This window comes from Polypterus senegalus, chromosome 11 (genome assembly GCF_016835505.1).
Source record: "Polypterus senegalus isolate Bchr_013 chromosome 11, ASM1683550v1, whole genome shotgun sequence".
Taxonomy (NCBI): domain Eukaryota; kingdom Metazoa; phylum Chordata; class Cladistia; order Polypteriformes; family Polypteridae; genus Polypterus; species Polypterus senegalus.
Genome location: NC_053164.1, coordinates 143,670,346 through 143,924,584, shown reverse-complemented (window position 1 = coordinate 143,924,584; position 254,239 = coordinate 143,670,346). Strand labels below are relative to the sequence as shown.

At 36.5% G+C, this 254,239-nt stretch overlaps 1 protein-coding gene and 1 long non-coding RNA gene across 4 annotated transcripts; one reads left to right on the top strand and one right to left on the bottom strand.

The window, feature by feature from the left end:
* Positions 1-28,820: 28,820 nt before the first annotated feature.
* hmga2 (high mobility group AT-hook 2) lies at positions 28,821-197,049 on the bottom strand. The gene is made up of 5 exons (XM_039769741.1): positions 196,400-197,049; positions 194,017-194,103; positions 149,532-149,582; positions 53,278-53,310; positions 28,821-30,101 (listed from the first exon to the last, which is right to left on the bottom strand). Exons 1-5 carry the CDS (start codon positions 196,508-196,510, stop codon positions 30,054-30,056), a joined length of 330 nt encoding a protein of 109 aa, XP_039625675.1. The 5' UTR covers positions 196,511-197,049; the 3' UTR covers positions 28,821-30,053.
* Positions 197,050-200,228: 3,179 nt separating this feature from the next.
* On the top strand, positions 200,229-213,763 carry LOC120539560. Of its 3 annotated transcripts, none has more exons than XR_005635623.1 (3): positions 200,229-200,310; positions 210,309-210,329; positions 212,712-213,763. It is a non-coding gene; the product is annotated as an uncharacterized LOC120539560 (long non-coding RNA). The 3 variants fall into 3 exon arrangements; XR_005635625.1 differs by having other exon boundaries at positions 200,229-200,544; XR_005635624.1 differs by having other exon boundaries at positions 200,229-200,544; positions 210,309-210,352.
* Positions 213,764-254,239: the final 40,476 nt, after the last annotated feature.

Sequence of the window (254,239 nt, the reverse complement as noted above, 5' to 3'; positions counted from 1 at the left end):
GTTTTATTAATAATGAACCAATGGGAATCTACAAAATAAAGAAACAAATAATCTTCAGCACATAACTCAATAGCATATGAAACAATACATGCAAACCAGTCTCAAACACATCTGAGTGCCAAAGGAGCATTAACAAAGATTCTTAAAATAGTTCAATAACTGATGTTAAGCTACATGTAGCAATATATCGTGGTAAATTCCCACATATATAAATTAACGACTATGTTACCAAAAGCTTCAATAGGCAGGATGGATTTGGGTAAGTGTGTGGCTCTAGCAGACCACTAATTAACATTGGAAATGGCCAACTGTAAGTCGACTTAAGAAGGGCACACATCACAAGGCATGCATATTTCCAAGGATTGGTAGTGAGGGTAAAATAATTAACATTGCAAAAATCTTACCCAAATGTGCAAATGTGACACTCAGGTGGACTAAGTATCACTCTTCTGTAACAGGGTTGTTCTGTGGACAACTGTGGCAAAGTAAACTGCAAAGCCATGGACAACACACTTTTTGGAATGCTTCATGAAGAAAGACTTGATAAGGTATTCATGGAAAAGAGGTCTATGATATTTTAAGCCTTCCTGGTTTAGGGTACTAGTTGCTCCTGTACAGATTTCGGTCAAACTGAGCAACACAAAGTCAAAGAACTGCATGATTCAAGGAATTACTCTATAATTGTCACATAGACCGACAATACAGCTGCTGATCAAATGAAAGATCCAGTATGATGTGAAACATAATGTATCCATGAAGGTACTTATGTTTATAACACCATTGAAGTACTTTTAATTTGGAGAGCCCTGAAATGAAGCTTACGGGTGATCCCAATGATACTGACACTATGATTTTAAGATGTGATGAGACATTAGTGATCATCAGGACAAGGATATGTGTTTCCAGCATGCAACACATGAGAAGTCCTCAAGATAAACAAAGAAGCATAGAATAATCTGGCTACAGACATTGGTGATCTATGTATCCTTGGAACACCGTGCATGGCTACAGCTCCAGGTATCTGAAGATAATATCAGTGTCCTCTTCCTTTATCCTTCTTTCATCAGTAGCTGCTAGGGTTTAATACCCAGTATCCAGATGCAGCACCTTCAGCAAATGCTAAAACAATTGCTAAAAACGTGATGAGGGCAGTCTTTTGGGTTGACATACCCAAGGAGGGTCTAATTCATCAATCAATGCTCTTTGTGTCAAATGTCTTTAAGAAAACAGCCAATCTGGCCATCTAAGCTGCAGCATTCATAACAATTGCTCATAACAATTCCAGTCTAGTTTTCACAATGATGAAAGTTATCCTTAGAGCTTCTATCAGAGAAGGCTGCACAAATCTATCTGTGATTATAATATTATAATATTAAAGGCCACTTCTTCAGAGGTGAGCACAAGTTGGTTTCAGTTCTTTTTGCTAGGTTCCTGAGTTCAAATTTCTTTAATTTCTTTGGTTTGTAGTGCTCCAAGTTTCAGTCTTCCTCTGTGGTGGTCCAGGGGTGGCAGCACTTAAGCATATAAATGCTGGTATAACAGACAAATCCCTTGCTAGTGTACCCTGCAATTCCTTCTCCATAAGAGATGCACGTAATCCATACATTTGGCAACACCCAAAGCTAACTGCAAAGTAAGGCTGAACATAGGAAATGTGAGAAGTGTCTTCTCATTAATGGTATTACAGAATCATAGCTGAATGAGGTCTGTGTTGTTATTAAACCTTTAGGTTACAGCTGACAATTTAAAATCCAGTTCTGCATAGACCCAATGCAAGATCCAAGAAGATACAGGAGAATTACGATATTCCACCAAATAGGCAGCCTCTTTACCAGCTCTGGTGAGACCCATCCATGCTTATTCACCAGCACTTACTGTCACGGCCATGGCTCTGATGACTTCACAGTGAAACAAGCAGTTAGGATGAATTTCTACACTGACAACTCCTAGATAAATTATTAGTCTCTTTTTTGCAATAATATTATTTCTGTCTCTTCTGTGACATGATGTCACTTGTGCAGGCGCCGGACCTTACATTTTTCCAAGTTTGTGCAATGCCCTAAGGTAAAGAGAGGTGGAAAACGTAATCATGATAATATTTTAATCTGAATTATTCTGATCTGATAAGCACTAATTCTGACATCTAGTTGTAGATAGATAGATAGATAGATAGATAGATAGATAGATAGATAGATAGATAGATAGATAGATAGATAGATAGATAGATAGATAGATAGATAGATAGATAGATACTTTATTAATCTCATCAGACTGTCATAGTAGGAAAGACAAAAACGTTTAAAGGTGCATGACTTTAGATTGCAGAAATAAATGCAAGCGTAGAAATGAGAAGCCAGGTTTTCCTGCTCAGCCAAGGTTTCATATCTTAAAAGTTAACTTTGTAGTTTGTGTGCTTTGAGAAAGAATTCTGTAAAAAATACTATTTAGAGCATACTTCATTACATTTCAGAGGAATCAAATAATGAATGTAGTATAGAAAATCCAGAACATTTTGAGAACTTACAGCAAATGAATAATTCAGTAAGCTTCATGGACTTAGAGTTAGGCAGATAGTCATGAATGGCTGGTTCACTTTCTATGATAATAAAGAGAAAACATGCAAGAGGTTCAGTGATATTATAGATTTAAACATACTGTATACTTTACATTGAACTTACCATTAAAATAACAAAAAAATGATGCTAGAAAAAAACAAAACATTTTAACACAGTGTCACTAGGATACTACTGGAGTGTTGATTTGAATACCTGACACCCTGACAGAGTGAAAACTGAGAAAAGCTAATAAATATTGCATTGCTCTTTTATCTGAGCTCTGATGACCCCACCCTGTCTCAGTACTAATAAATGCCCAAAGCAAAGTTACAGGTTCTTTTCCTGTGCGTAAATGTATAATGTCTTCTTCGCTGCTGAGTTTTCAAGATTATGTACAGTCATTTGAGCTATTTTTATTTTTATGGACACATACGTCATGCACTGAAAGGTAAATCTTAACCTTCTGATCACTTTAAGCTAAGAGTGTTAATGATCATCTGCACCACAATCAATAGAGTTACCTACTAATATGCCAAAAGCAAAATTAAAAACTCTAATTTTTCAGTTCAGTTTAGTTCATTTTTGTCCAGCACTCTTCACTAAGAGCAGGCACAGTGCACAGTGACAAGTCTTCAGGTAAATGTAATTACAAACTTTGCAAAATACTAATTACATAATGCATATGTATTAAGGTGCAGATTTATTTAAACACACAAAGTAAAACAAAGTGGTATCAAGTGGAACCTAGGAATGTCTGTCCATTACTGTAACTGAACTATTGGCAGCTGATAACAGAGGAGAGAAAAATAAAACCTCCAGGGGCCTCAAGTATAAACGCATATTTTCACGCCAGCTTAATCCTTGACATACGCAAGTTCTCTGCTCGGTTTTGCAAACTGGTGGAGCCAAGTGTCAAAGCAGTGCTACTGTTCCAGTGTGGTTTGCCTTTCTTTTTTAGATCCACATCCCTGACAAGGCTTTCTCAAATACACTCAAATTAACCGCATAATGTCTTTTCACAGAAAGCTGATCTCTGGCTATTTATATTGATTTGCATACTCAAAGAAACTTAATTCTAGCAGGTGTGTGCACATGCGTTACTTTTCACGCAGACCAGGATTTATTTAGTGGAAGAACGTGGAAGTTGGTGTATGCACAGATTTATGCATCTGGATTTTTTTGTGCATATGCACATTTCTGTTTTTGTCCGTACGCCATGTTTTAGTTTGAATTCTATGCACAGTGTTATGCATGAGGCCCCAGGTCAGCAGCATTCCTGCAGTAAATAAACCTCTGGGGAGTCCTTGGTTAGTTAAAACACAGAAAGTCAAATGACGAAGTCAGGCACAGTCCCTGTCTGGGAGACATCAGCCAACTGACTGCCCACCACCTCCTGGGCATCTGCAACATCATACCTATCATCAATTGTGATCCAACCTATAGATAACTGTTCATGAAGCTAGAAGAAAGTTTAACTGAACATTTAATCAGAACAATTCCTCCAGGTACATGCAAAGGACTTCATACAAACCTGATAATCTTTCCAGTACACCAGATTAAGACAGTCTTGTCAGACTCTGTGGGAAGTGTAGGAGGACAATACCACCTATCCAGTTAAGAGATACAGGGGGGCCAAAAATGGAAGGCCAGTTTAGACTCATCACAATGGATTTAATTTGACACTAATTGACAGAAAAAACTAACCTTCAATGTCAAAGTGAAAACAGACCTCTGCTAAGTGGTCTGCATCAATTATAAATACGAAACACAAAATAACTGATCACATAAGTATTTATCTCCTTCAAGTCAGCATTCAAAAGATGCAACTTTGGCAGCCATGACAGCCTTGTGTCTGTGTGCACAAGTCTCTACCAGCTTTGCGTATCCAGGCACTGCAGCTTTTGCCAAACTGCTCAGTCTCTGTCAGGTTGCATGAGGATCGTAAATCTGCAGTCTTTTTCTCCAAGTCCAGCCACATATTCTCAGTTAGTTTAAGATCTAGACTCTGACTTCTCCACACCAGGACATTAACATTGTTGTTTTTAAGCAAACCCTGAGTAGCTTTGGCATTATGCTGGGTGTCATTTTGATGATAAGAAAAACTCCTCTCCCAAGGTGCACAGTTTCTTGCAGACTGCATCAGTAATTCTTCCATGTCTTATCTGCATTTTGCTGCGTTCATTTTACCCTTTACCCTTACAAACCTACTAAGGTCTGCTGCAAAGAAGCATTCCCACAGCATTCATGAAGACATTTATGGTTGGAATGGCGTGTCTTTGATAATGTACAGAGATTAGCTTTTACCAAAGATGTCACTTAGTCTGATGACCAAAAAGATTCATTTTGGTTACATCAGACCAAAGAACCTTTTTCCTACTGACTATAAACTTTCGCGGAGATGTCATGTGGCACTTAACAGTCACTTGGTCTTTGCCATTCTCCAGAGTTTGGGGCTCTGTTAATACCCAGAAAATTGTCAACAATATCTTTGAAGGTTTTCCAGGCAATTTTTCCAGCCCAACTAACAGATCTTCACACCACTTGTCACTCATAACATGTCTGATCTGGGGGCCAACAAAAATGCCCTCTTTGATCTTGGTGTCAGTCATTCTTGGGAACATCTGTCTTAAATAAAGAAAACCTTCGCATTCCTTGTTCAGTGCTTTCATGAAATTGTTCATGAGTCCCAGTTTTATGTGAAGAGGAGGCAAAAATATCTTTGCCGGGTCGACAAGCGATTCATGTGCTACATTTTTCTGTCCTGGAACTAACTTTTTACGGAGTGGCCAGTTCTGTCGAGAATAGTGCGACTCTTTGGCACGGTTGTCCCATTCACAGGTGAATCAACAGTACTTTGTATAGCCAAGCTGCAGTCCTAGTAACAGAGCAACGACTTTAAGATCTCCACAGATATTCCAGTTGTACCTGCTATACTGGATGTGCTTCAGCAACAGTTCCATATTCTCATACGTTTCTTTCATGTGTGTTGCATAGCCAACAGGTACTGAAGGATAAATGTTGCCATTGTGTAGCAGAACAGCTTTCAAGCTTAACATTGACGAATCAATGAAGAGGCGCCACTCTTCCAGGTTGTGATCACAACCCAATGCCAAGAACAATCCTTCAATGTCATAACAGCAATAGAGACTGTCGACTTGTGCAAAAAAATTTGCTTTATCATGATGTTGGCCTCAAAACACATAAATCTTCGTACCTGGTGACAGCAAACACCATTCCTGCAGTCTCAAACCCAGCAGCTCAGCTTTTACTTTTGACAGACCCAGATCTCTGACCAAATCGTTCAATTTGGAGTGTGTTATCAGATGTGGATCGCCTGATGAGCATGGTTGAAAATCCGGGTCAATGTCACTGTCAGTACCCTGCATTGCAGTTTCTTTATCTGGTTCGTCTAAGGTCCAATCCTCTGGTGGTTTCGGAATTGGAAGACTGTCGTCATATGACACGGGTCTCATTGCTGAAAACAGATTAGGATATTCAATCGACTTCTTGTTTTTGGCAGAGAAACCAGACACATTAGTGAAACAGAAGTAACAGTCTGTCACATGGTCTTTCTGTTCTCGCCATATCATCAGAACAGCAAACGGCATTGTCTTTCGAGTGCCTCTGAGCCAGGCTCTCAGACTGACAGCACATGCCGCACAGCAAATGTAAGGCACCCATTCCTTGTCTTGATCACTAGTTTTGCAGCTGAAATACAGATGATAAGCTTTCTTCACAAGAGCAGTCATTCAACGTCTCTGAGGCACAAGTGTATATTCTTCACAGATATACCAGAATGTATCGAGGCTGTTACGACATTGATGAGACCAATCGCCCAACACCAAAATGTCTATAGCATCAAGCTAACTTACTGTTATATTGCTACGGATACTATACTTTACTATACTGATACTATACATACACACTGACTATCTATATTAACCAAATGAGCAGGATCGGTGTATGTAAGCCACCTTTATAGCATGCTGAGACAGCATCAAGCTCGGTCAGACCTGCCCAGGATGTCAGCTTCCACAGAACAGCTTCCAACCTGGCCTGATTTCGTGCTTGGACATGCCAAGGCTGCACAAACCGTTGTTGATAAGTCACTTACGGGAGCGAAAATGTTTGGATACAAATATAAGAAAAAATCATGACAAAACTGAAACGGTACGTAATGGGTAAATTTTGATGTGATATTCGTGATTAGCACCTAAAAATCTATAAGAAACACCCAACCGTGTTCAAGAAGCAAAAACTTTGTTGTGCAGTGAATTATTTTCCATCTATCCATCCATCCATTATCCAACCCACTATATCCTAACTTCAGGGTCACGGGGGTCTGCTGGAGCCAATCCCAGCCAACACAGGGCACAAGGCAGGAAACAAACCCTGGGCAGGGCACCAGCCCACCTCAGGTGAATTATTTTGTGTTTCATATTTGTAATTAATTTAGGTTGCTTTACAGAGATTAATTTTCACTTCGACATTAAAGAATAAAACAAAATTCTATAGAAGGCTTTATTTACAATGTGAGTCTTATCATTCCAATTGACTTGGGTAACGTGGATATTCTGTAGTTCATAAACTTGTCAGGGTGTTTGCAGACCTTTGCTTCTACAGATAACAAGCTTTTCACCCTCCTTTCATCCTCTTTAGGACAGTTAGATGAGTTGCTTGGTCATGTGATTCACAGCAGGGCTGTAAGAGCAAAATCCAGGGTTTGATTCATGTTGGAGGAGAAGCAAAGATAAATGTTTGCTCTGCTGTAATCATGTACAACATATGTAATGATGTAAATCCTTATTTAATTTTTTTTGGCAGCTTACTGGTCTTTACACAAAAACCCTACATGTAAGCTAGGGTTTCAAAACTGAAGACATTCATTTTAACATTTATTTTTCAATTTTTCAATATAACAATTTAAAAAATAATCATGTTCTCCAGCAGTGCCATTTTGTTTTTCTTATGGGCATAGTTGTTTTCTGATCCCATTGCCATGATATAATTTTCCAATTTTCATGGGGCATGTGTCGAAATTCATGTTGTATAACATCATTAGCGATTCAATGAATTCAGCCAGACCTTAAAGTGATGGGTTGTTTGTTGTTCATAAGGTTCTGGCTCATAAATTATTGATCTATTTTCTGATTGTATAATATATGCAAAGAGTGTATTTATGTGTCTGAAATACACTGGAAGTTAATTGTATGTAGGTCCCTGCTCAAGATCCCACTGCTGTGAATTTTCTTCCTACTCTCTCTCTCTCAAAATGTATTTTGTAATGCATGTACTAATGAAATGCATCACATTTTTCATTCCAACTGATGGTAGATTACAACCATTAACACTTTTTTACAAATCTCATACCAAATGGCGCATAACAGAGACATAGCAATCGGATGGACCCACAAATGCACGGACAAACACACTGACACTTATCCTTTTCTTGAGGTGGACACATTTACTTTCCATTTGCTCTTTTAGTAGTATCCATGTGAGATAACTGCTTGAAAGGAAACAGAAACATTTTCTGTTTTTTTTATTATACTAGCTGTGCTACCCATCTGCAATGCATTGACATCTAAGTACTGAGCATAAACCTTTGCAGTACACCATGTCGTGCATATGTCTCTATTGTATGCCATTTGGTATCGGATTCTTAAAAGCAGTGTTACTATCTGTGATGCACCGCTTATTGGAATGACAGAGACATAGGAACTGGATGAACACACAGACATGCCACAGCCAGTTATCCTTTAATTAAGGTGAGTAACTTATATTTAATGAAATCTGTTACTCCTTTGCTGTGGTGGGCTGGCACCCTGCCCAGGGTTTGTTTCCTGCCTTGCGCCCTGTGTTAGCTGGGATTGGCTCCAGCAGACCCCCGTGACCCTGTAGTTAGGATATAGCGGGTTGGATAATGACTGGGTGGATGTTACTCCTTCGCTTGGAATGTAAGATTATGACTGAACTCTGTAAAGGACATGAGCTGAATGTAATGATCTAACTAATATCTAAGATGAGCTTCTTCTCTAGGGAGAAAACAGACAGGGACATTAGACTTTCAACAGGTCTATATCTTCATGCGTTCCTTTAATTTTGTCTAATGAGTAAATATAGATAGATAGATTCTTTTAATATTAGTAATAATAATATTTGCATTTATATAGCGCTTTTCTCACTACTCAAAGCACTTTTAAACGAATGCCTCCACAAAAGAGTATTTAGGAAGCAAAATTATTATTCAGACTTCTCCCCAAATAAATTCTATAGGGGGTTGTATTTGCATACTTAATACGTCATTCATTTTAGGCATCCTGCAAGAATGCCAATGACAAGTTGCTTACAAACTGTTTAGCCAGTATAGGTTAGAAAAAGAACACAGACTATACTAGTTTGATTCAACTCATTTTTTGTGTGTTTGAATACTGTTTTATAACTTTTCCATTGTAATGCATATATCTGGAAATAAATATACTTTATGCATTATAATAAAATCTCACACTGTATCTAAACATACACATTAAAAAAGCCAAATTCAATCTGACAAAAAGCAGTATGCAAAATTGTGTTAAAATGAAAAATATTGTGGTCAATTTAAAAGATAGATAGATAGATAGATAGATAGATAGATAGATAGATAGATAGATAGATAGATAGATAGATAGATAGATAGATAGATAGATAGATAGATAGATAGATAGATAGAGTGAAGGACAGCCGGGTCCCATGCCGGGCAGGGACGCCCCTGCTGCTTATGTTCTGGGGGAGTCACCATATTGCAGTCCAGTACCTCCCCCGGGACGCTTGGTGGCAGCCTCCATGGCTGACGGTGATTTCCCAACCACCCGCAGGGCTCCATGGGACATGGAGTCCTCCACAGCCTGGTTGGGGGCTCGGATGGGCGCTAGGGGGAGCTGCATGGACTCAGCAGCCTGGTTGGACGAATCTTCAGCCCCACCCAAAGGTGCAATTAGGACCAGGTCAAGCACCTGGAACACTTCCGGGATAGATAGATAGCTAGACAGATAGATAGATAGATAGATAGATAGATAGATAGATAGATAGATAGATAGATAGATAGATAGATAGATAGTTCACATCAGCCTTTTTCTGACACCCCAACAAATGCTGTAAAGGAACTCATATCAATACTATAAATATATTAAGATAATCTTAACAAAAACAAAAATCTTAAATTTACTCAATCAATACAAGCACATTTGTAACAATGGCTAGTCCATATCTATCATAATCATTCCCCAATGTTATTACACAGTTACCCCAAAGCAGGTATATAAGGTGAAGTTCTTCAAACAGGGTTTTAATGCTGTATTTGTGCATTTTAGTTTTTTATTTTCTAAGATAATGAGATGATGTGATTACATGATAATCATGACAATGCCAACAATGGGTGTGTAATGACATTTTGCCAGTTTAAGGAGGGTTGAAGACATGCTAATTGGCTTTTATGATTCCTTTCTGTAAAATTAAACTCTGTTAACTGTGAGTATTTTTATTTTGCCTGTCTTGGCCTGTATTTTGCACATTTTTATGCTTATCGAGCACAACAGGTCATTGTACTTTATGTTGATCACCCAATTTTCCAACAGTGTGAAGCACTGTGATCATTTACAGGAAGTTAAACAGGCAGACACATGTCTCACTACACAGGGTCAGGTAAGCGAAGCAAGTCCTTGCAGACTCTACCAAGCAGCCAGCAATATTACTTACAAAGTTTCAATTAACTGTAGGCCAAAATCTAAAACACCTTCAGAAAAATCAGTTTTAACATAGAAGAATCCAGAAAGAGATTATGTAAACCTTGGTCTACAAGTTAGAAACAACACAAACACAGAAAAAAATGATAAACAAATCATAACATTTCCAAAATATAAAGACAAAGGAAAAAGAAAAACATAATTCATACAGTGTACGAAATTATATTTAACCAACAATACAAAAACTTAATAAACCAGAAATAAATGTAATTTCAGTAACCCTTGCTGTACCAGAGTAACTTTTCAAAATATTAATAAGAAGCACTGTATTTATTTAGATTAACGTGTCATGACGGTATTAAATTCATGGCAAAATGTTAGTTCAATTGAATTGCCAAAATAATTGTCAAGTGGTCAGTATCCCAATGTTTGATATTCTCAAAAGTAGCTTTTGCAGAAGATAACTATTTTGTTAGGGACTTCATTTCTACTTTAGAATTGGCCTTTGCCACACTCTAACTATAGATGTTTGGTTTCTGTTTTAGTAACTTTTGAAAGATTCTACTGACTACCTGGATTCTGACAATGGCCAGTTTTTTCCTGGCAAAGATTTGCCCGCTCTCTAATCGTTTCATCTCCCTTTTCAGTGTTTTCCCTGGCCATTTTTGTGTCTTCTTTGTTTATTTTTCACTATGCTTGATGTGTTTATTTTTGTCGTTTTTTTATGTCTTTTTTATTTTTCTTATTCAATATTTATGTATCTTATATTATTCCCTGATTCCTCTTGTATTTTGTGGGTGGATCTCCAAGCGGTGGGACGAACCTTATGTCACCACTCAGGGGCTGCCTTCAGCTCATAAATTCAGGCTGGGAAGCAAGTCCTTTAGTGGCTCATTGGTTATCAGACTTTCAAAAGGTGTTGGTCCCATGAGTACTGATTTTCTAAATTTACTGCTTGTGTTTTGATATTTGCTTATTTGAATTATGATCTGGATTAGATTCCTGTCTTTAATTTTCCCTGCCTTCGTTATTTTTGATATTTTGTTCCTCATAATAAATATTTTCATATTATAAAGATTATCATTTGTGTTGTATTATCCCAGGGGATTTTATTGTTTTCTCTCTCCCTTGAAGAACATTTTTGATATTTTGCAATATTAAAGTATATGTGAAATTTTGAAACCAAAAGTACTTTTAGGATCATGTAGGCCGAAGCAGGCCAGTAGATGTTAAGGTCAAGCTGCCATAGGATCTTTACGGGGCCTCACACCATTTAGATGTTTTGAGTGCATGGAATCGTGGCACTTCTACTTTGTGAAAACTTAATCTTTTTTATCTAAACTGTCATAACAGTCACACATTGTCATTAGTCATGATCTGAAAGAAAGACTTTTTACTGACGTTTTTATGAAAAAACTAGAGACGCAAAAAGGGATTTTTTGGTATGGTAGAATTTCTAGTTGGTTTTAACTCCGGCAAAATGAAAATTTCATTATCAAAAACAAGGTTAGACTCCACTGCTGAAAGAGTATTCATATATTTTTGGAATTATTTTTTCATCATATTGACATGATAAAACTTGTACTTTTATATTTATATCACCTGCATGGTAAGAAATGAAAAGGTGATTCTACTGAGAAACACACTCCTTTGCCATATGCAGTACTGAGTTTTATTGGTGGTTTTAGGTTATGAATGGAAAAGAACTTAATAACACTGTCGCAAATTTGCCAAAACTATCATTATGGCTGTACGTGCCTATTTTTGGCAATGTTGTTTTGCTGAAAAGTATTTGTTGAAGAAAATACACATGGGTGGAGAATGGCTTGTCAATATAACGCCAATAGCAATATCTTAGGCATCTTATTCTTTTGATTGATCAAATACCTCTTAAGCACTTACTTTCCCTACAATTCTTTTTTCATTTGTGGCAAGAACAGTAATTATATGGTACAATTCTTTATAATCAGATTATATTTTGAAAATCCGATAAATTATGACCAGTCAACAATAGCTTCAGTTTTGGCTGTTCCCTTTGATAATTCTTTATATAAACTAGAAAACAACATACTTTTGATTGTCTGGGAAAAAGCATTAACATTTAATTGGTAAGATCCCTGGAACATGTGAAAAAATATAAAAAAAATGAATGAGTAAAATGCTATTAATCTACAAGGCATGCTAAAGCATTCATAGTGTCCAGTTGTTGTCTTTATTTCTTCTCTTTGTGATCTAAATCAGATTAAATAGATTATTTGCTTATACGTACAGCTGAAATCCAATTTAGTGAAGAAGACTGAATGACCAACTTGGTTCAGTGAGGGATTTATTAAAGGAAGTTTATATTTAATGCAGTAATTTTCTTAATTCCCTATAATTTATACAAAGTCTTAAAAAGACATTTTTCTTTGACGAAAAATAAAAAACAGCTGTTATGGGACTGCTAGAAGGGCAAATACATACATTATATAACTTCAACTATAATTCTGTATATAAAGTAAACACATATCCCTTGAGTAATAAAGCTCAAAGTGAAACCTCAAGCCAACAGTCGTAATTCTGATGGAACAGTTTGACAAGGCTTGTGGTTTTCTTTTCTGAACATACAATATCTAAAAAATCGGATTATTTTGTAAATAAAGAAGTTCAGGAAAATTTTCATTTTACTTTCATCAAGCGATCATAATATAAGAAGAGCTCTCCTGTTTATTTCCATGTGTGTGTCAATTAATATTCTGTTTTTAGCAATGTAATACCCCATATATGATATTTTGTTCTAATGACTGAATTTGTATTGTTAGTTGCATTAGAGTAGGTGTAGAGATATTGGGTATTATGACATGAAGGAGCCCCCCTGGAGACAAAGAGACATGGTTCTGGAACAGAGAGATGCACGGCATGATAAAGGCATAAAATGAGGCAAAAGAAGACATGGCGCCTGCGTTAGATTGCTTGCATCAGTGAACAATAAGGAAGTTTCAATGAGATAATACCCAAACTTTGTTTCAATCTAAGCTGCTATTTATTTGCATAGAAGACAGGGCATGCACCAAAATGTTAGATGGATGAAAACATACATCTTGAACGACTGATTCAGATCAGAGCCGCACAGTAAGCTTCATGTCAGATAGCTAATTGGATTTTGGTTGCTACAGCTTTGGTTTTCTTAAGCCAGATGTGCTGCGTGTTCTCTCTTAGATAGATAGATAGATAGATAGATAGATAGATAGATAGATAGATAGATAGATAGATAGATAGATAGATAGATACTTTATTAATCCCAAGGGGAAATTCACATCTTCTCCCCATGTGAGGCGTCTCTGTCTCTCTCTCTCTCTATGCCAGTTGAAATGCCTCTAACAATGCTTTTCAAATCCTTTTCATTTATAGAGCGTCTTGGTGGCTAATCATGTAAGATTTATTTTAATCAGCTGAAACTGGACAACTGATCATTTCCAATGGACTTGTTACTTATCAGTAAAGCTATTTTTAGCTACCTGTGAGAAAATGTTTACATCAAGTTCTCAAGCACCTATTTCTTGCCTTCTTATAAGAATATACAGTACCCGCTGATTAATTTATCTGAGCTTAAATACGTACACTTTAATAGTAATAACACTTTTCTAGCATTTGACTTTATATTTGTATATCTCAAAATATTCTTCAGTCTTTTTTGGATGCATCCCAGTGTTCCCTCTCTACTATCATCCTCTGAGCCTTTGTCATGTGTCTGCTTCTCCCTTGTTCATACAGTTTTATCCACTCTAAAACTACAACTTATCTAAAAATATGGTATTCCTATATTAACACATCACATAAAACAAGTATTACAAATTGTGTTATGTTCACCCCAATACTTTGGACTCCTGTGTGCATGAGAGCTGACAACCAATGAGCCTTCATATGGAAGTGCAATGTGCAATGTACAGCAGCTTTTCCCAACTTGTGGACCGTGGCGGCATTGTAGGTGGGTCTGGAATCATGGGATAGATGGGTCCTTTCATCAGATTGGCTGGCCGAGCACTGACACAGCTAGAGAATGGCCAGTCTGAGAAAGCTGGCTAGTTGGCTGAGGTCTCCAGGACTCTGAGTGTATCTGGCTTGTTTGATTCCTTTTCTACAACCTGGTTGTGGTTCTACAGTTAACTGATGGACAGATATTGTTGTTTTTCATTTACGGTAATTAGTTTCTACTTTGTTTCTAATGTATTTTAGCAAGTCTGTTATTCTTATATGTGGTAGTTCTGTATTTAGTGAGTGGTATAATCTATTCTTGCATTGTGCCTTGAGAGTTGTCGTGGTGCTCTGTGCCTGCACTTGTTAAGGAATGCTGTGCAAGAACAAAGTAGTTTGTACTATTGTGTTGTATTTCTGTGATGGCAATCTAGCTCTGTGAAGAGGATTACTTGTGTTCTGTTTTGTGTGTTGTATTTACCCCATTTTTTGAGACCCATTGCACCTCCAATCTACCTGAATTGCCTTTCCCATAATTACTTTCATTTGTTTTTTGAGACTTTTTTTCTTTTCTTTAGAAAGCAGGGCCTTTTAAAGCCCATTGAGGAATTCCACGTCTGACTTTGAGCTGTTTTTGTTGTCTGCATTATACCCCAGACTAACCTCTGCCTCCCTGTCACCGGTTCGTTGATCGTGCTCAATTCACAGCAGCTGCATCTCAGGTAGATCATGGCCAATCCTAGACGATCTTCCTAACCCTTGGTCTAGTGATTATACTCAATTCACCAAGAAGGGAAAGCATTGATGATCGTGCTTGATTCATCTAATGCCTCTGATGCTGTGGTGATCATGCAGGAGACAAGCTTTGTCGATCATACTCAATTTACCAAGGGGAAGCACCCCATTCCTCCTGCTCAGGAGGACTCCGCAATTAGTGGTTCGTAAACACTGCCACGTGAAAAATTGGACCATGACACCACAAGGGTTGGGAAAGACTACAGTACAATGTTTTAGACTGCACACGTAAGAGGATTGTTTGTCCAAAAATGTGTGTATTTGTACCATTGAAAGGAAAGGCTGAGACGGAGGCTCAACTCACCATACTGGTATAGCCACAGGTAATATGTTAATGGCTGTCAAAGTGTGTCGCACACACAATACTTTGGAAACTTGATTCTGTATTGCAAAGTCATGATGGAGTCATGTAATCTGTAATCTCCTGTCATTACTAGTAATGCAATCTATCTAACATCCTCAAAGTGACAAGATCCAGCAACTGCAGCCATTAAGTGTGAGATGCTAACTGACTCAAAGTCCTATAATGTGACACCACTGCAAAGAACTACAACTTGGATGAGCATTATCTAACATTGTTTTGCTCTTTTGAATGGTTTACCTGCTAATAAATAAATAGCAAATGTGATTTTAGCCAGATATTTTCATAAATATATTGTAACTTAAAAATTAAAATTACATTCATTAAGGAAGTCAGTACAGGACTTTATATTTCCTGAAAACTAATTTGGATTTGGTAAAGAAAAGCACTTCAGAGAACTTCTGTGTGCTTTACTACGATTGCAAGAAGATGTAGTTATTTGGCCCATGGAAAGAAACCATCGGAATGTATGTACTTCAGAACAAAACTGACACTGAACGTATTATCCTGAGAAATGATATTCACTATATGATGCAGTTGGGAGGGATGCTATGTAACTAATTCCTTCTCGTTTATCATGGCAACAGAACGTGGTGATGTGTTGTATGTTGGTCTGACATGCATGTAGACGTTTCACTTTACACTGTTCATCTGACGAGTTTTCCTAGTGATTTTGGTTTTGGTTCATGGTTCTCTTCTTCTTCTGGTTCTAACATATGCTACATTTCAGGTCTTGATGTATCTCCTGATTCCCAACTTCTTTTTGTACTTGGGGAAATTTGGGTTTTAAAAAAGCCATGGGACTTAGCCTATGCCAGTGGTCCCCAACTCCCATCCTAGAGGACCACAGTGGCTGCAGGTTTTCACTCTAACCCTTTTCTTAATTTGTGACCTGTTTTCACTGCTCATTAACTTCTTTTGAATTCATTTTAATTGACTTGTTTTCTTGTTTTTTAAGATTTGTTCCCCTGAATTTCTTCATCGTTCCTCTGAATCACTTCATTTCTTCCAAAATGACCCTGTATGAGTATGGATGAGTGATCCCTTCAACAGACTGGTTTCTTTCCTTGTTTGCAGCACTGCCAGAACAGGCTCTATGACCCTGACTTGGATTACAGTTGAGAATGTTATGTTACAGTATATATCCCAGACCACCTTTTGTGAAGATATGCTGTCTCCTCAAGCATGCTTTTCCTCCATTAGACATCTGTCTCATTCAGTTTTTGCCCACTGTCCATTACGTGACCTGACAAAGTATTAACCTCATATAAAATTCTCTCTAAGAAAACTAGAATGACAATTCTTATGTTTCGTATGTTGGATATCCATCCATCCATCCATTATCCAACCCGCTATATCCTAACTACAGGGTCACGGGGGTCTTCTGGTGCCAATCCCAGCCAACACAGGGCGCAAGGCAGAAAACAAACCCTGGGCAGGGTGCCAGCCCACTGCAGTTGGATATCCATGTAAGCGAAATTTTCCTTTAGGAACATGAGGTGTTGTAGAAACCACCACTGTTAAAATAGCTATGGGTTACTACAAACAACTCATCATCCCACCCTCAAGTCTGGAACAACACTGCTTGTTCTTGATCACTTCTGTCATTACTTCATATTGCACAGACAGTGCAAATCTAATATGGTTTGTTTCGGGGCTGATATAATATTGAGTACCTGAAATTCAGTAATGACAGTGAAATGTTTTTAGAGTAATGCATGGGTACATAAAGTGTCTAACCCACCCTGTAGCTATTTCATGGACAAGCAATGTACCGAAAAAAGAAAATTCAAAGCTGTCATACTCATCAAATAAGAGTAAACAATGGAAAAGTCAGCAGGGGCTTGGCAAGCTAATCATGTTACAAAAAGAAGTCTTTATGAAGCTCAATCATTTTTTTTCAACCCTAATCCCCTAAGGAATCCCAAAGTACTTTAAAAAGATTAGGGACAAGTACTGCAGACTGAACGTTTCTTGACTGGATTAGATTTTTTTTTCCTCCCAACTGTCTTTTTCAGTAGGCACCAAAGGGATAGTATGAGGGAGTCAGCCAGATAGAGGAGTTGCTCTTTGCATGCCTCATGAAGACAGGACTTGAACCCCAAAGGACTTTGTGTGTTTACAAAAAGTTAACAACCAGTTCTCTTGGTCAGGAAAAGGAAACCCTTAGTTTAGCCTAGGAAATGAAGTGGTAACTTTGGGCTTAGACACAGGAGTAGCTGGAAACCTAACAAATACTAGGGGACATAGGGGTGTTTCTTGTCTAATCAGTCTTGTAATCAGACCCAGCAATATCCATTTACTGCATATTTTCATCCCAGTCACGGTGACTGAGCCAGTCTCAGGCAGTGTTATGTTTTACATATATAAATGAATGCAAGGAAATATGCTGAACAGTCTCATCGTGATACTCATACTATAACAGCATCTAAATTACATTGTCACCTCAGACTGATCTGTGCTAGTGAGTTAATTCATTTTGAAATTCTGCAGACTTCTGTCACTCAAACACTCATAAATGTGAGTTTCTTTTTTGATTAAGCAACTTGAAACCGGGGACTAAAAAGCTATAAAAAGCTGTTATGTCCTGTATAAGACAACAGTTAAACATAGAACTGCAGCTGAGTTTGTCCGATTTTTATAAAATCATGCAGCTACTAGAAATGTTTCTTATGTCAGGTACACTAGAAGTACTACAGTCAAGGTACCTTCATTTTTTAAAGTGTTTGTGAAATTCCAAGCAAAAACAGTTCCCATAACATGAAGAGAAAAATTGATAATATATATAAAACAATAACATCATATCTGAGATGCTACAGTTATAGGCTTCATATTCTAGTTACGTTTCTTTAAATAAGTGTATTTTTTGCTATTTATGTTAATACTTATGTTGGTACTATATGTATGTTACAACATACCTTTTCCTCACTGTGTGTGTGTTTTTTTCTCTTGGTTCCCCTTAAAACTCTTTCTTCCTTGCCACACAGCCACCCCTGTTGTAACTCCTTCTAAGCACGAACAGAAGCCTAGTATTCTGTAAGTGCATGCTTCATTTTTTTTACTCATAAACAGTAAGCTTTCTTAGTGCATAATTGTAATCATATATATAATATTCTATTTAAACTCAAACACCCTCACAGTCAACATACGTTATTAATTCAAAAGATGCACAACTTAACACTTCCTTATCAATGCCCATATTGTCATACTTGGCCGAATACAATGTGAACTTTGCAACCTTGCTGAAAATGAAAAACTCTGAAGAGGCAACTTTTAATTCTCCTCATTTGGAAGATGATTTTGAAAAGCCAAATATCCCATAATATTGATCGTACATTAAAGAATGGAACCTGGAATGATAAAAGTTCACAGTCATGTTCTCAAAGAGAAAAAAGGTTCTGTCACATCTTAGCTGCTTGAGTGTTTCTGCCAAGACCCATATGCACATCCCCTTTTCTGTTTCGGTTGAAAGCAGACTGATTTGGTCAAAGGTTTCATTCCAAATATAAAAACAGAATCTGGAAAGGGGGAATTCTGATCCACAGGGCTGTCCCCTTTGCAGCTACTGAGATTATAGTGGATCTTAAAGAGTGCTAATATTGTAGTGGTAGGGAAACTAAATGAAACTGAAATATTTCTTGTCAGCATGTATTTGCCACAATTAGACAGTAAGCTTTTTTAAAGTTTTAGTGTTTTGTTTATTATTTTGAAAATTAATCTGCATTTCACACTGAACAAGAGTATTCTGGGTAAAATGTGTTTGTCAGGTAAATCTAAAGACAGAATGGATTGTTCAGTGGAATAATGAAAAACAGACTATGGAGCTGGACTATTTAAATTCTACTTTGTACTCATTGTATGATTTTGAGCTTGTGCTCCAATTGTAATGTGATGATAATATTTACAGTATATATAAGAATATATAATGGGGACCAAAGACATCTTTTTATAGCCACCATTACAATAATATGCCTGTGTATACTATAAATAATCATAATTATGTACCTGTACAGCGCACAGGGATGGTTGCAGCACTGGCACATAAGCACAGATAATGCACATAGCACTGAACATAAACTTGATCAAAAGAGCTTTGATTCTAAGGGTTGTGAAAAGAAGACACAACAAAGTGAAAGAGTTGGGGCACCACCTTGGACCACCATGAACGAACCAAAATGCAGTGTGCAATAATTTGTGGAGACGTCTTTCCAGATTCAAGTTCAGAACAAAAAAACTGAGAACAAGATGGCCATTTCCCAGGTTGTATAGCCACTCTGTAGTAAGGGGCAGGTCCAGGAGGACAGACAACAAAAGTGTTACTGCTAGTGATGGAGTGGCTGTCAGTCTTCCGTTCTGCAGAGGGAGGAAGAGAGAAGGCATTAGACCATAGCGACAACCCCTGGTTTGGTGGGTAATTACCATCCCCAGTGCTCTTAAGCTTTCTCCCATGTTCACATGTGTGACAGGGCCTAGTGCTTTATGCTGAACAACAGTCATCCTGGAAAAATAATGCATGAATAGTGGTGGCATTTAAATGTAGGTAGCTTTGACAGCATCTGGTTTCTGTTGCTCCTGCAACATGTCAAAGCTGTTGCTCCTGGACAATAATTTACCTTCAACCAATTAGCTTACATATCAGCCTCTGAAATTATAATGTTTGAACTTAATGGAAAGCCATGCCAGTCCAGATAATTGTGGACAACCAGGATAAATACCTACCAGATTTTTAAAAAATAGAAAAGTATTGAATTTTTCCCTCGCAATGTCCTTATTTCAAATACATTTGAGGATTATTTTCCCATTGAAGGGAAATTTAGCTTTTTGCACAATCTCAAGAACTACTATGGCAAACATCCCTCCTCAAATATACACCAGCATTATTAAAAAGAAGAAAACTTCTGACTTAGCGAAATATAAGATAGAAGTCACACTGAGGCATTACAAAGGCATATCACCATTGGTATAAAGGAGCCGCAGTAGTGTTTCGTGACACACTTTTGTCGGATAATTCATTGGTCAAAAGTACTTAATGATAGTAAGGAGGTGCAACATTGATCATAATGGTTGTAACTTATTTGTTCTTTCTCTCCTCTTCTACTACTTCCACTGGGCCAAGAGTGTATCCCATAACTTAGTTTGCCTTTTTAATAAATTTGTTGATTCGGTGGGCCTCTATTGAAGTGATGTTACCAACCCAGAACACCACACCACAGTATAGATAAATCATACTGGCTATCAGTACATGTCATTGAACACGTAAAGACTATCATTACCCACATTAAAGGAACACAAAAGATCAAAAATGATAAAAACTACTCTGCTCTTCCTCATATAGTTCTTCTGTGTTATGAGACCAGTCCAACCTGTCATTGATGCGGACCCCCAGGTACTTTTAGGGTTCACTATCTTCATATCTGCTCCCTGAATAGTGACAGGGTGTAGCGGCTCCTTGGTGCAGGGAAAGCTAATAAGCAGTTCCTTGGTTTTGTTAAGTTGCAGACAATTCTTTCTGCACCAAGAAACAAAGTTCTCCACGTGACTCAAATGTGCTGCCTCATCCCCCTTACTGATATACTCCATTAATATCAAATCATCTGAGAATGTCTGCAAGTGACATGACCTGGTGTTATATTTATAGTCGGAGGTGCACAGGTTGTTGAGAAAATGAGACAATTCCTGGTGGTGCTCCTATGTTGCTCACATCCATATCAAAAACACAGAACTTGAGTCTCACAAACTGCGGTCTGCCTGACAGATATTCAGGACACCATAGGGTCATCTACCTGCATGTTTCTCAGCTTACCTCTTAACAAGGATGGGAGGTTGGTACTGAAAACTCTGGAGAAATCAAAAATCATGATATTGCTGCTAGCTTTGCGCAGATAGGACTAAGCCTTGTGGAGCAGAAAGATAATTAGATCTTCTATTGGAATTCTGTTCAGGACCAGCCTCTTGAATGTCCTCAAGATGTGGGCTGTATGGGCTACTGGTCTGTTGTCATTAAGTGCCTTCTTAGGGACTGTAACAAAACAAGAGGAATCATTTATCATGTCTGAATAAGAGTGACTTGCCTATTGTACAATGTGTAGCAAGTCTTTCTTTAGACACATAACAAACGAATACTTGTCAGGTAAGATTGTTACATGAAAAGTCATCAAATCTTTCATTAAAATCTGTAGGGATAAAGCAAAAATCAAAGTCAAAATAAAGCAAAAGTCAAAAGCAGAATATTTCCTAAATATTTGCTTTTGTCAATGGCTCAAATCCTAATCTCTTCTTTTAAAAATATAAAGATTGCATGCTTGTTGAATACAATTAACCATGATAAGTATCACTGATGCCATAATGTGTACAGGTCACACTGTATTATTTGCTTAGCAACCACACGGCATCACAGCAACCAGTTACACATAATGATGGCACCCGTAGGAAAAGAAATATGCAAAATGACAAAGGGGTGATGCTGCAGTAATAACAAAAACATAAGAATAATACAAAAACTAAATTAAGGCTGGATTCCAGACAGAATTGCAGGATCTAAACATGCCCAATTAACTTTATCGGGTGTTACTGATGAAAGTGACAAACCAGTCGAAGAGCACAGGCGCATGCCCAGGAGAGCACCTCTGCATTAGACTCTCCAGTGTACCAAATGTCAAACCTACTGGTGGTGTCTTCAGAGCCAATGAGGCCTCCACAGTTTCTTAGGATTTGGAATGAAAGTGCTCCATTAGAATCAGAAAAGCAGAGAGAAAGAGAAAGAACTGAGAGTATGTTCACTGCCATTTTTTGGATTAATGTTATTTAATTTGTGAAGGATTACAAACGAAAGGAGACTCGAGCCTTAGCTGAACATTACTTCACATAGGAATAGCCATCTGAGCTATCACTTCAAAGGATCCTGTCTCTATGGTTACAGTTTGTGATGCCAGTAAAAGCTCCAGACTGTTGAGAAATAGCTGCTTTTCCTTATTAATGAGGCAGCACTGTCTCCCTTCACCATAACATTAATTTTTTTCTGCATTTGTTATCCTTTCACTGTTGACTTTTTCATTTCCATTCAAAATTTATGACTATGATTTACGTTTACTTGAATTTTTTGGAATGTGTTGGGAATTGTTTCATTTGTAAATATTAGTGTTTGGGGGATTCAAAGATATTATTACTGTCCTATTTGTCGATTGCAGAGTGTTTGCTTTGGGCTAAGTGTACATTTGTTTGTTAATGCATATGCTTTCTCTTTTTTATCAGCTTTCCAGATTTACTATATTTGATTAGCTTAATAATATTGTTGTCCATTGGGGTAATTTTGCATTGGATTAAGAAGTCTCAGTAAAAGTTGAGTCAGTATTGGGGTTGATAACCCATCTCCAATTAAAATGTGATCTTATAAAGTTGAAAGAGATGAGTGATGTTTCTTGTAGAAAACTGTTACATAAAAAGTATAATAAAAAGTGCTATTCTTTTAATAATAGTAATAATAATATTTGCATTTATATAGCGCTTTTCTCACCACTCAAAGCACTTTTAAACAAATGCCTCCACAAAAGAGTATTTAGGAAGCAAAATTATTATTCAGACTTCTCCCCAAATAAATTCTATAGGGGGTTGTATTTGCATACTTAATACGTCATTCATTTTAGGCATCCTGCAAGAATGCCAATGACAAGTTGCTTACAAACTGTTTAGCCAGTATAGGTTAGAAAAAGAACACAGACTATACTAGTTTGATTCAACTCATTTTTTGTGTGTTTGAATACTGTTTTATAACTTTTCCATTGTAATGCATATATCTGGAAATAAAATTATACTTTATGCATTATAATAAAATCTCACACCGTATCTAAACATACACATTAAAAAAGCCAAATTCAATCTGACAAAAAGCAGTAGGCAAAATTTTGTGTTAAAATGAAAAATATTGTGGTCAATTTAAAAGATAGATAGATAGATAGATAGATAGATAGATAGATAGATAGATAGATAGATAGATAGATAGATAGATAGATAGTGTGAAGGACAGCCGGGTCCCATGCCCGGCAGGGACGCCCCTGCTGCTTATGTTCTGGGGGAGCCACCATGGGCAGTCCAGTACCTCCCCCGGGACGCTTGGTGGCAGCCTCCATGGCTGACGGTGATTTCCCAACCACCCGCAAGGGCTCCATGGGACATGGAGTCCTCCACAGCCTGGTTGGGGGCTCGGATGGCCGCTAGGGGGAGCTGCATGGACTCAGCAGCCTGATTGGACAAATCTTCAGCCCCACCCGAAGGTGCAATTAGGACCAGGTGGTCAAGCACCTGGAACACTTCTGGGTGGGTTATAAAAGGGCCAGCCACCACCACTCGAGGAGCCAGAGTCGGGAGGAGGAGGAGGACTAAGCTTGAGGAGGAGTGGTGGTCAAGGAAAAAGGATTGTGGGTTGTGTTTGTTGTGCTTTGGGACTGTGTTTGGGCTGTGTGGCACAGGGAAGACGTGTCTCACAGTTGAAGAAAAATAAAAGTCTTTGAACTTTTTATACGTGCCTCTGTGTCTATCTGTGTCGGGTCAGGCGCCTATATAGCTCCTTTGTTACAATAGATAGAAAGAAAATGCACTATATAATAAAGTGATGATGGGGGCCATGAGATACACAGATAAGTAGTGACTAAGGATAGATAGATAGATAGATAGATAGATAGATAGATAGATAGATAGATAGATAGATAGATAGATAGATAGATAGATAGAAAAAAATGTCATGAAAATAATCAGAATATTACAACAGTATTTTTAGAGGTTATCATATTTATTGTGCAGAACAAAGTTGTGACAAGCCAATAAAGAAACATTGGTTTAACAAGCAATTCAAAATGTATAATCAATGCCAGCAACTACATGGGAATAGTAAAGCCATAAAGTTAGAAAAAACTCGACAAGGTGTAAAAGTAGGGAGGGGGGAATGAAACATTCAATGGCAATACACATATTTCAAACTTTGCCTTCCCCCTACCCTTTGCTAACACAACTACAATGCACAAATCGTAGAAAAAAAAATAACATACAAAAAACAAAAACCTTAAATGTCCAGTCTTACCAAGCAGTGGCCAGAAATAAAGCAGAGAACAGTCTTATAAAATTTATCCCCCATAAAAATAAACTATATATATAAAAATTTTATGATGCTCCCTCTGTTATCCTGGCCACAAGCATTTAAGCAGATATTCAGTATGAAAATGAGGTAACAGTAGGCCTTTGGAGGTAGTAATGTGTTCTTTTTCTTTCTCCAGATTGTTCAAAATCATTGTCTTCATTCAACTCTGTTCACTCTCTCAGAGCTACAAGCCTGATAACAGAATGGCAGCGGCTTACTTGGACCTGCCATAAAATGAGGTTTCAAAAGCCATTAAAGCTTCGATCAGCTCAAGTAACCATTATTCTTTCAGTTTATGGGAAATAAAATCAGATTTTCAGGGTGTTCCCTAAATATTCCCTGGTTTATGCTTTAGTGAAGTTCACTGCAGCATTTTAAAACATATATTATTAGCACCTCGATAATCCAGACATAATAAATGGTGGAAAGCTAATCTGTCGTTTTTCTCAGACTTGTCGTTGCTTACTTCCCTAATTTGACTCATCCTGCTGCTTTCACCCTATTCCTATAGCAACGTTCAGTGCTAGCAACCTACCTGTTGAAACCCTCTTTCCATTTTCTACCATCCATTTTCATAACTACTTACCTGGGTGAAGGGTCTGGTGCCAGTTCTTTTCTGCACATACTTTTAAAACTGACACTTTGGTTGTGTTTACAGACAACCACATGAATTGGTAATTCATTTTAAAATACCAACATTATCCCAAAAGGCTTGTTCTCTAATACTGGAATGCATGCAGTGCTGGGCTGAGGTATCAGCATCGGAGCACAGACCACAATATTTCTTTGCATGAACAGAATTATTGAAAACTGTGTCTTCCGTAAATCAGCTGTGCTAATAATTCTAAAAAGGACAGTACTCTACAGTTTCTAGCCTGTTGCAGCCAGAAAATGCCCTGGGTACCTCATAAGCACAAAGGTTGGAAAATGGAGAAATGGATTAGAATAAGAGCTTAAGAAAAGATACAGATGAGAGATTTTTCCAGATTTTTTTCTCTGCTAAATAATACTGTAGTAATTTACATAAACATATGCTTTCAAAAACACGTTCTGATGTATAAATAAGGTTCAGTGCATCAGAGTTTTGATGATTTCAAAATCTGCCCACTCAACTAATCTTTTTCCTAGGCACCTTCCTTATGCTGAGGTGTGCTAGGGCAGCCGTCTGTTGTAGACTGGCACTGCGAAGGCCGGATGTGTAGTAACCCATTTTAGATCGTCAGAGCACCGCAGTGTCAGTTCTCTGCTGCAAACTGAGCTCTATAACAACTACAGCGCGACACTTAGTTTATGTGACAGAAGTTGTAGACACATCATAAAGCATTTCTGATGCTTTGCATAGTGGATAGATATGCATATTGCATTGTGGCATCATTCATTGTGAAGACCTTGGGCACACACGTTATTGTCTAAAGCTAGCAAACACTGGTTGCCAGTGTAAAGTTTATTTCTGTGAATCTACAAATATCGCGTAGAATATGTCAGAAAAAAATGATCAGTTTGTCATTGACATCAACAATGTTTATGCCGCCATCAATGTGAACATGCAGTTCTAAAACAATACGCTGCCATTCATTTTCTATGAAAGTATATTGACATTACATAATTTGGAATAATTATTTCATATTCTTTATCCAATTTGTTTGTCTTTGATACCCCATTCAAGAAGCACTAGGCATTAGACTTTGGTGGCATTCTGTTATAGCCCAAACGACCTCATAAAATAGCTCACCCTGAGATACTACCCTTGGCCCAAAAGGTAATATATACATATTGTTGAGAGTTGCAACATTGATAAGAAGAAAGTGGAATAAATCTCTACATAAGAAGCAAATAAAACACATCTGTTTGAATGATATCAGGAAAAGCTCACATTTATGTAAAGTAAAAGAAATAACTAAATCAAGAATATCAACAAATCTACTCATTTTAAACATAACTATGATTGCATTATATAAAACCAGGTCTGTTGCATTTGACCTACAAAGCTTCAAGTTTTCATTTTGAAGGTTCTAGGTATTCCAAACAAGCATTAATGTGTTCCCGACCTTTTTTTTTTCCTAGTGTTTTACATGTTTGCAAGAAAAGTCTTTCATTAGGGATCAGTTGCAGTCCTAAATGTGTAACATCATCAAAAACAATGCTGAAAGTCATGAAATAAAACTCATTCCTTTTAATGACTGGAGGTAGGCTTTTGTCAACTGGTTAGTCCATTTCTTTAGAAATAAAAAAGCAAAACAAAACAAAGTAAAAATGAATCTGAGGTACAAATGTGGACAGTAACACATTTAACTAACTTTTCATCTACATATTATTTCATGTAGTGTCAAATATGAACATGGTGTTTAAAATTATGAGCAAATCAGTACAAAAATAAATTCAAGTTAACAATCCTTTTTTATGTATGTTCTATTGCAAAAGCTTGAATTCGGGTATTACGTTAGACCGTCGTGTTAATCTTAAATCCTGCCTGGCGTACTCACAGCTGAAGCAAAAGATGCAAAGGAAAAAAAAAAAATGAACACCCCAGAAATCAGTAATTAATTGCCCCATTTTATTTCCTGCATTGTATGTAGATAGCAGCATGAAGATATTTTGCTGTTTTAAAAAATGACGACATCAGAGGTAGTTTGAAATTGTGAATATTGCATTTGTTGCTGAAAGTGCTGGTGTGAATGAACGTAGTTTATATATTGCATTTCTGATAGAAACATGCAAAATGATCTTCCTATGTCATGCTATTGCTGAAATTGTATATTTAATGTATTGAGGTAACAAGTATTTGCTTTTGAAAGAACAATGTGATAAAGTTCCCTTTTAAGTTTTAGCTGGTTATGTAGGCTATTATTTTGTTTGTGTCGTAACATATTTTTTTAAACTTTTTTTTAATCTTGTTAATTTCTAGAATGATATCATTGTATTCTTGTTATATTTTATTTTTTTCCTAATTAAAACATACATTTTCAGACCTACTTAATCTAAGTCATGGACCTGGGGGATTGGTGCCTACCATGGCAGCACTGGGTGAAAATTGCTAGCTACCTTTGAAAGAGTGATAGGAGAACACATGCACACACACACCCACTCAATTTAGAGTTACCAGATAAACTAACCTGCATATCTGTGGGGAGAAGGGAGGAAAATCAGATAATTTACAGAATATTATGAAGTTTCACATCAAATAGACCAGACGTGGGACTCAAACCAAGGGAAGCTGGGACTGTCAGGTAAGGATGCTAAATGTTGTGCCACCACAACATCCCTGACAAAAACAGAACCCCAACAATTCTTTATTATGTGAATTTACTCTATCTGAAAAAAATAATAATAATGCTCCACAAATCCCTTATACTCCTTTCCTTTGCTCCTGAAACTAAAATAAAACTTTCTCTTAGTCTTGACCCCCCAAAAAATACTACAAGGGTCAGAAAAGCAAATTCAATCATTGCATATGTTGAGATACCCATCATCACTTGTAAAATTATCCTTAAGAGTAATTTTTCAGCTCTGAAACATTTTTGATTTAGAAGGGAATATGTTCCTGTCAAAACTGAAAGAAAATCTTACCATTGTAAAACTGTTTATATTTTCTGTATAAGGTATAAAAAATAGAGATGAATTTCTTCAGTCTGAGTTAAGGTCTCCAATAATTATACCAAACCTTTCAATGTCCGCTAAACTAATGAAAAAAGATGTCACACAGAAATGTACACATTCCTGCAAAACAGTAAAAATTCTCCAGAATTTTTTTTCTTTTCTGTGAAACAATACAGAGGAATTCCCTAAGGGAAATTTTTTACTTCTACATGTTACGTTATCCGAAACATTTCCAAAAGGAAAACCATTCCTTTTCTCTTGGACTACAAAAACTTCCAGTGTAAAAGCCTTTACCTGAGCTCCAGGACAACAAAATTTCTTCACAGTGAAACCCTTTGACATCTGCACAAACAGTACCTAACTCCTTGATAAAGGCTAAACTTTTCCCTTTGCCATGGAACAACAATACAGATATAGTGAATAATTTATCTTGTGAGAAATCCTTTCATTTTTCAAGGATGATTGTAAAATTTTCTCTAAAGGGAATTCCTTTGTCTTGTCAATAGAAAAATACTGAAAAAATCTCCAGCAGGATACTGTTGTTCTTGAAGATTAAAATTTCCTTAGAGGGAAAATCCTTTCCCTTGATCAGGGAACAATACTTAAAGATTCTCCAGAAAAAAAACTGTTTTTTTTTTTCTTGATAATACTGAACAACTGTTTTGTTTACTTACAAAATAAAAAAGAGCTTTTTTTCTCATTGAAATGCTATTAAAAATAGACAAAGGTGGTTTTTGGTTGAACGACTGTAACCCAAACAATGATTAGGTCAAGAAAAACAACATTCTTTATCTATTTTCTAAGGCCAGTTTTTCCATTATAGGGATATAGATAGCTAGGACCCAACCCTGGCAGGGAACCACTTCTGGACAAGTCCACTACAGGGGACGGTCACGCATAGACCCAAACTCACTCACTCACTCCAAGCTAATTTGGGGTCGCCAATCAACCTAACTTAAACATCTTTGGGATTTGACCGATTGAAGTACCCTACCTCCCAAAAACAAAAAAAACTCAAATTTAGGAATAATGTACAAACATCATACAGAAAGGGTCCAGACAGGGTTTTGTGTCCAAAACTCTGGAGCCGTGAGGCAGGAGTGTTATTAGTACCTTTATGTTGATTTCCATTGTTTCTAAAAATATTGTAAAATGATCATTTGTGATATAATCTATTTTTAAGTCATTCTATATTCACCTGAGCAAAGTTTTGTTTCTGTGTGAAGCAGACCATTCGAATAAACGCTGGTATTTAAATGTGTGTGCAAATGTGGAGAACATGATTTCTGCAGTGGTGTATTTATTTTTCCTCTTCCTTCAAGGGACTTTACAAAATCTATTTACACGATACTGTGGTTAACTCATTACGTAATACATGCTGATTTGAAAATTACAGCAAATGAAAAATATATCAAGTAAAAAATAGATTCTATTAAAAAGGAACCATTTATCTAACATCTTTGGTGTGCTATTAAAGGGGTTTACTAAGTAAAGGTGTGAGTATTTGTTATTTAAGGCCTGTCAGTGATATACAATACAAAATATGCTTTTCTACGAATGGCCTTGAAATTAACCACATATGTTTCAAGTCTCCTTATGTTAATGCAGTGCAGTGAATGACTGAATTCAACTCAAAGCTGAAATGACCCATTTATGCTGGCCTTGTAGCCCCATCAAACTTTATCAATATGTTACAAATAGTTGCTCTTGGTTTAGGCATACGTTCCAAACTGTGTTCCATTTTACAGCAGTGTTTCCCTAATATCTGGGACCATAAAGGACAAGAAAAGACAAATAAAACAAAATGTCCATTTGCTCTGTGTGTGTGATTCCTAAGGCAAAAAGACCATGAGAGAAAAAAAAGTGGTCAAGGCCATGTCTTCTCCCTTCAAAAAATCCAACTGCTGAATGAGGTAGAAGTGAAATATTGTGGTTGCTTAATCTTCCTCCACAGATTCCTGTGATGATGTCTTTTCAGGTCCTCCCTGCAGAAAGAAAAATGGTAAGAAAATGGTAAGGTTTAATATTAATATTTTACTATAGCATTCAGAGAAACCCAACACATTCATATGGAATAGCTCTGGTAACATTTCATTAAAGAAGAGTTTGGGATTGCTGTTTTGGGCAGGGCTATTGTATTAGGATTAGGGATGTCACAAGAATGTTGTCACCCGATAGATACCAAAATTATGAAAATGTAACTGTACTGGCTTTTTTTTTACAGTTTTGGTGGGACAAAAGTGAAAGTTACAAATGACTTTAGATGGCACAATAATATGTGAGAAAAATGTGAGTAAACACTACATATGAAAATAGTTCACACTGCTAATGATAAATCCATCTACCCATCCATTTCCTAAACCCGTTTATCCATGGCAGGGTCATGTGGCAGTTGTAGCCTATCCCAGCAAGCAAGAGCCACAGGCAGGAAAAACTGTCGACAGGGTGCCATCGCATTGCAGGGTGAACACATACACACAAAAGGTCCGTTGGCAAATGTAACATAGCCTCTCAGTTGTAATTAACTGAATGCAGGCAACATTGGTCCAGTTAATTTTTTTTATTCTAGATTTGCGCACAGGCTAAGCAATAACAAGGTTTGATCACCTATGTAAGACACCTTAAACACAAAACAACAAAGGCTGCTTTATATGAGTTTTGAAATAAAAGACTAAAATAAAACTGACAAGTCTGATTTCACACAGGATGCCTTTAACATTTGGATAAATGTTAAAGAAACTACAGCCAGATTTGGAAAAGTAAAGCACCACAAGTTTGTGACTTTGTAACCACCTGTTAAATATGAATCCTAGGGAAGTTTTTTAAACAGTAAATTATGCAAATTTAAATCTTACAATAGCAAATGTTGCAAAACCTAACAGAGCAATCTTCTGTCAAACCAGATATTAAAAGCACATTGTTACAAAACAGCTTTTGAGAGTTTGTTTAAGAGAAAATATCCTGAATCATCTTAATTTCACTAATTCAGCAGTATGGATATAATAAAGATTGAATATTTATTTTTAATTTGTGTCTATATACTGTAAGATGCAGGCTCTCACTATTAGACATTCTAATTGGAATAAAAAAAGTTCAGAAGCCTTCAATGTTTGTTAAAATTTTTGTTAGGGGTTCCCTTTGAATACAAATTTCCCCCCTTTTTAAAAAAATCCTCATTTACTTTTTCAGAAATAGTCACCTTTTATCAGCATGTTTCATGTACCTAAGTTTCTTGACTTACAGTGTAACAACACACAGTGGAAGAGTCCTGCTGGATTTTTCTGTTTGTTTTAAGATTTTACCATTATAACAGATGATTAAATACCTTTATTAAAAATTAACATAAAGTTAATACATAATCGGAATAATTTAAAATATATAATTTATAATCTAAACTGTTGCTGATAATTCATTCATTCATTCATTTTCAACTGCTTATCTGTGACTGGATTGTGGACGTTTCAGTACATTTTTATGTACATTAAAAATGTTTTGCTTTCTAATGTGGTACTATCTTGTTTTTGTATACGTGCCACCATTTTAAGGTGCTCTTTGTCTATTGCTGATAGTGGTTGTAACTGTATGTTGAACAACCAGTACTGTGAGATGTGTGATGTCATTACGACAATAGTATAAATGTCAGCACCCTGTTCAACTTTGTAGATACGATCTAAATAGTCTAGTGTTATTTTCATTTTAATCTAAACGTATTTTCTGGTCATGCACCGATTTCAGTCTCTTTGACCACGATCTTCACCTTTGGTCCTATTTGTGAGTAAACTCTGGGTTTTGACTCTCTCATTTCATATCTTGATTCTTAACTTGATTCTTGCTCTCCTGGTTTTGACCTTAGATTGTTTACATTACCATGGCATTATCCATCCATCCATCCATCCACCCATTATCCAACCCGCTATATCCTAACTACAGGGTCACGGGGTTCTGCTGGAGCCAATCCCAGCCAACACAGGGTGCAAGGCAGGAAACAAACCCCGGGCAGGGCGCCAGCCCAGACCATGACATTGTATCATTTCTTTTTTCTAAACTGCTGTCAGGCAGAGCAGCTAGTAAAGAAATTATGGATTTTTAGCCACCACTAAAACCAAAATGATCAAATTTAAACTTATGATACAATAGCTTTTTCTTAAGAAAATGCCAGCATTTATTGTGAAATAAATACCAATGTGTTATGATTTATAGTTTTCTTAATTTTTTTAATTCTGTGTCCTAAATACTGTAAATTTCAGCTAAATATATGTCTGTTCCTGCATTTGCATTTATGAGGGACTTATTTATTTGTGCCTCAATGGCATTTTTTTCCTTGGGTTCTGCCATTTTGTGGATTCCATTGTTATGACGAGGATCCTCGTTGCTGGGGTGTGACGTCTCCAACTTCAAGGAGATGATTGGTAAGAGATTCAAGGGTTATCTCACCGGTCACATTGCATCCAAGTTTGTGGATAACAAACCTACCTTCTTTTGTGACTTTCAAGACCTTTATGTTTGATTTCACAGTTCACAAATCCTTTGCTCTTGTCCCTGACCTTTAATATTTGTTCCCATTTTGGTTTTGTTGATAAATCTGGTGACTCTCAGGTTTGATCTTGGTTAGTTTTTTGATCTTGCATATCTCCTGATCCTTTTCATAAAAAGTATATTGTCTAAGTAAACAATGTTTCAGTAAAGTTTTCTTAAAGTACTTCCTTTAACAATGAGGTTGTCATTGAAATTTTATGATGGGTATGGATTTCATTTCCCATGGCACAGTGTGACTTTTGATTACCTACTGGCAACTTCAGAATGCCTCATATTTGCAGGAGCAATGAGCAAAGTAATTTATATTGCTTGGGGCTTAAGAATAACATTGGACCATCAGATATTGTTCCGATGTGGTTTACTTTTTATTTATTAAATGCTTTTCAAATCTGAAAAGTCTGTCATAAGCAGCCTAGAAGTCGGTAATGTGTCCTTTGTGTTCCCTGCAGAGATAATTTTTTCTTCTCAGCATTTGTTGCCACTGGGAGTTATCGTTCTTAAACAGATTGAATGTAGATGATCTTGAGCTCCATTTATCATTAAAATCCTAATAATGTTTATTCTCTACATTAATGAAGTCTTTTAGATTTGAAGAAAAGAATTGCTAGGGATGGGAACTCTGAGCAATGATATTACTAATTATTTCAAAAACATTCTTTTTAAGATTGTGTTTCTGTTTTTTGTCACATTTTGCCACACCTATCGTTTAGTTATGAGCTCTCGTGAACAGCTTTGCTTATTCAGCTCACCTTGTGTTCTTTCATGTATTGGTATGTATTTTTTTGACCATTTTGTTTATTCTTGGATTATGATTTTGATATTTAAGATTCCAGAATTTTAGAATTTGGTATAAATTATAAAGGTACACAGTGGAACCTCAGTTCACGAACGTCTCTGAACATGTACAAATTGGGTTACGACCAAAAAGTTTGCCAAACTTTTGCATCTGCTCATGACCACACATTCAGTTGATGAACAAGCCAGTTTCCCTTCCGGTTCTTACACGCCAATGATTTCTGCACATGTTCAGTCTCTTCCTGTACTATAAATTGTTCTCGGTGCATCACGCAGAGGGACTCTCCCTCAAAACTGTAACCTCCTCTCAACCCAGCTTCCACCTGTGGTACAGCGGGTCCACAGCTCCCGTCAAAAAGTCCAGTTTTAATAAATAATCACCGCACTCGCGGTTAGCGAGGGGGCATGGTGGTGTGTGGCCAAAGCAGTTCCTGAGGAGTTTGTGATGTGGGCGTTTCTCACCTAAGTGCACAGGTGAGAAGCGGTCCGTATTTCGTAATTGTTCCCAGGAGCTGCTGATTGCCACTACTACCACGCCTCTTCATAAATAGAAGCGTGAGTCGGCTAAAGGGAAAAAGAAGAGAACAGGAAAGAATGGGAGGTTGCAGGAGAAGGCAGGAAGCAGGAGAGAGGGAGAGAGAGAGAGCGAGAGAGAGCAAGTGAGCGCGAGAGTGAGAGAGAGCGCGAGAGTGAGCGCATGAGAGAGAGAGAGCGCGAGAGCAAGTGGATGAGAGAGAGAGCGCGAGCGAGCGCAGGCTCGCATGCATCTGAGCGCAAGCGAGTGAGCTGCTGAGCAGGGAGCCTGGGTGTTTGTCTCAATGTTATTCAATGTTTTTACATTTAGTTTACTATTACACTGTGCATTCTATGGTATAATTAACTATTTTTGTGCTTAAAAATCTTTAAAGAAAATATATTTACCTACAGTTTGTATGGTCTGGAACGGATTAATTGTATTTACATACAATCATATGGGGGAAATTACTTCGGGTCACTACCAAATCGGGTTACGACCAGAGTTTTGGAACAAATTATGGTTGTGACCCGAGGTTTCGCTATATAGGCAAAACCTAAGATAGGCTACAGTTAATACCGGATAGTCAGAAATATTTCATCAAAATTCCTAATCTTAACCAAAAATCAAAGTCCTTACTCTTTGCCAGAAGATCATCACCTAGACACTAAAAATACATAAACATGCTATCTCAGGTTGGAATTTGTAATCTAGGACATTCTGGAAGTGCACAACAATGATGTAACTCAATGCACACTTCTAGTTGTCCCTGTGAAGCTACCTGGTTAGCAACTGCTAACAATGAAGCACAAGATGGCAGTAAAAATAAATAACAAAAACAAATTCTTTGCAATGAAAAACCTTAAATGAAACATTAATTCCTAAAAAGTCACAAGTAGGAAAGAAAAAAAAAAGTAATGTGGTCCCAACAGTTAACAACATTTCAAGTAACAGATGCTGCCTTTACAAATGCTTATTTTTCAAAACTAAATGTCAGGCAAATTTAGACACCTGATCAGGATCACACTGTCTCCTGGAAGAAGGGACTGAACCAGCTGCATTATGACATTATACTCCAGTGTGTCAGTTGGGAAAGGTAAGTTAGTCGGCTGATTATCAAGGACTTATGTTACTATCTTAGAAAGTAATAATAGTTATAAAAGGAATATGGATATTTATAGAAATTAAACTAGAACAAATGTTGACTGTAAATGTTGGTTAAAAATGGACAAATCAGTCATCAATACAAACCCCCACCAGCAATCTGTCACATGATAATGAAAATGAATGCAAAAACAATTTAACACAAAAACAGCATTTTGAGGAAATAACATAATTAGTGGGAAAATGTAATTATGTACCTAGAATCAAAGTGAAGCTCCCGTTATTTCTTTGCTTCTTCCTTTTCATATCAAGATTGTCCTTGAGCTTAGCAGCATTGAGCACAAAATGAAATTATACTCTCAACAGAACACTGGTGGCACTCTGGTGCAATAAGTAGCATCGCTGAATGACATCGCCTAGGTTCAAATCCCTGTCTTGACACTGTCTCTGTGAAGTACTGTATGTATGTTCTCCCAAACATGTGTGTACTCTTTTCCAAGTGCACTGGCATTTTATAACCATGTTTCGGAGATGCAATTTTTTAGTTTTTAGTTGGCATCTATAAAACTGTCAGTGTGATGCAGTCAAGTTCCTTCTAGGATTGATTCCTGGCTAGTGCTTGATGTTCCAGACATGGATCCTATGTCCTTGCAACTCTGAGCTGAGTTAACTAGACTTAATAACGGAAGGTGGGATCTAAACTTCTCAAACAGTGCATTCTTTCAAGCTACTTTACTACCAAAATGGGGACATTAATAATAGAGTCAGATGGGTTTACAAGGTTGAGAGAAAATGTCCTGATTACCTTTTCCACAATGTGCAATGCAGTTGACAACAATGGTTGCCATACTCTTTGCAATTAATACAATTAAATAAATTGTGTCACAAAGAGTATACATATTTTGATTTGTAATCACATGATGCCTGGCACTTTGATGTGTGGAGGATGTTGGTAACTTTGGGGTCACAGCTAGGTGAATTTATGCTGAAACCATCATTTTAGCCGCTTATTATTCCATAGCATTAAGGTACCCCACACATTAAAATTATTCTTCCCATAATGTTATGCTTCATCAAAGAAGGAACCCACAGATGCAGCCTGTTCCAAGGAGAAATACAGCTTTGTTGAAAAATGAAAGGATACCATATAGGCCTACTGTGAAATGTTTATAGATGGCCACCTTAAGAAAAAAAAAAGTTCCAGCTTTAGAGCAAAATACATTTGATTTTCCATATGGCTTCATTTTGTCTGGGCAGCTAACTGACACAATTTATAACTCTCTTCCTTTCCCAGGCCACTACACTGGGCCATTCAGTAAAAGGCATGTCTTTAAGCTTGTCTGCATAATATGAGCGAACTTTCATTCATTAGTGTTTGAAACACTTCAGCTGTGAAGGAGCTCCTAAGTGCTACCATGTGTGACACCAGTGTTTGAGAGCAATGTGCTTGGCTTTAATCATCCAGGCCCGATGCTCTGCAAACCACCTTATCAAAAGAGTTTCCGACATGTTAAAAAAGGGGGGAAAAAAGGGGGTGGTGTAAATTGAGGAAGCAAACATGATTATAAATGAATTGAAGACAGGTTACACAGAGTAGTAGAATGGTATCGAGCCATGTGACTTCACACCATTTTTGTTTAGTCTGCTTTAGGCTATGTGGGAAACATGAAAGCATGAAGCATGGATTGTGTTCTCCCCTAAGACCGAATAATACAGTTCAACCAGGCAACTGGAAATAACCTCTGGCCAGACTATATAAAAAAGGAGAGTGAAGGAAAAGAAAGAATGAAGAAAAAAAAAAGAAAGAGACCGAGGGGCGCCTTGATCAAAGCATTTGGCCACTTGCCCAAAGGATTTTTTTTTTTTTCGGGGTTGGTGTTCGAACACTTAAAAGTTCCAAATCAACAAATTACTTCATACTTGTCATAAAATAAAGTTTCTACATACATGTATACAGCTACAAATGATGCTTATTTGTACAGTAAGGCAGAAATTATACTGATGAAAGCAACAAAACCAGGGCAATTGAATACTTTAATTTATAAGCTCTTTCTTTTCAGATCCCTCAGCCCTCTACCCAGCCCCCAGACTCTGCTGTTTGCTTCTCTCTCTCTCTCTTTTTGACAGCCTTGGTCATTGCATCCCACAGGATCTCATGAACTAAACCGAGCAGGGGGTCTCCGCGTGTCAAAGACAAAACGGCATGGACCACCGCGCTGGTGGATGAGAAAACAGCTAACAAACGATTAGAGCTGGCTTGTTGTTTATGGTGGTCAGGTAAATAATTAACCTATATTTTTAACTTTATTTTTCATCTCAAGTATAAAATACCATACTGGGTGCCAAAGGAAAACAATTATATTGAAGTAACATGCACAAAAAATAAACATAAACACACACACATACACACACACACTCACGCACACAGAACAATAATTTATAATACAGCATTCTCAAACCTGCCTATACAATTCATTGTACGAGGAGGCCAAATCCTATCCCAGCAGCACTTGGGCAAAAGCAAAAAACAGCCATGGACACCAGATGCCAATTCACCACAATTCAGAGTTACCAGTCAATCTAACCATATCGTTACATTAGAGACAAAATAGATGCACATCAATATAATATAATATAATATAATATAATATAATATAATATAATATAATATAATATAATATATAAACGTCTATGCGTGGAAGTATGTATGTCTGTCCGGTCCGGAAGTGAGAGGTGGAGTAAAGGTAAGGGCTTTGCCTCCGAGGAAACAGAAAACTCGCTTAGCCGGTAATAATAACACAAGTGATACCAGCAAAGAAAAAACCTCAGAAGAAAGACAAAGTCGCTCAGCTGCTAACATTGGCAAAATGGTATCCCTTTTACTTTTCCTCCTACCGCTAACACACAAGCGATGCAAGTATGTTTGCAAAATGAATCCTCCTAGGAGAAAAATGTCCAGAGTAGTTCTTTTTAATTACCTGACATCTCTACATTTCAGTTTTTTTTTTCTGAGAATTTCAATAGTTTCTAGGTCCCCGGGCTTTTTACAGCATGAGCTTACACAGTTAGTATAATATAATTTAAAAAATGAAAAATCAAGAATGGTGAGACAGAGGCTAGTGGGGACACCTTATAGGTTCAGGTTCCTGGGTTCTAGTCCAGCACTGTCTGTGTGAAGTTTTTACTTTGTAGATTTTTCCCTGTGTGTTCCAGTTTTCCACCGTACCGTGATGAACTGATGCAATTTCCATGCTAGGTTCTTACCTTATAACTGATGCTTCCAGGATAAATCCAGCCTCCTGTAACTCTGACTTAGGTTATGATGTTTTGAGAATGCTATGCTATGTTGGAATGCTAAACATTTTACAAGCTGGATCAATATTATGCTTATCATTTATTATGCAATATAATATATTATGTAATAATACTAAGTATTAACCAAGGCAATCACCAATTTCCAGATTTTATCATTTCATTTTATGTCAGCAGCTTTGTACACAATGGAGAGAACAAATCCTGGAGATGGTGCAAGTTTATCACACAACATACTGACTAATTCTTGGTTCTGGGCTGATAAACCTAGCCTACATGTGTTTGGGAGGTGGAAGAGACTTGGAGCTGGAGAATATACATGTGGACACAGGGAGAACTTGCATTTATGAAAATGGGATTGGAGACCAAGAAATAGCAGTGCTGACCACTGTTCTACCAAAATTAAATGGAATTAGAAAATAAAAGTAGGAATATTGTCATCTGTCATCATGAAGTCTGTTCATGGATATTATAATTATGAATTATAAATGTTTTTCTTTCATTTTCTAAACTACAATTTAGTCAAAAGAACAGGAAAGTCAGCTTGTTAAACAGTGGCAGCATTGACAAACAGCAAATTCTCTCTTCTCCTCTTTTTCACAATGTAGTTCAAAGCAGGTTATAACTCAATATAGCGTGAAAGCATCTACCCAAGCTGGAAATGAGTCAACATGGGTTCCAGTCAGACTGATCCCAAAAAAGGCACTGTGGGGCACACAGAACACACCATGTGATACACAGACATCCTCAGCACAAATGTGTGAATTGTATTAAATGGGTTTGAAATTAAATGAATGACAGAATATTTTGATTGCCCAGTGAGGAGGCATGAGCTTTTGCACCAAAGTGCCAGAATGTTCCAAAAAAATGCAGTGGCCTGCAAATGTATTACTTCCAGATTTTTTGATTAGAATTATTTGTTTCAATGGTATCCCAACCACGGTTAATGCCTACCTTGATGTTGCTAGGATAAGATTTGACTTATGGGCTACTTCCATTCTAATTGCCTTATGGATTTCTTCCAATATGTGTAATGCATCATTTGCATGCACCAGTAAAATAACTTTGGGTTTGTGATAGGAGTTAGAAAAAATATAGTTATTATAGCTTTATTAGTGTCTAAAAATTATAATTATTATAGCTTCATTGGTTTCTTTTATTAGTTATCTTAAAATAACCTTTAAAGACTTTTATAAACTGCTTGGGCTCTGCCATGCTGTCACATTATAGACCTGCCTCAAATAAATCTTTTCTATTATCTATAAAGCAAAATTTATAGCTCTACAACTATAATCCAGTCTCAACATTATAAGGAAATAAGAGTGACACAAACCAATGATAAAAGTTCCACATTAGATTACCCTGACAATGGCAACCTGTCCTTGTTCATTTAGACTTGACACCAAGGGCATCAACTTTTAATTTGCCAACTTGGAAACTCACTAGCTTTTTCACACTCTAGGAGTATACTGTTAAATTGCTAGGCCTTGAAATATCCGAACAAAGCAAGTCTAGAATCTCAGGAAAGTCGAACAATTTCCTGGATGAAAATCTACAATAATTCACAGGAATTCCCTGGGCAGTGAGTAAATCAGAAAATTTCAGGTTAAAGCTCATAAAACATCAAAATACACTCACACAAGAAACACTGATGTTTATGTGAGTATGTGGGCAATGGTAAATGAAAGTCTAGCTTAATCATTTCTCAGAAGTTTAATTATCTTCAAGGGTTAACTCTTTCAAAAACTAAAAAGTGGACAGATTTGCAATTAAGGAGCTACTTTCAATCAAAATTAAGGAGGAAATTGCTGAGCCTGGCTCCTGCAAAATGTGGCCATGCATCACCTGTGAAGCCATGGGGAATTGTGTGTGTGGTGATTGTTAGGTGAAAAATGAGGACAGCTAATATGTAGAAGTATTATGTGTTGGCCTAGCCTGGCTTAGCTGTTTTTCACTTTCCCAACCCTGTTGGGGAATTTACTTTGAAAAGTAACTAAGTTACATTACTCCTCATTTACAAAAAAGTAACTAAATAAATTACACAATTACTTATTTTAAAATGTTATCAAAAATAGTGCATTGATTTTGCATTACTTGTTCTTGTTTTGAATGAAAAAAATCACATTTCACTGGCCAGCATTTGTTATTAAATCTAAATTCCATATATGAACCTTCATGAAAATGACATGAAAACATAGTCAAATTTGGTCATTTTCTTGTGTTTTATAACACAACACAAATAAATATTTGTTATGAAGTAAATAACATCAATCCATCCATTCTTACAGATTTGTAGTGTGAACACTGGCCTCTGTGCCACCTGATCACACTGTTTCAAAATATCTATAATAAATAACTAGAATACAACTAAACTGACACTCTGTTTCTGTTACCTGGATTGCACAGTGCACACTCTTTTCTGATTGCCTGTGTGATTGTACCCTACAAAGAACCAGTGTACCATTCACCACATTTGCTTCTTGCCTTTCACCCTGCACTGCTGTGATGATCACTGGCACCCTGTGACCCTAAACTAAGCCGATTAAATGTACCCCTCAGCATACAAAGGATTAAACATATAGTTATAACCTTTGTTCAGTTCTTTTCACTTGATTGCATGCTGCACACATGCTTAAGTCTCCTTCACTAGCAGCCACCAGATGGCTGGATCATGCGTGTGCGCACAATGTTATACAGGAAATATCTTCGCAAAAAAAGTCAAAGCTTCTGCAAAATAATGCAGTATTATTTGTTTTGGGAGTGTCTGGAATAAGTTTCCATAGCAATGCACAAACACGTCTCTCTTTTTTTAAGTAACACAAGTAACAAGTACTGTACTGCATTAGATTACTTGTTGCTTTAAAAAGTAATTTGACTACATAATACATGTTACTTTTAAAGCCCCAAATATTGTTTCCCATCCACAGTGATATATATGTCTTGAATTTACCTTTATGAGTATTTCTGATATCTAATGCATTTTCTTTTAGACAAAAAAGTGCTGTTGTTGGCCTTTAGGATCTCCATCACTTCATGTGAGATAGGACTTTGATGTGCTATTTATGGTATGAGTCTGAAAAACTGCCAGGTCACCCTAATAAATAACAGGCTTGAACGTGAACCTCATAAATTTTTTGGACAGTTAACCCAGGAATTTTTCTGGGTCAAATTATGAAACGGGCAAATGTTGTAATCAGTTCTCACAGCCAATTACCTGTATGTGTTTCCTGAAAATGCTCACAAATTTCTATGAGACAGAATGCTATGTTATGCAAGTTATCAAGTATTGATTCTACACTTATCTCATTATACCATCACGTATTTAAGATTGACTTTACACATATAGTGATGTCAACTGGCACTGTTATACGAGGAATGCCACCACTCTATATTTGAAAAACAGTGACTTGCTTACCTTAGGCAAAAAACTAGTTTTAACAAATGTAATTTTTTATGCAGAAGATCATGCAAAATAAAAACATAATTTTTGAAACAGAGCTGTATGATAATGATGCATAAAACAATGTTAACCAGATATAACCATATTTTACATTTGGTAGATAGACCCAGTTGTGGTGCATATCTGTGTATGGTAATTTAAATTAGGCTATTTGACTTCAAGACTAAGTAACCAGATACAAGCCAAGCAAAATTACACATTTTATTGGCTAACTAAAAAGATTACAATTTGCAAGCTTTCGAGGCAACTCAGGCCCCTTCTTCAGGCAAGATGTAAACCAGATACATGAATTCCTACCTTGCAGTCAGAATGGTTCCAGTTATAAAAATGTGTTTTCTTTAAGTTTCTTGATTCTTTTCCTTGCCCACATTTTATCGCTTTCAGGTGTACCAATTAAGAATAGAAGCATTCTGTGCTGGCTCCTCAGATACTCCTGATTAACCTTCTACTATACCTTTAGTCCATGACTATTTATGGCATTAGTGATATACTGATCATTCAAATTTGAATTATATATACTGGAAGAGCTGTTTAACTTAAAAAACATGATAGTACACCTTCCATTATGCAATATCCATCTATCCATTTTCTAAATGCACACTATATACTGTAAACCCAAATACCTCATCAGGCCCTGCTCAGTCAAGCCCAGAATTTGACAGTTCAGCACTTGGACAGCTCCAGTAAGATGGATTATCCCAATAACTATACAAAAGTATTAGAAAGTTCAAATAGCTAGTTCAGTACTAGCTATGTCATCATAAGACAATGAGCATCAGCAGTTACTGTATATAACTGTCAGTTAATCAGGTATATCAGAAGTGCCACATAACTAACTGGGTGCTTTTCTGTATACTATTTTTGTTCCTTAACCAAGGGTTAATATTATTGGCAGGCAGTGTTGTATTCTGTTTAAGGCTTTATACCCAAGGCTTCAAACCCTGAGGTTGTGGGGATCTGACCCTGAGAAAGTCACTTCACCTGCTTGTGCTCCAATTGGAAAACCAAAAGAAATGAAACCAGTTGTGTCATAAATGTTGTAAGTCACCTTGGATAAAGGTGTCAGCCAAATAAGTAAATGTGAATGTCATTTTATCTCAAATCTTGTAAGCTACGTTGGATAATGGCGTCAAACAAATAAGTAATAATAATAACAGTAGGCCACTAGAGCTGCTTACTCTTAAACAAGTTGCACACAATAGTTCATAAGGAAAACTTCCCTTCATTAAATTAATTCTGGCTTTTTTTACTGACTTGGCTTTTGTTGATGGTCATTGCAAAACACAGTTTTGCAGGAAAGTATATAGGAAAATGTATTCTTTTTCATTGAAATGGGTGATCAGCATGAATAACGTGAGTAAATACAATATTATTATCATTGTTACATGTTTACAATTTAAATTTGTTTATGCCATTCACTCCAGTATAGTATTTCTTTTCATCATTTGTTTGTAACCCCCTGTTTAAAGTCTGCAGATTTGAATGTGTATGCAAAGTAGTGCTTGAAGTGGATATACATAAATGCCAATACCCTATGTGTTTCACTGAAGTGCCAGTAGTACAGTGCAGTTCTTAATTAGAAATTCAAGTGCCACTATCTAAGACCGATGTTTCTCCCTTAGAGTTTACAGCACCACAACATAAATAGGGTTGTTTTTTGGTTCTTCGTTAATGTTTTAAGTGCCAAGATTGAAGTGTGGGGATGGGATATGGGATGGTTTTCAGTGCAATGACTGGGGCAGTGGGGGTCGAAGGAGCAGAATGTATAACTAAGATAAGATCCAGGATACATATAAAGGTTTGGTACTTAATAACAAAAAACAGAACTTGCTAACCATTAAGCTTTGCCAAACTTTCTCTTTCTATTTACAATGCGATTCTTTTCCCTGCCCAGGACATCGCCCCATCTTTAGTGATCTGTCCACCCTGTTCATTGTTGGTGGTATTCACTTGGCCTGTCAATCTCTTCTGCTACATCCATCACTTGCATAAAGCATGCTATCAGCGCAGGGCATGAAATTTAGCATAATATTAATAAATAATGCCAAATTTGTCAACAAATAAAATAATGTGTAATTCTAATTTTCTTTTCTCCATAGTGTCACCAAATTTAGCTTTTCTATTGTTTACCCTTAATGACCATTCTGCCAAATTGCAGCTTTTAATCTAAAATTGGTAATAGCATCTATCTATCTATCTATCTATCTATCTATCTATCTATCTATCTATCTATCTATCTATCTATCTATCTATCTATCTATCTGTCTGTCTATATTTTAAATTGACTGAAACATTTTTCACTTTAACACAAAATTTTACATATTGCTTATTGTCCTGTTGAATGTGACTTTTTTAATGTATATGTTTAGATACAGTGTGAGGTTTGATTACAATCTATAAAGTACATTTACTTCCAGATATATGCATTACAATGGAAAAGTTATAAAACATTCAAACACACAAAAAAAATCAGTTTAATCAAAGTAGTAAATCGCAGGAGTCAAGGTTCATTAATCTTAAATACTACAAGCCCTGCCATACCCAATTCAGTGATGTAACTAGTAAAGAGAATCAAATAATGTTAAAACAAGTTATATAGCCCAATAGTGTTACTATATAATGACACTGATAAATTCTTGCCAGATTGTAAAAAAGTTCTGCATATGCCCATGCAAAGAATTTTTTTTTTACAATTTAAGGTAATATAAAATCTAATTTTCCTATTCAGTTATGAAATATGTATCTTGATTCTTCCAGCTAGTAATATAGTGTAAGAAATTATGTCAACTTTATAACTAGGTAGTCTAATCCCATCTAAAATAACTCCAAACATCGCTGTTAAGGTATTTGGAATGATTATAAATCTGAGGCTACCTGATGAATAAGGAAATATTTTTCTTCAAAAATGTTTTAATTTAAGACACTGCCAAAACATACCACCTAACGAGGAGGAAGCTACATGGCACTTCATAATTAAAGTACAGTCTCTGAAATATTTTAGATTATTTTAATCTGTAAAGGTGTTTCTGATCTATGAATGATGAATTACAGCATGTTTTAAAAAGATCAATGCGGGATGACTGTTGTGAATAATCAAATTCCACTGACCTAAAATATTGATAAAGAGCTCTCATTCATCCAAGATCACCCAGCAGTGAATACTATGGCATCATAACAATCTGAAACGAGTATCAATATTCTCCTCATTACTGGCTAAACTTTTTTTCTATGTGGGTGTGGCTCTTGACTTGTAAACAAAAAAGTATGTTTGTTGAGCGAGACAATTCCATATTTAAAGCAGTGTTGATCAAAAGAAGCAAAAAAGTTGTCAATATAAAGGTCTCTGAAGGTTGAGATGCCTAATGACTTCCATGTATAATTAAGGGAGGGCTGGTATTTAAAATTACCCTGTAGTTGAGCAGCATATAGCAATGTCTTTACCTTAAAATATTTCCTACAATGGTTCCATATTATGAGCGAGTGAAGCACAATTTAATTTCAAGCATACCAGCAATAATTGTTGATGACTGCAGCTAAAAGGAGGTCTTACCCGATTTTTCTCTAGACCTAATTAAGTAGCATGTACAGTCCCATATACTTCCTTCCACTACCTTAAATCACTTGCAACCTATTAGTAAGTTTGAAGTTAAACAGCACCATGCCACCTTCTGGTTTCAACCTTTGAAGTGTTATCTTTAGAATTTGTGGCCCTTCTGCCTTTCATATAAATAAGCAAACATGAGAATCAAGCTTTCTCAGAAAGCATTTGTTAATTAATATAATGGAAACACTCTCAAAAAGAACTAATAGTTCATAAAGAATATTCAAATCAACAATATTAATTCTACCTTCTTGAGAGAGCTGAAGACTTGGTCACTTTTGTATCCGTTATTTCCAAATATCTGAACTGTTCTGAAAAAGTCAGCAGAAAGTGTTCTTATATAATTTGGAGTACTGCTGCATTAATGGTGTACATGGTGCGACTCAAACCACCTACAACTGAACACCTGCAAAACCAAGGAGCTGGTGGTGGATTTTAGGAGGCCCAGGCCCCTCCTGGACCCCATGATTATCAGAGGTGACTGTGTGCAGAGAGTGCAGACCTATAAATACCTGGGAGTGCAGGGGGATGATAAATTGGACTGGACTGCCAATACTGATGCTCTGTGGAAGAGAGGACAGAGACAACTATACTTCCTTAGAAGGCTGGTGTCCTTCAACATCTGCAATAAGATGCTGCAGATGTTCTATCAGACGGTTGTGGCGAGCGCCCTCTTCTACGGGGTGGTGTGCTGGGGGGGCAGCATAAAGAAGAGGGATGCCTCACACCTGGACAAACTGGTGAGGAAGGCAGGCTGTATTGTAGGCACAGAGCTGGACAGTTTGACATCTGCGGCAGAGCGACAGACGCTGAGCAGGCTCCTGTCAATCATGGAGAGTCCACTGCATCCACTAAACAGTATCATCTCCAGACAGAGGAGCAGTTTCAGCAACAGACTGTTGTCACTGTCCTGCTCCACTGACAGACTGAGGAGATCATTCCTCCCCCACATTTTGTGACTCTTCAATTCCACCTGGGGGTTGGGGGGCGGTATGGTAAACGTTAACACTATACAAGATTATAGACTGTTAAACCTGCCTCACACTCTCCACCTTGCGTTTTTTTAACTTGCACTGCTTTTTTTTATTGCTCTTTAATTAATATTGTTTTTATCAGTATGCTGCTGCTGGAGTATGTGAATTTCCCCTTGGGGATTAATAAAGTATCTATCTATCTATCTATCTATCTATCTATCTATCTATCTATCTATCTATCTATCTATCTATCTATCTATCTATCTATCTACTGTTTGATAAAATTGCTATTTTTGAATTAGTAATGAAAAGAACCATATTGTCTGCATAAAATAATATTTTTGTACATGATTTTAAATAAAGAGAGGTACATCATCAGTCACAATCTACAGATTCTGATTGTATATATGTAGTGAAAAATAATATTCGGATAAACATATGACATTACATTTGCAGATGAATCATTAGGAGTGGATTTATACCTTTATAGACATGGGTTTAATATACAGGCAGGTCATTGTCTATGTGGAAGTTTTATTTTCTTCCTCTCTTCACATGGATTTTTTATGGGTATTTGTCTTTCTCTGGTATCCCAAAGATATATTAGCCAAGTTGTGACTGCTCATTTGTTTTTTTTATTAAACTATTTTTTTATTACTGATGTTGTCAATATATCTACGTGGTGCTCAGTAACTTTAGTTGTTTAGTAGTGTCTATGTTTTTTGTTAAATACTTATTGTGTGCTTAACCCTATCAGATACTACCAGGAATTCACACTTAGAAGTGGTATGACTGGAACAGGAGCTTTTGGTTTTGGATATAAGCACTGATATACAGAAATCCCAAAATTTTTAATCACAAACTTTTAAAGTTATGAGATTTTCAAGTTCTGTCTGCAAGAGTCATTAGCTGTGGGATGTCCTTTGATTGTGGTGGCGTTATCATTTTTTTAACATTGTATAAATTACCGTATTTTTCCAGAGCCTTTGATCTAGTAACAGGTAGTTTGATTTTCAAGGCAACAAAAGGGATCTGATTTGTTCCATTCTTTCATTTTGTTTTAACATATATGAAAAATAAGCAGTCAAATTAGGCATATACAGAAAGGAAGTATTTAGATAGGGTTTTCCTATCTTTCAGAATAGGGTAAACCTCTGAAAGGGTTCAGTAATTGTAAACTAATCCAGACCACCACATGGAATAAACATCTGTGAACATATTTAGAAGGAAACAGATGGGGTGGGGAGACCTGGGGATCTTCTCCAAAACTATATATGATTTACAGTATCCTGCAGGAGTGCTAGTGTTCCTTGTGTTTATATAATTTATCACTATTTCCTCAGACAGACATGATTAGGGAGACTGCACGAGTTTCCGCTCTTTCTCATTCCAGCCATGTTTTTTTCTACTTCATTCACTTTCAATAGAGGCTAAGCTTTACTTGCTAAGCATAATTGTAAATGGCTGTAGAACTTTACTTATCTTTTATTTCTGGTGCAGGAGCACAAAACTAGGATGCCAAACCATGCAAACCCTAATATACTATAGGCAAAAGTACAACCAGGTAGATTTGCTCTGATCTTTACCAAAACATTCATAATGACTCAGAGAAGCAAAAACACAATTACAGCCACACAGGATAAGTTAAGATGCAGATTTGTCAGACAACATTCTTAGGTCTCTATTGCTTTGTGGTTGCCACTCTGTTTGCTGCAATACCAGAGCTTTTGCTTGACTTACTGTATTTACTCATAGATAAGCCACTCTTGAATTTGTAACCAAAATACCATGAAAAATGCATCACTCACAGATAAGCCAAATGTGAAAATTTATGACAAAATCAGTTCTAGAAAAGAGCAATTTATTTTGAAAGTAGCGAGAAATCTAATGCAATTCTTATTTTATTTAAGTAAATACATGAGTTACTAAAAAAAAAAACAAAAAAACAAAAAAAAAACAGGTTTGCACTAATATGGAAAGTTAAAAAAATGCTGCATTATTTGCACAAGTATTGCCTTTTTAGTATGTTACCTGCTCTGGCCCGTTTAAGGTTAAACAGAGTCACAGAGTCAGCAGAACTGAGTGTAAGGCAAGAAGCAAACATGGTACGCCGGTCCACTGCAGGGCACAATCGCACAGCCAAGCAGAAAAGAATGTGCTACATAAAATTCACTAATGCTGAGCATACACTAGGCAATTTTGGCATGACTTTAAGCTTGGTTTACAGTTGCTGACTGATTTTTTGAGTCAGCCAGAATTTCAGCTCTATTTGGTCATTGCTTCACATGCAGTATGAAAGGGGTTTGCAATGCCCGATTGCATGTTACAATCGGAAGAATTTCTATCATATCAGATATTTTAGTCAGCTGTCTTGTAGTGTGAGCAGTAACACAACCTGACCTTCTGATGTTGCTATAAAATTTTATTGTATATCGACCACAGTATATTATACATTGGGTATTGCTATTGTCCTGCATATTTTCATATTTTTGATTTCAAAAATCTAAATATCATATAGTAACACACATAACAACTAAATGCACAATGGCAAAAGTATCTTAGGAAACCTTTACCGTAAGAAACCAAAATAGACACACATAATCATAAATTACATAGACTATGCACCTCTAATTCTCTCTATAAAATAGCCTGCGCCTCAAACCATCCACACATCAAGTTAAACATTTTTCTTTTCTTTGTGCTTTCAGAGAACAGTTTGGCAGGAGACAGGAGCACATCTCTTTTCTTTTTTGACATTTTAAGACACCTGTAGTCATCATTTATTTTAAATGAGTAAAACTGTCTATCAGGGCCACATGTGACACCCCGTATAGAAGGTTTATGGGCATCAAACTACACAAAGGGAGTCCTTGTAGTTTGGGACCAAATAAGAACAGTATGAGAGAAGTGAGACAAAGAGATACAGTCAAAAATGTTGAGTTTAAACAAAAATGGTGCAGTTTAATTACAGTGGTAAGCAAAAACAAAACAAGAATAGTGGTATGCAGGCTTTAATATGCAGTCCAACAGCAATGACACGTGAAAGAATAAAGAAGAAAAATGTTGTTTATTTTCAGTAATAACATTGAAAATCCTGATGTCCCAAAAAGCAAAATGAACAGGAAAAATAAATGTATGTACACGAATAAATAGCAGTCTTCCCCAGTGAAAATGCTGGAAGTTACTCCACAATAACACAGTCCCAAAAATATGTAGAATCGACAAACAATATTGACTAAAATAAGCATATATGTACTATAACTAAAACTGCACCAAAACCCAAACTACATAAATACCTCCACCCATCAAGAACTACAGTTTAACTAGGAGATATCAGTAATACAAAGTGTAAAGAAAATATATACAAAAATAGGCATCACTTTATTGTGCTGTAAAATCTCTCTCTCCCAATCCCAATTTACGCGAATAGGTCCATGCAAAGTGACTCATTATGCCTCTGCAAGGCCTCTATTGATTTCAATGAGGCACCACGTGTTCAACCACTTCTGGGGCCTCATGCATAATGGCGTGCGTAGAATTCACACTTAAGAATGGCATATGGACAAAAGTGGAAATGTACATACACGCAAAAAAATTCAGATGCACAAAACCGTGCGTATGCCAACTTCCATGCACTTTAGCTCCATAAATCCTGGTCAGTGTGAAAAGTAATGCATGTGCACACACCTGCCGTCCCACCCTGACTCCTCCCAGAATTTTGCAGATTTTAACATGCAAATCAATATAAATATCACCTTCCCCATTCAGTGTTTGGTTAAAAGACAATGGTAAAAGCACATGAAAAATAGAATTTCAGTGAATGTGAAGTAGAGGCAAGGAAAAAACTTACTATTTGTTGGCTTAAGTAGTGATATAAACAACAAAAGGATGTTGATCAAGTGAAACTCAGAACTCCATGCTCAGAAAGTTGCACAGTGCCCAAAAAAACAGTGGTCAGATATCAAAGTCAACGTTAAAAGGTGAGTCATAGCCGATATGGCAGAGTATTAGGGTATAGAGAAAAGAATAAAAATATAGGGACACAGTGAAAAAAACAGGTTGAAATGTCCACTTTACAGTTTATTTTGTCATTAAAGTAGAACGCTGTGAACATAATCTTAAAATCAATGTTAAATTTACTAGTTTCTCAAATCCCACATGCACTAAACTAGCATGTTAAATGCTGCGTATGTGTTCTTTCATGTGCTCTATGTGTGTGAATTACCACATGCTTTTAAATGGGCTTTCTCTTACACTGACAGGACATAGAATACATCACATTCATGATATTACAGCTTTCTGAACAGTTTATATAGTAAGATGTATACATAATATCAGTTTCATGATGGAATTAATTAAAGAATGTATTAAACATGGGTGCATGGTGGCACAGTGGTAGTGATATGAGCTGGTGCTCCGTCCAGAGATTGTTCCTGCCTCCTGCAACCTTTGATAAAATAATTTATTGCTGCAGTACTGTCTCTTTCAAACGTACTAATACCCCAATTCCTGTCCTTCCTTTTCTTTATCCATGTAACCAATCTCCACACAATAAGCTCTTTAATACATATGAAGCCATCTGTAAGCCTAGAATGCTGAATCTTCAAAGCTTTTAAGGAACATTGAAGTATCTTCGCAGTACATGTTTAATTATATCATACATCTATCCAGCAAGCAAACAGCATGAGATAGGAACAATCCCTAAACGGGGCGCCAGCTCATTGCTCCTGCTGCGCCACCATGCCCACAGGTTTAATTATTAACAGTATACATTATTTAAATGAAGTTAAAAATTTATCTGTATAATGTAATATATATACTTGAATGCATTTCATCTTAAAAATGATATCAAGAGCTCCAAAATGATAGCTTTTGGAAATCTAAATCGACTTAGAAGCCAGTCATTATCTGTAAATATGTGCTCTCTTCTACTGAATTGAATTTCTTTATTGTTATTCTCCATAAACTTATTTTCCTATAACATGATATAATAATACGATAAAAACAACGAAAAATATGCAATAAGAAAGCATAAGTACAATGTACATGTACATATAGTGTAGACAGTGCAAATGGTTCATAAAGTGGCTCAGATTGTGCAATATTAAAACTGTAGTGCAAGTTTTTGTACAAACAGATCTACCGGGAGCACTTGATGAACTAATTGAGTGCGTTTATAGCTCTTGGGGTGAAACTGTTTCTGAACCTCATGGTTTGTGCAGGAAAGGCTCTGAAGTGTTTGCCGAATTGAAGAGGTTCAAATAGACTGTGTGCATGGCTGAGGAAGTGTGTGCTAGAAGCTCTATCCTGATAATCCTCTATGCTCTCGACACAGCCTGCAGTAGAGCTTTCTGATCAGCTGCTGTATAGCTGTGATTCCACACTCAGATACACTGGGTTAAAATACTCTGAGTGGTGATCTGAGAGTAACAATGCTGAAGCAGCTGTGGTATTTGGAATAGTTTGGTCATTGCATTCCATTATATTGTTACAGGTTGATTGCAATCAGATGTAATCAGACGTAATTTCAGTGTATCTGATAAAGCCGTGTCCGGGATGTGCATCTAAAAAGGAATGGGAAACCACACAGGAACACTAGCACTACTTTGACTCTTGGTGCCACCAGTTTGCAAAACCAAGTAGAAGCTTGTGTACGCTGGGTAAGGCTGGCATGAGAATGTGCGATGCTTTACGCCAAGTTTAGTTTTTATACATCTTGAAGTGAGCATGGAAACAGGCGTATGCAACATTTTTGTACATGAGGCCACTGGTCTCCAGGCTCGAGCACACTGTCGCATTTCAAGCACTACACTAAGTGTTTACCTGCTTTTAATTTCAGTATCTCCCCGACACAGTAAACTGAACTAAACACTTTGCAACTTTGTCTTACATCAGGGGCTGGCCGGGAGATGTTAGAGTTGGGTCTGGACGTTGTGCAAAGCTATGTTGGCCTCTATAACAGCACAGGTGCTGAGTCGCCAGTGCCTAACTGCACACCTTTGTTGGACCAGTGCTGAAACTCTAGTATAAAAAAAGCCATTTTTTTCCTTTCTTGTCTTTCTCCCAAATGTTAAGGTTATTTTCCTTTCCCTTGGAAATGTCTAGCTAGGCGCATTACTGCACTATGTACAATTAATTCTGAAAACCAACCTCGAAATGAACATGCTCGTAAAATTTGTATACCTATATGAGTTGCAACTCCATCGTACAATGTGAGTAGTTGCTTGCACATGATTTCTAAAAATTATACAGTGTATGCCCAGCGTTACAGAAACTTAAATATCAATCTAGCTTTAATCCAGCTATTTGCTATAAAAACTCTGAAGCAATGTGATCTGGTGGCGCAGAGGCTAGTGTTCATATTGCCAATCTTCTTGGGCTCACATTACAGGATAGAAAAAGGGGGTGGATGTTATTGACTTCACATGATTTGCTAAACATATTTATAAAACAAAAGAAATTATCAGATTTGACCATGTTTCATGATGGTCCTGTATGGACTTCGGATTCAATGAGAAATACTGGTCAGTGAATTCATTCAGTTCCTCATACAAAAGAAGAAAAAGTAACACAAACGTAATGCACTGTTTGAGGCACATCATATTTTATTACATGTAAGTCTACAACATTTACTTTTTTGTAAGTAATGAGTAATGTAACTATGTTTCTTTTAGAAGTAACATTTTCCAACAACGTTGGTACATGACTTGCTTTAATAATGTAGCAACTTGGCTGTGAAATACTTGAAGTTTCCAACAGAAAGCATTTTAACAGTTCAACTGAGTTAATTATTCTGTAATACAAAATCTCACAAAAAGGTAAACATATTTGACAATCAGAATAAAAACCATAATGTTAATCCTACCTTAGCAGGCTTCTTCTGGACCACTTGCTGTGGCTGTAAATAAAAAAAAAAAATAAAAAAAAAGAGAAAATAAGACACAATTTATTTCTGGAAATGAGTGATTATACTACCATCAAATACAAATTAGTTTGATTAATTACTGTTGTGAAACAACAGCAGCAACATTCTCCAATCCACTTAATTAATCAGGGAGAACGTCAATGGACAGGGAGCAATGCACGATTCAGACCTAGACAAGATGCCAGTTCGTTTCAGGGCTCACACACCTACTCAACTAATTTTTATCCAACATTTCACCTACTATACATGCCTTTGGGTGGAAATCCTACACAGATGTGTGAAGAATGCACAAACTCCATAAGGACAACATCCAGGGGTGGGACTTGAATCCATGATGTTAGATCAGAGGTGCTTATCACTATGTCACCCTTTTGTTAAACAGGTTTTCAATTTTTATTTTGGCCTTTAAAACTGTCTCCTACAAAGGGGTTCATTCATTACAGCCCCAACCCTTAGGGAAAGGACTATAATATAAGGCAGTCTCCACAGTATGGTTACAATGCTAAAATTAACGTATAATGAACTGTCAAGAAATAGCCTAGAGGTGGGTACAAAGGCCTGGGCTAAAGTGAGTGTGTGTGATTGTCTTAGGCATTTGCCTTTGGTGGAGGTTTAACAATGTATTTTAGAAAACAATGCATTTTAATAATGAAATGTTATCAGGGTACTGCTTCTCTGGTCCTCTCATACTGCTTCATTGGGAAGGTTACCCAGCATATTAGGTACTGAAATATTGCAGGGTAACATGTAGTCACTTGCACTTAAAAGTGTTTTGCTTGGTTACCAAACATTATCATTTCAAACAAGTATATACTTTTAAACAGAAAGGAGGTAAGATAATCTGTGCTCTCTACTACATAAAATGAAGTTCTGTATTAACATTTATCTTAATATAGTCTTGTTTATCATGATGTCTAACTTTGACTCTGTTAACTATGTTTGTTTAATGTCTAATTTTGGCTTGAAATGGGAAAACATTGGAATCAATATACACCCTGCCATTATGTAGAAACCAGAACACCCGCAAAAATAGAATATAATGGACAGAAGGCAGCTATGTGCTGAATGAGGACCTACGTTAGACAAAAAATGTAGTAAAGGGAGTCAAAGCAAGAAGTTTTTGTTATGCATCAGCCCTGGTTATTGCCGTAGCGAAAGTTTATTTTGGGTGTATTTCATTCTAAACAACAGAAACTAATACATAATGGCAAGGTGGATATTAATTCCCATTTCTTTCTCATTTCAAACCAAAATCAGACATTAAACAAAAGATGTAGTTATGGGAGTCAAACTTGTATTTATTAAGTTTTAATTTTTCATTATTTTGTTTTTTCCTTTTCTTTTATGTAAAATGATACACTTCTTTGATAATACTTTCTTTAATCATTTAATTTATAATATGTTTATATGTGTTTTTTGTAGTGTTCTCCTATGTTTCCTGGTTCATCCCTACATTGTCACCACTCCTGAGACTCCATTCTGGCTATTTAAGCCAGAGTAATGGAGATCTGAGGAGTGACACATAACTGGAGTCTTATGAATATTGTTTTTTGTTTAGGATTTACTGGTTTTTCTTACTTTTCACTTTGTTTCTTGAATTCGTTCTTGATTTAGTATATTGAAATTTGTTTGCTTTCAGATTACCATTTAAGCAACTCCATTTACGTTTTTGTTTTTTCTTTTAATGATTATTTTTGAAGAATGTGTCCTTAGGCCAAAAGTTTTTCTACACTTTTTCCTTTCTCTTAAGAAACACTTTGAGATTATGGAGTATTGAAAATATTTTTGAAGCTCTAACTCCTTTTTGTTTGTAGCAGTCTAGTGTGGTTTGAGGTGAGTTCTATTCTAAGCAGGCTGAGGAGTCCTCACCTGGTTAGAGGAGCCTTTAGGAGACCTCGCATCCTTTTTTGATATGGTGCTGATTCCAAATCATAACTAAGCTTTTGTATAAAAAACTTTTAGCTTCCACTAACAACAGTTTTAGGAATCAAGATCTAATACATGGATGTCAGAAAAAGTGTGCCGCCATCACATATACTGTATGTGGGACATGATGATGCTATACATTATGTGACCTCCAGCAACAGGCAAAGCAACCATAAATAATATGTCTATGGCCATGCAAATACTGTCTCAAAATAGAAGCCGCCAACCAATTAACAGAATACAAAATAGTACTGATAATAGGTCATGTCATGTCATTTTCTAACCTGCTTAATCCAGACAACGGTTGTGGCAGGGGCTGCTGCCTAACCCAGCTAGCATAGAGAGGAATAAACCCTGGACAGGGTGTCAGTCCATCAGAGGACAAAACACACCAAATACACGTAAAGGCCAACTTAGCATCACCTCTTTACTTAACATGCATATCTTTGGATTGTGGGAGGAAACTGAAGCACTGTACCCATACAGATACAGGCAGACCATGCAAACTCCGCACAAGGAGGATCCAGGACATGAACCCTGATATACTTACTGCTAGGCAGCAGGCTACCACACCATTCTGCGTGTATTGATAATATATCAATGTATGTCAAATCTTTAAAATACAGTAAATACAAAACATTGTGACAAATTTGGTTTCCACATATTCTATTCAATTTCAGCAGGAATACATACACAGAGTTGATCAGGCTCACTGGTGATTCATAAGTTCTGGTAAAACAAAAAATCCATGCAGTGTTTTGTACAAGGCTCCAGTATTTAGAAAGAAGATAAACTTTATACTCACCCCAACTACATATATCCATACTTGCAATACTGTATTTTTATATTTTGGAATGCATTGGTTATTGATATTGCTGAACAAAAACAGAACAGGATCCTGTACTCAAACTCAAGTCCTGCCTTGATATTCTTTGAAGTCACCAATACTACTGCTCATACCTCAGCCACACTGAAATTCTGCAGAGCTTTTTACTCACTTGACCATCTCTCTGACCTCTCACTCTCTCTTTCCTCCCTCTCTTCTGTTTCCTTGCTCTCTTTTTTCACCCACCACTACGAAATCCCCACATTTTTGGCCCGGAACACTGCATTCATGTTAGTAGAGAACACTACACCTCAAAGAAAATCTTCAGAAAGGCCAGCCAGCTCAGCAGATTTTCTAAGAATTAGGCCCTGACAGTTCATTCAGGAAAAGGACAACATTTGAATGGAAGCCAAAGCTGGCTATTGGCCTAGCACATGTAGCAATGTTTTTCCCGGCTGCCTTTTGTGCAGAGTAAATGTTGGTTTCAGATCAACGAAAAATGCACTGATAAATATTTCTCTTAATACGCTGAAGACAATGATTTCTTCATTGGTTAACCCTTGGCCATAACTTTAGATTTTAAATTTTTCATGTTTTACTTTGGCATATTTATACCAAACAAACTAATGTTAAGTATAAACCTGACATATTTAACAGGCAGCTTCAGTAAAAATGTGCCAACATAGGTAATAAACGCTGATGGTCCTCATTTGGCAGCTAGGCCAGAAGTAGGTATTACTTCAAATTCGACTGTTTACTTATCAGGAAATTTACGTTTTAAGGGTTACAAGAATATAAACATTTACTGTGGCGACTTTACATTTACTGTGATATTTAAATTTAAAATGCAGATTACATAATATATGAAGAAGCTAGCCAGATACTTTTCTGAGAGAAAAGTTATACTATCCGCATAGCAGAAATGAGCTAAAATCCAACTCATATTATGTAAAGGAGGTTTGTTTAAATTAAGAAAGTGACAAATCATCAAAGAATAAAGATTTTGACTGTGTTGCAAGACATCTATTCACAACAGACTTATTTAGGGCTACTAGTAATTCAACTATGTTTATTTATAATAAAGTACAGTTCCATGTCTTAACCCAGTAAACAATATAGTGTATTCATTAAAAATACAGTACTGTTAAAATATAGCACAAAATGATGTGTATTTAAAACACAAAACATTCATCCAAAAATCAATTTTCTTATCCCAATTATGCAAAGCAAGGTCGCAAGGAAGGTGGCAGGAAAAATCCTTGGACAGGGTACCAGTCCATCATAATGTGCACACACTTACTCATACACATTAACAAACACATATGCACACTCTAGGGTTAATTTAGCATCATCAGTCCACCTAACCTGCAAGGAGCAACCGAAAAAAACCCACACAGACACAGAGAGAACATGAACACAAAACATAATGGAGATAAACAACTGAAAAAAAACACCTTACAAAAATACAGGGGGAGCCAAAATGAAGTACCACATTTCTCAAGATCATTGCGTGAGTTAGAGGCAGCCGGGTGGACTGGAGTGGTGGTCCTTTGATAGGCTATCCCTTGTAGTTTTCAGTCTGTAACATGCCTTGGTCCGGTGATTTCGCTGTCGAAGCATTCTTCAAGAACAACGAATCTATCATCACAACGCAACGCGTCTGCCATACGCACTTCAGCATTCCTCCTAATGGTGACGTCCCATATCGGAAAACAATTCTTCAGAGGGTAGCTAAATTTAGACAGATGGGTAAAACATTGAACAGAAGTCCTCAAGGCCGTCCTTAAACTGTATGAACGCCTGAAAATATCCAAGCTGTAAGGGCATCAAGGATGTCTGTTAGACGTTCAGCGTGCAAATTTGCTTCTGCCTTAGGCATGTCCAACATGGACAAGGAGGATTTTGCATGAGGACCTTAATTTCCATCAATACAAAATGATAGTAGTGCAGGAACTCACTTAGAGAGACTAGGAGAGCCATAGAGAGTTGTGCGCAAATATTCTGCAAAATGTTCATCGAGATGTCACCGTCATGTGCAGCAACAAAGCACATTTCCATTTGAATGGTTGCATAAATAAGCAAAACTTTCACTATTGGTGAACAGTTTGGTGCGCAGCTGCAGAATTTGGAATTGTAGGCCTTTACTTCTTTGAGGAGGTGGGAGCAACGGTCACTGTCAATTCAGAATGTTACATTGAACTTTTTGCGTCCTTAACTGGAAGGAATGGATGTGGTGGATGTCTGGTTTCAACAGGATTAAGCAACAGCTCATACAGTGCAGAGATCCACGCAAGTTTTGAGGAAAATGTTTCCGGGGAAGTGACTGATGTCCCTGCGTGGCGATGTTGGCTGGCTGTCAATTTTGCCTGATTTCGCTCAGTGCGATCTTTTCCTGTAGGGCTCTATCAGGTCAAAGGTATACACACACCAACCTCAAAACCTTAAAGCTCTCAAGGACACTATTCTCCACAAAATCGCCGCTATTCCCCTCGAAATGGCCGAACGAGTCATGCGAGAGTTCAGAAATTGTCTCCAAGAGTGTATCACTAATGATGGTCACCACTTTGAAGACATCATTTTTAAAACACAGTTAAAAAATCTATTTGCTATACCCTTTCTTGTAACTTAATGAAGTTTATTTTATCTTGTATCATTTTTGGAGAATAAACATTTGAAATGTGGTACTTCTTTTTGGCTCACCCTGTATATATAAAGAACTGGAGTGATTTATCTAACCAAAATTAACTTACAATAAAGACATGAAAAGTTTTAAGGGAAGGCACCAGCACTTATTGATTTTAAATGTGAGTTTCCTGCACTACGTTGCGTTAACCTTGTTTTTAACTGATTTTTCTATTGATTGATTTTAACTTCCAACATGCACTTCATTTTATGGGTTACTTTTTTGAGCACTATACTTTGGAATACTTTTTTGTGGATTTGTTTTTTTGAGTGGTTGGGCATGTCACATTCGCATTATGTCGCTAACCTCTTTCAACTCACTAAACTTATGTAAATGAAAGCTATGGTTGAACATCGTTGGAAAACTCCTGTAATGTTACATAGCCTTAAATCATGCAATAGAGATGTGTCTCCGCATTTAGGCATGAATATTTTGAAGATAAGAGGAAAAATGGTTGCAGCAAAATACAGAGAAATCCTAAAGAAATGTCTGCTGCACTATGCAAATCTTAGATTTGAGATTTAACCAATCTTCAAGAAAGACAACAAATTAAATCATATTGTGATTTTGTAGCAATGCCACATAAATATATTAAATATATTATCATTTTCTTATATCTAGCCTTTGTGTAGTTATCATTGTCTTTGTATGTAATACGTGTAGAGGGGTTTTCATTTTCTGCATCATGAATGGTAATTAGAGATTTGACAACATTTCCTTTAGGAAACTTTTTTCAGCTGAAGCACCATCAAAATCGGTGGCCAGGCAATGACTGAAGCCTTCTGTCATCTCTTCCCTTCATTCCTCTATTAATTGAACTTTGCATCTTAGTACCAGGCAAACACTTTTACTGAGGTGTTAAAAGTGGATTCTTATCAGTACTTGATGGAAGAAACAGTTAGTAGACTCTGCAGCTGAAAACATCTGGGATATCATCACTTTCACAATCCCAGCTAACTGTGCTTCAGAAAGGTGAGATCAAACTAGTTTTTCCTTCTCCTGGGAATCACCATCCATTAATTCACACAATTTGCTTCCATTACTTGCCAGAGTTTTATCCATTATAGTATTTGTATCTGTCTCACCTGAGACTTGTTGAGTTCTTTGTTACTATATATAATATTACTACATATCTCAATAACATATATATTGAATATACAGTATTTTATGTATGTATGTGCTGTCACAGCTGTGCTCATGCGTATTCTTCAAGGGAGGTTTAATATAAAGGGACACTAAAGGGATAGACTGTGACCTCACTTTATATTCTTTATTTCCACCAGCTGTGAAGTCTCCCCCAGCCCACGAGCAGGTCCCTAATTAGCGGATATGTAAGCCATGCCCACCGGCCTGCTCTCATTAGAAGTACTGAAGGAAGTGCAGGACAGTTCATGACCTGGGAGGAAGAGAGGGCAAACGTATCAAGCACTAATAGAGCAGCAGACAGACAAAGAGAGAAAAAAAATTTGAATAATGAAGGAGAATTCATGCACTAGTGTTGTCACACTTGACTTTTTTGCTAAGAGAGAAAAAGAATGATTCTGCATTTTGAGGTTTTTTTTTATTGTTTCCAATATAAGGTAGTGTTTTCATTAAAAACTATTAACTTTCCTGGGTTGTTTTAATCAAACATTCAAGCCCTACAGGCCATAAAACTGAATTGAGTGATATTACTTAACTGCTTAAAAACAGATTTTTATTTTAATTTTGCAGATTAATAGAGTTTAATTCAGTCAGTCTTTGGAATCTTTGTGTTTCTGTATTGTTTGTTATTTATCTCTGGTTATGTTTGTTTTGGTTTTATGCAACACCTACTTACAGTTGTGCTTGAAAGTTTGTGAACCCTTTAGAATTTTCTATATTTTTTTGCATAAATGACATACACTAAAACATCATCAGATTTTCACTCAAGTCCTAAAATTAGATAAAGAGAAACCAGTTAAACAAATGAGACAAAAATATTATACTTGGTCATTTATTTATTAAGGAAAATGATCGAATATTACATATTTATGAGTGGCAAAAGTATGTGAACCTTTGCTTTCAGTATATGGTGTGACCCCCCTTTGCAGCAATAACTGCAACTAAACATTTCTGGTAACTTTTGATCATTCCTGCACACCGGCTTGGAGGAATTTTAGCCCATTCCTCCATATAGAACAGCTTTAACTCTGGAATGTTGGTGGGTTTCCTCACATTAACTGCTCGCTTCAGGTCCTTCCACAACTTTTCAATTGGATTAAGCTCAGGACTTTGACTTGGCCATTCCAAAACATTAACTTTATTTTTCTTTAACCATTCTTAGGTAGAACGACTTGTGTGCTTAGGATCATTGTCTTGCTGCATGACCCACCTTCTCTTGAGATTCAGGTCATGGACAGATGCCTTGACATTTTCCTTTAGAATTCTCAGATATAATTCAGAATTCATTGTTCCATCAATGAAGGCAAGCCATCCTGGCCCAGATGCAGCAAAACAGGCCCAAACCATGATACTACCACCACCATGTTTCACAGATGGGATAAGGGTCTTATGCTGGAATGCAGTGTTTCCTTTCTCCAAACTTAACGCTTTTCATTTAAACCAAAAAGTTCTATTTTGGTATCATCTGTCCACAAAACATTCTTCCAATAGCCTTCTGGTTGGTCCACGTGATCTTTAGCAAACTGCAGACAAGCAGTAATGTTTTTTTTTTTGGAGAGCATTTGCTTTCTCCTTCCAACCCTGCCATGCACAACATTGTTGTTCAGTGTTCTCCTGATGGTGGACTCATGAACATGAACATTAGCCAATGTGAGAGAGGCCTTCATTTGCTTAGAAGTTACCCTGGGGTCTTTTGTGTTCTCGCCGACTATTACACGCGTTTCTCTTGGAGTGATCTTTGTTGGTCGACCACTCCTGGGGAGGGTAACAATGGTCTTGAATTTCCTCCATTTGTACACAATCTGTCTGACTGTGGATTGGTGGAGTCCAGACTCTTGACAGTTTTGTAACCTTTTCCAGCCTGATGAGCATCAACAACTCTTTTTCTGAGGTCCTCAGAAATCTCCTTTGTTCGTGCTATGATACACTTCCACAAACATGTGCTGTGAAGAGCAGACTTTGATAGATCCCTGTTCCTTAAATAACACAGGGTTCCCACTCACACCTGATTGTCATCCCATTGTTTGAAAACACCTGACTCTAATTCCACCTTCAAACTAACTGCTAATCCTAGAGGTTCACATACTTTTGCCACTCACAAATATGTAATATTTGATAATTTTCCTCAATAAATAAATGACCAAGTATAATATTTTTTCTCATTTGTTTAACTGGTCTCTCTTTATCTAATTTTAGGACTGGAAGGAATGGATGTGGTGGATGTCTGGTTTCAACAGGATTAAGCAACAGCTCATACAGTGCAGAGATCCACGCAAGTTTTGAGGAAAATGTTTCCGGGGAAGTGACTGATGTCCCTGGGTGGCGATGTTGGCTGGCTGTCAATTTTGCCTGATTTCGCTCAGTGCGATCTTTTCCTGTAGGGCTCTATCAGGTCAAAGGTATACACACACCAACCTCAAAACCTTAAAGCTCTCAAGGAGTGGAAATCTGATGATGTTTTAGGTCATATTTATGCAGAAATATAGAAAATTCTAAAGGGTTCACAAACTTTCAAGCACAACTGTATTTGCTGTAAAGAACCACAAAATATTTCATTCACTTACAGACTGCACATAAATTACTTACTCTCCTTCTGGGATAGCCATAGTTCATTGAATCAATAAGAGCTTTAACACTAGAATTACCAGAGCCTACGAAAAAACTCGTAAATCCGTCCCACCTTAAATCGCTTCTTAAAATCGTTCACAGCTCTCCACCAGCGTCTTTTGTCATCTAAATGTGCTGATAAAATCAGGCTGCAAGCAGCCGGCTATTCCATCTCCCCACCGACTTAGAACGTGCACAAACTTCTCCCAGCTCATGCCTTGATTGATTTTCTGGGAGTGAAGTGGAGTTTTAAAGTGGAAATAATAGATCGTTGTTTGAAACACACGCATTTCATGTCTGTTCCGTTTCTACAGTAATCTGTGTAAACACATTGTTAAAACAGAAACGTTTTTTATATTCTACTAGTAGATGACAAAATGTAGGCATAAACTATATAATGTATAAAGCCTGAAGTATCAAAGAAATACTTTCACAAATGGTACAAATCTAACACAACAATTGCGCTTTTATTCAAAAATATAACTGCAGAAACAAAAAGCCGCCTTAACATGCGACAATGACACCTGTTTATTATGACTGCCTCTGTGGCGCAATAGAATCAGCTGCCAACTGGGAATCAAAAGGTCCCGAGTTCAATCCTGCACCACTCCATTTTGAGAAGTAAACTGCTTTTAGTCTTAGGGCTGATTTATACTTCACGCTCAGAACGCGTACGCACCCGCATCATGGCTGCCACGTGTATCCAGCGTTCATTTCACACGTCCTCTGAGCAGGTCCTCAGAAATTAACGCGACACGTGCGCGAGTTGCAGTACCAGCAAAAAGTCAGGCAGTGTGCTAAAAGTCGGAACGTGACGTCAGAGTCTCTGTTTACTATCTACATGTGACAGCAAGCCTCTATGGAGATCCTTTGGGGATCGATGTGCGCACTTTGCTGTTTGATCAATGGCTCAAATACAGAGCTATACATTATGTTGCCGATGTGAAGTTGCAAAAAAAAAATAGACGGCACAAAAGATGGTATGTAAGACTTTTAAAATGTATTGTGTCATTTATATATGTCTTTTTTATTTTTTAATTTTTTCAACTTAACAACAGCAACATAATGTATAGCGTTATATTTGAGCCACTGAGAAAAATAAAGGACACGGTGAAAGCGTGTATTTTGTGATTAAAGTGGAAATTTCGGCTTTAATCTCGAAATGTCCACTTTAACCTCGTAGTTTACTTTATCATTAAAGCAGACGGTCGTAAACGTCATCCCAGTTTTTAATCGCTACGAGCTTCTTGGACCTGACAGCAGGTAAAGTAAAACAATAAAAAATAGATGGCACAAAAGATGGTATGTGAGACTTTTAAGATGTATTGTGTCATTACAATCGGGAATATGCGATGCTTGAATATAAAAGCACCATGAATGCATCTGTATGTCGGCATTTTGCTTCAGCAGCGGAAGGCAGCAATAGATCGCCAAACAGAACAAATTAAATGTATGATATTCCAACTCTCTGCACATTTAGAATCTTTAGATTTATACTTGATATCACTTTCATGATGAAATGCATTAAAATGTGTATGTTACATTTTACATATAATTTTGTTTCAATAATGAATACTGTTAATAAATACACACATGGGGGAATAATTACACACATGGGGGTGTCACGGTGGCAGAGCGATAGCACTGCTGTCTCGCAGGGAGTTATGTTGCTGGTATTCTACACTGTGCTCTGGTTTCCTTCCAAAGATATGCAGATTTGGGGATTTGGTGCCGCTAAAATGACGCTAGTGTATGTGTGTGCTTGTATTCACCTTGCGATGAGCTGAGGCCTCGTCAAGGGACTGTTTCTCACTCGTGCCCAATGCTTCCTGGAATGGACACATACATCCCTGGATTTATGGATTTAATCAAAAAACATCCTTTTCAGAGGTATTGCGGTAAGGTGTTATCGGAATTTAATAGGTGTTTTAGGCAATTCACAACACAGAGAAGCCGAACATGTTCTCACCGCGATAATATCTTGCACTGCCACCTGGTGGATTCCTCCAGATTTACGTAAAGTACGCGCGCAAGTATAAACACTACAACGCTTGCGTAGCAGGAGCGTCCGCTGCAGCATGCATCGCTTTGCGTGAAGTATAACTCCAGCCTTACTATTTTAGAATAAAAACATACATTTGATTTCAGTCTGTAACAGCCGGTGTAATTTATGATACTTGTAAAGGTTAGTTTTTTTTTTTTTAGTGAGTTTTATTATCACCCCTGCATCTGACACTGCTGTTTTCACATAGACGCGCTATAACAGAGGTAAACTCAGCTCCCTTCTACATCGGAGCAAGAATGCACATACCATTGCTTGTATACTAAAGTGTAGCAGGCACTTTTCATGGCATTACACACATTTTTGAGCATGCCCTCTGCACACTACTTGTGACTTTATGCTTTAGGAAGTAAGTAAATAAATAAAGGTAAATCGTGTCATAAAATGATTTCTTCAAAACGTCGAATGTTATTTATTTGGCACGGACATGCTCAAAAAATACATGTGTAATGCCACAAAAAGTGCATGCAGACATATCCGTGCCAAATAAATAACATTCGACGTTTTGAAGAAATAATTTTTTTTTTTTGCACTTCCCTAAATAATAAAATACAAAAATAATGGAAAACTTTACTTACAGGTCTAATTAGACAGGTCACTAATTAGATTCTTGCTATTTTCCCTGGAACATACAGTAAGAAGAATATATATAAAATTTTTTTAAAAAGAATGTAACTATTATATCAAATATATACTGTATGGAATAAAATGCTTGCAGATAACGATGCAAAGTGGGGAAAAAAAGAGTGTTTCCCAAGGAGAGAAAAAACAGATATCACCTTTCTGAATCTTGTAATTCAGTACTCAGCAGTGTGGGCGATGGCGGTGAAATCAAAATGTTTTCAGTTGGACAACCTATTATACAATGACGAAATATCAGAAACTTAGATGAGAACCCAGGTTAAATCCTTAGTGGTGAAAGCAGATGTCTGGTATAAAGATTCAAAATCAATGCCTTAAAGAAGTTCTGTAAAAAAATAATCTAACAAACTCCAGCTTTGTTAGGGTTCTGAATTTTATCATTCTTGAACTTTAATCAGTTGGTGTAGAAAACAAGAAATATTGTTCTCATATAGTACTGCCGTCAGTCACTACTTTCCATTCATTACACAGAACAGGGAGAATCTACCATGCATATATGTTTGTATCTACACATTGTCACAGTTCACTCTACCTCCTTGTGAGAACAAATTTATGACCAGGGGAATAACAGAGGAGTGAAAAGGAAAAGGCCTCCAGATTTCTAAAGAGTGAAGAGAAGAATCCTCAGAGCATGTTCTTCTTTTTTTCTAGGAGGGTTCCAGAAGAAATAGTGAAATGGCAAGTTCCAAAAAGGATTTGGGGTGACTGATGGAAACACAGTGAGGTAATCCCACCTAGCAGTGTTAAAATCAAGAGGCCATTTGTCACATTCAGGCATGTGATGCATCCTCAGTATAAAAGAGGTTCTCCAGGATAGCAAGTCAGTTTAATGCCATAGAAGGAACCAAGATAGCCCTGTTCTGTTATCTAAAGAGTATCTTATTTACATTATATTAAAGGAAAAAGATTCTATAGCAGGAAGGGATCTCAACCTCGATATCATTTCAGAGCAACCCCTGGAAAAATTTAAGTCAAACAAGCACTGGAATCATTTGAAAATAATATAATTTGGGGCCCCAACATGTCATAGCATTATTGACTCATTACATTCATTTAAAATGCTAGATGCCCATAGCAGTTTCTGGACATTATGCACACACTTAAAACTGTTTACATATTTTTCAGGGTGTAGAAAAGGCAGGTTAAAAGACTTACTCATGGTCTCACCATTCCCTTAACCAATATGTCACATAGGGTTCAATCTGTCTGACATAAGAATCCCTTGCTACCACTTTCTGATTTGAGGAACTCAGCTGGGCTCATTGCAATTTTATAAACCTCTTTCTCAATCTGGAGCTGTCAGCATATCTACTTCCATGGTACATTTCTTTACTTACGGGGTTCGTTGAATTCCTGTTGGTCCCTGAATGATTCCTTATTCAGATATTTTTAAATTACTTTTTCTTTAAACAAATTATGTTACACCTCTCCACTATCTGTGCCAATCTTATGTCTGCTGTATGCCAAACAACCCTTTCTATCCAGGAAACCCATCAAAATATTACCATTTTAATGTACAGTGAAAGATGAGTACAGTCTTGCAACCTCACATAATCGTAATTGCTACTAGACTGATAGTTCAATGCTAGGATTCAGGGTTGCACCAAATTTCTAAATGTTACATGTAGTATCTATTACATAATAGTGCAGTTAATAAACACATCATATAGGTAATTTATATACCCTTATAACAGCAGTTAAGAGTAAATGAAATGTTGTCAATGCAGAAGCATTCCGTGAACAGAGATTAATGTGCTGGGGACACTGGGGAAGGGAATGATGTGACACCAGGAACTAGCTGACTGTCTTTTTTTTTCTCCACAACCAGTATGATCCTGATGTGGAAGAATATTTCTAAGCACACCTCTAGACAGCCCCTTACAAATAAGCATTTTACTAGATGCCTATATGAATTATGAATTGAGACACAGCAACTGCAGTACCAGTAAAATAGAAAAAGAGATAATTTTGTAGTCCATTACAAAACAATGACTTCACAGAAAGTTACAAAAAGATGCAGAAAAGGAACAAGATATTAACTTTTTAAGTGTCACAATTTTCAATTTTGAGCTTATTGTTTACTTTTCTATCATTACATTTATTATGATTTTAAAATTGTATGTTATTTTTACATTATGTTTGTTACTTCACATGTAAGCCATTTGCTGAATGCTTTCCTTGTAGGCGCTGTAATTTTTTGTTTCTTTGCAGTCCTGCAGCTCCAGGTATACTATGTTTAGAATAAACAAAGAATATAAAACAGTTGCTCTCTCTCTCTTTTGTTTGATACTGAGCTCTTTTTGCTAATATTAGCCACAGCTTCTTTGTTGTTTTTCACTACTCTTTGTCTTTACTCCTAAAACCTGTTTAAATTTCACCTCCTGTTTCTATTACTCCAATTTCTGGACTTTTGACCTGCCAGTATTTCTTCTATTGTAATAATGAGTCTTTATTTACCTGTTTTATGAAGGGTGAAAGTGACAGAAAAGGAAACCATTCAGTATCTTTTGTTAACTAGCAAATGAATGAACGTTTTTGAATCATGAGTAAAAATTACAAATAAAATTCTAAATTAGCCACTACATCCTGGATTGGTTGCTACTTGAAACTCACCACCTCTGCTGTCTCACATGTCAGTCTAAGCAGCTATCAGAGCTTTTCAAAAGCAGGCTATTTGAAAATCCTATAACCAAATGGTTTGTTTAGATCCTGCCTTCACTACAGTGGACCGGATACTCTTCTTCGAATAATAGGTTTCTTTCGGTGGTACTACAGCTCACATTACATCAAGGCAGAATTAAAAGTAAAACTAGATGCAGTTATTTTCTCTAGTACCTGAGTGTCTTTATATTAACAATTGGGCATAGGGCCAAACATTGTGAATTTTATGTGTCAATATAAATAAACAAGAAATTTCTTTAAGCGTATGCTGTTGTAGAATATATCACTCCATCTGTCTATTTTCCAAAATATAATTCCAAATAATGGATCATGGAGTTAAATATCAAATATATATTTAAAGACTGCTTACATTCCAGCAGAATTAGCATTTATTTACCTGTTTCCCTATTACAACATGTTTCCACATTTTCTTTTGAACATTAGAACAATCTAGACAAAATAGGCCATTCAGCCCAACTAAGACTGGCAGTCCTATCCACTTATTTCTTCCAAAAATCATCAAGTCGAGTTTTGAAAGTCCCTAAAGTCTTACTGTCTACCACACTACTTGGTAGCTTATTCCAAGCGTCTATCATTCTTTGTGTAAAGAAAAACTTCCAAATTTTTGTGCAAAATTTACCCTTAACAAGTTTCTAACTGTGTCCCTGTGTTCTTGATTAACTCATTTTAAAATAACCGTCTCGATCCACTGTACTAATTCCCTTCATAATTTTAAACACTTCAATAATATCACCTCTTAATCTTCTTTTCCTTAAACTGTATAGGCTCAGCTCTTTCAATCTTTCCTCATAGTTCAACCCCTGTAGCCCTGGAATCAGCCTAGTCGCTCTTCTCTGGACCTTTTCTAGCGCTGCTATGTCCTTTTTGTAACCTGGAGACCAAAACTGCACACAGTACTCAAGATGAGGCCTCACCGGTGCATTATAAAGCTTGAGCATAACCTCCTTTGACTTGTACTCCACACATCGTGCTATATAACCTAACATTCTGTTTGCCTTCTTAATGGCTTCTGAACACTGTCGGGAAGTCGATAGCTTAGAGTCGTCCACTATGATTCCTAAATCCTTCTCATAGGGTGTACTCTCGATTTTCCGATCACCCATTGTGTATTCAAACCTAACTTTTTCTTTCTTATATGTAATTCTTTACATTTACTGACATTAAATTTCATCTTCCACAAATCTGCCCAAGCCTGTATGCTATCCAAGTCCTTTTGTAATAATATGGTGGATACCAAATAATCTGATTATCCACCTATCTTGGTATCATCTGCAAACTTAACCATCTTGTTACTTATATTCCAATCTAAATCATTTACATATATCAAAATTAGCAGCAACTTGATAACTTGACTTAACTTGATATTGATTGTTGAAATTCATATTAAATTGCATCTAGTTTTTCTTTTAAGGTTGGTGGAAATGGGTTTTGTGATAATAACTTCAAATGTTTTAATATTTCCTTTCACCTGATTTTTGTATTATTTAATGCAAAGGTGTCTGGTTCTTTGTGATTAGATGGCTTCTCAAATAGTCCTTGGTATCCAACAGAGTTTAAAAAAACGAAAAGTATGTACAAATGGGAAGAATTTAAACAACCCTGCAGGGTGTTCCAAAATATTACCGTAACATGATCTTGCATCAAGAATGTCATGCCCCAAGGACTCCTGCAAAGTTTTTTTTGCCATGATCAAAAAAGGGGCTCCTGTCTCCCAGCTTAATAGTGCACATATCAAAATTCACACAGTTAGAAAAAAAAGCCTAAACATTAGATTTAAAAAAGGGAAAAAATGACTTTGAACAGCTTGGGAAGTTTTGGACAAATAATCCTGGTGAGTATAACAGGGATCAACTTCCACTAATGAGGTAACTGTGAAAATCATCCAGCTTCTGCTCAGTTAAATCCAATCCCTCAAACCATTCCTACTTCATCTTTCTTATTCTGAATTTCTAAAAGGCTTGGTGCCAAGAATGTGAAAAATATTGAAATCTGCCAATTCAAGTCAAAACGATAAACAAACTTATCACAGGTCATTCCAGTCAAGTGGAAAGGCCCCAGTAACTCACTGGAGATTCCAGTCCCTAAACGGTGAAGTGTTTTCAAATGTAGACTTCACTTGACTTTAATCTGAACCCAAACCCTGTTTAGTCAAGTGGAGGTTTTACTTGTCGTTTCAGTGATTCTAGCTCTTAAATCATGGAGAAGCAAAACAAGCACAAAATGTAGAAACATTTTTAATGCGTGCATCATAAATAGAAAATGTGTCTTTTCCAGGGTATTTATGTTCTCTTTGGTGTTTGAACACTTACAAGTAAAAGTTGCATTTTAAAGTGTTAGCAATGCTTTATTCAATCAATTATTTTTTTATCATGAATGATGCCTTCTGTAGTTAGAACTGATAAAAGTCATTTTCAAAACAACCAAGACAAGCTAATAATTTGTCATATTTTCTCATTTTTCTGGCATGCAGGTCTAAGGTGATGAAAGGCATAGTAATAAAAATAAATACTGATTGGTCTCATTGTTTATGTTAATAATGGTATTTCACCAAGTGTAGCATTTATTCTGAGTTATCGTTCTCATTCGTTGGCATTATGGGTATTTTGTGATGTAATCAATGTCAGTGCCCCTCATCTTTTAAAAGGTGTGTCCATTGGTGCAGATTTTGATGCCTTGTGTACTGACACCTCTACACACATTCAAACTCCATAGACATCGATAACATACCTGAATGGACAAGTGTTTGAAAATGGCAGCAAAAACTCCAAAAAAAAAAATTATTACTGTGCCAGAAACCAAAAATCCAGGGTCATACACTCAAAATAATCTTATCATTTACAAAGACAAAAGATATTCACATACAACAATAAATAAATACAGGTGATGGTGACTATGCACACTTATACAGTTAATCAAATTAAAGGTGATGAAACAATGAAAAACCATTATTTTCCTTCTGTTTCAGAAAGGACATAAATCAAAAGGACAAAAAAGAACAGCTATCAAAAGCAAAAAAGTGAAACAAAATGGCATAAGCACAAAAACAGAAAAAAAAAATCAACTACAAATATATAAAAGGATGATATTGAAAGACAGTATCTCAGTTACTCGTATTTCTTCCCTACTAAATATCTGTTGGTCAAAAGACAACCACTGCTTTTCTTTTTCCCATTTCATATGCCAGCCACAGTTTACCTGGCCAGTCTCCCATCCTTGTGCCTGGCACACCTAACCAGAGATGCCGTAGTGACACCCACCTCATGTTGCCTCTCTTTCAAGTGGATGCCTGTTATACTTTGCTGTATATTCAGCACACATGTTCACAACCCCACTTTAATGTAACTTCCTGAATTCTCTTTCTCTCTGGGATTTTAACTGTTATGGCTCTTTACTTTTGCTCGACCAGCTGTGTCGGTACCTTCCCTAACATATGCAGACTAAATGGACATTTTTCCTCAGTAGGCACAAAATAACATCGTAACTCGATGAATAAGTTGCCAGTTTTAGTATAAGTTGCTTCCCTCCCTTGTGTTCATGTTGCTGCCCCAGCTCTTTCTCTCCCAGAGCATCCATGAAGCTGCCCCACAGGTAAGTGAACCTTTAATAATTAACTATAAAAAAAAAGAAAAGCTACAATTAGTTATTTTCTTTTCACAAAATGAACTCTGTGATATGACCTATCACACAGATGCTCACTGTGCAGCTTCCTTGTCTGCACTACAATTTCCAGAATTCATGTTGCAATTATATATTTCACATATTATATATTTCACAGATGAACAGATAAGAAGGTCAATTATAATTCATCAGCATTATTTTCCACTTCAGTTGTTTTTTCTTTATGGAAAACTTAACATTGATAGCCTAGGGGTTAGCATTGCTGCCTCACAGATCCAACTTCCTGGCAACCAATTGTTTTCTGTACTGTATGTGGTTTCCTCTGAGTACTCCAGTTTTCTTCTCGTATACCTAAAGATGTGTGTGTGTGTCAGGTTAATTGGTGACTACAACTTTTCTCTGTACAAGTGTGCTGTTCGTGTGAATGGACCCTGTTCTGGCCTGGTAGATTGACCAGTAATGGTTCCTGTCTTATGCCTGATAATGCTGGGGTGGTCTCTGTGACCAATAATTTGTATTTTATGTTGTAAAACAGAAAAGCCTCTATAGATTTTGAGTGGCACTTCCCAAAGAAAAACCTGTACAGACAGTGCCCAGGCTACAATTCAAACCTAGAATTACAAATCAGTGAGGTAGCAGCATCAACCACTGCTCCACTATGCCATTCTCCTCTTCTTCTTTCAGCTGCTCCTCAAAAAATATAAATATTTATAGAGCAATTACCAGTTTATCATTATTAGCTCTGAATTATCTCCACTTGAAAGTGTATGTAAGTGTGCTGTGATAGAGTAGCACCCAGTTCATAGCTGGTTCCTACATCATGTCCAGTGCTGCCAAAACAGGTTCTAGCCCACATGATCCTGAATTGGATTAGATGGCAGATGCATAATATAAAACATTTTAACAACTAACATACAAATGATAGTCATACTATGTACTACACAACATCACTTTAGGGTAAACTTATTTTATGAAAAGTCATAGACTTTTTAACAAAAGCTACTGCTAATTTTGGTGACACTATGTATTGACCAAAAATTCAAAGGAAGCATGGAACTGTGGGTTTTTAAAGCCCAAATGGAAAATGAGAAGAGAAAACAAATCAGCAATGGAAGAAATGAAAGGCATAAACAGGAGGTCTGGTGTGCAGATAGAACTTGTAAGGTGAAACATGTTAGTGCCTCTCACATGGACATGGCTATTGAAAATCTGGTAGTAAATGCTTCATTTTACTTTAGTTTGCATTATTACAACTTTCTTTTTTTTTCTTCCCTTATGTGTTGAAGTGTGATTGTGTGAGAGAAAAAAAACACTATGCATATTTATTGATAATTTTATGGGTAATATTTATGGGTAATAATAATTATCAATAATAAAAATAAAGCCAATAACTACAAGTAAACATTTCATGCAATTTTTAATTGTTCCATCAAACCATTCCTAATTATACCCTCTTAGTCTCGGTGAGGGCGCTGTGGATCAGAACCTATCCTGTCAGCACAGAGCATAAGGTGGGAATCAACACTGGAAATGTTATAATTATTTAATAACTCTATATTCTGCTACCACGAGTGACCCTGAACTGCAAAAATTTAGCTCAGAAAAAACAGACTGAGTTTACCAGTCATTACAATAACACTAATAAATTATACAAAAAAATTACACACTATAAATAACTTAATTAAAACTAAACTGGAATTTGAAATTTGAAAGAAACAGGACTGAGTATGGATTGGTACTCTGTAATGGAAGAAGGCACATCCACAGACAGAAATGGGGACTTATGCAATGTCTAGCAATATTGTTCCCCAGTCAGAAATGAACACCCTTCGTAGTTGGTAACTCTGAGCCAAATAATTCAGAGAAAACAAGGCCACCTGAATTCTCTTAGTTGTGATGCAATGTTGACCTTTCACCTCTGTCAATTATATAACATTCAAAAAAAATTAACTTGGTTAACAAGAAATGACATTTTAGTGGTTGAATTGTAATGGCAGTGACACAATACGCTTCTAATGTATTTAATATGCTTGATATATTGATATAATTAGCTTAACTTTAAACGCTTTTTGTGCTGACCAAGTAGGAAAGCAGCAGCAACCTTGCATTTCTTACAGAAATCCAGAAGGAAATTTACATGAATACAACAAAGAGGAATGGTGAGACATCACAGGTGGGAACTCTGAAAATTACCATAGCAAATTAACGTGGTGTTCATGTTGTGGAAGACTGCCGGCTTCCCATGCCGGTTCACACCCCCAGGCCGCCAGGAGGAGCTCTCCCGACAGCAGGACCATGCCCCGAGGTCCAGCAGGGCCTTATGGACTTTGTAGTGTTTTAACACAACCCTGCTGGATACCTTGGGGGCCACCAGGAGTCGCTGTAGGGGGGCTTATGGGTTCTTTTATGCCCTATGACCCGGGAGTACGTCAGGGTCACATGACAGGAAGGAATGACGTGCTCCCGGGTTAAAGAAAAGGACTGATTGCCCTGACCCGGAAGGAGTAAGGAACTATGGACTGTCGGGACAGGAATACCTCCGGGTCAGGGGCTATAAAAGGACGGTGCCTCAGTCCAGACGACGAGCTGAGCTGGGAGGAAGGGTGGCTAAGTGTCTGGGCGAGGAGGAGTGTTATTGATAAGAGTTTATTGTATGAGTAGTGTGGAGGGTGCTTGGTGCACGGAAGAACAAAATAAAAAGGTTCTGGACTTTTACCTGGTGTCTGGAGTTGTACCTGGGGGTTCAAGGGAGCACTAGCGCCCCCTACTGCCACAATGTTTAGGTAACCCCATTAATGTTTACCAAGATCAGAGGTCCCCACACTTGGTCATGGAAGCAGTAATTAATTAAATGACTGAATACTAGTCTAAATCTGAATAGTAAGAACTTCCTTATGAAGAAGTTAAAACCAGGCAGAGGATCTAAAATTCTGAATGCCCATTTTCTCCTTTTTTAAAGCTGATATCTATAGATGAGTGTACAGAATTAAAATGTTTCAAAATCACATTCAAGATGACACTGAAGTAAAATGAAACAAAATTGGCAGTAGATGAATCATCTACTTTAATGTTGTGAATTACCAAAACTGAAAATATGAAACAAAAACATCAGTATTAAAAATCTGGTCAGTGACCAATAATATATTTTTAGGTTTTTGCCATATGAAAGAAGGTAGTAAACTAAAATAAAAAAATAAAATCTCATCTTCAATGCTTTGGACATTTCTTTAACTTTCATAGGTGTTTCTGCTATCATACTGAAAAAGTGGAGCACCAGACTTGACAACAGCCTGTGAAAAAGCACTGCTATTAATGAAAATACTACATTTGTAATAAAAGTCCTTCTGTGGTAAATGAATCACATTCCCTGGCTAGTTCCACCCATTGGTTACCCTTGACCTCCAGTGCACTGTTTATTTGGATTTGTTTAACATATAATCAACAATGTCATGACTCAGTCCAGAGAGATATTACTAAATGTTTTGAAAGTGTGGCTGTTTTCTTTGCTTTCTTTCGCTCTATGGCGCTATTCAAGAAAAGTTCCTTGACATGAAGGATAACTCCCATTGGAACCACAAAAATGTGAAACTGCACTATTAACATTCCATAAAATTTTAACTGAAAACACGTTTCCTAAATTTGATTGAATGCCACCAGCACACCCCCTCAAAACAAATATAAGCTGAAAAGTAGTATTTTTTTCATAAATATCCATTACATAAACACAATCTTGCATAAACGTCAATATTAAAATTAATAATCTGCAAAAAAGTGAATGAATATTGCAAGAAATGAATGTAACATCTAACAAAAAAGAGAATTTATATTTTAGATTGGGTAAGTCAGTTAAATTGCAGATGTAATCTGCACAGATATGTTTTAGTACAACCTGGAACAAAGTTTTTTCCCTAGAAAACCCCAAATTGTTATGGAGTTTAGAAATGGAAGAACTTCTTTCAAAGTGATATTCGAGAGGGAGCAAGAGATAGATGTAATACAAACTCTCAAGCTAGAATGTGGCAAAGCACTGAGAAGCAGCTGTTGCAAAATCATGCTGCCTAAACAATATTTTAATAATTTAAAATATGCCATATTCCTGGACATCTTGGACACAGTACTTTTTGAGCCACTCCACAGAGGCATCACCAGTTGGCCCCTTTTGCTTGAGTAGAGAGGAAATGCCAGTAAACACTTTAACACTTAACACTTCTAAAAGCGAGTGTCACAGCCACAGCTACATAAAATACACTATATACAGCTGCCAGCTGTCAAGTCCTGAGAACATCCTTGGACTTCAGATAAGGGGATCAGCAGCTAGACATGGCCCTTCCATCTCCCACACACCCAGACCTTGTTGTGTTAGTTGTTCAGAATCAGTCAGCGAAGGCACTTCACCAAGGAGAAACTGTTTTTCTATTTGCTGCTTGCTGTTATTGTTAACTAAGTGCTGCCATCTATTTTTAAAGCACAGCTTAGACAGATCTATAAAAAGAAATAAAATATGGAGCTTTTTTTAAATGTGCGCTCAGATTGATTATCAAACATTTAAGACCAGTCTTAAAAACTCATGTTTACCAGGAGCATATGTCAGAAAGACTGATCTTTATATGACTGAACTATTTTTAATGTATTTTCCCATATTGTGTAAGGATTATTATACACTTTAACTTGTTTTACAGTTTCAGATGGTCCATTTGTTTAAAGAACAAACAGTGCATATTCTTTTAAATACAGTAGTGTGCTGATGAAAAATGGTGCAAGAGGTTCTAATGCACACCAAACACCATATAACCAAACAGATGGCTCAACTGCATGTCACTCTACACTTCAAAATATTTTCAGGAGCCTGCTGCTTGTTTAAATAGCATTGAAACTGACAGCGCATTGCACTATTTCACTAGATCAATGAAAATGACAAGCCATCCAAATATTCATGTGCCTTCTTCTCAGTGAGCCTAATTCAGCTTAATGGCATCTACTCACTGGAAAGTCGGTGAATGGATGAACCAAGCCACTAAGCTCCCAACCAGTACCTGTCTGTCTGTATTCTTTATCTGCCTTATATCAATTAAAATGAAACCTATTCAGAAATGTATTCTATAACTGAAATTCTCAATTTTAATCTGTAAAAGTCAATCTCTTGCTCCCTGAATATCCTAGCCTAGATGGCAGCTGTCTTTATATCTTACTTTAATATATTATTAACAGAGATATTGCTTAGCTGCATTTATGATAATTAGACTACTTTTTCTGTATTCAAACAAAACTGTGTCTTTATGTGTACTCATTATGTAATTAGTATTTTGTATAGTTTGTATTGGTATTTTCCCTGAGAACCTGTCACAATGCTCAGCGCCTATACTTAGCAAACTGAATTTGACCTAACAAGTTCTCTTTTCTGTATTGACAATCAATTTCTCCTTGGTTTGAATATGAAAAAAAAAACCATGAAACTTGCTTTAGTAAGTGCATGAGTGAATTACACTGAAATTTGGAAAATAACACAGGTTCTTTTACTGGATGAAAATTTTGAAAACAGATTTTTTTTTTGATGATTGTTAATTTTGGAGACAGCAGCATTACTTTGCCTCATGCCACAGGTTATTAAGGCTTAATCTTCAACAGTCACAATTTCACTCTCATTAAGATTTGTTTTGTTTTAGTTAAAATAGATTACAACATGACTTTTATTTAATAAATGGAATACAGAAAAGTTAGATCATGCATTTGGGTTGAGTAGAAATTACAACTGCCATTCATCACTGTAAGGCTATTTGAATAATCTCCTTAATATTATATAATTAATTTAAAACAAGGCATGAAGGATAACTAGAAGTAGTACATTTGATGATGTAACTCCAGTGCTTACATCACTACACTGACTTTCAGTTAAGAGTATATTTCAAAATAAGCCTTTGGAAAAATGAAGTAATAACTGGCTTAATTCTTATCGTATGTGGTGTATTAATAACTATAATACAGTGTAATCACAAGATACAACATTTCTTAAAATTTGTACACTAAAAAATACCAATACAGTAGGCAGAGCTTTAAACTAGAGGGCACTCAAACAATAGATAATCTATAGGCCAATATTAGATAGACTCCATTAAACTTAGCATTTAAAGTATAGTTAAAGACTGTTGCATTTTAGTCTACCATCTCCTTGTTGTAGCAATGCAGAGGCTATTCGTATTGGGTTATACCTTACAGTACAAAAACAAACACTTATTGGTAGTATTGATACGGAAAAAGCATTGGCAATGCAGTACATTTAATCACTGTTTTTATTTGTATTATTCCTATTGACTTTTTATTTTCTTGGTATCATCTAGAATTGTGCAGAACTGCAACATCCAGTTGAAATAAGACCTGAAAGTAGAAGCTAAACACATTTTGTATTGTTCTTGCACATGTTTGGTGGCACCCATTAGTTCACAAGCTCATACATGAAGAAAACTCAACACAGAACACTGAATTTACAGCTCAGTGCAATGGAAGATCATAAAATAAAATATATACAAAGACAGCTGTTAAACTACTGAACTTACCATTTGAATAGTTCAACTTGACCAAGTCTCCACAAAAGTTAGTAATTAACATTGTAGCTCACTGAGAAAAGCATGCAGGACAAATACACAGTGACAGATGTGCTTAATAGTGTGTAAACATTTAAGATAAGATGAACCCTCTTGGTAACAATTACTCCAAGCCACATTCAATACACATATAAATATCATTTCAATTATGATATGCAAGCCTCTCATGAATAGTGACTTTACCACTAAATTACATACCAGAAAGATAATTAAAAATTAAATACATAAATGAAAAAAAGTGTCAAAAGAAAACATAACATGAAACACCATACACAAAACGGAGAAAAAACACAAAACCATGTAAATAAAAGGGTAACTGTCTACCACATTGTTCAAATCCTCACAAAAAGTCTAAAATAGGCACCTGTCTTATGTCACTGTTATCTAAGCTGAAAATATATTGACATAGAGGGACTATCATCAGAAGGCAATAAACATAAAAATAATAACATTTAAATGTGTAGGTAACCCTGTTTGTGGTTTTTACAACACTCTTCTCCATAGCACCTGTCTAGGATGGAGAAAGCAATCCACTAGCTGTGCTGCTGGGAAGACAGTTTTGCATGCATTCTGGCAAATATGAATTCTGAAAGCCTTGAAGAAAACATAAGACGACACATTGAATGTGAACACATTTGTCACTGTCTTCATTTATCTTCTGTTATGGTCAACCCAAGTTCCTCCGCCACTGTTCATGTTTAATGCTCTTTAGTGGTACTATCCAAAATTGTACTGTATTGCTCTGCAAGTAAAATAACTACTTTTGTTTTTGCCAAACAGTAACTTTTATTCAGTTCAATTTTATATGTTTCTATTCTGCAAAATACATGCACTAAAACTATATACAATATGCATATATAAAAATATGATTTTTAAGAATTTGTTTTATGGGGACAAACATCAGTCTATGAAAGTCCTGGTGCCTGCAAAAACCCCTGTCATGGTGCAGACCATAGTGACAGACCCAGCATCACACATTGGTTCCACTAATGTCTCACACACACTATCCTACACAATAATATACTAAACATTCCCAGGGAAGGGCTAGAAAGCCAGGCAGCTTAAGTCATATTTGTTGTCCTAATGACTATGGACCTCTGAAATGTATAATGTTGTTTCTTATAGTCATTTGGCTAATTTATGTCTACTGTTTACTTAGATTGCCACTATTACAGTAACAGTCCATCAACTCTCTTTGAACCCTGTTTTTTGATTAAAGTGCTGTGGCAACTGGAGCTCACCTTGGCAGGTGAAGGTAGGAGCCAAGCTCTATGGAACACCACACTGCCAAGTGCTACAGAATGCACTTTATTTGCAAAGTTTCTTTAGAAATAACACTGTTTGTGTACTTAGAGAATGTTAGATACAGGTATGGTATGTTAAAATTGCTGCAACAAATTTGTATAGTTCAATTTAAAGGACGTTTCACTAACGTGAAACAACTGCTTTTCAAGATCCACACACTAGACAAGTGGAGATTCTCTTAATGTGTTTACAATAGATAGAGCTTTACTCCTTTAGACACCAAATTCACATAATTACAAATGTTTGTATATTTTGGACAGTGCATAAGTAATCAGTTTTAATATACTACAGTCAAAACTGTAAGAAGAAATTAAGGGGCAGAATTTCTTTGGCCATTCTCAGAAACGATAAATAATAAAACAGATTACTAAATAATAAGATTAATTAATCATGCCCTTTCTCATCCAATAGTATAAAGTAATAGCATTACAGCTATACTGTTTAGAAATCCTGTAGTCTGAAGTCATTTCAAAACTGTAACCTAAACTCCCCACAAAGCACCTTTAGTAACTAATGAGAGGCTGAGAAGCATCTAAAAACAAGAGCCAGGGAAGCTTTGACCACAAGTTCTTAGTTATAAGGGTTTAGAAAACCGCTTACTTTTGTTATCTTAGTAAGTTCTAATTAAAAAATGAAAAATGACTACTTAGGTCTGGGATTTTTCAAAATTTATCTCAGTGGTATTGAAATTCCTTAAGCCATCTGAGTCCAGTTTCATTGTTTATTGCAGTCTTCAAATTAGCACTGTACTTGACAGGCTATATTTCCTTTTAGCAGTCAACATTTCACTTCATTCTAACAGCTGTAGTGGATATTGCAGAAAGCAGCTGTTAGGGAAACACTCCTCAAAGTTCCTATCTGAATCCTTGGATCCTCCCTGAGTGAGATATAAAGCCACAAATCAACTCTGCAAATGAGTAAAATTATAAAAAAAATCTGATCTGACAGGCTAAATGGAATTAAACCTCTATTCTTGGACGTAAAAGGCTCTATGGGGACCTCATCCAGGTCTTCAAAATTCTCAGAGGCACTGATAAAGCTGATCCATCACACTTCTTATTAACTAACTCAAGGACATTGATGGAAGTTAAGGGGAAGTTCATTCAAGATGGATATGGGGAAACACTTCTTCACATTAAGGGTCGTGAGAATAGTATTGAGTCACGTACTTGAAGCAGAAACTTCAACTATATTTTTTTAAGTATTTGGATGTGATATTGGGTCATTTTAGCTGTTAGGTACATTAATGAGCTTAAAGGGCAGGTCTCCTTTGGTTTGTAGAATTTCTTAAGTGCTTGTGATCAAACTACAACTGACATGTTCTAAGTTTTTCAGTTTTGGTCTTTGGCAGATAAACACAATTCTTGATCCAGTTTATCCAGTACTGTCTCCAAGTATCTAAGGAATAAAGACATAAGGTACATGTCCTAGAATCCAAAAGGTATGATGTGTTAGGAGGGTGTGATGTGGATTAAATGGGTCTTGAGTATCAATAAATGACATACAGCCTTTCTATAAATTTAAACAATGTAACTCATAGCCAATGTATTATTTTATAAAAATTAATAACATTTATTAATTTTTCAGAAACTTACTAGACCATAGTCTTCGAAATATTTAAGACCCTCTCAACATCCCAAAACTGACAAACGTGGGTTTTCACTTGCGATTTGGAATCAGCTTTACGTCTCTGTGCCCTTCTGAAGTCTCTCTCTCTCTTTCTTTATGTTTCTAAATTACAATATGCAATATGCCTTTTTTATTTCTTATAATGTTATGCTTAATGAGTACTATGAGAAGTCAAGCAAAATGACACCTTTTATTGGCTAACTTAAAAAGTTTACAATAATGCAAGCTTTCGAGGCAACTCAGGCCCCTTCTTCAGGCAAGATGTAATAATTACTGAGTAATAACACTAACACCTTTGTCTACTGTAGCTGTTATTTATTAATAGGCAGGCTAAGAACATTTTGAGGCTTGTCTGACTCATTTTCTATAATACAGCATGGTTCTACAATTAACTGATGGCCAGATATACAGTAGTTTATTTTTCATTTATGTTAATTAGTTTTGTGGGAGTGAAATAATCTATTCTTGTATTTTGTCCTGTAGTTTGTACAACTGTATTTCTGAGGAGGCAATGACAGATTGGCCATCTAGATCTTTAAAGAGGATTGCTTATGTTTTATTTTGTGTGCTGAATTTACCCCATTTTTTGACACCCATTGCATGCCCAACATACCTGGAAAGGGTCTATCTCTTTGATTTCTTACATTTTTTTTCCTCTATAAAGTTTTTTTTGCCATTTTTTTTCTTGTCTTCTTAGAGAGTCAAGGCTTGGGGGCTATCAAAAAAAAGTTGAACCATTAAAGCCCACTGAGGCATTCCTTGAGTGATTTTGGGCTGTACAAGAAATAAATAATTGTTGCTGTGGTTTTAAAGAGGGTCCTTGATTTACTGAATCAACTGTTGACTATTCTGTATTGCAAATGTCAAAAGCAATGCATTTACATAACTGTACTTTGTGCTATGCAATAGCATGAAAATCTATTTTTGAAAACATCTGTAACACTATACTGTGAATGTTGGGTGGCAACATGGTGCTCTAGAGCAAGAACCACAAGACATTTTTAACCACATCAGACGAGTAAGTACAACTATATAACAACTAGCCTGCACCAATACCAGAAAATGTGTGCAGTGTCTAACCCTCAAACATTTGCAACCATACTATAATTGGAGAATGTCAAACCATTCAATTTTACTCGAGAGCATAAAACAGTGGGAGTTGTGCCATGCTGGGAGAGTCCAGGACCACAACGTTTTATTTCTTGGTCTAATACACAAAATATGTGAATCAAATTACAGGGACACCTAGCAAGGTGTCCCCCAAAACCCGGGAAGCCCTGAAGTTCAACATTGGTTGCAGGTTTTTTTTTTTTTGTCTGGAAACTTACTCTTAATCAATGGCTGGTTTGATTCTCTTTTTCAAACTCCAAGTTTAATTACTTCCTCTGTGGATTTAAATGTCCCTGCAGTATGTGTTTTGCTTTCCCACAAAAATTTGCACAAAATAAGCCAAATTTAGAACTTTTGTGAACAGAAGTTTAAGAACTCGTTCCATTTAAAGGTTTTTAAAAATTAGCCTTATTTTATTAAAAAACAGTGAACTATTCTTAAAACCCATTTGGATAATAATTGCAGCTTAATAACAAACACACAGTCTAGATGGCAAGGCTGCTTGTGTGTACCGTTAGGCAAATCAACAATATTGCACATTTTGTTCATGTTGATGAACATGATTGAGTATCCCAACTGAAGACGATAACAATGTTAACAAGTAAGGTTGATTACACCCTGAGAAAAGCTTAAAAGCATGTGATCTGGAGGTATGAGTGTGCTATAAAAGCCAGGTTTAGAGCTATGCAGAACACTGGAAAACAGAACCATCTGTCCTGGTGAGAATTTGAAATGTCACACTAGTGTAGAAAGAAATACACTGCTAGGACCAGTGTGTCTTTCTAAATGAGAATTAACTGGAAGTATTTTGCCTTAGGCATGGATGTAAAAGGGTGATAAAATAAAATATATAGTACATGAAAAGTTGGCCCTATGTCCAGAAGAGGCAGCAAAGTATTCCTATGTTTAGTTTATTTCGACTTCTACCACATATTACGTGGGTCTCTTGAAACAGATGTTGGAGAAGAGGGGTACAGCGATCCCTGTGCTCTCAAAAGAGAGATCTCTGGTAAAATGGTGGCTCCATGAAGTCAACGGGGTATTCTGATATTGGTTGTAGGTACAGGTATTGCTCTTTAAGTATCCTATGAGTGTGATTTAAACCCAGCCCATGGCAATCAGTATGTTAAATGTGCAATTGGGATATGAACAGTGTCAAATGCTCAACTAGCAGAAAGAAGAGAGGAAACAGAGTTGAGGGAGAACATATTGAAGTGGTAAAATGCATAGTAAAAAGGATAGTAAAAAGCGAGTGGTTACTGTGATACTTTGTGGGGGGTTAAGGGGCCAGCAACCCGTCCTGAAAGACAGGGATGCAAACCTGTGCCAGAAGGCTCCGAGAGGCTGGTATCAGGACCTTTTACTTTTGTGTTGTTTTTGAGGTTTAGGTAATTTTTTCTTGTAATACTTATTATTTTTCACCTTCATTTTGGTGATCTGGTTCTTGTATGTTTGTATTGTTGGCTAAGACCATCTCCACCCCCTTGCTACCTGTGGTGGCTGGAAGTCTTGACATCTGTTTAATCTGGAGGCATATTATCTGCATTTTGTGAATATAATAAAAGAAATCTTGTGTGAGTTACACTTAATTTTGCTTCAAGGTAGCCAAGAATTTCATGTTTGGTTTTAATTAGAAGTTTGGTTATTATTTTGGGTTTTGGCAATTTTTCTTTTCTTTTTTCAGCTCAGATCCTTGCCTGTTCATCTCATTTACATATTTTTATTGTTACGCTCATAGGCCATAATATTTTTCCCAGGCAATTTTAATTGTGACAGACCAGCCAGAGGATTATTTGTTTTACTTTTTTTTATTTTTTGTCCTGTCTTTGTTCATCCCTCCCTTGCATTTAATTGGCATCTAATAAACACCCCCCTTTTTTCATTGCTTTGGTCATTTTCATTTTATTCTCATTATGGAGAACAAAACCTCCTCCTAACTAACCCATATTAGGGCAACAACAACATACATTTTATATTTCAGTATTCCACATTGAAAATAGCCATGCCAGAGAGAAATTATCTTGTTGCATGTTAGAAGCATGTGAACAGAATACTAGGGGATGCATTGGTGTAGAATCAAATGACATGTGACCCTTTCATCTTATCATGTGGAGATCACATTGGTTGTGCAAATAAGTCCTTATTCATTTCCACAGTGTCCAACATGTGGTTTATATGTATTTGAATAAGACAAGGACACATGTCAAGATGTGAACACATCTAATTCTGTTAGACAAATAGCCCTGAAGGTTTTCTAAAATGAAATAGATGGCAAGGTCTTTACTATGTAAAAAAAGAAAGCCCGTTGATTTATCCCAGTCTTTACTGAATGACGGCATGGCATATAAAAAAAAAAAACGGGTGACAGCAGAGATCTGCAGCCCTTTTAAAAGTGCAAGTGCACTGTTCTTTTGTACAAGCTGGAGGACACTAATGCTTCCATGCTGCTGTCGGTCAATGTAAGCAAGCCAAAGAAGCAAAAAAAAAAAAGTTACCCTCTACCTGGGTGGCTTTTTGCTTGTCGGTATTAGGGCTGATGATGGAGAGGCACAGGAAACAGCCCAAGCCCTGTAACATCATGCAAATGATTGAAATGGACATGTTCTATTTAAGCAATTTTACAGTAATATTAAATGACAACATGAAAATGGCAACGGTTTATGTGGAAAATAATATGGGAAGGGATGTAAATGTTTATGAATTAGCTCCTTCCAGTACAAATGTTATGATAGCTGCTGTCTACTGGAAACCACAAGAGCAAACACTTATTATTTTACCAACTTTATTTTCTTTTTTGTCAGTCTGAACAAAGATTTACAGTGATTAATTAAAAATAAGTAGATGATTTGGCTAAACTTAATCCCAAATTATAAGATCTTTGCATAAAGGAGAACTGCAGGGTAAAAACAAGGAAGATACTTCAAACAGGTTTGAATAAACACAAAACATAGTGCATGTCGGTCTTCCTTGTTGAAACTTTGCAGTCACCCAATGTGAATAAAGTTTAATGACCGTCCGGAGATATTTAACACATAGTAATGAAAAATGGAGGTAAAAACAGAAAATGTATTTCTTGTTTTTTCTCAATGCATCTGACCACATGGACAAACCTGCATGAACTCAAAATCTTCTCTACTTTATTGTTTATGAAAAAAATCACTTCTAAAGCTTAATATCTGCTCAAACTACATTACTCATCAAACTGCCATAATCAAACTCAGTTAATCCTCCATGTCACAATAAAGTTTACAACTTTACAAAGATCTATATTTATAGATCTTGGATAACATCAAAGTTTTAATATTTCCAAAGTTTTAACGTTTAGGAATGGAACATTCAAAATGGTATCATACTTAACAGTTTACTGGCGTGAATGTGTATGGCAAAAAATTGTGCGAATGATGCTGTAAAAGACCCTCCCGACTCATTTTGGGTAACCACAAGGAGAGGAGGAGCTGTCACTGATGATAGTGTCTCTTTCCCTTCCAGCAACCTGGACAATATGGCTAGTGAGGACAATGGACTCTGTCCCTTCCGGTTGGAGAAGCATAAAAACAAGAGGCCGACAGAAGGTGGAACCTCATTCTGGACACCTACTCATGAGTGAAGATTCTGCAAACAAAACCAGCTCTAACAAAACTCCCTTGTGGTGGGGCATTTCTGTTTTGTTATTTCTCTGTTGTTTGACATTTTTGTTTATTCCAACAAATAATACTGAACAGGGTGACCCGGTTGGCGCTCCAACATTTCTTCAGTTGAATTATCGTACCTCACATGCCCACACCAGGCAACCAAAAATCAAGGAGAAAGACATCAGTCAGAAGTCTTGAGCAAAAGCAAGTGTCAAAAAACGAAAACAAAGTTACTGCTAGGGTGTACTTGGACAATAAAAAAAAACAACTTATCCCCAGGGGTGATAAAGATTAACAGGGCCATAAATGTATAACTTACTGAGCATGAAGTCACAAACATGACAGTGAGGTCAGGAGTTGCGTAAACAAATAAGACTAAAACGCTAGTGAAATTAAACATTACAAAAATTAATCAAAATGGAACTTATACAACAACAATAGAATCTGTAAGCTGAAAAATTATAAACTGAATGAAAATACACATACAAAATGTATGTGTCATTAACGGTGGATGACTTCATGTTGGACCCATACCTAAATGCAAAACTAGAACCCTGTCTGGTCCTAGTTGCTAGCTTATACCTACTAAGATGTACTGTAGCTTTGAACTGATTAAGTGATTTCACTAATCACTATACTGTATTTCAAAACTTGTAGATTACTGTAACTATAAAATAATATTCTTAATGTCTTTTTCACTTTAAACATTTTTGGGGTTTTCTGGTTGCTTATGTGTTACAGAAAATCAGTTTTCACATGTTTCTCATGTTTGAAAAGGTTTTTCCTGTAGTCTTTATCACTATGTCTCATGTGTCGTATTAACAGTAGCCCAACACTCTTGACATTTATGTTTGTAACAAATTCTTTCAAAGGCATCAATAAGGTAGAATAAGGTATGACATTTAACTATGTGAGAGGGTATAATATTGTGAAACATTCATTAAATAAAGTTGAAGATACTGTGGATCCTTTAAAACAGAAAGATTAGAATTATGGTAAGTTTTTCCTTAAATTTCAATACAACAACTAAACGATGTAAAAGAAAAACGTGTGGCCTTGAAAATATTCCATAATCATATAAACATGGTATAAGAGCAGAGGTACTTAAGAAGTTTTAATGAACACAAGCAGTTCAGTCCAACATACGCACTAAGCATTTGTGAAAAAATGTAAAGTTTAAATCTGTAGGAGACCGAGGTATTATATACAATCACCATATATACTGTATGTCAAATGAAAAACCAGCTTGCTTTCTAGGTCGCCTATTAAATCCACTATTATCCATCATTCTCTAAGCTAAAACCCCCACTAGGGTTCACCCTGTTATGTGGGCCGGATTCTAATGAATCTGGGTTTTTTATGTCTTTCAAAAAAGTGTTCTGCAGCACTTTACCTTCTTGCATACCTAGTGTCATTCCAGTAGCTAATGCTGGTTATGGAAATTTTTCACGTTCAATCCACAGATTCTTGTGTCTTCACCAAAGGGGCAGGCAGAGCGAGGCTGAATGGTCTGTTCATTACTCTACCTGCATAATATAAAGGACTGTGAAGTAAACCACTAATTATTATTTGCTTAAGCAATGGAAAACACTGTGGTGGCGCGGTGAGGGTTGGGCAGTGGTGTGTGTAGGGTGGCACTCTTAAAGATTCACTGTGTGACTATGAGAAAAGCACTGATCCTAACCGGTGTTCTTTCTTGAGATGACTGAAAAAAAAAATGATCAACTATGCAGCCATTGATGTCTGCTTTTTGAACAGTGAGCTAAGAGGAAAGGCACAATATAAAAGTAAACATTTTTACTGTTATTACTATGAATGCAATTACCCTCTAACTGGAAAAAACACAAAGCTCAAAGTTAAGCTAAGTATGACCTATTTATTTTTCTTTTCCAATGCCTGGAATTAATTTACAATAACAAAGAGTCACATTTACAGCAGAGATGATGTGCCTGATGCAGCCATTTTCAGGCCTTGTTCATGAGATCATAGTTTATGTTTCACAAATTAAAATGTTCTACCTTTCTTGTTGTACTTAAAAAGCAACACCTAACCACATATTTTTTAAACAACATAAAACAACATTAAAACTAAATGGTATCTGGCAGTGGTGGTGATGGATCAGTCAAGGTGGTGAGTTTGTACATAACCGAGTCAAGGTGGCAGATTCTTTGGAAAAACTACAAACACTGAGAAATGCACTAAGCACTTCAGGTAAAAAAACAAGACCTGAAATCAAGTTTAAAAAGTAAAAAACATGAGAACTTAAAGACAAGGTATCATAAAGGGAATGAAGAATCTAGTAGAACGGATAGTAAGAAAGACAAGTCTATATATTTTCAGTAAATCTGCCTGTTATTTCACACAACATTTTCCAAAATTAGATTAAAGTGAAAGCAAAAATGGCTGGAGATTATAATATAATCAAAAACAAGCAGCTAACAGCATAAAAAAGGAGATCAATTATAAGACAACAGCATAGAGCATAGAATTATACAAATATTTTTTGAAATTTTAAAATTGAGGAACACAAAGGAACACATAAACATATTTAAAAAATGATAGGTAAGGTTAGAAAGTGAACAACTTTCTAAACTATAAAAAGAATTCCATCCATCCCTCTGTTATCCAACTGTTTTTCTCCCATTCATGGAAATGGGGCATTGGCCCATTCTGGTGGCATTAGCTGAAAAGAAAAAACTCACCCTGAGCAGAGCAGAAAGAATAAGTGGATTAGAAAAAAATGAGTAGGAAACATTTAGGAAATCAAAATCATAAACGTAAGACCCAGCAAGCAAACAGAAACAATTTTGGTTAGTGATATTAAAGGAAGAGATTCATATAAGAATATAAGAAGAACAGAAATTGACAGATATAAATGGAGAATATCTACTCTTTGGCTGTAAGAGATGCTCATTCTGCCCTTGGTGTTAATGTTTTTAACACTTCATTAGAACATCTTTCATTTCACTTTGACATCTTCTTTCCACATGAGACGCAAAATAGTATTTCTTGCCTTTATTACTTTAAGAATATGTGTCCTTCTACTTTTTTAACTAATTTATCCAGTTCACGGCCAGGGGAGTGTTGGCACCTATCCCTGCATCACTGGGTACATGGCATGAGCCCATTAGAGGTTACAATAATGCCCATACCCACACTCACTCACACAAGATCAGTTTCAGGATGCAATTAACCTAAGATTCACATCTTTGGAATCTGGAAGAGAAAACTGGAGAACAAGGATTAAGACCTCTATCAACACTGGAAGAATCTGAAAACTTCTCACAAGCATTTCCCAGGTTGGGATTTAAGCTCTGGAGCTGTAAAGCATCAGCACCAGCCACCACACCACCCCATAGTAAGCATCTTCCAAAAATTTTTTTTTTTAATAACATTCATTTTGTTTTCTTTTTTTCTGTTTTGAATGCTGTTACGTTCGAAGTAATTAATTCCATGTAAACCAGGTCAACCCCTTATACTACATTTTCACTTAAACAGTGACACAGCTTATCCAAACCTCATTAAGCAAGTCCCCTTCTGTACTGACCTTTAAAGAAGGCATGAACACTATCTGTTTAACCAACTGAGGAAACAAAATGCACTTCGTAAGTAAACACACAAGGAATTTAAAATGAATACTGGAATGATTGCCTTTAGGACATTCTGACAGGTTTTTACTCAGTGTGCTGCCAGGAATGGTAGGATTCACTAGATGTGGCAAATTTGTAAACAAAGATTAGGCAATATATTTCAAAATTTTTTTTATCACGCCTTGCTGCTTGGTGTGCCAAGTGATATTTTTTAATTCATCTGCACACCAAGTATGTTTCAGGTAGTGTTTGCAAGTCAACCCACAAAGTAAAGTGGATTGATGGCAAAGCCAAGTAAATCCCCCTTATGAGGGTGTTTTTAAACAATAGAGCGATACTGCATGGGCTGAAATAATGCAAGTTACAACTAGGATTCGAAAAGCTTTTTGTGGAGTTTACAGAATAAAAATTCAATTCAATTAGTTTATATATATATATATATATATATATATATATATATATATATATATATATATATATATATATATATATATAACACAGTGAGTAAGGGGATAAGATCATTTATGATTGTGATATTATCTTTGTGAAATCTGCATGTTCTGCCTATTTTATCGTCAGTTTTCTCCCTATATTGTCCCTAATCCTTTCAATGCCCCCTTAGTTCTCAAATACTAATGGTTGCATGTACCAAGAGACCACACTATTTGCAAGCTTCCCTGAATATCTTAGAAATAACTCCTGTGTCACTGCCTCTTCACACAGAATTAGTACAAGTTCAGCAAATGGGAAAAAAAATAAGAAAATCAGCCAGTCCAACAGAAAGCACTGTTTATATTAAAAAAGGAAATTATGGTAAGAGGTGGTATCCATCCCTTGAGAATTACATGTGGGGAAATCACAGAATGTGGAAATAAAGTATTAATTTTTACATACTGTATATGGACATGGTGACTCTGATGGCTAAAATGAATAATGATTTCAAAATAAAGTTAAACAGATACTTTATCCAGAACTGGAATTGTATGCAGACCTCACGCTCTATTCAATGAAACTCAACCAGGTCTCTGCTCTCCATCATTCATTGCAATCAAGCATTTCATTCTGAACTCACGATTTAACCTCTTTGGTGGTACTGCAAATCTGCACACCTACAATGCCTGTTATTTTTCTGTTGAAAATGTCTCTTGAATTAGCTCTTCATTAATAAAAATAAAATAGATGTTACTTCTAATGAACTAAACTTTACATATTTTTAGAGAAACAGCAGTTATTATTTATGGAGTATACATTTATCTGACTTTAGCCTAACTTCTTAAGTTTTATTTTATTATTTGATGGCTGTCTTAAGTTTAGTAGCTAATACTCTGGTGTGCCCCCTCAGCCTCTGTCTAAAAGTATATACCCTACTGTGCCCACCAGTTTTTCACTGAAGCAGTAAATTGTATCTTTATGCCCCTTGAACTTTATTCTGCAAGTTAAAACCACTGTGCGCTACTGCTTCGTTCTATACTAACCCCATGCTCCCCTCACCCCTGCCAACTTCTAAGCCACTTTTGGAATGTCCTGTTCTTCACAAATGGAAAATTCAGAACCTCATCTGTCTTCAAAAACATTCAGTTCCTCTGAAAACAACATAACTTGCATATACATGTGCTTTCATTCAAATTTTGTGACTGCTACCATTAAAAGGTCTTTGGAGACCCAATTTTCAGAAACTACCAAGAAAATAAATCTGCCCAGTGTCAAGGAAGGCGCTTGAAATGCTGACCTTTGTAGTAACTACTCAGAATGATTGACTGTGAAAACTTCAATCTTGATCAGCGTTACATTTGAGCTAACAGTAATTTTCCAATATAAAACCTGTTGTAGGTTCAGAACTGATGACATGTCAGAGTAAAAAAAAAATGCACATTACAGGTTTGACATTGATATTCTAACATTCAGCTAGGAATAATGTATAAAATAGCTAATGTGCAACAATAAAACAAGAATATCTCAACATGTGCAAATTTATGTGATATATAGTAACGTTTATGGTGGAAATTACACGTTTCATTGGCTTACTCTACTTCTCTCTGCTAATAATTTCCGGAATAAAAAAAATACTCATTTTGTTTAATTGGAAGAATCGTAACCCACCTATTATAACTCAATAAGAAAGTAATGTTTTATACTATGTTAATATGGAAACTATATTTGTGCATCAAGGAACATTCTAAAAAATTTTTTTAAATTTTGGTACCGTTATTGATTCTAGAATAAGCATATCTGAGTATCTACCAAACCCTTTCTGCTGTTTCAGCAGACATAAGGAACCACTTCTGATTGGGCTTTATGTCACATAGTTTTCAGAATTTGTCAAGTGTTTATTTGGATGGAATCTTTTTTGGAACACTGTATCAACACTATAATTGTATCTTTTACTGAATTTTGTTATTCTCCTAATAAAATATTAAAATTAATTTTAAAAAATAAATAATTTGAATATTAAATGATGCTACTTAAGATGACAAAAGCAAATTTGGACCTTTAGAATGATAACTGTGATGATAAGATAGCTGCTGACTGAAAATACTGATTTTTCAAATGCTGCCTCGGGGATAGGTACATTGGGTGATATTTAGCAAAGGTAGTAAGAAACATCAATTCAGATACAGAATCAGTCACCAGCACTAGGTAGCAAGGTTTACATTTAGTTCTGTTTATCAAATAAAGGCTAGGTCCCTGTTGCAGACACCACTGTCACTTACTGAGCAGCGCGGTCTTATTGCTAATTTTTAAATGTAAATAATGATATTCATGTGAACATCATCGGAACTCCCTTAAAACAAAACAGGGATCAATATGTACATTTCTGAAAATATATGACAGAACAAATGAAAACAATTAGGTACAAAGAACTGAAAACAGTTATGTAATAATGCTGCCAACACAATGGTAGTTAAAAACAAGAGTTGGATCCTGTCATTTAATTATTTATTTGAGTAGCAGAGGTTTGACGCAACAGAATTCATAACTGTAAAAAACAGGCATACATCGATCTGGCAAACTTTAGTTTAGGTAGCAGATGCAGATCAAGTACCTGTTATTCATAAAGAAAGCTGTGTTCTATGCTAAGACTCTCCCCTTTAATTGCTAAGTTAAATTGCAATAAGACAATATCACCACGGCAACAACAAAGTATGAAAAAAAGCAACACGCTTCAAACTTCAAGAAATTAAGACAAAAAGATTAGAGACCATGACAAGGGTTATGAATCAAATAATTAAGATAAATGTAAAATAAATACAGCATATCACTTAAAACTCTACATTAAAAATGGATTTCAGATGCAGCTATATAATATTCAAAGGGCCATAATATCAGTTGCAGAATGAAGAGTAAAGTCTGGTTTTAAAAGATTTCTGGCTCTACCCGTTAATAAAGATGTCGATCAGTCACCTGTCATGTATTGTCATGCTGCAGTGCTCATTTCACCCTTACTTCACTTCTATGTTTATTTTAATGTTTGCATTTTTCTCATTTTAGTTACTGCACGGCATATGACATAATGATACTTACCTTTGTGACCCGACATTTGCGCGATAGACATATGAGCTCCGACAAAATATCGCCGATTAAAACGCGGCGTCAAAATCGCGAAAGTTTCATTAAATATGAATTACTAGTTTAAAGCGTTAATAATAATGTTTATTTTAGAAGTCAATATTATGAGACGCGGCATGCCATCAGCACGGCACGCAGATAGTCCTTAAGATCACGCCCTGCATATGTAGGAAGAATTGCAGCAAGACGTCTTGATAGTTGAGTGTATTTAGACTTGCTGGCTGCCTGACTGCTGGTAATTCTGCTTTGTATACGACGCGTTATGCCAACCCTCAACTGAGTTATTTGTTCGTGGCATGCCATCAGCAGTTATAACAGTTATAACCTAGCACATAATGTGTACATAATGCGCATGTATGCGTCCCACTCTCTTGGCCTCTCTTGCGACTTTGTCGTGGCGATTTTGTCGGCGCGCATTTGTTGAAAACCACTTAGCGGGTTTGTCGGCGCGCATTTGTCGAAAACCACTTAGCGGGTTTGTCGGCGCGCATTTGTCGAAAACCACTTAGCGGGTTTGTCGGCGCTCATTTGTCTGTCGCGGTTTTGTCGAGGCTCATATGTCTATCGCGCTTTTGTCGCTGAACCCTCACCTTGAGTGATGTTCACTTACTGTAGTTAAGATTCAGAATCTGCTAATAATTTGACTTATTTTAAGTTTTTTTTTTTTTTACATTTTGTGTCAACTTTGCATTGGTAATGTCTTGAAGTAACTTCTGCTTTGCTTTGCCTTCTGTACTTCAAGAGAGAGTGCCCGCTGTACATTACGTGTGCATAATAATGCCAATACTGCTAAGCCAAGGGGTCACATATTACCTTGCTATGTTTTATTAAACAATTCTCTTATTAAATTCAATTCTTTTTGTAAATAATAATATAAAGGTGGTTTGATTATTTGCCTTCTTGTGGTACTCCAGATTGCGTGATAACATTGTGAGGTATTTTTAACAGCTGTCATTCTTCATGTGTGAATTTCAGGATGCTCTGTTGCCAAGGAAGTTGGTCTATAATATGCATGGAATACTCCATTCATTTAAGCCAAAGAAATAAAGGAATATCGGATTAGGTCATTATCAACAGAATCAAATTGTGGTAAATAAAGAAGCCTTAATGTAGTCTTCTTAGTGAAATCTGGTAGTAGACCTGTTAATTTAACTGTTTATTCAATTATGTAATTATTTAACAAAGAGAGCTTGGGAACAGCAAAGGGAGACGTTTCGGGGTTTTGGTTGTTATTGCAGAATTTTACTAGTGAGCCTATACAAACCAGTGACCCTGATTACCTAGTTAAGAATGGTAAAGCTGTTTGTAGCAAGACTGCCATGTGCTATATATTTTGCCATAAGATGTGTCATTAAAAAGGATGATTCTTCTCTTTGCAGCAAAAAGACAAAGCAAATGACAAGAAGAAAATAAATCTGATCCTGTTGCTTTGATTTTTCATATCACAGTAATGCTTTGTATAACAAAACTTTAATTGATTCTGCCGCTACAGAAAATGTAACGTATATAATATGCTACATTTGCAAAGCAGATAATATTGAGCATAAAAATGTCATGATTATGCAAATTTTGTTCTGTTTGTGCTTATTATTTATTTAACTATTTCTACCATTATTTTTGTTGAGTCATGTTATCACGCATTTCCATTTTGTGTTTTTTTGGTATAAACACCACCATGTTTTTTTTCAGGTTTTCTGTTTGTGAGGTTGTTATGCAATACTGAAAACTATGTACAATATGCATATGCCATGTAATTCATGATGTTACTGAAACCATGAAATATAAGACAACCACTTGTTTAAAACAGTGAGCATACTTTGTTTGAAAATTAAGGAAACACTTTGTGAATAAACATAGTTCTTAGCAATCTCCTAAAGCACTGGAGTATCTGATATTAACTTTAGTACAGTTTTGATTAAAAAACTTGCAAAATACCTTCAACTTGACGATCAGTATATGTCACATGTTTTGACCATGGCATTGCCAGACTTCTGTAATTTATTAAAAAAACACTCCCCTCAATTTACTATTTTAAAGTTCAGTCTCTAAAGAAAAAGCCATTAATGCCTATGTTGCTCTTGACAAGATTACAGCAAGTAAGACAACCTAAACATTTCTTTAAACTGGATTTATATATCATTCATATTTTTATATGAATCATTAAAGAAGACACATGGAAAACAACATTGAATAAAGCTATAGAACATTGTAAATATCTTGTCATGACATATGGATTAGCAAACATATTTGCTTTTTCAGTCGGTCAGGGATGTTTTTCATAATGTTTCAGTTGAATGTTTTCAGTTTAAATTAATAACACTTTTTCAGGAGTTTAGACCTTATTAAGGATACTAGAACAATGTGTTCAGGTTTAAGTAAAATAATACGTTTGCACACTAAACCTCCTGAAATATCAATTGTGTGTTTCTTTAGTAATATTTTGGCTGAAGCTGTTAGGTAGGCCAAGATATTTGTAAACTTTGAAAATCACTACAAGAGATTCTATAATACATTTCTACAGGTTTATCTCCAACCATAGCACTAACAAAATGGCTAGCAATACTTTTGTCTATTCACCAGGAGCACTGTTTTCTTTTGTATAATCTTCTTCATTTTTGCCTGTTTTCCCTTTTGAAATGAAAGTGTTTCTGAAGTTGAAAAGGGAGAATTAGCATTACAGTGTTCTTGAGTAAATTTAAAAATGACATGCTTGTGCTTTCTTTTCTACTAAACTCTCTCCCTTTAAAAAAAAACAGATGCAGGTAAAAATGAATTGTAATCCATTCAATCTATTAAAGATGTATTTGGTCAGAGGGATCAACGCATCATTTTATTGTTTTCTTCAAATGGCATTTCACCAATAGATGCACTTTTATGGGACTCATTGTATTAACATGATGGCATCTCGTTTCGAATTTCGAATTCAAAATTTAAACCAGAATTAATCCACCAAACTCAGCATTTCATTCAATATCATGAAGAGTACAGGTGATGTTAAGTTTAGTCTCTCTAGGATGGCTGGAGTCGCATATTGTTACATGTATAATTTTCTCTTAATGCTCTTTTCTATCATTCTATTAAAATGCTCTCATATAATAGTTTAACCTTCCACTTATGTTAGCTTTCCGTTACTATCTCTTATGTTAATGGGTCGGTTTTGACCCGTGTCTTTAATCAGCCATATTACCCTCAAAACAATTATTTATCATCCAATTTTTTTCCTTACCTCTTAGTTACTTTGTTACGCTTCCTTGTCCATTAAAAGAATGTTTTTAATATTTTTGCTGTGACCTCATGAGCTTTTACTTTAACAGCCTACCTCTCGTTTTCAATTTTAAAAAATGATTAAATGAACCTCAAGAGAATTATTTAAATAAATAAAAGGTTGTTATGTTACCTGACTTTTAGTGAGGGGTATTAGAACACATCTCTTAAATAAATTTGTTATATATATTTTTTATTATAATATTAATTACTATAGTAACATCTATGGTGTTACGGGTCAAATTTGACCCATATATATTTATTTCAAAGAAAAAGGCAAAAAAGTATTTTCAAAAATAACTTTAATATAAATGGAAAGCTAAACAAGTAAATCTCAAAATGTGGATTTGCAAGGTCAAACAAACAATGAACAATCAAGCAAATCAAACCAATAGAAATGAGGCACTAGTTACAAAAAATGTCTTTGTGTGCAAGAACATGCATGTGCATTTAGATGCATGTGTGGCAAAAAGTGACACTTTTAGTGTGTTCTTTGCAAATATATTTTTTGCAGTAGAAGCAGAATACGTTTGTCTTTCTTTCTTAATTGCTAGGGCAGACCTGACACCTCTTTCTTTTAGAATCAGGTGGCCTCAGTGGGGTTGTGGCTGTGGCTGTGTAGGTTGATGTTGAGGCAGTGCTGGCCGAAGAGGATGCTGGCACTGATGCTCTTTGTGTTGCTGAGGGTGTGGAAGGAGTGCTACGTGAGCTCTGCAGCTGTCTGACCAAGGCTGCAGCGGCTGGGTTCCGGGGCACCCGATCCCTTCTTTCAATGTGTGCCTTGACAAGGGAACTTCCTAACTCCTCAAGAAACATTCTCCACTTGTTTTTTCTGGTTGAGTTCCACCCTAGGTGAATGTGGGTCCACAACACAAATGCATTGTATGCAGACATATCTAGAATGTTATAAAACACAACCATTGGCCATCTCCTGGTCATTCTCTGGCAAGTGTAGGTGGCAGTCAGCTTGTCCAGGTTGTCCACTCCGCCTTTGTTTTTATTATAGTCCAAGATAATTATGGGCTTTTGGTCACTTGCTGATGACACAGATGCGTCTTTGTGAAAAGTGGACATAAGTATCACACTCCGGTGTTTTTTTGGACAATATGAAACAACCGTGGTGGTGTCTGTAAAAGCAAATTTTGAAGAAAGTGGAGCCCTGTCCTTCACCTGCTAAATTTCGGCAGGCAGCTCAGGTTTATTTTTTTTTACTGTGCCCACCATGGTAAGTTTCCACCTGAGAAGGTCTTGTCCAAGGTCATAGCTGGTAAAGAAATTGTCACATGTGATATTGTGACCCCGCAGTCCAGTAGTCATATCGAGGACTACACGTTTTCCTTGATTTTTCTCAGGAATGCCACTTGCATGTTTGCCTGTGTAAATCTGCAGATTCCATGCATAGCTGGTCTGGTGCCCAAATTTCAACAGGTTTTATTTCAGGTGACTACCTGTTGAAGCTCATCGAGAGAATGCCAAGAGTGTGCAAAGCAGTAATCAGAGCAAAGGGTGGCTATTTTGAAGAAACTAGAATATAAAACATGTTTTCAGTTATTTCACCTTTTTTTGTTAGGTACATAACTCCACATGTGTTCATTCATAGTTTTGATGCCTTCAGTGAGAATCTACCAATGTAAATGGTCATGAAAATAAAGAAAACACATTGAATGTGGAGGTGTATCCAAACTTTTGGCCTGTATATATATATATATATATATATATATATATATATATATATATGACAGAAACACTCATAGCAGTGACAAAACAATTACATTGACAATCATGTTACGTTATTTTTGAAATGTTTCCTTTTCTTTTTCATAACTTCTTTAACACACTACTTCTCTGCTGCGAAGCGCGGGTATTTTGCTAGTCTATCACTAAAAACACGCAATTTTCTCAATTACAATTAATTATTGAACAGGGAAGACTGACAATTTGACAATGCAGAGCAAAACAAAAATGAAGAGGCATACTTTAAAAAATTTAGCCATAGCATATCACATTACTCAGTTGCCATTACATCATGTTGATAACTAAATGGGTTACCAAGCACTGAAAGCTCAAGAGAACCATTACTTTATCTATTTTTGTAAGAAACGAAATTGCAGAATCATGTACATTTTGATAAGAAAGTTATTTATTACAAGCTGTTTATATCAGATACATTTGCAAATAAAAGTAACAGGGCAAACTTTTCATTGTTTCTGCTCTTAAACTTTTCTTCATCCTTTGACTCTTTCATCATCTTTAATTTACATGTATAACCATGTATAACCGCATTCACTTTGTGAAAAGTTTAATCAAAGTGTCCCCTCAAATGCCCTTTATTTGCTTAGTAGAACTTTTGATCTCACTGAACCCACTGTGATTATAGACATGTATTGTACGTGAGGGCTCACCTAGTAGACAAATTAACACATAATAATGATTAGGCAATCGGCTTCTGCACAGGATTTGTGGTTGGATCTCGGTGATCACGTGACCAAGAGGAATTATAAAAGGGAAAACAGACCAAAGATATTTAGTTCATCTCTGACCAAGGGTCCAAAGAAATCCCCATCCAGACAACTCGGGCACAGGCTTATTAAACTGCCTGCTTAACATAATACCCAGAGGATGGGACTGCATTATAAAGATAATCACCTCTGATAACTGGACAACTGAAGACATTGTTTTACTTAGCTCTGATTACAGAAGGACATATTAAAACCATCCAGCATAACTATAATGGAAAGCCTATTTAAAGAGCTTGTGTTTTGGCTGTCTCAGCACCCTCCAGTGGTCACATTTTCTTCTTGTTTACCTTACTCTTTAAAATTACTAATGTTCTTCTGTCTTAGAGATATTTAACATGATTGACCCATTAAACAAGAAATCATAAACTAATAACTGTACATTCATTAATTTGCTTTAATATGTTACACTGTATGGTATAATTAACTGTATAACCTACTCTATGTGTCTATTGCATATTTGTACTGAAGAAAAAAGTGTATACAGGTTCTGGTACAGAATGTAAAATTAGGTGTGTTATTTTAGTGAATCTAGGACTGAAGGTAGAAGTTGTATGGCGATAACAACAGTAGCAAGTGTATTTTGTCAACAGTGTAAACTTAAATGGGTTAATGTTGACTATCATATCATCCATCCATCCATCCATTTTCTAACCCGCTGAATCCGAACACAGGGTCACGGGGGTCTGCTGGAGCCAATCCCAGCCAACACAGGGCACAAGGCAGGAACCAATCCTGGGCAGGGTGCCAACCCACCGCAGACTATCATATCATTACCTTTATAAATCCCTAACCTTTTAAAAACGGAGAGTCTAATGCAGTAAGCAATGTCTAGCATCTAGCTAGCTAGATAAATAGATCTACTATAGTTAATGTATTTGGCCACGCTAGTATAATTGCATACTTCAGTAAATAATACTGGACTGCAAAAAAAAAAAAAAAATTTAGGTTCTTTATAGATTTGACCATGCTGAATATTTCTGTAAGAGCCATTTAACGACAACTATTTCTCTACTGGACATCTTTCTAAAATTCTAAATATACATTTCTGGCTATTTTGAAGAATATGAAAAGAAAATAAATACTGATTAAGAGCATAGTAAATACCTAATTTTGGGTGGTTTCCACCCCAGCTTACATTAATGTTGAGGAAAACTGATATAAATGAAATGTACTATTATTGAGGCACCTTTCTTTGCTATATCAGTGCACATTATGGTATTCATCTATAACAGACCATGATGTTCATCAGCTGGCCTGGGAACTTTGCATTTCAAATATTAAACTCAGCAGCACAACAAAACAAGCTACTTGAATGATTCTAATCTGTTTTTTATGTTTTGCTTTTTGATTTTGAACTGCATTTAATAAAAGACTTTGCTTCCTGGTTTTTCGCATTAGTTTTAGTTGCCATTTTTACTTTGTGTGCTCTGATCTTGCCTGTCTGACTGTTTTTTTGTGATTCCTTATTAACTTTTTGTATTTACTTCAACTTATTTTGATCACTCTTCAGACATTCATGAAACGTAACAGCTATGAGGTTTATGACCCTAGCAAAGAAACCAATAATTTAATATTTTCACAATCAAGCATTTTATAAATATTTAAATATTTTCAATAATGTGGTGCTGTTAAACATGCAAAATGTGAACACAGTTTGTTTCTTAATACTGTATAAATAAAAATTCCATCTAAGCTAACCGGCCAAAAAACACACACACACATCCTGTGTTGATTCAAATTTTGTCTATTTGTTATGAAGTTTTAATTTACTATTTTCCTTTGCTTTTGGAGCTTCACTGATGCCTTGATTGACTGTCTCCCTGTCACCTTAGAATGAGCTGCAGGCCTCACAGCACCAGCCACTTTCTTGAACGAACAGAGAGAGTGGCCCCAAGCCACAGGAGAGAGCCATGTGACACCTCGCATTGTGCTTTACTTGGACAAACACTTATCTCTTTCATTTATGACAACAGAAGCTATCAAACTGAAAACAAGTATGGGCTGTTCCAGAGTTTAATGTGAAAATATGGCCAATTACTTTACAATGCTGGAGAGCACTGTCTTGAATGACTTGATAACCTGAAGCTAAACAGTGAGGTTTTAATTGTTTCTATTCAGTTTTGAATTTTCAAACTGCATTATATTAGAACATTTAAAGGTTAACTCTTTTATATTTCATGTTTGATTTAGTTTTATCCCAACATTTAGAATCATTAGAAAGTGTAAAGAAAATAGGATTAATTAAACATTTTAAAGAAAAATGTCTATATAATGCATATAAGGGAAGTACTGTAACTCCAAAACTAACAATAAGGATTTGAGTGTGAGTCTTAGTTGTCCCTGTGACAGACTAGTGTCCTGGCAATGGGAGGTATTTGTTATGCGTTATAACTGTCTATACTACCCTTCTTGAATGAAAAGCTCTGCTTCTAAAAACAATCCTTTACATGCAAAACTTAGTTTCAGAATTTAAAATAGTGGTTTGTAATTTTCCTTTCTCAGTTAGGGTGCATTCATTTCAGCTGAGATTAGATACATAGCCTGAGGGTCATAAAAATCACATTTAAAAAACAAAATAGTGCACAATGAATGTGTTAGAAATCCTGTGTGTATGTGTGTCTGTGTGCATGTTAATGTAAAGTGAGGGGTGATAGTGGTAACGATTCAACTTCATTAGTAAAGGCAATTTCTAAATTCATCAGCCTATTGCCATCTTGACATCAAGTAAATGAAACCCGGCATGCTGGGAAAGTAAACCTGTCTGAAAAGGCTCGGCACGACAGAATTTTGGCCTCTCAGCACAACAAAACTCTTGAGCAAATCCTCCCAGACATGCTTCTGAATAAAGACCACATGCACTGTTACTTGAGAAATGGAAGTGTAGAACAAGCAATGTGTTTCCAGTGTGGAGACGGCCCATCCTCACAACAGTGGCTTTGTGATCTCCTCAGGAATTTTCCCCACCCCCAACTTGGGTTTTGTTGATCATGAAAAGATCCCATTAAAGACCCCTAGCCCATCAAATGGCAGACCCCAGAATGAATGGCACCTATCCCAGCCAAGGGTAAATCCAGTGATTAGAGGGAATTTGCCAAAGGGCTTTTGTAGGGGAGAAAAATGCCTACTCCAGGATGGAATGCTCCACATTCCTGGGAGTACAAGCTGTCTTTTGTTGCTGATTCAGGGATATTCTGGAGCAAATAAAAGCACAGACAAATTGGATCTCCTCTGTTCTGAGAGGCTACTCTGTTTGAAGTAAAAACTTGTTCCCAGCATTTTATTTGCTACAAAAAGAAGGATTTTCTTTCCAGTAGTCAATGCTTGGTAGGTGTAAAAAAAAAAAGGTTGTATCAGTTTGATTTGAGTGCAAAAGAAGCATTGCAATCCCTACATTAAAATGGACAGCTTAAAAGAACAAAGAATAATATCAGCATTCTGTGTAATTCTGCAGTAGTAAAGACAAATACTGAGATTAATGTCAAAAACCTCCTCTCACCCAGGACCACTGTCCAGATGCTACTGGCAACAAAACTTACCAGCATATCACTTAAATGGATTTTCTAAATTCTGTACTTTTATGCATGTGAACGGATACAACTTGAATTTTTCACAATTTAACTGAGACATATTATTTTATTCCACTTCATTTTGCATACAGAACAGTGTAACAAAAACTGAAGCAACATGTGTGGCCAGAATGGCTGTTTTTGACACACATCCAGGACATTGAGGAAATGAGCCAATGCATAACTGACTATATGCATTGTCATTGTAGTTATGTGTGGATAACACAGTCCCCACAAATAATGGCCACTGTTTTCCCCAACAACAAGCCTTGGCAGCAGTCTGTGAAATGACCTCCTGCTTGTACAAGGCACATTTTCTTAACAATAATATTCTCATTTCCTTTTCTTTAACTTTTAATCTTTAGTTGTACATGTCTCTCAGTGCATTTTGAACTTTTGATACCACATGAAGTGCAACGTAATGCAATGAATAAGTCATTACTGGGCTGGATTCCTGACCAATGAATGAGGAAGGAGGCAAGTCTTTAATTTAAAAGCTGGCTTGCATTTGAGCGTGTTCTGTTTTTATTCACAAGAGCATTTTTCATTATTTAACAATATTATAGCAACAATACATGTGTTTGGTGTGTTGTGGGTATACCTCTGGGTAACTTGGTATGTTGATTATGTGACAAAGTAACAAGAGACTTTTTTTATGTCCAGTGTTGGTCTCTGTTTTATCAGAAACTTTGTTATCTTTGTTCTGCATGAAAACATGAGATAAAAAAAATTTCTTGGTCAGCACTGCACACTACATGGTGCATGTAACATATGGTATAGTAAAGTATTATTTTTGGGTGGAGTATTCCTTTAAATATTTGCAAACCTGCTATGTTATTCTATTCTTATAGTGGTTCAAATAACATTTAACAGTAAACAGTGGTGACAAAAGGAAAGAAAAATGTTTTGGAAAATAAAATATTGTTTACTTTCTCTCTTTAATTTGACAAAAAGTTGAAAATAACAGCTATTATTATGTTCTGACTGAAAAGTATTTGACTGTTCAATATACCAATAGAATTACATTCATATTGTGCTTCACTCACTCAGAATATGGAACCAATGTAGAAAGCATTTTAAGATTGATAATCTGTAATCTGTGGCACCTCTGCAAGAGAACCACCTCTTCCAACCCTCGCAAACATGCAGTTTTTAATATCTGGAAAAGATTTGGGATTAAATTGCTTAGAGATCTTAATATAGACAACATCTTTGCATCCTATGAACAATTACATTCCAAATTTAACTTTCCAGCCACACATTTCTTTCACTATCGTCAAATTAGGAACTTTGTTAAACAGAACCTGCCTGGTTTTCTTCATCTTGCACCCTCCTCCATGCTGAAAAAAATATTGCTCAATTTCAAGGACTTAGACACCATCTCTGCAATATATAAAATTATTTTACAGTCCCTCCCTTTTAAAGATCCAAGAGGACAATGGGAAAAAGATCTCCTAGCCAATATATCAGAAAAGGAGTGGAAAATAGCAATGCAGAGACTTCACTTGAGGTCCATATGTGCAAAGCGTACAATTATTCAACTCAAAATTATATATTGAGCACATCTGTCTCGCCTAAAACTGTCCAAAATGTTTACAGGGCAAGATCCAACCTGCGAATGCTGCAATCAAGTCCCAGCCTCACTGGGTCACATGTTTTGGGCCTGCACCAAATGAACATCATTTTGGACAAAAAATTTTAAGTGCCTTTCAGACAGCCTTGGTGTCACAATCCCTCCTAAACCATTATCAGCTGTGTTTGGTGTTCTTCCAGATGGGTTTAAAGTGGAGAAGGACAAACAAACTGACTGCATTCACTACACTTTTGGCATACAGACTTATTTTGCTAAACCGGAAGAATCCTAACTCTCCTCTTTTAAGTCAGTGGGAAACTAATGTTTTATACTATTTGAAATTGGAAAAAATCAAATATTCAGTTAGAGGATCTGTACAGAATGTTTTCAAAACCTAGCAGGATCTAATCAATAATATTTTAGAATAAGTTCTTAAAGCACCGAGGAAGCAATTATCTCTGCATTTCTTTCTCTTCTCCATTCATCTCTATTGCCCTATTAAACTCATCAGTTTATGTATGTTTACAAGCCTTAAGTTTTACTCCACTGGCCATGCTCTTTCTCTCAGGGATTGGGGTGACTTGTTTTCAATCCTATTTTTTGTAACAACTGATCTATTTGTATGGAATGATTACAATAAAATTAATAAAATTAAAAAAAAATGAATTACATTCATAATTGCATTGTTTTGAACAAATTGGATGACTTGCTGCTGGAAATATAAAACTATGCTGATTGAGTCCCTCATTTTTAGTATTCCCAAAGGTGTTAAATCTGTTTCCAGCCAGTGATCTCCTTGCAACTTATAAACAAAAGCAACTTTTCTAACCATTAGATAACAAAAATATGTGCAGAATGCAGAGACTTTGTTTAATTAAATATTTTTCAGCATTTCAAATACATCCCGTATATTTGAAATTTATATCAATATTTGATTACCTTTCTTTATAATTTGAAGTCTACAACAGCATCCTCTGATTACTTTAATCTTCTTAAAAATGTACAAGCACATTCAGAACATAGCTGTGACAAATAAGTGAATTAATCTGCTTTGTATATCAACAAATTAACAATTTGTACAATTTGTACAATTAAATCATACTTTATCTTCTAGCACAAGCAATTGTAACAGCAAGAAAAGATTTAGGTGACTATTAATTTGTGAAACAAAGCAAATAATAAAAAAGGCAAAATATGAACATATTAAACTATATTTTTCCAAAACAAGTCATAAAATTTTATTTTTTATCAGGGGGTTATATTAGCACTACCTGGCACAGGAAGGTGTGTGATGGATCTGAAGTAAAATTCAACCCTCATGCCCATATACATGCCAGTTATTTTGATGTTAGATTTCTATTTTCTGTAGACTTCTAAATTCACTAAAAAATGCAAATATGAATAAGTGGGCTCTATTTTAACTTTGTGGTATACTTTATTGAATATGAACAGCATTGGCTGCCCCAAACCTTTTTATGAGTCTTATGTCTGGTTTTTGTGACATTGGCATAGTCGGCAGGATGGAAAGGTCCTGGAATAGAATGGGACAGGACCTGCAATGTACCCAGGTGGGAGTGTACCGTGGCTGAGTTTTCAGGCGGGAAGGGTGTCCTGCGGTTCAGAGAGACCCAGTACGGGCTCCACTCCTGGCACGCTTAGCTGGATGACCTAGGCAGGCCAGAGAGTGTGCGGGAGGGGCTCACAGAATCTGGCTCCTCCGCTTGGGGGAGGCAAAAGTGGCTTATTATGCTCTCTTGGAGGAGAGTGCCCACCTCCCCGTGAAAACAGAGTCCCAATTTCCACCTAGGGGTGCCCCAGACTGGGAGGTGTCTAAAGTGAGAAAGTGGAGGTTTGACCCAGAGCGGCCGACCCACAAACAAGCTGTCCTTATGGGCAATAGTAGGGCAGTGGTTACGGCCACATGAGAACAAGCCCTATCAAATAATAGAGCAGGTGGCCTGCTACCTGCTTCTGAAAGCACTACCCCATGGCTTCACCCAGGTGGTTTGGGGTAAACAGTTTAAGAACATCAATGAGCTCATAGAGCTTCAGGAGACACACAGGACGGCCTCACAATCTGAGGGACCAAATCAGTCCCTTAGTCAAACTCAGCCTGGAGTATATCCCAAAACATAGCTACCCCCCACCCCACCCCCGTACAACCCGGAGCTTGTGCCGACATCCCCGGAAGTGCGGGCGCGCAAACCGCTTGGAAATGAGGAGGCATGCAGGTGGAGGGTTTGGTGTGCTCTGACTAACCCGTTGGCGGTCCCACAGCCTTATTTGATTCAGGCAGCAAAATTACCATTGTTGCACTCCGGTTTGTGCTGCCTCAACAGTGATTAAAAATTAAGACCAGTATAACCTGTGTCCACAGAAATTCGCTGGTACAGGTCCGCCACCTGTGTCATCAGTTGCGGAGGATTGGTACAGAAATTAACCGTGGCGGTCCTCCCAAATCCACCACATCCAGTGATACTGGGGTGGGACTGATCTAAAATTAAAAGTGGTGAGACACATACGACTTCTGGTTTTAACCTAAGACTAGTTGTAGACAAGGATTAGCCATCTCAAGATGCCTCCACGCCATGTAACCAGCCGATGGAGAGAGACGAAGCGGCCACCCTGAGTGACGTGGCAACTCCCGGACCGTTGTGTGCTGATACATCATCCACCAGCACCGAGACAGAATAAGAGGAAACCACGCCCCTTGAGGTCGGCCCGGACCCTCTCTCCCTTTTGTAGTTTCAATTTAGAGAAACGCCGGCTTCATTTAAAAGGGAGCAGTGGAATGACGATTCTCTTAAGTTTCACAAAAATGCAGGGGCATACTAGACATTTAAAGGAAGGATGGGAAAAAGAGGCTCTTCCCTCTACAAATATATTGGAGTATATCGTGCAATTACGCAATAGATTTGGTGAAATTCGGGCCCTCCTTAAAAGTCACATGGAAGAGGCTCAAGCAGCACAGGTCCAATATTACGACCGTTGGAATGTCTCTCTGGGAGTTCCGCCTGGGAAATTGGGTCATGGTTCTAGTACCTACCTCCCACTCTAATTTACTAGCCCATTGGCAAGGTCCATATGAAGTTAAGAAGAGGAAAGGACTCATCGACTATTTGGTGAGTCAACCCAATTGTCGGCCGAGAGAGCAGGTTTATCATGTAAATCTGCTGAAACCGTGGAAGGAGAGGGATTCTGATCCCTTCTCCGGTCAGCCCCGTGCAGTCTTTGCTCACGTGAGTAGCCTTAACTTTGGTGCAGATTTAAATCCCAGACAGCGATGGGAGCTGGAAACAGTTATCCTGTCTGTCCTGAAGGCAGTGAGTGAAAACCTCAGAAGGACCCCTCTGATTAAGCACAAAATTGTGACAGAGCCCGGGGTTGTAGTCCGAGAATGTCCGTATCTCCTTACCGAGGCAAAAAGAGCTGAAGTGGAGCTTGAGATCAAGCACATGCTGGAACTAGGAGTAATAGAGGAAAGTCATAGTCCCTGGTCCAGTCCCATCGTCTTGGTCAATAAGCCTGATGATAGTTGGAGATTTTGCAATGATGACTTCCGTTGGCTTAGTCAAGTCTCCCAATTTGATGCTTATCCAATGCCACGAGTGGACGACCTCCTCTAGAGGCTAGGGCAAGCTCAGTATTTGACCATGCTGGACATGACAAAGGGGTACTGGCAGGTTCCTTTAATGGACTCTGCGAAGGTTAAGACCGCGTTTAGTACCCCTAGCAGACACTGGCAGTATCGTGTCCTTCCATTTGGGTTACACAGGGCTGAGGCAACTTTCCAGCGTCTGGTGGACAAAGTGCTCTGGCCCCATAACTCATATAGTGCTGCCTATCTGGACGACATGGTCATTTATTCCAGCACATGGACGGAACACCTACTGCAGATAAAAGCAGTATTGAGAACACTTGGTGAGGCTGGACTTCGGATTAATCCAAGGAAATGTTTCTTTGGATTGAGCGAAGCCAAGTATTTAGGCTACCTGGTGGGTCGGACTACCGTGAAGCCACAATGCTCCAAAGTAGATGCCATTTTGAAATGGCTCTGTCAGTGAACCAAGAGACAGGTCTAAGCCTTTCTCGGGCTGGCAGGGTAATACGGAGAGAGCAGCGCCCTTGACTGATTTGACAAAGCAGAGGGCCCCAAACATTGTGTTATGGACTGACCAGACAGGCGCTGCATTTAGCGACTTGAACCAGGCCCTTACGTCCACACCTGTTTTGAAAGCACATATCTTTTCTTTACCTTTCATCCTCCAGATAGGTGCTTCGGACACAGGCCTGGGGGCCATACTGAGCTAAAGCGTCGACAGTGGAACACCCCGTCATGTTCCTGAGCCGTAAACAGTTGGACCGGGAGACCAGGGATGCGGCAGTGGAGAGGGAGGCTTTGGAGATTAAATGGGTGATTACTCAGTTGAGGTACTACCTGTTGGGCCGGGAATTCACCCTTGTCACAGACCATGCACCTTTACAGTGGATGGCCCTGCACAAGGAGTCAAAACCACAGGTCACCCGGTGGTTTCCTGACCTCCAAAAGTTTTCGCTCATTCATCGTCGGGGCTCTCTTCACGCCAATGCAGATGCTCAGGGTTGCCTGATCCGACGGGTCTGGGCTTAGGGGGGGCCTTGTCACACACGTGCGCATGGGAGGCAGCTAAAGGGCTTGAGTAAGGGCAATTCCGAATCAGACCGGGATGTGGCAAAGTGCACTGACTCTTTCCTGCAGACCATTTATGGGAGATTCCACCTGGCCCTCTTGACGTCACTTCTGGGTCCAAGCCTATTAAAGAAGACCTTGTCGGCTCCAGCCCCTGTGATATATATATATTATACCTGTACAGTAATCCCTCGCTATATCGCTCTTCGATTTTCGTGGCTTCACTCTATCGCGGATTTTAAATGTAAGCACATCTAAATATATATCATGGATATTTTGCTGGTTCGCCGCTTTCTGCGGACAATGGGTCTTTTAATTTAGGTTACATGCTTCCTCAGTTTGATTGCCCAGTTGATTTCATACAAGGGACGCTATTGGCGGATGGCTTAGAAGCTACCCAATCAGAGCATGTATTACATATTAACTAAAACTCCTCAATGATATAAGATATGCTTCCCGCGCGGTGCTTGTTTGCTTCTCTCTATCTTTCTCACTCTCTCTGCCTGACGGAGGGGGTGTGAGCTGAGGGGCTGTTTGCACAGAGGACACGGAGGCTCCTCTACAAAATGCCGCTTTATTGATTTTTTGATTGTTTGCTTTTCTTAGCCAGCGCTCTCTCTGACATTCTCTGCTCCTGACGGCGCTCTTTTGAAGATAAGATATGTTTGCATTCTTTTAATTGTGAGAAAGAACTGTCATCTCTGTCTTGTCATGGAGCACAGTTTAAACGTTTGGCTAAAGGGTGTTATTTCATGTCTAGAGGGCTCTAATAATGTTAACAGGGTGGGAGAGTTTATAAGGGCTTAAAATATATAAAAATAACCATACAAACATATGGTTTCTACTAGGCGGATTTTCACCTATCGCGGGGGGGTCTGGAACGCAACCCCCGCGATCGAGGAGGGATTACTGTATATCTATATATATATATATATATATATATACTGTATATATATAAATCTTGGGACGAGACAAGACAAGCCTGGGACGTAACTTTTTCAGAGAGAGATACTTTCATGTCCTGCAAAACAAGACTTTGTGGCAGGAGATTTAACCACATCTGGGGCTAGAAATAAAAGACAAAGAGTAGATGACAAAGTAAAACGTCGTAAAGAATTCAAAAATGTTGGTGCGATACACATGCAGAGCAGGTTAGAGATACTGGAAGTACAAAAAATTTGAAAGTCTCAAAAAAATGATATTAAACAACACATTAGTGCAAACAAACGGAAATTATTACTCAGTGAAATAACAAAACAGCGAAAAGAGATCAAATATATTGTTCGGATTTAAACTTTAAGTCAGAGACTTGTAGATCATCTAATTCGTGTTGCCATCAGGGAAAAGTAGTTTTTCTTCCCAATGAAGAAGCATATCCACGAGAATTGTTGTTTGCTGAAAGTGAAATTCACATAGGCGAGCAGCAGAGATGCAAAGTGGCTGGCACGTAGCGCAAGCCGGGGGGTTGGTGAGCGAAGGGAGCGGGGGCAAAGCCCCCTAGTGTGTGTATATATATATATATATATATATATATATATATATATATATATATATATATATATATATATACACACACACACACACACAGTGACGGACAGCCATCAATTGTACTCAGGGCACTGCCTCCCCAGGAGCACTAGATGACAGCCTTCCTTGGTTACAGTGGCACCACAGATCCATGGGAGTTGGTGTCTGGCACAGCCCTGTTGGGTTCTGTGACAGCTTCCTAGGCTGAGGCCTACTTTATGCTTTCACCACACCTGGGAGTGATTCCAGACCTCCCTAACAAGCCACCTGGAGTACTCCCAGGTGCAGCATAAAAGGAACTGCCTCACTTCACTGGAGGAGTGGAGGAGAAAGAAAGAGAAAAGTAAGAAGGAAGAAGAAAGAAAGGGAAAGAAAGTGCTGTGTGCTGTAGGCTGTACTTGGTGCTTTGTACTGTGCTGCTGTGGGGAACGAGGAGAAGTGTTTCCTCATATATAATAAAACGTATGTTACTGAACTTGTGTCCTGGTTTCTGTTGTGTTTCCGGTGTTTGTGGAGTTGTGTAGCCCCTGGTCACCACAATATTTAAATAAGTATATGTTGAAAAAGAGCAATACTAAAAGAAAAAGAATAAAAATGCACCATCAGCATTGGCTCAGGGTTAAGACTTTCCAGAAGCTCTAGGATAGACACAAACAGTCAAATTGTAAAAAGCAGGATAGGTCATACTTATACCAGCAAAGCATCATAGGAGCTGCTAAGGCGCTACATAACCTGTATGTGTCATGTGGGCACTGGACAAACGTCAGGCAGTGACACCACCATGAAAGTGACAGTTACAGGCTAGATGCCATATTACTTTACAGATTTCTGATATGGAAACACCACTCAGCCATGAAAAGGTAACAGTTACAGAAAGGACCATGCAGCCACTATCATAGTGCAAGACACTACCTGGCAGTCCACATACTAGCATAAGGAAAGGGCAATAGTAGCTGTTACAGGAGTTCAATCTTAAAGTCCTTGAAGAAAATGTAGGGTGGGTGTTTAAACTCACATTCAGAAGTTCAAGGAGTACAGCATCAGAAAGAGAATAAAGTGAACATTCAGCTGTTGGGAGAAAAGGCTGCTGAGGAGGACACAGATGAGATGTGAGAAAGGGCAAGCTTTAATAGGATACTATTGTGGGCAAATGTCCCCTCACCAGGATGAGAGGGTTTGATTACCCATGTAGATAATTCAGAATTTGTTTTTTTTTTTTGTATTTTGTGTTTTGTCTTTGGTGTGTTCCTCCCTTGAGAATTTTGTATTAATAGAGGAGACATTTACATTTATCTTTCACTTACTTTGGTGCATTTGCAGGAGTGGAGGACAGCCATAAGGACACCGTTCCATCATGCTGAATATAGTATACAACAAAAGAGAGACACAAAATATTTCATTGATTTACTGCTTCAGTTTTTTTAAGTAGGGACTTACTCAATCAAGACCCTGAATCTGTCCTAAATCAGATGAATGTAATTACTGGATTATCAGAAGATGGTATCTAAAAACTGCTGGGCACAAATTGGGGATGGAACAACAGTGATAGGTAATTATCATCTTTGAATCCTGTTCTCGTCTCATAGTGAAACTTACGTCATGACTAGTGGTTTGTAATAGCTGAAAAAAAGCCCATATTCTGTATGTGAATGTCTGCAATGAAAGTAACATTTGAACAGAACAAGTCTTATAATAATACATTTTATGTATTTGTAGGCGCCTTTCTAAACACACAGATTATAAACAAAACTAAAATACAATAATTAAATCAGACAGAGCAATTGCAATCAAAGAGAAAATGCAGTCTTAAACAAATTAGTTTTAAGTTTAGATTTGAAAAGTGAAAATTATTCAAAATTTCTAAGCTCAGATGGTAGTGAGTTCCAGAGCTGGGGAGCAGAGCAACTGAATGCTCTGCTCCCCATAGTGGTAGGAAGGACAAAGGGGACTTATGGTTGTAACAAGATGTGTACGTACTCTGGCAGAGGGGAGTTGTGATGTTCACAGTTCTCCTTTATCTGTGCAGCTCTCCTTCACAGTACTATTCACTGCCAGCTAGGTCTTCCCCAGCTGCTGGTCGATGGTCCACCAAACATTGATGGCTACTGATTAATAAACCAAAGAATATTTTCTTAGACTGTAATTGCATTAGCTTGTTCCACTTTCAATTGATGTACTGTATGTTGCTGACAAAGCACATATTCTAACCATTAAAATGAATCTGTAGCACAATCCATAGCCTTTCTATATCTAATTGCCATTTATATATCTCTTCTTAGGTCAAGTCTCATCATTAATGTTTTTTAGTACTGAGAATAATATGGTGGAAATTTTTTTTTTTGGAGTGAGAGAGAGAGAGTGCAGTGTTGGGTATTTTTAAGCAGTATAATTGATTTTCCCCATTGGTCGGACATAATTTTTTTTTTATCTATTAAAACTTTCACAAGTACTGTAGTAGTGGTAATGCTAAATGTGGTGTAGGTGGGTGGGATATGGATAGCCACAGAATATCACCACTGAAAACCATTCAGGGTGGTCTGTAGCATTCCTACTGTGGAGAAAGCATACACCGGCTAGCACAAATTCAGTAGTATAGCCCCCTAGGGGGTCCAAGTGTTGGCAAAATGTACAAAATGGAAATGGCTTGCAGACTCAAGCAGGAAAGTACTCTCTCACTTTCTTTGTGTCCACTGTTAAGAACTTTGTGTGGTCTACTGGCTGAGGCAAGGGGCATGAAAGCAAAAGGTTGCAGGTTCAAATCTCACCCAATGAATTTATGAGATGTCTAGAAATTTACTGAACTTGGTTATACTAAAAAAACGCAAGATTGAGAAATTCAAAATGTATTTTTTGCGCAAAATGTACACTGTAGGAACTCTCTAAGCATGGCTAGTGCACTAAAAGAATGGGATGGTGTTCAAGAAGGGTACGGTATGAAACAGAGCTTGACTAGAGATCGAACAATGACCTCACTTTAAAATCAAATGCAAAGTCACTTCCATAATGGTTGTCAATTTTTTATTAGACTGAAGGGGAGCAGAAAAGCCAGAGAACTTTATTAATAAATCCACACAACTGGAAAATTATATTACTATATTTTGCAGGGGCACATGTTCCCCTAATAACTTGGTTCTTCAATAATGCTAGCACAATAATAAAGTCACGCACACCTTGAAACAAGCATAGCACATGAACATTACAGAAAAACAGAAATAAGCCAGGAGCAAACAGCTGTGAAGGCACTGCATTAAAATCATCAGACAAGAATCTCTGGTACAACACGAACAAAGGAACAGAACAAGTTTCTGCTCTGAGGCTCTCCAGCTTGGTTTGGAGAAGACATCTCCTGTGATGAACAAAAAGGAGCAGAAAGGTTTGATACCTGTTACCATTTTAACATCATATTCAAATAATATTTAGAAAATCTGAGCAATTAACAGTACAATCGCATATGCACCCCTTCGTCCCAGTCTTTCCCTCTGTACTTAGAGATTCTGGCAAGTTCCTGACCGTCATCTCTAATCTTGATTTCTAATTTCTCTCTGCATATTTACATTTCACCTGAGCCTTGTTTTGCCACTCATAGTGTCATATTCCAAGTACAAGTTCAATGAGCACATATGGATGCATATAAACAAGCAAAATATAAATATGTAAATATCATGAAAAAAATCACATATAAACCATCATAATCATTTAAAGCAGAAATTACAAAACTAAATATTGATTATATTTGCTGCACACTATGCCTAGTATGATTTTTCTCTCAATTTTGTTTCTTTGCACAGTCAGGAATTTGACAAGCAACTAATAATATTTTCCACTAACTAGCTTGAAAAAATAGTTTGGGAGACACTGTATGTTTTTATTTGGTACAACTGAGATGTATAAGGTAAAGCAGATTTTTTCCCCTCTTAAGGGAAAAAAAGCTGGAATGTATTTCCAACAAGTAAAAGCTTATTCATCTTATTGCCGAATTCGAGGAGTGACTGAAATCATTACTTCCTGGTTCTTCAAAACTTTCACAGTGCGACAGATCAATTTTTGTTATTGCTGTTGGAATTCATTGTGGAAATCAACTGCATTTGAAAAATTTTGCTTTCATGTGAAAGCATTAAAAATAAAATTTATTTGCATGACATTTTATGAATATATATTTATTATGATAAGATTTTCTAAAAATATGTTTTCCATTAAACACTAGAACAATGAAGTCACAAATTTCTCTTTTTTGCAGTGTACATACATAAGCAATTCAAATGTGTTTACTTACATAGGTAATTCAGATTTGAGATGAAAAGATGAAGCATAAGCACATGGAATGTCACCTATTGAACCTGGTATGGTAGTAAGCGCTCTCACAAATTAACTTAAAAGTAAAACTTGGTTAAACTTAATGCTAAGTAAGGCTTAGCGTTTAGTTTCAGATCTTTTATATACAATCCATGAATTAAATCCAACTCACCCATAGTTTTTACCAAAGTAAGATTTGCTGTACAGAAATGCTTTTGCCAACTCTTTAGTTCTCAATAGTCCTTTGTTTGAGGGAAAGTTTGCTTTACCATTCCTTTTTAATACATGAAATGCATGTATGACTAGAATTAAAATCAGAATATTTACTTAACTATCGAAAGATCTCTAATCCCTTTATCGGCTGAGCTCTTTGATTGTACTGATGGTTTATTTTAAATCACTTTTCTTCTGTATGATGAAGTACCATCCAGTGACTCTTGAGGCATTACCTTTTACACAAGTAGTCAAGATGTAAAGACAATTATGCCAGATCCAGAGATGGTTGTCCATACGCAAACTCTAAAAGATAAACTCTCCTGGTATATCACCGGACTTTATAATCAAGAACAGAGTTATAAAAAGAGCATGTCTAACAACAAGACAATAATCTTACTTTTGTTTGCCATTTTAAAAAATTCTGTTGACAAATTAGAGTAGTTTGATGTTTTGCTTTGTACCCTCCTCAACCATAACCTATCATCTATGGGGAGAGAGCAAAAGCTTTAGATTTGCAAAAGATATCAATCTCCAGTTTCGATGAATCTCAACGTTTTAGGGTCCCCTGATACGGAAAACATTGATATCTCAATGATGGGTGTGTCTGTCTGTGTGTGTGCCTGTGTGAAGACGGTCTAGAGCTTAAACAGCTAAACAGCTGAATAGAAAAATACCAAACTCAAAACTTAAGCCTGCAGAAGAAAGGGACACTCTAGAGCAGGGGTGGTGAACTCCAGGCCTGGAGTGCCGCAGTAGCTACAGATTTTCATTCTAACCCTTTTCCTAATCAGTGACCAGTTTTCACTGCTAATTAAGTTTTTCCACATCACTTTAATAGCCCTGTTAGAAGAGATCAGCTGTCTGAATTGATTCCTTTCTTCATTAAATGACAGCCAAGCAGAAATGAAATGTGAAACGAGCTAACAGATGACCAGCTATACTGGGGCTTCAAACTCAAACCAATTTCACTACAATCACTTTCTTAATAAGAAGCCAATTCTTGCTGTTAATTAAACCTATTATTTAATTCCATGGCTTGTTGCTGCACTCATTCTGCCACAGCACACATTTCGAAAACTGTTGTTTTTCTGTTCTTTCTAAGAGCACAGTCAAAATGTTTTGGTGACTTGAGAGATCAACCTTACCAAGACCATCACCTCTCTTTAATTTCAGATATTGTGTAATGGGCAGAGGGGGGGTGGTCATGTGGTGGCTTGTTTTGTGTCTCATTATTGTTTGGCTGCTAATTAAAGAAAAAGAAGCAACTATGGGGCCTGAGTCAAGTTAATTAAAAGAAGTAATCAGCAGCAAAAACTGGTCACTAATTACGAAGATGGTAAGAATGAAAACCTGCAGCCACTGCGGCACTCTAGGCCTGGAGTTTGCCAGCCACCCCTGCTCTAGAGGAACCCTCAAATACCGTAATTCTGCAATTAATTATGAATTGTTCTCATCAATTGCTATCATAATGACCTATTTTATGATCAGAAAGATCAGCATCAGAGTGGTAAATAATTACTTAAATGTTATAGAATACAGGGTGGGCCATTTATATGGATACACCTTAATAAAATGGGAATGGTTGGTGATATTAACTTCCTGTTTGTGGCACATTAGTATATGTGAGGGAGGAAACTTTTCAAGATGGGTGTTGACCATGGTGGCCATTTGGAAGTCGGCCATTTTGGATCCAACTTTAGTTTTTTCAATAGGAAGAGGGTTATTTCAAACTGTGGGGGGGCATGAAGTAAGAAAAAGAGGGGGCCCGAAGATTTAAAAAAAAAGAAAACAAGAAAACAAGAATCAAAAATATGAAAAATTAATCTATTGAAACCAAAACAAATTAACTTAAACTACATTCTGATACTAGAAAAATAAATATAGAGTTAGATAAATGTCGATAAAAGTTAAGTAGGTATAATAAAATATGCATCTATGATAAATCATTAATTAAAAAAGAACAAACTGGTATTAGTGGGCTCCTTTCAAAAAAACATTAGGGGGGCGCGATTAAAACTTTTATGAAAACGCGGGTCGCAAATACTTAAAGGTTGAGAAACGCTGCACTAGATAAAGTAATAGGGTGTCACATATGGCCTCTATCCTCTTCTATCCATCCATTATGCAACCCGCTATATCCGAACTACAGGGTCTATGTATGAAAAATAAAGTAATATCATTTCTACGCATGCTAAAAAAAATAATAATCCTATATTATTCATATATTTTCAGCCTTTTAAAAGTAATTCACTCAAACAGAATTCTAAATGACTCTCCAACTCAGTGGCATGCAGAGCCATTCCAGCCAAGAGCATTGGCTGGCATCCTAATATGCAGTTACGGCGGCCAAAAACATGCTGAGAGAATTGGGAGCCTCCCAAGTAAACAAGGGCATGTGCTCTCACTGCTCTGACTGGTAGATGAATCATAGCTGCACGACTCACTCCTGCTTAGTAATACCATTAAAGACAGACTTGTTAACTTGCCATGAAGGCAGTCAGAAAGTAACATTTGGACAAAGGCAGCCAAGCAGGTTGTAAGTTTGAAAGCAGGAAGCTGCAGGTTCACGCGCCAGCTCAGTTGCTGACTCACAGGTCAATTAACTGCCAAACACACATAGCGAGGCTCAGTTAAAAGTAGCTGCGAGGTCATTTTAGATAAGCACTCTACTTTAATCACCAGAAAATTCTTTTGGATCCATTTCATAAAGAATCATGTGAAAATTTAAACTTTAACAAAAAGTACTTAAGATTTCCTGCACTTTGTTCATGACTAATTTTAAAAGTTTCACTCTAGGCCGTCCTTCATTCTAAAATGTATACTGCCTAAAGGGCTATTGAACATTCCATTGTCTTTTTTGAACAGAATTCATATAACGGAAGACTATGGAAGTGCACATCCAAACAATGTGGATACTATAGAAATGTTAGAAGTTAATAAACAGAATCACTTGTTCTGTACTGGACAGTAAACGGTCAGTTAGTATAACTTTACGAGCAATTGTGTTCCTGTTTCTCTAATCTGTCTTCTGGAAATAGGTGATGCTTAGATGATTAGCATCTGTTGACAACTCTAGACAGCAGGTTAAAACTGTGACCTGGTTGCTGTGTCTAATGTGTGCATTCTTCATACAATATGTCTAGGTGACTTTTCTTTAGGTAGTTAGGTTTCACTTCCCATTTCAAAGACATTCAAGTCAAGCTTTCTGGTGACGTTAAATTGACTTTTGTTATAATATTAGTTAAAATTAAGTTTTATTGCCTTTGTACTGTGTGTACCTGTTATGTTTTCTGATCCTAATATGAAAAAGTCAACTGTTTTCAAGTTTACCATTTTCATTACATAGTATAATGAAATTCTTACTTGCACGTCTCCTCATTATAGTGACCGTGATACAATACGAACAAAAGACAAGCAAAACAAAAAAATATCAGTATATATAGGATTCAACACACATATGTAACAGAACTTCTTCTAAATTTTCAACTGATGGCCAATGTAGCTGATGTCAGCATTCAACAGCTCCAAATTCAAAGTGTTGGTTTGGTGTTGTGTGAAGAATTAATTTAAAATTGGAGTATTATTAGAACACTAGAACAGTTATGATGAGGATAGGTCTTTCAGCCCAAAATGCTTGCCATTCACTTATTAAGTACGTTTTTACAAAAAAGACCAAAATGCCACCTTAGATGGACTGGTAGCGTGCAGTCGAATGTATCAGTTCACAATTACTTCACACCTTAGTGACAGGGGACTAATGTGGCTTTGTATCACATTATTGGGCTTCATAGTTTAAAGCAATGATTATGAAAGTTGTTTCAAGCTGCTATCATACAATATAATTCAACAACAATGATAGATAAACTTTAACTTATTTGATAATCATTTTTACATGAATACAAGCCAAAAAACATTTCACATAATTGAAAATGAGAAAATATATTCATGATTAATTATGCTTTTCTATTAAAACAAATAGAAACAAAATGTGTGTTTAATCATTAAACTATAATCCTCATCTAAGTTATTAGCCAGCACAGCAGAAGATAACAGTGTAGCAGCACTGAAATTTAGAGTTGGGTGCTCATGTATAACTCACAACAGGATTACAGATTTGAGATTAAGGCCATACTTAATCAATGAAATTGAGCCCATTACTCTGTTTTTGTGTGTCATTAAGAGTTTTGATTACTCAGAACATTTTAGCCTAGAGTGGCTGGTGGCACAGACTATGGATGCTAAGGATACTTGCTTCTGGTGGAGGTGAGTGTTATAGCAAAATTATGCAGCCACATTAGTGAAGGCATGAAGTCTTTAATGAAGAAAATTAAATTTACTTTGTGTAGGATATGTGCAGTGGGAAATCTTCATATGTCACTACAGCAGTAAATTAGGGCCAATGCCTTGTTTGACAGACAGTCTGTAAACACCTCTAGATACTATCTGGGTAATTTATATGTTGGAGGTATTTTTCTATGGTCCTCATGATAATTTCAGAACATGATCCAAATGCAGGGTTCAACACTGATCTTTGAATATTCAATACCGATAACACAACATTTGCATTTGAGGGAAAAAAAGAAATGTATGTTTGGCACAGTAAAATCACACATGCACGTGTTTAATACATAGTCTTTAAATTTCTGCAGCTGAAAATGACTGGTCACATAACACAATGAACTCAAATGCATTGGGGACACATTAGCACTCCAGGTTCGTGGACCAAGCTTTAAACAACCACATGCAAGCAAATGGAAGTGCACTTTAACATGTACGTTAGCTGTGAAACCGCATATTTAACTCACTAATAGCACTTGCTTTAATTCAGACTAAAGACTGAACCTGATGGTAGTGTGGGAAAATGGGAACAATCGTGGCATCCAGCAAGCCCAGCTTCATCACTCATCCTGACCATCTAACCATGGGAGACCAATCTTATTTGAAAATTACAGATCTGGCTCATCTTTCCTTGCCTGATTTGTTTTCACCGAAGTGATCTTCTGCAAATACATGTACAATGTTATCTATGTGTTAAATATTTATTATTTCATTCTTTACCCCATATCTAGTTAAGAAATATTGTATTTTAAAGAATCCCTGTTGTATCTTGTTATGCATATCACATTTTTATTTCATATTTTGGTTTTCTATTAAACAACACCTAGAATAATAATGATAAATTTACCTTTTTCAGAGCTTTGTATAATCACTGAACTGAATTTCCCCATGGGATTGATAAAATTTATCTAATCTAATCTAATGTAAATATTGTGTTGTGGATTACCACAACACAATATTTAGATTAGATTAGCTATCAATCAAGAAAAAAAGACATAGAGAGAGTAAGAAAGGAAGCTCTACTCAGAGACCAATCAAATATTTAATCAAATAATTGTGGATTAATTCATTGATCAATTAAGGATGATAAAATGTTAATTTATTAAAACATAAAACATTGACTCTTATGTGTAAAAATATGCATATAATCAGGAGGTGTACTTTTGTATATTCTAAGAAATAAATGGTATTCTCCCTTCAGTCACTCAGCGTTCCTTAATTGTCAGCAGAGTGGTTCACACACAACACTTGCAGTGGGATGTTTAATCGAATGTTTCCTCTGTCCATACACTAACTGATTCAACCAGTGACTCACACAGCTTACTACAGGGAAAAAAGCCAACAATTTGTTAGGATTTACTGCCACGACAAAAAGGAAGCCAAGTTCAACATGTTGCCTTGAAGGTTTGCCTGGACTGTAAAAATCTGTGTGTTTGTCTGAGTGAGCGAGATTCCCAAGTCCGCCCCCTGACTCCTCTCTGATGGCTCTGGTATGGACTGCTATCATGTGGAGTGCTTCATGCACTGCCAAATTCTTTTTTGCTATTGCATGTCTCCTCCTATTTCTTTGCCAGCTTGTTCAGGGTCCCCACGGTCAAGAATAGGCCAGAAACCGCGGCACTAGATGGATATCCTCCCTTTTGTACTTCCCAACTAAGCAGCCAAGGAAGGGAGTTCTCAGCATGTCCACACCACTGTTGGAAATGAGAGGGTAGGTGGGAGTGAGAAGAATGAGAACTTAGGAGAAAGAGAGCAGCAGCAGTGGCTCTGTGAGTAAGCGGATGAGGACAAGGTGTAGGTGGTATGTGTGGTGAGCACTGCAGTAAGGAGGTGGTGGTCAGGAAGAGCCAAAATATGATGAAAAAAAATAGAAAGAGGAGAAAATGGAGGTCCTGCCACACAGCTGTTTTCACTTTTTTACTCTATGGAACCCCCCACGCAGGTAAAGGCTGACGCGGCCTTTAACTGCCTGCTGCGTCTCCCCCGACAGCACAGTAAAAAGTGTGCGTCTGTTTCTTTGATTTTCTTTTTCCTTATAGATGTTGCTTACACTCACCAGAGCTCGCCTGTGGCTCAGGACATTCAGACAGGGTCCATCACTGCCAGCTGCAGACATGCAGAATTTATGAGCCTTGCTGCTTTTTGCGTAACACCACACCCACCACACACACACTGGTCAACAAAGTATATTTTCAGCAGACGGTAATGATCCAGGAAAAGCTCTGTAACTACTCTCTTGCCGCTACTCCACACTATACCTACTTTCAGTGCAAGTCTTGTAAAGGCAACCTTTTTTTCCTGGAAACTGGCAGCCTCCCTGTTTAAATTTGCTGAAATGGACACTGCAAATAACTTGTCCCTGGTAGACAGGATGATTGAGTTGCATTCCTAACCAGTAAACTGCCAGTAACAGTAGCTTATATTCTTTCCCCATTTTTTGACCCAGTCTTGAGAATTTGCTTTAGCTTCTCACATGTCTGCCAAGCAGGGCTTCATGCTGTCAGAAATATTTTAAATAACAAAAGGTGGCTAAATCATGAAACCTGTGGAGCAGTTGAAAACTGTATGCCTTTACTTTCTGCGGCAGCCCATCACCAAACACATCCATCCATTTTTCATTCTGGTACAGGAATTATAGTGATATGCAGGTCACTTTTTAAAGATCAGGATGTAGCCAGTGCCTACAACAATAAAAATGCACACAAACTGTGAGTTTTAATTAAATGTCATTTGATTCCATAACCTGTGAAATTAATTACTGCTTTATGAACCAAAAGTGCAAGTGACTGATTGTAAGAATTGCCATTTGCAAATTTGCATTTAATTTAAAATAATATCCACAAATTTAAAGGTGCACAGCAACATACTGTATGCTGTGAAGTTATCAATCATTCAGCTTCCACAAGGGCAATACAAGTGCTATAAAAATGTGGTGTCTCTCTCTGCCTGTATTAGGAATGGACATTCATGCAACTTAACAAGCTCATGTAATGGTATACTTTTATTAAGTGTATATTCATTTTCTGTCTGTTGTTGGTATTATTACTGTCACTAGCCTGTGGAAAATATGCAAGTAAGAAATTCATATTAGGATACACGTGACAATAAACTTTTGATGTGACAATAAAATTTTGATGTATCATGAAAAGCTTTATGCAAATTACTCATGTATACATATACAATGCCACTTCGACTGTAACTCACTGGCACTTGCGTTTCTCAACAACATGAGCATGCTGAGCCACCGTTTGAACTTGTGTTTTTTGCCAATGCTATGTTGCATGCTTTTCCAATCCACTTGCTCTGGAGAATTTTTCAAATTCTTAGAAAGCTCAGCTCAGCTCAAGTCAGCTAAGCAGTTTTCTCAAAATGAACAACCTTACTTATTTCTTTGGCCTTTTCTGTTTCTCTATGCTTTGCACCTCTTTCTGTCCATGGCTACTTTAAACGTTCTTCCTTTTCTCTGTGTCTGCACACACGGTCTCCTGCTATAATCTACCAAAGTTTACTTATAAATTGATCTTTTCCTTTCTCTGTGATACACATATTTTTGTTGTATCATTCAGGATGCAAAAACAAGTTATTCTTAGGTAGTTTTTACTATGAGATTTTACATTGCTTCTGATAGATGACTGATTTTCAGCGGTTTTCAGACATGCTCAAGGTGAGCAGTAGGCTGACATTAGAGATGATGGTATGGCAAAAGTATGTGAAAGCTAATTACAATTTATTGTAAGGTTAAAAGCAGTGCTTATGATGCCGAGCCACAATTTATTAGCTGTGTATCTATTTTAAAGATGTCTTAAACAATCACTTTATGTAGCATGTCTTATTTTTCAATAATGATGCTGAACTCAAGGTGGATTATCAATTATCTACTGTTCTTGAAATAGCTAAATTTGCTTTCATTATACACTTTATCAACTAATAATGATTCTATAATGATGATGAAAGGACCTGCACATGGCATTCATATTACAAACTAGAGCAAAGACATTTTTTCCCTTTCCATCCAGAAAGTTGTATTAGAACCAATACATGGATTCCAGTATTGATTACAATTTAACTGCTATGGTGTTAACTTTTAAAAATGTGGACTACACTCAAACTCATAAAAATAACAAGTCCTAAAATCACTCAATACTTAAATATGTTTGTGGGTAATCCGTGGGTACCTAACCTGATGCATTCTCCTAGGAATAGTCACCAGGACCTGAGATAGTATGGTATTTTGTAGACCTGGAAACAGACCAAAACGGCAGCCAAATGTACTTTTTGCCCAAAAAGGCAAAACTGCACTCAAAATTAACATCTTTATAAAATGTAAATCACATAATATTTTGTTTTTGCTGTTTTAAATATTTCATATTGAATGTTCCCTGCCTTTTTTGAAGTTTTAATCCACAGTACTCAGCTTTAGCATCACCTAGAATCTCTTCTCTCTATGATAAAATATATAGGTGCAAGTGTTACAGACCTAAAGACTTAATTTTTCCTCAAAAAAAAAAAAAAACTTGGAACATAATCTAATTATTGCAAAGCAAAAGGTAAATATGAAATTCTAGGACTTCTAAAAGTATTAAGCTGTTATGGAATATTTGCATAACGTCACGTCTATATTTTGCATGCATGGGCTATTTCCTACTATAAGGTGCATGCTACTGCTGGAACGACCTTACTTGTGTATATTCTCAATCAACCAGTCCAGCCTGTATTTCAATACATAAATACATAATGCTGTAAATACCACAATTATCTGTTCTCTGCACAATGACACAAGTGATAAACTAAAGTAAAATACCCCAAGCATATCTTATGACAAGCCATAGTATTTCAGCACATATCATAACTTAAACTAATTAGCATCCAATCCAATTGCCACTTGTTCATAGACATTTTGAATATTACTTTTTTCTTTTTTCAGCACTAATTTTTAAACTTAATGTTTAAGCATTTATCATACCTCCACACCAATACTAGAGCACCAAAAGTAAAAGTCCTGTCCCCTTTTCTCTTCACTCCGTACACCTCAGACTATAAATATAACACAGGTAAAATCACTTTCAGAAATTCTCAATGATTCTACACTTATGGGGTCTATGAATAAAGGGGATGAGATAGAGCCTAGGAGTTGGGTGGAGAACTTTTTTTCTTGGTGCAAAGAGTATTGTCTACATGTTAACATCAGCAAACCCAATGAACTGATTATTGACTTTCACTGCACCAAACAGCCTCTATGTTCACTCATTAAAGTGGATGTACAAATGGTGCACTGCTATAAGTACTTGGGAGTCCACATCAGTACTAGGCTAGAATGTGGGAAGTGACATCCTTCACATCTTCTACAGTTCTGTGATGACCAGTGCAATTTTCAATGCTGTGGTATGGTGGGCTGGTAACAACATTTCAGGAGAGGCCCACTGAATCAACAAACTGATTAAAAGGACATGCTTAGTTATACCATGGACTCTGGACCCCCTGGAGGTAGTAGCAAAGTAAAGAATTGAAAAAAAACTGAGTGCTATTATAAATAATGTATGTTACATGTCCCCTTTCTGACACACTAACTCGGAGTACTTTCGTCTATCTATCTATCTATTTATCTGATACCATTTATTCCACTTACTCCAGTATAAAACAATATAAAATTATGTCTTAGGGCAGTGGCTGGAACCTAGAGTCACTGAACAAAACTCACATGAATATGGTGCTACATGTGCGGTGAAGTGGCACGACAAAAGTGCACAGGACAAAGGGGGGAAACACTATACACAAATGGAGAGATAACATAAAACCATATAAAATAAAGAAAAACCATACTACCACATTATGTACAATCTCCTGCAAAAAGCCTAAATGTGGTAGCATTGAGAGAGACAGACAGACAGGCACTATGAAACATGAGCAGTTATAGCCCTTAGACAAATAGAATGCCATAGTTATTTATTAACAAATTTGGTGATCTGAAAGAATTGTCAAAAGTAGGCAAATCACTGAACTAAAAACAAAAAAAACAAACATCAGCACTATGACCCGCCATGAGCACTGAGACACCTCTCCTTGCCCTTCCCCATGTACACTACAGATGATCATGGACTATACTCTAATGTGCATTTGCCAAAAAGTGGTCAACTCGTCAATACCCTTTCTCCCACATGTAAATCGTTGGGGCTCCTGACTCTTCTTCCAAGACCATTCTGATGCTCACAGTATCTCTTAACTCCCTCCAGCTGGGCAGCTGCTCCTGGATTCTCACACCAGTATTTTAGTTCCTTCATCTAACTCCTGTCATCTGCCTGGGGGGTCTTCACACAGACTATTCCTTATATTCTCCTCCTGCATACTGTAGGAAACACCAGACCACAAGGTAATTGCAGCACATCGTCATAAGACACAAAGCATAAAGCTAATACCATTTATAGTTTTTGTAAGGGATTGTACGCAATGTGGTATTATAAATTTCATAGTACATTTGGTCTAATTTACATGGTTTTGTGTATTCTGCTCCTCATCACTTATATGTTTTGTTTTGAAGGTTTTGCTTGTGGCGCTATAAATTGCACAATATGGGGACAGTTTACTAGCTGCAAGAATTTTTTGCAGGGTTCTTTTTTTTCCATCCATGCATTTATCATTGTGTCAGATCTCTTTTGTCCCACACAATTTTTGTGGGTGTGCCCATTGGCTGATAGTTTAAAGCAGTGCTTCTCAAACTTAGCCTGAAAACCTCATGTGGCTGCAGGTGTTTGCTACGACCAGTCCCATTTGCCTAGTGTGTCATTTTACCTCAAATCAATGTGTGTCAGTGTGTCATTTTACCTCCAATTGATCTAATTTAACTGATTTGTCTTTTTTCTTCTCTTCTCTTATATTTGTAAAGAAAAGTATCAACAGTGTAAGGTTTACATTTATAAGACATTTAGAAATATGTGTATTTTTGCCATAGCTTTAAATACTAAACTCTGTTTTTGCTGTTTCCTGTTAATTTGCCTGTTTCTGTATAGTTTGCTCTGTTAATTGTAATTATCGGGCTGGTAATTCATGTGGCTGGACAGCTACTGAGCACTGCTCTTTCTATAGGAGTAGTTCATTATGCAAATAGAGCATCTCAGTGATCTCATGAGGAGAAGAGGAGGTCTTGGGGAAAAAGAGTGGAAGGAGCACAAGAGACAGGATTGAGGGTGGAAGGTGCTGGAATGGGGATGTCCTCCCTCAGTGTTAGTTATGGAAAGCAGAAGAGCATGGTTTTCTCAGTGGCATGCATGAATCTGTGTGAGGGGGAACAGCATGGAGAATACGAGTGAGCAGAGGGAACAAGTGAAATAAAGTGGCAAGCTTCAGGTCCATAACACAGAAGCAGAAGACAAGCCGTGCTGATAGGTTAAGACGGTCCGAGAGTGGTTTAAATCATCTCCCCGGACTAGGAGAGTGGGAGTGCAGTTGTAAAACAAGAATAAAGGCTCTAAACATGTACTGGTGTTGTTCTTCCCTGCCTGGTTGTGGACATGACAGCATCCTAATAATAACAATTAGCATCAAGCTGAGCAGGCACCCAAGCAAACAATGCTGAATGCTGAAAGGCTACAACTACTTTAGTAGCAGATCCACTAATTAGTAATTATTAATTAAATAACCAGAACACCAGGAAAAGCAGAATGAAAATCATGGTGATAATAAAAATCTTAAAAAGCAACGTTAAAAAAAATGTACCCATGTAACGCAGAGGCTGCAGGTTTTTGCTCCAACCCAGTTGCTTAATTAGAAAACAATCCGTGCCAATAATTTAATTTGATGGCTTGTTAGTGCTTTAACTCTGCCATATCAGGCCATTCTCACATCCTAGATGTTCTTCCCCTTTGTAAGGATATCATCTAAATGATTTGAAGGCTAAAATGGAGTAATACTCAATCTTTCACTTTTTTCTCTTCACTTTCCTTCCAAGTATTTAATTAAAGCCAATAGTGCATGATAAAAAACACACAGGTGTAAATGGTAACAAGCTGAATGGAGAAAAGCTGCTTTCTTTTGTCATTTGAATCGTATTGCTAATAAAAAGCCATTAAAAACCAAGAGAACAGCTGTTTAAGACTAAAACAAGCAATAAGGGTTCAGAATCGTAACGAGCGAGACAACTAAAATGAAGCACAAGTGTTACTTGAGCAATAAGTGCTTCTTATTTAGCAACTGGGTTGGAGCAAAAACCTGCAGCCACTGCGGTCCTCCAGGACTGAATCTGCCTACCCCTGTAATATACATAAAAGCTTTACATTATAATAAAACTTACCAAAACTTTTGTGATTTCTACACTGTCCCCAAAAAATAAAAACTGGGAAACAACAGCATGCTTAAAGATCAATCAATCAAAAACCTGAAGCCACATGGGGTCCCAAGGACTGAATTTGAGAACCATGGGTCTAGGGCATTACTCAGTCATCCACAGAAAGCACCATATTTCTACAGCTGGGAGAGGCCATTTCTGTAGGTGTTGTGCCAGCCTGCTGCACTAACAGTCAGTCATCTCAGGATGCTGCTTCTCTGATTCTCCAACATCTTTGACAACACGTGTAAGAAAATGTCTTAATAGTTTTTGCTTTCATTTTATTCCACCACCATGTCCATACAGTCAACATGTAGTGCAATAAGTTGGATTAACCATCTAGCCCAAGGGTCCTCAATCACGGGCCCGGAGGGCATTGGCTGCAGGTTTTTTATTCCAACTTGTTTCCCAATTAGAAGACAGTCCATGCTGATAATGAAACTTGGTATTTAATTATTTAGCTTGTTAATGCTTGCATTCATCCAAAAGAAATTTTAATTTCACTGTAGAGTTTCCTTCTGTGAGAACATTATCCTTGTGTTTTGTGGACCAGAATAGATTTAAACTTAATGATCCTTCCAATTCCGCTCTCATTCATTTCTAAACATTTTTTATCACAGATACTTCATGGTAAGCATATTAGCTGGAGAGCTGCTGGTTTATTGGTTATTAAAGGTTCTGAATGGTAACAAGCTATCATTATCAACAAGGACTGAGGTCTAATTAGGACACTGGCTGGAATGGAAACCCACTGCGGACCTCCAGGACCATGACTGAGGACCCCTGATCTAGCCTGAAAAAAAACACAATGATTCCACGAATACCAAAATTGTCTAGTTGTTCATATGACTTGTATGTACTGCAGTTCTACAGAAGCAGTACAAGCAATGATCCATCCTCGCTCAGTTATCATTGTATTCAATTAGCAAACAAAATGGGCAGCAGCCTAGTGCTAGTCATTAGAGTAACAAATCATTTGTATACTTGGTCATGCTGATCTTCCATGACAGTTTTCATGAAGTTTGGACCATTGCTGTTAGGTACAACTGCTTTTGTCACTGAATGACATTAAACTTCTTAACCAGAGGAATGCAATAAAAGCACAAGTCACACCTGAACATCCCATGCTGTTTGAAGTACTGAATGTACGCTAGATAAAGTTGGAATAACATTCAACAGGAAAACAGCCATTGAGAATGGTAGTTGACTGACTGATGTAGTGTTAGGGAAGCATAGAGGCCCAGCGGAATTTAAAGTGGCTTAATGTTTAAGGAGTTGAACTTGGGACACCAGGTTGCAGGTTGAATGTCCACAATTTTTTTCATGTGAGACTTTATGTTATCCTGTTATAGAAATGCCTGACTCTGTAAAATGTGCTTTTGACATAATGTATAAGATACAATTTTCGCTTACATAGAAAGAACCAAGCTAATGTGTAGAAACAAAACTAAACAAAACAAGAATTTTGTGTTTCTCAATGAATGAATTTGACAAATGTATTGGTACTTCAGACCAAATCAGTTCACTGCCAGCTCTCAGATTTTCAGCACGTTGAATCTGCTCTTCTTTTTAAAGGTTCTTTTCAAGTGATGTGCCGTACAATAGGTTCTAGAAAATACACCAGAATTCACGCAAGTGGTGCAGACTTTCAAGCAACCTTGAATGTATTTTCTTACCAATTTGCAGGAGCGCTTCATGTGGCGTTTGAGTCTTTTTCCGTGTCACAAGACAGCATAGAAAAGTACAAGAAAGATTTTACAGCATAATAATCCTGATGGATGAATAAGGAAACCCTACCAGCAGGAATGCCTTTCACCAAGGGGTTAAAGTAATTTATTTAATCTTTCTTGAGGAAATTCCTGTAACTCTGGTCAGGCTGCAGTCTTCGTGGACCCATTGGATTTTTTTTCTTATTTCCACTCCCACATGGGGAAATGCTGATTTATAGTCTTTGTGCCTTTGCCTTTTTCACCTCTGCACCATCATAAGTGAAGATGACTGCTGCAGATAAGGTACACAATTCACAATCCCGGAAAGTGTTCAGCTGGATGCAGGATGTCTGCTTGGCGTTTTACGTGAATTCTTTGGCACTCTCCTCTTTGTATATTTTCTTTAGGATATTTATGCTAATTTATAATGAGGTAATGCTGCAGTAACACATGTTCCTTGCATAGTTTCTGACTAAGAGACGTTATGCAGATATACCAAACTCAGCCTGTTTTATTTTCACAATTTTGTGACTTTAAACAAATCTGGGAATCAGATGCAATTTGCATTACATTTTTAGAACAATGGTAAAGAGCAAAGCTATTTAAGAATCTTTGCCACTATTAACAAATGCTGAGCATGCAAAGCATAATATCTGCCAGATAGTAACAACCTAAAAGAAACCAACCAGCAGCTGCTTTCACACCCTTAAAAGAAACTACAAAAAAGACTCAAAGAGAAGGTTCCGCTTGCCTCTTTTGCTCCACAATACCACCATACCAATAATGTGTGTAGGGATGCATTTCTTCTGTCTAATTGCTAATTTAAGCAATTTGCAAAAATACATGTCTTAGAAAACAGCTTAATGCAGTATACAAAAATGGTTATGCCCAGATCGCTGGGTCAAAGGCACTTCCATGATATCTGCAAAAATGACCGTTTAGACTGACATGCTTCCTCATCCTTCTTCGTCCTAGACGTGGAAAGGAAACATCAATTGATTGAAACTTCCTTTTTGTATACACATTTTTCCACACTGAACAATCAGAAAACAACTTGTCTTGCAGCACAATGTCAGTGCACTTCTTGTCATAATCAGTTAAGTAGCAGACAGATCAGCGCTGGGTAACGGAAATGCAAAAAGGATACTTCATTGAAGTGTATTTTAAATAACAGTCCTCTTGTAAAATAGTGATAAAGGCTTTGAAGCCTCTGATCAGTTCACTCTGTACAACAATATAATAAAAATGTCTAAATGATAACGTGATTTTTAATTTCAATTTGGCGTATATTTAATCTATTGATATCTTGCAATAACCACCTGAACACTGAGAGGAGGATGTCCACTCAGCATGATCCTTGGAAGCAAGTGTGAGCTTTGTACATGTCAGAGTCTTCAGCCATTTAACAATTGACACAATTCTGCTAGTGACCTTAGTCCGTTGGCCTGCCATTTTTCCTTCGCCCCTCCTATACTTTTCTGTTTTAAAAGAAATTAAAGTGGGACCTGATATAGGCTCTGTGCTCAAGCATTGCACATTCTGCCTTTATGAAACCCTCTGTCAAGCTGTATTTTGAATCTTGTGTTTTTGGACCTTTTGCCTGCTTTTTGGATTGTACCTTTGCTTCACAGTGTTGGTATTTTTGCTTGTTCATGTTCAGCTCTTCTGTGCTTCACCGTCTACATGTCTACTTTTGATAGCTCTTTTAAATCACTGACTTTGTTAGTAAATAATTTTATTATTTCAGAACTCTCATTTTGTCAGCTAGCCCTAAACTGTACTTCGGCCAAGCTGTGTGCTGCATGTTGTGCTTTACAAGGCAAAGCTTTGAAATTGGCTTGTGTTCACATCAAAACATAATTAATTCAGCTCCAAATATTCAATGGATTGACATGTTTTAAACATCCCTGATCAGGATTTTTGGAGTCTGCATATCATTTTACTTTGGGCAAATAGAATTTAAATTTCTTCAGCAATATACAGTTTCTTCAGTTTAATTCCACATAATAAAATACTGCTAAAATCACAGATATAGTATATTTAAGACATATACTGGACACATCAGATTTATGTACAAAATAACAAGCCGTAAAACGATTTGCAAAAAATGAAATATAGTAATACATATTACAAACATCATGGATATGTTTGGAATTTTTCAAATCTAACTTATCTTTTCACAATCATGGTATGCATTAGTTTTCCACGGAAAATTATGTTCTCAAGTGAATCATTTCTTTATCAATTAAAAAATATATACTGTACTTGTTCTTATGGTTTAAAATAAGGTGTACAGGGCATCCATGCAAATGTGAAAACAAAAGTCTTAAAACACAATAAATACATCCCCTTTAATGTAGCACATTTTTTTGGTTTCAGAAGACATACACTCAATTTTCTGAAGTGTGTTTCTGACAACAAAAAGAGAGGTGAAGTAATAAATGTTATCACACTATTTTAGCATTGCTGTTCACTCATCTATACACAGTGATCACTGTGGTTAAAGTGTTTATGGAAATATGAAAGTAAAATAGTCCAAAAACATGTGTCTAAAGCTCTTCCACCTCATTCCCATTCTAATAAAATGGTTTGGAAATATGGGATAGGGAATCAGGGATCAGGGATAGGGAAAATTAAATTTAAAAAATCAAGTGTTTTCATTTTCCATTGATTTCAGTACATTAACTTAATGCTTTCAAGTCAGACTTGGTGGCAAGAAGCATTAAGTTTTCCAGGGGAGTGGTGAAATACATGATTATAATACCAATAAGGCCCACATTTTTGTTTCATAGCAAATATGCCTAGGAATGCATATGCAACGGACTAGAACAAATATACCACCAGTGTGCCGAAGACCTTGCTTTTTCTAAGTTTGTGGCACTCACTATTTCAAAGATGACACTTTGTTTCTAAAGCCTACTGCAGTTCCAAATGTTTTCTAGGTGAGCCACTGCACTGGAGCCAAAAGAGAAGCAAGGTGAAAAACACAGCTCCACAGTATTAGCAATGGAAATGTTGTTTACTAGCAAATGGAGTACTGCACAGATGAGTTACTCTTATATAGGGCACCATGGAGGCACAAAAGGTTAGTTAGCATGGGGGTATTTCTTCCACATCTTCAAAGATTCTTCAAAGATATGAAGGTTTAGGCAAATCATTGATTACATATTAGTAGGACAGGGTATATGTGTGTGAGTAACAGTTTATTTATCTAAATCCAGAGAATAATCTTACCATAAGACCTTGAACAATCAAAAAATAACAGCAGCAATTGTAGTATTCACAAAAAGAGTTACATAAAAATTTTCAACTGGAGATGAAAGGTTGACATGGAAAGAGACAGGTAAGAAGGTGAAGAACATAGCCAAACTACTTGAATCAAACAAATATATGATTTTTTTTCCAAAAGCTACATGAATACTCTTATAATATGACTTTATTGTTAAGATAATGAGTGATACTTGGGAACATCCTTGACTTGAAATGACCTTATTCAGTAAGTTTTAATGCTTTTGCTTTTATGTTTCCATCAATGCCCTGTAGACCCCATTTTAAACCAGAGGAATAAGGACAGCATTTGTTTAATTTATAAAAAATACTTCACTTTGGAACAATATATTATTATAATATACGAGGGACATTCAAAAAGTTTCCGCACTTTTATATTTTCGTTGGAAACTGTGAAGGCAGGAGGAGTAGTAATAGGGCATTAAAAAGCTGGTATGATGCTAAGAAAATTGCACTGCAAATGAAGGTGACTATGTACAAAAGTGATGTAATTTGTTTTTGAAATTCTTAATAAATCGAGTTAAAAAAAGCATGAAAACTTCATGAATGTCCCTTGTATAATTTATATCATGATTATAAAAAAAAATCTTGAAAAACATAAAATATATCCTTTAAAATCAATTAGACATACAGTCTAAGATATACAGTATGTCACAAAAGATATATATATATGTGTATGTAGTATATGACCTATTAGGTTCCACCACTACTATGACTAGCTATTGTTGTTAACACTTGAAAAATGTATACATATTGATAACTGGGTGGACCCAATGGTGTGACGGGTAGAGCTTTATATTCTTGTCATCACCGTGATTGTAATTACAGTCTGTAATTTTCACCTCTAATTTGACATGGTGTAAGTGCGTATATGCATGCAAACCCACCAGAGAGTACAACCATGGTGCATATATACACAAATTAGGAAAAAAAACACTATTATCATAAATATTAAAAGTAAATATTAAAACACTTTATTAAGCTGATCATAGTAAAAATAACAACAACAGAGCTACTAAATGTATTAGGCATTCAGTATCAATGGTGCCTAACCATTCAATAAAAACATTAGGGATAGCTAACAAGAAGAATAGGCTTTACATACAATTCTTCTGAGGGTATACTTGTTTTTTTTTTTGGTAGAGTGTTTACTATTTTAATGATATTCACTTACTGTAGTTACAGCTTAAGCAGTTTATAGTAGAGATAATACAGAAGCCTACAATACAGTAAATTATGAATGGAACGATATGAGGAGAAGGAGGAGTTTGATGGACAAAAACAAGTACTTAATTAACCTTTGCTTTGCAGTTCTTGTTCTATACCTATGTTAGGTATGTAAAGGTAAAAGTAGACCTGCCTATTTGCATAACCTATTGTATGCTTTAAAAAATCTTTAATATAGTTTTGTAAAAAAGTAAAGTAATTGCATTGCCATAATGTTGCTTATTATGAGCAAAACAAGTGAATTATTATGTTTTTACATCTCAGTTTCAACGTTGATTTAGACAACAAAGTACCAAAACATCCAGAACAGACAGATGATCTAAACTGAGAAAGTTTAGATTTCAAAGAAAGGAAAGGGCACAACAAGATGAATTGACTGGCAATTGAGAAGGAATGCCAGTTTTTTAACAAACTAATTATAGAAAATGCATTGTTTATTCTGATTTAATTAAAAAGCAAAATATAGTAAAGTGCTATTCATAAACAACAAAAATTAGGACAGACACTGACTGAGAATGCAGCATTATTTTTAAAAAGCAAATGTTATATTTAAGTAAAGTTAAATAATTACTAAGGATTAGTCACCAAAATATTAGAAACCTTTCAAAACTAAAACCTGTTAAAACCATCCCAACTTCTAATAAATAAAGCATAAAGAATTAACTTTATAAATTAAGACAAAGCCCACAGCTTTTGAAAGATGAAAAACACACCTTCCCTCAATCTGCACTCCCAGACAAATAATAAAATGAAAACAAGCAAAAAAGCTGCTGTAGCATGGAAGCTAAAAGCTTGGGAACACAAGCCCTATCGCTTTTCTCCACATTCCACCCCTCTGCTTTTTCCCAAGGACTCAAGCAGAAAATCCTTTTTGTTCTTATCAGTTCAAACAAGAACAATGAATTCCTCAGCCAGGCAAGAATGTGGCCAAGGTGCCAGTAAAGCCAGCCTGCAAGGTGATGTATGGTCCGCATACTACAGGGCAAATAAATCATTTTACAAAAAAAAAAAAAAAAAGGAATGCATTAACTGGCTTAGAGTTTAGCTTTGCTGCTCCCTGATGAAATGTATCACCTGCTGGACACCCCTAACCCCAATTATATAAATTCCCAGCCTGATCACACTGCCTGAGATCGCTGCTGTCACTGCTGGCACTCAAATACTTAAGTGATTTTAAGAATGCAAAGATCAGACATATTTCCAGTTTTTATTATATTGTTTTTTCTGAGTCAACTATAGACATTGATTTACTTGAGTGTTCACTTATTTATTAGTTATTAATTCATTTTATATTTACTTAAATTAAAATTACATTTATTTCTTTATAAAATAATTTAAATACAATTTTTACTGAGGCCTAAAAGGCTGATCCGCAGTTATTTTATATCAATCAATAGCAGTTTGCACTGAAGAGGAGGAAGTATGACAAGAATCTTATAATTAATGGCTCTGTTTTATACAGTTTTCTAGTTTTCCTGCTTTTAGACGCAATTTGGGAATTCTGAATTCAAATGTAGTGGGAAAGTGATCAACATTGTTTGGTAATCAGTCTTGTTAATTAAAGGAATGATCTAAATGCATGTGACACAGTACATTGAACACTCTGAAACAAATAATGCACCGTTTGCCACGCATGACTATAAGCAGTTTATGTTGCAATTTTAATTTCTAATGATCAGGTTTAGATATGCCTGACAATGATTGTAACTGCTAAACGTTTTTTTATGATACATTCATTTTTGAGGTGCTACACTTTTTGCCTTTTTCTTTTAGTTAAAATGCTGTTTCTATTAATGCTTTACACCTGGTCAAATAGTCAGTAAAAATGCTTGGCACAATGTTGGAATAAGGGAGACATTTCAGGGCCCGGGCAGAATTTCCATTGTTTGATCCAGAACATTGACTGCCTCCACGGAGTGCCCCAACCCTTCTACTTGTTGTAGCTCTGGATAGCAATAAGATATTTGATATATGCTTCCAGGTGATGGCCTTACAATTATTTTTTTTTTGAGGGTTGTGGAAGCTATGAGAGACATATTGTAGTCTTTTTGTTGCACAGACAGGGGGAGTTATCGCTCCAAGGTCTGATAAAAATGTTGTAGCCGAGGATCAAGGATTGTACTATAGGCTGGGGCCTTCTAACATCAGCATTACTGGACATTTTCTGTTCAATTGGAATGGTTAGTAATGCAGTTCATGTCTCTATATGTTCATGGTTTTACATGAAATCTGCTCTAATGGCTGCAACATGGACTTAACATGCAACAGTTAATCACTTTTTGCCTTCAGCTATTAACCTTATCAACTCTTGCTCAGATTATAAGGCACATAAAAAATAAACCTTATATACAATTTAGATTGAGAGTTTCAGCAAATCCATGGATGGATGGGTGGCTGGATGAGTTTTTATTTACGAGCCGGCATAGTAAACTAGGATTATATTTTCAGCTGGGTCTTTGGTGTTGTTGACTTTGCCAGTGTAAGCCTTCTGCCTAGTACACACCATTGCTGGAATCAGCTCCAGCTCACTATAATCGCATAACAGAAAAAACAATTACTGTGTTTCTATAGAGCTCTTTGAGACTCATCAAAGATGGCATATATGACAGTGATGTGTCTTTTAAACAAATGCAATTACATAGGAGTTGCACTGAAAATAAGTAACACATATACAATTGTCAAATCAATAGTTTAAATGATGCTTTCTTAGTTATATAAAAAATGCAAATGAGATAAGACCAATTTGTCAAGTTCATTGGGATATCTAAATGTAACCTTGTTTTAAATATCTGATTTAGGTGTTTTTAAACAGCCATCAAGGTGTTCACTTCAAGAGCTATGCACACCACAGCAGTTAGTTGCAAATTGCCATGAGCATTTCATTGAAATCATTTTGTTGGATCATCCTTATCAATGCATTTGAGAATCTGAATGGCCTGGCTTCAGTTCCCACATCACCATATTGACCACGACTAAACTGTTTTAGTTCGTTTAACCTGACAGAGTAGAATGCAGCCTTAGTCCTAGGATACACATGGTTTTACCACAATTCTGCATAGTCTTAAAGAGATCTAACCAGTACATTATGGATTCTGAGCTTAACACCCCTTACTTTGAATCCAACAGCTAACAGACACTTTTTTTCCTTTTAACTGATCTTGCACATTGTCTTAATGATAAAAATAATGTATCAACATAAACTTCTATAATCCCTTTAGAGTTTGCATTCTTTAAGTGTAGCCCAACTTGTATTGATGAATGATGTTCTCTTTGCTTGTATTTATCATTTTGCACTTATCTGCATTAAGCTGCAATTCTCAAGAGAACGTCTTTTGATGCCTCTTCCATATTTGCTGTTTGTTCAATTTTGTTATCATCTCCAGATTTCACAAGTTTACTCATTACGTCATTAATGTAAATCAGTCAGGATTATATGTTCTCGCACAGATCACCTATGACCTCACCTCATGTGACATATTCTCCTACACTTCACAACCTTAACAATATTCAACTTAGAAACAAGTTTCTTAAATACCTTTTGATGCTAGGGATCTCTAGATTTAGAATTAGCTTTACTGTCAAGAGTTTTTGAATGACTACATCAACTCAACTATGTACAGTAATATAATTTTCTTTTATTTTCTTCTCTAATTGACTGATTAATAATGTACGTATAGCAAATTTGTTTGTTAGTCTACATCTTAAAATTGTCTGAATTATTTTTCACTTTATAAAGTTGAGATTTTGTGGTTGAGGATCTACCTGTATATTTTTTTGTTAGCCAGTGACTAATGTCAAAGGGACTTTCTCATCTAAAGTTATTTGAGAAAATATGTTATTAATAGTCTAGAATTTTTTTAATTTCTTGTATTACTGGTAAAATTAGGCCAAAGGATTTAGTTGCTGTTTAAAGAATCTAAAGCTTGGAGTAAGTGTGACAATGTGTATGTTGAAGTATGTGGTACTGTTATACTGTATTGAGGATTACTTGTGTTTTGTTCTGCGTATTGTATTATATTGACCCCCTTCTCTTTGACACCCACTACACACCCAACCTAACTGGAAAGGGGTCTTTTTTTGGGAGTTTTTCCTTGTCTTCTTAGAGAGTCAAGGCTGAGGTGGTGTCAAGAGGCAAAGCCTCTGTTAAAGCCCATTGTGGCACTTCTTGTGTGATTTTGGGCTATACAAAAATAATGTGTAAATTGTATTGTAACTCTTAAAATCTTTTAGCAAAGAAGTTGTTTCGGGCATTCCATTTATTTCCTCATTTGTAAAGATTTGGTGAACTTTTAATTCATTAAATCAATTGATGAAAATCAATAATTTTTGATTGTTCCTTGTGTATCTTTACACTGTGTTTTATGGTTTTCTCTATTTGTTTTAGCATCTATAGCCATTTTTCTATTTTTTTCTTGATATTTTGGATATTTCTTATATTTGTTTCAGTACAACTTAAGCAATACCTGTACAAAAAATAGGTATGAAGTCCAGTTCTATGTGTGGTGAGGTGAGGACAGGTATCTACATAGTCACTTCCTAGCCTGAAAAATTTAGAAAGATTTTATTGGAATGGCACAGATGGGCTTTGTTGTTAAGATTAACCCTGCAATGCCGAGGCTTTATAGTGTGATTAAATATCAGTTTAAATGTGGAATAAAACCCACAGGCAGTGCAAAAATGGCTGAAAATGTGGACATCTCTTCCTGCATGATGGGAAACATTTTTAAAAATTAAACAAACTTTGGTTCACAGTTGCTAAAATGTCTTCCCTAATTCTGGTAAAAATCCGTTTAATTCTGGTAAAAATCAGTCACTGTTCTACAACATTCTAGCAAAATACCTTAAACCTTACCAAATCCTTTTCATATACAGTATGAGGAAATGGTGAAGAATGATGGCATTTTCGCTGTATAAAATTCAGTTCTATAAAATTAATTTACCTTCATATTTTATTTTATTTCACAATGGCAGTTGTTAGAACTTTTAACTTACTTTTCAGCTTAGAGCCTCCTCACACAATTTGTTAAAACCAAATACATTTATACTTGTATAATAGTTGGTGATTTAGCCTAGAATATTACTATATTTTTGACATTGTCATAGTAATCATACTTATCAAAATACATGGATATTACAAAAAAACTGCCTTAGTCTTTGTTGAACTTTTTACAGTAATAGTGTGGACACGAAAAAGTGCAAATAGTATAACAAAAACAATAAAACACTCATCTATCCATTTTAGACAGCCACTTTGTTCATCATAGGGTCATGGGAAGCTGGAACCGCTCCCTGCACCACTAAGGGAAAAGCAAAATCTCACCATAGATGTTACACCAGTGCTTCACAAACTGGCTAATTCATGTCTACGATTTAACCTAATATGCATGTCTATGGAATGTGAAAGGAAACTGAAGTACTGGGAGGAACTCCTTGACATTGACCAATACAGAAATCAAACCCTGGACATGTTTACTTTCTATTGAAAACTATTATGTGCTACTGCATGATAGTTCCCTACAATACTGTTTGTTTTCCTGTGAAGCAGTATGAGTCAATAATAGTAAACTCAACAACCAGGTGTAACAAGCTCAATTAATTAAACTAACCCAGAGATCTTTGTATTGTGGCTGCAACTGTCTGTAATTCTGATGTTACTATGGAAAATTTAAATTGATAGCATCTCTGTACCTAATCCATTTTAAATTTTACGTATTTGTATAAAATTATTTTTGATCCACAGAAATGAAAAAACAAACCTTGAAGAATCACCAGATATTTTATGTATTGATTAAGTTTGCTGTATTTATGCATAGGTGGATTTAATCAATTGAAAATAATATAAACCAACAAATAATTTTTTTGCCCTGGGCAGATTTTAAGAATGATGGAGTGGATCAGGAGAAAAGAAGTCAAAAATATATAAGTCAGAAGGTCATAATTACGAATCTATCATAAATTTTGTTGATCTTAAACACCACAGGAACTGATACTCAAAATAGAATTGCCCGACAAAGCAAATATGGCATCACGGAAAAAGGTTAAAAAAATATAACTAATAGAAAACAAGTTTCAATCAGAAAACTAACACCAAACTTGGGTTCTACACCCGCAAACACCTATATTCAGATATAAATTGTAAGTAACAAGCTCTTGGATATATAAGAAAATAATTTAAAACAAACATAAATGTAACAATGAATATATCAATGTAATAAGGGGAATGTGTTTTTTTTAAATTGATTAACAAAATAAAAGTAATGCTTCCAGTCAATTGAAGTATTAAGAATGTTCTCCTGAAAATAAAAGTGTTAAGGAATAAATTTAGTATGCAAAAAGCACAATATAACTTAAACTTATTAATATGTAATAGAATATGATCTCATGAAGAATATGAATTTTAATTATAAGCTCTATTAAGTAAGAATACAACAAAGTACAGTTTATTTTGCCAGGAATATACAGTATGAGCTCACATTTTTATTATCATTTTGTCATTTTTAGTATTATAGAATAAGTGAGCTGTTTTTTAAACAAGAAAGTCACTTTTAGAAGGCAAATTGTCAAATGGGGCAAACACAGCTTTACATCTTGGCTAACACTATTGTGTATTCAAATATTATATTTACGCTGATTAAAAGAGTTCCCCTTTGAAATCAAACCGATTTCATATACCAAACCAATGGTGATGGACCACACCTTATTTGTTAAACTCAGACACGCAGAGTCATGTCAAAGTGGTAATTCTATAAACTGATTCCTGTCAGAAAATGCAACAGCATATCTTTGAATAATAATTGTAAACATTTAATAGAAGTCTGCTGTTTCCTGAGGATATGAAGTTAATTTAATAAAAGTGTTAATGTAAAAGATAACTACTGCAATTGAAATCCTCCAATCAATAATGCAATCAAGTATGTGTTTCCAATATTTTCAGATTTTGGACTGAGGGTTATCAATAAAAACAAAGAAAACTGTCCATCAGTATCAATTTTATAAACCTAGTATTTCCAATTTAATTGTAAGAAACTGCAAAGAATGTTTTGTTCATTAATTCAAAACATCTTTACAATCCAAATTATACTTGATTATTTGTGTTGTATGGCTGGTGATATCGCTTACCTCAAAAATTGTTACATATATTTAGAGGAATATTTATTAGAGGAAAATTTAGTTTATACAAAACATAACCTAAAAACCTCAACTACAGTGGTAAAATGTGAATATTCTACCTAAACCTAGTGTATTTTAAATCACACAAAGATAATATTAAATGTGTCATAACAGCTTTGTCAGAACCATGATTTGTGCTACAGCCACACAGGCAGTAGCACACAATAATATTGTTAAAACCATCACCAGCGTCAACAGTGATGTATTAAGGCAGTGGTTCTCAAGTTCAGTGCTGGGAGATTACTGTGGTTGCAGGTTTTCATCCCCAGCCAGTTTCTGTTTTGTAATTTAACTCTTATCTTAATTAACTAGGCTGTGATTTCCCAGATTCTGTGATATGGTGTCAATCCAGAAATGACATAGCTGGGATTGCTAATTATTTTATTAGAAAATATCAAGGAATAATGTATGTGACATGGCGATAGTTTACTGTTTTTATTATGTTTTTTAAGATTTTTTTAGCATTATCATCATTACAATTTTTATTCTGCTTTTCAAGGTATTCTAATTATTTTAAGCCACTACTCCCTAATATGCACTGAAGTAGTTAAAGCTTTTCAGCATTCAGTGCCTTCACCCATTACATGTGCCTGCTCTGATTCATCAGCAAATTTTATTATTAGGATACAATTTAGGGAGAAAACAACAGAAAGAATGGATTAATGGAAAAAATGACAAAAGACAATTAAACATGTAAAGCTATGGCAAAAATCAAAATAATAATTACTATGATATAAATATCAAACTGCCATTCTTTACTGAATGCAGAATAAGAGGAGAAAAACACTGGCTAAGTAAACAAGGAGATCAGTTTTAGGGAAAATTACTCACTGATTGTGAAACTGAGTATAAAAAACTGTGTAGCCACAGTGGGCCCCCAGGACTTAACTTGAGAACGGGGGCAATTTAAGAATATATTAAGTTTGTGATACAAAAACACCACTCTCATACAAACAACTACTAGCTAGCATTCACTGTACTGCTCTAATCCCAGTGATAGAGGAGTACAATTTTAAATGACAGTATAAAGAAGTGGTAAAATTTAAAGAAAGAGCATAGCCACTCATTAATTCTTCTCACTTTCTGGTCATGCCAGTAATTTATCAGAAAATATTTTGGAACCTACCCTTTCGGCTTATGTGTTATCAAAAAGACTACATTACAAATGAAAGCGTCATTATTGCCTTACATAACTTACACTAATGATCATGAACAAATCATAAGGGACTTTATAGATTAAGTAAATCAGTGTTTCTGGTGTGTTCTCCATGAAAACATGAGATTAAAAAACTTTCACAGTTATTACTGCAAACAATATGGAGTAAGACAGATAAAAATAATTTTTGGATAGAGTATTCCTTTTACGGAGACACATTCTCAGGTCAAGCCAACTATGCCATTTTAAATGACTAAATAAATACATATACTAATTACTGTATGGAATTGACACCCATTAATCTAAGTGATAACAAGAACACTTTATATGTTTTAATTTTAAATGTTTCTAATAATCCCTTGAGCAAAATAAGGCATAAACAAGGATGAAAGAATTCCCCAAATTCAATAGTTCCCCTCCACTCTTCACTGAAGCTGATAATCTCTGGCAAACATTTAAATCCAAATAATAATTGGTAGGATCTCTCACCTTGAATGAGGTATTTCCTGTAACAGTCTTTGGATCTTCATGGGTATATAAGTTAGGAGAAAAAAAATGCATTACAACTGAGAATGTAGGCTTTAAAATATAGACCATGGAATAAAAAAATAAGAATAAAAAAAATATAATCCTGAAGACTGTGCCCAAAACTTTACGGTCAAAAGCACATAATTGTATTTACTATATTAAATATGGTATCTCATGGTAACTCCTACAAAAACAGATCCATCCACAGATTACTGTATACTATTTATTATTATAGTCTACTTTATTTACACTTTACATTTAATATTTTGAGGGAAGCATGATGGCAAGGTACCATTTCTGCATTATAAAACTTAAGCTCTTGTAAAAATCCTCTTCTGTGGAGTTTTTGTGTTAATCAAAACGTAAGTTTATTTGGATGTTTTCCTGGGACTTCTGTTTACTCCAAGCAATCAGTCTGATTGCTAATTCTAAACTAATATAGTGTAAAACTGGGTAAGTGTATGTTGGTATGGCTGGTTCCTACTTTTCACCACTGGCTGTCAAAATAGGTGTTGACTTTCTAAGATCATGTACAAAATGTTTAGGAAAGCAGATGGATGAATATAGTGCATTTAATGAACTGAAGTGTAATTGCAAACATTTGCAACAACTGCATGCAAAGACAGCTTAAGTTCCAAAGCTAATTAGATTTACACTGAATTGTTTAAAATGATTAATTTTCTAGTTATCTGAAATACTCGTGGCTGCTAGTCAACATCACCCTCTGATCCAGATCTGGTAATGGATCAAGACTTTTGATATACATTATATTTGTATGGTTCTGTTACTATGCCAAGCACCAGAGGAGGTAAAGTAAGGCATCTACAGAGTTAGAGAGAACAAGAGAAAGTGAAAATGAGCAGTGCCCATATTTATCAAGTATCTCAGAACAGGAAAATGGCTAAGAAATCTCAGAGTGACACAAATTTGGTCCTGCTCTAAAAGCATTTTATCAGTTTTCCTAGGTGAGTTAACTACTTCTAACTTCATCAGGATTTAGGAGAGCTCATGAGCTCTCTTAACTTGCTAGGAGCTGCCAAAAAATGGCATTCAGGCAGAGATCGACAAATACATTTGGGGAAAGACTGAATTTTTTGGAAACACTGGGCAACAATGAACTTATAAAAACATCTCAACCTGAAATACAAGGAATAATATTCGTAATATTGTAATATTCTTGTACGTTACAAGAAGCTATGCACTGTCAGCTGAAAGTAAGACTTCGGTAACATTATGCCTTTTGGCCACAGGGAAAATGAAGCTTTTCAATAGGAATTATTTGAGTATTTTATCCAAGCATTTCTCAAATTTTGCACAAAACGTTGAATGTCCATACACTGTGTGTGGTAATACCCAAATGTATACATTTCTCCACCACTCTACTTGAGTTAATGTTAAAGCAAGCATTCATGCAAACTGGTACAAATATAAAGATTATTGCTCCAAAAGTACACATTCATCAATCGCAAAATATTTCACAGTATATACATACCATTGATCATGGATGTAAACTGCACTGTAGTAGGCAGCATATTACTGCAACGATAAGCAGAGCTGGATGAGTGATGGACAGTGAAATGTGACTCAGGTACACTGAGCTTTGCATTGCACAAACCCCTGGAACAATCACTTTACACATCACAAACCCGAAAAGGTTCAAGGAGACAGGGTATGAAGTAACTTGAAAATAAAGGGGGATTACAGAGAAAGGCACAACACATGAATCTGAAAGATAATCATGGCATGAACATGACTTCAGGAACAGTGCAGAAATAGCCATGTGTAGTTTCAGTAACTGTTACATTAAGATGCATTTCCCATGGCTGTAACAGTGGGAGGGTAAATCTTCTGAAACTACAGCTGTGGATCATTCATTGTTAAATAAACGTTCTCTGTTATCAGGCTTTACTCTCATTCAATGTGTGTGTGGAGGCTCAGACATTGCATCTCAGTGTTCTTTGCAAACATTACTTATTACTCAAAGTCGCAACAATTACATGCAGTATGGTAACTTATCATGTTTTCCTTCTTCTTCTACTTTGAATATTATTATTTATATTATATAATTATTATTATCTTTGTGGAGATGCCACAGCGTTATCAAAAGATTGCAAAACATTTTCACAAGTGTTAATTTGAAGCAAGGGGTTCTTGAAATCATGACGTCATCATTTTGAGATGTGGCCTCCTATTCCTTGCTGAGACTGGGACTAGAACACTTTGCAACTTCTTATATCCTACTCTGAGGTAGGACACATTCTTATCTTAGACTTTTAGTTCAGTCCCTAGGAGTAATTCTGAGATGCTTGATAAATACAGCCCCTAGAGATGAAAGCTTTTAACAAATAGGCAAAAAAATACTAATAGAGCAGGCAGTGGTCAGAATACCAAAACAGACAGAAAGAACCAGCAATCAAAGCTAGGTGAACTAAACCTGGACAATATTCAAAAAAATGTTGCAAAGTTTATCACATTAAATTGTATTAATTGTTCCTAACTAATATGACATGTAACATTTGCTTTAATTTGAAAATCCAAAAGCTTGAATGCCAGAAGCTGTGCACCACCATTTTATATATGCTGGATGTGAAGACACAAAGATGCCACGTTAATGGTAATCAGCATAGCATCCTTAAAGAAGATGACTATGGCCATGCCATGACAGTTACCAAATGCCACTGACCCATACATAAAACAGAGCTCAAAATGGTGCCATCAGAACAAATGTAAACAGTTCAAAAATGAAACACTCCATCCAAGAATGTCAAAACCCCAGATTTATTTCACCATGCAACAATGTAATTAATATTGTCAAAAGTAAGAGGCAAGCTTTTAAATACAGCAAAGGGTAACCTTATTTATTTATAAATCTTGCTGTCCACTCCAGTGACTGGTCTGCTCTTTCTGATGTTGCTCAAAGTCACTTTCGTCAATCAGTGTACTCAAGCCATTTTGTAGTCTAAGCAGTCATAATGAAGATCACAGAGGAATTTAGCAAATATCAGCGTGGCAGTGACTAATAGCTCTACTGTATTTTCAAAAAGGAAATTCCATTTTGCAAATCTAAAAACTTTGTCATTTCCATTTAAAATTTAAAACTTAACTCAATCTATTTTTAAAATTACACCTTCCTTAATTTCTGTTTAATCAAAAAGATGCTAAATCACATTTGCACAAAAGCTGCATTATGGATTTTATTTTCATATGTAAAGTAAAGCAAAGCATTGTGATTTCATATTGTTGGCTTCCTTCATTTTTTTCCTCCCCTCATAGTCCCCTGTGCCTCTGAGATTTGGGGCATTCCTCGCTTTGTCTGCACTGCTGTTTGGAAAGTCAGGGTCTCTGCAAGACCTTTTGTGTGGTCTCTGATAATGTAATCAGTCTAAAACAGATAAATCATTCATTAGAACAGCAAGCAACTTCCTAGCCAGCACTGTCTGCTGCAACTTTGAAGCACTAAAGCCAAACCTGGCAAACATCAACGACTCCAGCATATTGAGTTTCCAGTTCTTATCTTCAGTTTAAAGATCTTAATCAAGCCATGTGACTAATCCAAATCTCAAAAGCAATCTGAGATGGTTAGGCTAAGAAAGAACAACGTGGATTTATTTCTACAGAGCTGGGTACGTATTTCTCTGTTTAAATTCCAGTGTGCTGAAATGGAACCATCTCACTGGCAGTAAATCTAATTTTGGTCAACTAATTGGAAAAGCAAATGCATTATTGTCACCTGATGGCTCACAGGTATGATCTGAACAATATAAATAAACGGCATATCTTTCTGTAGGAACTGCAGCTAAAGATTGTAGATCAGCTTACATTTAAATAACTTAAATTTTTGGAGTTCCTGAATTTCCAATTTAGAACTAATATGATTAAGTTGCTGGGTATGTTTTATAGCCTCACTGCTCTGTATAAAACTGTGTGAATGCTAAACTTTACAAGTTACTGAGCATAAAAACAGTTAGGATAACTGTACATTTTTAAAAAGCAACAATAAATAAAAAGTGACTAGGAGTGAAAATGTCAATTTTGGTAAACAGTGCAGAATATATTATCAAAAATAAGCGTGTCTACAACTTGTTCATGTAAATCACTTATAATGATACCATTTCAAACAGTGCTACATGAGTTAAATACAGTTTGAAAAACTCAAGGATGAAACTGCATTTTGTCACTGGCCCCTATGAGTAAAAGGATGTGGCAATAATTGTTTAATGTTACAAGAGAGAGCATGAACTAAACACCGAACCAGTTTTTTTACAGTGGCTGGAATGCCAATCCTGCCACCAAGTCCCAAGTTTTCCCTGTACGTTGGAGGACCTGCTTGCAGGGCTGAATGCAGATTAATGTGAGAGTGAGAGAGGCAAGTGGTTGGGAGCATGCACATCTAACCTTGTTTCCACAATACCCTAGCCTTATTTTCTTTCTCCAAGCAGATGAACTTTTGTCCTTACTCATCTCCTGACCCAAATTTCAATGGCACTATAGCCAGAACAGGCTTTTAACTCCTCCCTGGTGCTTTCATGGAATTACCTCTGGGAATCCTGGATGCCATAAAGAAGACCTGAGTAGTTACATTTAGATCTCTCTTTGTTCGTTCCAAGGTTCTCCTCTACTTCCAAACTCAAAGAATTTTAAAAGGGGGCAGGCAACTGCTAGGTACTCTGAACATAAACAACCAGGGACCAAAAATAACACACAGAGCACCCCTATTGCATGAAATTCTGATCACAGCTTGTAACCTCTCTACAGTAAACTACATAGGGTGGTCCAGATCTAATTATGCAATTTTCATTATGCTATAACTTATTAAGTTTATTTCATAGAGAACTCACAAAAACATTTTGCCTTTTCATAATTGCATAATTAGATCTGGACCACCCTGTACTATTGAAAGGTGATTTGTTAGAATTTAAACATCAAGTGCCAACTGAACTATATAAGAATAAATTAACTGAGTAGTATTCTGGAATAAATAAAACACATGTCATTGTTAACACAGAGCAAGAAGCGAGTCAAAAACAAGGTGAAAAAAACTCTTTTCAAGACATTTTTCAAACACTTTCAACTCTGTGTGCTTTCACCTCGTGGGATCAGTCAAGTGTGTCAGATAGGAGCTGATAAATGTTACTGCCAAACCAATGAAAGCCAGCATCCAGATTACTTCTGTGTTAGGCAGCTTTTCCCGTGCTGATAACAGTTATGTTAGTGTTAGCTCCTAGCAAACATTTCACAACACAGCCAAAGCTCAGTCAAATCAAAATACAGAGGCAGGGGAAAGGATTAACTAGGGTCTACATTTATTCACTAATGCACACTAGATAAGGGACAAGGGGCACAAGGAAAGGGTATAAAAGCAACTGAAAAGCCGAGGGAACACATTCTCCTATGGCTGAATGAGTGTCATTATTTAAAGTTTGTCTCTGCCTGGAGTTCTCCAGCAGCTTCAAATGTTGGTGAATGGGATACCACCTCATGGTAATATAGACAGTAAATAATAGTATTATGTATGTTACAGCAATGACTTTCTAATAAAAACAATGCCATAGGTCTAACTTTTCTCTGACTAACCTTACATAATTTAGACTTGCATATGAATTAAATTATTTTAGCCATTATTTGGCATTACCATCCATTCTTTTATGAGTAAAATTGTGGCTTAGTTTGTTTTCTGAACCACAAAACGTTAAGCAGACTTGATGTTAGTACAACCATCAGCATGTACAATAATGAGGTATGCCATTCTAATCACACAAGGTATGCTTACACATACAGTATCAAATTCAACAACATCACTATTTTGATTATTTTTAATAGATAATGTGAATACAGCCGACAATCGCAAGTACAGAGTAACTTTAGCAAAGATATTTCAAGGTATGTGAAAATCAGCAATCTTAAAAATTCAGAGAATACCCAAACACAAAGTTTTCATTTGAGCAGTGCCATGCAATGACATAACTACAAAATGTAGCATACCTGAGAGCAGGGAATGCACTGCTAATGTTGCAGATGTAAACATTTTGTTATATTTGCTGGGATAACTTAAGGCTACATCCACACTATCATTTTTCATTTAAAAACAGCGTCTGTAAACAAAAACAATCTCTGTCCACAGTAGCATTTTCACATTTCAGCTTCATTAGCTCACATTTCTTGTGCATTATGATAGGGGCTGTGATACCCAATTGCCTCTCATGATTGCACTGCCGGACAATCAAAAGAATTCTGTCATGTCAATCTCAGCGAATGTGCTTGTGCAATCTGAGCACATATAGGACTCTCAACTCTGTCATACAGTGTGAATAGTCACTTGCCCATGATTTACAAAAATCACACAAAACACAATTTAGATGGATGCATATAAGAAACACAACAAGTGCCACGGAAAGCGCCTCCACTATGCCCTCTATCTTGGAATAAGTTTTTTTTTCTACAAAGGGTGATCAATCAGGGAATGAAACATTGTAATGAGCAGGATCCAACTGGGAAAGAACCAGGTAATAAGCACAAACCAACCAGAACACAATGGAGTGAGTGTTTTTAGAAATCTTAATTTTTGCTTGTCCACACTGAAACGTTATGCTGGCATTTTAAAAGTCTCCTGGTCAGGAGAACGTTTTCATTGGCTGAAAATCATGGGATACTGTGAATGAAAGGTTAAAATGGAGGCTAATGTCTGTGTTTTTAATGAAAAACATACAAGTGTGGATGAGGCTTTAGATGTCAGCTAATCAAACAAGGAAAATGGAAAGAATGATTTTAAAGTTCATAAAATCCCAAATGAGTACAGCATATATAACGAAGATCTGTGAGCCGAGCAATTTTTTCCCCAAAGTTATACATTAACATTTCCCCTGGCCTACTCTTAGTTATGCTTTTGCGTCTGTCACAGCATATTTCGATAGCCAAAATGACCAGGGGCTGATGCTACTTTGTGCACAAACCATGTAGCTAATAAAGCAAAAACTACAACAAAAAACTAGGCTCTCTTGGCCAAGATAACGTTTCCTAAGGTGGTGAAATATTTGACAGGAGCAAAGAATAGAAAACTAGTCATGGGAGTGGGGGTTTTCAAGCAATCCTGGCTGGAATACTATTCTTGAGAATGCCAGTAAAAATAAAGGAAATACTCGACTGTGTTGAAAATGAAAATGTTCTAAGATAAAATCAAACAGCAGGTAAAGAACAAGTAAAATGCAGTACTCACCCATTTCCGGGGCCTTCCTCTCGGTCTCTTTTCTCCAGTGGGCTCCACTTTCTGACAAAAAAAAAAAAACAACAGAATATCAATTAATAAGAAGCTGAAGTTGGTCAAATCCTTGTTCCCTGTAATAATCAATTTTGCTTTCTGAAATAAATAATAGTTGTGTTTTTATAAAAATAAGTTTAGGAGAGAGCAATTCTTAATGCATTGCGTTAGCAGAAATTCTAAGATGCATTAAAAGTGAAGAATATGTATTGATGCATTAATCAGCACATGTTTCCTGTGTGAAATGTTTGTATATCTAAAACTGTGTTTCTTCTGTATTTCTAATGTCACCAGGCTTATTTTGTCCTTTTCTCATTAAAAAAAATGTGCAAAATCTTTGAAGCTTTCATATAAAAATGTGTCTTTATTTGATTCTATAAGATGCCTTTGAGCATAAAGCCCCTCCTTCATGATGTAAGAGGCTGAGTTCAAAGCTAATTGGTTGCAGATGATTGACTGTCCAAAACCAACAACTGTGATGTTGTTCCAGAAAGAGCAGAAACACTGTGATATCAGATCCACCATTCCTAAAAGAATGATAAAAATGTATTAAAATATTTAGTATAAAATTTGCAGACCAGTAGTGCATTTCCAGAAAATGATCAATCTTAGTGAATAACAAACGAGACAATGAGAAACACAGATAAAGAATGAGTGAGTTTCTGAAGCTTTTTGTGATTCGACATTTAATAAATGAGTATAAAGTACTTCTTTGTTGGGCTCCTCTCCAGCATCCACATCAGAAAAGCAGACTGTCAATAACAAGAACATAGATCCCATGTATTTTAAATGGTCAAACATATGTTATATTGTCACACCAGACATGTACAAATTAAACAGACACATGAGCACACAAAATAAAGAAAGAAATTTTTCAACTAATATGTCAAATTAATTTAATGCATTAGTCAAAAATCTGTCAATTTGATCAAAACGTGATGTGGCTTCCTTGCAAAAAAGAACAGTGTCAAGCCATGATAGAAAAAGAAAACATTTCACAAAAAATGATTTAAAACAACTTATGCAGAACCTAGCAATAAATAAAGAAATGTTGTTTTACAGGTTTGAAGGAGCTGCCAAAGATCTGTATGGGCAACAGAATCACATCTTCAACATACCTAGTGTATACTTTTGTGTGCAGTGTTACATCTCCTTAGTCACAGTTTGGTGATTCATCACTGGAGTTACAAGGTATGTGCAAAGAGGACACCAACTTGGTTCCCAGTAACCGATCACCAGCAAATGCACTATCCTTTGCTATCTGACATGGTCCAGAGTTGGTCCAGATATATTTATCATATGTACTAGGCCACAAGGTATACAAAATGTTCCTTATGGTTGGTTGCATATCACCTGGACATTTAACAATGAGAACCTATTTCAACAGGAATGGATGGGATTCGAAAGGCTGGGAGTACAAATAGGGATGATCATTGTATCCACTGCATCTACAATGCGAGGCATGCCTGCAGTGGTTTGATAACCCATTTTAGAGTCATGTCAAGCACACTATTATTATTATTATTATTTACTTATTTCGATTACACTTTTCTCCAAGGTAACTTACAAAATTTGAGATACAATTGATTACATTTATTTTGTTTTTTCAAATGGACCACAGGCAGGTGAAGTGACTTGCTCATGGTCACACAGTTTCAGTAGTGGCATTTAAACCCACAACCTCAAGGTTTGTTAGATGAATGGTGCAACAGTAATCTGGTCACTGTATGCTCAGATTTAGACGCAGCAGCTTTGCTGAGATCATGTGCATCACCAATGGTCTGCAGAAAACCACTGGTGGTGTAGAAATGGAGATCTCAGAAGGTGTACAGTGGGGATGAGGGCAAAATTATGATGTGTTCCTCTATCCAATTCATTTAGAACACGACCAGGGAATTATTATTTTACTTTATTTTTATTTTACCCCCGTGCAACCTGTTATTATTAATTGTTGATTACTGAGATGATTCAAGGAGATATCTGCCTGGAAAAGACCTGGCTTTTGGCTTTCTTACCAGTGCTGTTTTAAACGGCATATGTGGTTGAGATGCACACTTTTCTGGACAGCTGCCATTGTCATTACTGGCACTACGGGCTAATTCACTTTCCAACTTTAAAGGATGTGACTGATTACAAACAGAGTTTTGAGTTAACTCATCAAAGCTAAAAAGAGCCCCTTCAGTGGTTATTTATAACCTAAGTTATAATTTTACATTATATTACAATATCCACCTATTATTATTATTATTGTTATTATAATGTTGTCCAAATAAGAGCATCAGTGTGTTTTTGTGTTTCACTTACAGTAACCTCTGTGTCTCTGTGTTAGAATCACAGGCAAATGTCCAAAAAAAGAACAATGTTAAAAATAATGTGTGGGTCTTATCACTTGTTAATTTACAAATGAGATTAAGTGCGTCTTTAGTTACAAAGGGTTTCGGGAAACACTTGTTAATTAACCCCAAGATAGTACTGTGAGTTATGAAGAAAATGGTATGAAAACATTGCTCGGTATGAGTAATAATAAGAATGAAGCAGAAAAAAATACTAAATTGAGAGTGAGAGAGAGATTAGTTGACCTAATACTGAACAGGCACCCCTGTAATCATTATGTGGAGTTTTATGTTTGTTTAAATACAAATGCTTTTGGTTATTTTATGTGTATTCTGCATTTATCCTTAAAGCATGCACATGCTACATACCCATTCTGCAATTCTGCAACTAAAACAGACCTTAAATGGTACCTTCAGGTGCTGTGCCAACAAATCAAGTATGTTGCAACTAATTACGAAATACACGACAGAGATGAATGAGAAAACTGAGCAGCAGAGGGTTAAGGACCAACTGATGGGAGTAGAGAGACTAAGGAAAGACTATGGAAAGAATCAAAACACAAACGATCTGAGACAAACAAGCTAATTCAGCAGATAAAGATGTTGAGTCCTTTTAAAATACATTTTTTTCAAGTGGAGTTTTTCCTTTATTACAAAGTTTGGATGCCCTGAAACATGCAAATCAATCTCAAAAAAGTGGTTGTCATGCCATGTCACATGCCACACGGTGCATGATTTTGTGTGCTTAGGAACATAGTGTTATAGCAACCAGTACACAATATAATGGTGCCTGATATAAACAACATAATGGGGAAGCAAATAAAAATAAGGTATACTTAAGCTTACACCCACACACACTAATACAAGATAAATGTAGATTTGTCAATTAACCCAATTGACAATTAACCTGATGTTCATGATCCGCTAATTGCAGTATTACTACACAAATTTATTTACTATTTCTTTACATTTTATATGCAAACAGCATAAAAAACCTTCAGAATAAGGTGGTGTTTGCAATTATATACAGTATACTTATTAAATGATGTAAATATTTTATATTTTCCTTGTACATTTTTAAATGACACTTCGACTAGAACAGGCACAATTATTACAAAGAACATGTATGGAGACTGCAGATAAAAACATTCAAAAAACATTGAAAAAACCAAGAGAAAGGCAAATTATCTCTGAAATCACCTCACCTTGAGTTCAACTCATGAATAAAGTATAAGTTAGGTGCATAAACAGTGATGAAATCATTTATTTTCCTCCTGGTTTTTCAATGTTTTTACCTATCTTCATAGATGTTCTCTCTTTATCATGTTGTCATTTTGTCTGTTCTAGCTGCAGTATGATTTGATAATAATACTGCTCATACAGTATATGAGTGTTAATTCAATACTGTGAAGATGAATATGTATTGGCCTAACTGAAGGCAGTGTGGGTGGGCACTTGCACAGGGACACAGTCACTGTCACTACATGGTTGTTGTTTTGCAAAGCCTGTTTGTCTTCTTAACAGCAGGGTGACAAAGCAAATGGTGTTATCATTTAAACAATTCCATGAAGTTTAATTTTGACAATTGATCTTACGATGATGGTAATTCCTTAACTGGATTTATTTTATTTCACATAAGATATCCTAATGTATTTTTTACTCTTATTCCCACCACTGTATTGACATGTATATCTGAGACAGACATAAACATGAACAAATCAAATAAAAATAACATACTCTCTAAATCTTTATCTTTGCTATTTCTTGTTTGTTTCAAATGGCAACATGGTGTACTGCAGTCATAATGGATTTTTGTTTGTCTTGACCAAATGTGTTTACTTTTTTAAACAACACGTAAACTGACAAAGGCACAGAAAACTGTGATGCAGAAAACAGAGGGTTCCCCCACAGGCAGTGAACTTGACACAATAGGCCCATTTAAATGAAGGATGTTCTATTATTTGCTTAGGTATTATTACCAGTATTGTTATTTGCTTAATTAAGCAAAAAAAACAAGAATAAGTGTTGCATACTAAAAAAGACAAGAAGATTAAAAGACATAACGTATTTCTAAACTTATTTTCCCTTTTTTGGCATGGGAATAATTTTTTACTTTTTGTGTTCATAAAGTTAAAAACTTTCCATAAATTTTAAAATGTATCTTGCCTGCACTGGTGCTTTACATTGAATGCTTATGGGGCACGGAGGGAAAGCTTAAAAAATTACCAAATACATCCATTTTTCAAGCTAAAACAATTGTCAAGTATTGATGCCTTGTGATTACACACAGATTGCAAAACAGTTTAAACATGCTATTTTTTAACAAAAAAAAAATCATATTATTAGATTTGGCCATTTTAAATGAAGACTAGTTGTGTGTGATAGCGCAATACCTAGTCTTTCTTAACGACCTTTCACATCCCCAGTACGTAGTTTCCTCCCCAAAAAACAAAATCAAAATAAATATTTTGGGCCACATGGTTGGTTTTGAATTACTTCTGTATTTATGTAAAAAGCATGAGAAAAAAATAGTACCCAGAATATGCAATAAAGTTATTACTTCCAGATCCCTTTTGTTGTCACAAACGCGCGTCAGAAACATGGAAGACGTGGCTCAAAACTTGACAGCTGTCTTGGCTTGAAAAATTAACATTTTTGTTGAGTTTTTAAGCTTTTCCTCTTTGCCCCATACCCCCAATGTAAAGTGCCATTGTGGGTAATGTATTTTTTTTTAATTAATTGAAAGTTCTTAATTTTAGAACACATTTTTGTATTGAAAATAAGTATACACAATGTTTGTGAAGAAACAACTTGAAAAATATCAAACTTATGCTTGAGAATCACATTCAGTTCTTTTTTTTTTTTGTCCAGCACCTCATGACTCACGGAAACCCCCATGTATGATATACCATTTGACTCGTCTTGATTTCTAATTATACAATACATCAAGCTTTTACACAGGAAATTACATCCACATACCAATAGGAGTCTTCAACAAAAATGAGTAGAAGGACTTTAAATTTTACACGCCACATCAAATGACACCAGGCATTCACCTCCTAATGGGATATAAAGGGTCAAATTTACTCCTTTTCACAAAACTTTAAAAAAATGGGTATTGGTAATTTAGTTCATTTTTTTAGTTAATTTTTATTTTGTAGAGTTTCATTTTTTGCTATTTCAAGGTTACTGATCATGAATATTATCATATTTTTGTTATTTGATTCTTTACCAATGATCATAGTCCTCTAACAGCTACTTCCAGAATCTAAGAAAACTACAACTATTATACATAATCATGTAGGGTATCATTTTAGACTATTTCAAGGTCAGTGGTTACAAATATGACGTTATTTTTGATTTTTGATCCTATACTAGGGATCTAGCCCCTGATGGACCTTTATGAGAGGGTAAGAAATAAATGTTTATTACAATCAAGAATATTGAATCTTGAAACACTTAAAATTAAAGCATTTTTAATAACTTGAATATTTAACATAACTATTCTTCTTTATTATGTACTTCTACCTCCTTTTCTTATAAACACCCCAAATTAGGCGCTTACGCTAATTCAGACTTCAACCAATTGCAGATGCATGCCGATACAGCCCTTCACCGAATCCATGTGTTGCATACTGCTTTACTGTCATTTTGTTGTTACTGGAAACCACATAGTGTTCAGGGAACAGCACTGCTTCTGTGGTAATGTACTATCATATCAATCTTCTAGATAGATTGAAAACAGTCTTTCTATTGAATCAGATACAAATTAATTTTACATTTTTATAGGTCAATACTGATATGGTGCTCTATTTATCATGCATCCCAAAGCCTCATTAATTATTAAGCAATACCAGTAATTTCCCATTAGCCTTACTTTACTTGATAATTATTCTGCTTTATTGTAATGCATATATAGTTGCTGCAACATTCTAAAATGTCTGCCAAGCCATTCCCCAGAACTGATTTTTGTTTTACTACTGATAAGCTCCAGCTTCCCATGCTTGTGCAATTTCATTAAACAGGTAAGAGCAGTGGTGTGGCAATCAAATTTTTTTCTACTTGTCCATGGACAAGTAAACTTAGAAAATCCACTTGTCCGCCAGTTAAATTCACTTGCCTATAAACAAATAACAAAAGTGAAAAATAGTTTATTTTTTCTGATCTCTTTTATTGATACCAAAACTGCCTTCCATTTTAAAACTGAAAAAAGTTCTTTCAGGGAGTAGTATTTTGCCACCTTTCTCTAGAACATTATATAAAAGATCCCCTTATCATTTTAACTCACTAATAAACAATGCCTTCATTATAGCTACATTAGTTCTGTTTCACATATTACAGTTACATAACAGAACACTGTCCTGATTCATTTACTGCCATGTTCTTCAGTTTTTGTCTTGCAACATCTACTCCCCCAAGAATCTTTACCATCTCAGACAGCATGGGCTGAATGCTGTTCATTTCAGCTTGAGCTGAACTGCATGGTTCCTGGATTGATGGTCCTGCAGAAGTGGATGCTGATGACTTTTCAGGTTTTTTATGAGTGATGTGCCTGTTGCCAGATGACAGCCAGAATTCCACAGCTGGTAGTGGGTCCAACTCTTCTAAAGGTTTGCCATCAACAACAATGCGCATCTGGTTTTGAAGGTTTTCCTGAGTCAGGCGGGTTCTTAGAGAACTCTTTACTAAATTCATATTGGAGAATAATCTCTCACAAGAAGCTGTGGAAGGAGAAACTGTAAGAAACAGTGAGATCAGCACACTAACATTCTTCAGAGACTCTTCCTTCCTCTGCAATACTGAGGTATAGACAGCAAGTGGATGGTACTGCCGTTGCATTGATATCTGCACTTTCAGTGCTTGTCGTTCAGATGGTGCATGTTTAACTTCTTCATCAGTCAACAAATCACTATACTGCTGACACAAGTTCTTGATTTCATAGTTTCCATAAATGCTCATTTCAGACAGAGTGTGGCCAGATTCTGAAATCAAAAACCCTCATATCTGACACAGGAGGCTTATCAAGGTCAGAGAATCTGGTAAGTATATACTGAACCATGCTTTCCAGGAGATCATGAACATCTCTGTCTTCACAAAAATCTCGGAAACCACCAGACAGCTTTAAGTATACATCAAATGTACTAGACTCCTTGTTAAACAGGTTATAAAACTTTGTAAGGTTTTCTCCTGTCTCCTTTGTCATGGCATGCAATCTGGTGTACAAGGTGTCAATGGCCTCCTTAACTTCAAATATCAGCAAGTCTTTGCTCTGGAAAAGAGTTGAGGTGGTTGTAATAGCAGAAAGTACATCCATCATCAGATATAGATACTTAATAAATTTTACTTGCTTGAGGTCATGTAGGATGGCTTTAGCCTGCCCCAGTTCATCTGCCTTGTTTGATGTGGAAAGCATCTGTTCCATGTGGGTAACAGCTTTCAGTGCTCTGGACTTTGATGATAGCCATCTGATGGCTTTTATTTCTGAATAAATAAGCAAGGTTTCATTCAAAATTGACGCAAGATTTTGCAGCTCACTTCGTCTCTTTGGTGAAAAAGAATAAAACTTGCAAATGCGCTTAATGGTGTCTTCAAACATAGATAGCCTACATCTTTTACAGCATCAAAATAAACTGACAGCATGAAACCAACTTGTTTTATATAAAAAATTCTCTAATAAAAAAAACAATCTATGGAAAGCTCATAAAAATTGATGTCACGCAATAAATTTCTTAACTCCTCAATATACGGTATCACAACCTACATGAAATCGCAAATTTCAGGAAAGATTAACTGCCTAACAAGCTTTGTTATTTGGTGAAAAACTTTGGATTGTAAGTAAAATGACTGCGTTTTTATGTAGAAACAATGAATTTTATCAATAATATATAAAAGTTATCGATTATAATGAAAAATCATCAGATTACATCGTAATGTCGACATGAAAAAAAATGACCGCATCTCCAAGCGTGTAAATAGTAAGGTAAAATACTTATGTAAGACTGTAAGAGTGCTTCCCCTTTGAAAAAACAGCCGTCATTTTGTAAACAATATTGAATACCAATTTGAGACATGAAGAACATGCCTAAGTAGACTGTTTCCGCATGAAGTACTTACTCAAATGTTTAAAACTTGAAAGTAGTGGTAGAAACGTGCCCTGCACAGCACAAATTGCACTTGTCCGTGGACAACTGAAACCAGAAAAACACGCTTGTCCAACGGTCAATTTACCCGTGTCGGACGAGTCAGGCATTGGATTTCTGCGCCCCTGGATGAAAGGATGGATGAAAGCTATTCCTCAACAATTAGTTTGTTTATTATTCTCACAACTGAGGTTTAATAACAATAGCATTGTTAATTATTGTGAAGTTTTGTTGTGAGGTAATGTGAATGAAAGAAGAATGATTACCTTTTGAAAGTTACTTTTGATGTTATATTAAGTTTTTTTGTTGTTTTTTTTAACAATAGAAAGTTACTGAACTTTAAAAACACATTTTTCATAACATACATTGAGTCATGTCTGAAGATTTCATTTGTCATGATTTCGAGCCTGCAAAGTCAGATGAAAGACTCCAACCCTTTTACCTGTCCATAGGAACATTCACACTAACACTCAAATCCAGTCTGCCTTTCATTATAACTACAGTGACCAGACGTCCCGGTTTACCCAGGACAGTCCCTATTTTTGGATCACCTGTCCCAGCGTCCCCGAAAGATCAGGAAATGTCCCGGCCTGTGGCGTTTTCCGACAAAATGCGTACTTTTCCCTAGAGGCCTAGACCCCATTCAGTCTTTCTGATTCCAAATCATACTTTCTACCCATCATGACGTCAGACGGTTAGTCGACTTTTTTCTGAGTCTGATACCTGCTGGTGGCCATTGTTTGCAAAATGGAAACGCACGGAAGGAGAGAAGGCGGAAGCGGATGCATCGTCGGATGGTATCGGCCGTGCCTTGTGATACGACACGTTTTGGGTATGCTACGGTCTGAGCCAGGAATTATCTTATTATTCCTGCTCTGAGCCTGATATAAGAGCTGATGCCTGATTCAGTCATTCACACGTCAATACGGTGTTTGAGGTGAGCCGTTTTCACTGAAGTTAAAGCTTAAACTTAAAAGAGTTAAACTTGCCAATTTATTTTGTATGACAAAATTGAAAGTGCTGACAAAGTTAATTTTTTTTTAACTTCAATTTTAGCTCTTTATTTTTTAAGTAAGTACTTCTGTACACATTTTACTGTATAGTCTGAAGTCTGCAGACTGTACTCTCTGTAAATTTCGTCATAGTTGTGAATATGATAATATTAATTTATATATTAATAGTGAATTAATATTTGACACAAGTCACAACAACATTTGCGGATGCTTGCCTGTTCCTTACACTTACAGCTGTATTTTACTTTGTTTTCCTTTAGTTTAGAGTGCAGAGTGACATTGCTTCTTCCCTTGCCTCTTTGGAATTTGGTTTGCTGTTTCTTCTTTTGAAGTCGGGACATTCACTAGCAGTAGCACATGTACGTGGGATGCAATATTATGAATGAAGCACGTTTATCCTGCAAGTGTAACTGACCTAATAATGTACACTAATGAGTTTATTTGCTCTTCAGGAAAGCGTGTCTTTCAGTTAATTTTCACGAACTGTGTTTGGCAAGATCGAGCCTGTAATTTCACGAAAAATAGCATACAATGGTATAGAACCCTACTTTGAAAATGGGTATATGTTTGTGGTTTAATAATATGAGTGTTTCAAATGGAAGAAACTCGTACAGAATAAGATGCAGGAAACACGAAAATAGGTATTTCCATTATTAAAGTCTATCTGGCTTCTGGGGGGCTCTGCCCCCCTGGTCCCCCGCCTGGTGTCCCAGGTTGCCCCCAGAAAAATCTGGTCACAGTATTATAACCTTTTTTTAAATTCAGGATTAGGGAACACCAAAATCTTTTGTAGCAATTTGGAATAATTGAAGAGTTACATGAACAGGACATTATGGATCCTTCATATACAATATACAGCTGAACTGTTTAAATTTTACATTATCATTCAAATTAATCTGAAGTCTCACTGCTTAATCTTTTTCATCTTGTATACATGTGCAAAACATAACTATAATATTTCACCTGTTTTGCTACTACTATATATAATTTTGTTTGGGTATTTAAAATCAAGAATAATTTTCTTTATAAGTATCATGATGCCTTTTCCTTTATAGTCATTGCTGTTCACAAACCAATGCATATTGTAAAACTGTATGAAAGTTGAGGGTGAAGTAGTCAACATAAATCTCTTTGAGCACCAAACAGAAGGTGTCCAAGGAGATGGAGTGTCTAGGGGTAATTTTAGGCACCATTGAAACTGAATGGATCAAAACTGACTCACTTACTGAAGTGTAAAAGCCCTAGTGTATGGGCTCCAAAAGAAGACACATGAGCTGCAAACACTGGAGCTGTGGAGGCCATATTTCATAAGAGTTTAATATAGATGCTCAAAAGTTTTTTTCTTTGTACCACTTGTTGCTAGCAATTACAATTCAATTAATGGCAGACAAAACCATGCAGGTGTAAATGGAATTTAAACATTCATGATAAATGACTGTACTTGTCACACTAGTGCTGAGTATCTTTCATCTCCAAGGGTTTGCTTTCATACAACATGAAGCAGCAACCCAAGGTGAAAGACAGGTTGGTTTGGAGTGTTAGTGTGAAGGGTCCTAAAGACAAGTAAAAGGGTTGAAGTGTTTATCTGACTTTGCAGGCTCAAAATCAAGACACTTGCCAGGTCAAGTAATTTCAGAAGTTTACTTCTAGTTCAGCATCGAGATATGCACTTGAGGATTCCAATGGAAACTTAGGGCAACAGTATCTTAAGCTAAAGGCACGTCTTTAATTAGAAAGAAATGAGAGTTCAGTAAGAATCAATGGGTCAAATAATCAGTTAGGAATATTCTGTTATCTTTATAAAGACAAGGATGTGAAGTACTTGAATCGGGTAGCTACTAACTTTGGACTGAATGATCTCCCCTCATAAACAAATCTTTGTTAGGTTAGTAGGTTCTTAAATTCTTGCCTGCCTTTGAACAGGAACAGGGCCCCACACATGGAAGTAATGTACACTTTCAGAATAAAACAGCCTTTTATAAACACATTTTAAATTATCCATTATTTCACTATCAGAATTTTATATCAAACTGGCAGTATAGCAAGATCAATCACATGGTTGCCTTGAGCATCACTGATGGCAGCTAAAATTTTCCTAACTACATGTGGACAGAACAAATGATTGCAAAGTGTATAAACATATATAAATATATATTCCTATTAATGATCAAATATTTAGTATTAAAATTATAAAAACAGATGGGGTGGTAATATTGTACCTGAAGAGTGCTTCCCATGTTCTTACTTTAAATATTTAGTTGTACTGTATTTTTGGAGCAGGATATGTTAAAGGTATTTCTTTCTCATGCTCTCCCTCTAAATGTCTTGAGGTTCAGACAGAAGTGAGCCCACCCACTGAGATGATATCTATTCTCTTATTGCTTCTATTTGCCAAAAGGCAGACTCAGGAAAAAAATACAAAAGAACTTCACAAAAAGTGCTACAAAGATGGAATTTTCTGCAGATACATGCTCAAGCCCCGAGGACTGGTAAGCTATAAGTCTAGGATATACAGATGTTCAGGTTGGCGCAAAGTTTATGAGTGCTTTTATAGTGGCTACAATAGAGATAATAGCAGCAGGGCAGGACAGTGGCACAATAACTTAGAGCTACTGTCTCAATGTACAAGGATTTTACTCCAATGTGCACATGTTTATTCCTCCATCTATTTGTGTTTTCTCCAGGTTGTGGTGAGTAAGTGTGTGTGTGTGTGTGTGTGTGTAAATGTACTCTGTAATGCACTGATGTCTCGTCCAGTGTTGATTCCTGCCTTGAAATCTAATGTTTTGATAATCTGTGGAGTCTACCACGGCTCTGAACTGGTTTAAACAGACTTGAAAATGGAAGATGGATACAGCTTTCACTTGTGCACCCTTCTTCACAGAGATTAACTTATCTTAAAATTAGAGTTGGCGCAATAGAGTTGGCATTAGTTTTTTGATCTCTATTTTGATATTCAAAAAGATTCAGGTCTTTTTCCTTTCTTTCCATGATAAATCTGAAAGTGAGATGCAGGGCTTCTTCCATTTCCACTAGTGGCTTACTACAACTGAATCTAAATTTACCATTCAGTAATGCCATGTTTCTGCATTTGTCTTTATACTTTGATGATCTTAGATTGTAAATAGCTGAGGACAGCTGTAATACAACACACAACCTTCACAAGATGGAGAAAATGTGTTCTGGGGAATAACATAAACTTTAAACACAAGAGAAGAAGTGTGCAAATGGGTTGAAGGAAACCAGTTAAGTAATCACCGCCACAATCAATACAACTAACTAAAGGTATCCAAATGACACTACCTCTTACAGACGTTATCAAGTGAACACAAGATAAAAGAATAAAAAAATAAGAACACATTTAATCTGATCTGTTTGTTGATACAGCAACCATAATAAGAGAAGGGAGTGAAAAACGTATTTTTAACAAGATGAGACATAAACAAAAAACTAAAAACCCTCTAATAACTTATCTGCAACTATAGTTGTCTTAATGTATCTTGATATTAGCACAAGAAAATTTATTAGAAGCAGGTTTTCACATTTGGGTTCTGATGAACTTCATGAAGGAATTAAGCAAACATGGCTTAAAAGTTAAGGACATTACTCGAAGCTGCAAGATAGCAAGTTCAAGGTTATCCCTGTATTACCGTGAGCTCTCAGAATGTGACACAACATAACTGCAATAGTATGTATTTACTGTAAGTGTAAAACATTTTAACTTTAGGTAAATGACACTTTATGAAATAAACACCTGATATTTATGATTTCTAACAGAAATAATAACATGCTCAAAGAATGCACTGAGTTCAATAGCCGATTAAAACATAAAGATACAAATTCTTGAATAGGGCATTGATTGTGTTATAACTTATACATACACATTATATATAAATAAAAATCTAAATTACTGAGACATGCAAGTGCCAGCTATGAAACTACGCCAACAACACTATACACATGTTATATCTTGCTAGCAGTTAATTTCTTGGAAACAATCAAGAAGCATTATAAATCTTGGAAAGAACATTCCTGGTAAATGAAAGCCTGTCTTTGCCCCACTGGAGTCCCGCTACATTTCTACTGCTTAGAATTATGACATTTCAGTTAGCTGACAAGAAAGAAATCTTTGTTAAGTCAGAGGTGAATGAAATGACATTAAAAGGAAAGAGGTGTGGCCCAACAATAACTTATATAATGTAGACCAGAAACTGAATCTGCACAGTTGAAGGCAATTAACAAGACAAGCCAAGCAGTAAATAATTTAATGGATATAAAGTGTGTCTTGGACATCTCACTATTGTTGGCCAGAGACCCAAATGTAACCAAATCCAAATCACCTGAACTCTATCCACCTTGCAAAATGATCCTGGGATAAGTCAAGATAAACCATGCCTAGCTAATTGGCTGGGTGAAATAACTCTAGGCCACAAAAGCAACCGTATCATACTTGTTTACTGGTTAGCCACAGAGTCTTTGAATTTAAGATTAGCAACTATTTAATGTATTCTAAAGATATTATGTAGGTTTAGACTGACTTGAATACTAACACCACGAGAGCAATGCTTGATACAGGCAATACAACCAGCTTGTTTTCTATTCATGTAAGTCAGGGTGTGTCTTATCACCAGTACTGTTTACTCTGTACACAAGTGACCTGAGACAGAACAATGACCACTGCTCCATTATCACCATGCTCATAGGACGCATATCTGGGGAGGATGAAAGCCGCTATCTAAATCAAGTGGACTGTATGGTAAACTGGTGCAATAAAAACTCTCTCACTCTGAATATAAAAAAGACAAAAGAAATGATATTTGATTTTAAGAGACAGAAATATGTATGCTCACCTATTATAGTTCTGGGAGAGGAGGTAGAAAAAGTGACTGAATATAAATACTTAGGAACTTACCTAGATAACAATCTTAACTGGAATACAAATACAAAAAAAATATTCTCTAAATGCAACCAGCACTTATTTCTCCTCCATAAACTCAAACTATTTAAAGTAGACAAGGACCTCATGTTGTCCTTTTATTGCAATATGATCCAGTCTGTGATCACTTTCAGTTTCGTTGCCTGGTTTAATAGTCTGACAAACCAAAACTCAAAAAAGCTCCAGCAGATTACGAAGTATGCAGCTAAAGTTATTGGGGCTGATGTAGATGATTTGACTAGTGTATGGCAGAGGGCAATGTTAAAGAAACTGGAAATCATCTCAACTGATGACAATCATCCATTACATGCAGAACTAAAGTTCAGTAAATCAGGAAGGATAGTCGCTTTGAAAACCCATACAAATTGCCCCAGGAACTCCTTTCTTCCTAGTGCCATATGACTTTTCAATAAGAAATATCGAAGATAATGATTAAGGTTTTGATATAAATCCTGTAACCTTTTTTTTGTGTAAATATGTATTATCTAACTGCCTTACTTTCTTTAACTTTCTTGTTTCTTGTGTAAACATGACTAAATAAAAAAACCTTAAACTACTCAGATGTTCAATATGCAAAAGTTATAAATCAGTAACTCCCTTTTCTCTACCTCAGCCTATTTTGTGAAGTAACAAAGTCCTGATTTTAAGTTATTGTTCTCTACCAGAAGAAAGTTGTCTACCCTTAACATGAAAGATTGCATTTGTATTTACATTTGACTGCATACAAACGTACCTCAAGTGGAGAAATAAACATATATAAGGTTTATTGTTCCTGAATCAGGCGATGGAGAGATTGACCTTGATTTTTTACATGCTTCTGATTGGTTTTAAAGCATGCGAATAGATCTATCCACTAAACCAAACAGCCTGTCTGTTAAGAAGTCTGGATTCAGCTATCATCACATGTGAAGCAAAAATGATTGAATCTGCAGAGTACAAAATATAATTTCTTAAAGAATACAAATGTTCAGCACAGGCCTGGCATGTTTACTTCAGCATTACTTGAATGAATTCTTGCTCAGTTTTGAAAAAAAATCTAAAATGATACTTATAAAGAGGATTATATTTTTTCTCCCACTTGATACTATACTGCATAATATAGAGCAGTGCTTCTCAAACTATGTTCTTCCAAGGCCCACTAAGCAAAAAGAAAAAAGATTTTCAAAGCCCCCTTCCCTCCCAATAACCTGAAGGAAAACAAATAGTAAAAATTCTTTGAGAGTGGCAATCAGCCTTGGGTACCTTTAAGTATAAAACTAATCCCATAGGGCTTTTTAAACACATTGATTCACTTTTGTATTGAGATTAAGCTCTGCTTTTATCAAACTTAAAAACCAAAGGGCACTTTCCTCCATTAAAAAGTGAGGAAACCACAGAGAGGAAAGAAGGGACATACTAGGAAAGGAGATTAAAGAGTGTTTTTCTAGACTTCTAGGAACTCTAGGTCCTCATATCCATCAATACCATCACTTTCAGCTCCTTCAATTTTCAAATCAAACAGATACCATGCTTCCTATGGGGGGGCCTTGTGGCCCCCAGGGGACAGCAGGCTTACAGTTTGACAAGCAATAAAATATAACATTTGGTTGCCACTAAGCTATACAGAACAAATTGGGACTTTTTCAGTTGCGCAAAGTAAGTATTTGTGCATGAATTTTGGTATATGACATTACAACAGATTTTGCATAGTACTCTTTCATCTCATTTGGTATCTATCTATCTATCTATACATTCATGCACAAACACATACACACATACATACAATTTTATTTTGTTCAGGCTGAGAAAAAGGAGAATATAGTGTATATATAAATATATAAATCACAATAAATGTTGAAAGTGTATGAGGTTTATTCAAAATTGTAAATATTACGAGTAGCCATCCACACTACCTTTATGCCTGGCATGGAGTAACAGGTTATATGTGATATCAGCTTTGTGCAAGAGCTGCTTGTAGAGATGTAGTAGATGTAGCATACAAATGCAGAAATATCTAGCTATAACTGTTTTCAAATTCTCCTTCTTCCGTATGATGTGCAGTTCTGCATCAGATTTCACTAGATTACCAGATTCTGTGGTTTCTGGTAATCCCATGATTCTGATTATATTCCTTCTTGATTTGCCCTAAGACCAATCAGTAATTCATTTGTTTTTCCAAAGCAGTTATACTTGCACCAGTAACAATGTTTTTCAAATTGTTTCATGCAGGTTGTAAGTATACATTTGAAATATTTAAGGTGAGCTCCAAATACTTTTATATTTTTACTCATTTTACTGTTTATCTTTCATTTTTCTGTTTTCTATCAGCTTTACCCCAAAGCATTTAATTAAATGTACCTCCTGTTCTTTTCATCTCCTTATTCAAATAATTTATGTTTATGTTTTGTACCTTCATATCAATCCCTAGCACAATTATCAACATGCTTAACTCAGGAGTTTCCTTCATACAATCTTTCATGCTGTGTTCTGATGGCATTATATACTGTAGTGTACTTGTGTGTTTGTCAGGATTTTAGCTTTGTGGCAAGAATGTCAAAAGTTCTCACTTCTGAGCTCATGTTCAGACTCACTTACAGTTGAGCAAAATGCTGACATTGACCCCTCCACAGTAGAGGAGACCAGCTATTTTGGGCGTATGTCCCATCTTCTTCAATTAACCTGTGACAGATCATGACACTTCACTGAATGTTTAAGTAGACTAAAGAAGCTCTTTAAAGGTCTTTTGCTTTTCTTGAAAGTTCTTTGTTCTCTTTGTTTTCTTGGCATGGTGCTCTATACGTTCAGACGTTCCACTAGAACTAGGTTAGGGGATCAAATATTAATAAAAAGAATTTTAAAAGCAGCACTTCCAGCAAAGTACTGTCTCAGTCATCCATATTTGAGTGTGGATAAGACCATTTCTTTTACTTACTCTTCTGAGTCAATTTTCTCCTTTATTGTTGGCTTTCTCATTTAAGATTTAACAGTTCATCTCCCAGTTCAGTATATCACTTTAACCTCTGGCAATCCTACTTCTTAATCTGAGCAAAACATTGTGTTTGTTTTATGATTAATTATTATGTCATACACATTGCTTGGTTTTTTTTTTTTAGTTTTTTCCTACACATATAGAGTATGATGAGTACAAACATCTAGAAGAGAACAGGGTTCTGAATTAGTAGATCTAAATGCGCAAAATTTTACACCAAAAGTCACAGGCAAAAAAAACAGATCTCTTCTTCAGAAGAGTAATAGTTAAAATGGAAATTAGAAATAAAAATATACAATTAAATCCCAGTGCTGCCAAGATAGGCACCCTTTTAACCCTTAATTGCATTAAGTGGATTGGAGAATCAATATTGTTTTAAATGCAAAAGTCAACTGTACTGTAGTTTGTTTTTTTGTAGTAATATTACTTGTGTGTCAGCTCATAACTAAAGCAAAAACAAAACCCATGTACACTTCAAACATGAAATTGCCTCTATTATCATGTCTCCATTTTACCAAACGTGCACAAGGTTGTTAATATAATTTTGGTCAATTTTCTTAACAAAATCAAACGTATTCTGGCATCTAAGATGAATCATTTAAATCAGCCATTATTGAAACCTATGGTCTCTTTATAACCATAAACACATGCTTTAAACTACTTTAATTGGCTCTAAATCGGGTTAGCAAGCTGTTTCTATGCTATGCTTATGTCTAGTATTATTCTAACATGCACGTCGCTTACAAAGTAATGTTGCATTGGTCCAGTTTTTACTTACACATTCTTGCTAATGCAAATCAAATAAACTGCCCCATTACTGACAAACAAATAAACACAACTGGGCTTTCAAATATATAACTATAAGTTTTACTATTAACACTGAATGTATCATGGTAGTACAGTGGTTAATATTGCTGCCTTTCAGCTCACAAAGTTCTGGATACATATCCCAGTCTAGTCATAATCTCTGGGCAGTCTGCATGTTTTCCCCATGTGTGCATGCATTTCATCTAGGTATTAAGGTTCCCTCTCACAAATCAGATATATGCAGGTTATGTTTGTAGGCAAAGGTACACTGTCTTATATTGGTGATTGTATGTGTGTGTCAAAACTTGGTATGGCACCTCATCTTGGTATTTTCTGCATTACGTCTAATGATGATGCCATAGGCTATAACCCTGCAAAGGCTCAAGCAGATTTAGGAAACTAACCAATGAATTAATGTGTTTCTACTATTATTCCTTGGGTCTAATTTATAAGGGCTTTAGCATTCTGTATAAAATAAAAAAAATTCCTAACACAAATGTACTGAATCCTTTCCTACTCAAAAAGGGGACGAAAGGAAGCACATGTACTAATGTGGTGCAGAGAAATGTCAGCAAATTGTTTTTTACAAACCTGAAAAAGAAAAGAAAAATATCCATTCTAAAAGTTTAAGGTGTCTGTTTTCTAAACAGGAAGCAAACCAAGAAAAGTTTCAAAATCTACCATATAGTTTCTAGTACATGGACATTCTCCAGCTGGCGACATTTCCATTTTCTCTCTTCCTATCCTTTGCTCTTTGATCTGTGTTGCTTTTGTCTTTCTCTCTATTAATATGCAATGCATTGATTGATTCATTTTTTACTGTAGTGTTTGTTTCTTACAATGAAATGTTCTACACTAAACAAAAGCTGACAGAGTGAATATACAGCTAGGCTCTGCAAGCAAACCAGCAGATCTATCACACTGAGATTTAACAACGCGCTCTTCCAGGCCTCCAGACCTTTTCTATGGGCAGCCAAACACAAAACCTTCAACACAAAGGATGTCAATCTCTTGTCACCGAAAAAAAAAGAAAAAAGTTACATGTGATTAGAAAGGAAAGCAGGAGACATTTCTTTATAGAAGGTTAATTAGACTAAGGAAACTCACCATGCCAGGACCACACCACATTTCCAAATAGCGCTAGACTCTAGAGTCAAAAGCCACTTAGACACAAGATGTGATGCAAATATCAAATAATTGCAGGATTTACAGCTATTACTAAGATTTAAAGGATGTTTTGTATCCATGGCAAAACCATAACATGATAATCTGCCTTTATAAACATCACACAATTGTACAATACTGCATTGTATTTTATAGTTTTTCAGCAGATCTGCAGTGGCTCCAACTTAAGCTGGTGAAGAAATTACACAACATAGCATTCTCAAACCTGCCTAACCTAATTCTACGTTGCAGAAGGAAAGAGCATATTCTGGAAGCACTGGTCACAAGGAAGGTAACTGCCCTGGAATGAGCTTGAATCTATCACAGGGCCCGCACACACACCCATAAAGCAGCCAGTTTAGAACCACCATTTAACTCAACATCTAAGTCTTTGAGGACTTGGAAGAAAAATCAGAAAATCTGGAAGAAAACTCACAAGTAAATGGGGAGAACATGAAAACTCCATATAGCTATTGATTTGGAGAGCAGTTTGCTTCTGTGATTTTATCTCATAAAGAGAAACATTTCCCCTATTGCTGTCAATTTGTTAAAAAAAATATAGCGTTGTGATAATCCTGAAACTTCTACTTTAAATGCCAACCATTTTCTAAATCATATGTTGGCTTTGAACTGAATCCTCTCATCAATAAAGGAGCTTGTTTCTCCACTAAGTTTATAGAGTCAGAAATGCCTAAAGGTGTAGCTATTTTGTGATATAACTAGGTAGAAGTTTCTTGCTATAATTTCCTACATATTATAGCCCTACCTATTACTTTTCCTAAAGACGTTTATTTACTGTATACGTGGCAATGTATCCTCCACAACCCTTCCAATCCAGTAGATATTTTATGCAAAGGGTTACTTCATTGTAAAACAGCTTTTCAAAATGCCATCTTTAGCACTCTCTTACTTAGAAAAAGTTGGATTGAACACTAAAACAGGCGGACACTCTCCTTTTTAATCAAGCATGGAACTGTGCTTTCTTCCCAGTGATGAAAAAGGGCCACCCACCACTGAAGACCTCTGTTTAATCAGCATGAAGCCCCACCTCCTAGGCACCCTACATAGGAGCTGACATCAAATGATCCACCTTCTGGTGACCCAGAAGTAAGATTGGACAGGCTTCCATAGAAGGAAAAGGAATGGAGAAGAATGACTTAAAGAAGAAAAAAAGAGAAAAAAGAGAAAGAAAGGGGGAGAGAGAAACAAAAAGGAAAGTCAGCACGAGGCTGGGTCAAAAGAAACAAATAATTACTGTAGAACTCTGACTAGTAGTGTCAACTACTTCTAGAAAAATGTGGAATTTAAACAATAAATGGGCTGTACAACTGTAGAACAGTGAGCTACAACAGAATCTTCAATGTTTAAGTAATTCCAGAAAACTACATTTGTAAGAAAAGTTTCTTAAAAACATGAAGCACATTTGCCCCCTTCCTGATTTCTTATTCTTTTGCATGTTTGTCACACAAAATGTTTCTGATCATCAAACACATTTAACCATTAGTCAAATATAACACAAGTAAACACAAAATGCAGTTTTTAAATGATGGTTTTATTATTTAGGGAGAAAAAAAAATCCAAACCTACATGGCCCTGTGTGAAAAGTAATTGCCCCTTGTTAAAAATAACCTAACTGTGGTGTATCACACCTGACTTCAATTTCCGTAGCCACCCCCAGGCCTGATTACTGCCACACCTGTTTCAATCAAGAAATCACTTCAATAGGAGCTGCCTGACACAGAGAAGTAGACCAAAAGCACCTCAAAAGCTAGACATCATGGCAAGATCCAAAGAAATTCAGGAACAAATGAGAACAGAAGTAATTGAGATCTATCAGTCTGGTAAAGGTTATAAAGCCATTTCTAAAGCTTTGGGACTCCAGCGAACCACAGTGAGAGCCATTATCCACAAATGGCAAAACATGGAACAGTGGTGAACCTTCCCAGGAGTGGCCGGCCGACCAAAATTACCCCAAGAGTGCAGAGACGACTCATCCGAGAGGTCACAAAGACCCCAGGACAACGTCTAAAGAACTGCAGGCCTCACTTGCCTCAATTAAGGTCAGTGTTCACGACTCCAATATAAGAAAGAGACTGGGCAAAAACGGCCTGCATGGCAGATTTCCAAGACGCAAACCACTGTTAAGCAAAAAGAACATTAGGGCTCGTCTCAATTTTGATAAGAAACATCTCAATGATTGCCAAGACTTTTGGGAAAATACCTTGTGGACTGATGAGACAAAAGTTGAACTTTTGGAAGGCAAATGTCCCGTTACATCTGGCGTAAAAGGAACACAGCATTTCAGAAAAGAACATCATACCAACAGTAAAATATGGTGGTGGTAGTGTGATGGTCTGGGATTGTTTTGCTGCTTCAGGTCCTGGAAGGCTTGCCGTGATAGATGGAACCATGAATTCTACTGTCTACCAAAAAATCCTGAAGGAGAATGTCCGGCCATCTGTTCGTCAACTCAAGCTGAAGCGATCTTGGATGCTGCAACAGGACAATGACCCAAAACACACCAGCAAATCCACCTCTGAATGACTGAAGAAAAACAAAATGAAGACTTTGGAGTGGCCTAGTCAAAGTCCTGACCTGAATCCAATTGAGATCCTATGGCATGACCTTAAAAAGGCGCTTCATGCTAGAAAACCCTCAAATAAAGCTGAATTACAACAATTCTGCAAAGATGAGTGGGCCAAAATTCCTCCAGAGCGCTGTAAAAGACTCATTGCAAGTTATCGCAAACGCTTGATTGCAGTTATTGCTGCTAAGGGTGGCCCAACCAGTTATTAGGTTCGGGGGCAATTACTTTTTCACACAGGGCCATGTAGGTTTGGATTTTTTTTTCTCCCTAAATAATAAAAACCATCATTTAAAAACTGCATTTTGTGTTTACTTGTGTTATATTTGACTAATGGTTAAATATGTTTGATGATCAGAAACATTTTGTGTGACAAACATGCAAAAGAATAAGAAATCAGGAAGGGGGCAAATAGTTTTTCACACCACTGTATATTGGAAATCTTCAGACAGTCATACTAAAAACTAAGGAAGGCAAACAACACCTAGAATTTGAAATTAAACATAAGAATTGATGTCTGATTTAGAAATTGGTTTGGATGAAAGTCATTCTTTAGGTTGAAAAAGAGTAATAAGCTAGTACAGAAGGCAAGAGGATCTTTCTTATTATAACTGCAATAGTAATTGTAATTGGTTGTCCAGCGAATGCGATGACAATGTCCACTTCTGTCTAGCGATGAGTTCTTTGGTGAATAGTACTATCTTGGACCCACAAGTCCTACTGCAGATTGGACATGTATATCCAGTAGCAGCAGCCATGTGTGTTCCTCCTTAGTCTACTCTGGCTGCCCTTTCCTCCTGTAGAATACGTATCCCATCTTAACACATCTGCCGATAGGTATTATGGTCAGCTGTAAAATCCTCCAGGTCCTCATATCTTCAACTGATCCTTATACCACTTCCTTTGCTCCCAGCAGAGCATCATCCACGATGGAGATGGCTATACAGCACTCTGTGAGGCAGCCAATTTGGGGGCATCTTTACCACACGTCCCAACCATCATAGATGGCGCTTGTTGATCATGGCCGCAATACGTATACAGTTGTTTTTTTTGAGTGTTTTAGAATGAGGCACACAGTCACACCAGATAATTCCCAAGATGTACTGTAGGCAGCATACAGTATATGGAAGTGTTCCAGAAATTGCCAGCTCCTAACTGCAATAGAACTCACTAAACAAATAAAAAGCTGATTTGTGCATATAAATGATGTGATATGAACTGGGTCAGTTATATGCATTTATTATAAAACCTACTTAACCCAGATCATAGGTCCAGTGAGAAACCAAACAATGGATGTGGTCCTAGTTCACTGCAAGGCAATATTTATACTCACACTCAATCATACAGGGTTGTTTTAGAGTCCGCAGTTCACCAGATACATATATCTTTAGGACGTGGGAAGAATAGTGGAGTATCTGGAGAGAAATCAACATAGTAATGGGGAAATTCTACAAAAACAGTACTTGGACTTAGACCTAAAGATCCAAATATCACTTTCTTCTAATAAATGGGACAGAAAAGCTGGAATCCTTAGAAAAAACCTTTATACAAACTCTAAACAGGAAGCATTTCAACTGAGACAGAAACATAAGAGACCGCAGTATTACTCACTGAACACCTTACTACCCAAATTGCTAAAGTATGTTTCCATTTTAAATAATATGAGTACCCAGTGCTCATTTGTCTCATGGTATTTTGATTTTCCTTGCAAGAATAGTAAGGCATAGTATCCTTTCACTATCTATCTAGATGTTCTGTTAGCACTACATTGAAATATACAAGGATTTGTATGCATGATAATTCATACCACCACCTTAAACAGCACCTACATGATGATATCATATATCCTGCCCATAATGTCATATGCAATTTCTATGTGACCAACTATGGGTGTTTTTACTACATCATGGCAGCACCTAACCAAACAAAACAGTGGTGTAATAAGTAATTTATACCAGATCTCCCCCTAACATCAAACCCAACTCCTATATAAAAATAATATCATGACTCTAATTATGTTCAAAAATGTTAGCTGAACTGAACACTCAACAGTGAAATAACTCTAACCCTAACCCTAACCCCAATTCTGACTTGACTGGTTTCTAATCGTCTTGTCATCCCTGCATGTAGGCCCTCCGACCTGCAGAGAAAAACGTGGGGGTTGGTGGCAGAATTAGCACTCCAGCCTCCATAAAAAATCTCACACTGGTTCCATTCCTTCTGACCTTGTGTGTTGCTGAGGTGTCACCCGTTGCATGGCTGCACTCCGGTCCTAATCTGTGATCCTGAGTTGGTTTGTCGTGTGGTAGGTGTGGCAATGCGCTGTATCAGTGCGTGCTCCTAACCTGTCTCCCTCTCTCTCTCTTTCTCTTAGGGAAGATGCATTCAGTTTTGTTCCACAGGAAGAATTAACCACTGAATCTCTAGAAATTTAAAATTTACATTGGGATTCAGGCTTCACAATATATTATTCCCTTGATATGAAAAGTACTGTATGTTTAGAGATATTCATAAATCAAAATCATAAATCAAAAATGCATGAATATACTAGTTTTAATTTAATTTTTTTAATTCTTTTTTTGGTTGTTAAAATACAATAATCTGAAATATTAACATTAGTTGCACAGCAGTAATGAAAAAAAATCTTGCATGATGATTAGCACAATAAATTAAAAATTTCACTGTACTGTGTCCACATGAAAATAATGAGCATATAAACTTATAAAGTTACTGTGCAGTGCAAAACCAACCTAATTTAAACATACCTTTTTATTGTCTGAGTTAACATTAAACGTTGCTCAAACATTCTTTTTCTTTATATTTCCTGCTTGAATTAAGAACTTATAACACTGTATTTCTTTTCAAGGAAAATGACAATTTCGACACACTACATGAAGCTGTGACAATATCCTCTGCAGCTGAAAACACTCACTCATTGCATTTGGATGTGACAAGGAAAGATTCCCAAAAGCAAGTACTGAGAATTTTGGTGCTTTTTCTCCTTGCTACGGTAGAGCATTGCTGTTATAAGTTCCACTGCTGTAAATGAAAACTATTTCTGAATCAGTATCAGTGATGTCTCAAACACTTGCATTCTCTAACTATGGCTTGCTGGTATTAGCCACAGGTCATCAATCATATATTTTTGTGCGTAATGTATTGGTTTACATGTGAACACTATTGGTTTATGAGTATTTGCTGTTGGTTTGCGTGTGCACAGTACTGATTTCATTCATATGAACTACATTGGCTGTATAGTATCGGTTTGTGCGTGAATTACATTGGTTTGTCTATGTATACTACTGGTTTGCATATGAACTACATTTATTTACACTTGTATACTGTATCACTGGTTCAGGTGCATTTGTTATTGGTTTGTTAGTGAACTGCATCAGTTTGTACTCATATAGTATCGGTTTACACTATATTGGCTTGCATTCATATACTGTTGCTGTGCTGGTCTAGCAATATCGGTTTTGTGCTTGAACCCTATTGGTTTTACATGTCAAAATTGTACCAGTTTTATGTGTGTACTATGCCAGTTCTGCGTATTAAACATACTGGTTATACATATGCATCCTGTTGCAGCCTTCTGCACGAACTATATTAGTTCTGGGTGCAAACTATTTGTTGTTCACGTGATCTTCAGCAGCAACATGAGAGGCAAGAAACAGGCAGAGTCATGAAGCATGAAGAGAGGTGGGTATGAGCAGATCTGCTTTAAAATAACTCAATATTTTCTATTTCACATATGTTTGCAAAAGGACTTGGTGGTAATTACTACTGCCTAACAGTACCTACCCTTGAGTCTAAAAAGAACACATGGCTGATGTTAGGTATTTGTATTCGGCCATCTTCTTATTCGCTCCCAGCTACATGTTTGCTTGCGACAAGCAACTGCACTTATTCACACAGCTTTTGCAAACCAGTTACTTGTTCTAATGGCAAAAAATTCTACATTTACGACTGACACCTTTATCCAACACACAACATTTAGATACTACTGGTTACATGTCTTTTGCCCAGTCCTTCCCTGTACACCATTACATCACAATGCTTGTACAACTACAACATGTATATTTATTGGCATAATATAAGAAGGTAGTCATTCTCAGTAAAATACAGACTATATACAAAAGAGCTAACTTGACTAACACGAAACACTAAAAAGAAACACTACAAATCTCTTTGACTTGGTTACTGACATTGTTGTGATATAACCAGATATGCCAGATCTCAGCAACCGAATGCTTCCAAGTTTATGAACCCAGAAGTGTGAAAGTGGTCTATTAAACTGTTTTAACGCATAACTCAGTGTCCTGCCTGCTTCTCTTCATGATCTATTTCTCTACCATTCCTAGAGTTTCTGTTTCTTTCCCCTTCCATTGCTGTTTGTCGATCATATGAACAACCTATACAGTTCACACACAGAACTGATATAGTTCACACTAGTGAAAAACAATTCTTTTCAGTAATTCAATTCTTTAATTCAGTTCACTTCAAAAACAACAAGAAGCGATATTCTAGATTAAAATCTACAAATCTGTAACAACTTTAACCGCCAAACAATATAAACAATATAAAAAGCAAGCAACAAAATAAATAATTCACACATAATTATAATAAAATAAGCAAAGATTTTTCTTGTCTAGATGTCAAAAGAAACATCTTTTATGACTAAATAAAATTAATTTCAGTTTTAGATTAATCTCCTGCAATTTCCTTTTTTTATATCTTGTCCTTTCTGATGCACTCTCCCATAAATATATCATCAGTGAACAGAACTAAGATTCAATGTACTGCAAGTTTCTTGTCTGCAGCTCTTTCCTCCGTTCAGTACACAAACTGATTCTTTCGGTGAACTTGTTCGGTGTACTGTACTGCAAGTCTTTTGTCTGCAGTCTGTGTATGAATTTGCAATGGTTCTCCAGATCAGTAGGTGCATACTGGTTGTGTACTGAGACGGTCATAGTCACTCAGTCAGAGTGAACTGATCAATGGGAGATGTTTGGTGACATCTACCAAGTCAGTGGCTAGTTGTTGTCATGACCATTTTTCCAAAGACAGCAGCCATTTAAGTAAAGTTAAGATGATAGCTCCAGATTGTCACGGAATGTAATGTAAAATGTAGCATGCACTGCTCATGCCTCGAAAAGATTTGTTCTTTAATTTCATTATACCAGTACATTCGTTCAGACACCAAGACAAGTAGAAAAGAATTTATTTGTTCATTCATTACATATCACTAGTTCACACACAAAGCTGCAATAAGGCACATATGTAAAACCAGTATGTTCTGTATGAAAAACCAATATAGTACACACATAAAACCAGCATGTTATGCTGGCATGGCACAGACATTAAACTGGTTCAATTCAAACATGTAATCGATCTAGTGCGTACATAAAACCAATTGAGTCCATACACGAGAACGATATATTACCCACATGAAACCAGTATAAGATGTGCATGAAACCAATATGGTGCATACACAAAACCATTCCTACACCAACACCAGTAGTATATGAACAGCCAATATAGTTCACTCACAAACCAATAACAAACACAATGGAACCAGTCATATACACACACAAATCAATATAGTTCATATGCATGTAATATACAGACACAAATCAATTTAGTTCATATGAATGAAACAAGTATTGTACACTCAAAAATTGATAGTAAATATTCATAAGCCAACAGTGTTTGTAAACCAATAGATTATGCTCAAAAATATATGACTAATGGCATGTTTGGCTCCTTATATGCTGCTCCTAGCAGCATTTGAGCATGTCATAAGACATGTACCAATATGATATATTTTGATAGTCCCAATAGAGCTTAATTTGAAAGCAAGACGCTGGATGCAGTAGTGCAACTACGAAACAATGTTTCGGTTTGCCATACTTGCCTGGGTGTATGTGTGTGTGTGTGTGTGTGTGTGTGTGTGTGTGTGAAGCACTTAGCCTGTAGTCCCAGCCCATTTTCACATACAGTGACATCTTTTGTGTGCAGAAAACTTTTACGTTCCCAATATTATAGACAGTAAATAACGGTTCTGCCAAAGTACAATACATGTTATACCTTAGTTCCCATTTTTCAATCAGATTTTTAAATTCCCTGCTTTTGATGAAAGATATGTTTGTTTGCTTTCCTGTTTTGCTTTAGTCATGTGGGAATGTCATACAATACATGATACAAAAATACAGTATTGGCAGTATTCTAGTACCACGACTTTTGATACAACAAACGTTTTTCTTATGCACAGAATCTACTGAAAGATTAATAAGTATAATTGTTAGCTAGTTAATTGGTTATGGCAATGTCAATGTGCAAGCCAATTAGCATTAAGTTTGATTTCTATGATACAAACAAGCTGGAGTACTGTTCATTGAATGCTCATATTCATATTAATGTCATTTGTGAACAATTTTATAACAATAAAATAAATACAAACTTCTCCCAGAAACATATATTTCTTAATTCCACTTGGTTTTCAGAAGTGGTCAAGATGAGGGCTAAGTTAAGTTTTTCCATGCAGATTACATTTTTCATTGAATATTATACTTTGCAAACAATTACAGTGTTGATTTTAATACTTCTATAAAATGAACTCATTCTTTCTTTGCACAAGAATTGTTATCATTTATATTAATTTGTTGATAATAAACATCTGAAACCCCACTGGTTGGTTTATTAGGCCCATAGTGCCTCATAAGTTTAAGACTGATAAGAACTGACAATATAAACTCATGCCACCAATATAACCTCAGCCTAACACTTCTTGCCTGGGAACTTTGCTGTCTCATACAGCTGTAAACTAACTTTGAAGCTTTACTCTCAACCTCCCTTTGAACTGTACTTTGCACTTTTTCGCAGCTCACCAAAACCTCCTTCACATCACACCACCACATTCTCATCATGAAAACTCTTTTCTTAATACTATAAATGAAGTTCCACTTTCACATACCGAAAATATGTACCTTTTTATCTCTTCAGCTATACTTTGTATTTCAATGTTTAGCAAAACACTGCTAAACTCAGCAAAACTTACATCTACTTTTCAAACACACAGCCTAACATCAAAATAATATCCACTTGCCTGTATAGCTTCAATGTGTCATCCATCACCATAAACTCTCCTCACTAAAATAAGTTTATCTTAATTGGTATGCTGTTGCCAAAGTGTTTCTCCACTCTAGTCTGGTATCCACTCTAGTTTTCTCACTTAAGTCCAGCTCCTAACTTAAATTTCAATTAATATTTTGCTTCAGATTAACTTTGCACTAAAGAATCTTTTCTCAGAACTAAAGTTGGTTGGCAGTGTTGAACTTTATTTTCACACTAAACTTAAAGACAATTCTCCTTAGGATGTAATTTTCTCTTTACATCATTCTAATTTAATTCAGCTCACATATCTTTCCTTTACTTTAAAAAAATCCAGTATGTCACATGATATGAGAAATGCACTCTCACTTAAGAACTACACTTAACAACACACAATAAATTTAGACATACATAAATCAATAGGCGTCTTCAGCAAAAATAATCAGAAGGACTTGAAGTAATGCATGCCACATGAATCAACCCTTTAATGGGATACAAGTACAGTGATCCCTCGCTATATCGCGCTTCGACTTTCGCGGCTTCACTCCATCGCGGATTTTAAATATAAGCATATCTAAATATATATCACGGATTTTTCGCTGGTTCGCCAATTTCTGCGGACAATGGGTCTTTTAATTTATGGTACATGCTTCCTCAGTTTGTTTGCCCAGTTGATTTCATACAAGGGACGCTATTGGAGGATGGCTTAGAAACTACCCAATCAGAGCATGTATTACATATTAACTAAAACTCAATGATATTACGATGTGCTTCCCCGAGCGGATTGTTTGCTTTTCTCGGTCTTTCTCTGACATTCTCTGCTCCTGACGGTGCTCGTTTGAAGAGAAGATACGTTTGCATTCTTTTAATTGTGAGAAAGAACTGTCATCTCTGTCTTGTCATGGAGCACAGTTTAAACTTTTGACTAAAGGGTGTTATTTCATGTCTAGAGGGCTCTAATAATGTTAACAGGGTGGAAGAGTTTATAAGGGCTTAAAATATATAAAAATAACCATACAAACCTATGGTTTCTACTTCGCGGATTTTCACCTATCGCGGGGGTCTGGAACGCAACCCACGCGATCGAGGAGGGAATACTGTAGTCAAAATTACTCCTTTTAAGAAAACGTCAAAAAATGGGTTATCAGTAACATATGCATGTGGAGTGTCATTTTATGTTATTTCAATGCTACTGGACATGAATATATTTTTAATACTTGATTATTTACCAGTGGCCCTAGCCCGCTCACAGCCACCCCAGAAAGCTAGAAATGACACATTTCAAACATAAGCATGTTGGGTATCATTTTAGACTATTTTAAGGTCAGTGATTATGAAAATTCTATTATTTTTCATTTTTGATCCTTTACTAGGGATCTAGCACTCTACGAACCTCCATCAGAGTGTGATAAATTGAACATTGCTATCACAGTCATCTTGTGGTGAGTAACTTTTGCAACCTGTCCTCCTACACTTGTTCAAAACAGTCCCTAGACTAATATTACTCAATTAAGTTGACTTCCGTTGAATAAAAGCATCTGCTAAGAAAATAAATGTAAACATTGATGTGTAAATACAATCAAAAATATCTAGACTTTCAACATTTAAACTGAGCCACAGATTTTGATCATTTCAATATATGGCAAAATTATTCTTGTTTATTATGCACTTCTACCTCATAAACTAAATCATTACATTTCCCAAGAACACACCAAATTAGATTATTTCAAAAAGCACATTTAAAACAACAGAGGCACCAAATTACTGTACAAAGAAGTATTAAAATAAACACAATGCAAACAATCACACAGAAATAGATTAATAAAAAACCTAATTATAACATCCACCACAATCCCATTATACACAGTGAAAGGCGGAAGAAAACAACTACGTCTTAAGCCGACTTTTAAAAACCTCGATATAGGATGAAGACCTGATGTCAAAAGGCAGGTCATTCCAAAGCCTCGGAGCAATAACTGAGAAAGCTCTGTCTCCCCCAAGTCTTCAGCCAAGATCTTGGAACTACAAGCAGTAGTTGTCCAGAAGACCTCAATGCTCTTGGTACCAAGTAGGGGTGAAGGAGGTCGCAGTTGTATTTTGAAGCAAGTCCATGCAAGGCTTTAAATACAAACAACAAAATTTTAAAATCAATGCAACATCTCACCAGTAGCCAGTGGAGAGAGGTTAATACAGGGGAGATATGGTCATTTTTTTCTAGACCCAATTAAAAATCTAGCTGTGGCATTTTGAATCAGCTGAAGGTGTGACGGGGCAGATTTGGGCAGTCCCACCTATAAGGAGTTACAATAATCTAGCTGAGATATGATACAGGCATGAACATTTGTTTTCAAGTCCTTCAGTAGTATTAGGGTGTTGCATATTGTAAACATTTTAGTTAGCCAATAAAAGGTGTCATTTTGCTTGACTTCTCACCAAGTCCCTCTGTGAAAGAAAAGATTTTAGTTTTGAAATTTGCCTTAGTTGGTAAAAACTGGTCTTTACTACCGAAGAAATCTATTTAGCGACAACTCAAAAATGATACCTAGGTTCCTGGCATCATTATGAAAAATTGCTGTCAAGGAGCCTAACTGAATGCCTATTTCAACTGCAGATGCGGTAGGACCAAAAATAATGACCTCTGTTTTATTTTCATTTAATTGTAAGAAATTGTGTGCCATGCAATATATAATATCCTCAAAGCATTTCAATAGCTTTTTTACAGATGAAGTGATGTCAGGACAAACTTTGAGGTAGAACTGCTTATCATCAACATAACATCATGTTTGTAAGAATAGAACCTTGTGGGATGCCTTGTGTGAGAGGAGCTGGCTGAGATAAGTTCTCATCTATATTAACAGAATTATGGTGATTTACAATAACTCAGACTTTTTATATCTTATAAAATCAGTTACTGCCCTTCTGTCTTGTTAGTGAACACAACACAACTTGAACTAAACATTTACTCTGTAAACATCATGATAGTGGAATTACATACATAATACAGAAGGCTTAACATTCACATGAAGTGGTAGCAGTTTCATAAAGCATGAAAATGGAAGAGTACTTAACCTGAATAATATATAGGGTGGTCCAGATCTAATTATGCAATTTTAATTACGCTATAACTTATTAAGTTTATTACATAGAAAATCACCCGAAAAATCCCAGACCATCGAGAAGTTTGCGAATTGACGGCATGAAGAATCATCTTTGTGCCGAACTGGAATCGTTTCTGCATAAATCAAAGTCATCCAAACGATCTGGATCTGCATAATTAGATCTGGACCACGGTGTACATTCAATTAGAATGGAAAGTAAATTTATTTTTGGGTTCTTTTTATCACAGCATACAAGTAAGAGCTAAGCAGAGGTCAAGATAGCATGACAAGATAATGTTCTCTTGACATGTATGTCAAAGTTGCTTAGCTTGTCTTCAGTTTGGCTGCTAAGGCGGTGTTTGTTTTTTAATAAGTCCAGCAAGCTGGGTAGTGTTTCACATTACTGACTTCCTAACAAGCACAGTTTGTTTTCAGTTTGCCCTTAGGATAGTTTACTGAGTCCATAGAAAATCCCACAAAAGTAAAACAGGGCTTCAAGCTCTGAGGAATTTGTAGCAGACAACAACAAAGACAAACCCAGGTCACATATATGTCGACTCTGATTTAAGGCTATTTACATGCCAAAGCAAAACAAAGCCCCAGTCCCTGTCAGAGTATTTTTAGCTTGCCTTTGGTGTGGATAATACATTTTTAATTTGAGGGTGCAATGGTCTGCAAGCATATACCCAATCTATTAACCATGAGAGCCTATGCATGTCTGCTTTTCTTTCTCTCTCTCTTACTGCCTTGTCATGAACTTCAATTTGTCTTGGACTGTGTGAATGGTTTTGCATATTTTTAAAGACCCTTTAAAAAACTGCAGGCCACACACTGTTCTTTAAAAATACCACCACTCTGTGCCTTTGCCCAACTTAAAAGCAGTTTGTCTGTATTTACATTTTGAATCTCCAGAAATATTAATTGCATTAATTGTATTCAACTTGTATTAATTTTTCAAGTTATATATAATAATTGGCCCCATCTAAATAGGTTTTCCGACAAATACTATTTAAACATCACTAAACAAAAGCCTTCTGAAAAACATTATATAAAATCAAAATTAGCTGTGAGATTACATAATTTATATTTGAATGATCAATTAGTTGCCCTGCGGTGGACTGGCGCCCTGCCCGGGGTTTGTTTCCTGCCTTGTGCCCTGTGTTGGCTGGGATTGGCTCCAGCAGACCCCCGTGATCCTGTAGTTAGGATACAGCGGGTTGGATAATGGATGGATGGATGGATCAATTAGTTATTTCATTCTTTAAACCTTTACCCTGTCTTGTGCTTAAAACAGTACAGGAAAATTCACACTGAAAAGCACAGTTTTGTAAACCTTTCAAAACTGAAATAAAAGAAAAGCTGGTGAAGTTCTCACTTAGAATCTTAACATAAATGACCCTGCATTTGAAAAGGCAGGAAGGTTACAAAGAAAAAAATGTATGTATGTGTGTGGTGCCACCATTAAAGTTGATCTTTTTTTGTCATGAAGTCAATTAATAAAATTTAAGCAATGCTGAGCAGATGAATCAAAGCAATTTCATATCTGTTGTTTGGATCTTTAATCATTTGTATTTTAACTTCTAAATACTCTTTTTTTTGAAGTAGCCCAAAATGTGTTGATTTACCTTGCTATAATGGAATTTTGCACATACAGTTGATATTATACATTTTTCAAACCTGCTTAATTAAATTTTGGGTTGCAAATGTAGTTATACTAAACTACACATCTGTACACATCCAATGCAGACACAGGATGAACTCTGAGAGTCCAAACAGACAATAACCAGGCACAGTATCTGAGCCATGTTTGCTGGGAACTGAGAAGCAACAGTGCTAGTCAATGTACTATTGTGCACTAGTATATTTCCAGAAAATTGCTTTTTTAATTGTTAATGATTTAAGCGGATCACTTATTTTTACCAATGTAAGTGTACCAAACCTGTTCAGTTGTCCTCTTTGAAAATGGCATCTAACAGATAATGTAATACGGTTATATATACTGTATATATATGAATTACTGAAATAACTTATCAGAAAACTTCATACCAACACTATTTTCAGTTGCTATGGCCTCTGGGTGTTTATAAATTATACAAGATTTGATAGCTGAGGATTACTAAAGCATATCCTTTCGTAAAGGCATGGAGAAAAATGTTTTAAGATATCATCATAGACTATGATTTTATGACCCCCATATTACAAAAGGTCTAAATTTTCCCTCTAAGATTAAAAGCTCTAGTTCAGCTCATTTTCTTTAGACCTCAGCTATTAATGGAATGGAGTTTACAAATGTGTAGTTATAGTGCTTGACAAAGATTCGGATCTTTCAGTACAGTTTTCTAACAAATCGTCATAGTAAACATAAAAAGTATATCCAAGATATGATATTTGAATGGTACCAATCAGGGAAATGGCATAGGGACATTTCCAAGAAAATGCAAAACCCCAAAACATGTTGAAGTTATTATAAATAAAAGAGATCATTTGGAATTCATCAGAATCTAAGGCTAAATCGAAGCTGAATTTCTGATCTAATGAGATAATACAATTATCCTTCTGCCCTCATCATTTACATGTATAATTGTTACAAGTGTAACATCATTCCTACTGTGAGGGCAGTATCATGGAATCTTTGGTGTACCTCATAGCCCCTATGTAAAATTGAGTAAACTTGTGTAATTTTGCAAAAATTGTAATGTCCAGATTTGCAAGGCTGAACAAAATTATTCTTGGTTGTACTGTCCTGTGTCCACTCACTTTCGCCCAAAGTTATCCATAAGTTTTCTACCTTTGCTTGCAGTTTGTAAAAGTTCCCATATTTATGTAGGGCACATTTCCACAAACATCTTTCAGAAGAATAAGAATGCATATTTTGCTCCACATCCATTGCTAGTCAGATTTTTCTCCATATAGTATCCAACAAAACAGTAAAATAAGATATGTTATATATACACTAATATTGCATATAATATAACCAACTAACTAAACTGGTCTACTATGCATGAAGCTGCCTTACCTCACTATACCAAAATTAATTCAATCACCTTGGTATTTTGTTTTCAATGCAAAGCGTGTTTATTTAAGAATTTCAAAAAGACCTATTACAGAGAGACTACCACAAACCAGAAAGCTCCCACTACAGTACAGTATATAAAAGAAACATTTAACAGCTATGTTGGGTTACTTTGATAGATATGGAATCTATTAGAGGAGCATCCAGTTTGCTTTAAGTTGCTCTTCCTAAATATCTGTCCCTTACATTCTTCTCATTCTTTACTTTGGTATGCTGACAATCAGTCTTATAGCTCCAAACCCAATGTACACTGGCAAAGGATTACCCATTTAAACCTCCCTAGAAGACTCACTCTCCAGTAATCACTGGAACTGTAGTTATGAATTATGGACTTCCCCATAAAGTCCTCTTGATAAAATCAGTTCTTTCCATACATCACTACAATAACCAGATCAAAAGGAAGCTTCTAGGGTTGCTGCAGGGGCACCTCTTCTTGTCAATACACTGCAGAGCACCGTTACTTCCAAGGGTTTCATGCTACCCCCTGTTGACATTGTAAAATGTGATGTAGAATGAGAAATGAAGGCCAGATTAGCTTTACCACTGTACAGCATCAATGAGAGACACCAACTGAACATAATGATACTAACATGAAAAACAACAGCTTATCAACTTGAAGAACTTCTAAATTAGTGACAATTATGAGGGCTTTATCTAAACAGCAGGCAGTGCTTCACATTCCACACTAGTCAGTGAACATGTGGAGATAAAATGTGATCTCTGTTACAGTAATGTGGGTTTCTTTGAATATTCTTTGATCTAACGTTTCAAAGATGTGCATCTTCAGTTAGTTAGCTTCTTTGAAACTGACCTGCTATAAATGACTACAATTTGTGAGTACAGTAAGTGTACCTGGCAATGAACACTCATCCCAACTACAGTTGATCTTTGCTATGCAAAATGATACCCTTGGCCCTGTAGAGGAATAAGCACATTCAAAAATTTGATGAATATGTACAGTATTTACCATATATTACATAGGCATTCAAAGTGCACCTTGTCCATTTCAATTACAATCTGTTTTGTTTGTTTATAGTGTAAATTAATCAGCTTAGATTTTTTGTCATTTTTGTTGCGCGCAGAAGGACGTTTATCACTGTACACGCTGCTTTCCGTTAACTAACCTTTTTAAACTTCTTAAATTTAAAAATTATTAGAGGGAAGAAAATCAAGATGAATGTACTAAAGGATTTTCTTCTTCTTGAAGTTTCCTTCCACCATGACTATGAGTGAAAAAGGTAGTAAGAGAAGTGGGCTTATCTTTAAAACAAATTAAAGCAATATAATCTAATCCAGTGCAATGTTTAAATTAAATTATAATTATTTAATACAATACATAAAATTTAAGTATTAACATTTTGCTACATACACTTAAATGTAAAAAAGGTGTATTATGTATCTATGTACACATCATGTTTGTCAATATGACACTTGAGAATGCTTTTGTGGGCTTTTCCTAAAAAACAGACTTAATACAAAAATAAAAATCTTAAAATTAAACAGTATAGTATAACATCTTTATTTTTACCTTACCTCACCTTTTTTACCTAAGATGTGTTCATCTCTTTTCTGTACCATGCAATAAGTGTAATCAACTGTGAGCCTTCACTTAGAAACAGCAAGGATTTACATATATATATGATATTTTGGTACAACTGTGAATGTCATTTTAACTTAATGAACTGATGTGTCAAAATATCACTTTATATTTTCTGTTGCTGTTCTTCTTGCTATAATAAAGCCTTGCTATGCAACTTGGTGTGATTATTCATTCAATGTTGTGCCACATGCATTTTAGGACTTTCTCCCTTGGTCTGCATGAGCTTTCATCAATCATAATATTAAAGTTGCACATCAAAACTAAATACTTTATCTCTTACTTTTAAGATTAATGGTATATTTAATATTAATGTGCATATTTACAGTACTGATATAACTGGATATTCTCTCCAATCATATTCTTACTGTCCTCTGCCAACTTTGTACCTTCTGTTCACTGTTTCAAATTCTAATTTTATAGAAGGATATTTACAGACAACACTCTGTGTCTCAATTGTTTTATGATTTATTATTATCTTGAAATGTCTTATAAGGTAAATCAACTTATTATTATCCTTGTATTCTGCTCATGTTTGCTTATGTATTATGCATTATATTACCATCATTTGTGAGGCCCAGAGCCTTCCACAACTTGACTAAAATATTTAGTAACACATTTTTTTTTCAAATTATTGTGTCTACCGTGGCAGACGGCTGAGGTCCATCCCCAGCCGGGACGCCACTTCATTATATGTTAAGGGGGAACAGCCATGGACTGTGCAATACCTCCCCCTGGATGCTAGATGGCTGCCCCACTGGGTTGGAGTGCTGCCTCGATTTCTCGCAGGGCTCCATGAGAATTGGAGTTGAGTGCAGCCCTGTTGGGTCCTTCAGGCGCCACAAGGGGGTGCTGTAGCTGGGACTTCTGAGCCCTTATGGGCAGCGTATTCGCTACACCCGGAAGTGCAGCTGGAACTCGGCAATCAACCACCTGCAGCACTTCCGGGTGGACTATAAAAGGGCCCAGCAACCACCACTCAGTGGCCAGAGTCGGGAGGAGGAGGATGAAGCTTGACCAGAGGAGTGGGGGTACAAGAGAGGACTGTGTGTGTTGGTGTTTTGGTGTACTGGGGACTGTGTTGTGCCTGTGGGGGTCATGGGGAAAACATGCCCCACAGGTGAAGAAAAATAAATCTCTGTTTTATTTTTACGCGTGCCTCCCTGTCTCTTTGTGCCATGTAAGGCACTCAAATAGCGCCTTTGTTACACTACGTACAGTAATCAGACAAAAACGTAAGGTCTTGCTTGCTTTCCATTTAAGGAACATTAAGATACTGCTTTCCAGCTTTCTAAACAAATCTGAAAGCAACAAAAAAATTCAATAAATGTACTGGATATTGTATATTGTGAATAGCCTCCATTTCAATACATTTCTTACATTTTTATTAAAGTATTACGGTAATTTTTCTATTTGTTTACTTAAATACTCTAATAAAAACGGACTTGCTGTAACTGAAATAAGCATCTCTTCAATGGAAATATATTATAACTTCTGTTAAAGCTCCACAAATGCCATCCCCAATTGTTCATCACCATCAACAACTTTATAATTAAACTTTAAACAGGTGTTTTTCAACTGGTGTGGAATGAGAGCTAGCCGGGTGTGCCATATAGGCCCGCGTGTATGAGTAGGCAGGGGGATGATGCAGTTGGGAAAATACATCCAAAGTGCTCAATGAGTGCTGTGTCTGCAAAAGCCAACTTCCAGTATGTTTTTTTTTTTTTTTCCAGGGTCTCTAATAGTCCTGCCCCTTCAGACAGTTTAGCCAGTGTACAGATTTAATGTTTTGGGGGATGGTAGATTCGTGGTGTGCCTTGGGATATTTTGGGTTACAAAAACTGTGCCACCACAGAAAAATGATTGGAAAACGCTGCTCTACCTATACCTTTGCTTCTGAAACACTAAAAAAGTTCTCCATAACAGTTATCTTTTTTAAAAACTGACAATGTGCATTACTGGAGTGCTTATGTTGTAATCTTTTCATAAATTAGCAAAGATACTGCAAAATGTAATAATGGATAGGGATAATCATTACACTTCTGTTTTGTAGAATTTTGTCATTGTATTAGGGCAGTAAGCTACCTGGATGACTCGGCAAATTAAATACAGAGGTACTAGAGACTTGTTTTGGTTTTAGTGCCACTCAAAGAAAATGCATTTTGCACGTTTGTGATATGTCATTGATTTGATCTTCTTATAGGAACATGACATGGAAAAAAGAGAGAGCGTAATTTTTACCTTTTCTACTTTTCCTTAATATTGCTGCGGGACTTCCATAAATCCCCTTTCCTCAAACTCCACTGCACCTATGTTGGTATGTATTAATCAAGGCAATGAAAACCAGTACGAGGTACTGACATATGGCAAGGTGTTGTGAAACATGTAAGTGGAAGCTTTTTAAAAAGTTTAATTTCTCAAAAATTTTAAAGGTAGTATATAAATATTGTACTGGATCTGTATGTAATTCATTAGGTTCACACTTAACTTTTTTGCATTATTGTTTCACAATTTAAAAAAAAAAAAAATTACATGAAAATGCTGCCCTGAACAAGGGACTGCCTGACGTTATTGCCTTGTTGCTGGCCCTAGATACGACAATATTTTTTAACACGTCAAACAGACAACATTAATTGAAAAAATTAAGCACTATCTTTCCTAGGTCTAATATACATTCTGCATATGCTGGGTTCCAGTCCAAGTGTCTGTTAATGGCCTTTTAATTTGAAACCCATGATTCAGCCTACTCTCTGGCACTCTTAGTATTAGCCCTGTATTTTACTTGCACAGTGTCAGAGTTAAATGTGTGCCCTGTAGAACATATATGTGTGTATATCAGAGACTGAGGGTCTAAATATTTCAGTTACTTAATACTTTTGGTTTTTGGTTTGGCCCTTAAGCTGCTGAAGGAAATGGACTTCCTAATGATGAGTTCTTCCTATTTCACCATATATTTCTGTCTTATGCCCTGGTTACCTATGTCACTTGATTCAATTTATAGATTCCTCTGTCTACAAACTGACAGGTCAAGACCAGAACACTATGGAAATATTTACCATTAACTCAAACAAAACCTTTAGTCTGAAATGAGTGGGTGAAAGTTTTTTTTAATCTGCACATTTACTATTTCACAAATAGTCTGCAGCCCCATTACTAAACTGAGGAATTATTTTACTGAATAGCTCTGGGAAAGTATTACAATTTGGGGCAGGGTGCTGTCTCTTCAAGGGGGTGCAAGTATTAAAAAGTGAGGAAAAAAATTGCATAACTACAGCCACTCCTATAGCAGCAGTTTTCATTTTTTTTTTCAAAAACACCGGAATATAATGGGAGCCACAATCATCCCATTGATAATTATGTTCCAATTTAGACAACATATAATAAGACATATTCGCAGGTAAGCCAATCACATTGTGTAAGCTCTGCTTACCTGTGTGCTTGTTCCTGCTCATTTTTTTATGAAATCCACAAAGAAAATATTATAACAACAACAGAAGAAGTTTAGTTTAAGGTTTGTTTCAAGGAGCCCAAGATTAATGGCAAACCCCCTCCTACAGGATGGCCATCTACTATAAACAAAATCACTTTTTTAAATTGTTTATTTTGTCTGATTCTATCACATGACACCAGACACACATTCCAATGCTTGCTAATGACTAAAGCTAGAGGTAAGAATGGAAAATGCATCCATCCATTTCCTGAACGCACATTAGCCTATGTCTGTTCATGAGGGTATATCAATCATGCCCAGCACTGGAGCACAATCCTGTAGCAAAATATACAAGACAAGAACCCACTGTGGAGTCTAGTCCATATTCACTCAAAACAGGCGATTTAGACTTGTCCATCATCTTCAAAACATGTCTGTGGACTGTGGGAACAAAACCAGAATCCCTATAAGATCACCTTGTAAACAAGGGGGAAAACGTAAAATCTGAAAACAAAAGACACCCTATCCGAGAATCAAACAAGGGTTCAGCAGTCAAGTGGCAACTCTATCTATTGCATCACTATGACATACTCAAGACTGAGAAAAAACATGACATTTTCACCCCTGTAATAATCCAATTAATTATAAAATTAAAGATTCAAAATCCCTAAACACAAAACAGCATTCATCCATTTATTTGACTATTTCAATTTTATTAATTCCTGCAAATAAAAAGAACACTTAACTGTTTAAATGGCTCGCAGTGTTGTAAGAAGTCTAAGTATATCCTGGCTAGTATCGGGTACCAAAAAATTACCCAATCCTCCATGGGGTACTAGTCTACCAGTGTAACATTTACACATCCACATACATTTACTAATACCAAGGGAGATTAATCACCAGTTAACCCTGCTTTTGGAGGAATCATAGAAATAAATCCAGGAAAGTAGAGCAGGCAAATTCTGTAGGTTGCAGACAAATCTGGAATTCAAAACCTAATACCTTACACTGTGAGACTACAATGCATATCACCATACCACGCTGCCACCCCAACTAGTAAATATTTAAAAAAAATGCACATTTTTAATGCTACCCCATGTTAAAAAATATTAAAGAACAGAAAAGGTAACATTAGTTTAAAACTGATGCTTATGTTCCTATTTAAAGATATTTGTCAAAAAAAGTTTGAACGTTTAAAAACTGAACAGTCTGAACAGCAGAATATTTAAATATCTATTTATCGAAATGACATATACATTATATCAATATTGGCATGTAAATTCCTAAGCCTGCAAAAATTAATATTACCACAGCAAAAGGTATAAACACTCTTTCACAAACACGTTTCACACAATTTCTTTAAATAATAATTTTTTTTTTTTATCATTTTTGGATTCGTAATGTTAAAAAAGCAAATCAATTATCTTATCCAAACTTGCCCAGGGCCCTGGGGCATGCTGGTATAAGTCTTTAAACTCAAAAACTACAGGAATGCTAAATAAGCTCCTCACACACGCTCACACTCTAATACGTGACCTGATCGCCTTGGCTGCACACACCTTTCCCAGAACAAGACGATTAACTGCATTCAGGGACTCGATTGTAGGTGGGAGGTGATTACAAGGAATTAGGAGTGAGAACATTTCTTACTGAACTGCCGTAGAGCACAAATGTTAGCATTAATAGCATAGTCTTTTCCAAGATAATGAAGGCAGCATTGACATTTTCAACATTTCTCAATCACAGACAGCAATCTTCCTGGAACAATGTCTGTTTTTCTCTGTTTCAAAGAAGGAGGTGTGATCCTGAAACTTGACTTATCAAACAAAAATGTATCAAAGTAATATTAAGATAAACACAGGAGAATTATATTTGAAGAGCAGAATTTCCACAGCACTGGATTTAATTCATAGCTAACCATTATCACATTTTTTAAAATAATCAGATTAACAAATTAAATGAATTGGGCAAAATTAATTAAGCAGTTGATATTTTGCCTCAAAACAAAAATTCTATTTTTTCAATACACACAAAACAACTTTATCATCTGTCCATCCATCTATCCTTTTTTTAAACCTGCTTAACTAGGGCAGAGTAGTGGAGGCCACAGCCTATCTTGACAGCACTAGACACAAGGTGGAAACCAACTTTGCTTGCATGATTTTAGTCACTTTCAAAATAACTTCATTACTATTTTGATCTATTTATATCTATTGTTTTATTTGATGTAAAAGTTCAAAAATAAAAATTAAGTGAAAGATGTTTGTCATTAGTCATGTTAGTCATTAGTCACATAAAACTGTAACTCTGAACATTGATGTGTTTGTGTTTGCATGTATTGTCATAAACAGACACAGGCCTAGGTGTGATTTTTTTATTCATTTAACTAGTTGGTAAATTACAATCAGTTTACTTTTAGGGGTAATCAGTTCCTAATCTGCTTGGGAGTATATGATTTTCTAACTAAAATGAACACGTGACACAGGTATAAAAAATAGGAAAAATATAAAGTGCACAGAGAAGGAGAGACTGACGTGAAAATCTACATGTCCTCAACTAAGAGTTTATATTCAGCAGTTAAGCTTGGATGTTATGTGGGACATTCTGGAAAATGTGCCTTTGTCTTGAGACCAGAAGGACATTTACTGAGAGGTTAGGCAACCTCTAAAAGGAAACAACTTTATAAAATGTTACTTAACTGAATTCACAGGAGAGCGAAATCACTATTACAATATGTGTCTGAAAATGTATACTTCACTCCCTTATTCGTATAAACGCTGCAACAACAGCATAACTGTTAAATTCAATACAAAACATTGACACTACTAGACCTATGCACCTTTCATATATATATAAATAAAGTTTGTATAATGTTTTTCACAATGCATTTTTCCAGACATCTGTCACTTTGTGATACACTTGCCTGCCTCTTACCATACTGATGCATTTTTTAGGGCACCACTGGTGCAAAAATGAACTTTCCCACCTTAAGACCCTTCACATATGCCGGGCTCAGCAGAGAACTGTCCTCTGTCCACAGAAACAACCTAGTACTAAACTGTTCTACTATATACAGTATGTCCTAGTGTGTACCATTGGAAAAACTCCAGTCCCATTCACAATAAGTTCATGATTTCTGCAACTTGTTGCTTAAACAGAAATGTGACTTCCCTTAATAATAATTGGCTGTGTAACTGTGTATATATATATATATATATATATATATATATATATATATACTGAATACTAGTAAAATAAATATTAGCTAGCATATACTACTAATTTGAATTTCCTCTATACTGTTTTAACTGTTTTGTAAAAGGTACATTTTACACATTCCATTAAACACTGTTAGCAGATGATAAAATGATATCCAATGAACATAGCTCAGTTTATTCCTCAGATTCTGTCTTTGTTTAAGAACATCTATCTGTGAAACTCAGTATGAAAGGTATTATTCAAGGTAAACGTTCACTGTGTAATTTTTTCAGTTATGCTGAGCATCAGTGAGCATCATTTTGAAAATTGTTCTGAAATAGATTTGTTAGCTTATTGTGACAACCACAACACATGAATGGTATTCAACAAATTCTTCAAAATTAGTCTTTCCATATCTCCATAATAAATGTTTAGAATGGCAGTATGTTTAGGTACTGAAATGCCTTTAAAGGCACTCAACAAAATAAATATGCATGACTAGACATATTTTGATAATATTTTTGATATTAATAACTTCAGCTGCATTAACTACTGGTATATATGATCATCAGCTATACTGTATGCTGTTAATAAAATGCTTGCAGATACAATGTATGTTTGAGTAAAGAAAAGTAGCTAAGAAAGAGACAGCATAAGCTTTATCACAAAATGTTCATGGTTATCACAATTAAAAGAGTAATCACTCAAATTACAAGTCTTTAAATGCAGAAAGCAAAAACACAACTTAACATTCTTAATACCAACTAATTCATTTCAATATATGGGCAAAAATATAAGCAGGATGGATAAGTAAATTAAGGTGTATGTAACTTTGCATCTCTTGGCACAGTTGACCTTAGCACAAAAGGCACCTCAGGAAATGCAACTTCTTCTGTGGTAAATTTAAATAAACCTGGAGACCCAGTGTTCTGTGCATGAGGTCTCTAGGAGAGCACTGACAAGAAGCACATAGGAAACAGAGTGCACCTCACCTTTTGAGCTGCCTTGGAGGGTCCTTTGTTTTTACTCCCTTTAGGTCTTCCTCTTGGTCTTTTAGGGGCTGGCTCTCCACTGATTTCCTGTATAAATAAACAAATAAAGGACACAACAACAGTGAGACATCTGCACACACAACTTTCTCAATGCATTTCCAGCTCTATGGAGGAGTCTGCTGTGAAATACTGAAATAATGTGCAGAACATTACACAATGAAAATTATGGACTGAAATTGCTAATAACTTTAATAAGCCTACAAATCTTTACATCTTAATTTATTAAACTAAAGACTAGAATGATAACTACATAGCAAGTGAATGATTTAAAAAGAGTCTTCAAACACAATGCCAACTTTCTTTTACTGTATAATTTGTCTTGCACCTCAAAAAGGCTTAAATGTATGCCTACTTGTGTGCTATGAATATATGAATATGCGTGTATTAAAAAAAAGACTTTCACTGAAGCAGATATATTAATTTAGTCAATGTATATGTACGTTTGTGTGTATTTTTCTGTAATTGGTAATAAATAATGTAGTCATTTGCAAAAGGAAATTAATCATTTAGATTTAGGACTCAAAATGTTTGCAAAATGATTCATCCTTATTTTAAAACTCAGGGACTTCTAAACTTTGAGCATTTCCTTCAAAATACAGGATGTGGTGGAGCTGATTAAACAAGTTAAATCCCTCTTAAAACCATTAGAATTTTTTTTTTAATTTCCTTTAATTCTGACTTTTATGCCTCTAGCAATTTGCTGGTTAAATTTTAATCAGAGAAAACTGCTTAGACGTAAAGTTAACTTCATATGCTAAGATAATTATAGTAAATGTAATGCTATGCAAAACTTCAAAATGAAAATAGCAATCTTTCAGATATGCTGTTAACACCCGTCTCTTGAAAATACACTGCATTAAAAATTGTAGCTGGCCATGTATGACATTAGATAATGAAAAAAATTGGTCTTAATGAAGTTTAAAAGTACCGTACATTATGAAATGTATGGTTTTGGATGTGAATTAAACTCCATTTCATGTGCATATACAGTAGTGATGCATAAAAATAAAACCATATAACTATTTCTACAAAGAAATCTTTATGCTTTTTCTAGTCACCACCACAAGAGAGAGATGTCCTGGTATTGGGATGTGTATTTGAACACTCTATACACGTGTACATTATCCTTGTGTAATCATAAACTAGCACATCGAATAGCTAGCTGATCATTATACTGTTATTGAATGCAAATACATAAACATTACTTTTCACCACGAAAAATAAACAAGTTATCTATAATCTGGCTGTATACTTCTGAGGAACTACATTAACCACTACCCCGCCACTGAAACCACACCGCTAATTTCATTATTTGCTCCACAAACCTCATTCATAAAAACGTGGAATCTTGCTTGTAAAGCTGACTGATCTAAACTAGTCTGTAGAAATGTAGTGGGATTGCGTTCGAACTTTCAGAAATGTTAGATATCAAGTTATGAATTAAGTACTGCACACATTGTTTAACATAACTCGGCATATCGTGTACTTTATGTCAGTGTTTTAGATAGATAGATAGATAGATAGATAGATAGATAGATAGATAGATAGATAGATAGATAGATAGATAGATAGATAGATTTATTAAAGTCATAGTTGCAGTTTATCGTCTCACACTGAACTGTAACAAATGGAAAGCGAAAGCGGGCGATATGAAGTCAAATCGTGGAAGTTTCCTAATGCTTCCCAAAGAATGGAGAGGGGAGGGAAAGTTCGAAAAAGTTCGCTCATGCAACATGCAGAGATCCGCGATCAACTTTTCTCCAATACATTTAAGGAAAAAAACAAATGCCGATTATTCGTATAAGCTGCACTCTTATAAAAGAAGATAACTGGCCGCCTGGGGTGAGCGGGGATCCCGGCTGGATGGGCACGCAGCGCGCACGTTTTGCCCCTGCAACCAGCCGCATGTTGTTTTTTGTGTTGTGCAGTCTATAAACTAGCCGCTTGGTAAATATTGGCACACACACACAGTCGAACCTGCTTCGGAGGGAAAAAGAAAAACCATCTGAGAAGTAAAGCCCGGCATGCCCCGATCGGAAGTGTTAACAACGAGTGCCGCAGTTCCGAGCCTGTCGGGTTCCATCCTTCACAGAAACACTAAAAAGCGCAGTTTGCCTCAAAGCACACCGCACAGTTGTGCGAGCAGCTTGAGATGTGCAGCGACTTAAAACATCAGGTTTAAGAAAAGCGGGGGGCGAACTGCATGTTTAAGTGAAAAGTAAACGTTTAAACAGAAATGTCTTAGACTATGTATTTGAAATAATGAAATGCCTCGATTTGTTTTTATTTGTCATTCTTAAAAAAAAATAAGAAATGGACTGACTTGTTGTTGTTTCCGCGGTCTGCCCCGACCTCTCTTCTGAGGCTGCGTCGTTGCAGGTTGATCCGGTTGAGAAGCGGTAGACTGGCCACTCGTGTCGCCCCGTGTGCTCATCCTGACTTGGCTGGAAAAAAATCGCGATCTTCGGCCCCTCGACCTTAAGAAACGCGGTTCTGCACTCGCACCGCGTGCCGGACGTCCTGGTGATCAAAAACAACGGGAAAGGGACAGTCCTCTTGTGTAGATACGTATAATCAACAAAATCTCATTCAGGTAAAACAGTGACCAAGCAAAAGTGGGGGAAAAGCCTCGGGACTTAAAAAGTGATAATGCACAATCCTTGAAATATTTACGGTACAGAGAGCTTCTGATGTGAAGAAAAAAACAAATCCCATATAGTCATGTATTACTTTGTTTTACTTTTGCAGTGCATTTAAATGAGAACAAGGCACATTGGAAAATTAAACGGTGACACTACACCTTCCTGTCAAGATCACGGAATGTGCTATAGCTTAGGGTCTGTGGATTACATACTCAACAGCTATTATATGAGCCTGGGATGAGATCTTTTTTTTTTTTTTCCTTTGCTGGGGCTGGTAAAATTACGAGTCCGGCCCACGGACTGTGCAGTGATGGGTAAAAGAGCACCTTTTCCCCGTGGGTGGAAAACATAGGAGGGCGAGGGAAAGGGGGAGGAGGATGAATGGGTGGTGGAGGTGGTGGTGGTAGTGGTGGATGGAGGCGGGGCTGGTGGTTGTGAAAAATTACAAGGAGGAGGCGGCAACAAAAAAAAAAAAAACTGGAGGCCAGCCAGAGAAAACATTAGAAATTCTGCGGCAGGGAAGAGACCACATTGAGACAAACTCACGTGTCTGGGACCATTCAGTGTAATGGCTGGAATCCAGCAGGTTTAAAGGGCTAGGCTAGGGAATCCCAAAAAATTATAACCTCTGTTACAAGCCGGTTTAATCAATGCATGACCACGTCATATAGCATTTACTTCGAGACAATACTACACTTCTCGCTTAGGTGGAAGTATTAGGGTATACTGTTCCACATTGAAGCAACATATAACCAGATTTTCAGCTGCATTTGTTTATTTTAATTATTTTTAATGAAACGTGTTATACAGTATATACAATGCGTGGATTCGAAATTTTGATTAAAAATGTCATTCACTTTTGTAATTAAAATCGTGTATACGCGCTAATTTTTTTCAATATCTAATTTAAAGTCTACCCATTGAGGCGCATATATAAACATTTTAGTTTTTACCAGTCATCAGAACTACGCGAACATTCATTCATACTACTAAAAAAGAAAAATCGTTTCCTCAGAGAAGCTCTACTATAAACAGCTTAATAAAAATCTAAGGTAAACAAGAACTCTTGTTAACAGTTAATTGGTTTGTTTTTACCCTGGCTGTGACATTTTAAAAATTCCCTCCTAATGCGTGATAATTGTAACCTAAGGGACGTACTTGTCAAGCGATAATTTTACCTGACCTGCTCCGAACACACAATATCCTGACGCGTTTCGGGCGAAATGAAACAGTAAAGAAAACTGAACAGAAAAAATGAATATAATGTACCATTCATTTAAGATAGCTGACACATATCCCCTTCAGTAAATACGGTAACATTGACAGAAATATTTTCCAACAGAATGTTTTTTTTTCCTTACAACCATTCATTTTCGATTAGTGGGGTCGAAGGGAAGGAAACGGGGAGTTTGTTCTGCATATGGCGTATGGCAAGAACCAACCCCGGACGGGCAATATTCTGTCGTGTTACATACATGCATATTTATTCATTTTACTTATCTACTTATACGGTGTAACATTCCCTACCTAAGCAGCATGGAGCAAAGTGCACACGTACACCTTTGCACAATACACCACTTTGAAATAACCGCTTAACTTAAACTACTTATCTTTGGCCTATGAAATATACCAGTAGAGTCAACCGTGATAGGATGGTCAGGAAGTGACATTAGGCCACTCAGATTAGGTAAAACGATATGCATAGATAGATAGATATCCATTATCCAAACCGCTATATCCTAACTACAGGATCACGGGGGTCTGTTGGAGCCAATCCCAACCAACACAGGGCGCAAGGCAGGAAACAAACCCTGGGCAGGGCACTAGCCGCAGGATAGATAGATATCCATACGTAGTTTCGGGTTTCCATAATCACTTTAATACATTTCCTAAAACAATATTGAATAGTGGTTACCTACAAATTACACTTCTAACTGAGCTGTTTTTGAATCACAGTGGCTTTATGAGTGACTATGGCCATCAACAAGTAGAGATTGTTCCTGCCAGGCCTCTTATTTCGCCTTGACAGGCTTCGGCCCCTTGAGAATGAGGAAAACACATGACTTTAATGCTGATGAGTAAGACTTTACGCTGAATACGTATTTTGTTTGTGTAGTTGCTCATAATTTAATATGGCAAGTTACATTTTTCCTTACTTTTATGATTGTCTGTTTTCTAATGGTTTAGTTTATGTACTGGGCGGAATAATATATATTTTATCATTATCTGTGAAGATAGATAGATAGATAGATAGATAGATAGATAGATAGATAGATAGATAGATAGATAGATAGATAGATATTTTGCTACAAAAGATTGAAACTTTGTGAAGATAAAAGTTCAGATGTTTAATGTGTATTTAATGTGTGAGACTGCAAGTTGTTTACAGCAAATTCCGCGAACATTTGGCTAGTAGTCAATGCGTCATGTCTTTGCTTGCGCCAGTTGCTTAGTTGGCAAAACAAATAAACAAGTAGAGTCAAAATATGGACAGAAATCCACGACACTGAAGATCATTTTGTGTTCTACAGATTCGTTTTTAAATAGTTCATTCTAGAGTAGTGGGCATTGATTGTAAGCATGTTTAATTAGTATGAGTGACAGAGCTAGAGTGTGCGCAAGTGTGTGTGTGTCTTCATTAGTAGTAGCAGACAGAGGCAGAAAGTAAACTGTGTGTGCGCGTGTTTCTAGCTGACTTGAGCTGTGTGCTGCTAGCCCGACCTCCAGCAGCCAGATCAAGCTTTGAAGTTTTCCGCCCATCGACATGAAGTGAGATCAATTACAGAAGAACAACAGTGACAAAGAATTTGGTGCTTTACGTGAAGGAACTTTCCCACGATCAGACTCGCCATCTCAACAACGAGGCATGGCCGGTTTTCTCTACTTTTTGCTCAATACAATAGACCCAAAGATTTTCAAAAAGAGTGAGGGGGAAAAAAAACTTTGAAAAGCACAATGAAAGACCTTTTTTCTGAATGCATATTATAGATATATAGTGCATTCATACCAACTACTTTATATTTTCATCGCAGTTATTTTTTACTTAATTGTTAAACAGAAATCAAAATACACCTCGTAACCTTGAAGTCAAGTATGTTACGGTTTATAAATGAAGTTTGTTCTGTAGCAAATGTTTAAAATATTAATAAACATCTCTTGAATAAAGCGTGCGCGTGAAAGTATAGCTGTAAACTAATACAGCGTACTTCCTAAGTAAAAAAAAAATCAATGAGTCCTTGCCAGTCGTAAGCAACAGAGTCATTCTCTAAAAATGCACGTTTACAAATGTTAGTTAATGGAACCGGCTTATTTGTTTATCGTTTAAAAAGTGGACGTGGCAGCAATTTCGTCACGAAAAAATACTATCAGATTTGTTGTTGGTCAACTGTATGAACTTTCTCGTGTAGGATCCTGGGTTTTCTAAAAAAAAAAAAGTGGTTAATTTGTCTTTTGCTTTCAGTTCATTCATAAAAAAATCAGCGCCGAGACCCCCAGGAAGGTTTCGTTTGGTGCGCCTCCCTCCGAAAGTCAGGCCCCACCCCTCCAGACTGCGTGGCGTCGCGGCCGAGAGCGAAGGAAACCAATCCGCACAGTGAGTGGCTGCGGCCGCAAATTGCTTCGGGGAGCGCCTGGTACCTCACGGTTCAGTGCAACTCGTAGCACCGTGTCGTGCTTTTTTTCTTTTGTAACATAAACACGTTTGAAATGCCGCATATCTACTGTCTTCTCCGAGCAGCGCCACCCACAGACAAGGAAGCAGATGCTGAGAAGTGCAGCCATGTTAGTGTAAAGAAAGAAAGAACTACTCACGCGCCGTCTTCATATTGTAAATATAAACATTGTTTTTACTCACAGTAATATGACACAGTGATAAATTTAAAAACACCTTCGTAAATTAATCCATGTTGAAAAATACATTTTTCTCATTATTCAAACCTAAGTACGTAAGAGTTTTATATTAGATGTTTAACTAAAATGTAAAGTAGGGAGACTCTTTTTTTAAATACAAATTTGAACAAGTCCAGGGTTATTTCCACGCCAGCCTTATTGAAAGTGCTGCAGGGATAAGCCCCGGCTCAGACTGACACGTGAATTGAATTCGTCGAGTTTGAAAATGACTGACTGGCTGGCTGAATGGAAAGATGGATGGCTGGATGGAAGGAAGGGTTAAATAAATCTTTAGCAAGAATGTTGAGCTTAATATAATCTATGTCTGTTACCTCAACCTCTTTATAAGTCAGACACTCTAATTAATCAGATTCATGACTTGTTTAATTTATTTAGAGTTTAAAGCAGGTAACACATCTATCTATCTGTTTCTTCTTAAAAAGTTATAAAAAAGTATAAGAAATACATAAAATAAACATTTACGTCAAATACAGTCATAAAAGAAAGTAAACTTAAAAGATGCCGACTATATTACGTTAAATCAACTCCTCAAACAAATAACTTAGTTCACTTACACTGCATAGAGTTTGCAGGTTTTCTGTTTGCTCCTTCTGCATCATAAAAAATCTTTGTGTTAGGTTAATGGGCAACTCCTGTTTCGTCTTTTTTCATGAATTTTGGTGATAGAGTTTCCTCAGATTGGCACACTATCCAGGACTGTATCCAGTCTTGCATCCAATGTTCTGGAAATGGATTGGAGGAATCATGAAATAGATTAAGCATGTTTGAAAACTGAGCAAATGTGTGGACAGTTCTTGAAGTTACATTTCTAATATGTACCATATAAATGCTTTGGAATTTATTGTTCATAAGGGTCTAGGAAAGAAAGCTTTTAAGTAGGCTAATTTTCACATTTTCTCTAATAGTCACTGTATCATACAGTGATGCAACATATCAGTTTGACAATGGGTGGGGAGGGGCGGCGCATGAGGCCTGGCACTCACCAATGACTGCACCATTACTACAATAAGTCTCAAGTAAAAGGGTTTTTTTTTTCCTCAGTTTTTTAAGGCCACAGTTAATGTAAATATGGTAATAATTAATAAATTAGACACACATTGATGCAGGGTAGTGCTGCCACCTCATAGTCTGGGGTCGGCCTAGGGTGCACCCTGTATGGAAACTAAATATGGATCCACGTGGGTTTGTTTTGTTTTCCTTCCACAGACTAAAGATATGTAGTTTACGTGAATTAGTGATGCTAAACTCTCCCCATTGGTGCGTGTGTGTGTGTGTTCACCCTAAATTGTGCTGGTATTCTATCCATTAGTCGTTCCTGCCTGTGTTGATTGCTTTCTGGGATTAGTTGCCACTGACCCCTGGATAAGCTGATTCAGAGGATGGATAGATCATCTCTCTTTCTTGCGCATCACCAATCTTTAAAACAGAAAGATATATACCCTGTACAATTTCAGTTATATGTTTATTGTTTCACATTTAGTTTACGAGAGGCCCACTGTTTGAAGGATGAGTACCAGCACCTGCTCTTTCTGTGTCGGTGAGTACCAGTACGGTATACCCACAGCGCTGTAAATTTTACAGGGTCACCCCTCACCATGCTCTTCAATGGAATATAACTATATCACAGGCTTTGAAGTTTCAAAGGGGACCACCCACTCACCCCCACCCCATCCTATTCTTCAATTGCATGTTGTTGTATTGCAGTGCTCAAAGTTTTACAGGGGATCTACCTAGAGTCCTGGCACCTTTTCTTAGGGTACCAGTGTATGAAGGGGAAAACATCTCTTTGAAACATTGTACCACCAGTAATTTCCACTTCAAGCATAGGAAAGGTGCTTATGGTTGCCTGTAGAAACAGTGTTTTTTTTTTTGTCGAAACAGCAACAGTCTGAAGAAATCTCCATTACACATACCAAATGCTGTACCACTGTGACAAAATATTTAAATTTTGATTTAAACATAACAAAAGATTTAAACAAAAATGTGCTAACTCTTCAGACAATCGAATATTACACTATGCATAGATTTTCTAACTTGTTAAAATAAGAAAGTGCTTATTTTGCCACAGTTAAAATACAAACTTAAAAAGGTAACATTTTCTGTCATTTAAATATGATTAATTTTATTTTTGTCCTTTTTCCTAATTTAAGAGTTTTGAATGTGTTAATGTAAGTGAAAATTACTTCACATTTTAAACTTAAATTGCTAACATTTTACCTTAATTGACTTGCGATGTGATATAATTATGTAGCAGTACAGCTGAGACTCTAAAAAATATAGTTATTTTTTTGGTTCGTACGACCCCCTAAATGCCAAACTCTGCCTTTGATTTTACCCTTTGGTTTTGATAATCAGCATGGTGAAAATTTCAGAGTTATGGAGCAGTAAATTAAGGAAATACAGAGAAACGTGACACAAAAAACAATATGATTGACAAGCATGTAGATAGATAGATATAATCCTGTCATATCTCTTTATTATAAAAAAAATCCTGGAGAGAAACAGTAGGGCAATGATATGTGATGTTCACGTTAAGATCACGGAAGACACTTAAAAGACCCGCAAGACTAAAGAGATTGGCCACGGAGTGCCTCGTGGGGACTCTAAACATGAGAGTTTGTGCCAAGAGATTGACCCAGGACCGTCTCACGATGACGTAGAACATGAGATTCTCGCAAGACATACCCTACTTACAAATAAATAAGAGCAAGGACAGTCAGCCAAACAGTTGTATTTTGGCTTTGAGTACACACAAATCCAGGGCTGTCAGTGCATATAAAGCGTATAAGGACAATACATTATAAATGAAACATAGACAACAAAGCGAAGAAGAAAGCAGCATGGAGAAAACAAGAGTCAAAAGCGTTGGAGAGACAAAAAAGAAAAAAAATAATCTACGTGCAAATTCAGAAAATAAGGAAAGTAATTATCAGCCCGGAACAAGTGGAATTGAAAAAAAAGCATGTCTAATCCGGATGTTGGCGCTATACACAGACAGAGCAGGTTAGAGATTATGAAAGCAGTGGAATTCGAAAGGTTTGAAAAAAAAGTTGGCACGATACACATGTGGAGAAAGTTAAAGAATATGAAAGTAGGAAAATCAGAAAGTATAAAAAAAAGAAAGTAAAGATCACAGTAGCGCAAACAAAAAAAAATGATTACTCAAAAAAGGGAAAATAATCACCACGGACCCGGTGTCATTAAAAAAAATGCAGGATAAAGCGAGGTCAGAAATAAAAGACAGAGTAGAAAACAAAGTAAAACGTCATAAAAAGGTGAAAAAACAAGGGGGACAAACACATGCAAAGCAGGTTAGAGATAATAAAAACTGGAATTCAAAAGACTCAAAAAAAACTTAGGCACGAAACACATACAGAGCAAGATACAGAATATGAAAGCAGAAAAAAACGACAGTGTCAAAAAAAAGAAAGTAAACATCGCATGAGCGCAAAGAAAGAGAAATTATTACTCGGAGAAATAACGAGAAGGCGAATAGAGATCGAATATATGGACATAGGTGATATGTCAGAAATATGTAAATATTGTAAGGCTTTGAAGTTTAAGTCAAGAGAATTTCAAAAACGGAGTTTACCTCACATGAATTTATTGGTTACTTTGCAAAAAAATGATTAACTGCTGATGATGTAGATCATTTTGTCTGTGCTGAAATTCCAAACAGAGAAACATATCCTGAATTATGGTACAAAGTCATTAAACACGTCTCACTGACTTTATTAAAAAGATTCAGCGCGTTGGGACTCAAAAGATTCAAATATTGTTTTTACAGAAAAAAAAAAATCTTAAAAGTGTGTATCCGGAAAAACAAAAACGGGAGTTGAGTGAAGCGAGCAGGGTGCAAAGCCCCCTAGTAACTATATATATAAAAGTCAATGTGTGTATGTATGTATGTTCCAGAATCACATCCGAACGGCTGGAGCGATTTTCATGACACTCGGTACACGTTTCTTATTGGTTGACTGTGTGATCTTGCGATCAGGTATGCATGTTATCATCCAGTTGACACTCGGAATCACCACCAGTGGGCGAACTAGAAGTGGCTGCCAGCATTCTTTATGTTTGAGCACCACCAAGCCCCTGTTGCTTTTGAAATTAAATAGAGTTGGCTGGTTCCGAGCGTCAACTGAATGATAACAGACATACAAGACCGCAAGACACACATTAGTGAGTCTTCACTGTTTGTTCATTTATTTTTAAAGTTGGGTTTTTTTAAATTATATTTTTCTCAAACAATTAAACGCTGGGTATTTCAGGTAGTAGATAATTAAACAAATGCCATATTTAAATTATATATATTATAATAAAATGTAATTTATATAATATAGACCCCCGTGACCCTGTGTTTGGATATAGCGGGTTAGAAAATGACTGACTGACTAATATAGATGCATGTTATAGACTTCTTCAATCTGCATCTCAAAGAAACAAAACAAGATAAATGGTAAAAAAAAGAAGGTGAGAGACACAACCTTTAGGTTTCGTCAGGTATGTGTCTAAAATATTAAAAACCAGGTTACAAATATAAGAGGGAAGTAAGGAAACAAAGTCCAGAGAATTGAAAAAAGTGAAAGATAAAGTTAGTTGTGCTAAAATCTACACACCATTATGTAATGGTCTGTAGATGATTTTCATGAGATGTCTCCAAACCCAGAATAACAGCAAGGAAACCAAGCATGGATAAAAATAAATTTGATTACAAAAAGAGAGAGAGGTTGCAAGCATGCACTGATACAGCGCATTGCCGCTCCCACCACATGACAAACCACCTCAGGATCCCAAATTAAGACTCATGTGCAGTCGTGCATTGGGTGACACCTCAGCACCACACTAGTTTGAATGGTACAGTATAGAGCAGTGTGAGGTTTTTTACAGTGGCTAGAGTGCCAACCCTGAAACCAACTCTCAAGCATTCCCTGCAAGTTGGACGACCTGCTTGCAGGGTGATGATTACAAAATAAATAATAAATACAGGGTGGTCCAGACCTAATTATACAGATCCAGATTGTCTGGATGACTTTGATTTATGCAAGGACGATTCCAGTTCGGCGCGAAGATGATTCTTCATGTTGTCACTTCACACACTTCTCGATGGTTCGGGATTTTTCGGGTGATTTTTTATGTACAACGTAATAAACTTAATAAGTTATTGCGTAATGAAAATTGCACAATAATGCATAATATAATGAGGAAAAATTAAAGGAGTTTTCACAGTAAAAAAAAATTAGGGGAAAACTACAAACCTAAAAGTCCTCCAGGGCCTACCTAAATAGTATTGTTCAGTTCTATGAAATGGAGTGCCTCACACATACACACCCAGCACAAATATGCTGTAACACTTTCCTTGTCATTTCCATCACATTTTCTTCATAATAACTGTCTGTCTCTTTTCCCCAACAGTTAAACATCTATCAATCACTCCTCCCAACTCAAACTTGAAAAAGTCCGTTGCTGGAAAGTGACATTTATGCTCAGACCAGAAGCCATTTCTAGGTCATCCTTGGCTTCCAGGTTCAGGAAATAAGCTAGAAAATTTTTCAAGCTAATATCTCATGCTCGTTATACCAGTTAAAATTAGCACCCAATACTGGACTCCAGCCTTTCATTAAAGGTCCTGGCAACCTCCTGTATTACTTACCAATTATTATGGAATACAGGGAGACACACCTGTAAATCTGCTTAAAGCAGGTCCATCCACAAAAACTGAGTGACCAAGCAAGAAGAAGGCTAGTGATGGAGGCCACCAAGAGACCTATGAGAACTCTTAAGGAGCTACAAGCTAGAGGGCATGAAAGACAGAAGTGGTAACTACAATGCTAAAGCAGCACATTCATTAACTGTTGGCCCTTAAATAGTGCTTGGACAGTTTCCTCAGCCATTGGTTCAGATGTTCCTACCACCTTAAGCTCAACATATACTGCACAAGGTACACAACAAAGGACAAACAGCATAGAACCCTGGCATAACATAACAGATGAGCCATAAAAGCTGCTGTTTATAATTTCTAGAATACTAAGTGCAAGTCTCACCCGTGTTGTTTGTAGGATGTTTAAGTACAAGGCCGATGTATTGTGGATACATGTGGTTCATTTTAGTTTAAATAATTTGTTATTTTAAGTACAGTAATGTTTAAGTGTAATTTCATTAATAACTTTGAAACATTTTTCTGTAATTAATAATAATAAAGTGTTATAAGTAGTAAAGCATTATGGATTATTGGTGATTTTACTATTAAAAGAACAATTTCCAACAAGTTCCAACTCGTATTTAAAATCAAGGTAAGAACGTCTGCAAGAATGAAACTCAATTGTATCCAGAGGCCTGCTTGTACTTAATACTAAGTTATAGTCAAAAAGTGATTATCAAATTCTATGATCTATAAACAATAGTGTGATTCCAAAATACTCAAAAGATTCTGAATAGGAATCCACAATCTTGGACAATGCAAATTCTGTGCCATCGGCTTATAAACTGCTACACTGGTAATTCAACAAACTAACACAAAAATTTAATTCTGCAAGTTCCAAATCTCCCCAAAACATAAAAAAAAAGAAAGAAAACACAATGCACAAAAGAGTTCCAGATCATAAGAATTACAGTAGACGCTGTGCAAGTTCTATGATGTCATGATTGGCAGTTTTTGTTATTTTTTCATTCATTTTTAGTGGCCATTTTGGTGTTTATGCTCATTCAGGGTTTTTCCATCTCAGAAAATTCATTTTTGATACTATTTATTTTTATTTTGCTCTATTTAAAGGTTGCTAAGACAATTGTGTTGTTCATTACCTTGATGATGTTTACCTGAATCTTCTGGGGCTACTCGATGCATGATGGCAACTATATGACCATATAAAGGTCAGAGTGAGAGAGAGCTTCAGCACTATCCAAGATTGGATAATAACCCACAAATTATTTCTTTAGGGAGTTTCTGGGTAGAAGAATATTTCTTTCTGAATTTTGACCTTACTTTTTGATTTGTTCCATGGCTAAATAAAAGGTAGGCTTGATTTCTAGTTAATGATCTTGGCATAGCTTTTGTTTACATCTGTTCTACTGGTACTTTCTAAAAATAGATTTTGATCATTCAACACAGAAAACAAGATCTTGGATTCTATAACAAATTTTTTTGTGAGATTAGCTTATACAACCTTTACCTAGGGAGTAAGGTTTGTGTGTGTTTCTTCAACTGTAATTTTGGCTAACATTTTGTTTTTGTTTTTTTAATTTCTTTTCACATTTGGGCCCTGATAATGCTTCATATGTTCTAACCATGGGTTACCCAACATTTCTTGTTCATTTTTTTTTTTTTACAGTTTTTCCTTCTTCCAAATCCACTTTGGGAGAACACTAATAAAATGTAAAACTTGGATGCATCGTCAAAAAGGATTATACAATGATGTAATGCAACATGTGACTACTATATCTTGTACTTGGCAGTGGGCATAACACCCTTGAACATTATTTGTGCACCAAGAAAAACAAGCACACAATATTGCACTAACAGCAAGCAGTATTACAAAATGGCACCATAGTAACTTCACAATCAAAATGAAAAGAATAAATAAAGACAAAGAATAAGGTCAATATACCAAAAAATGAATAAAACTGAATTGCAGAATGTCAAAATCATAACAATTTCCTTCCCTTGTGCCAGACGCTGCTGGGGAGGTTCTGGCCCTTCATGACTGTGTGTTGGATTAAGCAGGTTTAAGAATGTAAGCCCTAATTAGAAATGTATCTGTCCATGCTATATACATTTCCTGTGTGTGTTAAAGGTACCCCAGAAATCATGGCAATCAGAATGAATTGCTGTTAAGATAAACTGTACAGTGGCCTGAATATCATTGTTCACTTTAGACCCAAGTGTCTGGTCCTTAAACCCAAATGTGATGGAGTATAGTTGCAAGTATACCTTTGTCCACTAGAGGGAACTCTGAGGTGGCTGCAGAATTTTCAATGGCAACTGCTTCAGAAGTAAACCCTTGGGAATTTTTAAAGACTACACTCACAGCCGCAATTCACCCAAACAGACTTGTACATATATGTACATGGAATAGGTACATGTACTCTAATACTTTGTATTCATCCAGATATTTTGCACTTCTGTGTTTTAATTCAAAACATTTTTTCTTCATTAAAAATGCTCTAAACAGTGCACTCTTCAATTGTATATGCCCAGTACTAACTTCTCAGTTTTTGTTTGTTAAAGCTGAAGATAGGTTATGTCATTTACATCAGTTGTTGCTGTTATAAATATAAAAACATACTGTCTATTATTGCAATTGACTGAAAAGAATTATGGATTGCTTTGAGAAATGAATCTTGTATAACCTTGTATTACTAAAACAAAACCACTTTTTGAAGTAATTGTGCTATATAACTGAGTTTTTAAATGTTTAGTTTTGTTAGTAGATATTGATTGAGACAAAAGCAAACCGAAAATCTTATTTTCCACATGGAAGTTTAACCACAATGAAAATATTTTTTACACCATAAGACCTAATCTTATCAGTCAGGATGTCAACAGGAAATACAGTATTAAGTAATTCCTTGTTTTCCCTCATATTTGTACAGCATAAACATTTTGTTTTCTGGTTGCAGTCTCAGGGCAGAAGATGGTGTGGTGGCTTTCTTTATTCTCAAGCAATTATTAAAAATATGCAAAGCAGCGTGAAAGATAAACCATTAACCATTATATAATACACACATTCTGTATATATAGTAGTTGATCCATTCTGTGATAAATGACGGGAGTATTGGTCTAATACATAAAGTGCATAAGTGACATCTAATTGAAATTAGATAGAGTGCATCTGCAGTCTGCAGTCCCTTTTGATGTCACTCGCAACATCATTCTTAATACACCCATTTTAAAGCATTTGTTCCTTGTACTAAGAAATTTTATTGCATTTTTCCCTCTAATAGATGATGCATACAGAATAACATTATATCCTAAACAAAGACATTTTAAATAGAGGAAAATTTCAGGAAATAAAGTTGAGAGATGAAGTACTAAACACATTGGAGTCCACAAACGTAGCTGATAGTATGACCGCAAGGGTACCAAACTCGGGTTCTGGGAGGCCAATATGTCCTCTTTATAGCTGTTAATGGAATTTGTTATTTATTTACATGATTTATTCATCCTCTTATTTTCTACATGAATGAGGACAGTACTTCCTTTATAATTCTTTTTATTTCCCATGTTTCAATTAAAATTTTACTATCATGTTGTAAAGTCAGTTTGTCTGTTGTTTCAGTTATAGGACTTTTGAGATACGATTCTCAACAGTACTTTTAATGTTTGCAATGCACCATGAGTTAGAACAAAAATGCAATGCATTTTATTATTACATGCATTACAAAATAAATTCCAAAATGGTAAATCACAAACATTAACAGAACAGAATGTAACTAAGGAACAGACAGAACGTGTCATACTATATACAGTATTTTCTAAATAGAATTTTAGTGTTACAACAACATTGTCATTTGCAGTGCAGTTATTAAGGAAACATCAAGAAATGAGTGTGAGATGCAAGTTGATACAATAACTAAAAATTTAAAAACACAATGACCATTGATTTCATCCACAGCACTTCCAATTTTAAGAGAAGTACACCCTAATAATATAATTGTCCTTATTGTTTTTTCTTTTATTGACAGATATTTCCTGAGAATTTTCAGGTAAGGAAGACAGAAGTTACAAGGTAAGGCAGTTGTGTTCACTAATCAGGGTGTTGGAGAGAGACAACATGTTGCATATTGATTAGCACATGCAATGAAGAATTTCACTGTACTATGACAATAATGATTTTATAAACCTTTTAACATTTATATATACAGTGACTGCCTGCCAGGAGGTGCTCAAATAACCAGAATTCAATTTCTTAGAGTAAGCTTTGAAACCCATTCATAAGAATGCTATTAATATTTTTCTGTTTAAAAGTTACTTAGTAAAACAGTTGCAGTCTCTAGCCACAGTCATTGGTTTCTCCCATTTATTACAGTTGAGCTCTTGATAAGTTTAACTCAAATAACTTAAATCAAATAGCAAATTCAGTGTTTCAAGTAAATGGTTCTAGTCCCCTCATGAAAGGAGGGTAGAACATGCTTTCGAGCGTCTGTATTTCCTTGTTGTACCCTCCATGCTTTTCCCTGTACAGTATTCCCTTCTTGGTTCCTCAGTATAAGACAGATTGAAAATGCAGATGTTTATGTGAAACTTTGTTAGCCACCAATTTGTCCTGTTAATGGTAGTCTTTTCATGCCCTTCCATAACTTTCACTTTCTCTAAATGTACATCTCCCTTGAGCTGTTCATTAGCTGAGAATAACACCAGGAAAGCTAAAGAAATACAAAGCATGTTATTATAGAAAGATACAGCATTCAGATGGAAGCAAAAGCAAATTACAAAATAATATGAAACTATAAACCTACTGCCCTTTTGGCTTTCTTCTACTTTGTTGGTCCACCCAATGGCCCACTGTACCTTTCACTCCATTTTATACCCCTGGAACTCTGTGTACACTCTGCCCTTCTCCTGACCCAAGGAGCCTCTAAGTGACAACAGCCCTTAAACCCTATCACAAGGTCACTTCCAGCCATGCCCGGAAATCACTTCTGGAGTTAGTGCTCTAAGTTTTGAGGTTAGAGGTCTATCTAGAGGCCCCTGATGTCCCTGAGTCCTCTATAACCCTTAAAAGGCCATTTATGTGAAGAACTGCGTTTTCCTATAGGTCCGTAACTTACGGAACTATATGCTGTCTAGAACCCAAGTAATGTTGCAACCTGTGGTGTATCTTTCTTGCTCTCCACCTCTCTGTTATTTAAGAATCAGGGTATTCTCTTCTATATGTTGTGGGGAAGCACGCCATGAGTCTACCCCAGATGAACAATCTCTCTTTCTACAGTGGTGGCCCTAATATGTATCTCTATAAAGGTTCCTTTAATACTTATAAAATACACCACCACCTGAGATTCAGTATACCAATAAGCATTCATCTCACCAGGGCTTTAGATGATCTGTAATAACTTTCTGTGCCTTCATGTTCCAAAGAGATTCATTACTACAGTTTATATTTTGAGCAAGATGAATGAATTTAATTCTAGTTAAAATATGTCTGATTACTTATAGTGATTGGTAAATAATTTGATAATTTCAAAATAAAAAACTTTTTAAGAGCTTTTCAAATTGTAAAATGTTTTGCTTTTAAACACTTCATGAATGTGATGAAACATATGTTAATGAATCACTCTTTGTGAAAAATTCTCAATTTTATGAACAAAAAAAAATATCTTTGTTATTGTTTCCGTCTACTTTTTCCAAAATACAAATTCTTGATGCATGACTGAGGGATAGCTGATGCACAATGTTAGGTTTGCAGATCAAGGACAGTTGATACCTGGTGTCTGATTTGAAGTTCAAAGGGCAAAATGTTTATTGGCTTAACTGTGTGGTGCTTTACCAGTCCAGAAAATGAGAACTCAATCCAAGACAAGGTAAAGTTAGTTCAGGAGACAGTAGGTAAATGTCGTTGCCTCAGGAAGGTTTAGTTATAAATGGTGTACTTATTTTTGTAATTGTGTATTAATTGTGTATTAACCCAGTTATAATACCAATAATAGGTAGGTTGCTCACTCAGTAACTTTTTTTTCTGCAACATGTTTGCAACATGGTTCAAGAATTAATTAAGCAAGTGGTTTGTAAAAACAGATTCAAGAAATATAATTATATAAACACAATCATGACAGCAATTTCACTTGATGAAATAAGACATTCCAAACTCATCATCTACAAACTTTCACATGCAAGAATAGAACTGAAAAGTTTGAATGACATGGTTTGAAATGTATCAAATAAAATATAAGCAGTACAAAAAAAGTTAAAGATTTTTACAAGTGTGCACTGTAGGGCTTTGTAATTAGTTTATGGCAAGAGAAAATATAAATCTATTTCCAGCATAGTTCATTATGCTAAAAGATATGAAATAAAAAACTATTATAGTTATTTGCAACCTTGAAATATAGTCTCCCATTCATTCATTTTTAACCCCTTATCTATTTCAGATTCTCAGAAAGCTGGTGCCTACCTAGCCTGGCAGTGCTGGATATGAGATGTGTACCATCCATGGACAGAACACCATTTCATTGTAGGGCAAACTCACGTACACAGCCACACTAACGTCACTGGAACAATTTTGGCATGCCTAAAATCTAGTCATCATGCTATCCTTTTCTGTTTGATTATGGATGAAAAGAGCACCAAAAGTAAGAATTTGGGTAGGTTGAGGGCAATCATGAGGAAAAGCTTTTGTAGAACACTAAAAACACATGATCAAAAGAGTGTTCAGTTTCCTGAAATGCTTTCATAATAATTGCATTTTATCTCATCGTATTGATTCTGTCAGCATTTGTTAGAAGACATTTGTTTTGGTACCTTTTCCAAAACATTATTCAAAGTTTGGCATCTTGGTTGAATGATATCCACCTTTGTATGATGTTAAACTGTATCTGGCCCAGCAAGCAGTCCTCCAACTTGCAGGGAAATCATGGGGTTTGGTGGCAGGATTGGCATTCTAGCCACAGTAAAAAAAACTTCATGCAGCTCTGAGATGACAGACTGGACTCTTTTGCTCTCCGTGGGTGTAGCTCTGCTAAAGCCACCCATAGGAAAGCTGCTTCCATTATGAAGGGGATGGGGCTCCCAAGGAAGAGTCAAAACCGTCAGAGAACCAATGGGATTGGGTCTGTTGGGGATCAGAACTGATGTGGTGCTGTGTTGTCACCTGCTGTACAGCAACACTCGGGTACCATGTATTCCGAGCTTCGTCATGTGGTGTGTGTGGCAACGCACTGTACCAGTGCATGTTCTCCAACCTGACCTGATATTTATATGTGAAAACTTGTGGGTTGTGCTTTTTGTACCATAACAAAGGTATTTGTCGTTAATCAACAACCTTTATTCAAACCCGGGACTGTGATTCTGTGTTCGTGTCGGGGTTTGGGCTTGCTGAAACCTGGGGGTTTGTCACAATTGTTAATTGTTGATTATTTTTACTGCATGCTACAGTAATGACATTGTCATTTTTGAATAATAAATGCTAAGCTATATAACAAAATATTGTGTCTTGATCAGTCAGCTTCAAGGTTCATTCTAAAACATCTTTCCTTGAATGCACTGCTTTATTCAATGTAACTAGTGTAAAGGAGTTTTTATGTTCCATTTCTAAAATTAAACTGACCATCTGTCTATTAGGATCTTTCCCAACTAGCTTGGTGAAAACTCTCCTGCAGTAGTCACACATCCAGTACCACTTTCTGTTTGTTAAATGGAATTACCTGTAAATCCTTGAAAGTATTCATTGCTAGAAATGTATTAAAGAAATCAGATTTAGAAGCAAAAACTCTTGATATATGGAGAAATATTCTAGAAATTTGGAGCATTTTTCTTTGCATATGTTTAGAGAAATTGTAATCTTGCCAATTCAGTTATATCATTAAGTTATTGATTTATTGAGTTGAAAGAGTGGATAAGTGAAAATTATTTGTCTTCAAGTTCAAAACCAGAATTTGTTCTAGAGGGAGATAATTCCATAAATAACAAACTGATATTGATAACTTTTAATTCAAAATGTTTTGTTTGGCTGAATTGGCGCAGTTTTCTGTTCTATTATTATGATGTAGGTTTTAGGTCTCTCATTTCCACACTTTCTAAAACCTAATTTCTTCACCTATAAATGTTGCAAAAGTAGTCTCCTTCTATAACTTGCATAGTGCAAATCTACAAATTAAACACACAATGGTAGGACACTCTGAAGATGGAGCACAACCAAAGCCAGTGACAAATAACGTCTTGTGCTGCCTCTCTGGGCCTGACAACAGAGGTCTCAGGTCTCTGAGATTGTGGAGGGTGTGGTTTGCCCACATTACTGTTCTGAAGTATACTCTTCTATACTTTAAAGAATAAGTGATGTATTTTTCACATCTAAGTTATTTCTTCACAATCATGGTATATATCAAGTTATCACATGAATTTGTGTTCTAAACTGAAGCATTCTTTATAAACTTTGAAAAATAACTAGCTTACTGTTGTGCTTTCTAATGGAAATAAAGGACTCTGGGGTCTAACTTGAAAATACAAGGATTAATACTTACCAGATATGTTAATGTTTCAAGCCATGAGTGTCATTTTCAAGCCAAGAGTACTGATCTGTGTCTTGAGATTATAGACCTATTTCAAAACAGTATATCCATGTCATTTTAGAAAGGAAAAAAGCAAAATGTTTTTGTGAGATTCAGCCATTTTAAAAGGAGATTGGATGTGTTCTTCATTTATTTACCTGCTCATCTTCTTCTGCAATACCTTTAATGACTTAAGACATAGTTTAACCTTGATGAGTCTTCTTGTAGCACTGTTACTACCATTATTAAATATTGATGCCCAGATATGAACTTCACATCTATGTTCTGTTAAGAGCAATACAATACAATAATCATTGGAAAAAGTTATATTTAACCCTTCACTCAGTCTTTCACGATATGGAAGCTTATTCCCACCACTCAAGTAAACATTTTTATTCATTTATTTCAGAAACATGTTGCCTGCTATGGCTGCTATCATTATGCTCACACATTCTTCAGCAGTCTTGAGAGAAAAAGGTTGAATACACACACAGCATGCACTGAAGTGACAAAAAATTTATGGGCATACTTTTAATTTTAATCTGGTTGAAGTACAGATGCTTTAGCATAGGCAGAGTGGTAGTGCAACGGTGTCATTCCTGCCTCACAGCACCTGGATCTGCATCACGTTTGCATGTTCATCCCGATTGATTAATTGATATCAGTGACAGTCAATGAGTTTACTCACTCAAAAATGTTGTCCTTGGTTCTTTTATTACCATACACGCATGAAAAGGAAGAAAACTCCATCCATAGCACTGACAGCAAGCAGATAAGTGAGCAAGACACTTGTCCTCACCATAAGAAAATAGTAAAAAGAATCTGTGAGAAAATATGTTATTTCCAGTTTACTTTTGTTGGCACAATCATGCCTCAGAAACGCAAAGGCATGTTCTTTTAAACTGAAAACTTTTCTGCTTCAGTGTGGATATATTTGGTATGTTTTAAGGGTTTTGTTTTTATGTTTACCTTCATTATAAAGCACAAGAACAGGGTAGTTATTTTTTAAAATTTATGAAAATTCTGCACTTTAGAATGTAATTTCATGTGTCAAATTAATATATAATATTATGAAGTGATTACCTTGACTTGAAAAATACCAGACTTATGCTTTATGTTCCACTCCTCTCTCTCTCTCCCTGTCTCTGTTTCACTCTCTCCATGACTTTTTCTTTTATTTGACCTCTCTTGCTTCTGTAAGTTACTTCTTCACCCAAACCATCTCTCTTCTATGGTTCTATTTCTTTTATTATTTTACATTTATATATTCATTTTAATTATGTAATTTTATTTGTTATTCTAATGATGCCACTGTACCACTGTTTTGTGTTTTGACTCTGATCGTGGGTGCCACCATTTTCTATTTTTTGTGTGAACAAGGCCATATTGTTGTTGGCGACAGTGCCTATCTCCATTATGCGATCACCAGGTACATGAATTGTGATTTTATTAAGTCAATCCTATTTATGATGGAAAAATTATATCCTATGTTATCATAAAAATCTGATTTTCTGGAACTGTGCAGAGCTTCTTTAAAATTTGGCAAGAGTTAATTAGTTTTATTGTAAAATTAGTCTACTCTGCAGCTGCCAGTGTTTCTGCTAAACTCCTATTGTTTTAATTAATAAGAGGTTATTTTACATAGAGGGACTTTTTTATTACTAATTAGCTCTCTGTTTTGTGCGACAGTGGTAAATCTTAAGTCTTGGAGTGCAGTTAGTGTAGGTTAATTCATTTATTGGTGACGTAGGGACTTTGAATTTTAACTTTGATTTTTGTTTAGCGTTTTGTCTTTGGTAATTATTGACAATTAGATATTTCTGCTACTGACTCCTGCTTGTCTCAGACCATGCTTTTCTCTCCATATCCTGGTGGATCTTCTAGTATTATTTGCTTGTTTGTTGTGACTTCATTACCTTGTCAGAACACTTTTGACCGTAGAATGCAAAAGTTCCGAATCAGCTTAAATCCTTTCAGGACCACTTCCAGCCTGAAATCACTTTTAGGCTCAGAAGCAATGGTATTATTTGCCATTCTAGGGTACCCAGCATATGTACAAATTAGCCCATGTTCCCATATTAGCACATACAGGGCCTAATAAGCTATCAGTGTGGCCTTTTCTCTGCCATGGGAGTGCTAAGTAGGAATGTTGGCTAGCCTGCATCATACTTTATATGCCTCTGGCATTTTGTTTTTGTTTGTTTTTATAAAGCTCCTCTCTCAGAAAAGCAAAACTGACTCTTTGGATGCTCAGTGTTCACTTACTACTCTTTACTTAATTCAGCTAACTAAATAGAACTACAATATATAACTCCAGCTCCTAATTTGATACACTGGCCAGTTAAGTTTAGGGTCAACCTTAAAATTCTTCATTTCACACGTCAAGTCATAAATGTCTTAGCCTACCAAGCCATTTGTTGTAGACGTTGTTATTGCCTACACATTAGAGTGCACTTTGTAATTTTAACATGCCGGCCTCCTTCAGATTTTGAGGATAAATAAAGGTAGGCAGAGCCTTTTAGCTATAGAGCACCCAAAGTCTGAAGTAATCTACCTGCCAATACCAGAGAGGCCCCATTGGTCTCAGGATTTAAATTAAGATTGTATTTGCAATTATTATGTAGCCTGCTGGGCTTAGAAGTGGAAGTCCATTTTATTAGAATAACTTGAATTGAATTGAATAATTAATTGCCAAAGCTTTTCAAAGTCCATCAGGCAGACTTCAAGCAACGAGTTCAAAGTGGCCTGCATGTTTTCTCATTAAGGCTCTCAAGGGGATTTATTAAAGTAGGAGGTTTTCAGCTGCAATTTCTGACATTGCCATTCTAAATTTATCACTTGCAGTTAAAGCCAAACGATAAAAGCTGACAAGTATTGTAATGTGCTACTTCAGAGGATTATTATGAAAGATAACCAGTAATAGTGATGTAAGAGAGTTTAATAGTACACAGGAAATTCACTTCACAGCTAAGTGAAATATCCCTTCTTAAATAAATTAAGAAAATGCATGGTTTAAATTGGTGCATGACTTAAGAAAGCATTTAATAGAGTTCAGTAGTGCAACCTGCTTAGTCTGAAACAGCATCAGAGATAACTAGAACCTGTCCTTGAAACATGGTGTGTATGGCATGAAGTGGCCCTTGATGTCATAACAGTCCATCACACAGAAAAGCCATGCACAACACATTCAGTCATACCAAACAAGTTTAGTGGAACTAAAAAAAACCCTTCTCTTCTTTTGAGATATAAAAGAAAATCAGTATCAGTAGAACATTAAAACTCCACATTGACAATAGCCTTACCAAAATTCTAATCCAAGGATGTGACAGTATATGTTTGCACTTTCCTGTAGTTAAATTAATTAATACAAAATAATTCATATTAAGATGTGACCCTGTATCTCTATGGCAGAGATTTTGGTGATGTATGAGGTTGTTAGGTTCTTAACATCCTTTTTGTTGTTTTGTTACATATGCATGTACATGTTTTGTTACAAACGTTATTTTGATAATAACTTTGATGGAGAATACCATGCCAACACAAGATGCGTGCATATCTTACAACCTGCGAACAGACAAGTTCATTCATTTGGTTAAGATGAGCTAATAGTGAATTGTAATTTAAAAATATTAGTTTTTTGTGCATCTCCCTAGCCAATTAGTAAGATTTGTGTTGAAAGTGGTCATCCCATTCATTCTTGTAGTCTTTTCTTTTTATATTATTATTTCTCTACAATCGTCAAATCAAGACTCTATCAGAATAAATAAATTCTATCCATCCATCTTCTGTACCACACAATCCAGCCTACAGTCACAGGGTGCTGGTGTTTATTCTGGCCTCATCAGGCACAAGGCAGTGACCAGCCTTAGATGAGGCACATGCCTATTACAGGGCATATTTGCTCACCCAACTACAATCACCCATACAGACAAAGTGTGGAATGGCAATCTAATCTAATTTGCACATCTTGAATATGGGAGAAATGCCAGAGTACCTAAACAGGTGTAATCAGACAGCAAGATGCAGGTCTGTTACAGTTTTATGCGGAATTGACATTGCAATCAGCATACCATATACTTTTGAACATAGTAAGACTCTTATAAGAGTTGCTAGCTTTGTATTCTTCTCTTCACCTTTAATAACCTATGAAGTCTGAATGTTCTCTCCATGTCTACATGGATTTTTCTCTGTCTTCTCCTGTTTTCTTTCATATGTAAATCATTTGTGTATATTTGGTTCATTAGTGGCTCCAAATTTGGTTCTGTGTTTATTAACTGTGGGTTGTGTGTATAAACAGTCTTTGCAATAGATTGGCATCTTGTACAGAACTGAGTTCTGGCTTGTGCCCAGTACTGCTGGGATAAGCTCAGCCTCCACCAGCTCTGAATTGGAATGAGTAGATCTGAGAATATTTGTTGGTTTTAATCATATTTACCTTAGGCTAGTATTTGTAGTGAGTTTAAAAGCATCATTTTTTAAATAGTAACAGATTTGGATTTGCCAGTGTCAACAGGTCTCTGTGTGCCATGTATATTATATGCAGAAGCGTATGATTTGGGTTTTTTATGACATGCATCACAGGACATCAAAGCCTAAATGTTTATTGACAACAGGCGGCACGCTGATAGTTATTGGTAGTGTGGTTAATCAAAAGAAATACAAGTTGTCTTACTACGTATATTAAGATTTAATAACTATTAGCTAAACATGTTGGGCCTCATGCATAACATCTTGTGAAAAATTCACACTAAAACATGGCGTAGGGACAAAACTAGAAATTTGTGTATGCACAAAAAATTCAGATGCATTAAACTGTGCATAAGCCAAGTTATATGCACTTTCCCCTTATAAATCCCAATCAGTGAGAATTTTAAAGCATAAGCACACACCTACAGCTCCACCCAAACTCCTACCCAAATTTCACCTATTTGAATATGCAAATCAATGTAAATAGCCCCTTCCATTCAGTTTTTTTTTAAAAGACAATGGCAAAAGCACGTGTAAAAAAGAAGAATTTCAGCGAATGCAATATGGAGGTCCTGTTCAGTGAAGTAGAGGCAAGAAAAAATGTACTATTTGGTGGTTAAGCAGTGGTATAAGCAATAAATTGAAAATGATGGAGTGGTACAATGTGGTGGTGGTACTCAAATGTTCAAGTTCAGAAAGTTAAGGAACACTGAAAAATCTTAATTATAAATTTTTAATAATTCGATTCAGGGTCGCACCAACCCCACCAAGCATTGCATGCAAGGCAGGAACAATCCCAGGATGGGGCACCAGCTTGTCGCAGGGTGAATGCGAACACAAAGTCTAAAACTAGTAGCATCAATTTAGCATCACCAAATCACCAGACCTGCTGCCTTGGGAAGGAAACTGAAGCATACAGAAGAAACCCACCAGGAAAACTTGCAAACTACAGGAAGGGAACACCCAGGATGTGACCCCCTTACTGCTTCTGCTGCACCACCGTGCCCCCACATTTTTAATTATTAACAGTATACATTATTTCTTTAATGTTTTTCATCTTAAAAATTCTATTATAATTTATAAAGTATACGTCGTAGTTTTCTAACAGCACACAGCACCATTAGGATAACTCTTCGAAATCTAAATCAACTTAGAAGCCAATCATCATAATGGGACAAGAAGTCAGAGCGATCTGTAAATACAAGCTCTCTTCTGATTCTTCCATTTGTGATGTCTTCTAATAACACTAAAGCAGCCATAGAAGTTGGAATAGTTTGGCCATTCTGTGCACCATTATATTGTTACAGAATGATTATAATCAAGTGTGTTAAATTTATAAATGTTATGCAATTAATTTTGGTTTATTTGATAAAGCCTGCGTCAAGAATGTGAATCTAGAAAGACCACAGAAGCATTAGTACTACTTTAACGCTAGGTGCCACCAGTTTGCAAAACCAAGCGGAAGACTGCATATACATGGTATGAGGCTGACATGAAAATGTACGTGGCATTACACCAAGTTTAGTTTTTAGTGAGCGTGGAAACGGGTATACGCAACATTTTAGTGCATATGCACCATTTATATATGAGGTTGTAGAGTTTACATAGTTCTGTTATAAGCTACCACCATATGTTTTATAAATATTTTTTTGTAAAATTCCTTGATAACTAATTTGTATTTTTTGTAGGATATAGAAAGTCACACATTATTTTGTCATTAATGTCCATAAATTCATATTGACATTTTAATATTGTTTTTACTTGTTGTTTTTTTTTAAGAATCCAGGGTTGTCAACACTGCAACACTGGAATTGTGTGGCAGGAAGTAAAACCTCTATGGAATTGCTGGATAAATTAAATGACAGCATTATTTTTAGAAATGACAATTTAGGGGTGGGTGAGTAACACGGAAGGCAAGGGTGCTACACCTTGAGACAGTTTAAAGATACTGGAACCAATGAGAAACACCCACCAGTTTTCCCATCATTTTTAGTAAATAAACCATCCTTTAGCCTCCTTCCCCTTGTGACTATTTCCCCGTGCCAGTCTTTGAAGGGCACAATATCATTTTGTGTTATGATATGGTATATCCTTTAATACACCTGGGAAACAAATAGTCTTACCTAAAGTAAATATCTGACAACGTTTTACATTTTCCCTAAGACTATAAGTTAGTGTATTTCCTTTTTCAAGTTAATATTGGTATTATAGCTGCCTTAGGGAAGGTTAATTGGAATTAACTGCACTTTCCAATGTACATGAAAAACTATCCAGCACAAGCAATGAAACCATATTGCTTTTTGAATGTGTCCTGTACCATATGTTTGAGCATTGGTATGCTGTTAAACAATGCACTTTTTATCAAAAATCTGTTCTGCACTTTGAATTCAATACAGTGTAATTGAACAACTTATACACACATTTCTTTGTCATTTTCTAAACTGCTTAATCCAGGCCAGGGCTGTGAGGGACTGGAGCCTATCCTAGCTAGCCTAGGGCACAAAGTAGGAGCAAACCCCGGACTGGGTGCCAGTTCATCGCAGGGCAAACACACACTGACACCCACACACCTATATATATATATATATATATATATATATATATATATATATATATATATAATGTATATATATGTGTATGTACACACACACATTGTGCCCAAGAGTGCCCAGAAGAACAGACATGCATTCCAGCCCAGGTCCCAAGTGGATGGACAGATGTCCTGGCTGGTTTTATTTGTCATACTTTTCCTGGCCTGGGAAGAAATGAAGGGACAGGGAAGGACTGTCTCCAGGGGTTTATATAATCCACCACTACATTACATTGGGTGGAACTCTCATTCATACTCCTGCAGGGCACCTATATATATATACAGTACATACATACAGACACACACGCACACACACACAGAGTCAGCTAAAAGTGTGGTGTATTGTGAAATTGTGTCAGTGAACTACCTCTGTCCACAATTCCCATACAAATTCATACATACTTTTAAAAATATTTAAATAAAAAAACAACACCATTCATTTACAGGGTCTTTCAAAAGGTTCATTGTAAGAGAATGAAGAAGAAGAGAACATAGGTGATGATCTTAACTACAAAGATATTAATGAGGCACCTGAAGGTGCCATCAATATCAGAAATACCATGTCAGGTCAGTTAGGTAGGTACAGTATTTCATCACCTCACTGTGACACCTTGCTGCCACAATTCCACACAAGAATCCTGCAGCATTATTCACATGACAATACATATACTGTATATGTAAACTGCTCAAAAAAATTAAAGGAACACTTTGAAAACACATCAGATCTCAATGGGAAAAAGAAATCCTCCTGGATATCTATACTGATATAGACTGGGTAATGTGTTAGGAATGAAAGGATGCCACATCGTTTGATGAAAATGAAAATGATCAACCTACTGAGCCCTGAATTCAAAGACGCCCCAAAATCAGAGTGAAAAAATTATGTGGCAGGCTAGTCCATTTTGCCAAAATTTAATTGCAGCAACTCAAAATTGTACGCAGCACTTTGTATGGCCCATGTGTTCTTGTATACATGCCTGACAACATTGGTGCATGCTTCTAATGAGATGACAGATGGTGTTGTGGGGGATCTCCTCCCAGATCTGGACCAGGGCATCACTGAGCTCCTGGACAGTCTGAGGTGCAACCTGGTGGCATTGGATGGACCAAAACATAATGTCCCAGAGGTGTTCTATTGGATTTAGGTCAGGAAAGTGTGGTGGCCAGTCAATGGTATCAATTCCTTCATCCTCCAGGAACTGCCTGCATACTCTCACCACATGAGGCCAGGAATTGTCGTGCACCAGGAGCCACTGTACCAGCATAGGGTCTGACAATGGGTCCAAGGATTTCATCCTGATACCTAATGGCAGCCAAGGTGCCTTTGTCAAGCTTGTAGCGGTCTGTGTGACCCTCCATGGATATGCCTCCCCAGATAATCATTAACCCACCACCAAACTGCTCATGCTGAATGATGTTCCAGGCAGCATAATGTTCTCCATGGCTTCTCCAGACCCTTTCACTTCTGTCATGTGCTCAGGGTGAACCTGCTCTCATCTGTAAAAAGCACAGGGCACCAGTGGTGCATCTGCCAATTCTGGTATTCTATGGCGAATGCCAATCGCGCTGCATGCTGCTGGGCAGTGAGCTCAGGGCCCATTAGAGGACATGGGGCCCTTGGGTCACCCTCATGAAGTCTTTCTGGTTGTTTGGCCAGAGACATTCACACCAGTGGCCTGCTGGAGGTCATTTTGTAGGGCTCTGGCAGTGCTCATCCTGTTCCTCCTTGCCCAAAGGAGCAGATACTGGTCCTGCTGATGGGTTATGGACCTTCTATGGCCCTCTCCAGCTCTCCTAGAGTAACTGCTTGTCGCCTAGAATCTCCTCCATGCCCTTGAGACTGTGCAGGGAGACACAGCAAACCTTCTGGCAATGACACGTATTGATGTGCCATCCTGGAGAAGTTGGACTACCTGTGCAACCTCTGTAGGGTCCAGGTATCACCTCGTGCTACCAGTAGTGACACTGACTGTAGCCAAATGCAAAACTAGTGATGAAACAGTCAGAAAAGATGAGGAGGGAAAAATGTCAGTGGCCTCCACCTGTTAAACCATTCCTGTTTTGGGGGTCATCTCATTGTTGCCCCTCTAATGCATCTGTTGTTAATTTCATTAACACCACAGCAGCTGAAACTGATTAACAACCGCCTCTGCTACTTAACTGACCAGATTAATATCCCATAAGTTTCATTGACTTTATGCTATACTCTGATTAAAAGGTGTTCCTTTAATTCTTTTGAGCAGTATATATACATAAGATTTTTGTTTTCTTTAGTTCATCCCTTATGTGTCCAGTCTGTGATGAAGCCATATGCATCCAATCTAGGTTGCAATGCATGTACAGTGTTTAGCATTTAATATAATGATCACAGAGTGAAAATACTGAAATTGAAGCTAGATTGGAAATGAAAGGTGACTGTTAGAGGTTGAAAAGCAGCAGACATGGAAGAAGTGGCCTCATGGCTGTGCAGCACGTGGGATGAAAGTGCTGAGGGAACTCAATTCAATGAAAAGATTGTTCATTAAAACTATCTAATCAAAGGAAAATGCTACAAGTGTCTTAAATGGAGGGCTGACTCTGTTATGATATAATTTGGAATTAATTTTTAGTTTTCAAATTTAAAAAGTATAAAAATTTTACTAGAGGTCAGTGCCATTTTGTTGTGTTTAGGGATACTGCTTGTTAAGATGTAGCTCCTGCTGTTTTGCATGGCTACGAGAGGTCACAGTTCTGACGTTGCTGACATGGCAAGTTAAAAGTTTGGTAGTAACATTCTTTACTCATCCAAGATTGTGAATAAGCACAACCTTTTGTTAACAATTTTCTTCTTAAACCTTTTCCTAGTTAATGATCATTTTGATGTGAAATTTAGACTACAGTTCTTGTTACATGTCTTGGTTTTAACAAAGCATTTGATTCTTCTGGTTACAACCTTCATTTTATTTTCATTACATTACTTTTTCTTCCAGTCCTATGCCTTCTAAACTGCTACCTATTGTGAGAGAATAATTTAAAGGTAACAATAGTTACTGTGCTGCCAGAAGAAGCTCGTTTGACACCTGAAATCATTCTGGGAGTCCTAGAAAAGGAGCCAGCCACCACTACTAGGGGAGCCAAACCCGGGAGGAGGTTGACGAAGCCTCCCGGGAGAGGAGTGGAGGGTGGAGAAAGAGAGAAGTACTGGGCTTTGGTGCTGTTTATTTCTGTTGTGCTGCTGTGGGGAGCAGGAAAGGTGCTTCCCACCTGAGTAAATGTGTGTTTTGCGGCAAACTCGTGTCTCTGCTTGTCTGTGTCAGGGTTGGGGCAGATAGAGCACTCCTGGGCTTCACATTTCATAATTTTTAAAAGTTTAATGAGGTCACCTCTTAATCTCTGTTTGCTTAAACTGAAAAGGTTTCGCTTTCTTCATTTTTCATTCCTCACAGTCATAATTGATGTTCTTTGGACTTTCTTTATAACTGCTTCTGTATGTCTATTTTTGTAATAAATGGTGTAGTGGTGTGATTGGTAGTCTACAGGTGGCAAGTGTAAACTTTGGTTATTTTGTGGTAACCTTTTGTGAGAGGGATGCAGAAATTTAATTTACTAAGTGTAAATTTAGGTTAGAAGCAATTGAGCTGTTTTGGAAAAAACCTTGGAAACCTTTGGAAATTTAGGTGACATGTTTAGTGTTGACATGAGTTCATAGCAATGAGTTCAAGAGTAATAGGTCTTTGGAAGAAAATAGGGGAGATATGCCCCATTTTAGCTTCTAAAGTAGTCTCTCTGCCATTGAAAGTTAAAGTTTCTAAAACTTGTATGAGGGATAGAATGCTCTGTAGGAGTAAGATGAGGGCATTAAAAAATGTAACATGAAGCAAATCTGGAAAACAGGGAGATGAGAATGAATATGTTTATATGTGAAGTGTCATGAAAGAGGACTGTGTGGACTGTGGACTGACAGAAAGAGCTGGTCTGGATGCTTTGCTGAGGAATAGTAGACTGAGGTGGTTTGGACATGTAAAGTGAAAGACAGAAGATGTGCACTCCGATGGAGGAGGAAGGGATGAAACCCGGAAGAAGGCCAAAAAAGATGTGGTTGGAGGTGGTGTCAGATATATCAAAAGACTGGATCTCACCCCAAATGATGCCCAGGACCATGGAGAATGGAGGAAATAGATATGACGGGTAATCAGCTAGCCTGAGTAAACCCAGAACATTGCCATTAAACTAATGATGCTCTGTAAAAACATTTAACATTTATGATTAAAGAAAGATCTGTTAAAGGTGCATTACATAATTCTTTAGTTATCCATCCATTCATCCATTATCCAACCCGCTATATCCTAGCTACAGGGTCACGATATTTCTAAATCTGTTGGAAAAGGTGAACTATTAAGTTGCTGAATTCCTTCAGCTTGTGAAAGCTTACACTTTTTATCTTTTTCTCATTTATGAACACATTCTTCTGTTTAGAGAAAGAGTCTCAATACTGAATTTTTTATTTAAGGGAAGGGCTTTAGGTTGTAAATAGAATTGATGGCTGAGCTGGGAAATGAACCAAGAACATTAATTTAAAATTTTTATCTTTAGCTACAAAGCTCCCATCCTTCTTCAGAGGAACAGCACCTTGACCTTAGTGAAATAATAACACATTCTTCAGCATTCAGCTTATTACACTACACCTCCACAATTAAAATGACATTTATGGCATTGTAAATGATGTTTGCTTGTACAGTTATATGCTTATGAACATTAACACATGATATATGAAAGGTTCATTTGCCTTTTGGAATCAGCATGTAAATCTTTATCTGCTAGAAGAATTCTTTTTTTAAAACAGAGAGATAGACTCATGCTATATTATAACGTAAATTTCAGTTTTGGTGAAACAAAGCAAACCTCAATGAAAAACTGTTTGCATTAATCTTCGGTAAATGCTGGATGGACCCTCACACTTCTGGCATGTCTAGCCTTAGCAAATCCCTGTTAAAAAGCCTGGCTTTCTGATTTATTTTAAAAAAGAAAAGGCGCTCACTTACAAGGCGACAATAGGACACTGTCTTACAATACAGTGAACAAGAAACTGATGTATTTAGAGTTTGCTTATTTGAAGTGTGTCAAAATATAAAGAAGGTGATTTTACTTCAAGCTATTAGGGGATCCCATGCTCTGGGATGGTACCAGTGTTGCAATGCAAAGGTGAATTTTGTTTGTTTGAAGACCTGTTATGTTTGAAGGTTGCTTGACTGTTGATGCTAAGATGGAAACAAGCTGTAAAAACCACAAATACCCAATGTAACTTTGCATGCATATAATGGAGAAATGGATTTCTTTTGCCAGTTTCAATTGTGTTGACAGTGTGGTAAAGAAAATATACTGACTATTCTGAGATGATTTCTCCTGTCTACTTGACATCTGCAATGGTTTTAACTTTCCTGTTTCAACAGTCCATTGTAAAGGCTTCCCACTGAGCAATACCTTTACCACATGCTCCTTCAAGCCGGATCTGCTAGAACTTACTGCAGACTGTCATAACAATGGTAAGATGTGCCTAGTGCACACCCAAGAAGACAGATAGCCCTTCCAGCCCATTTGGAATAACATGATAGAGAATATTGTAGAAAGAGAATATTGTATTAGAAGGATACCACTTATCACATGCAAATTGGCACAGTAATCACTCCGTGCAGTGGACAGTTTGTGGTATGTGGACCACAAGGATGGAAAGACACAGAAAGTCTGCATCAGCAGCAACAGGCCAAGCTTGATGACATGCAAACGACAACATTAAAGGCAATAAAGCAACTTTAACAGCTTTGGCACTTGCAGTTTGATGTGGACCCTGCCCTTCAACCAACACTCTTTCCATGCTATACAGCAGTCAAACAGTAGCCAAGACTGATTCCCATGCCAAGAAGAAGGCTAATTATAAACTGTAAAGCAGAAGAGGAGCAGCAGCGCATGGGCAGGCTTCTGTTCTCACAGCTTCAACATCAGCACTACACCACCTTCCTGTATACTGTTTGCCCAGAGCAGTGTCAGAAAGGTGATGTATTCTACAGCCAACGGTGCATGTATGAAGTTCCTGAATCCAAGGTTTGAGCCCTGCTTGGGAGTATCCCCCCAGAACTGAATTCTCTAAGATATATTATGACCTGCCACAACCACAAGAAATCAGGAGTATTTCCAAGCAATGAATGGACATACAGATGTCCTACTTTGACCATTCCTGACTTAGCTCATGAAAGCTAAGGGAGATCATGAGATTTACAAACTGCTTTAGATGACATTCTACCAGTTCGAGTCCCAGAATGATTCAGGTTTCAGATACTTATCATCTGTAATTAGAAAAAACAGTTGCTGTGTCATGCAGTAATTCACAACATCCTTTCATAAGCACTATGCCTACTCTCAATAAACAATATAGACAGTGTAGGAAGGGGTGTAAAATCTCTCAATTAATTAATGATCAGTTTACCTTTTGCAGTTCTGGTAATTAATTAATACAATCAACAAGATGGTACACAAGTTAAATGTAAGTCGAGTAAGGAATCTTTCTTTTACTTCCCAGTCGGCAGACCAGAAATATGAGAAGATCTGTAAAATTTTTCAACAAGTTTAACAAAAGTCTGTATTCAATATTTTTACTTTCTCTGTTGTGGTTCAGCATGGCCATAGACTTACTTTCACAAATAACCCAGACATGCTTGTTACAATAAACAAAATAATACAATTTATTTATAACAAAAGCTTTGTTACCTGTGTACGTAGAGAAACACAAACAGAAAAAGGTTTGGGGATCCACCCCGTATATTGTAAAACAGAGTTATCAGCACAGTGTATAGTACCAAAGTTGTCTCAAAAGACTTAAGGCCAAAACGGGTCTAAAGGAAAGGTGAGGTGGTTTGACTTTTGTTGGCTACGGGCAGGAAGAAGTGGGTCGGTAAGGGTACTGACAGAAGTGAGGACAGTAGGAGGGCATGGTTTGAAAGGGTGATGTAGAAGCTGATTGAGGTCTAGCTGGGTTTCCCTTCTGATGATCTGTAGAAGAGGGACGAAAAACATTAATGCACTTCATCATCCCCCGACTCAGCATCACTTAAGCCCTTTGACTGCCTCTTATACACACATGTGTGACACCTGTCAAAGACAGTTAATAGAACCAATTTTAATTATTTGACACCTCTTCCCTTATGTGTACATTGAATGTTTTCCTACAACTGTATTCTCATGGGTTTCAACCTGTCTGTCTGGCCAGCACTTCCTCCCTCGGTTAAGTTCCTATAAAGCCTTCTTCTCAGACTCTGTCATTTCGAAGCACATTGCTTGTCTCCTCTCCACTTTTTGACAACCATTATAGTTAGGCTGGCCCCCATTACCCTGTGTGGAAACATAATTTGTATACTTGCAGTCAATATCCTTATGTGTGTTAACCTGCCTTGCCTTGTGCTTCCTGTCTCGATTACTTTTGACTAATCGACCACAGTGAAAGTGACTGATCTGATTGCTCAAAGGCTCTGGACATACACCTAGCCATTAATGTTTTGTTATACAGATAAGGATAATAAAATTGATAGATATAGATATAAATGTGTATAGATATATGTAGACTAAAGACAATAACAAACAATACAAGCCATAAAATTACAAAAGCTTAGTTGAAGTTTTTCTCTCCTATAGAAAAGGCACATAAATCATGAATTCTATCTCTTGCCTTAGATAGATATTTCTGTCCTATAGAAAACGGCACATAATTAATGAATTCTTATCTTTTAATTCACGTGATTAAGATGGATACGTTCTTTAGCTGAGTATGAAGCTTCTATTGCCTGTAAGTGACAAATATTTACTCTCCCCCACACAAGAGTTTCTGAGTGAGGGTGCGAGGGGAATTTCTGCTCTGCACATTCTTACTGGATTTAGGAAGTCTTACAATTCAGCTAGAATTTATCCTTCAGAAAAATTGTTACCTTTCAGTTACTGTTACAACAATACTACAATGCATTAGCATGCTCTGTCCTAAATACTAAGTTATAAATAATAGTTCTTGGAATCAGAGTGGGTGTACTTATAAATCTGCAGTGAGTAATGTTTTGTTCCTTTCCTGGTCAGCTTTCACCAGACACATGGAAGGATCATCAACATGCTTTCTTTCTTTTGTATTAGGTGCTTGTGTCTTTCTTCACCTTGGTTTCACCTCTCGGGTTGCAGGTGGTAGTGCAGTTTACTTTTTTTTGTTCAGGGTTAAACACACTGCACTGGTCTTCTTGTTGCCAGCAAAATCACATCTTCTAAGTAGTTGGCGATCAGTCAAAAAAAAATATGTGGCCTTTCATATATCGTCTCCTTCCGCTCATGCACTTTCTGTCTTAGCACAGTTTGGACTAAAGGCACCCCTTGTCAATTCCTGTTATGGACGGTCTTCCATTTTTTCAGTACGGGCCCAGTTGACCATTTGGAGTAAAAGGGATTGCTTTAGCTTCATTATGGCCACACCCTATAAGCAAAGGGGTCTCTGCTATACAGTAGAAGTTATAGCCATGTTGATCAGTGAGCTTAATGGAGGAAGCAATGAGTTACAGCGTATTAAGGTGTTTTAAAGGCAGGAGTGGATGTCTTGTCATTGGTTTCTTTGATGCACATAATCCCATCATTTTAGGTTGACCATTGGTGTAAAGGTTATCAGTCCCTGAGTTATAGCTCTTTGTTTGAACTTGTGTGTCCAGCTTATGTATCTGAGAGATGTCCTTGTGATGTTACATGGTCTGTTATTGATCATATTATCAGATAAGGTGCAATGGTTGCATTCCAAAGAGAAGTCTACTGAAAAAGAAGCTGATATTAAGAATGTCTGGCTGTGGCTTGGTAAGCCAGTACTTGTGTTCCAGCCTGGCAAAATCGATAATACCAGTGTGAACAAAGATGCACCAACTACACTAAAGGAAGTGCATGTCTTCTGTGATGCCTCTGAGCATGTGTATGATCTGTAGCTTATCCTTGAACAGAAGCTCAATAAGTAGGAGTAAATGTAGCCTTTCTTAATGCCAGGTCATGGGTCGCACCAAAAAAGCAGTAGTCATTTCTCATTTAGCACTATGTTCAGCATTCACTTGTGCTTAGATAGCTAAGTTGTCAATGTATGAACAGTCATTTCCCATTCATCAGGTCATATTATGTAGAGACTCTGTCACTGTACTCTTCTGGTTGCAGTTCAAATCATGGCGATTTAAGGTGTTTGTTGGAACCTGTGTGACAGAAATTCAAGACCTCACTGATCGTTATTCTTGGAGTTATGTTCACTCAGCTAGCAATTCAGATGATGACATCAAATTCAATATGAGATTGGACCACATAGTTGTTGGCACAATAGACCACTGTTCCTGTTAAACTATCCTCACCAATGGCCCAACAGAGCCCTGCATGCACTCAATGAAGGTGATGAGCTGTGAAAGCAACTTTTTATGGCATAATTACAGCTACTCCTAATTCTTCCCTCGTAAATATAAGCAAATTTAAGACTCTTAATTCTTGAATGCGAGTACCTGTACCTTTAGTGAGGAGGATTGTGCAAATTCATCAGCCAGTGATTACCAAAGGGCTGAGAATTCCATCCTCCATCCAAGTCTAATAAGAATGCTTCTCAACTGAATTCTCTAGCTGGAGAGCTGGTAAAACCATACCTAAGGTTAGCCAATTCACTACTCTGTCTCTAGATTTTGATAATGTAGCAAGACTGATCTTGTGTGGATGAGTGACTACAACACAACACCTACATCACTTCTGACATCTGTTCATCTACAGCCAACAGCACCCAACCACCAAATTAATTATACTCTGACACCATGTTAAAACATCTAGGGCTTCAGCTACTGTGTGCTGAAATACATCAGTATTGCAAAAAATTGCTGTGAAGTGGTTGCAAAAAGTCACGCATAAAATTTATACGCTGTTTTTTTTGGTTTTATGTTTTATTGTTTATCAATGACAATTTGTTTAATTAGACAAAAAAATCACCATGAAATGGATTTGATGCCGGGTCATTTAAACTACATTTGGACCCTATGCCCAATTCTGCTGATTTGTGTGTAGCAGATGATACTCCTCTGTCACTCATTTGAGCTAGTACATTTCCTCTGCCGAATGCCAACTGCGGGATAGGCCAAAGCAATACCATGTGTTCTGAGGTTGATGGCCAACGTCCACTCTGAAATGTGTCACTCACCAGGAAGACCTCACTATTGATGACGCCTGTAAGCACATTTAATTAATGAAGGACATTGAGACGGTACTGCGAACAGTGTATACGATATTTAGCAGGTCGTCGGTGAAACAAACAGAATTCACAGAACTGGTTGCAGTTCTAGACAATGATTCAGCTACTGAATGAAGTGCAATGGTTTTCTAGGCAATTTGTACTAAGAACTTTTATGAGAAACTAGCAAAATACCCGCGCTTCGCAGCGGAGAAGTAGTGTGTTATAGAAGTAATGAAAAAGAAAAGGGAACATTTTAAAAATAACATAACATGATTGTCAATATACAGTAATTGTTTTTTGAGTGTTATGAGTGTTTCTGTCATCAAGGATTTGATTATCATTATTTCTTTCAATCAGGTTCGTATTTGTAGGATGTGTTGTGTTCAAGTCACATTCCGTGTTTGTCAATCGTTGTAAAGATAACAGGTTTCATTCATCAATTAGTTTCTTACTGCATCAATAAACAGCTCATCTTCCTCTTTATCTGAGACGTGACACACTGCATACACAGGTTTTTTTTTACACACTCTTCCTTTAGCGGGACATTGACTTTTTCCACCGTGTGCTTTGTTTCCGCAGTAGCTGCACTTATGAATATGTTTGTATGTATCACACGCTTCATATTTCTTTGCTGCCTTCTCAATTGTGTAATTCGTTTTTTGTTCAGCACTCTTTGGAACTGTTGCTTTTTGTCTGTGCACTGCGTCAGTTTACGTGAGCCGCTCAGTGTACATGCATCGAAGGTTCACAGCTGTGCTGGTGCCATCTCGTGCGATGTCCACGGCTGTATTTAATGTAAGCTAAGACCCGGCACTTAAAAGTTTCTCTCACAGTTTTGCTGAGTTTGTGCCAAACACCACCCTGACCATCTCATCTTCGTCTGCATAAGCACAGTCCTTCACCCGTGAATATTTAGCGGCAGTGTTTCTATTGGATTGCCGCTGACGGACGGCCTTATATAGGCAGGCACTAAATTACGTGGGAGGCGTAACTCCGCCTCCGACGGCCATCGAGCAGACATCTATTAGTATATGGACGAAAAAATAGGTTCCAGTTATGACCATTACGCGTAGAATTTCGAAATGAAACCTGCCAAACTTTTGGAAGTAAGCTGTAAGGAATGAGCCTGCCAAATTTCAGCCTTCTACCTACACAGGAAGTTGGAGAATTAGTGATGAGTCAGTGAGTGAGTGAGTGAGTGAGTGAGTCAGTGAGGGCTTTGCCTTTTATTTCTATAGATATTCCCATTTTGATTGAATATTGTAAGAAGCACTTCAAAGAATGTAGTGATCCAATCTGCAAATACTGCATTAAGCAGCTGGCCAACTTGCAGATTTCAGAAGCACTAATAATATTCGACAACGTGGTTATTGAATTACCTGAATTCAGCAGGTTGTTACAGCGAAGCAACTTGACACCAATTGCGTTTCAGTTTGTGAAGGCAAGAATATTAATGTTGCATGCTCAATACTTTGGCGTGAACGTACTCGAGTGAGGAAGCAAAAACCTTTATGAATGGCAATAAGGAAGTCAATGTGGCACTTATTGTCCGGTTTGTTGAAAGTACAGTGCATCCGAAAAGTATTCACAGCGCATCACTTTTTCCACATTTTATGTTACAGCCTTATTCCAAAATGGATTAAATTCATTTTTTTCCTCAGAATTCTACACACAACACCCCATAATGACAATGTGGAAAAAGTTTACTTGAGATTTTTGCAAATTTATTAAAAATAAAAAAATTGAGAAAGCACATGTACATAAGTATTCACAGCCTTTACCATGAAGTTCAAAATTGAGCTCAGGTGCATCCTGTTTTCCTTGATCATCCTTGAGATGTTTCTTTAGCTTAATTGGAGTCCACCTGTGGTAAATTCAGTTGATTGGACATGATTTGGAAAGGCACAAACCTGTCTATATAAGGTCACACAGTTGACAGTTTATGTCAGAGCACAAATCAAGCATGAAGTCAAAGGAATTGTCTGTAGACCTCCGAGACAGGATTGTCTCGAGGAACAAATCTGGGGAAGGTTACAGAAAAGTTTCTGCTGCTTTGAAGGTCCCAATGGACACAGTGGCCTCCATCATCCATAAGTGGAAGAAGTTCGAAACCACCAGGACTCTTCCTAGAGCTGGCCGGCCATCTAAACTGAGCGATCGGGGGAGAAGGGCCTTAGTTAGGGAGGTGACCAAGAATCCAATGGTCACTCTGTCAGAGCTCCAGAGGTCCTCTATGGAGAGAGGAGAACCTTCCAGAAGGACAACCATCTCTGCAGCAATCCACCAATCAGGCCTGTATGGTAGAGTGGCCAGACGGAAGCCACTCCTTAGTAAAAGGCACATGGCAGCCCACCTGGAGTTTGCCAAAAGGCACCTGAAGGACTCTCAGACCATGAGAAACAAAATTCTCTGGTCTGATGAGACAAAGATTGAACTCTTTGGTGTGAATGCCAGGCATCATGTTTGGAGGAAACCAGGCACCACTCATCACCAGGCTAATACCATCCCTACAGTGAAGCATGGTGGTGGCAGCATCATGCTGTGGGGATGTTTTTCAGCAGCAGGAACTGGGAGACTAGTCAGGATAAAGGGAAAGATGACTGCAGCAATGTACAGAGACATCCTGGATGAAAACCTGCTCCAGAGCGCTCTTGACCTCAGACTGGGGCGACGGTTCATCTTTCAGCAGGACAACGACCCTAAGCACACAGCCAAGATGTCAAAGGAGTGGCTTCAGGACAACTCTGTGAATGTCCTTGAGTGGCCCAGCCAGAGCCCAGACTTGAATCCGATTGAACATCTCTGGAGAGATCTTAAAATGGCTGTGCACCGACGCTTCCCATCCAACCTGATGGAATTTGAGAGGTGCTGCCAAGAGGAATGGGCGAAACTGGCCAAGGATAGGTGTGCCAAGCTTGTGGCATCATATTCAAAAAGACTTGAGACTGTAATTGCTGCCAAAGGTGCATTGACAAAGTATTGAGCAAAGCCTGTGAATACTTATGTACATGTGATTTCTCAGTTTTTTTTTTTTTTAATAGATTTGCAAAAACCTCAAGTAAACTTTTTTTACGTTGTCATTATGGGGTGTTGTGTGTAGAATTTTGAGGAAAAAAATGAATTTAATCGATTTTGGAATAAGGCTGTAACATAACAAAATGTGGAAAATGTGATGCACTGTGAATACTTTCCAGATGCAATGTATCTGTTTGCACATGGAGGCTCGCTTTCCAGAAAACGAATTGATAGACTGGAGGTTGTTCGAAGGCATTGTTATTTCCAACACAGCTGACTTTGATAATGGAGAAACAGAAATCACGAAGCTGGTTGAAGGTACCATCATGTCCCAGACAACTGAGCTGAATAAACTGTCAAAGGCAGTGCTGATACAGTTTCACAATTTTCAATTTATCATGCCTGAAAAGCTCAAAACCGGGCTGCTTCGAACATTTGCCAATACAGTTCAATATGTTCTCAAAGAAGAAGAATATGTGATGCTGGCTTGCCTCGTGGATATCCGTGCAATGTTTCAAGCATCAAGTGCTGATTGTGAACGTGGTTTCAGTCTCATGAATGCCATCAAGACAAAAATCTTGTAACTGCCTCGAGGCAGAACATAGGGACACGCTGATGCACATAAAGTCATATCAGAACTCTGGATGAACAGTCAATTTGGATCATGTTTATCAGCATTGGTGTGCGCTCAAGGACAGTTGTCAGAAACTGTAATGGTATAAGTCGTAAGAGTAACTTGTTAACTGTCAATATTTAATATTTTGGTGGCTATTCCTCATATAGCTGTGTGTGTGTGTGAAAAACATTTCATTTTCAGTGTTTTTCTTGCTGTTATAAATTACAATTTAAAAATGACATAAATGGAAAGCACAGCACTGTGTATAAATAGAAAGCAGTTTCTTAACGCTCTCTTGTGTTACTGATCAGGTATGTAGGTGTTCCACACACATGGGAAAAAAATTAAGTGGGAACATTGATTATAACAGTGGCTTATATGAGAATTCCAATAAGTGAGATCAGTGACTGGAGGAAAAAGAGACACAGTCAGGTGGAGAAAGGCTAGTTATCTAATCAGACAAAAGAATGAACCAAGGATGAAAACAAAAACACAATCAGAAACAAAAAAAGAGAAGCAGGAAATATGGCAAAAAGGGATGCCTTGAGGACACAACAAAGAGCCAGCAACAAAGTGAAGGTCCTGTGGGATTCAAAACATGAGAAAAAAACACGAGAAAGCAAAATTCTCAGCAAAAAACTCATTGGTAAATAATCACTGAATGTCAGAAGCCTGCATAAATGTACCAGAAAATGAAGCTCAAATGAGCCACAGATGATGAATGCGTAACTGATGTCAGTGGGTATTGGCAAAAAGAAGATGAGGGCAACATGTCAGGCATGATAGATAGAGAAAGAAGGCATGTACAGGTAAATCAGGGTGCAGCTGTGCCAATGGCAGAGGATGGTAGCAGCATGTAACACTTGATGGGTAGTTAGGCTGTGACTCTAGAAGAAGACTGGTATAGGATGACACACCCCGCATGCTGTGTCCTTGGCACCTATTACGGAGGCAATAAATTACAAACCAGAGATACTTTAGGCAGGATGTCAGTCTCTTAGTCAAAGACAACGTTACTGAAATGTAAAGATAACAAGTTATTGCTTTTATGCCATCTGCACTATCTTTTTCTCATGTTTCTATCAATAGTACTTCTAAGAACATATTTGCATTTACGCCATTACATTTTGTGTTAATTAGTTCAACAGGAGTCTCACTCACACTCATCTTTCAGGTATTGGGTCAATGTTATCATTTTCTGATACCTGTGCTGCTTTCTCTCATTATCATATTCCAGTGATCCATATCACATTAACAAATCCACCTTTAAAGGATTCTAATTGTGATTGCTATCTGTTTGTGATAGGACAATCCTTCCATGTCCACATAAAAAGCGGCATTTGAAAAACAATGTTAAAAAGAGAAAACAAAACTGTGGCCCAGTAAAAAGCTGGAGTCAAACTAACCAAAAAAATTGTGAGAACAGTACCGAGCACCAAAATCAAAATTGCAAAATAAAGTTTTAAAAAGTGCTCACCCAAACTCATCTCTTCTGTCCTTCACTAACTCTAAATATTCTTGAAAGACACAACCTCCACTCTGATGGCATAATGCATCATTTAACTGACATTGGCCATAGCAACTGTAATCAAGCCACGGCCATACAACGAAAGTCGCAAAATGGTGGTTGCAATTAAATGCAGTTGCTAAATAACAATAAAATTAAAAAACAAGCTGAAGTAAACAAATGAATTTCAGACTGAAACAAATTGGATCATGGATGTTAGAAATGTAGGTTTTACAGATATTAACTCTGAGCCATGTAACAGAATGATTATTTTAAATCCAAAGAAATTCCATGGGCCAGGAAAACTTTTTTTAGAAGAAAAAGATACTATGTCTAAATCACCTTGTCTTTGACTGGTCCAAAATAAAACCTGCAACATTCCGCACATATAAACAGCTATACTGTATGAAACATACACACAATCAGGGCTAAACAATAAAATACATTAAAAATAAATTTATATTTAAATTTACCTTTTAAAATGGATGAAAATTATTGTCTAAGCAGAGGGTATGTTCTTAAAGGATTTTGTGTAACTGCCATTAAAAACACAACCTGTGATATATGACCATAAAGTAGTGCTCTAGATGGCACTCTAATCAATCACCCAAGCAACATCGGTATAAAAATATTACCCATTCCAGTGTGAATGATAACTGAAAACTCCAGACTGTTCCCAATTACCTTCCCAATTTATTATAAGGCCTATGTATTTTCTACTTATCAGGTAGTTGCAGCTATACAGTGCAGCTGACTACATATATTCCTCACCAGGGGGCATACACAGTTTAGTTTTAACATTTTGTATCATAAAAAAACTCATCATTGTTCTTTCATTCTGCAATAGTAATCAATAGCAGAAAAGGTGCACATAATTGTCTTATACTGTATACAAAAAAAGACTCAAAAGTAAATTATGCATTTATGTTTGCATTTTGCCATATTACTCCAATCAGTTGAAGTAATTTTGTGAAAGTGCATTCATTGCAGTTAATAACAATTTTAGACCAGACTGTCCTCTGTATGGGATTCTCTTTAGCATTTTTTTTTTTGCAGATTTCATTCGAGGTTCCTCTTAGAGTCAAAATGTTGGCAGTCGATGTCCCATGTTGTGTGTTTGTCTGTGGGAGGTTCTTGTATGCCTCCCACTGCCTGAACAAGCAACTTGAATCAGATTAGCAGAGATTTTTAATAATTGGTTGATGGGCTATCAAATACATTTGGACATTCAATTAGAACATCATTTAAGCTTTGATTTCCAGTTAGGTCCATAAATATTTGGACATAGACAACTTTTTTCTAATTTTGGTTCTGTACATTACCACAATGAATTTTAAATGAAACAACTCAGATGCAGTTGAAGTGCAACTCAAAACGATTGAATAAAAATGTGAAGCAACTAAAGCATTTTTTTTTAACACAATCCCTTTATTTCAGGACCTCAAAAGTAATTGGACAAATTAAATAACTGGAAATAAAATGTTAATTTCTAATACTTGGTTGAAAACCCTTTGCTGGCAATGACAGCCTGAAGTCTTGAACTCATGGACATCACCAGATGCTGGGTTTCCTCCTTTTTAATGCTCTGCCAGGCCTTTACTGCAGCTGATTTCAGTTGCTGTTTGTTTGTGGGCCTTTCTGTCCGAAGTTTAGTCTTCAACAAGTGAAATGCATGCTTAATTGAGTTAAGATCAGGTGACTGACTTGGCTATTCAAGACTTTTCCACCTCTTTGCTTTAATAAACTCCTGGGTTGCTTTGGCTGTATGTTTTGGGTCATTGTCCATCTGTATCATGAAACACCGCCCAATCAATTTGACTGCATTTAGCTGGATTTGAGCAGACAGTATGTCTCTGAACACCTCAGAATTCATTTGGCTGCTTCTGTCCTGTATCACTAAACACTAGTGTCTCAGTGCCACTGGCAGCCATGCACGCCCAAGCCATCACACTGCCTCCACCGTGTTTTACAGATGATGTGGTATGCTTTGGATAATGAGCTGTTCCACGCCTTCTCCATACTTTTTTCTTGCCATCATTCTGGTAGAGGTTGATCTTGGTTTCATCTGTCCAAAGAATGTTTTTCCAGAACTGTGCTGGCTTTTTTAAATGTTCTTTAGCAAAGTCCATTCTAGCCTTTCTATTCTTGAGGCTTATGAGTGGCTTGCACCTTGCAGTGCACCCTCTGTATTTACTTTCATGCAGTCTTCTCTTTATGGTAGACTTGGATATCGATACGCCTATCCCCTGGAGAGTGTTGTTCACTTGGTTGGCTGTTGTGAAGGGTTTCTCTTCACCATGGAAATGATTCTGTGATCATCCACCACTGTTGTCTTCCGTGGATGTCCAGGTCTTTTTGCATTGCTGAGTTCACCAGTGCTTGCTTTCTTTCTCAGGATGTACCAAACTGTAGATTTTGCCACTCGTAATATTGTAGCAATTTCTCAGATGGGTTTTTTCTGTTTTCGCAGCTTAAGGATGGCTTTTTTCACCTGCATGGAGAGCTCCTTTGACCACATGTTGTCTGTTCACAGCAAAATCTTCCACATGCAAGCACCACACATCAAATCAACTCCAGACCTTTTATCTGCTTAATTGATAATGACATAACGACGGACTTGAACACACCTGCCCATGAAATAGCCTTTGAGTCGATTGTCCAATTACTTTTGAGTCACTGAAATGAAGGGATTGTGTTAAAAAATGCTTTAGTTGTCTCACATTTTTATGCAATCTTTTTGTTCAACCCACTGAATTAAAGCTGAAAGTCTGCACTTTCAACTGCATCTGAGTTGTTTCATTTAAAATTCATTGTGGTAATGTACAGAACCAAAATTAGAAAAAAGTGGTCTCTGTCCAAATATTTACGGACCTAACTGTATAATCAGAATCTCCAAGCAATAGAGTTTGAGAATCTTAATGGTGAGTAGTTTGGTACATGGCAAAAGTGATATTCAACAGCAGAATATTGTTACATAATGCATATAAAAGATTGAATTGTAAATGAACCAAAAATAAGAATTAGGCAGTGGACATTATCACTTTTTTCTAAGAATGCACATTATCTAGCTGCTGCTACACAGTTGGCATATTGTTTATCCCAGTATTAAGAGGTATACCTGTGGTACCCAGCTTTAAAAAGTGATTATAATGAATGAATGATTATAATCAAGAGTCCAATACTAATGCACTTGACATGGAGAATGTATTTTAGAATGATATATAGAAACTGGATCCAAGAATATACTGTTGTAGTTGTCATCCACAATTTGGAGTTCACATACTGCACATTGTAAGCCTACCTTCAAGACATTTTCAGAATTAGAAAGTTTTTAATAGATCATGACATTGTTGAATTTAACAGCATCTTATATTGGAAGTAAAACGTTTCCTTCATTCCTGACATACTGTACCCCCAAATGCTTATTCAAATCAGCATAGAAAGGAGCACAAGATGTTCTGTTCAAATTTTACCTGCAGGTACAAACTGGTTTACAATCAGCTCCATCAGATCTATGTTGCACTTTCATCTTGTCTTCCCACTTTATTTGCAATGTAACAAAAGAATGGTTGAGACAACCAAAGTCTTAAGGGGGCTCATCTCTTAATCTTATACAACAGATGATTTTATGCTAGCCTTTTAAACCTTCAAACAAAAGTATACCCAAATAGAAAACTTCTCAAAAGACAGCTTCAAGGCCAAGGCTCTCATTATTTTGAATTTTTGCAGTGTCTCATTGATTTATCCACTGCCAAGTCATAGTCCTGAATGTTTGCTTTTATTATTACTTAAGTGTTATTTAGATTTTAACTTGACATAGTCTGAAATCAGAACAGCAGTTTCGAACATCTGTTTGTCCATATGACCCCATTTTTCATAAGTATCTTCTATTCCTGTTGTGCTCCTTCCAAAAGTTTTAAGCAAAATTTCTGCTTTTCTTTTATTTTAACTTTTGTTAGTTTTATTTATAGTTAAGACTATAATAAAGTATGTTCTATCCCTTTAATCTCTGCTTTAAAGTTCTAAGTTGCATTTCTTCTCTTATTTTGTCAGTTTTATTTATAATTAAGACTATAATAAGAATCAACTCATCAATAAATATAAAACATTACAATTTGCAATAGAGAAATACAATATAGCATACATTATATGAAATATTAAGACAGGCCACATTAGTCTTCAAACTATATAATAAGTATCTCAGTCATTTAAGGAGCCCAGTACATTATACACTGTTTATAAAAAATAATTCAATCTAAATCAGTTTTACTATTTAAGGAAAAAGTCATTCACAAATCCCCCAATTTTTTTTACCATAACAAGAAATGAACAATTTACCTATCTACCGCCTACATTTTCTAAGCTTGCTCTACTACAAGTTTAGTCTACTACAGGACTGCAGAGAGTCTATACGTGTCTTGGTAGGACACCTAACAAAAGTTACAAATGCAAAACATTGTGTCTCTGATCTCCTTTTCTTTCTTCAGCGAATAATCTTTACTTTTTCTTTTTCCAATACACTCTGAAACAGACCTTTACTAACCGTCTTAGTAGCATCCAGCACAAAACAGGAACCAATCCATCAGAGGACATATTCACATACAATACTATATTCAAAACACTCACTTAAACAGGGACAGTTTTAGAGTCGCCAGTCATCCTAACACACACCTCTTCTCAATATAGGAAGAATCAGCAGGACCTATGAAGGAACCATAAAACCCTTAATGTTTATTCACACCAAAGATTCATTCAGAACCTAGAAGATATTGCAATCTTAGGCAACTAAAAATATAATTTAAACCATGTTAACAGGTATGGGACAAAAAGTAATTCCCTCAGGAACTTGTCATTAGACCATTACATGATCCAATTGCCATTGTTGGTTGTTTGGGAGCATGCACTGATTAATGACATTAATTTCTAAATAGCAGCAACAGCAGAAGCAGTGTAGTAGTAGTACTGGCATGTGTACAGAGTACTGGGAAATTCTTATTTGCATGTATATCCTAAATGCAATAGTGACTAAACTAAACTTTAAAAATTTTTAAACAACCAAATATTTGAAGGATAGCAAATACTAAGAAAGCAGTAGTACAAACACAAAAGGTTCTCACATTTTCCATAATGCAGAATCATTTGGAAAATGCAGTTTAATGTAGGCAAGTATCAAGTGTTGTATGTAAGTAAAATAAACATCTTTATATATAATATGCTACTGTGGCTGTTTGTTTGTCTGTCTAAGATTTTAAATCACCTGTAGCTCACAAACCATTTGACATATTTGACATATTGACACCTGAAATTGGGTACACATATACTACTTTATTTCTACTGCCTGCTTTCGGGGTGATGATTGACCTCCAATGTTGTTCCTCTTTTTGTTTTTATTTTATTTCATTGTAGAATCAACTCTCGGCAGTGGCCAATAGCATGGCCATGCGGTGCATGTGTACAGGTGCCGTTCTAATTCCTACCACCTTTGCCATTTGGCAGCAGTAGCAGTAGTAATATTGTCACATGTACAGGGTAGAATGAAGTTCCTACTTGCATGGCCAACGAACATTCAGCACATCACATAAAAACAATTAAAAAGGCAAATACATTTTTAGAAGTGGCCCCTCCATCACTGCATTTGTGGGAACTTTATAACACTAATACCAGCTACAATACTAATCTTTGACACTGTAATTAAATTCTTCTCTTATTTTTGAGTCTGTAGTTTACATGTGAAATGTAAGTGCATTTTTCTGCATTTTTTTGACTTTGTTTAAAAGAAAGGATCCTAGATAGTATGTATGGCAGACTGGTTTCTTTGTTTTAAGGTTGTCTTCCTTTTTACTTTGATCCTTGTTACTATTTCTTTATTAAGTTTTGGTAATAAATGTTAAAATTGTACAGAACATTTCTTTTGCCATGATGAACTAGAGGTTTCTGATGTTTCAAATTTGAAACCTTTTACCTTTTTTTTCCTGTGCAGGCCAAAATTCTACATCTAAAGTTTGGTGCAGAGTTGACTGCTCTAAAACTACAAGGAAAGCACCGCCTCCTCTAAAATGTCACAAGAAATGGTCAAATATGTACTGTTGAATTTACATTGCTATTACAAAGAGCATCCTAGAATGTGTTCAAGTTCATGGCTAGTTCTTTCAGAATCAGCAATAATTTCTTGTAGGTTGTCAAACATGATTTATTTTCTCATACATTCCCATGGCAGAACGATCAATTAAAAGCTGCACTTCAATGCCACTTCAGAATATACTTTCTTTTCAGAGCAGCAAAGCTTCAAAACGTCATTTTCAGGGATGTCATTTACGCACTGAGCTCCCGCATGATGATTGGAGGAACTATCAAAGTTGCTGGACCTCTTTTTGATTGACAGGATTTTGGCACCCGAGCATTTCAATTTCAGTCTCATGTGGATTTCTGGCAAGTGAAGTCATGAGACAAGCTACTGCTTGTAGTCTGTTATTTGCCAGTGATAAAGCCCACTATGTTCATTTGTACATATCCTACTGTAAATAAAAACAAACATACAGTTTTTAGAGTTTGCTCTTTGTTGCAGTTTAGTAAAGTCATCAGTTTATTTCAAACTAAGTATCCTTAGTGATGGGGAGGTGGGGCTAGCCAGTCAAGTAGTGGCAATCATAGACAATCTTATGGAGCACATTTCTCAGCATTTTTCAAATCTGGAAAGTATGTTCTTCCCAGAACTAATCAATCCAAGGAAATTTGATGAAATCAGACAGGTGTTTCCTGAGGAGGCATTCCAAAATGTCCTGAAAAGTTATGGCAATTTCCTTGATTCAGGGAGACTGAGATCTGAACTCCAAGTCCTACATTCAAATCATGACTTGAAGGGCAAAAGGAATACGCTGTGTGATTTCTTTGTGTTTTTTAAAGAGTGCATTGTCTCAGTTATACAAGCTATTGACTTTAGTGGCAACAACTGGAGCTACATCAGCAGGTGTAAGAGATAAGATAAGAGCTTCTCATGCCTAAATCAAGTCATGTTGTACAAATGTCAGGAGCATGAACTGATAGCATGTTGCTGCAACCACCACATGCCAAACCACCTGGATTGGGACCCGATTGCAGCAGGTGACACCTCAGCACCACACTAAAACTTTGAGGATTTTATCGGTGGCTGGAGTGCCAATCCTGCCACCAGTCCCCAAGTTTTCCCTGTAAGTTGGAGGAGCTGCTTGCAGAGCTGGATGCAGATTAATGTCATACCTAGGAAGAACCAATTGCAGGATGCCCAATGGAACAGAGTCACTTCTGGCATTTACAGGTTTCAAACTGGCAAACTTCCGATTGCTAGTGCAGATCCCTAGCCTCAACGCCACCACAGGGTCACAGACCATTTTCTACAAAAAGAAAGGAGGGCAGAATGTACATATAAATGCATAAATTGATTAATTTTATGATTTAGGCCTAAAATGTACTTCCCCTGTTTGAAAGAACACCAGCTGCCACTGGTTTGGGGAGATGAGGGCTGCACATTATGTGGAGTACTGGTCTGATTCCTGTTTCGGGCCCTACCAATACCATTTTTGTGTTTAAAGAGCCCTGGTTTTGTTCTGGTCACCACCAAAGAAAAGACAAAGTCACTCTAGTATTTGTTGTAGATAAAACTAACCAATTGCATCCTTTGAGTAAAGAGCTCTATGACAGGCCAGGAGAATGAATGCCTTTCATTCTTAGGAAAAAAATGCACACAGTATTATCCACATCTCATTATGGTGCTCAATAGCATACTGATAAATGTGCGACATTTGTTGTATATAGACTGTATATCATATAAATATGTTACATATTATATACGTTGTGGAAACCAGCCCTGGCACAGACAGACATACACCAATGGTTCAAGCACCACGCACTTTTTATTTATATTTGCCTTCTTTCACTGCCTCCATTCTTCTTCTCCAAGCTTCATCGTCTTCCACCCGATTCCAGCTGACGACTGGAGGGAGGCAGCCCCTTTTATGTCCCCACCCGGACATGCTCCAGGTGCCTTCTGATGAGCTTCCTGAGGCACTTCCTGGTGTGGCGGAAGTGTTGCATGAGCACCTGGAAGCACTCCAGGTGTGTCTGCTAATTCTTCCGCCAGCACCTTCAGGTGTGGTGGAATTGCTGACGTCCAGTTTTCATGGCACCCCCTGGAGGTGGCCACGGGCCCCTATAGGGTTGAACTTCCATGCTCAATTCCCATGGCCCCCACACAAACCAGGGCGGCTGCCCTCTCGTGGTCTGGGGGAGGCATAGTCCCTCTCCCAGTCCTTCTCGGCGTCCTGGCTGGGCACAGCCCCCAGCCCGCCACAACGTATATTTAATTCAATGTGGTGTGTGTTTATTGAGCTTTTTGGGGCTGTTGTTGGTATTGTATTTTTCAACTGTCACTAGTCTGGAAGAGATGTTCAACTATGAACACATGACATTAAATGTGAAGAACTCAATGATGTGTTTGTGTCCAGTGTTGCTACAATAGGCTTTAGCCTCCATAACTCTGAATTGAGTTAAACAGGTTTGAGAATGTTATGTTGGTTGCTTGATCGATGGTTTGAACCTGCACATGTTTAGCAAATGCAAAAAAAATAGCTAAAGTTTTCAGCTCATCATCATCTGCACTGGACATAAAGAATAGGTTTATTTTCCTTAATTACTTTAATGAAATAACAATTTTACTTTCCTTAAAATTAGCTTGCCCATTTATACTGTTTTGATTGGTATGTCATTGCTTTGTGGCCACTTGGTGTTTTATGTATTTTTAGTAGGAGTTTTAGTGGCAATCTACAACTAAAATCAGCTTTTCTCACATGTTTTGATGGGGGAACTAACATCTGCTTGTTCTCGATTTTTGGGTAATTTTCTTCAGGTGGTTTTAATATGAATATGACAGTTTTGTAGTCCTGTTCATAATCCATTTTTAGAGATATAAGTTTGGCTCCTTATTGGGGTCATAGTAGGTTAAAGTGGGACTGGGTTCTTGCACCATAAAATCATTCATTAGCAGAAATACAAACTGATGCTTAATGCTTCAAGCATGCAATCACACATTTCAATAGATTGAATAAGTTAAGTCAGTTCATTATGTTGCTATTATGTTATAGTTAATCATCCCTCAAATATCTGGAGGGAATTCATTTATAATAAATGGAAAATAACAACTTCTCTTTACAACTGTGTAATTCTGATTTTTCAAATGTAATGTTACTATAGTGTAAGCAATGCATAGAATTAATGATTAGAATTTTGTTTCTTTTAGAAACTACTAATGACATTTTATTAAACAGAAGTTTTGTAGTGAAAATGTCACACTTTTAATATGGAGTTATATACTTTCAATCATTGTACAGTATCTGTTTGCACATTTGGGGGCTCGTTTTCCAGAAAATGAATTGATAGACTGGAGGTTGTTCGAAAGCATTGTTATTTCCAACACAGCTGACTTTGATAATGGAGAAACAGAAATCACGAAGCTGGTTGAAGGTACCATCATTTCCCAGACAACTGAGCTGAATGAACTGTCAAAGGCAGTGCTGATACAGTATCACAATTTTCAATTTATCATGAATTTAATCCATTTTGGAATAAGGCTGTAACTTAGCAAAATGTGGAAAAAGTGATACGCTGTGAATACTTTCTGGATGCACTGTATGTGCTGAAAACATTCTAAAGTAACAAAGATTTTCCGCCTCCATTGTGTCTGACATGGCTCTTAATCGTATTATTATTTTTGGAAAGTGTTTTGTTTTATTGCTAGTTTTAAGATTACTCTAATATTCAGGTACTACCCTGTGCAACTTTAAACCTCAGAATCCTGAGCACTATCTGCCTTTTGAAGAAGATTATGGTTACTTATTAGCTTGAAGTTTATTCCTCTGTTATGATGGTGTCATTATTGTCACTGTTGCTGTTTACTCCATAGTAAAACATTTTAAATATTTTGTTAGGCACTGGGCATGGCTAACATTGTTATCCTGGTTTTATTTTATTTTAAATACCTTGGATAAAAATGTCAGCCAAATAAGTAAATGTAAATTTCCATTTAACTGTTGATTGGAAAACAGTTGTTATAATGATTCCATATATGGTTTCTCTTTTGGATGTCGTTTTTTGCAGCTTTAACTTTGTTTAAAGGGAAGGGTAAGAAATGTTCAAAAGTTTCTTTCAAGAGCATATTTAAGTTAGGATTTTACCGACCAGTCTAAGGATTCTTATTTTGAATTTTGTCTTGTACTCTTCTGATGAGAGATATTTTAAAAACTTCTTAAATATAATAATTACCACATGTAATAAACTACACCACATTACATTGCTTTCATATCACAGACAGATCTTCATAGGCATGGCAGGCTACAATACATAACAGTCAGCAGATCTGATATAATACCTATAAATGTTTACCAAATTGGTTAAAATAGTTGACTTTCCACAAAAGAATTTAAAACCATATGACTTAATATACTGTGGTGGACTGGCGCCCTGCCCTGGGATTTGTTCCTGCCTTGCACCCTGTGTTGGCTGGGCTTGGTTCCAGCAGACTCCCATGACCCTATGTTACGATATAATGGATGGATGGATGGATGGATGAGTTCATATACAGTTGTGAAAGATTTTTTTAGGCAGGTGGGACAAGTGACAAGTACTCGCCAGTGACCAATGAGATAGTCTTTACAAGTAGAAAGAGCAAATTTATAATTATTTGTTACTCAGGTGGCAGAGATTGAAACTGCTAAACAGAAAATACAGTCAAGATATAAGGCCAACAAAAAGTGTAGTCTTGAATATTTAGTCAGAAGTCAGTAATTATTAAACAAAACCTATCTTTTACAATCTTACAGAAAACACTCACTCCTTTATTTTTGGAAAAAGCACAGACAAATTCTTTGCTACAGCCCTTAACTCTTAAATATGTCTTATGTGAGACACCCTACATTTACAGTATATATGAGCTGTATCATGATATATGGAAGTGTACTAAAAGGGAAAGCACAATGTGAAAACAGCTGGCAAAACAACAAAAGAACAGAAACAATGAATATAATTAATCTTTAATGTAATAAAATGTGTAAGAAGTTAAAAAAGTACCAAAATAAATTTAACATGCTGAATATCAATATACTTAATTTAATCCCTTCAGACTTGCTAGAATTTATTTTGTATGTTGTCCCAGTTTTTCATAAATGTAAAATTTTGTTGGTGTGATAAGCAGTATGTTATTCTTAATAATATAATAGAATTTAAAATTATTCATTTGTTCAAGTATTTGCTGTTCATTTACATGAAGCATGATTGAATAGTGACCATTTAGGGCAGTGATGTAGATATGGAGTGCTTAAAACTCTGGCTTCCAACCCCAGTCATCGAGTAACACCACACCCCGTTGCCACGATCTATGGCCCTGATCTTTTACAATTCAGTCTCTACCCATTTCTCTTGCTCTTCATTCTGATATGCAAGAATAACTTGCGTGAAACCCAATAGAGAACCAACTCAAATCTTTTACTGCACAAAAAGTGCACAGGGAACACCCCAATTGTTTCTTATCAGAAGGGGAGGGATATGCCCCAAATATATGCTACAGCTAGAAACACCTCTCTGCTTCGGGGTATATCATCAGTGTAAGTTTTAACTTTGAATTTAAATAGAATTAAGGTTGTACAAAAATAGTGGATGGCTGTGTATTTGTGTGTTATGCTGGCCACATTTTCACAAAGTCATTGAATTCTACAGTAGTACATAAATCAGTAGTATCTGGACTTAGCTATTCCTGTCTTTGAAAACTATCAAACTGTTACTTACTGGTTACTGAAATCCTGTTTTCAATGTAGACTTTGTTGAATGTTATATTCTCTTTGGTTTATTTAAAGATTAATCCTTACACTCATTATGAAACCTTACATGCAAGACAGGAATCAACCCTGGACAAGTGCTGCTTATTTACAAAAATGTATGATTATGAATGACAACTATCTGGCAATGTGTTCTACATCAATTAAAAAAAGCATTAGTCTCCACCACCAACACCAGACTGAATATACTAGTCTGTATATTCATAGATCTGTATCAGTGCCAATGTACAGTATAAGACTTCTCACTGGTATGCCTTGGGCGGATAAGTGAAAGTTGGAGCTATCTGCCCTCATTACCAGATGCTATACAGACCAAAGCTGTTCAGTCTTTTTTTGACAATTTGTTCTTTTACATTAACATTAAAGAAAGCATTAGGTTCTTATAGGTTTATCTGGGTTTATTAGAGATTCATTTGAGCTACTCTCTGACAGTCCATCACATGGCACACTTACTCAGTTACTTACTCCTGTGCTTGTTGGGTCAATTTAAAATCACAAGTTAAACATATTTTTCAACTCTAGGAGTAACCTGGACTTTAAAATGAAAAGAAACACACACAAAGACATGAGGAGATCATGCAGAATATCACAAGGCTAGGGTTCACATCTGTGCTCCTGGAAATGTGAGAGAACAATGATAAACTGTGCCACACTGAACTGCCCTGCAAATAAATTAATAATTAAAACCTGCTCATTTGTATGATGTGTGTAAATGAAGTGCCATACCATCACTTCAGTTGTGAATTATTTCATTTTTTAAAATAACTAGTAAGATTTAGGATAGTTTTTTTTTTCCTTTTAACCACTGAAACATTTGCTGAGACTCTTTCAAATCTTGTCCTATGTGAAACCTGTTATATGTTTCATTTTTATACAGTATGTTAATAGCTGTCCTTACAGTTTTATTAGTGTGTTTTGCATCTGGGACTTGGGCTCTTCCATAAATTCCTTTCAAGTATTTTTCTATTGGGGTAATTGGCCAATTATTCTATGGTCTAGAGGAGCTCATTCAGTGAAAATGTGTAATTATCAGTCAGGAAATCATTTTTTGACAAACTACTCCTAATGGGGAACATCTCTAGAAAGCATTTTACAGCATAACTTAAACTATAGCTATACACAGTTGCAGACCAGCAAGATTAAACATGATGTTAATCATGATGGACTACCATAATACAAAAAAGAATGAATAAGTAAAACTGAACTAAAATCTAGCTCACCTTTTTACATATTATAAAACTGAAGAGTCTTATGTGCTTCAGCAATTGATTCATTGATGGGCTTGATTGGTATTACATTTAGTACTTAATGAAATGAAAGATTGTAATTATAAATCTACACTAAGCATACAGTAGTTTCCAGCAGTCATTTCAGTTGAGGGAAGCTGCTGATCACTGAAAAATGTCATGAGTTGCGGGTAATTACTCTTCCTGACTTTTATATGAGTTTCTTTGTTTTTACAGTTTACTGTTTATTTATTTGCTTATTTACTGTTTCCATGCTGGATGCCATCATTTGATTTGTCTCGTGTTGTATGTGACATCACAACTTCATCACTATTTAAAGATGGTGGTGCACAGCTTTCAGGATGACTCCCAGGCTTTATTAGGGAAGTGCCCCTATGAGGCATAGGACTTGGCACTGGAATGGAGAGTTGCTCCCTATGGTCGGTTTGGTCAGCACAATTCTGCTTTGGAGCCAACGTTTTCCTCTTGATTAATTTATTTAGTGATTGTATGTAGGGGAATGAGCTTTTATTATGTTATATTTCTTGTTCTTTAAATTGTTAGGAAGTATTATAAACAATAGTTATATGATAAGAATGCTAAAATATGTTTTATTTATCTTTCTTACTAAGATTGTTAAATTGTTAACAGCATTTTCTGGACAATAACTGCAGCATAGAAGTGCGGTTTTTACTATGTTTATTTTCCATTTTACTTGAAGTTCAGATTTCTGTAACAGCAGTAACCACATAAAACATAAAAAAATAAATTTTCTGCCATAAAAGAGCAGTCTGGCAAGATAAAATGTCAAAATTTTAAATGATAAAGTTGGTATTTTCTGGACATTTCTGTTAAAAGTGGCACTCTGGAACCACTAGATACCTCTGTGCATGCACACCTCATGTACGTGCAGCAATATACAGGTAGTCTGTCAAAATGACATTATACAGAGAGGGTGTAGGAGTGTTCACCTAGGTCCTGCCATGCTTTAAAAAGTCAGTAGCTTGATAGAAGAATTAGGATGGAGGACAACAAAGAAGAAGGAGAAGAAGGAAGGACACAGCCACCAAGAAAACCCATGCCGTGAGATGCAATAATGTAACCTTAAATTTCTTCCCAGCCAGGTGAGTACAAGGATAAGAGGACAAGACTTTGGGATAGAGAACATACTGTTGGTCTACCTAACAAAGTTAGGATATGGGAAGCCTTAAAACCCTTCCATAATAAAACACTGCACCAGCACCATATTCTATCATATTCCTTGTAGGGCAGGGTACCTCAGCAAATTATATTTAAAATAGAACCCAATTATTCACAGGAAGGATTTTGGGAATCTAGAGCAAATGACAGAGTCGTGTATGTTATGAATGCATGTAAAGATGTTCAGGATTTTTTTTTTCTTTTTCCCTGGCAAACAAAGCCTGATAGAGAACAGCAATATATTTGTTTAGAGGACTGATACATGTAAGTACCAAACCATCTTCTGAGAAAACCAAAACATAAAAATTACAGTCAAAAACCAAAGCTAAGGTCTGAGCTAGAAAAGCACATATAATTTTGTTTTTATTGCAATATTGTTATGAAGGAACAAGATTAAAAATTTTGTATTTGTTTGCTTGGGTGCCACCATCTTTAAGAGTGTCAATTTGTTGATGTTTCACACTGCATGTCTTCAAGGATGTGTGACTAAGACAGGTATTGTCACAAACAACTGGTGGTACTCATTAAAATCCATATACAGAAAGCAGCAAACAAAATGGCACTGCAATGATGTCACCAATACAACTGTAAAATATTAATTAAAAAAGAAATGTATTAAAGTCCAAAACTGAAATAAAAAACCATTTTATACAGTGTCTAATGCACTTCTTACAATGTAGTTGAAGCAGAAATCTTAAGAACTCTTTGTGAGTATCTGGGTAAGACATGGACTCCTCTTGCTTGTCAGACTTCATATGTAGCGTGCATCCACTATTCAGGCAGAGGACAACACTTGATTGGAGGAAAAGGAAGGATTCACAGTCCCTTTATACACAGTGCTGTGTAAAGATACTTATATGAAATAAAATCAATATATTTGAACAGGTGGCTGTGTTCATATCAGTTGTTTCCAAGGTTTGGGGCTCAGTGAAGCCCCCTATTTTCCACAACTGTTTTTTTGCAAAGAAGCCTATGCTCTTATTCTTGGCTTGCCTGCTGTTTCCTCTGCATTCTGGAACGCCTAACAGGGTGGCTTAAAAATTACATCTCAGTGTTCTTCTTTCTTTCTTTCCAAAAAAAGGCAGTGTTGGGTTGCCTTGGAGTAGTGGCACAGAGGCAGGAATTTGAAAAATGTAAATAATACTGCTTAACACCCCGGAGACATTCCCACAAATTTGGTACCTGGGCAGTGTGACAGAAGTGTGGGGATGTATTCTTCTTTACATTTCCTTATGAAAGAGAAGGAAATATTGGGGCGGGGGGACGGGGGTGGCTGCTGGGAGTTGAATACTGATGCCATGATGGGTGAGAACTGGAGAAAAGGAGTGCCACAAAGGATTTTTGTTTCCATGCCAGCATTCTTGAAGTTTCTAAACAGCAACTGGTATATCAGGGCAACACCAAAAAAACCTGTATAGACAGAACAGAATATGTGGTTATTACATTTGTGCATAAATAATAATAATAATCTCTGAATGGAGACTCTCAAATAAAGACACACATGCCATCACACCTGCTCTTCTGTGGTACTGATTCTTCACATTACTTTTTCCAGTGAGCTTCTCTTGTTCCAGACTTTGTTCATATTTGTGTCCAGTATTTCACTGTTATTTTATTCTACACTGTACTTGAAAAAGATATAAAACCAGTACCTTTGGTAATATGTACATAGGAATATGAGAAAGGCCTACTGAGGGCAGTTCTGTATCCCCAACTTCTACTAACATGTCTACTCATATATGCTCTAACAATGCACAATCAGCTATCATCACCTCTTTCTAGATGGATACCCCACCTTCCTTTGCTTGTGGTGTTTAATAAACTAAAAAAAATGATTTGCTTGTTACACTGAAAAAAGGTGTAACTACAAAATGTACAACTTACATGCAGATTAGCGATTCCCTCAGAATTCATTTCCAAGAACATGAAACAACCTGAAAGAGTTTTCAAGGGAAGTGCTCATTACAGCAGATGTTTGAGATAAAATGTCTGCCCATGCAACTGCACATACCATCCAGCATCAGCCAGAATCTCTGCATGTCTCACTGATGTTGCAACCTGGATGAAGGAACTCCGGCTCCAGCTCAGCTTGCCAAAGATGGACCTTCTTGTTGTCCTAGCTTGTCTGTCAATTCAGCGATTCATAACTGTTCAGCTTAGTTCATTATCACTAGTACCTGCCAAGTTGGTAGGCAACCCCAGAGTGGTGATTGATGATCAGCAGAAACCCTGATCAAAGCTTTGACCTTGTCACAGTTTGACTACTACAACACTCTGCATGTATTACCAAGAGAGTGCAGATGATTCAAAACACAGTGGCACGCTGAGGTGGGCAAACATCAATCCTCTTTTTAGAGCACTACACTAGCTTCCTGTAGTGTCATGTATTAAGTTCAAACCCTTGATGTTTGCCTACAGAATAATCAGAGGCTCTGAAGACACTTATGAGTCCTATGCTCCTTCTCATCCACTGAGATCTTTTGTTGAACGGCATCTGGGGCCTCATGCATAACGCTGTGCGTAGAATTCACATTAAAACACGGTGTACGGACAAAAGCAGAAATGTTTGTACACACAAAAAAATCCAGATGCATAAATCTGTGCATTCGCCAACTTCCACATTCTTCCGCTCCATAAATCCCAGTCAGTGTGAAAAGCAACGCACATGCATGCGCCTGCTGCCCCTCCTCAGAC

Coding starts and splice junctions, on each gene's coding strand:
- hmga2 (XM_039769741.1), bottom strand. CDS start 196,510: ATGAGCACACGGGGCGACACGAGTGGCCAGTCTACCGCTTCTCAACCG. Junction 194,104..196,399: donor GACCGCGGAAACAACAACAA/GTCAGTCCATTT, acceptor TTATTTATACAG/GAAATCAGTGGAGAGCCAGC. Junction 149,583..194,016: donor CCTCCAAGGCAGCTCAAAAG/GTGAGGTGCACT, acceptor TTTTTTTGTCAG/AAAGTGGAGCCCACTGGAGA.